The 288358-nt window shown below is 47.4% G+C and overlaps 3 protein-coding genes across 4 annotated transcripts; 1 reads left to right on the plus strand and 2 right to left on the minus strand.

Moving 5' to 3' along the window:
• Nucleotides 1-1918: 1918 nt before the first annotated feature.
• LOC140384557 (spexin prohormone 2-like) lies at nucleotides 1919-21158 on the minus strand. The gene is made up of 5 exons (XM_072466360.1): nucleotides 20970-21158; nucleotides 18895-18972; nucleotides 18751-18808; nucleotides 7246-7317; nucleotides 1919-3388 (listed from the first exon to the last, which is right to left on the minus strand). Exons 1-5 carry the CDS (start codon nucleotides 20973-20975, stop codon nucleotides 3303-3305), a joined length of 300 nt encoding a protein of 99 aa, XP_072322461.1. The 5' UTR covers nucleotides 20976-21158; the 3' UTR covers nucleotides 1919-3302.
• A 20187-nt stretch (nucleotides 21159-41345) lies between these two features.
• Nucleotides 41346-161308, plus strand: LOC140384555 (circularly permutated Ras protein 1-like). Of its 2 annotated transcripts, none has more exons than XM_072466357.1 (20): nucleotides 41346-41460; nucleotides 68049-68160; nucleotides 82243-82488; nucleotides 83732-83860; nucleotides 89468-89566; nucleotides 90183-90274; nucleotides 97948-98127; nucleotides 102476-102526; nucleotides 112851-112940; nucleotides 114179-114330; nucleotides 120254-120335; nucleotides 131427-131551; nucleotides 132451-132535; nucleotides 134964-135070; nucleotides 141143-141255; nucleotides 146761-146872; nucleotides 147805-147945; nucleotides 148440-148533; nucleotides 149006-149062; nucleotides 159773-161308. In XM_072466357.1, the coding sequence occupies exons 2-20, from the start codon at nucleotides 68085-68087 to the stop codon at nucleotides 159881-159883; spliced, it is 2142 nt and encodes a 713-aa protein (XP_072322458.1). In that variant the 5' UTR covers nucleotides 41346-41460; nucleotides 68049-68084; the 3' UTR covers nucleotides 159884-161308. The 2 variants fall into 2 exon arrangements, with proteins under 2 accessions (XP_072322458.1, XP_072322459.1); XM_072466358.1 differs by lacking the exon at nucleotides 41346-41460 and adding an exon at nucleotides 58556-58621.
• A 15206-nt stretch (nucleotides 161309-176514) lies between these two features.
• On the minus strand, nucleotides 176515-234174 carry tmem86a (transmembrane protein 86A). Its single transcript, XM_072466359.1, has 3 exons — nucleotides 234017-234174; nucleotides 204488-204752; nucleotides 176515-186052 (listed from the first exon to the last, which is right to left on the minus strand). The coding sequence occupies exons 1-3, from the start codon at nucleotides 234035-234037 to the stop codon at nucleotides 185619-185621; spliced, it is 720 nt and encodes a 239-aa protein (XP_072322460.1). The 5' UTR covers nucleotides 234038-234174; the 3' UTR covers nucleotides 176515-185618.
• Nucleotides 234175-288358: the final 54184 nt, after the last annotated feature.

Genomic DNA, 288358 nt, shown 5'->3' on the forward strand with positions numbered 1-288358 from the left:
CAAATGGAGTAATTGATCTCTGTAACAAATAAGGAAATGGTGGATATAATGAATAATAATTTCACGCCAGCATTTGATTTAGAGGAAGAGGTCACGATGATGGACATCCCAGGGAAATATTTTGAATCAGAAACGAAAGTCTCACTGAAATTAATGTAAGCAGCATAATAGTTATGAAAATAATGGCACTAAAAAGTGACAAATCTCCAGGAGTAGGTGCTTTGGTGGGGGGTGGGGGGGGGGGGGGGGGCAACAGTGTGGGTTCAATTCCCATACCGGCTGAGGTTATCCATGAAGGTCCTGCCTTCTCAACCTTGCCCCTCACACAATGGGTGGAATTTACCGCCTGTTCACGCCGGCGGGATATTCAGGTACCACTGACGGCGTACTACCACCTTGGATTTCCCAGCGGCAAGGAATGTATTCAACGGGAAATCCTGTTGACAAGGGTGGGACCAGAAGATCCCGCTGGCGGACCACGCAGAAAATCCCACCCAAGGTGTGATGACCCTCAGGTTAAATCACCACCACTCATTTTCTCTCGGAGAGAGTGACCTATGGTCTATTGAAGCTCGATCAATTGGTCTTTTTAAATCTGAAATTTTCAGATTTTTGTTGACTGGAGAAGGTATTAAATGAACTGGGGCAAAGTCAAGTGTGGTGTTAAGCCGTAGATCAGCCATATTATCATTAAATGGAAAAACTGGCTCGAGGGGTGAAATGGCCTACTCCCAATCTTATGTTATGTGAACAGAGTTTCATTGCAAGTATTCAAAAGAGAGACGCGCAATTTTCTGAGTGGAGTCAACCCAGCTACAAATAGAAAGCAGGCATCAAGGTCACCCATGGCAGTATAGGACAGACTCAATGGACTAGTTGTCTTTTTGAGAGGAAAATCATGTTTGATACAAAAGAGAAAACTTGGAGGCTGCTCTAATGAAGAGGATAAGGGTTCCATTAAAGAAAAAGAAGAAAGTGAGACTAGTTGGATATTTTCTGCTCGTCACCCCTGTGATTGGATCTCTTGGAGATAAATCGGTTAGATTGGCGCTTAAAGTGAAATCGTGAATTCACTCAGACCCATCAAAAATCAATCTGCTTATATATTTCTAAAACTCAACAAGTTGCAGTTTTTATTTCTCTTGCCTTGAATGGGTTTAGCCTAGCTCTTGATAGTTGAGTCAGTGACTTATTTTGCTCTCCTTTACATTTCAGTTCTTTCACACCCATTCTTTTCATTCCCTCCTTGGCATGGCGTGTCACTCTCTGTGTCCAATCTGTGCCTCATTCATGCTTATGAACCCATACGTTCTCAGTCTATAAATGTACAGAAAAATGAAATTGTCCCTCCACCTCGATTGTGGTATTGATACTCAGCAGGCATGTTGCTCGTGAACTGACCCTGTGTAATATGTTAACTCCTTCCTCGAACATTGATCTACGCAATAAATAATTTTACACACCAGATTGCTTGAAATAAAGGAATGAATGCAGTCATATCTCCTCCCATCTCTCTCTCTCTCTCTCTTGACCCCAAGCATAATAAATTGTCTATAAACCTGCTGTGTGGGAGAAACCTTCGGAAGCTTTCACAAGCAATCATGTTTATTTATCCAAGCATTTCCCCCCTCATTTTCTCCTCCTCTCTTGAAGGCACATATTCTTGCAAGGGTATGTGTACCATGACAATTGCAGCTCCTAGCTACAGCCTGGTGGGTGAGGCAGCTATCAGGAACAAGAATGTTTTCTAAACCACAGACCAGTTAAAGCACCATTACTGCTGCTACATTGAGCTAACGTGACAAGGCAAGTTAAGGTTGAATCTGGAATGCCTTGGTCAAATGACTCAAACCAACCTTGGGCAGAGCATTTACCCACTGAGTTTCCAGGGCATCTGATTAAAACTTGACACATAAAGTGCTGCAAATATGATCATTTATTATAATTGAATGTGTACTACACAATTCATGAGATTCTTCATCTAAATGTAATACAATGATATTCAAATTCTCCATTTCCACATGTATTGTAAACTTATAATATTCTTATCCTTTTGTGATGTCAGTCAAATCTAGCGTTGTGGCGGTAAATGTGACGGTATCTCTCAAACCTTTAATGGAGCATTGACAATCTTGGCCTTGCTTTCAGAAAAAAAAATCCGCAACAATAAGTTTTCATAAACAATTTGGAAAGACCCATAAGTAATGTACTGCAAGAACTGGATAAAAAAGAAGTGGCTTAAACAACCTCAGGAATCAGCTATCACCCAGTGATACATCATGGGAGTTGGAGTTTTCAGCTGCTCAAATAAGAACAAATCTTCAAATTCAGTGCATGATAAGAGATATCCAGAAATTCTTATTTTCAATGGGCTCATGCTTGACTTGCACAAAGATAGGGAAAGATAATGGGGAGGTGAAGCCGAATGAAGTAGTTAAAACGTTCCATTTGTCTGCAAATTCTGAGATGAACATGGCCAGAGTTTAGCTGCTGAGATGGATAGGATGCAATGTGACCAACCTGGGTTAAGATGATAACAAAATCACAGACCAATACAGATGTCTTAGCTCATCTATCGTGAAGTAAGTTATAATGCTATCCTCATTATTAAATTCATCTCCTTCTTAAATGATGTCGAGACTTTCTTTCCCTCCCCCTCCCCATCCCACACTCTACCCAGAAGCCCATTGCATACGTTGATCACTTTGTGCAAAGGACATCTGAGATCAGTCCTAAATTTTCTTTTGTCCAGTATGAACCTTGTCCTACTGTTGTAATTTATACTGTTGTAATTTAACTTGAAGCAGTGTTTTGGATTTATTTATTCTGTACTGTTAAATGCCATGTACTTCTACTACAGATATATTTTATATCCCCTTGATGAGGAGCACAGGTTTTATCACTTTTTGCTCCTAGCTTCTACAGGGAGGCTGACAACGGGTTTATTGTCAGTCTCCTGAGTGGAGATACCTGCAGATAGATTCTATTCCACTCAATTTTGAACTGAAAACATTATGAGAAATGGAAATAAGAAAGGATGAACTAGTAGGTCCAAGAAATGTCAGAATTTGTTTTGCTTTGTTATGAGAACCTATGTTTCTTAGAAATTAGAATTTTAATTCCATAGATATTTTCCACACAAAGTTTAACGATTGAAGATTCTGCTATGGATAAAGCCTTTGTGCCTCTACCTTTCTGTCACCCACCTCTTAAAGGATCACATTGAGACTATTTCATGGACCTTAAATTAACAGTATGAATTGTTTGATTTTGTATTGCAATGGTTGATTGATGAATCCGTTCTACTTCATATTCATAAGATTCATATTTTTAGTGGTTTCTTGTTTCCAGTGATCCTGGTCTCCAAGTGCTGGTGTCCTTTTGAAATCTGCAGGAAGAGGGAGAATATGGAAACTGGCCTGAATGGGCAGACTTGCACACTTTTCTTTTAATTGTTCACAAATTGTCTACATTTCCACTTCATACCAGTAGCAATCCAGAAAATGCACTTTGCAAAGAATTGCTTGTTGTAAATGGTTACATCAGGGAGAAGAACATTCAATAGAATGGGGTAGAGCTCTAGAACATCATCTTTGTCATGGTATCATGTCTAGCGGCTGCATCTGCACCCACTCCAACCAAACCAACCCCATTAGGATCAGGGGAAGCTGTAGATCCAATGTTCAAAATCTAGTCTGCACATGCTGTGAATGACAGCTTTGGCGGGCTACCCGTGTACTAACTCGGAATCAAGTAGAGCAGCAATCATAGTTTGAAAGCAAAGATCTAAAGCTGACAAAATCTGTATTTCCACCATCCTTTTCTGGTTAGTAATGATGTACAGTCACTAACAGGAGAGAAGGAAATTGGGCACATCATTTGTCTGGTGTCAAGTTGCAGTAAAGTCGAGCCTTGATATCAGATACACAGTCTGGCAGCACAGATGCAGTGGAGGGGTCAAGCGAGGCAATGAAGAGCTTGAGCATAACATAGTAATAATCTTTATTATTGTCACAAGCAGGCTTACATTAACACTGCAATGAAGTGACTGTGAAAATCCCCTAGTCGCCACGCTCCGGCGCCTGTTCGGGTACACAGAGGGAGAATTCAGAATGTCCAATTCCCCTAACGTCTTTCGGGACTTGTGGGAGGAAACCGGAGCACCCTGAGGAAATCCACGCAGACACGGGAGAACGTGCAGACTCTGCAAAGGCAGTGACCCAAGCGGGAATCGAACCTGGGACCCTGGCGCTGAGAAGCAACAGTGCTCACCATCGTGCTACAATGCTGGCCATCGATGTACATCGGTAGCTGAACTGATGCTGCTCTGAGACTCTCTTGGGGGCTGGGATACATAACTAATACACTTCAGCATAAAACTAAATTAAAACCTCTTGCCACATCCAGAATACTATATCCTGTTTGATTCCACTTGTAAAGGTGGAGGAATATCCTACCTTTCACCTTAGAAAAACATCGACTTTGTATGGGTAATAATGAGATGTTTAAAATTATGAAGATACGATGAAAAAACTTGCATTTATGAACCACCTGTCACGACATCAGAACATCCCAAAGCACTTTACAATCAATGAAGTATTTTTGAGTTGTAGTCAATATTTTAATGTAGAAACAAAAGGTTCTGATGGAATGTCATCAGCAGCCTGAAATGTTATGTCTTGTTTCCACAGATCCTACCTGACCTGCTGAGTAACTCTCTCATCTTCTGTTTTATTTTTAATTTAGGGAAGTGTGGCAGGCAATTTGCAAGGTCCCAGTAACAGCAATGGCTAGAAAATGTTTTTATTACTAAAATTGATGGGCATTTATTTTTCAGGTGTGTATGTTTATCATTTCAAGCCTGTCTGCAACATTTACTCTTTTCTGAGATTCCTCTTTACTATTGGAAAAATAATTCAAGTTCAGAACCAAAATGTATCAGCACAGTATTTCCTAGGTTTCACTTTGCATCCACCCCTTCCCTCTTTTGAAATATTCCATGCACCTGGGGGGCCTCAAATCCCATGGGAGACCCCCACAAGTGCCATTCTGTCTGGTCCCCGTGTGTGGAGACCAGTACTGAACAGCGCTCGCTTGAGGTCTCCAAGGCGAGTGGGGGTTAGATCCCAACGCCTTGGTTACCTCAGATAACTGCATATTAAATTGAGACTAGCTGTCTCGCTATAATATGCAGATTTGCCAAAACGTGATCCTGCCACAATGGGCGGGCTTTACATCGCGACATCTTGGGAAATCTCGTTAGATCTCGTGAGGCATGGCAAGCTGTGTAGATCCCAGGAGCGGGGTCACCCGTCGTTTATTGGTCATGTTGTGCGAAGGCATGCTGCTTTTCACGCGCAGCGTGACCGATATATCACACCCGCTATCTTTCAGATTAGACATTTATCCGAGGTTGCATCTGCCCTCCCAGGTGGATGTAAACAATCCTGTGATGTTATTCGATGTAGAGAAGGGAAATCTCCACAATGTCCTGGCCAACATTTAACTCTCAACCAACATTTCAAAACAGATTTTCTGATCAATACCTCATTGCTGATTATGAGACTTTGCTGCGTGCAAATTGATTGCCCATTTTCTCTGTATAGCAACAGTGACTTATTAATTAATTATCTGCAAAGCACTTTGGGACATCCTGAAGGGCACTATATAAATGCAAGTCTTTCTTTCAGTTCTGCAGGGTCCAATATTCGTCCCAGTGAAGCAGGCTCATTTTAATTTTTCTTCCTGTAGGATTTGGAGGACATATTCTTTGTTTATTTAACTTTATTTGTTTATCAATAGAAATGTTCTTAGGTGTAATACAAAACCATGATAAAATTGCCACATCTCCAAAACGTGGCTCACTAGTATTAACAGAATATTTGTAGTGGAAACTCTACCCAGTTAATGTGAAAAATGTGGCACATGGTTCAGCAATCACGGACATGCTAATTCAGCTACAGGCATTTCAAGGGTAAAACAGCATTAAATTAAACCACAAAAGGCCTGAGATTCTGCTCCATTGGTGCAAGTACAGTGGAGTCCTCACTATCCCAAATTACAGGAAGAAGGTCATAAGCATGACCACTTATGCACTTTATTGGCACTCGGCGTGATCTGCCCTCAGCCTTCACTGAGCCAAGGAAAACCTCTGAAGGCTTTTTGTTCCATAAGAAGTCTGGATTCTTTTAAAATACATTTATTAGATCTCATCTGAATTCTATTACCTTTGCCTGTTAACAGCTTGGAGAGTTTTAAAAGACTTTAAGAGGATTCATCACAGCTGGCAATAATTTCGATGAGTAAAAAGTGGTAACCTGGAAACTTCCTCGGACATGTTCCCGTGACTTGGGGAAGGGAGAGAGGGAATTGAACAGAGAACTTATTCCCTAGTTTATCATATGGTACTGCATATTTCAAAACAGTGAGTTTAAAAAAAGCTCAATTTTTTGAATTATTTCTTTTGAACACACTTGTTATCACAGCATACCTTTTCCCCAAATCATTGGAAATCTTTGGTATATGATATCGTCAATGATATTGATTGCAACTCATAATCATCAATGGCTATTGGTAAAGGTCATTGCCACTATCATTAATGATTATTGGTTGAAGACTTAATATTATCAATGGTTGTCAATTGAAATCAAATGTTAGCAACGTCAATGCTATTAGTCGATCATTAGTATCTTCTATGGTTTTTGATGCCAACCTAATGGGAGAATTCTCAATAGCTGCCGAAAATACAGAGAAATTCTGGATCATTTGTGATACTGCTACAAATATTTGTTTGAATGTAATTATTACTTTTCCTTTGATTTACTTGCTTCATATATTTGCTGCTTTTTTCCCAGTCTTTGCAAGTTATTCATTTACAAATAAATATGTCCTATAAAATTTAAATAGGGTACATGTAATTAGGAATGCAAGGTTAACAATGGGACTGCAAGCAACTACTGAAAGTCTTTATACTCCACCGCAAGGCTCCCATCAGTTTTAATGCTGTGCTATTTAGTGCTTTAACTATTTTAAGTACCTTAGCCTTGAATCCTGATCTTGTACCATCCAAAGACCGTAATATTGTGTTTTAACTTAGGAATGGAATATATTTTTTGATGAAAATAATAGTCCCTGAAATATGTATTTTCTAATAAGCCATTGCATGTAAGTAGCTTTTTTTGTGCGTTCAACCATTGTCCCACCTTGTTTAACAAACAAATTAATAGACTGACATGCAGAAGTTACCTCCGAGGAGAAGATTCCAGATGTTTACATCATAGTTATAATAACCATTGTCTTCAGCAGATCTTCTACCATCTGGAAGAATAACACCACAGTTAATCCAGATTTTAGTATTGAGCCATCATTCTCTTCATGGGATCTTTAACCATTACAGAATTTCTCTGGCTCATGTTTCAGCTGCCTAAATCCATAAAATGAAATTGTGAATGCATTGTTGACAGATGAAATGAAATGAAAATGGCTTATTGTCACAAGTAGGCTTCAAATGAAGTTACTATGAGAGTAGCTGCAAATTCAGGGAACTGAAACAGCTTTCTATTTTGGTCAGGTACAATATTTATTTAAGCAGAATAAAGCACCTTTCATATTATCCTTAAGACAATCACAGTTCAAGTATATTATGGAATACATGTAATATGAAATGTTCTATACCACTGTCTTGCCACGCGATCTTGAGTATAACATAACTCGACAATCTCCCATCATGGAGTCAATGGTCAGATACATCATTAGAAACAAAATAAATCACCTTAATTTTCTGCTAGAACTAACATCCAACTTCACAGTTGAGGATGGCCACTTGAACAAGAAATCAAACGCCAGCTGACCCCTACATGATTATTCCCCAGTATTGTGGTAAAATGGACAGCAGCCTGTAATCTAGGCCTGATGAAATCGGACATTTTAAATTAATTGGACACTTTCTTTTTTTTAAATATTTCTATTTAGCCATTTATATAAACAGTAAATACAAAAAAAAGAGTAAGAACAAACGGGAACATCTTAACAAATAACTAGCTAATCTCAATCCCCCTGTCCTTCCCCTCCTCCCACCCTGCCTTCGCCGTTTTAACCCCTTTATCTCCCCAGCCCACTCTCCTGACACCTCAATCCTCCTTGAACAAGTCGATTAATGGCTTCCACCTTCGGGCAAACATTGACCGACTTTCTCATGACGAACTTGATTTTTTTCCAACCTTAGGAACTCCGTCAGGTCGCTCAACAATACCCCTGGTTTCGGTGGCTCCGAGGTCTCCACTCCAGCAAAATCGGTCTCTGGGCTATCAAGGAGGCAAAAGCCAGGACATCAGCCTCTCTCACCCCTTGGACTCATGGGTCTCCGATGCTCCAAATATCGACACTTCTGAACTTTGGACTACCTTCACTCTCAACGCCTCAGACAATATGTCCCCGAACCCGTACCAGAACTCCTTCAGTTTCGGACATGCCCAGAACATGTGAACGTGTTTTGCGGGCCTCCCCGTGCACCATCCACACCTATCCTCTACCCCTCTCAAAAGACCTACTCATCTTGGCCACCATCATGTGCGCCATATGAACTTCTTGAACTGTACAAGGCTAAGCCTAGCACACGACGAGGATGCATTCACCCTCCTCAAACCCTCCTCCTACATCCCGGCCTCCATTTCCCTCCCCAATTCCTCCTCCCATTTCAGTTTCACTTCTCCTATCGGGGCTTCCTCCCAGTCCATTAGTTCCTTACAAATCTCAGACACCTTACCCTCACTCACTCCTTCCCTCAATAGCACCTCATTCTGCAATCCCAAGGGCAGCAAACGGGGAAACTTCTACAACGTTACCTACCAAGTTCCAATAAAAACCTACTCAAGTCACATGGTATCAGATATAAGCTGATTTGTTGTGGATAAATATTAACCCATATATATAAGGTCGCAGGGGAAGGTCGGCCTTCCCCTGTGGGTGCAGGAGAAGATCCCGGACCTGGACTCGCACTGGTTGCGAGTGGACGTTTTTTTTTTTGGGGGGGTGGGGGTGGGGTGGGGACAACGTGGACACCAGCCCGAATTCCACCTGGAGCGTCTGCCTCTCCTTCAACAATCCCGCCCAGGGCCTCCGAATACCTGCTATCCACCCGCAGAATCTCGTCCATCAATCTTGTCATCTCTGCTCGCTCCTCCTTTTCCTTATGCGCCTGGATAAAAATTAACACCCCCCCCCCCCCCCCCCCCCCGCCCCCCCCCTTACCACTGCCTTGACTGCCTCCCATAGCATGGCGGCCAAAACCTCACCTGTATCATTCAGTTCCACATGCACCCGGAAGGCAGCCCTCACCCGCTTGCACACCTCCCCATCCGCTAACAACCCGACATCCAGCCTCCACTGCAGTCATTGTGCCCCCACCCCCCCAAAAAAAAAACCCGTCCACTCGCAACCAGTGCGAGTCCAGGTCCGGGATCTTCTCCTGCACCCACAGGGGAAGGCCGACCTTCCCCTGCGACCTTATATATATATGGGTTAATATTTATCCACAACAAATCAGCTTATATCTGATACCATGTGACTCGAGTAGGTTTTTATTGGAACTTGGTAGGTAACGTTGTAGAAGTTTGTTATTTTTTAGTAATGAAAATAATCCTCTGCCTTGTTAAATTAGCTCATCTCACTGGGGCAGCAATTGCGGTACATAGAACATAGAACAATACAGCGCAGTACAGGCCCTTCGGCCCACGATGTTGCACCGAAACAAAAGCCATCTAACCTACACTATGCCATTATCATCCATATGTTTATCCAATAAACTTTTAAATGCCCTCAATGTTGGCGAGTTCACTACTGTAGCAGGTAGGGCATTCCACGGCCTCACTACTCTTTGCGTAAAGAACCTACCTCTGACCTCTGTCCTATATCTATTACCTCTCAGTTTAAAGTTATGTCCCCTCGTGCCAGCCATATCCATCCGCGGGAGAAGGCTCTCACTGTCCACCCTATCCAACCCCCTGATCATTTTGTATGCCTCTATTAAGTCTCCTCTTAACCTTCTTCTCTCCAACGAAAACAACCTCAAGTCCATCAGCCTTTCCTCATAAGATTTTCCCTCCATACCAGGCAACATCCTGGTAAATCTCCTCTGCACCCGCTCCAAAGCCTCCACGTCCTTCCTATAATGCGGTGACCAGAACTGTACGCAATACTCCAAATGCGGCCATACCAGAGTTCTGTACAGCTGCAACATGACCTCCCGACTCCGGAACTCAATCCCTCTACCAATAAAGGCCAACACTCCATAGGCCTTCTTCACAACCCTATCAACCTGGGTGGCAACTTTCAGGGATCTATGTACATGGATACCTAGATCCCTCTGCTCATCCACACTTTCAAGAACTTTACCATTAGCCAAATATTCCGCATTCCTGTTATTCCTTCCAAAGTGAATCACCTCACACTTCCCTACATTAAACTCCATTTGCCACCTCTCAGCCCAGCTCTGCAGCTTATCTATATCCCTCTGTAACCTGCTACATCCTTCCACACTATCGACAACACCACCGACTTTAGTATCGTCTGCAAATTTACTCACCCACCCTTCTGCGCCTTCCTCTAGGTCATTGATAAAAATGACAAACAGCAACGGCCCCAGAACAGATCCTTGTGGTACTCCACTTGTGGTACTCCATTCTGAACATTTCCTACCAACCACCACCCTCTGTCTTCTTTCAGCTAGCCAATTTCTGATCCACATCTCTAAACCACCCTCAATCCCCAGCCTCCGTATTTTTTGCAATAGCCTACCATGGGGAACCTTATCAAACGCTTTGCTGAAATCCATATACACCACATCAACTGCTCTACCCTCGTCTACCTGTTCAGTCACCTTCTCAAAGAACTCAATAAGGTTTGTGAGGCATGACCTACCCTTCACAAAGCCATGCTGACTATCCCTGATCATATTATTCCTATCTAGATGATTATAAATCTTGTCTCTTATAATCCCCTCCAAGACTTTACCCACTACAGACGTGAGGCTCACCGGTCTATAGTTGCCGGGGTTGTCTCTGCTCCCCTTTTTGAACAAAGGGACCACATTTGCTGTCCTCCAGTCCTCTGGCACTATTCCTGTAGCCAATGATGACATAAAAATCAAAGCCAAAGGTCCAGCAATCTCTTCCCTGGCCTCCCAGAGAATCCTAGGATAAATCCCATCAGGTCCCGGGGACTTATCTATTTTCAGCCTGTCCAGAATTGCCAACACCTCTTCCCTACATACCTCAATGCCATCTATTCTATTAGCCTGGGGCTCAGCATTCTCCTCCACAACATTATCTTTTTCCTGAGTGAATACTGACGAAAAATATTCATTTAGTATCTCGCCTATCTCTTCAGACTCCACACACAATTTCCCATCCCTGTCCTTGACTGGTCCTACTCTTTCCCTAGTCATTCGCTTATTCCTGACATACCTATAGAAAGCTTTTGGGTTTTCCTTGATCCTTCCTGCCAAATACTTCTCATGTCCCCTCCTCGCTCGTCTTAGCTCTCTCTTTAGTTCCTTCCTCGCTACCTTGTAACTATCCATCGCCCCAACCAAAACTTCACACCTCATCTTCACATAGGCCTCCTTCTTCCTCTTAACAAGAGATTCCACTTCCTTGGTAAACCACGGTTCCCTCGCTCGACGCCTTCCTCCCTGTCTGACCGGTACATACTTATCAAGAACACGCAGTAGCTGATCCTTGAACAAGCCCCACTTATCCAGTGTGCCCAACACTTGCAGCCTACTTCTCCACCTTATCCCCCCCAAGTCACGTCTAATGGCATCATAATTGCCCTTCCCCCAGCTATAACTCTTGCCCTGCGGTGTATACTTATCCCTTTCCATCATTAACGTAAACGTCACCGAATTGTGGTCACTGTACCCAAAGTGCTCTCCTACCTCCAAATCCAACACCTGGCCTGGTTCATTACCCAAAACCAAATCCAACGTGGCCTCGCCTCTTGTTGGCCTGTCAACATATTGTTTCAGGAAATCCTCCTGCACACACTGTACAAAAAACGACCCATCTATTGTACTCGAACTATATCTTTTCCAGTCAATATTTGGAAAGTTAAAGTCTCCCATAATAACTACCCTGTTACTTTCGCTCTTATCCAGAATCATCTTCGCCATCCTTTCCTCTACATCCCTAGAACTATTAGGAGGCCTATAAAAAACTCCCAACAGGGTGACCTCTCCTTTCCTGTTTCTAACTTCAGCCCATACTACCTCGGAAAAAGAGTCCCCATCTAGCATCCTCTCCGCCACCGTAATACTGCTCTTGACTAGCAGCGCCACACCTCCCCCACTTTTGCCTCCTTCTCTGAGCTTACTAAAACACCTAAACCCCGGAACCTGCAACATCCATTCCTGTCCCTGCTCTATCCATGTCTCCGAAATGGCCACAACATCGAAGTCCCAGGTACCAACCCATGCTGCCAGTTCCCCTACCTTGTTTCGTATACTCCTGGCATTGAAGTAGACACACTTCAAACCACTTACCTGAACACTGGCCCCCTCCTGCGACGTCAAATCTGTGCTCCTGACCTCTATACTCTCATTCTCCCTTACCCTAAAACTACAATCCAGGTTCCCATGCCCCTGCTGCATTAGTTTAAACCCCCCCAAAGAGCACTAACAAATCTCCCCCCCAGGATATTTGTGCCCCTCAGGTTCAGATGTAGACCATCCTGTCTGTAGAGGTCCCACCTTCCCCAGAAAGAGCCCCAGTTATCCAGAAATCTGAATCCCTCCCGCCTGCACCATCCCTGTAGCCACGTGTTTAAATGCTCTCTCTCCCTATTCCTCATCTCACTATCACGTGGCACGGGCAACAACCCAGAGATAACAACTCTGTTTGTTCTAGTTATGAGCTTCCATCCTAGCTCCCTGAAAGCCTGCCTGACATCCTTGTCCCCTTTCCTACCTATGTCGTTAGTGCCAATGTGGACCACGACTTGGGGCTGCTCCCCCTCCCCCCTAAGGACCCGGAAAACACGATCCGAGACATCACGTACCCTTGCACCTGGGAGGCAACATACCAAACGTGAGTCTCTCACGCTCCCACAAAATCTCCTATCTGTGCCCCTGACTATAGAGTCCCCAATTACTAATGCTCTGCTCCTCTCCCCCCTTCCCTTCTGAGCAACAGGGACAGACTCCGTGCCAGAGGCCCGTACCCCATGGCTTACCCCTGGTAAGTCCCCCCCCCACAAGTATCCAAAGCGGTATACTTGTTTCTCAGGGGAACGACCGCAGGGGATCCCTGCACTGACTGCTTTTTCCGAGTCCCTCTTACAGTTACCCACCTATCTCCAATCTTTGGTGTAACTAATTCCCTGAAGCTGTTATCTATGACCCCTTCTGCCTCCCAAATGATCCGAAGTTCTTCCAACTCCAGCTCCAGTTCCCTAACTCGGTCTTGGAGGAGCTGGAGATGGCAGCACTTCCTGCAGGTAAAATCAGCAGGGATCAGCAGGTGCTACAATTGAGTTTGGGACATAAATATTCAGCCAGTATTTCCAATCCTAATGACTGAAAAGTGCACGTGAATGGGCATTGACTAAAGACTGTCAGTGCTTGTGCAGAAAGATTACTTCTGCAGAAGAAAAGGGACTTTAATAAGGACATGTGGAGTCCACGCCGAGTAAAATAAGAAACAAAGTTTTATTTACACAAATGATGTGTACACTACCTGGTAGAAGCCTACCGGTTTCGTCCTGAGGTCAGCGCCTTACTGGCCGACCTTATATACATGGGTTAATTGAAATACCCCACCCGAGGCGGGGAGCTCATACTCCGCAAGAAGCATGGGGAAGACAAACATTCCCATCCTGTAGGTTCCGTGAGGAACATTACAGGGACCAGGAAAGAAAATTGAAAAATAAATGAATGACCCCCCTACTGTGTGAGAAGAAACAACATTATTCCTCTTGGAACATGTCTGTGTCAATGGATAAATGAATTATCCGAGAAAGAGCTGAGCCCCTACTAAAAATTTCAAAGCACCCTCTGGCCATGAATACAAGATTCACAGAGAGGACTGGCATTGCTACTGTAACACTCCGATCAATTATAGTAATAACATTATTCAACTATACTGACACTCACAATCTCATTACCTTTCCTTATTCTACTGAACCAACAATGAACCACTTTCCTTTGGACAATAATTGCTTTGGACAATAATTGGTATAATGCCTCAGCAGTTAATAGGTATGTTTAAACTAATGCTGGGAGCTTTAATAACAGCGCCACTGGGGTCAATACTTGTCAGGAAAATGTAACTTAAGTGTTCAAGCACCACTGAAACGTATTAATACAGGAGAAGGCGGTGGTCAATTCTGGTTTCCCTTGCGTGGTTTGACCAAATGACTGAGGAAATGATTCGGAAAATCAGTCACAATCACAGAAAATGATTGCCACATACCATTTAACTGATGCTTCTTGCTTTACTTTCTCCTTTCATACTCTGGTGGGGGGTAGACTGCTGACGAGGAGGGGACTTTCAAGGTGTTGGAGGAGGAGAGTGGACGATGGTAGCTGCCGGGGGCGGGCCAGGTGAGGCGTGGGGCATGGGCCAAGGGGCTGGCCTAGGAAAGGTCATGGTTGATCGGCAGGAGAGGGGGCTAGAGTGCCCCCTGACCAGGTTGGTCACGTGGAACATACGTGGGCTGCATGGGCCGGTCAAAAGGGCCCGTGTGTTCGCGCATTTGAAGCTGGGAGACCAAGTTAGATTGAGGGATGGGTCGGGCAGGTGTTTCATTCGGGATTGGACTTTAAAACAAGGTGGGTGGCAATTCTGGTTACCAAAAAGGTGGCATTCGAGGTGGGAAAGATAGAGGCAGACCCGGGGATATATTTATTATGGTTTGTGGGAAGCTGGAGGGAATGGCTGTGGAGTTGGTGAATATATACGCCCCAAACTGGGATGATGGCACGTTTGTCAGGAGGGTGCTGGGGAGGTGGGGAGGATTCCGGACCTGGACTTGCACCGGCTGATTATGGGGGGAGATTTTAAACACGGTTCTAGACCGGTCGAGTTCCAGGTCGGGAAAGGTGTCAGCAATGGCGAAAGAGCTGCGGAGGTTCATGGAGCCCGTGCGCGCGGGGGGGGGGGGGGGGAGATTCCAGGATAGACTTTTTCGTACTTGGCAAAATGCTGTTAGCGGGAGTGGAGGGCACCGAGTATTCAGCAATCGTGGTGTTGGATCACGCTCCACACTGCATAGACCTACGAGTGAGCACAGGAAAGACCCAGCATCCGCAATGGAGGTGAGATGCAGGGCTGCTAGCGGAGGATGAGATCGGTGAGTGGGTGAGGTAGGCCATCCGAGGGTACATAAAGAGCAACGACATGGGTGAGACCACAGCAGGGGTGGTTTGGGAAGCATTGAAGGCGGTTATCAGAGGGGAATTCATCTTGATTCGGGCCCACAGGGAGAAGCCTGAATGGGCGGAGTTGGACAGGCTGGTAGGGGAAATTTTACAGGTGGGCAGGAGGTATGCGGAGTCTCCGGATGAGGAGCTCCTGAAGGAGCGTCAAAGACTTCAAATGGAATTTGGGCTTCCATCCACAGGTAAGGCAGAGGGGCAGCTGAGGAGGGTAAAAGGGGCGGTGAACGAATATGGGGAGGAAGCCAGTAGGATTTTAGCACATCAGCTGAGGAAACAGGAGGCAGCGAGGGAAATTGGGAGGGTAAAGGATATGAGGGGGAAGGTGGTGGTGGACCCGGGGGTGGTAAATGATGTGATTCGTGAATTCTATAGTCGACTTTATAAATCGGAACCCCCAGACGAGGAGGGTATGAAGCGATTTCTGGGGGGGGCTAAAGTACCCGAAGGTAGATGAGGAGCTGGTGGAATGCCTGGGGGACCCAATTGGGCTCGGGGAGGTGATAGACGGATTGGGGGCGATGCAATCGGGTAAGGCCCCGGGACCTGATGGATACCCAGTGGAGTTCTACAAAACGTTTTCTGGGTTACTGGGGCCGCTCCTGGTTAAGGCTTTTACTGAGTCAAAGGAGTTGGGAGTGCTCCCCCCAACATTATCACAAGCATCGATCTCTCTCATTTTGAAGCGGGATAAGGACCCAGAGAGCTGTGGATCATATAGGCAGATCTCGCTTTTGAACGTAGACGCTAAATTGCTGGTAAAGATCTTGGCCACATGTATAGAGGACTGTGTCCCGGAGGTAATCGGGGAGGATCAGACGGGATTTGTGAAGGGTACGCACCTGACGTCCAACATTAGATGGCTCTTAAATGTTATAATGATGCCAGCGGAGGGGCGCGAGGTTGAGGTGGTAGTAGCCATGGATGCAGAAAAGGCCTTTGACCAGGTGGAGTGAAACTACCTATGGGATATTCTAGGCAGGTTTGGGTTCGGGCAGGGATTGTGGATTGGGTCCGGTTGCTATACCAGGCTCCGGTGGCGAATGTAAGAACCAACTGGGTCCAGTCAGAATATTTTAGACTTTGTAGGGGGACAAGACAAGGTGGAAGGCTCTCCCCAATGCAGTTTGCCCTGGCCATAGAGCCCTTGGCAATGGCCTTTAGGTCATCGAATGTCTGGCAGGGGATAGTGGGGGGGGGTGGGGGGGAGCATAGGGTCTTGCTCTACGTGGACGATTTACTCCTTTATAATCACAGACCTGTTGGGGGGAGGGGTGGGGGGGGGGGGGCTGGATTATGGAGGCACTGGAAGAATTTGAGCTACAAATTCCAGCAACAAGCTAAATATGGGAAAGAGCGAGGTGTTTGCGATTCAGGCACAGGGGCAGAAAAGGAGATTGAGGGAATTACCTTTTAAAGTGGTGGGGAGGAGTTTCAAGTATCATAGAATCATAGAATTTACAGTGCAGAAGGAGGCCATTCGGCCCATCCAGTCTTCACCGGCCCTTACAAAGAGCACCCCACTCAAGCCCACGTCTCTACCGTAACCCAGTAACCCCCATTTAACCTTTTTTGGACACTAAGGGCAGTTTTTGCATGGCCAATCCACCTAACCCGCACATCTTTGGACTGTGGGAGGAAACCGGAGCAGCCCCACGCACACACGGGGAGAATGTGCAGTCTCCGCACAGGCAGTGACCCAAGCCGGGAATCGAACCTGGGGCCCTGGAGCTGTGAAGCAACTGTGCTAACCACTATGCTACTGTGCTGCCCCAGGTATCTGGGGATTCAGGTGGCTAAGGATTGGGGGCACAAGTTAAGTTTGGGTAGAGCGGTCGATCAGAGGAAAAGGGATTTCCGCAGGTGGGACATGCTCCCGCTGACACTAGTGGGGAGGGTGCAGACGGTGAAGATGACAGTTCTCCCAAGGCTCCTGTTCTTTTTTCAATGTCTCCCGATTTTTGTCCCAAGGCCTTTTTTAGGAAAATGAATGCAGTGATCTCAGGTTTTGTGTGGGCTGGTAAAACCCCGAGGGTGAAGAAGGCACTCCTGGAATGGGGTCGCGGGGAGGGGGGCTTAGTCCTCCTGAGTTTTATTAACTATTACAGGGCGGCCAACATATCGATGGTCAGGAAGTGGGCAGTGGGGGAGGGGTCAGTTTGGGATTGAGTAGAGGCGGCATCTTGTAAGGGAACGAGCTTGGGGGCTTTACTAACGGCGCTCCTGCCATTCTCACTGGCTCAGTACTCCAAAAGCGGGCAAGGATTGCGAGATTTGGGGATCTCTTCATTCAGGAGGGTTTCCCGAGCCTGGAGGCTTTAGAGGAGAAGTCTGAGTTGCCGGGTGGGAACGGGTTTCGATATCTGCAGGTACGGGATTTTGTCCGGAAGCAGTTTCCAAGCTTTCTTCGCCGCCCCCTGAGGGGACTACAGGATAAGGGGATGTCAAAACGGGAGTTGGGGAGGGGAGGGTCTCGGAGATATACAAGGAATTGATGGAGTGGGAAGGAGTCCCAATCGGAGAGGTGAAGAGGAAGTGGGAGGAAGAGTTGGGAGGAAGAGTTGGGAGGGGAGTTGGAAGTCGGAATATGGGAAAAGGCCAGTTCAAGGTGGTTCATCGGTCCCACATGACAGTAGCCCGGATGAGTAGGTTTTTTGAGGAAGTGGAGGATATGTGCGGACGCTGTGGGGGATGCCCGGCAAATCATGTACATATGTTCTGGGCATGTCTGAAGTTGAGGGTATTCTGGCAGGGATTTGCGGATGTCATGTCAGACATCCTGGAAGGGAGGGTGATTCCGAGACCGGAAATTACAATATTTGGGGTATCGGAAGATCCGGGGGCCCAGGGAGGGAGGGAGTCCGATGTCCTGGCCTTCTTCTCCTGGTGGCCCGGAGACAGATTTTGCTGGGATGGAGGGACTCGGAGCCTCCAAAGTCAGGAGTGTGGGTCAGCGACATGGCAGGGTTTCTCAGGCTGGAAAAACTAAGTTTGCCTTGAGAGGCTCAATTCAGGGGTTCGCCCGGAGGTGGCAGCCGTTTATCAACTTCTTTGAGGAAACTTGAACGTCAGCAGTAAGGGGAGGGGTGGGGGGAGGGAAAAGGGGGGGGGGGAAGGAAAATGAGAGGCGTGGTACTGCAAGACAAGGACAGGGAACTTAATATACGGGTAATCAGGAGATCGGGGTGGGGGGGGGGGGGGTAGTAGGGTATATTATTTTAATGTTGGCCCGCTCGGTTGTTTAAGAAATGTTAAATTGTTAAACTGTGAAAATTACAAATACTTCAATAAAATATATATTTTTAAAAGATTTTACTTACACCGTCCTTTAAGGTATAGCATGGACTGTGGACCCCAACTTTTTGGAATAACCCTGCTCTAGGGGAGAGAAAAAACACATTTGAAAAGTATAAATAAATATCTTGATAAATATCAAGAATCAAGAGTTTGTTTCAGAACTTTACCTTTGGAGTGCAGCAGGATTCGACGACGAGAAAGATTATCAAGAAAGCATAAGTGCAGATTCCTGCCATCTTAATGATCTACAGAGGAAGAATTGGAAAGAAATAGGATGAGATAGTTTCCGTGGATTGTCAGATGCGTTGTTATGTGTTGTAAAGATTGCCACCCTAGTGAAGAAAAAAACAGTTATCTTCTTGAAAATTGCAAATGCATAACAGGTTAAACAATATCGAAGAGAGCCATAGTCATTGAATTTTACAGCACAGAAAGAGGCCCTTTGGCCTATCGTGTCTGTGCCAGTCATCAAGCACCAATCGATTCTAGAGACGGTTAGGTTAATGTTTTGGATGGGACTATTGATGAAAACTGATTGATGCTCTGGTTTATTTCTAGCTTTGCAAACAGCCATCTGATGCCCACTTACAGGGACCACTTTTCATAAGTGAGCCATGGCAGTAGATGCCAGCTTGTTATTTGACAGTGGGGAGGTTATTCAGCTGAACCCTTTGCTCACCTAATATCCATACACACGTCATGTATTTTCTGGAAAAGGTCACTACTACAAATCAGGAATGAAAACATGAGCAGATTTCCCCACAGCCTCATGGCGCTGAGGTCAATGATTACGCTCCAGTAGCTTAAAACCAAAATGTTGTGGATGCTGAAAATATGAAATAAAACTCCGTCCTGAAGAAGTCATTTCGAACTTGAAATGTCGACTCTGTACCTTTCTCTACAGATGCTGCCAGACCTGCTGCGGTTTTTCCCACACTCTCTTATTTTCAATAGCTGCCCCAGTTCACCTTAACTAAGATAGACTTGGGTTAAAGAATATCCAAAAAGTTCAATATCTGCAGCATAGACAAAGACAATTAATAAGTGATGAAAATATAAAGCAATAAAAAGCTTATATATGCTAAACTCTGAAATTAAATTAAAATGAAGCTTTCAGAATTTCCAGATAGTCTGATGTGACACTGCATTATCTTGTTTTGCAACAAGACTAGATGAGACCAATTAAAGTGTTGCAAGGCTAAAACTGCATTGCATTGGTGCAAAACTGCATTGCATAGTTGCCTTAAAGAAATCACAGCAGCTTCCCCCACAGCCACAACTAACCCATTCACTATTACTTTCAGCAGCAGTATCACCATTTGCGAGACTCAGCAAACCCAGTCTTTTGTGGAAAAAATAGGTATTTGAGAGTTTTGTCACAACCTCACTTGCAAGTACCATGTTGGTGCTATTTCACATAACTTACACTATAATGCTATTCACTTGTAAATGAAAAGAGTGCATTTGAAAACAAAACTTGCATCTTACTGCATCTCTCAATGTGACCTTAGAGTAGTTAACATTCTACCAATTTCTTTGAAATGTATCAACTGTTTTGAAGTGACCATTTTGTACATCATAACATCACATTAGCATCAAATATTACACCATCTGTCTCAGCATTTCATTGCTAAGATTGACAGCATACCCTGTAGAGCCCTGGTGTCAGTTCTGTACATTCATAATATATATTTGATACCAGATAACTCACATTTGGAACAATACTGCATGTCCTGATGTCATCTCAGTTGATGCTGTAAATTGTCTGTGTCCTATGTTCTCCATTGCAAAAGAGATTGTAACTGAGAGTCATATTAGAGCAAGTTTTTTTTTAATGCATTTATAAAGTGCCTAGTCACCTCAAAAGTTTACACACAATTACATTGTTTTTAGTGTCATGAATGTTGCTCTGAAGCAAAACTAGCAACAAAGCATCACATAGATCGAGTAAGATGATTTAATTTGGACTTGCTGATCTTAGCTGAGATGTTTGGCAGGGGCTGTTTTTGCTCTTATTTGAATGTTGCATTGAGATTTCCAAAGCCCGCGTTTGACATCCCATCCAACGGGACATCCCACCTATTTGCACTACACTGCCTAAGAAATGCTGTGTCAACTGAGTTTAGCAATTCCTGGAGTCATCTTCTCATTCACAAGCCTTTAAATTAAACTTAACCTGCCCTCCTGCCTTACCACGTTTCTGAATCAAAGTTAATTCAAAATAAATCTTTTATTTTCTTACCATCATACTAGATGCGTTAATCGCTTTTTTTTAGCAATGTCCTTTTACAAATTGCCAATTTCTCCCTCTGGAAACAATGCGATTCATTCACTTTCCTTAAACAGATATTGCCTGCTGCAGTCTTCAGTCCGCTGGGTGCTCTGGCAAGATTCCTGAAGCCACGGGTATCCCTTTCTCTCCAGCACTCGAGAGGACAAGGGGAGGCTTCCCTCTATAAACCATCTCAACTTCAGTGCAAGGACGTCATCGCCAGCCCTGACACAGCCAATGCAAAGGGGTTAATTCAATTTGACTGGAGTTTGCCACACGTCTCGGAAGAGGCAAGTGAGACATGATCCTGTTAGCGTTTATTTGCGTTCAGGTACATGGGTTGATAGATGAGAAAGCTCAGAGACCCATCGATAGTGGGTAGACCTGCAGAACATGTGGTTAAAAATGTTCGTGAATCTGAATTAAATGAAGTTATCCAGATGAGTATGCCGAATTAAGTAATTAAACTGTAGAGGCTAAAATATACTGATCGACTCGAGTAGGTACACACGCGTTCAGTAATTAGATTTGATATATCTACACATCTGATTATAACAATTGGTGGATTTATTGATTTACCTCTTTATGTAGTAGGCTGCATTAGGAGATATAAATATTAGATTGACAGAACATATAAAACAATTACATTAAATTTCCCCCAAGTATGTCATACAAAAAATTCCATATGAGATTAGTTAATATAGTGTTATGGGTCAGCGTTTAGAGAACCCCAAAGTGTATCATGGAGTTCACCTGACCCACAACTATTAATAGATTGTGGTATGGGGAGCACACGCCCACTCCAGAAGTGTGGTACATCAGAAATGGAAAAGTTATTTTTTAAAGCAAACCAATGTTTATTCTTTGGATAGGGTGGACAGTGAGAGCCTTTTTCCTCGGATAGTGATGTCTAGAGGTCTTGAGGTGTCCGTTAACCTCTTTTGTGTTGGCTCCTGCTGGCGCCGAGGAGTCTGGCTTGGCTTTGTTTATCCCAAATGTTTTGATTATACCTGGGGATCGCTCATTAATATGTAGATGGCTGCTACATTATTATGCAGATGGCTGCTTGTATCGATGCGGTCTGGGTTTTTGCAGAGTTTAATACACAGTAAACTTGCACCTGCTAGTTTCTGCCTCTGTTGTCTGAATTTCCCTGCAGCCTTTGCTGTTCTCCATTTTATGTCGGGAGTTGGCCAATCCAGGTGGCTACAGAAGGAATCAGGAAGACTGGGGTTAAATTTAGAATTAACTTGCAGCAATAAGGGCCATTTTAGGACATCAGGATTTCTCAAAGCACTTTAGAGCCAAATATTTTTGAAGTCCAGTCACTGTTTTAATATGGGAAACTCAGCTGGCAATTTGGCACAGCAAGGCCCCACACACATCAATGTTTTGATGTTGTTAGAGGGATTAATGATGAACAAGGCACCACGAGATTTCACTGCTATCCTTCAAATAATGCCATCAGTTAATTTACACACTTCAGGAACACCCGCCCTGCCCTCCAACCTCTAACAATGAACTGAAATGAATGAGAGGTGCTTCCCAAAGTGCTGGTGGTTCAATTAAAGTTCTGGATATGCACTAAAATACTCTTCACTTACAAGAAAAACTATCAAAAATGCTGCAATTTATTTCATCATGAAAGACTTTCATGATCTAACTATGCTCTATGTAGACAAAATGACACATTTGGCCTCTGCTTGGATATGTCATAGTCAAAAGCAAAATCTTTTCTCTTGTCCAAATGGCTCACTTTGTAACTGCCCTGCCTGATGTTGAAGAAACCATTCAAAGCGGTGGCATCCCATATTTGGTCCCCATTCTGTGTTTAGTCAGTGAATCTGAATTAGTTGAGGGAGAACAGAGCTGACTTTCCAGTCTGGATTACTTTTCGTCAATGCTTGAGAAGCATCATCCAGATTCAAAGCATTAGCTCCGTTCTCTCTCCACAGATGCTGTTAGACTTGCTGAGGTTTTCCAGCATTTTTTGTTTTTGTTTCAGATTCCAGTATCCGCAGTAATTTGCTTTTATATTGTATGAACTAGTTGAGGATGGTTCAAGCTCTACCTTCCAAACCCACGATCACTACCATTTAGAAGCACAAAGGCAGCAGATGCAAGGGAACACCATCACCTGAAAGTTCCCCTCCATATCACCCACCATCCTGACTTGGAAATACATCAGCGTTCCTTCACTGTCACTGGGTCAAAATCCTGGAACTCCCTCCCTACCAGCACTTTGGGTGTACCTACACCACATGGACTGCAGCGATTCGAAAAGGCAGCTCACCGCCACCTTCTCAAGACAATTAAGGATGGGCAATAAATGCTGGCCGAGCCAATGGAGTCCACATCCCATGAATTAATTTGAAAATGTAATGTGTGAGTTTTAAAACTTTAAAACCTTAGTTTGTGCGTTACAGTAAAAGTCTTAAAACTTGAAATCTTGTCCATTGGTTATTTCCGTCAATCACTAGATTAATTTATTTTTAAAAGTTGGCGGTCTCTAGCGGGATTGTAAAATATACATAATGGAGGGGAAACATCAAAATAGTTTCCAACCCCATCTTCACCCAGCATACGTACTTCAGACAGAAATTGCTTACCGATCGGGATTGGCAATTCTAACTGATCTTTCACTTCATAAGCATACAATTTTTGACACAAACTGTAGAGATTTTCCAGTTGCCCCTGGGCTAAACTCAGCCAACACATTAAGAACTTGGCTGAAATCTGGGGTCTTCTGATCTATACAACACTGTTCAGTGGCCTTTCCCCCCAACTCATGAGAACGATCCTTGACCCTGACAGTATGATCAAGTCATGAAAATGCCTGGCACAGTTTGCCATGGGAGTGCAGCAATCTCTTCACTCAGTTCATGGAGTGAAGATTTGTGGGGGTGGGATTGTACATTTTACATTTCTGCTTTATAATTTTGAGCAATGAAAGATCCAAGAGTTTGTTTGTTTGTCTGTTTGTTTTCACTCTGGGTTTGAGACAGTGGAAATAGTGAGTATTTTGTGAATCTGCAAGGAGGTTTCAGAAGCTCGATCTACCGGAGTCTGTAAACCATATAAACCACATATCTTTGTGGGCCAAGAACTGAAGTATGTGTCTATTTCACAGCATTCAATTATTTAGAAGTGGAAACACCTGACAAACAGCAAGAGAATCTGAATGGAATTCACCCTTTTAATGTACAGTTACTCGAACTCCTGAAGGTTTCCTGCTTCTGTTAGAATGTTGTTAATTAAAAAGTACATTTCCATCATCCTCACCATTGCCTGCCATTTTTCGATATGTCTTTCTCTGTTTCTGTGTCTTTCCCTTGACCACTGTTTATGTTATTTGTTTTTTTCCTGTGAATGCCTTTCTCGCACTTTTCTTTACCTTCCTCTAAATTTCTGTATTTCGGCAACTCATATTTTATCTATTTTTTTCTCAGTCTCCCGTGTCTGTTGCTCACTTTCCCTGCATCTGTAAGTGTCTGTGAATCTCCTTTTTTACCATATTTCTGTCTTTCATTCCATTCCATGTTTTCTTGGTGACTGGTCCCCTTGTTCTGTTGCCGTTATTTTCCTCTCTATGGTGACAGGAAGGTTTAACCTCGGTGAGCAAGTAGATTTAGGTGCAAGTGGTGGGGCAGTAGGGCTGGTGGGTGGGAAAATGCAAGTGTGTCAGGAAGCCTACTCCAACCCACCAGTTTCCAAAGGTAAAAGTAGATCATAATGCAATGCCTTCGGGAGAGGCAAGTTGTCGACTTCAATGTGTTGGTTGCCCAAGTCGAACAAAAATGACCTTTTGCAACTTCACTGTGTGTCACAGCTTTCCTGGCTTACTGGAATTCACCAGTCTGAACAAGATGTGAACACAGCAGTAACTGAGGCCAGTGAAGACATGACAGGAAAATATTCCGATAAGTACTGACTCCTCACAGTTGCATTCATAACTGTGAAAAAGACTTTGTTCACAGTTACTTGCACTGAGCGGTTACTTTGGTGGTGTTATTTAAATTTTGGAGATTTGCACTTCAGACCTGCACTTTACAGGTCTAATCTATCAGATCAGCATCGGTACAGTTTAGCTGTGTTATTTTCATTCTAAAACGATGAGTGAGATGAGTAGAAGCACCACAAACACCCAGCAGGGGCAGCAGCAGCCTGCTGTTCACATACCTGAAGCTCCACAGGAGAGAGAAGATCAACAGGGCGGTGCACCTTGCCGACGGCCCCACTCACCATAGGGCACACTGGCAGAGGATAATCTTCCTCGACATGACAGAGTGTCAGGAAGCTCAGGGCCTCACCTTGGGTGATGGCCTGATGGAATCAGACCTGCTTTCAAGTAGACAGGATGGTCATGCTTTACCAATGGCTGTCAAAGTCATCACCTCGCTCAACTTCTCGGCCTCTGGATCCTTCCAGGGTACAACTGCTGGAGACAATTGCAAGGCATCATAATCGACAGCACACAAATGTATAAGACTGCTAATTAGTGCTTTGTTTGATGAGGCTGGCAAGTATATCAATCTTTCCACTGATAATGCCAGTCAGATCTAGTGACCAGGGGCTTGGGTTTGCATTGCTTGCTGACTTCCAATAGGTACATAATATCATCAACTGCACACATGTGGCAATCAAGCCACCTTCAGATCATCCAGGACATTTCATCAATCAGATGGGCTCCATCAATATACAATAGCTGTTTATGAAGGCATGCACAAGATTCCCAGGCAAATCTGGGTATGGATCCATGTTGGTCCGTTCCTGGGCACACTCTAAGTGCATGGTGATTTGAAGTGAAGTCACCTACATTGCATGCTACCATTGGAAGGTTACACCAATGCTTTTCAACTCATGGATTGCCTAAAATCATGGTGTCAGACAATGGAACCATATTCACAAGCGCTGAATTTCAAAACTTCATCAGTCTCAACAGTATTAAACACACTAGAACTGCACCTTACCACACAGCATCAAGCAGATTAGCCAAGGTATCCATCCAAGCTTTCATGTCTGGCCTGAAGAAAATGTCAGGAGGACCCTTGGAAACCAGAATCTCAGGATTTCTTCTTAGCTATTGTACCACTTCATATGCAACAATGAGAGTTCCACCAGCCGAACTGCTGATGAAATGTCGTCTCAAACGAGACTGAACCGCATGTTTCCAAATCAGACAGGGAGGGCAGAGACCAGAAAAACAGCCATGATTCACTAGTGGAGCATGGAGTTAATGGTAGATGAAGCCATATATGTGAGAAACTTTGGTAGTGAATCAAGTTGGACTCCAGGAATCATTGTCTCTAAGAAATCCCAAGTGGACATGGAAGGGCGGATCATTTGTAAACACGTGGACCACTTGAGGAGTAGAGAGACACTCAAGCAGTCAGTGTTGCCATCAGAAAATGTTTTTGAATCCAATAGCACCAAAGTACCTGATCAACCTTTTATAGACACAACTCATGTTGAAGCAAGGAGTGACGAATTGCCTATGCCAGAAGAGGTCCCGATGTTGGGGTTCCTGTTAAGGTCAATCTGGTAGAAGCATCTCCGACAACAGAACTGCTCCACTTGTCAAGGAACAAGAAACCCCTTCAAAGAATCGAGTTACAAGTGTCTGACTCATGTACTCAACGTGTAGTTATAATTTAGGACTAAAGTAAATTGGTTATTGAAGATTGTATAAAGGAGTTAAAGGGGAAGAGATGGGGCGGGATTCACTGTAGCCCGTCGCTGAAATCAAGAACGGTGCTCGGGCGGAGAATGTCTGCCAACGCCGGAATCGGGGCAGGCGTCGGTTTGACGTGGTTCATGATGCTCCGCCCCCTCCAAATTGGCATCATCGGGACCAATGCCGTTGGCGTGTCATTAGCCGGCCCACCCGCGATGCTCTGCCTCTGATGGGCTGAGTTGCCAACAGCATGGGCCACGTGTGGTTCCTGCGGTCAGGAATCTGGTGTGCTGGCTGCAGACAGTGTCCAGTGCTGCCACACTTGGCTGAGATCCGTGCCGCAGTGCGGGGAGCTTCTTCTAGGGCTAGGGAGAGTGGTGGGCTGTGAGGTCGGGGCGGGCGGGTATGTGGTCAAGAACGACCAGGGCCATGTTTCTCGGCACGACCGGTTGGGGGGTGGGGGGGGGGGGGGGGGTAGGCGCACGCGGTTGTAGCTTATCAGCCCTGTGCATGCGCGGCCCGGGACCTGGTGACTCTCCGGCCATTCTCCGCACGATCTGCGGGTGTTTCATGTGGCGCCGGTGCTAACCCCTCACTGGTATCGGAATTGGTGAGGGATCCACAGCGACTTTCCCATTGTGGAGCACCACGGATTCTCCGTTGGCGCCGGCACTTAGCCTCAGAAATGGAGAATCCAGCCGTGGTGATTGTGCCTTTAAGGGCAACACAACTCAGTAAGGTTCACGTGATCCGGCTAACCAATTGGGACCAATCAAGAGGAACCTCTCCATGGGAGATGTACTCTGGGGGCAGGGGTACTTTGGACTAGCTGTGACCATGCAGTTCATGTAACTGTCATGCAAATAAAACCCTTTTTGTTCTACTAAAAAGTCTCTGGAAGTATATCATTACAATGACATACGATTGACAGAGAAAAGGAATTTGGCTCAACCAGTTTATTTTCATCACTCATGCTCCGCTCAAGCCTCCTCCTATCATTAATCACCTAAATCTATCATCCTAAACCTCTATCTAACCTTTATCCCTCAAATATGTATCCAGCTTCTCTTTCAATGCATCCTTACTACTTGGTTCAACCATCCCCTGTGTTAGCGAGTTCTGCAGTCACACCACTCTTTGGATAAAGAAGTTCCTTCTGAATTCCAATTTAGCTTTTTTGGTGATGGCGTCTCGTTATGCGTTCTGCCGTAAGGGAAAATATTTTCTCTGTATCCACAAAGCCTTCCAGAATTTTGAATTCTAGCAGGTCAGCCCTCTGCCTTCTTTTCTCATGGGAAAACAGACCCAGACTGTTCTTACTTTCTTGATATATATGCCCACACAATTCTGGTATTGTCCTCGCAAACCTTCCCTTTTCATAGTACGGTGGCCAGAATTACATGCAGTACTCTTAAGTGTATTCTAATCAAGGTTTAGCATAACCTCTCTACTTTTCATTTCTATCCCTCTAGAAATAAAGCCTAGTGCTTGGTGTGCTCTCTTAATGACCTTTCTTACCTGCAGCACAACTTTTAATAATTGATTTATTTGTACTCTGAGGTCCCTTTGTCTCACTTTGCCCCACCTAGTTTTGCACCAAGTAATAAGTACCTCCCTATTCTTCTTACTAAAATGTATTATCTCACATTTATCCATTCTGCAAGTTCATTAATGCTGTAATATGTTGCAATGCTCCTCAGGATTTATCATTTCCCCAGCATCACTCCCACAAATTTGAAAATTGTGTTTTGATTTCAAAGTCCAAATTGTTCATGTAAATTATGGCCGGACACGGCGATGGGTGGGGAAGCCATCACACAGGGAACCTGGAAAGCAAACATTGTTGGATTTTCTTGCTGGCCTTTCCCAATGGAGATTATGCCATACTCCCACCAGTTCTTCGACCAGTAAATTGCACCCGAGATGTTCTTCTATTCTCTCCTTTGGCATGGATTCCATTAGTTTCCTACCACCAATGTTAAGCTGTTAAGTTTGTTTCATTGTCTCTCTGTTTTTGTCTCTTGCTCTGTGCAGGCTTTTCTCCCTATCCCTATCTCTCTGTCCTTCCCTTGTTCCTCATCTGTACCTCTGGTTCCTTCTCTATATCTCTCTTTCTTACATTTTCTCGGTATCTGATTTACTATACTTCTTTATATCCATCCAACTCCGTCCCTGTCTTTCCCCCTCTCTCTATTTGCCCCTCTTAATCTCTGTGCCTATTACACTTTCTGCTTTTCTGTATCTGTCTGTCTCCCTGTGGTACTTGACTTTCTTTCCCTCCGTTTCTTTCGATCTTTCATTTGCTCTCTGTACCTCAGTACCTTAAATCTGCTTTCTCTTTCCTCAAACAGTTTCATTTCAGCCTTTTAACAAACTCAAGCAGTGAGACTTTCTTGGTGAGTCCGGAGTCACATCGAGGCCTATTGTATTTTTGATTTGTAGCCTACATCAGCTGTGAGGTCGGTAGCTCACGAGCTGCGAGGAGAGAGATACTGCTGTGGGCTACACTGCTGAGGAAGCAAACCTGGTGTGAGATTTCCACACAACTTGGAGGATGTGGTTGCCGCCTCCAGGAATATTACCCGGCTAAGATTTTGCTGAAGTCATTGCACCTTCACCCACTGTTCACAATCTCTGGGACTTTCCTGCCCAATCTGCTACCTGCTGTTGAGAAAGTCAGGTTATTTCTCTGATTATCGTGGCTCTCCCACCCCCTGAGAATAGCTTTCTTAAGATTTCACAGTCACATATACATTCTATAAAGCCACTGTATCCTGTTAAGGATGCTAGAAAAAAGTTTGTTTCTCACATCTACCCGCCATGTTCTCTGTCACCACTCAACCTTTCAGCATTATTTTAATTTATCCCAGACAACGCCTGAGCTCCCAGAAAAAGAAGCCTGGTTCCCCCTCACTCCAGAACTTGATAGACTTAGAATTCCCAACCTTAGTGTAGCTCAGAAGTGAGACTCAAATTTGCATCTGACAGCATTTTGTTAATGTCAGGTTCCACCCAAGCATTTTCCCAACTTCATTAGAATATGCCCAAACTTAAAATGGGCACAAATGGGCCTAAAGCGGCATACATAATCAGGGTCCAAGGAAACACCAATCCCATATCAGTTTATTTGTTCTTTGAATTTTAAAATTTAAGTTTAACGAATTTAACCATCAATCGTGCGCATTGGGCATTGATTATTTAAGAAGTTGCAATCAGGGAAATCCATTGAATTTGTTGTGGAGTTTACTTATGCCATAAAGATCAGTAAAAGAAACAGAGTATATAGGGCAAGTCTCAGTGAGATTAATCCTTTTTAAAAGGCTGAAACAAAATTGCAATTAAAAGATCAGAAAATCTGTGCATGAAAATTCTGGCAGAGGGTTGAAAGAGGTCCAAACAAGTGTTGAGCTGTAGCCACTGTTTTGAGGAGTGTTAATTCTGACAGAGAGTTTGAGGGGTGGGTAGTTAAAGATCAAAGAGACCTGGATGCATTATTGTAATGTTCAGAACTAATTTACTTCCAGAATTCAATTATCTTTTAAGTCACTTAAAAGTAAGTGACTTAAAGTGACTTGAGCAGCACGGTACCATAGTGGTTAGCACAGTTGCTTCACAGCTCCAGGGTCCCAGGTTTGATTCCCGACTTAGGCCACTGTCTATGCGGAGTCTGCACGTTCTCCCCGTGTCTGCGTGGGTTTCCTCCGGATGCTCCGGTTTCCTCCCACAGTCGAAAGATGTGTGGGTTAGGTGCTAAATTGCCCTTAGTGTCCAAAAAGGTTAAGTGCGGTTACTGGGTTATGGGGATAGGGTGGAGGTGTGGGCTTGGATAGGGTGCTCTTTCCAAGGGCCGGTGCTAACTCGATGGGCCGAATGGCCTGCTTCAGCACTGTAAATTCTATGACTTAATTTGTTTGTGCCCAGATTATGGTTGGATCCGGATGTAAATGACAACAGGCCATAACAGCTATAGGAGGCTGGATGGCCTCTACTTTAATGCCATGAGTATTGCAGGCAAAACGGATGTTAAAGGGCAAGGATTCTGATATAGTGGCCATCACGGAGACTTGGCTGAGGGAGGGGCAGGATTGGCATCTCAACATCCTGGGATATAGAATTTTCAGATGAGACAAAGGAGTGGATAAAAGACAAGAAGGCATTGGATTATTATTTAAGGAGTCAGTTACTGCATTAAGGAAAGATGATTGGAGAGGGCATTAAATGAAGCTTTGTGGGCAGTGCTTAGGAATAAAAATTGTACAGCCACATTGCTAAGTGTTTATTTTAGACCCCCAGATAGTCAGCGGGAAATTGAGGAGCAAATCTGTACGCAATTCGCAGAGGTGTGTAAAAATAAAAATAGGGTAATTATATTAGATGATTTCAACTTTTCCACCAATTAATTATAGTTATTGTGTTATGGGCTTAGATGGAGTGGAGTTCTTAAAATATATATAGGAGAACCTTTTAACTCAATGTGTAAGGGGTCCAACAAGGGACGATGCAGTGTTGGACCTAATTCTGGGGAATGAAGCCAGACAGGTAGTTGATTTGATGTGTTGGTAGCGGCGCATTTTGGTGATAGTGACAACAATTTAAGTTTGTTATGGACTAAAAAATAGACAAGTTGCAAAAAAGGGTTTTGGATTGGGGAGAACAACTTTTAGTAAAATAAGATAGGATCTGGCCAAGGTAGACTGGAAAGATTTACTTTTGAGGAAGTCTGCAGAACAGCAGTGGGGGCATTCAAAAAGAAAACGGGGAGGGTACAGGTCCAACATGTTCCCTCTGGGGTAATAGGAAGGAGTGACAAACCCAGAGAACCATGGATGACCAGGATACGATGAGAAGGATAAGAGAGGCTCTTAGCAAGTACAAAGGGAGCAAATCAACAGAGGCATTAGTGGAGTACAGAAAGTGCAGGATGGAGCTTCAGAAAACAATTAGAAGAGTAAAGAGGGAATATGAGAAAACTCTAGCTGGTAAAAGCAGGGAAAATCCCAAGATATTCTATAAGTATATCAATGGGAAGAGGATAACTAGGGAAAGAGTATTGCCCATTGGGGACCAAGGGGGAAATCTGTGGGTGGCTCCAGAGGACATTGGTAGGAGGTTGAATGAATATTTCACATCTGTCTCCACCCAAGAGAATGAGGAGGTAGATGTGGATCTAGAGAAAGAGACTATGAGGTTCTTGAGCAAATTGTCATAGAGAGTGACAAGGTATTGGAGGTGTTGGCAGGTTTAAAAGTGGATAAATCTATAGGTCCGGATGAATTGTGTCCCAGGATACTGTGGGAGACCAGGGAGGAGATTTCAGGGGCTCTGATCCAATTTTGAATTCCTCTCTGGCCACAGCGGAGGTCCAGAGGACTTGAGAAAATCGAATGGTATTCCCACTATTTAAGAAAGGTTGTAGAGATAAGCCAGGAAACTACATACCAGTGAGTCTCACGTCAGTAGTCGGTAAACTATTGGAGAAAATTCTGAAGGAGAGAATCAGGAATTGTCAGCATGGCTTTGTCAGAGGGAGGTCATGCCTAACAAATTTTTTGAGCATGTAGCCAGGTGTGTAGATGAGGATAGTGCAGTTGTTGTGGTTTACATGGATTTCAGCAAAGCCTTTGCCAAGGTCCCGCAGGAGAGACCTATAAAGAAGGCAAACACATATGGGATACAGGGTAACTTGATTTAAAATTGGTGATGACATGTGGCTGCTTTAGTGACTGGAACCTTTGTCCAGTGGCATATCACAAGGATCTGCGCTGGATCCTCTATTGTTTGTCATTTATATAAAGGACATAAATGACTATGTGGGGGGTAGGATCAGTAAGTTTGTGGATGACACAAAGATTGGCTGGGTGGTTAACAGTGTGGCTGAGAGTCTTGGGTTACAGGAAGATATAGACGGGATGGTCAAATAGACAGAAAAATGGCAGATGGAATTTAACCCTGGAAAGTGTGAGGTGATACACTTCGGAAGGAGTGATTTGACAAGGAAGTATTTAATGAATGGCCTGACGCTGGGAAATTCCGAGGACAAAGGGACCTTGGCATGTTTGTCCATATATCTCTGAATGCAGAATGGCAGGTTAATAGGGTGGTGAAAAAGGCATATGGGACACTTACCTTTATCAATTGAGGCATAGATTACAAAAGTAGGGAGGTCATGTTGGAGTTGTACAGAACCAGCCTCCCCGAACAGGCGCCGGAATGTGGCGACTAGGGGCTTGCCACAGTAACTTCATTTGAAACCTACTTGTGACAATAAGCGGTTTTCATTTCATTTTCATTTCTTTGGTGAGGCCACAGCCAGAGTACTGTGTGCAATTCTGGTCGCCACATTATAGGAAGATTGTGATGCACTGGAGGGGATGCAGAAGCAATTATAATAATAATCTTAATTAGTGTCACAAGTAGGCTTACGCTAACATTGAAATGAAGTTACTATGAAAATCCCCTAGTCGCCACACTCCGGCGCCTCCGGGTACACGGAGGGAGAATTCAGAATGTCCAATTCACGTAACAAGCGTGTCTTTCGGGACTTGTGGGAGGAAACCGGAGAACCCGGAGGAAACCCACGCAGACACTTGGAGAACGTGTATACTCCGCACAGACAGTTACCCAAGCCGGGAATCGCACCTGGGTCCCTGATGCTATGAAGCAATAGTGCTAACCACTGTGCTTCCATGCCGCCCATCAATTCACCAGGATGTTTCCTGGGATTGAACATTTAAGTTATGAAGAGAGATTGGATAGGCTTGGGTTTTTTCACTGGGGCAGAGAAGACTGAGGGGTGACCTGATTGAGATGTACAAGATTATGAGGGGCATGGACAGGGTGGATAGGGAGCAGCTGTACCCCTTAATTGAAGGGTTAGTTATGAGAGGACACAAGTTCAAGGTGAGGGGCACGGATTTTAGGGGGATTTGAGGAAAAACCTTTTTACCCAGAGGGTGGTTACGGCTGGAATGCACTGCCTGGGAGGGTGGAAGAGGCGGATTGCCTCACATCCTTTAAAAAGTATCTGGGTGAGCATTTGGCACGTCATAACATTCAAAGCTATGGGGCAAGTGCTGGCAAAAGGAATTAAGTAGTCAGGCCATGTCTCTTTCATGTGTCGGTGCAGACTTGATGGGCCGAAGGGCCTCGTCTGCACTGTATTTTCTGTGATTCTGTGATAATCTAGGCCCTACTTGAGGGAGCACTGTCGTTCCAGTGGTAGATGTCAGTATGATAGCTGTACTGGAATAACATGGCTAGGTGATTGGCTGGCTTTGTAAAACTTGTCTTCAGCACTACAACCTTGTCAATGTCTACATCCTTTTCCTTTTAAATGTGACAGGGAATGAACTGAATTAACTGGACACTGGTATGGTAGAGTCCTCTACAGCAGCAGTTCCCAAACATTTCCTTTGTGTGGACCACAGATCACCATCAAGAGCTTGTACAGACCTAAATGTACGCAAACCATTTTGAACATTATTTTTTTACATAGCCCATGGCTGACAGGAGTCAAACATAAATGTTAGTGGATATTAGAAATGCAGCTATTTATAACAATTTATGATGCACACTCACAAATACATTACACTCATACAACACATTTACCTGTAGTAGGCCTACCAGTGGACACAGTAAACACTTGCCTAATGAGAAGGCTGATATTGTTCCGCAGATGTCAAATGCTGGTTCCAGGGATGACAGTCTAAGCAGAGATCTGGTTCAACATTAAAGGTATTCCAATACTTAGTCTTCAATGATTTGTTATGGGCCAGGGTTTAGAGAACCCCAAAGTGTATCATGGAGGTCACCTGACCCACAACTTTTAATAGATTGTGGTATGGGGAGCACATGGCCCACTCTACAGGTGTGGTACAGCAGAAATGGAAAAGTATTTTCGAAAGCAAAACAATGTGTATTCTATGAACTCAAGTTAACCTTTTAAAAACATACAGTGAACACCTAAGCAATCATCAATTCAAATACAGGCCTCAAAGAATACAACACTAAGTAATCCTTAATAACTTCCCAAACAACATCCAGAAGACAAAAGAAACACCTTTTAACACAAGCACATTAGGTTTATATTCACTACTGAGAACATTTATAATTCTGAATTCACCAAATGATCAAGAGATAGTCTTTTCATGGCGGAGAGATCAACAGTACACCTGCTCTGCCAACACTGAAAACGAAACTAAAACACACCCTGCAGCAAACAGCCTAAAATGAAAATAAAAAGCTGACAGGCATCCCAGCTCCACCCATTCTCTGACATCACTGCAGTAATAAACACCCATTTCTTAAAGGTACTCTCACTACAGATACTTATATACACACCCATTTATAAACACCCATTTCTTAAAGGTACTCTCACATGACAAATGTGACAAGCCCTGAAAATCCAGATGGAAAAGGCATCAGAAACTTTAGTGCCATGTGGGACAGTTTTGGGTATTCCGAAGTAACTTTAAGCCAAACGTCAGTCAGGCAGTTCTGAGAAAACTCCAGCTTTAAAGCACTCTCACAAGAGAATTCCATAAGGCTGTCTTGATTTCTCAAGGTCAGGCTTCTTGCAAGGATGTCATCATCAAGGTTTGCAAAAGGATTTTTTATCCAGTTGAACTTTGTGTCGGTGTTATGGGCCAAGGTTTAGAGAACCCCAAAGTGTATCATGGATTTCACCTGACCCACAACTTTTAATAGATTGTGGTATGGGGAGCACACGGCCCACTCTACAGGTGTGGTACAGCAGAAATGGAAAAGTATTTTCGAAAGCAAAACAAAATGTTTATTCTATGAACTCAAGTTAACCTTTTTAAAACATACAGTGAACATCTTAGCAACCATTAATTCAAATACAACTCCCAAAGAATACAACACTAAGTAATCCTTAAGCTGTCCTTCGAACATCCATAAGACTTTTTAAAAAACTTTAAACTGAAGCACATCAGGTTAAAGTCACTACTGAGAGCAGTTATCAGTTTTAAATCGCCAAAGGATCGATTTACAGTCTTTAGATTACAGAGAGAGAGAGACTAATACCCCTTCTGACTGTGACTGCAGCTATCCAGCTCTGAAAACGAAACTAAAATACACCCTGCAGCAAACAGCCTAAAACTAAAGTAAAAAGCTGACAGACATCCCAGCTCCACCCACATTCTGACATCACTGATAAACACCCATTTCTTAAAGGTACATTTCTTAAACACCCATTTCTTAAAGGTACTCTCACATGACACCTCCCCCCAAGAAAAAATAAATAAACCATCAACTTCAAGATGGTTTCATTTTTCACCTTTTCACTATCCTTTAAGACCTTCCAAAATGCATTACCTCACATTTGGCCGGATTAAACTCCATCTGCCATCTCTCCGCCCAAGTCTCCAAACAATCTAAATCCTGCTGTATCCTCTGACAGTCCTCATCGCTATTCGCAATTCCACCAACCATTGTGTCGTCTGCAAACTTACTAATCAGACCAGTTACATTTTCCTCCAAATCATTTATATATACTGCAAACAGCAAAGGTCCCAGCACTGATCCCTGCGGAACACCACTGGTCACAGCCCACCAATTAGAAAAGCATCCTTCCATTGCTACTCTCTGCCTTCGATGACCTAGCCAGTTCTGTATCCACCTTGCCAGCTCACCCCTGATCCTGTGTGACTTCACCTTTTGTACTAGTCTACCATGAGGGACCTTGTCAAAGGCCTTACTGAAGTCCATATAGGCAACATCCACTGCCCTACCTGCATCAATCATCTTTGTGACCTCCTCGAAAAACTCTATCAAGTTAGTGAAACACGACCTCCCCTTCACAAAACCATGCTGCCTCTCACTAATACGTCCATTTGCTTCCAAATGGGAGTAGATCCTGTCTCGAAGAATTCTCTCCAGTAATTTCCCTACCACTGAAGTAAGGCTCACCGGCCTGTAGTTTCCTGGATTATCCTTGCTACCCTTCTTAAACAGAGGAACAACATTGGCTATTCTCCAGTCCTCCGGGACTTCACCTGAAGACAGTGAGGATCCAAAGATTTGTGTCAAGGCCTCAGCAATTTCCTCTCCAGCCTCCTTCAGTATTCTGGGGTAGATCCCATCAGGCCCTGGGGACTTATCTACCTTAATATTTTTTAAGACGCCCAACACCTCGTCTTTTTGGATCTCAATGTGACCCAGGCTATCTACACACCCTTCTCCAGACTCAACATCTACCAATTCCTTCTCTTTGGTGAATACTGATGCAAAGTATTCATTTAGTACCTCGCCCATTTCCTCTGGCTCCACACATAGATTCCCTTGCCTATCCTTCAGTGGGCCAACCCTTTCCCTGGCTACCCTCTTGCTTTTTCTGTACGTGTAAAAAGCCTTGGGATTTTCCTTAACCCTATTTTCCAATGACTTTTCGTGACCCCTTCTAGCCCTCCTGACTCCTTGCTTAAGTTCCTTCCTACTTTCCTTATATTCCACACAGGCTTCATCTGTTCCCAGCCTTTTAGCCCTGACAAATGCCTCCTTTTTCTTTTTGACGAGGCCTACAATATCTCTCGTTATCCAAGGTTCCTGAAAATTGCCGTATTTATCCTTCTTCCTCACAGGAACATGCCGGTCCTGAATTCCTTTCAACTGACACTTGAAAGCCTCCCACATGTCAGATGTTGATTTGCCCTCAAACATCCGCCCCCAATCTAGGTTCTTCAGTTCCCGCCTAATATTGTTATAATTAGCCTTCCCCCAATTTAGCACATTCATCCTAGGACCACTCTTATCCTTGTCCATCAGCACTTTAAAACTTACTGAATTGTGGTCACTGTTCCCGAAATGCTCCCCTACTGAAACTTCTACCACCTGGCTGGGCTCATTCCCCAATGCCAGGTCCAGTACCGCCCCTTCCCTAGTTGGACTGTCTACATATTGTTTTAAGAAGCCCTCCTGGATGCTCCTTACAAACTCTGCCCCGTCTAAGCCCCTGGCACTAAGTGAGAGCCAGTCAATATTGGGGAAGTTGAAGTCTCCCATCACCACAACCCTGTTATTTTTACTCTTTTCCAAAATCTGTCTACCTATCTGCTCCTCTATCTCCCGCTGGCTGTTGGGAGGCCTGTAGTAAACCCCCAACATTGTGACTGCACCCTTCTAATTCCTGATCTCTACCCATATAGCCTCACTGCCCTCTGAGGTGTCCTCCCGTAGTACAGCTGTGATATTCTCCCTAACCAGTAGCGCAACTCCGCCACCCCTTTTACATCCCCCTCTATCCCGCCTGAAACATCTAAATCCTGGAACGTTTAGCTGCCAATCCTGCCCTTCCCTCAACCAGGTCTCTGTAATGGCAACAACATCATAGTTCCAAGTACTAATCCAAGCTCTAAATTCATCTGCCTTACCCGTAATACTTCTTGCATTAAAACATATGCACTTCAGGCCATCAGACCCGCTGTGTTCAGCAACTTCTCCCTGTCTGCTCTGCCTCAGAGCCACACTGTCCCTATTCCCTAGTTCTCCCTCAATGCTCTCACCTTCTGACCTATTGCTCCCGTGCCCACCCCCCTGCCATACTAGTTTAAACCCTCCCGTGTGACACTAGCAAACCTCGCGGCCAGAATATTTATGCCTCTCCAGTTTAGATGCAACCTGTCCTTCTTATATAGGTCACACCTGTCCTGGAAGAGCTCCCAGTGGTCCAGATAACGGAAACCCTCCCTCCTACACCAGCTGTTTAGCCACGTGTTTAGCTGCTCTATCTTCCTGGGTCTAGCCTCACTGGCACATGGCACAGGGAGTAATCCCGAGATTACAACCCTAGAGGTCCTGTCTTTTAACTTTCTGCCTAGCTCCCGGAACTCCTTCTGCAGGACCTCATGCCCCTTCCTGCCTATGTCGTTAGTACCAATACGTACAACGACCTCTGCCTGTTTGCCCTCCCCCTTCAGGATGCCCTCTACCCGTTCGGAGACATCCTGGACCCTGGCATCAGGGAGGCAACATACTATCCTGGAGTCTCTTACACATCCACAGATAAAATTAACTGTTTTAACTGTTTCGTCCAAAATGGTCATGAGATCAGCAGGCCTTGATAAAATTAACTGTTTTAACTGTTTCGTCCAAAATGGTCATGAGATCAGCAGCCATTTTCTTTGCAGCCAATGCCTCCCTATGAATGCTGCCGTGAATGGATGTTGCTATCAAAGCCACTGCTCTTACACATGGAACAACACCAGTGTGTTAGCCTGACATCGCACATGCCCCATCTGTGCAACTCCTACACATTTTGACCAATCAATTCCATTTTGAAGTATGAAAGTAATCAATGTGTACAAAAATAGCCTTTACAGTTGAGCGGTGGGTAATGATCTACAAAAGAGAAAATCCTCATGTATCTCTCCATTATGTCATGGCTTACATAGGTGTGCAGGTTTGAAAGGTTTGCAATGTCTAGTGACTCATCCAGTTGAAGTGCATAAAATCAACTTGTATCCTCGCTAATAGCTGATAATTCACATTGTGGACCATCTCTTTGATTCTGTGTTGGACAGTGTTATTCAACAATAAAATGATGTTAATTTGTTTGCAGGCCTTCTATGCCAGCATAAAAGCCACCATCTCCTTATAGCTGCTTGCAATATCAACGCTCCCTGATTGTGCACGGTTTCCCTGTCTTTGCTATGAGCCGAGCTAGCCAATACAAGGCCTCCATCGCCCTAACATTAATACTGCCTGTAGATATGCATTCCATAATTTTCTTGTTACTCTGAAATTCTTTGAGCTTGTTTTCAAGACATTCTATTGATTTGGATACGTATCCCTCATGTTAAGCCTCAAGGTTACGGTGCAGATTAGCAGGCTTTACCCTTTCATTCGTCAGAGCTTCATATCACATGACACACAATGGCAATGGTTCATTTTCAGTGCCTGCGTAAGTAAATCCCAGTTTGAAGTATTTGTTGCTGTATTTTCTCTGTACTCTTCACTTAGCTTGTGTTGTGCTGCGTTTCATTTGCTGATGTCTCACTGTCATTTTGACCATCTATCTCTTTTCTCTTAAGCGTGGCAGATGAAAGCGACCGATCCATTTTTGACTTCGACAGGCTAATGTTTATTAACTGCTGCATGTGCAGAGGAGAGAGTCGGTTCACATTGACGTCATGCAAAAATACCATACTATTTCGTAGCACAGTGGTTAGCATTGTTGCTTCACAGTGCCAGGAACCTGGGTTCGATTCCCGGCTTGGGTCACTGTCTGTGCGGAGTCTGCACGTTCTCCCCTTGTCTGCGTGGGTTTCCTTCAGGTGCTCCAGTTTCCTTCCACAAGTCCCGAAAAGTGTTGTTAGGCAGTGGAATGTGGCGACTAGGGACTTTTCACAGTAACTTCATTGCAGTGTTAATGTAAGCCTACTTGTGACAATAAAGATTATTATTATACTATTTAATTTCAGAGAATAATCCTGGATTATATTACACAAGGATCTTTGTGAAGTAAATTACATTGCAAATAATCTAATGTTGATAATGATACATACAAAGTATGTCTAATTGTAATTTTTTTCATGGCCCTTGGGGCCCACCAGTAGTTCGCAGACCACAGTTTGGAAACCACTGCTCTAGAGGAAGATGACTATGAATCATCCACCCAGCATTTTTGACTAAATATAGCTGTCTCTTGTACTTCCATGTTAGGTTCCTCCATAGTTAAGAATGAGGACGTTCAGGAAACTCTTCTCCCCCTTTTTGTCCATCATTAGTTGGAAAAATGAATAAATTGCTTAATCTGCTGGCAAGGGTACTATTGCTGCCAATAAATCTGTCAATAGTGAACTTTTTAGTGATTGGTTACTGATTAGGCCATGTCAAAGGGCTTCAGTCAACAAAATAAGGTAGGACTGAAGTTAACTGTTGACCAAACTGGGCCAAGATGGCAGACTTCCTTCCCCTCACGAGCATGAGTCGGTTGATGAGATATTACAACAGTGGTGTTCACCATCAGATTTATTTATTTCAATTTCATGTCTTGGAATAGTGGGATTTGAACAAATTAAGGTTTTTAAAAAAAATAGAGTACCCAATTATTTTTTATTCCAATTAAGCGGCAATTTAGTGTGGCCAATTCACCTACACTGCACATCTTTTTTTGGGGTTGTGGGGATGTGACCCACGCAGACACGGGGAGAATGTGCAAACTCCACATATTGAACATTGACCCTGGGGGGGTGGAGGGGATTGAACCCGGGTCCTCGGCACCGTGAGGCAGCAATGCTAACCACTCCGCCACCATGCTGCCCTGGGATTTGAACAAATAACCTCTAGGTTTCTAATCCCATATCACAACCGTTAGGCTAGCAAGAAAACAATTATAATAATGAACACTGTGGCTTAAAATATCGATAAATCTCTGTTCAACAAAAAATAGAGTTTGAATTTCATCCGCAGTTAATTTACTTCAAATGTTTAAATTGGACCATTTGTCAAAGTAACATCATTAATTCTGATCTTTTTCTTCCTTGTAGCTTCCTGTTTATGATTAATTTACTGAAACCTTTCTCTCTCTGTTTCCTGTGCAGATCTGAACCATCTCTGTCTTTTTTGAAAAAAAAATTCATAGTTAAATATAGTTGCTCACGAAGGGGTGTGGATAGTAATCACTTGTTTCCTGTCCTGTTCAAGGCTTTGCACTGCAACATTCAGATGTTGAGTAAAAAGGCTCCCCTTGAACTGTGAGGTGAACATTTAAACAAAACTTTGGATTTAATCTCCTCGTACTAGGAGAAAGCCTTCCTCATCTGTCAGGTACAGAATAACTTCCTATTGTCTGGGACAAAACTTCGCCCCCTTCTCATTTATGTACACATTTTTGCAATTTGGAGGGCAGAATTTCTTTATCAGTAGTAGCAGGAAAGTATGTGCGTGTATAGTTATATAATGTGAATGCTTTCATTTGTAACCACATAGATCATTATAGAGACAGTCTCTTGAGTAGAAGCATTTTATATGGCTTCACTTTTAGAGATAGAGGCGCAAGCATTTTCTATGATATCAAAGAATGCTACAGTGGAGAAAATGTTTAAGTAAGAAACAGTGTGCTTGTTATGTGCCTTAACATTGTAACTGTGTTCTTGGTGATCTCTTCTGTCCATTATTTCTAGAAAAATCATAAATGTTTCCTTCATTATCACATTATTACTTTGCGACACCTAGAAAATCTTACTTAATTATGTTTTTATAGATTTCCTGTTGGCAAATTATTTTATTTTATTCATTTTTGGGACTGGGTGTCACTGACTACACCATCATTTATTGCTCACCCTCGTGTTCTGGTCATTTCCCATGACTGAGTGGATTGCTCCATCACTTTCAGAAAGTAGTTAAGAGTCAACTATGTCAGTATAAGACTGGAGTCACATATAAACCAAAACAAATAAGGATGTGAGGTTTACTCCCCTGAAGAACATTCATGAACCAATTTTTTTAATGACAATCCAACAACTTTACAGACAATTTGATTGATACCAGATTCATCTGCTGGCAGGGGTACTATTCCTGCCAATAAACCTGTCTATAGTGGACTTTGTAGTGATTGGTGACTGATTAGACCATGTCAGAGAGCATCAGTCAACAAAATAAGGTAGGACTGAAGTTAAATGTTGACCAGGCATTTTTGACCAGAATAATTTTCTCAATTTATTCAAAACGAACTTCAAATTCTCAAACTACCATGATGGAATTTAAGCTTATATAATCTATCCAGGCCTCTCATTATTGGCTCTATAATATAACTACTGGAGATCCTGTGGTGTAGTGTCCCTTTCTCTGAGCCAGATCTCCAGGTTGGAGCCCCATCCTCGGACTTGATAACCAAGGATGGCCAGATAGGTTGAATATCAATCTGCAAGTCCTTTTGACACATGTCAATGGCAGGTGGTAAGAACGGGAGGGATTCCTGGAAAGGAAGTTGGAGCCGCTACCACCACTATCCATAGCTCCAGACTATAACGTACATGCAGAAGGACATATTACCACAGTAACTCGGAATCCCTGAATGAACTGTAACACACCACCAATATAAATACTATACTATCATTACCTTGAATAATAAATTGTAATAAATCGGATTCTCGCATTGATAAATTTGGGAGCGGTGTGTGGTACTCAGACTGTTAAAAGCATGTCAATGCAATGGCATTCTGGATCTATCTCTTTGTGATTCCCAAGATTAGCCAAGGTTGATTGGGAAGATGGAAAATGACAGGGTTTATCCCTGTGTTGCATCAATGGACCTGTTAGTAAATAGCAGCATCCTTTCATACAAAGGGGAGAACAGTGGTTATAGTTCAAGGACCTCTAATTGAGAGCTGTAATTTACAAATCATACCAGCAATAAAAACACTGAATGCTATAAAGAGATGCATTGGTCTTACATTAGAAATGAAGGCATAACCAACACCCAATTACATCTGCAGTAAGGCTTGCTTTAGGATATTACAGTGAGGCTCTGTTTGTAAAGGATTGTCGCTCAATTGTTTCTGGAATGTACTTTATACCAATTGACGGAGATTTGTTTAACAATTAAGTTTCTTTATATAGATTGGGTCCTCGACATTAATTCCTGTGTATTTAGGCCTTAGATTAATAAAGGCTATGAATTTTTTAAAATCCAGATATTAACATTAGGTTCAACGATCCCATCCCTTAGTGTTGGGTGGAGGTGTTGACCTTGGGTAGGGTGCTCTTTCCAAGAGCCAGTGCAGACTCGATGGGCCGAATGGCCTCCTTCTGCACTGTAAATTCTATGATAAATTCTATGATAATTCCTTTGTGGCAGAACAACAACACCTCCCCTTCTCATCATTTCCTCAATTCCTTCTCACTCCAGGAAGGGTATCGAATTGCCTTAGAACCCATTTAGAGGGCAGCACGATGGCACAGTGGTGAGCATTTCTGCCTCACGGCCCCGAGTTCCCAGGTTCGATCCCGGCTCTGGGCCACTGTCCACGTGGAGTTTGCACATTCTCCCCGTGTTTGCGTGGGTTTCATCCCCAAAAACCAAAGATGTGCAGGGTAGGTGGACTGGCCACGCTAAATTGCCCATAATTGGAAAAAATGAATTGGGCACTCTAAATTAAAAGAAAAAAGAAGTACTCCATCCAGTTCTTCAAGCTTGCTCTGACATTCAATGTGATCATAGCTCACCTTAGAAAAACGTCATCTTTCCAACATCCCTTGATTCCCTTAATACCTAAGTGTTCTCAAGCTTAAATATATTCACTGAATGAGTACCAACAGCTCTCTGGGGTAGAAAATACCCAAGATTCACAAACCTCTGAGTGAAGGAATTTCACCTCATTGTAGCCCTAAATAGCTGACTGCTTAATCCTGAAATTATGCCTCCTAGTTCTAGACCCTTCAACCAGGTAAAAAAGCCCGTCAGCATCCACCCTCTAAGAATGCTATACATTCCAATGTGATCAAGTCTCATTCTTCTCAACTTATGTAGGCCAATTCTGCTAGTATCTCTTCATAGCAGAGCCTAGTCATCTCGGGAACCAAACTAGTGAACCTTTATTGCATCCTCTCTGAGACAAGTACATCTTTCCTTAGGCAAAGATACGAAAACTGCACATAATACTCCAAGTGTGATTTCACCAAAGCTCTCCATATTCGCAGCAAGACTCCCTTACTCCTACACTCCTACCCCTTTGCAATAAAGGCTAACTTACTATTTGCCTTCCTAATTCCTGTACCTGCATGTTAACTTTCTGCGTTTCTCACATGTGTGAGCCTAAATGCTTCTGAGCATTAACATCTAATATTTTATCAGCATTTTAAAAATTCAGTTTTTATATTTGTATGACCAAATTGAATGACCTCACTTTTTCCTAAATTCTATTCCATCTGCCACCTCCTTTCCCACTCACTTAACCCACTGCAAACACCTGCACTATCCTCCTCTCCCACCTACCTCTGTATTGTCAGCAAGCTTGGATAATTTACGTGTGGTCCCCTCATGGACAGGTTGTAATAGGTTCAAACACTGATCTTTGAAACAATCTAATAGTTATACCCTGCCTCCGTTAATTACTAGTTTATTCCTATCCTCAGTTTTCTGATCGTTAACAAATTCTGAACTCAGTTTAATATATTACCCCCAATTTCATGAGCTCTCATTTTGTTTTCGAATGCCTTATGTGGCACCTTACAAAATATCTTCTGAAAATCAAACTATATTACATCCAATTGTTCAATATTACTCTCACACTTATTACAAACTTCATTCATATTATGATCACTCTTCCCAGGTATTCCTTTACTATAAAATCACGAATTATTCCTGTCTCATTATGCAATACCAGATTTCTTTTTTTCCTTTTTAAAATTTTTCCAATTAAGGGACAACTTAGCATGACCAATCCATCTACTGTGCAAATCTTTGGGTTGTGAGGGTGAGACCCACGCAATATGCAAACGCCACACGGACAGTTATTGGGGCCAGTATCAAACCGGTTAAAGAGTCTAGAACTAGGAGGCAATTTCAGGATTAAGCAGTCGACTATTTAGGACTACAATGAGGTGAAACCTCTTCACTCAGACGTTTATGAATCTTGGGTATTTTCTACCCCAGAGAGCTGTTGGTACTCATTCAATGAATATATTTAAGCTTGAGATCACTTAGGTATTAAGGGAATCAAGGGATGTTGGAAAGATGACGTTTTTCTAAGGTGAGCTATGATCACATTGAATGTCAGAGCAAGCTTGAAGAACTGGATGGAGTACTTCTGCTCCTATTTCTTACGATCTTATTGTGGTGAAGGATTCAAATAGCAGATTACACAGGTTATAAATTAGTAAGTTAGGAATAGGAAAGAAACTGCGCCACCGTGCCGCCCTCTCAATACCGGATCTAAAATATCCTGTTCTATAGAATTATTTGACTCATTGATTTTATTATTCCTTTTTTTAAAAAAATGTATTTTATCACAAACATGTATCAAAACAGGTTACAGCAAATAAAACACCCTGGGAAACATACTTCCCAGCAATCAACTATACAACCTGTACAACGTTTTCCCCTTTTTCACCCTCCCCCACCCCTCCCCGCCCCCCTCCCCAGCGACGAACAGATCCTGAAACATGGTCACAAACATCCCCCACCTTTTCCCAAACCCCTCTGCAGAACCCTTTAACTCATACTTTATCTTCTCTAATCGCAGGAAGTCGTACAGGTCACCCAGCCAAACCGCTACCCCTGGTGGCGATGCCGACCGCCACTCCAGTAAAATTCGCCACCGTGCAATCAGAGAGGCGAAGGCCAAGACATCGGCCTTCCTCCTCTCCATGAGCTCCGGCTTCTCTGAAACCCCAAATATTGCCACCAAAGGGTCCGGTTCCACGTCCTCCCCCACTATCCTGGTTAGGACCACGAACACTCCCGCCCAGAATCTTTCCAATTTTTCACAACCGCAAAACATGTGCACGTGATTCACTGGCCCCCGCCCACACCTCTCACACTCATCTGCTACCCCCTGGAAGAACCCACTCATTCTCGCCCGAGATAAATGCACCCTGTGCACTACCTTAAACTGTATAAAGCTCATCCTTGCACAAGAGGAGGTCCCGTTTACCCTACGCAGTGCCTCACTCCATAATCCCCAATTGATCGCTCTCCCAACTCCACCTCCCATTTCCCCTTGATCTTCACCACCCGTTCGCCTCCCTGCTCCCCCAGCCACTTGCATATATCCCCAATTCTTCCCTCCCCTTCCACATCCGGAAGCGGCAGTCACTCCAGCAGGGTGTATCCCGGCAACCTAGGGAACCCCCTCCAGACCTTTCGCGCAAAGTCCCTAACCTGCAGAGACCTGAACTCACTCTCCCTCGGCAGTTCCTACCCTCTCGCTTAGCTCCTCCAGACTGGTGAACCCTTCCTCCAAATACAGATCCCTCACCTTGATCAGCCCCACTTACCTCCATCTCCAGTATACACTATCCATGTCCCGGCTGAAACCCATGATTCTCGCACAGCGGCGTTAACACTGACATCCCTTCCAACCTAAAATGCCTACTCAACTGATTCCATATCTTCACCATGGACTGCACCATCGGGCTCCCTGAATACCTACTCGGAGCCATTGGCAACACTGCCATCACCATAGCCCTCAAACTAGACCCCTTACACGATTCCTCCTCCATCCTAACCCACTCGACCCCATCTCCTTCCCATCACCGCTGCACTTTATCCACATTCGCCGTCCAGTAATAATGAAGCAGTTTCGGCAACGCCAACCTCTCCTGCTGCGTCTACCTCTGTAGCAGGGTCCTCTCGACACTCGGCACCTTCTCCGCCCATACAAAGTCCGAAATAATCGTGTCCAATTTCCCAAAAAAAGCGTTTGGTATAAAGATCGGGAGAGCCTGAAAAATAAACAAGAACCTCAGCAGAATATTCATTTTCACCACTTGGACCCTCCCCGCCAACGTCAAGTGCACTGCATCCCACCTCCTAAGATCCCCCCTGGCCTCCTCCACCAGGTTTGTTAAGTTCCACTTATGGAGCCCCGTCCATTTCCTCGCTACCAGAATCCCCAAATACCTAAACCTATCCCTCGCTACCATAAATGCCATCCTCACTAATGTAGCCCGCTGTCCCAGCTCATTCACCGGGAATACCTCGCTTTTCCTTATATTCAGTTTGTACCCCGGGAACCCTCCAAACCTCCCCAGCAGGCCCATAATCCTTCCCATACTCTCCAGCGGGTCCGAAACATACAGCAACAGGTCATCGACATAGAGCGACACCTGGTGCTCCCTTTGTCCCCTCATAATCCCCCACCACTCCGCCGACCCCCAAAGAGCCACCACCAATGGCTCTATGGCTAGCGCAAACAACAACGGTGGTAGCGGGCACCCTTGCCTCATACCCCTGTGTAAGTCAAAGCTTCGCGAACTCATATTATTCGTCCTCACACTCGCCCTTGGTGCCACATATAGCAACTGCACCCAGTTCGCAAATCTTGGCCCAAACCCAAACATTCCCAAACCCTCGAACAAGTACCGCCACTCCACCCGATCAAATGCCTTCTCCGCGTCCGTAGACACCACCACCTCTGGTACCAGAGACCCCGATGGATTCATCACTACATTCAACAGCCGTCTTATATTACCTGTGTGCTGCCTGCCCTTCGCAAAGCCTGTCTGATCTTCTGCAACCACCCCCAGGACACAATCCTCCATCCTCCCCGCGAACAACTTAGCCAATACTTTCACATCCATGGTTCAATCGTGATATGGGCCTATATGACCCACATTCCACTGGTCCTTCCCCTTTTTCAGGATTAGCATGATTACTGCCTGTGTCATCGTCTCCGGCAGCTCTCCCTTCTCCAGTGCTACATTAAATGCCCCCAACAGATGTGGTGCCAGGTCTGTCATAAAGTCCTTATAAAATTCCGCCGGGTACCCATCCGGCTCTGGGGCCATCCCCGACTTCATACCCCTGATACTATCCAGCACCGCCCTCAGCCCCAGGGGCTCCTCCAACGCCTGCCTCTTCCTCCACCTGGGGAAATTCTAGCTCGTCCAGAAACTGCCCCATGTCTCCCTCCTCTCCCCTGCGTCCTCCTCGTGCAGTCCCTGGTAGTACTCCCTAAACGCCTTGTTTATCTTCCCTGAATCCGACACCACATCCCTAATCCCAGTCTGTATCTGCAATATTTCCCTGGATGCAGCCTGCCTCCGCAGCTGGTGCACCAGATGCGCCCCTCTTGCCCTACGCCATTGTCAGCCTGTCAAACTGCCCTGCAACCTTTTCCTCCTCGCCAATCCCTCCGTGATGGGCACCCTCGAATACCCCACCTCGAGTATCTCGCTCACTAGACGGTCATGTTCCGCCCTCCTTTCCCTATCCACATGAGTTTAAACTAACTACTTTTTACCCGGACCACTGCCTTCAGTGCTTTCCACAAAATGGCCCACGACACCTCCCCATTCTGATTCAACTTTACATACTCCTTAATCGCCACCCACACCTTACTACAAAAACCTCCAGCCACCAACAACCCCAAATCAAACCTCCACCCCGGCCTCTGCTCTCGTCCCGATCTAAACCAAATCTCCAGCCAGTGGGGTGCATGGTCCGAGATAACTATCCCCGCGTACCCTGCCCCCTCCACCAAAACCTCCCGACTCACTACAAAATAATCAACCCTCGAATACACCTTATAGACATGTGAAAAGGAATACTCCCTTCTCCCTGGGTTCTGAAAGTGCTATGGATCCACCATACCATCCTCTCCATAAACCCCCCCCAGCTGATTTGTCATTCGTATCCTACCCATTGACCTGGGGCTCGACCTATCCACCCTCGGCTCTAGGACACAATTAAAATCTCCTCCAATGATCAACTGGTGCGAGGCCAAATCCGGGATCCCACATAAAACCCACATCGTCCCAATTTAGGACATACACATTCACCGACGCCACTGGCGCCCCTTCGAATACTCCACCTGCAATCACATATCTCCCACCCGGATCCCTCACCTCCTTCGCACACGCAAATCCCATTTTCTTACTCATTAAAATCACCACTCCCCTCAAATTTGAATCAAACCCAGAGTGGAAAACCTGCCTTACCCACCCCTTCATTAACCTAACCTGGTCCTTCACACGGAGGTGCATCACCTGCTGAAAAACCACCCCACTTTCAAACAGGAATAATAAAGAAACTTTATTATTCCTGTCATAATTTTGAAAATGTTGGCTACATTTTTGTTTGGCCAGATGGTCCGAAGTAATAAACTTCAACTCGGTTACATCCTACTTAGCACAATAATGGATTAGTGATTTATTTACACCTTAAATTTAACAAGGTTTACTGTGATAATATACTTTGAAAAATACAGTTCTACCCCACACATTTTCAGAGTAACAGATGTTATGGGGGTGGAGCTATTTTTGACATTTTATTTCTTCCTTGTAGAAATCTGAAGCTGCGCAACTAATACCTAATATCTGTGTTATTATTCACATAAAGAAAGGATAGTCGCTGTATCCTTCAGCTGAGATAATCGGGATAATTGTACACCATCTTAAACATTCTCCCCCTCCACCACCAACTCGCAATGCAAGCGGTGTGTACCATCAAAAGATGCACTGCAGCAATTTGCCAAGTCTACTTCGATAGCACCTTTCAAACCCACGTCCGCTGCTGCCTAGAAGGGCAAGGGCAGCAGATACACAGGAACACCACCACCCTCAAGTTCCCCTTTAAGAAACTCACCATCCTGATTTGGAAACATGTCACCATTCCTTCTGTTGTTGGGTGAAAAAGCTGGAACTCTCTTTCTAACTGCACTGTGGGTGTACTCACACCACATGGACTGCAGTGGTTCAAGAAGGCAGCTCATCGCCGCCTTCTCAAAGGTAATTGCCAGTGGCCTTCATGTCGACAATTTTTAACAAGCAACTCACAGTTCTCACGGTCAAGGAATCCTAGGAAATCATGGTGCAACGACAGATTACAGAAGCCCCACAATTGGAAGAAACTACAAGTGCTGGAAATGTATAATTAAAACTACAGAAGCATACAACTGCACTGGTATCCATTAATGTTGAGAACGTTTGAATCCCCAGGGAAATATGTTTAAACCTGGTCCTTACCTGATCTGGTCTACATGTGACTCCAGACCCGCAGCAATGTGGTTGACTCTGACCTGCCCTCAGGCAACTCAGTTGTATCAAATTGCTCACAAGTCTAAAATGGATGAAACCAAATAAACCAACATCGACCTAGGCACTGGAAATGACAATGGCAAACTCAGCCCTGTCGACCCTGCAAAGTCCTCCTTACTCATATTTGGGGGCCAGTGCTAAAATGGGGTCCTACAGACCAGACAGGCAACAGCCGAGCATAATCATATTCATGGAATTATACTTTGTTCTTTATCCTCTTCTCCCCTTAAGGGACATAAGGCTGCTTTTTCTACAGTTTCTGTAACTTGATATTATTTTGACAAGGTGCACCGCACAGTCCTTATAGAGGCAAAGTCCCTTCTTTACATTCATCGTGTTGTGTAGCATGAGCACCATGCTAAATGGGATAGATTTCAAACAGATCTAGCAACTCAAAACTGGAAGTCCATGAGGTATGGTGGGCCATCAGCAGCAACAGAATTGTATTCAACCAGAATCTATAAGCTCATGGCCTGGCATCTCTCCAACTCTACCATAACCACTATGTCAGGGGATCAACACTGGTTAGAGTGCAGTAGGGCACATCAGGAACAGCAGCAGGCATACCTAAAAATGAGGTATCCATCTGCTGAAGCAATGACACAGGACTACTTCCATACCAAACAACATAAGCAAAAAGTGATAGACAGAGCTAAGCGATCCCACAACCAATGGATCGGATCAGCTCCTGATCTCATTGGTTCAAACATGGACTGAATTCCAGAGGTGAGGTGAAAGTAATTACCCTTGACAACTGGAGGTCCCCCTCCAAATCACTCACCATCCTGACTTGGAAATACATTGCCATTACTTCACTGTCACTGGGTCAAAACCCTGGAACTCCCTTCCTAACAGCGCCATGGGTGTACCTACACCACATGGACTGCAGCAATTCAAGAAGGCAGCTCACCAGCACCTTCTCAAAGGCAATTAGGGATGGGCAATAGATGCTGGCCCAGCCAGCGACGCCCACATCTCATAAATTATTTTTTTTAAGTTCCCCTCACCGCTGGGCTTGTTGTCCTAAGCTGTCACCTCCTTAAATCCCTTTACGACACAATATCACCCCAATACTGATGGCAAAGTGCTCACACACTGCTTTATCTCTCAGATTCACTTCCCAGTTGTTAATTGTATGTTATAGATAAAGAACATTATTTAATTGAGTACTTTGAGTAACTATAAATTTGGACCTTCTGTGCCCAATGCAAGGACCTGAGTGTTTTATAGACTCTTTTTGTTAGATTTTGGTTTAACTTTTTAAGTTTCCTTTGTGATTTGTTTTTGTTTGATCCAGTATCCCTTTAATGGGCTGCTCTGTTAGTTGGTCTCTTAGTTTGTTTGATTTACTTTCATTAGTTAACCGTTTATGCTCAAAAGAGTATGAATAGGGGGCAACTGGGGCATGGAGAGTGTGGGAGGAGAGCTGAGACTGAACAAATCAATAAAGTCCCTCAACAAAGTCAAACTCTGCATCTTAGTTTTAACTTCACCAATCGGCTTGGATCCGATTAACACAGTCCCTTACCCACACCACCTCCTAATTCTATCATCACTGTTCAGTTTCCATCCCATCCACCTGATCTCCAAGGTCATTTCCGTTAGCTAATCTATCTTCTACTCCTGCAGTCTCATTTTCAACCTCCACCGTAACAAGATGGTAGAAGATTTGGGGGTCCACTCTGGCACAGGGCTGGAAAAAGATATAATTTTCATCATCAAGACCACTTGCGTCTATCTCTGCAATATTATCTGCTTCACCATACTGCAACTAAATCCTTATTCATCCCATTGTCATTGTTACTTATTCAAAGTCTTTGAATTATTGTCAAGCTTCTGTTCTTCACCCTTCAAATTCCCACTTCCTACATTTTGTCTCAAGTTCTATTTGCCCATCACTCTTGATTGATCACACTACATTGGTCTCCTCTCCCCGTCCACATCTTCATATCCTTCTCAGCCCTTGCACCTATCTTCCACAATCTCTTCAAGATTTAAAAGAACGTTTACCAGATTAATATCTGGAATGGACGGGACGGGTTGTCTTATGAGGAAAGTTTGGACAGGCTGGGCTTGTATCTATTGGACTTCAGAAGAGTAAATGGCGACTTAGAACAGAGAACATATAGTGCAGAAGGAGGCCATTCGGCCCATCGAGTCTGCACCGACCCACTTAAGCCCTCACTTCCACCCTATCCCCGTAACCCAATAACCCCTCCTAACCTTTCTGGTCATTAAGGGCAATTGATCATGGCCAATCCACCTAACCTGCACGTCTTTGGACTGTGGGAGGAAACCGGAGCACCCGGAGGAAACCCACGCAGACATGGTGAGAACGTGCAGACTCCGCACAGACAATGATCCAGCGGGGAATCGAACCTGGACCCTGGCGCTGTGAAGCCACAGTGCTATCCACTTGTGCTACCGTGCTGCCCTCCACTTGTGCTACCGTGCTGCCCTCCACTTGTGCTACCGTGCTGCCCTCCACTTGTGCTACCGTGCTGCCCTCCACTTGTGCTACCGTGCTGCCCTCCACTTGTGCTACCGTGCTGCCCTAATTTGACTTGATTAAAAAATATAAGATCCTGAGGGGTTTTGAAGATCTTATTAAGTGACGTAGCGGGCTCAAGGGGCCGAGGGCCGAGGGCCTACTCCTGCTCCTTGTTCATATGTTGATATGTAAAACTCCTCCCAGGCGCTAAGGCACTCCGCTTCTGGCCTCCTATCCAGCTCCACTTTTCATCAACCCATTGTTGGTGGCAGATCCTCTAGCCTCCTCAGACCTACTCTCCAGAACTCCCCAGTTGAAACTCCACCAACTCTCCATTTCTCTCTGCATCTTCAAAATCCATCTTTGCAATCTAGTCAAAAATCATAGTTTGGTATCTTTTCATATTACCTTTTTATCTTCTCTCTCTTGCCCTCCATTCCATCATGTAAAGGGCTTTATGATATAATGTAAACAGAAAATGCTGGGAACTACTTAGGAGGTCAGGCAGCATTTGTCAGAGTTAATATTTCAAGTCTGTGATCTTTCATCTGACACAATATTTTATGACATTTTTTACTGTAGCTGCTGTGAGTGATTTGGAGGTGAACTTCCAGTTGTCAAGTAGCTGCTGAAGGGCGCAATGGGCGGGACCCAGACTTGCATAGTTAAGTGTGCAGTTAAGCTCACTTGAAATGAAATGAAATGAAAATCGCTTATTGTCACGAGTAGGCTTCAATGAAGTTACTGTGAAAAGCCCCTAGTCGCCACATTCCGGCGCCTGTTCGGGGAGGCTGGTACGGGAATCAAACCGTGCTGCTGGCCTGCCTTGGTCTGCTTTAAAAGCCAACGATTTAGCCCAGTGTGCTAAACCAGCCCCCGAACACAGCAATGAAGCTATCGAGTATGAGAATGAGTCCAAGAGAATCAAAGCACAGGATTCATAATCATTTCCAAGCTAATGATCAAATCATGTAACGATCATCTGTTTCGCAAACCATCAATCTCCCTTCCTGTACAAAACCTACTATGATGTTGTTAACTCTCACCATCTAAAGAGGAAAAGGAGTAATGCAGGAAACTAAAATGCCTAATCAATGTCATAAAGGGTGGTAGTTTAGCATCACAGGTGAGTATATAGATATCTCAGTGAAAAACCTGTATTAATCTCCCTCACTGAGATGCTAAGTGACCTATTGTACGTGTTTTAGAATTTCCGTTTAACGGTTTAGATTACCAAAACTTTATCTGTTTCTCAAATAGTACAGACAGTGGGCAGACAGTAAATTAGGCTAACATCTAATCTAAAGACTAGCATGTCTGACCATGCAGTACTCCCTCAACATTGCACCGAAGATTTAGATGACATTTTGTGCTCAAATGCTGCAGCTGCAGCTCGAAACGACAACCTCTGCTTTCAGAGAAAAGATAGTTATCAACTGAGACAAAATTGTCAGCCTTTCAAAGGGTTATTTAAATGAGATATTGTAATGAAATACCTGTTTCAAGATTCCTTAGCAGTATTTTAAGGGCAATTAGTCTCGGGCAATAAAATGCTGACCCAGCCAGCGACACCCACATCCCATTAATCAATATTTTAAAAAGATTTCCTCAGAGCTGCTTAATCTTCTTGGTGCTTTTTGGTAATCTTCTCAAAATCTCCATGCACAATTCTGTATGCTTCTTCAAAACCTCATCAACCTATCACGCTGAGGCATGATCAATTTGGCTGGAGACAAAGTTGAATTCAAACTGAGGCTTGATTAGTCTCTGAAGTGTGGCCTCCTACAGCAGCTGACAAAATGGCTGCGAGCTGAAGGCCACGCATATTTATAACTCGGCTCCTGAGCGGAGCTAGCATGCAGGGGCCCAGGTGAACCTGTGGTGCAGGTCCTACCGTACAACCCTTAATATAGGAACACAGTGGTTTACCACATTCACCCCCTGTTAAAATTGAGTCCGGCGGGGGTGGTGGATAACTATATACAATTCGCAATCTTTAATATTTACTGAACAATGAAAAAAAAAATGTCCCTGGTCATCCGGTGGGCCGGTCAGAGGTTCAGCCGGTCCGGCGCCTTGATCGTCCTCTGAGATCGACGAAGTGAAGCCGGCGATGTTGGTGCTGTCATGGTCGAAGTTGACTCCGGGAGCGTGCCAAAATCCTCTTCATCAACGGGGGTGGGCAGGGGGAGGACGGACAGTCCTGGGGGGGGGTGACTAAGAGCAGACAAGGAGATGTGGTTGAGGGGTGGGTGTGCACAGGACGGGATCCTGTTTAATTGTCCTGTCCTCCTCTCCTCAGGGGCTGGGAGGGTTCCCGATTTCAACAAAGCTATTGAGTATGAGAATGAGTCCAAGTGAATCAAAGCACAGGATTCATAATCATTTCCAAGCTAATGATCAAATCATGTAACGATCATCTGTTTCGCAAACCATCAATCTCCCTTCCTGTACAAAACCTACTATGATGTTGTCAACTCTCACCATCTAAAGAGGAAAAGAAGTAATGCAGGAAACTAAAATGCCTAATCAATGTCATAAAGGGTGGTAGTTTAGCATCACAGGTGAGTATATAGGTATCTCTGTGAGAAACCTTTATTTATCTCTCTCACTGAGATGCTAAGTGACCGATTGTACATGTTTTAGAATTTCCGTTTAACGATTTAGATTACCAAAACTTTATCTGTTTCTCAAATAGTACAGACAGTGGGCAGACAGTAAATTAGGCTAACATCTAATCTAAAGACTAGCATGTCTGACTATGCAGTACTGCCTCAACATTGCACCGAAGATTTAGATGACATTTTGTGCTCAAGTGCTGCAGCTGCAGCTCGAAACGACAACCTCTGCTTTCAGAGAAAAGATAGTTATCAACTGAGACAAAATTGTCAGCCTTTCAAAGGGTTATTTAAATGAGATATTGTAATTAAATACCTGTTTCAAGATTCCTTAGCAGTATTTTAAGGGCAATTAGTCTCGGGGAATAAAATGCTGACCCAGCCAGCGACACCCACATCCCATTAATCAATATTTTAAAAAGATTTCCTCAGAGCTGCTTAATCTTCTTGGTGCTTTTTGGTAATCTTCTCAAAATCTCCATGCACAATTCTGTATGCTTCTTCAAAACCTCATCAACCTACCACGCTGAGGCACGATCAATTTGGCTGGAGACGAAGTTGAATTCAAACTGAGGCTTTATTAGTATCTGAAGTGTGGCCTCCTACAGCAGCTGACGAACTGGCTGCTAGCTGAAGGCCACGCATATTTATAACTCGGCTCCTGAGCGGAGCTAGCATGCAGGGGCCCAGGTGAACATGTAGTGCAGGTTCTACCGTACAACCCTTAAGATAGGAACACAGTGGTTTACCACATTCACCCCCTGTTAAAATTGAGTCCGGCGGGGGTGGTGGATAACTATATACAATTCGCAATCTTTAATATTTACAGAACAGTGAAAAAAAAAATGTCTCTGGTCATCCGGTGGGCCGGTCAGAGGTTCAGCCGGTCCGGCGCCTTGATCGTCCTCTGAGATCGACAAAGTGGAGCCGGCGATGTTGGTGCTGTCGTGGTCGAAGTTGACTCCGGGAGCGTGCCAAAATCCTCTTCATCAACGGGGTTGGGTAGGGGGAGGACGGACAGTCCTGGGGGGGGTGATGGGGGCAGTGGGGGGGAGGGGGGGTGGCGCCGGGGGCGACGGGGATGGTGTTGGGGTGGAACCTGCTGGTGCCAGGTCCCTGAGGGAGACGGTATCCTGGCGACCGTCGGGGAACGCCACGTTGGCGTACTGTGGGTTTACGTGGAGCAGGTGTACCCTTTCCACCAACGGGTCCGCCTTGTGGAGCCGCACATGTTTACGGAGAAGCACGGTTCCCAGAGCTGTGAGCCAAGTTGGGAGTGATACCCCGGATGTGGACTTCCTGGGGAAGGCAAAAAGACGTTCATGCGGTGTACTGTTAGTAGCAGTGCAAAGTAATGAGCGAATGGAATGTAGTGCATCAGGGAGGACGTCTCGCTAGCGGTAGGCCGGGAGATTTCTGGACCGTAGGGCCAGCTGGACGGCCCTCCATACCGTCCCATTGTCCCTTTCTACCTGTCCGTTTCCCCGGGGGTTGTAGCTCGTCGTCAGCTGCTGTAGGAGGCCACACTTCAGAGACTAATAAATTGAGGCACAATCAATTTGGTTGGAGACGAAGTTGAATTCAAACTGAAGCTTTATTAGTCTCTGAAGTGTGGCCGCCTACAGTAGCTGACGAAATGGCTGCCAGCTGAAGGCCACTCATATTTATAACCCGGCTCTTGGGCGGAGCTAGCATGCAGGGGCCCAGGTGAACCTGTAGTGCAGGTTCTACCGTACAACCCTTAATATAGGTACACAGTGGTTTACCACACACGCAATAAAACTTTGCCTGAGATACGTTATGCAAGATTTTCAATGGTTTGCAACTGAGGAAGTCCAGGAAACATTGGCATGAGGAACTGTGTGGAGCAGGGGGCCACATGTTTGGTTCCAAATCTTTCATGTTTGGTTCCAAATCAATTGGGTGAATGTCAATGCTGGCTACAAGGACCACATGCAAAAGGAGTTTGCATTGTTGCAATCCAACTTTTAATGCAAAGTACAAGACTGATCATAAATCAACACTAAATGGCACTATTATTCAAACAGGCCATAAGGCCGGTTTGGCTCAATTGGCTGGACAGCTGTTTCATGAGACGCAGCGATGTCAACAGCCCGGTTCAGATTTTTGAACTGGCTGAAGTTATTCATGAAGGCTCTGCCTTCTCAACCTTGCCCCTCGCCTGAGGTGTGGTGATCATCAGGTTAAATCATCACAGGTCAGCTCTCCCCCTCAAAGGGGAAAGGAGCCTACAGTCATCTGGGACTATTGCGACTTTAGGCTTAGAGTGGAAAAGAAGAAGTGGTACAATCTGTGGAGAAAGGACTGGAATGTTTCAGGTTGCTAACCTTCCATCAGAACTGGAAAAGGGGCTGTTTAGCACAGGGCTAAATCCCTGGATTTGAAAGCAGACCAAGGCAGGCCAGCAGTGTGGGTTCGATTCCCGTACCAGCCTCCCTGAACAGGCGCCGGAATGTGGCGACTAGGGGCTTTTCACAGTAACTTCATTTGAAGCCTACTTGTGACAATAAGCGATTTTCATTTTTCAAAAGGTAAGAGATATAACAATTTTAAAGTCAGCACAAACATAGGGAAAGGTATGGGGGTGGGGGGGTGGGGGTGGGGGGGGTGGGGGGGGGGGGGGGGAAGAAGGACGTAAAGGAAAATGTTACCGACCGCTGACATCCAAAAATAAAGCAAAATTAAAAGCGGGGGCCAGAGGCTGTGATCTGAAATTGTTCAGCATGATTTTTAGTCTGTAAGGCTGTTGTGTTTAGCTGAAAGATGAGGTGCGGCCGTTCCTCGAGCTTACTTTGACCTTCGTTGAAAGAGTGTAGGAGGCTGGGGGAAGAGCAGCGGAGTGGAAAGTTAAAATGACTGACAGTTAAAATGGAAGTTTGGGGTCACGCTTGGAAACAGGACAGAGGCGTTCCACAAAGTGATCACCCAATCAGCATTTAGTCTCACCAATGTAGAGGAGACCACATTGTGAGTGGTGATTACAGTATACTAAATTTAAAGAAATACAAAGTAAATTTCTTTTTCACCTGAAAGAAGGAATCTTTGGAGCTTGAACATTGAAAAGCTCAAATTAAAAAAGCTGTCGCAAGTGAGAACCGTGTAAGTACCCTTTTAATAATATGTTAACAGGATCCATAAACCTCTCTGCCCCAGAAAGTAAACTATTTAATCTATTCCTGCATGAAGTCAATTCCTCTTAGAGATTTAAAAAACAATTTCAAATGATTTAATGTTTTTCTTACTTTTCCTTTATCTTTTTTCTCTGAATCCAATCTTTAGTTCCCTCTCTTCATTTCTCTTCCTATGCCTGATTTGATTTTGAATTCACTCTCTCTAATTTACTGTTCTTTGTCAATGGATGACAGACCCTGACCCCCTGAACAGGTCTACAGCACTGCATTGGTAGCGCCACTCCCCCTTTATCCGCAAGAAGCCTGAGGAATCCTTTACTGTTTAGGAAGAATGTATATTGATACAGAATTTGCTGGAATGGGTGTATTGCAGCATGTCAGTTCTTCTGTTCTTTAATCCCATGCTTAAGGAAACAACACTGCTGGTCCCATTATTCACCGAGGTCCCTGATGCCCTGTCACCACATTCTTGCTGTTGTCAGCTTGTACTCCCAGCAACTTTACAAGCAAAGTGTTTTTTTAACGCTGTTCTCTAGCTAAAAGGGCATGCTACAATATGTCCAAATTCTGGGCCAATATATATTGTCCCTAAAAGGCACAGGGTTCTTCAATCTTCTCATAGATAAAGGGGAGTGGCACTAGCAATATAGTGTTATAGAACCATTCAGGGGACACTCGATAGTCTGTGCCTGTTATCCATGGACAAAGAACAGTAATGCACCATTGTTACATTCATTAACATGCTTTCCAGTCACCGGCACTTTAAGCAGCTAAATACTATTCAAAAGGTTCAGCACAGTAAGTTGTTTAAAGGTTATCTCACAGTAGTCTTGTTTTTTTAACAATTTTATTGAGGTATTTTAGGCATATAGAAAAAGTGACATTGTACAGGACAAATAAAAAGAAGTCAAGACACAAATTAAACATAGTGCAAACCACGGCTCTGTTCACGCAAGGACCTGCCTCAATATCCCCCTACTCTTCATCTTCTCTACCCTAGCCCCCCGCCTGCTGACGCTTACTCCTCTGCGAAGAAATCAATAAATGGCTGCCACCTTCGGGCGAACCCTAATAGTGAACCTCTCAAGGCGAACTTGACTTTCTCTAGGCCAAGAAAGCTCGTCATGTCCGATAGCCATACCTCAGCCCTCGGGGGCTTTGAGTCCCTCCATGCTAACAGTATGCGTCGCCGGGCTACCAGGGAAGCAAAGGCCAGAACGTCGGCCTCTCTCTCTTCCTGGACTCCCAGGTCCTCCGAAACCCCAAAGATTGCCACCTCAGGGCTCATTACCACCCCAGTTTTCAATAACCGGGACATGACCTCTGCGAATCCCTGCCAATACCCCCTGAGTTTCGGGCATGACCAGAACATGTGTACATGGTTAGCCGGCCCTCCGGCTCATCTGGCACACTTGTCCTCCAGCCCGAAGAATCTGCTCATCCGGACCACCGTCATGTGGTCCCGGTGCACGACCTTAAACTGGATCAGGCTGAGCCTGGCGCATGTTGCGGTCGTGTTTACTCTGCTCAGGGCTTCTGCCCAGATACCGTCCTCCATCTCCCCCCCGAGATCCTCTTCCCACTTAAGCTTCAGGTCCTCAGTCTGCGTATCCTCAGCTCGCATTAGTTCCTTGTAGACATCTGAGACTCTACCCTCCCCCACCTCTCCCCTAGAAACTACCTTGTCCTGCCTCCCCTTCGGCGGGAGACGTGGGAAGGACGGCGCCAGTCTGCGTACAAAATCCCGCACCTGTAAGTGTCTAAAGCCGTTCCCTCTCGCCAGCCCAAACTTCTCCTCCAGCACCCTCATGCTCGGAAAGCTCCCCTCCAGGAACAGATCCCTCATCCTCACAATCCCCGCCCTCCTCCACAGTCAATACCCCCCGTCCATGTTCCCCGGGGCAAATCGCTGATTGCCACAGATTGGGGTCCACACCGATGCTCTTACCTCCCCTACATGCCTCCTCCACTGGCCCCAGATCCAAAGAGCCGCCACCACTATCGGGCTGGTGGAGTACCGTGCCGGCGGAAGCGGCAGAGGCGCCGTGACCAGGGCTGCACGACTAGTGCTCCTGCACGAAGCAGCCTCCATCCGCTCCCAAACCAACCCCGCACCCACCATCCATTTCCATATCATCGCTATGTTGGCCACCCAGTAATAGTTGCTGAAGTTCGGCAACGCCAGCCCCCTTTCTCCTCTGTTCCTTTCAAGCATCACCCCCTTCACCCGCGGGGACTTCCCTGCCCATACAAATCCCAGAATAATTTTATTCAGCCTCTAAAAGAAGGACTGCGGGATAAAGATGGGGAGACACTGAAAAACAAACAAGAACTGCGGGAGAATCGTCATCTTAACAGTCTGCACCCTCCCCGCCAATGATATCGGGAGCGCATCCCACCTCCGGACCTCCTCCCTCACTCGTTCCACCAGTCGAGACAGGTTGAGCATATGCAACCTGCCCCAGTCCCACCTGAATCCCCAAATATCGGAAACTCTCCCCCACTACCCTGAACGGCAATGCCTTCAACCTACTCTCCTGCCCCCTCGCCTGAATTACAAACAACTCGCTCTTAGCCATGTTCAGTTTGGATCCGGAGAACCGGCCAAATTCCCTCAGGGTTGCCATAATACCGTCCATCCCCACCATTGGATCCGATACATATAATAGCAGATCGTCTGCCTTAGTAGTCTTGTTAAAGGTCATTGTGGGTTGGGGAGTGGGAACCTTATTAATTTACTGATTCGAAATTTAGAATAAGCCAGGTCAGATCAATCCCAAACATGTGTTCTATATCAGCTGTTCAGTCTCCTCAGGAAAATTTCTTCATGAACATTCCCAGATCCCTAATGATAATGAGACAAAAGTACAGGTATTCAGCAATCCTCAAAAAACAATCTTCGTTCCTGGCTGAAAGTTTCTACGTGCCCGCAATCGCAGCAAATCTTGCTGGAATGGAACATATCAAGGCGTACAATGTTACATAGATTTTTTCCCAAACTATCCAACTCAAATTATAATTCCTTATTAATTTTGGTGTACATGAGCCAACAACTTGTGGTAGTGATTTGTGATTCTTGTTTTTTTTGTTGCAATGGCCTATAATTGTATGCGCCATTCACGAGCTGTCATTTTAGCAACAACATCTGGCCCAGTGTTCTTCAAACTTTTTATCTGGGGACCCATTTTTACCAACCAGCCAACCTTTGGGCCCCAACCAGGCCGACCTTCGCGACCCACGCCGGCCGACCTTTGCGACCCACGCCGGCCGACCTGCGCGACCCACCATTTTCTCTTATCTTGTTTGCTGCTGACAAAAATGGAGGAAATAGTTTTGGGTCCCTTTGGCCCTCGTACACGCTCCTCCAATGGAACCTGTTGGATGAAGGTGAAGCCTTCCGGTGTCGGAAAGTATGGATTCTCCATCTGTCCAAAGTTCTGCATTTTCTGCCGAAAAACTTTTATCAAATAAAACCCCCCCGAACTTGTAAAAAAAATAAAATGAATAAAATAAATGAAAAAAAAAATTAAATGAATAAAACACCCCCGAACTTGTAAAACAAAAAGTTGCGACCGTTTACAAAAAAAGCTGTTTACATGGTTTTGCGCTTGCACGCCAATGATCTGGCACGCGTGCGCAGTGCGGCCGCTTCTCTTTTTACATGTTCGTGGCCATTTTGAAGGCCGCTTGCAGCCGGCGTTATTAACAGCTGGCTGCTGCGTTCAGATTTGCGCGATCGGGAGCGCCGCGACGGACGGCTCCACGAGCCTCCAGATACCCGCACGCGACTCTCCCGACACCGGCACGTGACCCACCCGCGGGTCGCGCCCCCAAATTTGACAATGCCTGATCTAGCCTATTGTATTTATCAATATCTCAAACAATTGAGCAATCTTGGAATGAGAGGAAATTTGACTAAGTGCCCTAGTTTACAAAACAGGACTCCATTTTAAAAATGCATAAATCTTAATTTAATCTATTATTAAAATGGATTGGAAACCAGGCTTGAGGGCGAATTAGATTCAGCACTGCCTGGATGAGAAACATCGGGATGGGCGAGATTCTCCGACCCCCACCGGGTCGGAGAATCGCCGGGGGCTGGCGTGAATCCCGCCCCCGCCGGTTGCCGAAGTCTCCGGCACCGGATATTCGGCAGGGGCAGGAATCGCGCCGTGCCGGTTGGCGGGCCCCCCCGCACGATTCTCTGGCCCGGATGGGCCGAAGTCCCGCCGCTAAAATGCCTGTCCCGCCGGTGTAAATTAAACCACCTACCTTACCGGCGGGACAAGGCGGCGCGGGCGGTCTCAGGGGTCCTGGGGGGGGGGGGGGGTGCCCCCACGGTGGCCTGGCTTGCGATCGGGGCCCACCAATCCGCGGGCGGGCCTGTGCCGTGGGGGCACTCTTTCCCTTCCGCCTCCGCCACGGTCTCCACCATGGCGGAGGCAGAAGAGACTCCCTCCACTGCGCATGCGTGGGAAGCTGTCAGCGGCCGCTGACGCTCCCGCGCATGCGCCGCCCGGAGACGTCATTTCCGCGCCAGCTGGCGGGGCACCAAAGGCCTTTTCTGCCAGCTGGCGGAGCATTCCGCACCTTTGGGGCGGCGCGATGCCCGTCTGATTTGCGCCGTTTTGGGCGCCAGTCGGCGGACATCGCGCAGATTCCGGAGAATTGCGCCCATCAAGAGGTTTATTAGATCTGGCCAGATTTATTCCCAATAAGTGACTTTCATTGATCACACTGATAATGTGCTGGGCTCAGTGAAAACTGTTAAGTAGCAATTAAACACTGGCATTCAATAGAGTGATTGTGTGCCAGCATCTCAACTCAACAGTGAAGAGAGTCAAGTGGCTTGTATGGGATTCATTCTAGTCAATTTAGGTTTAGTGATAGAATACTTGGATTGTCAGAGGCTTTTCCCCAGGGTAGAGGGGTCAATTACTAGGGGGCATAGGTTTAAGGTGAGAGGGGCAAGGTTTAGAGTAGATGTACGAGGCAAGTTTTTTACGCAGAGGGTAGTGGGTGCCTGGAACTCGCTACCGGAGGAGGTGGTGGAAGCAGGGACGATAGTGACATTGAAGGGGCATCTTGACAAATACATGAATAGGATGGGAATAGAGGGATACGGACCCAGGAAGGGTAGAAGATTGTAGTTTAGTCGGGCAGCATGGTCGGCACGGGCTTGGAGGGCCGAAGGGCCTGTTCCTGTGCTGTACATTTCTTTGTTCTTTGTACTGATTTACTCTGAAAATAGATAGTTTGCGGATCACTAAATGTGTGTACCTACAGAATGTGGATCCAAACAGAGATGTTTACACTGTCATGAATCTGCCTAGCAACAGCAGTAAAACAAAATTAACAAAACATAATAGGATATGCGATGTAAAGTAACAAGTAGAAATCTTCCTTGAAACAGCAGTAGACAGTATTCAAAAGGTCCTATTGCTATGTTTCTCTCCCAATATCAAGATAGAAGGCCGATTAGATAATAATTAGGTGTGAATAACCTATAAGGAGAAAGAGCTTATAGACGATTGGGAACGTATAATTAGAAAATACAGCACAGAACAGGCCCTTCGGCCCACGATGTTGTGCCAAACATTTGTCCTAGATTAAGAACAAATCAATCTACACCCCAGCATTCTACCGTAATCCATGTACCTATCCAATAGCCGCTTGAAGGTCCCTAATGATTCCGACTCAACTACTTCCACAGACAGTGCATTCCATGCCCCCACTACTCTCTGGGTAAAGAACCTAATACCCCCTATATCTTCCACCATTCAGCTTAAATTTATGTCCCCTTTTAATGGTTTGTTCCACCCAAGGAAAAAGTCTCTGACTGTCTACTCTATCTATTCCCCTGATCATCTTATAAACCTCTATCAAGTCGCCCCTCATTCTTCTCCGTTCTAATGAGAAAAGGCCTAGTACCCTCAACCTTTCCTCGTAAGATCTATTCTCCATTCCAGGCAACATCCTGGTAAATCTCCTTTGCACTTTTTCCAAAGCTTCCACATCCTTCCTAAAATGAGGTGACCAGAACTGCACACAGTACTCCAAATGTGGCCTTACCAAGGTTTTGTACAGCTGCATCATCACCTCACGGCTCTTAAATTCAATCCCTCTGCTAATGAACGCTAGCACACCATAGGCCGTCTGCACAACTCTATCCACTTGAGTGGCAACTTTCAAAGATCTATGAACATAGACCCCAAGATCTCTCTGCTCCTCCACATTGCCAAGAACCCTACTGTTAACCCTGTATTCCGCATTCATATTTGTCCTTCCAAAATGGATAACCTCACACTTTTCAGGGTTAAACTTCATCTGCCACTGATGATCTGAAGACAGGGAGGCAGTTAACATCTAGTAGTCTCAAAAGCAGACAAGCCAGTTTCCAGCCACCAAATGAAGGCTAAAGTTTTTCCAGCTAGCAGCGTAGAGGTCAAGTTTACATGAAACACGCCTCTACTTCTTCGAGCCAAGGCAGTGCAGAAAGCCTTTGTAATTGCAGTTTTAAATATCTTTGCTGGGCCAAGAAAAGATGTTTCCCAGACCTGAGTATCATCCCTATATTGTGTGGTAATTTTAAGCTGGTTATTTAATTTGGATGTTGTTTGGGAAACAAGAAAGTCTTACAGAGTTCAGGTATTGGAGATGTATTTTGTAATAAGGTCTATATAAACTATGTGTGCTTAGTAATTCATACACTTAATTGCATGAGAGTAGTGTGGTCCTCTTTGTATGTATTTGTCTTTACTTTAATAAACAGTGTTTAATAATTGTTACACGACGACTGGCCTGTTTATTCTCATTGGGTTTCACTTGTCTCCTTCCACCCAAACAAAATAAAACTATACACCCCCACGACTGCTGTTCCAAGTAGGGATACCCTTGCAGATAACATCAGCGTGCTTCATGCGATGGACAAATTAATGTTCTTTTCCTATTTCTTAAATTTTCCTGATATATTTACAGAGTTCTTTGGATGGTGGAGGGGATGTAGCAACATTGAGTACATGTGCTGGGGACCGATAGTTGCTGGTGCGTGGCATGTAAAGATCACTGTTGCAAAACATGAGGGCTGTCAACTGTTGCGTGAAGTGGTAAATATTCCACTCTGTGTTAACTGATAGAGTGTGGTTGTTCACAAACATGCACATAACAATGGAAGTAATAGGTTCAATCCCACCCAGCTTCATTTTTATGTCCAAAAGTGTCGCTCTGCCCATTTAGATTGCCTGTTTCCATATCCTCTTCTGGTAGCTTATTAAATAAAAGCAAAATACTGCGAACTCTAGAAATCTGAAGTAAGAACAGAAAATGCTGGAAAGACTCAGCAGGTCTGGCAGCAACTCTGGAGAGAGAAATAGAGTTAACGTTTAAAGTCTGTACGACTCTTCAGATCTCAATAAGAGTCATACGGAACATAGAACTTACAGTGCAGAAGGAGGCCATTCAGCCCATCGAGTCTGCACCGACCCACTTAAGTCCTCACTTCCATCCTATCCCCATAACCCAATAACCTCTCCTAACCTTTTTGGTCACTAAGGGCAATTTATCATGGCCAGTCCATCTAACCTGCACATCTTTGGACTGTGGGAGGAAACCGGAGCACCCGGAGGAATCCCACGCAGACACGGGGAGACTCCTCACAGACAGTGACCCAGCGGCGAATCGAACCTGGGACCCTGGCGCTGTGAAGCCACAGTGCTATCCACTTGTGCTACTGTGCTGCCTCGGAATATTAACTCTGTTTCTCTCTCCAGAGATGCTGCCATACCTGCTGAGTTTATCCAGTATTTTCTGAGCATATTAAATGAGTTGGCATGGAATGAATAAATTCTGCTCGAGTTCCCATCTTCCTCTGAGCTTTTAACTTGTGCATTCTGGGATATAGGATGGACGGGTTATGCCCCCAGATTAATTTTTCTCAATTCTCTTCATAATCTAAGTCTCAAATAGGTCTTTTTTTCCAAACAAAAGTAATCCTCACCTTAATCTTGCCTCACAATTTAAATGCTGAAATCTGAAATCATAGAGTCGAAGCAAACATGGTGAGCAGTACAGACATGTGAGCATACGCGCATATAAATTAGGAGCAGGCAGAGGCCACTCGCCCCCCCCCCCCCCCCCCCCGAGCCTGCTCCTCCATTCAATAAGATCAAGGCTGATCTGATTGTAATCTCAGTACTACATTCCTGCCTACCCACGATAACCTTTCACCCCTTTGTTAATCAACAATCTACCTAGGTTTGCCTTAAAAATATTCAAAGGTTCTGCTTCCACTGCCTTTTAAGGAAGAACGTTCCAGAGACTCACAACCCTGGAAGGGAAAGAATTTCTCCTCATCTCCATCTTAAGTGAGCAACCCCTTATTTGTAAACAATGACCCCTTCATTCGCCCACAAGAGGAAACATCTTCTCCACATCCACCCTTATAATACCTCTCAGGATCTTAACATTTTCGATCAAGTAGCCTCTTGCTCATCTAAACTCTACTGGATATAAATCAAACCTCTCCAACCTTCCCCCATAAGACCATTCCTGATATTAATCTAGTAAACTAATAGTCATATGATAAACACTATGACTATGATAAGCCTTCTCTGAACTGCTTCTAACATATTTCCATATTTCCTTAGATAAGCAGACCAGTACTGCACAATACTTCAGATGTGGCCTCACCGATGCCCTGTACACCTGAAGTATAACCTCCCTACTTTTGAAATCAATTCCCCTCACACCAAACAATAACATTCTATTTGCTTTCCTAATTACTTGCTCTACCTGTATAGCAGCTTTTTGTGATTTATGCACTAGAGCACCCAGTTCCCTCTGCACCTCAGATCTTTGCAATCACTCAACTTTTCGATAATAAGCTTATTTTTTATTCCTCCTGCCAAAATGGTCAATTTCACATTTCCCCACAAAATACTCCATTTGCCAGATTATTGTCCACTCACTTATCCTATCTATGTCCCTTTGTAGCTTCCTTATGTCCTCTTCACAATTTACTTTCCCATCTATCTTTGTGTCATCAAAAATTTAACAACCATAACTCCAGCCCCTTCATTCAGGTCATTGATATAAATTGTAAAAAATTGAGGACCCACCACTGATCCCTGTGGCACATCACTCATCACATCCTGCCAACCAGAAAAAGACCCATTTTTGCCAACTTTCTGTTTCTTGTGAGCAAGCCAATCTTCTGTCCATGCCAATATGTTACTTACTACACCATGAGATTTTGTTTCCCACAATAACCTTTGATGTGGCACCTTATCAAAGGCCTTCTAAAAATCCAAATACAGTATGTCACTGAAGTAGAGCAACTCATGGTCCTTAATGCCTTCATTTTCCAAAAATAACTTCTTCATTTTTTTTCTGCAGGTCATTCATTTCCACCTTGGATGTTCAGTTAAGGTCATGGAATTTGCATACAGCCACATTGTGTACAATTCGCAAAACACACCTTCCCCAAATTGCAGAAACAGGGAGCGCGGTAAGTGCCAATTACATCATCTGAACAAAATGTTAGTCCATCCTTTCTTCCCTCTCGCCTTGTTTATGGAAGAATGTTACATTCTGTCTTCTACTGGTTCTTGGACAAATGTCTCAACCGTGGTACTGAGCCACACAGACACAGAAAGACGCGGGTTTAGTCCTGCTTGAGGAGAAAGTAGCTGATCTCAGCTGATGTGCTGGTGGAGTGCTACAATTGGTTAGTGTCTCTGGGTTAGTGAGGGATTGGTGGGTTCCCAGTGCTTTGCCTTCTTACCTAGTCTATTTGTTATCAAGTAACTCGTTACCACCCAACTCAGTAGCTTCTTGGACTCTATTTTGCTACAAAAAGCTTTTAAAAATAGCACAGATTTAAGAACTGACTGTAAAGCTAGTTGATATTAACAAATCATGAAGATGAACTACTCAGAAACTTGACAGAATATAATGATCCATGACCAGAACGATCCACATTCAATGCACTTTATTATAATTTACATAGTGAATCTGAGGTCCCAAACCTAGCATGTTTGGGGTTAACAGACCCATTTATGTGTAAACTACTGACCTTAAAATGGTGCCCCCTTCATCACAAAACAATTGAAAAACTACTTGGCAAATTTGTGCAAGCACTGCAGATTTTAAGGTTACAAATTTTTCTTCCCCCATATGTAGGAGAGACTGAAAGTGTCGCCTACCAATACATGACATTATTAATGTGTAGGCTCAATGTGTGTGAATATTTTCATTTGCAGTGAGATATAGGAAGCATTGTCGGTATCATTACTTGCTGATAACATTTAGGTGGGTTTAGGTTTGTGGAGGTAGCATATCATTGATTCTCATCTGACCCTGTACCTTGAGAGGGCAAAGGAAATGATAATGCAAACTTTTTTTTGGGGGGGGGGGGGGGGGGGGGGGGTTAAATTTGATCTGTCCGGCAGGCTGAGGGTCATTGACGCTGGGGATTGGAAATGTTTAATTTGAGTAACAATTTATAAATTGTCGTTCCCTTCACATTCTGCACTCTTGTGAACGTCAAGAGTGTAAGGTGCAAAACTTTGACATGTATCTTTATTCAGCGACAATCGTACTACCAAATGAGTCTTTAATATCTTTCACTCGCTGATAGCATCTAGAAGCCTAAGGTAAACATACCACAAAATATCTAGTAGAGAGATAGATTAAATCAGTTAGGGGTAATTAGATATTCCACTGGTGAACATTTTAGTTTGTTGCTTCTCAACTAGTTTCTCCTTCTCATCGGTGGGCGAGCTATGAATGAGCTATTGGAGGAAAAGTGTTGTAGCCTTATCCACTGTCCTAAATGAGATTAATAAACTCAATTTTTAAAATAAAAACCCCAATTAAGGGGCAATTTAGCATGGCCAACCCACCTAGCCTGCACATCTTTGGGATGCGGGAGTTAGACCCACGCAGACACGGGGAAAATGTGCAAACTCCACATGGACAGTGACCCGGGGCTGGGATCGAACTTGGGTGCTCGGCGCTGCGAGGCAGCAGTGCTAACCACTGTACCACCATGCCGCCCTGATTAATAAACTGAATGATTCACACCTGAGACTTTGCTGTTTAAAATGGAGACAAAACATGACCTTTTACAAATCACCTATTTTGCTTTGTCCTTCTATATATCTTTCAGACCCTTATAAACTAATATGAAAAAGAGGAAAGATTAGCTGGGAAATTATAGGGACCCATTTGACAAGTGGAATATTTCAACTATTGCAACTCTAGCCCTCGCAGCTGGAACGTCACTTTCGCAGTTTAATATTTTCAGATTAAAATATGTTCCTTTCCAAAGGACTTTAAAAAAAAATTCTGAGATTGTGTTAACAGGTGGTGATACAATGGCTTCCTGTTTCGCCCCCATACTCAGCCTTTCAGTGCAAGATGTGTATGATATTCAATCAGAATTTGGAAACCAATGACAGGAGGTGAGGTTTCTCTATCAGTGACTCTCGGGTTCAATGCATGCAGGGCTGGTTTCCGCTATACTGAGCAACAGCAGAAAGTCTGCGATGGTCTTTGCAACTTGGCAGTGTTGGTGAAATCAGTGACACATGAACACTGTCATATTTCCGTTGATAAACATTTCTGAGGTCACCAACACCAGAACCATGTGGCGAGCACTTGGACCTCATCGAGTCATTGAATTTACAGTGCAGAAGGAGGTCATTCGGTCCATCAAGTCTGCACCGGCCCTTGGAAAGAGCTCCCTACTCAAACCCTCACCTCAACCCTAACCCCATAACTCAGTAATCCCACCTAACCTTTTTGGACACTCAGGGCAATTTAGCAGAGCCAATCCACCCAAACTGCACGTCTTTAAATTGTGGGAGGAAACCGGAGCACCCGGAGGAAACCCACGCAGACACGGGGAGAATGTGCAGACTCTGCACAGACAGTGACCCAAGCGGGAATCGAACCTGGGAGCCTGGAGTTGTGGAGCAACAGTGCTAACCACTGTACTACTGTACCGCCCAAAGCTCAGCAGAAGCTGTGTTTACAGCAGCGTAGATTTTGGCTGACAGATATGGAAACTTCAGACATTGGAACATGGAAATCAATTGGTGGGACAATGCCCTTACAGATGTTGTTCCGCTCAGGATCTCATTCTTTCATTATCGGACATGTGCAGAATCTGCTAAAACAGCACACATGGATCAGCTAGGTAGAAAACAAGGATTCTATTTATTCACAATATTACGCTCTCCAGTCCCCAAAGTGCCTCCTCCACGACCAGCTCCCAGGCTGGGTTTTATATACTAGAGAGCTGAGTTCGCAGTTAAGGGGAAAATCCTGTCCCCTCGTTACCGGGGGAACTCATATTCAGAGGAGATCACCTGGAATCTAATTTTCTTAACCCTGAGGGTTATAACAGAGATATTCAGTACTTTCCCAGTCACTCAGTCATCATAACCAATCCACTCATGCCAAGAAATCGCATTATTTCCCGTCGTGTCGAGGATATCGGAACTCCGCAATAACTATTGTTTTCACATCCTGTGGGACCAGTCGACCCTGTCCGATTGTATGGCCAAGGAAAGTGACTTGGGCTTTCCCAAATTCACTTTTGGCTAAGTTTATCACCCGCCTCCTGAAGTCGATCGAATAACTCCATCAGATGTTTTAAATATTCTTTCCATGTCTGGCTGAAACTTACCAGATTGCGATGTATACAGCACAATTGGGCAATCCTGAAATGACTTTGTTAGTTAACCGTTGAAATGTGGCTGGGGCGTTTTTCATGCCAAATGGCATAACTTTGAATTTGGTATATACCATCTGGAGTCACAAAAGCTGAAATCTCCTTCGACCTGTCGGATAAAGGTACCTATCAGTAACCTTTAAGTAAATCCAATTTGGAAATAAAAGCTGATTGTCCCACTTTCTCAATGCAATCCTCCAAACGTGGAATAGGATAAGAGTCCATTCTTTTAACTGCATTAACCTTTCTATAGAACACACACAACCATTGGGTATCATCCGGCTTTGGTACCATGACTATGGGTGAGCTCCATTGGCTGCAACCCACTTCAATTATGCCATTTTTAAGCATACTTTCAATCTCTTTGTCAACCTGCGCCAATTTTAAAAGGTTACGTCTATATGGATGTTGTTTGATTGGAACAGCATTCCCCACATCTACATCATGTAGAGCCATTTTAGTGCTTCCCAAATTATCTCTACAAACTTGCCCATGTGATATCAATAACTCAGGTCATTCCGTTTTTCCTCTGGATGGTAACTCAACAATTCATCCCAATTTTTAAGATCATCCTCGTTTTCCAATTTAATTTGAGGCATGTCAAATTCACAGTCATCTGGATTTGGTTCATCACTTTGAGTTAGAATAATTAAAACCTTTCCGTTTTGCTGTCCTTCCCCTTCAAAGTACCTTTTAAGCATATTCACATGACACACTCAGTGAGTCGTCCTTCTATCTGGCGTTTTTACCCCATAATTCACCTCACTTAATTTCCTTTCAATCTGATAAGGTCCACAAAACCTTGCTTTTAAAGATTCACCAACCACTGGTAACAATACCAAAACTTTATCTCCACTGGAAAAACTACGAACTTTGGATTTCTTTTCCACTACCCATTTCATCACATTTTGTGCAACTTTTAAATGTTGTCTAGCCGATTCATCTGCTCGATTTAATCGTTCCCTAAAATTTCACAAGTAATCCAATAATGTAAGTTCCGACTGCTCACTCACCAATTTTTCCTTAATCAATTTAAGTGGTCCTCTAACCTCATGACCAAAAGGTAGTTCAAAAGGACTGAATTTGGTAGACTCATTAGGTGCATCCCTAATTGCAAACAGTACAAATGGAATTCCTTTATCCCAATCCTCTGGATAATCTTGACAATAAGCCCTCAACATTGTCTTTAATCTCTGATGCCACCTTTCTAACACTCCCTGCGATTCTGGATGGTACGCAGTTGATTTAAATTGTTTTATTCCTGAGCTATCCATAAGTTCTTTGAATAAGGCATGAGCTAAAATTCGATCCTTGATCCGATTGTATTTCTGTGGGTAGTCCATATCTAGTGAAGAATTTAAGTAACTCCTCCACAATCTTTTTAGCTGTAATATTATGTACTGGCATGGCCTCTGGAAACCTAGTAGACACACCCATTATAGTCAAAAGATATTGATTCCCACTTTTCGTTTTAGGAAGCATCCCCTACGCAATCGATTAGGACCCTTGTAAAAGGTTCCTCAAATGCTGGAATGGGTATTAAGGGCGCTGGTTTTATCACTGCTTGAGGTTTCCCTATCACTTGACATGTGTGACATGATCAACAAAATTTAACTGCATCTTTATGTAGTCCAGGCCAATAAAAATGTTTCTGTATTTTAGCTTGAGTTTTCCTTACTCCCAAATGACCTCCCACTGGTACCTCATGTGCAACTCGCAACATATCCTTTCTATACCCTACCGGCAATGCTACTTGATGAACTTCTGCCCACTTTTCATCCACCTGCATATGTAAAGGTCTCCATTTTCTCATCAAAACATCAGTTTTACGGTAATAATACTCTGGTATACACTCAGATTCCTGTTCCGTGCATGCTTTCTGATACATCCGTTTTATTTATACATCTTTCTGTTGTAACTCCGCCAATTTTTCTGAACTAAAAATATCCGCCTCATCCTCCACCTGTTCTTGTTCTTTTTCAACCATCTGATCAAAAATCGTTTCTGATAATTGAACTTCAACTTGATCCTCACTCTTTGATTTCTCCTCTTGTTTTAACTTGTGACTTTGCGACCTTGTTACTACACAATCCGGAAAAATCCCAGGATACTCGTCCTTCAACACTACAGTTGTCTGATTTTCCACTAGCTTATCAACCACAATAGGCATCACTCCCACCTGCGATCCAGCTATATCATTACCCAAGATAAACTGTATTCCTGGACAAGATAGTTTCTCTATTACTCCTACTACCACTTCACTACTCTTCACTGGACTTTCCAACCTTACCTTATATAATGGAACACTGCTCCTCTCACCCTGAATTCCACATATTACCACCTTTCCTGGCAATATTCATCCCAAACTACATAACTCCTCATTGCTTACCATTAAAGATTGACTAGCTCCCGTATCTCTTAAAATTGTGACTTCTTTACCTGCTCCTCCTGATACACATGAGTAAGCTTTACCCACACACGTAAATTCTTTGAAGTCACCTGGCGCCTTCTTATCAATCCCATCTTGATCAGGCTGTACAATCTTTTGCACTTCCTTCGCTTCACTTGGGCTTTTATTTACCACTTTAACAAACTCCACTGATTTTTCCTGTTTTACCACATCAGCCTTCTCAGTGCTTGTCTTCAACCACCAACACGGTGACTTTACATGGCCTAGTTTATTACAGTGAAAACATTTGAACCTTTTCATTTCTTTTCCACCCTCCTGGGTTTTTTTTTCATCTGGGGTACACTCTCCTTATTAACTCCCATCAGATCACCTTTGCTTCTACCACTTGAGCATTTGTCATGTCCCCAGTTTCTATCCCTCATTGGCTGACACTGATGTCAGAAACCAAGCTTTGATTTATGAACTAATTCAGAATCATCTGCCATTTCTGCTGCTACTCTTGCAGTTTTCACCTTCTGCTCTTCCACATGAGTTCTCACTACATCAGGAATTCAATTTTTAAGCTCCTCCAAAAGTATAATTTCTCTGAGAGCTTCATACGTTTGATCTATTTTCAAAGCCCTTATCCACCTATCAAAATTACTCTGTCTGAGCCTTTCAAACTTCATGGGCGAGATTCTCTCATCCCGCGGCAAAGTGTCCACGCCGTCATAAACGCCGTCGTGTTTTACGGCGGCGTGAACGGGCCGCACCCAGGACTAATTCTGGTCCCTACAGGGGGCCAGCACGGCACTCAAGCGGTTCATGCCGCTCCAGCTGCCGATCCTGGCACAAACTGTGCACCATGGGATCCACGCATGCACAGTGGCGCCAGTGCCAACGCGCGCATGCGCAGTGGCCTCCTTCATCGCACCAGGCCCGATGCAACATGGCACAGGACTACAGGGGCCGGTGCATAGGAAAGGAGGCCCCCAGCCAGAGAGGCTGGCCTGCCGATCGGTGGGCCCCGATGGCAGGCCAGGCCACATCGGAGGCCCACCCCCAGTAGTACCCCCCTCCCGCCCCACAGGCCGCCACCCGACCCTTTAACGCCGAGGTCCCGCCGGCTCAGAGCAGGTTAGAATGACACCGGCGGAACTCATGTCCCGGCATCGGGGCTGCGTGGCGTGATTCGCGGGCCCCCCCCCCCAGAGATTCTCCGCCCCGGCGCAGGGTCAGAGAATCCCGCCCCCTGTATGTTTGACCAAATTCTTTTCTTAAATTTCTAAACCTTTGTCTGTAGGCTTCAGGCACTAGTTCATATGCACCCAAGATGGATTTTTTCACCTCCTCATACGCCCCAGATACCTCCTCCGGTAGTGATGTAAACACTTCACTAGCCCTACCTACCAGCTTTGTTTGAATCAGTAATACCACATGTTCTGTGGCCATTTCATTTGTTTAGCTACCTTCTCAAATGAAATGAAAAAGGCTTCCATCTCCTTCTCATCAAATCTTGGCAATGCTTGGACACATTTAAATACATCCCCACCAAGCCTCCGACTTTGACGCTCTGTCTCACTATCCTCATCACTGTCCTCAAACTACGTTTCCCTTTAAAATCCACCAATTTTAACTGACTGTCATGTTTCATGGCCATTTTCCGAAGTTCAAGCTCTCTCTCTCTTTCTTTTTCCTCTCTCTCTCTTTCCTTTTCCTTTCTATCTCTTTCGTATTCAAGTTGCTTTAATTCTTTCTCATGTTCCATTTGTTTAATTTTTAACTGAAGTTTTGCCATTTCCAATGAGTCAGACTGTATCTCAAGGCAATTTTAAATGTTTACCCACTGCCATAATAACCTCATCTTTTCGCATTTTGTCAGGTAATGTGAACTGCAATGATTTTGCCAAATCTAACACTCTGCTTTTAGTCTCTGTCTGTAAGGCACTGTGTGTGACCATCTCCACCCCAAAAACTTCAGAGCCTCTGAAAGAGCCATTGTCTACAACACATTCCCTACTTAAACTGAAATACCACATCTGAAAAGCAACCACAATATGCTCGCCCCTTACTGTCTTTAAGTTTATGAAGCCAAACCAATAGATAGACTTTTATCCCCCTCTAGCCCCCAATTTGATATAGGCCAGGGTTTAGAGAACCCCAAAGTGTATCATGGAGTTCACCAGACCCACAACTTTTACTAGATTGTGGTATGGGGAGCACACAGCCCACTCTACAGGTGTGGAGCAGCAGACATCTAACAGAATTTTTTAAAGCAAAACAATGTTTATTCTATGAACTCAAGTTAACCTTTTTAAAACATTCAGTGAACATCTTAGCAACCATCAATTCAAATACAATCCCCAACGAATACAACACTAAGTAATCCTTAAACTTTCCTTTTGACATCCATAAGACATATAAAAAACCTTTTAACAGAAGCACATCAGGTTTAAATTCACTACTGAGAACAGTTATCACTCTGATTTCACCAAATGATCAAGAGATAGTCTTTACATGGCAGAGAGAACAACATTACACCGTCTTTGGCTGGCTGCAGCTCCAACACTAAAGCAAACCAAAAAACACAGACACACACAAGCTTTTCTCAAAGTGAAACTAAAAAGCAGAGCCAGAGCTCAGCTCCACCCACACTCTGACATCACTGCAGTAACTTGAACAGACAAACATTTCTTAAAGTGACATTCTCATGACATCTGCCACCTTTCTCAAATGTAATGAAGTGTTTCTGAATCAAGAGAAATTTAGAAGATTATAATTCAGGCATCTGCAATGTTCTCAAATGCTCCCTTTAAGTCCCTGGGATGTAAACCAGCTGATCATTGGGATTTGTCATTTTTGATGCCACTATTTTGTTCATTACTGATGGCATTTGATGCTGATAATGCTGCCGAATGTCATGGGGAGGTGACTAGATTCTCTCTTGGTGAAGTTGTTCATTGCCTGGTTCTAGCATGGCCCGAATGTTACTTGCCGCTCATCATCCTAAGCCAGAATGTTGTTCACATCTTACTGCATGCAGGCATGGACATCTTTGGCACCTGGGAAGTAGCAAAAGGAGCTGGCCACTGCGCAATCATCAGTAAATATCCCTACTTCTGATGGAGGGAAGGTATTGATGAAATAGTTGAAGATGGTTGGAACTAGGACAAGACCCTAAGGGATTTCTGCAGCGATGTCCCATGGCTGAGATGATTAGGCTTCAATATCGACAACTATTTTCCTTGTGCGTAGTATGATTCCAACCAAGGAAGAATTTCCTCATTGACTTCGATTTTGCAACAAGTCCTTGATGTCACACTCCGTCACATGCTGCCATGCTGTCAAGGGCAGCCACTCTCACCCCACAAATGTAATTTAGTTCTTCTGTCCATGTTTGGAACAAGGTCTGGAGCTACGTTGTCCTGATGGAGCCCAAACTGAGTGTCAGTGTGGAGGTTATTAGTGAGTAACTGCCTCGTGGTGGCACTGTCGATGACACTTTACATTGTTTTTCTAATGAGTAAGAATAGACTGGTGGGCACAATTGTTCAGATTGGATTGAACCTGCTTTATGTGGGCAGGACATACCTGGGCTGTTTTCACATTGTTGGGTAGATGTAGTTGGATTGCTTTTTTACTCTAATTTGTCCGGATACTTTAACCACCAGAATACACACTGACATTCAGTTGTAACAAAGCAGGGCTTGGTCTCTATTGAGACATCTTGATTCCAGCATAAGCTATCCTATATAGTAATGTTCTCACATGTAAATACCATTGTTTCCTTTGATCAGTGTATTTAAACCATATTATCAATAAATCACAGTAATGTAATGATAAATACAAGTAACAGTAGAACAGATACATAGCATCGCCAATGAATGAGAGTTAAGCAAAGATACCTGCACACACCTAAAATACATTTTATACTTCTCAATCACGTCCAGTTATTCCATTACCATGGTTATAATTCCTTAATTAGCTCTGTACCTCTTTCTCATAAGCCCCAGTGATCAGACAAGCTTATTCCACATGCTTATTGCAGACATTTCTGAGTGCTTATTTTCAACTGCTCGGCCCAGGACCGCAAGAAACTTCAGAGAGTCGTGAACACCGCCCAGTCCATCACACAAACCTGCCTCCCATCCATTGACTCCATCTACACCTCCCGCTGCCTGGGGAAAGCGGGCAGTATAATCAAAGATCCCTCCCACCCGGCTTACTTACTCTTCCAACTTCTTCCATCGGGCAGGAGATACAGAAGTCTGAGAACACGCACGAACAGACTCAAAAACAGCTTCTTCCCCACTGTCACCAGACTCCGAAATGACCCTCTTATGGACTGACTTCATTAACACTACACCCTGTATGCTTCATCCGATGCCAGTGCTTATGTAGTTACATTGTATATGTTGTGTTGCCCTATTATGTATTTTCTTTTATTCCCTTTTCTTCTCATGTACTTAATGGTCTGTTGAGCTGCACGCAGAAAAATACTTTTCACTGTACCTCGGTACACGTGACAATAAACAAATCCAATCCAATCCAATCCAATCCAATCCTCGCTCTTTGGGGATGACCAGTCTCTGAACCCCTTACACCATACATGGGTTACAATTCTAGATTCAGCCTTACTGTGCCAGATTCAGCAGAAAGCTTCTTTAAATCATTGTGCACTGGTCCCAACTTACCGTATGCTTGATCCACAGGCTGGCCAGGGCACTGAGATCCTTGAGTCAATGTTGTAGCTTGGCTTGAGGTTAGGCCAGTTCTGGAGCACAAATCTCACAGCCAGGATTCTGTCAGGATCCATTTGCTATATTCAGCTCACTCAGCACTTTCTTGATAACAGTGAAATGAATAGGGTTGAGAAATGATTGCTGGGTCACTGCTAGGGTTAGGGTTAAGGTTAGGGAAATAGGGCAGCACAGTAGCACAGTGGGTCGCACTGTTGCTTCACAGCGCCAGGGTCCCAGATTCGATTCCCTGCTGAGTCACTGTCTGTGCAGAGTCTGCACGTTCTCCCTGTGTGTGTATGGGTTTCCTCCGGGTGCTCCGGTTTCCTCCCACAGTCCAAAGACATGCAGGTTAGGTGGACTGGCCATGATAAATTGCCCTTAGTGACCAAAAAAGGTTATGAGGGGTTATTGGGTTGCGGGGATAGGGTGGAAGTGGGGGCTTAAGTGGGTCAGTGCAGACTCGATGGGCCGAATGGCCTCCTTCTGCACTGTATGTTCTATGTTCTATGAATTGAATTGGCTGCAGACTGGCATCTATGATGGTGGGGCCGATATGGGTCAACCATTCAACACTACTGATTGAAGTTTGTGGAAATGTTTCACCCTTGTCCTTTGCAATGACCTGCTGGAATCCCCCATCATTGAGGATGGAATGTTCATGAAACCGCCTCCTCCGGTTATTTATTTAATTGACCACCACCATTCACGACTGGATGACACAGAACTTCAGAGCTCTGATATGATCTGTTGGTTGTGGGACTGCTTAGCTCTGTCTATAGCATGCTGCTTCTGCTGTTTGGTATGTATGTGTTGTAGCTTCAGCTGTTTGGCAGCTCTCTGGTGTTGCTCCTGACATCAGCGGTTTGGCAGCTCTCTGGTGCTGCTCCTGACATGCTCTCCTACACTCCTCATTGAACCAGGGTTGATCCCCAGGCTTGATGGTGATGGGAACATGAGGGATATGCCAGGCCCTAAGGTGACAGGTTGTGGTGAAATATGATACTTCTGTTGCTAATGGCTTATAGTGCCTGATAGACACCCAGTTTTTAGCCATGAGAGCTCTTCTGAGTTAATCCCATTTAGCCCAGTGATTGTGCCATGTAGAAGGATGAAGTATGTGTTCAGTATGAAGACGTGACTTCCACCTCTACAAACCTTGTGTGCTAGTTATTCTTACTAATCATCTTATGGACTTATGCATCTTTGCCATGTAGTTGGTGAAGATGAGGTCAAGTAGGTTTGACTTTTAGTTGAACATAATCAAAACAAAAGGAACAGGAGCAGGAGTAGGCCATTCACGCTTTCAAGCCTACTCTGCCATTCAATAATTTCCCTCAGTCTCTGCCAAAAGGCCAGTCCGGCAGTCTTGCTCTTCAGGGCTCAGTCAGTACTGGTGCCAACATAGAGTACACTCTGAGCCCTTGCTACCCTCAATGTTTCTTCCAAGTGGCATAATTCATTAGCCGAGGGAGACGGTAATCAGCAGGTTTCCTTGTTCATGTTTGACTTGATGCCATGAAATTTCAATGTTCATGGCTGGCAGGGACTCTCCTTTCCAACTGTATACCACTCTGTACCACCTCTGATGGGTCTGTCTTGCCAATGGGACAGGAACGGCGCTGGGATGGTGATGGAAGAGTTGGTTTAAAGGTATAATTCTGTGAGCATAACTATGGCAGGCTGTTGCTCAACTAATCTGTGTGACAGCTCTCCCAATTTCAGCACAAGCCCCCAGACGTTCATGTAGAGGATGTGCAGGATCGATTGGGCAGGATGTGCTTTTGCTGTGTCTGAACCTGATAGCTACACCAATACTGGTTTTATTTTCTTCTATTTTTCTATAGTAGACTATCAAGTGAGTTAATAATCCACTTCAGAGGGCATTTCAGAGCCAATCACATTGCCATGGGTGTGGAGTCACATATAGACCAGACTACATAAGGACACTAGTAAACCAGATGCATTTTTACACTACAGTTCATAATTACCATTACTGATACTCTCTTTTTATTCCGTGTTTATTTAAATTAAAAGTTGAATTCACAATATCAGGATTATTAGTCCAGGCCTCTGGATTACTAATCCTCAACACTATCATACCCGAGTGTGTTTCGGCACTCTGGATAGCTAAGATATGAGTTAAGCACTAACTTAGTTAACTGGTGGCCAGAGAACTAAATGAAATTCATGAGTTTCAAAATCTTTTTATTTTATATTATTCTGTCGAAAAGGATTTATTTATAATTTAAAAACACATTTTGTCATATCTATCTGCATTGTGACCTGTGATCCTGCTGAATTCGATCACTATCAGATGAAGGGAAGTGAAAATTCAGCGAAGCCCATTCACTTCCTGTCTTCAGATGTTTTCCTAATAAGCAGAGCAATCCGAGAAATATGCAGCATGATATTTAATGTGTGTCACATGCTGTGACTGAGGAAGGTCACCCCACCCCTCACCCACATCCATCAAGCATGGGGGGGGTGGGGAAGGCGTGGTTAAAGACTTGGAATGGGGGTTACGTTGGTACAAATGTTAAACCCAACCGCAACTCACTGGGATTGTGTGTTCCTCAGGTTTAACTGTGGCGGATTGAGGTTGGCTCTCTTGGGTGCCAGGTCAGTGGTTTTAATATGCTAATGAGGCTACAATCCTCAGATTTTAGCAACTATTTAAATCAACAGCTGCAGATTGGGTCTCCAAAAGCTCTGCAAATCCAACAGGTAAATACTTTTCCAGCACTGTTTGTAGGCGAGAGAGATATGAATTGCCAGACCTATCAGCAAATCTGCTATGATTTGCCTATCACCATTCCATCTCTCTCCCTGCAATCTGATCCTTGCCTGGACACACTGCAATGCTACTTCTCTCCCTTTCTCCAATCCGATCTCTTCAGCCTCAATCTGTTCTCTCCTTCCTAGCCCAGCTTTGCCTTCTCCTCCAAAGATGTCGGACCTTCCCAAATGGTCCCAGGCTGCTGCTTTGATGGCAAGCCTATCAATCTGACTGACTGCTGGGTGGGCAATGGAGTCAAATAATTCTAATGATGTGCTATCATTACATCTGGCAGGACCATTATCTCTGGCTATCCCTGTCACTAACCTGCACCTCTGCCCCGCCTTGGTCGTCCCATAAATAGGGGGACCCGTGACTCTGAGAGTCCACAGGATGGCTGATGTGGGAAATGGGGAATGGATAACTCATTCAAAGAGCCAACAGGCTTATTCTGGGCAGCACGGCGGCACAATGGTTAGCACTGCTGCCAGGGACCCGGTTCAATTCTGGCCTTGGATGACTGTGTGGAGCTTACCTGTCTGCGTGACTTTCCTCCGGGTGTTCAGGTTTCCTCCCACAGTCCAAAAATGTGCAGGTTAGGTGGATTGGCCTTGCTAAATTGCCTCTTAATGGCCAAAGATGTGGTTAGGTGGGTTATGGGGCGTGGGCAGGGGAGCATGCCTAGGTAGCGTGCTTTTTCAGAGGATCGGTGAGGGTTTGATGGGCCAAATGGCCTCCATCTGCATTGTAGCAATTCTGTGGTTCTACCTGATTCTGAAATTGCGGGTGAGACAGAGGAGGGCGGGCTTTATTTTGCATTTGCCCTGAGCTTAACATGAATTATCTGAAACTGAAAAATCCATCTTTCCCATCAACATCACACCTCACATTGAGAAGCAAGAAAAAACATTGTTTAACTTATTTCTGTTCATATTCAATTGCAGAACAAAGGCATGATAGACCAGCTGTTATCCCAGATCCTGTTGAAAATCAAACATATTCAAGTACAAGCTTCAGACCTCCACCAATACAAGCCCGAGGCAGCATTCATCAATACGACAACCGTTTTCTGAAATCACCTTCAAATGAGGAGAACTGTCTGTACGCCACTGTGCCAAAATCTTCACACAGTAGGAGCCAAGCAAAACTTCCAAAGCCTCTTGCCAAAACAAGAAAATCAATTCCAATAGGTAAAGACTTTCTGTTGGTCCCTGATCCATTCAAGTAGAGCATCTGGATTTGTGGTTCCCATCTACAAGTCAGGAAGGCGACCAGGAGCCAGCCTGTCAGATTTAGATAAAACTATATTTTGTCACACAGGTGCAGTCTATTCTCCCTTTATTGGGAATCGCTGGCAAGGCCAGCATTTACTGCCCATTCCTAATTGTCCTTGAGTAGATGGCACTAAACAACCTTCTTGAACCACTGCAGTCCTTTTGGTGCAGGTGCTGTTGGGGGCAGAGCTTCAGGATTTTGACAAAGCAACTGTGAAGGAATGGCAATATATTTGCAAGTGAGGATGGTGAGTGATTTGGAGGGAAACTTGGTGGTAATGGTGTTTCCATGCACCTGCCGTCGTTATCCCTTTAAGTGGGAGACATTGTGAGTCTAGGAGCTGTTGCCACAGTTATCGTGAGTTACTGGAGTTCACCTTGTCTTTAGTACACATTGGTGCCTGTGTGTCAATAATAGAGGGAGTGAATGTTTAAGGATGTCTCTTGTTTAAAGTTCTCTCTTGTTGGAGATGATCATTTCCTGGCACTTGTACACTTGTATGGCACAAACATTACCTACCATTTATTAGCCCAAACATGAATGCTATCTAGGTCTTGCAGCATGCAGGCAATCATTGCTTCTTTCTATGAAGATTATCTGCAGCGGATTGTGGAATGCTCCAGATTTCTCTTCCAATGAGAGTCGAAAGGAACAGCCATGTTTCAAATGGAAGCAATACATCAGGTTTATGGAGTAAGCGCTAGTATTAGAAGACATGATCAGACAATGCACACCCAACAATTTCAAAGCCTTGTTAAACACACCACTGTTGAGTCCCTGAGAGTGAGCTAATGAAGAAAGCCCTGCTTAGTTGGTGTCGAGCTTAAGCTATATAAATGTCTGGATTGTAGAAGGAAGGGAAGGCTGAGACAGGTGAGGTGTGTCATTGTTTTAATGATTTAGCAGGTCCTGGAGAGTCCTGGAGTTCAATTTTAACTTGCTCAAAACAGATTAACTTACACAGATTTAAAATCAAGCTCAATTGAACGCAATAAAATAGGGAAAGAAAGGAGGGAGGGAGGAGGAGAATGTAGGGCAGCATAGTTTCAAACAGAAAACAGAATAGAGAGGCAAACAAAAGATGAGAGAGAATAAAAAGTATATATTACACTCTCTCTTATGTTTGATCCTAAGTTCTGATATTGTGTTTGGTATCAGATGATGAAGACAGCCAGGCTCCTCCTCTACCTCCACGCCCTAGCTCTCTCACCACCCATCAGCTCGATGCAACTGTGCCAGGTACACTCAACTCACACCCTCAGATCCCTCCACCAAGACCCAAGCGTGGTAAGTCACTTCATGCAAAATAAAATTATTTCGTTTCTTAACATGTTTGAAGTGCGCAACCTGCATGCCCATGTGACAAGAGTAACTATACTTTAGAAGCAATTCATTGCTGTTAAAGAACAGTGAGAGATCCTGAGGACACTAAAGGGATTGTATAAATCCTTTCTTTTTCTCCTTCAACAGAAATTGGGATTACTTAAGGGGATTTGCCCAAACTTCCTGTTGCATCTTAGAATCTTTGATCACTTTTTTTCCTGGAAAGAATTTTTGAATGAATGATTGTGTTTTAAAACAAAGTGAATTTGCATTAAGGTTTTTTTAAAGAATCCACAGGCTGCAACTTCTGTGACAGGAAGGTTCAATAAGAAGTCTTACAACACCAACACTTAAGGGCAGCACGGTAGCACAAGTGATTAGCACTGTGGCTTCACAGCGCCAGGGTCCCAGGTTCGATTCCCCGCTGGGTCACTGTCTGTGCGGAGTTTGCACGTTCTCCCCGTGTCCGCGTGGGTTTCCTCCGGGTGCTCCGGTTTCCTCCCACAGTCCAAAGACGTGCAGGTTAGGTGGATTGGCCATGCTAAATTACCCGTAGTGTCCATAAGGTATGGAGGGGTTATTGGGTTGCGGGGATAAGGTGGAAGTGAGGGATTAATGTGGGTCGGTGCAGACTCGATGGGCCGAATGGCCTCCTTCTGCACTGTATGTTCTATGTAACCAGGTTAAAGTCCAACAGGTTTGTTTCGATGTCACTAGTTTTCGGAGCGCTGCTCCTTCCTCAGGTGAATGAAGGGGTATGTTCCCGAAACATATATATATAGACAGATTCAAAGATGCCAGACAATGCTTGGAATACGAGCATTAGCAGGTGATTAAATCTTTACAGATCCAGAGATGGGGTAACCCCAGGTTCAAGTTCAGAGTAAAGTCTTCCACAATGATTGCATTTTATCACTTTGTTACAGACAGCCTAACCAACTAATCAATCCTGTTAGAGTGGGAATGATTCTTTCACTGAACCCAGCCTGGAAGTGATTCTCGACAATGTTGACAGGCTATTCAACAGTGGAGTGCATCTCAATCTTATCACAGATCTCCATCTGTGACTGCTTCATTTCACGACTTAATCTTTTTCTTTGCTCATCACTCTTTCCTCTCTTGTATACCCCCATTATCCAGCTCTGAGACTACTGGTGGCTTTATTTTCATTCTTTCATGGATTGTGGGCATCGTCGGCTGGGCCAGCATTTATTGACCATCCCTAATTACTATTAAACTAAGTGTCCATGGGTCTGGAGTTACATTAAAGCCAGACCAAGGGTGACAGGTTTTCTTCCCTACGACATAATAGTGAACCAGATGCGTTTTTGCAACAACTGACAATGGTTTCACAGTCACCATTAGACTTTCAATTCCAGATTTTTATTGAATTCAAATTTCGTAATCTGCCATGGTGGGATTTAAACCCAGTCTCCCTGTCCCTGGCTCTCTGGATTACTAGTCCAGTGACAATACCAGTACACCAAAAATAAATTTTTTCTGACTCTTATCAAAATTCATTTCACTCATTGTGATTTTTTCAGATTAACTGAAGCAAATGAGAATGTTTAACCACCTGCATCCTGGTGTGATCAGCCGCCCTCCAGCTGCTGCTCCTCCATCGCCACCTGTGAAGGCCTTATGTATATAGACACCAGAATAAATAGATTCTCTACACTGTTCAATGACTGATAACCGAATAGGGGCCTGCAGCAAGGTGTATCCGTTAATAACTAACACGAGAGAGAAAATGATGGAAAATCTCAGCAGGTCTGGCAGCATCTGTAGGGAGAGAAAAGAGCTAACGTTTCGAGCTTTGACAAAGAGCCATCGGACTCGAAACATTGGCCCTTTACTCTCCCTACAGATGCTGCTACACCTGCTGAGATTTTCCAGCATTTTCTCTTTGGTTTCAGATTCCAGCATCTGCAGTAATTGCTTTTATTTTAATAACTAACACTAGGATGTGTAACTGTGGGTGGTCTATGGAAAAGGACTTAGATCCAATCAGCCTGGCATTTCAGATGGACCCATCTGTGCATATGCCTTCTTAACATATCAACTTGGATACAATTATCCCACCCATTGCACTGGCCTTTCTTAGAAACTTACTCTAAAATCCAATTATCCTTTGGAAAAAAAATTCTGTCTGACTTTTCCCTGGTTATTCTTAACATATGAGCCTATATTTGAATATTTCACCATCAATGTACATCCTGCTATTGAAATGATTATGACTGGATACTCTACAGGCAATACCACTAACAGTTTCACAAGCAATTAGCAGATAGGTTGGATAGCCTATAGATTAAAAACAAAATATTCAAAATTATAAGGCCACAAAGGAGCCCACACTGAGTAGTTGCGAATAGTGGGCAGCGCGATAGCACAGTGGTTAGCACTGTTGCTTCACAGCTGCAGGGTCCCAGGTTCGATTCCTGGCTTGGATCACTATCTGTGCGGAGTCTGCACGTTCTCCCTGTGTCTGCGTGGGTTTCCTCCCAGAGTCCAAACATGTGCAGGTGAGGTGGATTGGCCATGCTAAATCGCCATTAGTTTCCCCCAAAAAATTTAGGTGGGGTTACTGGGTTATGGGGATAAGGTGAAGGTGTGGACTTAAGTAGGGTGTTCTTTCCAAGGGCCGGTGCAGACTCGACGGGCTGAATGGCCTCCTTCTGCACTGTAAATTTGATGATCTATGAACTTAGATTATTTACAATAACTATTATATACAGCACATGGTAGATCCCAACTGGGTCCCTCCCTAACCGATGTCTAACTGGCCGGTTTACATACGGTACATTGCTTAGTGGTGCTCGCCCCTTAACAGGGGGCTCGTATTCTGCAAGGGCCACAGGGAAGTTAATTGTTCCCACTCCGGAGGCTACTTACAGTTACAACACATTAAAGTTTAATATTCAGCATTATAATAATCTTTTGTAGTGTCATAAGTAGGCTTACATTGAAAATTGCTTATTATCACAAGTAGGCTTCAAATGAAGTTACTGTGAAAAGCCCCTAGTCGCCACATTCCGGCGCCTGTTTGGGGAGGCTGGTACGGGAATTGAACCATGCTGCTGGCCGGCTTTGGTCTGCTTTAAAAGCCAGCTCTTTAGCCCTGTGCTAAACCAGCCGCCGAACACAGCAATGAAGCTACTGTGAAAATCCCTAGCCGCCACAGTACGGTGCCCGTTCGGGTACACTGAGGGAGAGTTCAGAATGTCCAATTCACCTAACAAGTATGTCTTTCGGGACTTAAGAGGCGGGATTCTCCCTTTGGGAGACTAAGTCCCCACACCCGCCGGAAAACGGGCGAGAATCATTCCGGACCTTTTCTTCGAAAGTCCGGGGTGATTCCCCATTCTCCAGGGGGCTAGCAGAGCCCTGGCGTGCGCACCGCAGCTCTGGCTGCCGGGGAGGCCCTGCTGGACTGACCGCGCGGCCATGCATGCGCACAGCAGCCACAAGTGGGCCTGCGCATGTGCATGGCAGCCCACCACAGCGTGGGCACCGCCAACATGGCGGAGCCACACAGTGGGCCCGCGTGGAGGAAGATAAGTCGCTCCCGGATCGCGATGGCCTGCCGATCGGTGGCCCCCGATTGCGGGCTTGCCTGTCGTCGAGGCCAACCCCCCCCCCCACCGGTGTCCGATCCCTATGCCCCCCCCACTATAACGCCCCCATCAGCCGCGACTCCGAGTTCCCACTGGGTGGAACCACATTAGAACCATGCTGGCGGGACCCGGCGGGCACTCGGCCAATTGTGCGCGGAGAATCGCTGGGGGGGGGGGGGGGGCCTTTTCCAACGGCTCCCGATCGGCACCGCCTCGAATGCGCGCGTGCGAATGGCGGCGATTCTCCGGTTGGCGGATAATCGCGTGCCGGCGTGGGTTCCTATTTTGGGTAATTCTCCGCCTGAGCGCCGAGCGCAATTTCGATGCACAGGGTCAGAGAATCACGCCCAAGATTTTTTTAAAACAATGTGATTGGGAGCACCAAAATCCCTTGATTAGATTTGATCCTATAATTCACTTTCATGGATCCATTATTCAATAAATGGACATGAATACCAACGCACTTTGTTAGATTTCATTCTGGACATCACTTGCAACTCTTTTGGTTATATTCCATTCTGGACATTTCCTTCCACCATCTGATTTCCATCATGTTGTCTCTTGTCACATGGACAACATCCTGCTGACTTTGAGCAGAGTCATTCTTTGAGCACACTATTCGGGCCCAGGAGTTAATATCTCCAGAGCTTTGTCATTCAGGCTGAATGATCACTACCCACTTTGACACAAACTCTTAATTCCTATCCTGTTCCTCTCTGTAACTCACTCCTGTTCCTCTCTGTAACTCACTCCTGTTCCTCTCTGTAACTCACTCCTGTTCCTCTCTGTAACTCACTCCTGTTCCTCTCTGTAACTCACTCCTGTTCCTCTCTGTAACTCACTCCCGTTTCTCTCTGTAACTCACTCCTGTTCCTCACTCCCGTTTCTCTCTGTAACTCACTCCTGTTCCTCTCTGTCACTCATTCCCGGTCCTCCCCGTACCTCGCTCCCAGTCCTCCCCATACCTCACTCCCGGTCCTCCCCATACCTCACTCCTGTTCCTCTCTGTAACTCACTCCTGGTCCTCTTTGTTAGTCACTTCTTTCTCTTTATGTAACTTACTCCTGTGTTACTGCTACATTCTGGTATTTGATTAATGTTTAATTGACATTGTTGCTAGTCTCTGAATGATTTGGTGGATTAAAAAATATTATTTATTCTCCTCCTTTTTCACATTTTCTCCCAAATTTACACCCAACAATAAACAATAATCAGTAATGAATGTAATGTCAATCCCCATACCCATAACAACGATCCCATCCTCCCACCAAACCCCAGACATTAGCCCACATATTAACATAAACAAATGACAAAGAGGAATCAGGAATCACCCATAGTCACCATTAACACACACAGTCCCCCTCCCCCCAACTCTCCCAGCCCTCCCCCCCCACTATTTGACGTGATCCAATTCTCAAAAGTGCATAATGAATAATGCCCATGAATTGTAGAACCCCTCCATCCTTCCCCTCAGTTCAAATTTGACCTTTCGAAGCGTCAAGAATTCCAGTGGTCCCCCCGCCACACCATGGCAACATCTGCCTCCGCGTCGGTTTCCAATCCCGGCTGATCCAACACCCCAAATATGGCCTCCCGAGGGCCGGGGGTCCAGTTTCACGTGCAACGTGGTTTGCCAAAACACCCCCCCCCCCCCCCCCCCCCCCCCCCCGGCGACATTCGCACACATTTTCTAATCTTCTACCCCCTCAAAGATCCGGCTCATCCTCGTCCTTATAAGGTGCACTCTATACACCACCTTCAGCTGTATCAGCCCCAACCTCGCACCGAGGTGGAGGCGTTCACCCTCCGTAGCACCTCACACCAGAACCCCTCCTCCATATCCTCTCCCAACTCTTCCTCCCACTTTGCCTTGATGATTTGGAGGTTAATATAACAATAATAATTGATAGTTCATAAGGTGGAGTTTGAATATTTTAATGTCACTGTTTTCTTGTAGCTTTTCCAGCCCCTAAGAGGTCCAGTTCCCCCATGACTAAGAAAGCGAATATAAACGTGGTCTCTGTTAACCTGGGAAAGTTGGTAGACATCAATGATGGTAAGTCCTGTCCCAGGCTCATTTTTCTTTTGCATATAAACGCGAAGGGAATCACCAGATGTTTATTACAAGCATGCCTAATCCTTTGATGTACCAATGTGCTGTGCCAAGGAGTGATGGAACACAGGCTTAGGGGCAATTTTTTCCAATGTTGCTTTCTATTTTAAGTTTCCCACAGATGGTGTCAAATAATTGCCTCCTTTCTTTCTGTTGCTATAAAGCACTACGTCATATATACAGAAAATAATCTTGTATTTAAATTGCACCTTGACATATCTCACAGAAACATCATAAAACCTTTCATGTATAATCAATTACTATGAAGTGTAGTGACTGTTGTTAGGCCAATATTTGTTCTCATACATGCTCCTGTTTTTCTTTTCAGCTGACAGTCAGCATTTAACCCATACATGTTCTTGTTAGTATTTCATGAGTAAACCCATTTTATTTCACCCGATTAGACCAAATCAACCAGTTTGGTCAGGTGCAAGGTCGGACAGAAGAGCATTGGAACCAATCCAGATCAGTTGCTGTAGTCTGAGCCAGTGAGTGGAACTGAAGGCTGTTAGAGGCAATTAACAATTAACTTTAACTTTTTCTTTCTGCTTCGTTACAGAGGGAGCCCAGACTGTGAAAGCCATCTACTGCCAGAATTGTTCAGCAGCTTTGTCCAGCATTAGCCGGATTCACCAGAAATATGCAGACATAGTGAGTTCCAAATCTGTACTATAATGCTGAATGTTGGAGAGTCCAGATCCTTCATAAAAATATCATTGCTATAATTCAAGGAAACCTTATAGATAAGAGACCCAATTTTCTAAGTACAACTGTATTTTCCCATTTGACAAGGTTGGATTAGCCATGTCGCGTGATTACTGAGGATTACTACAGAAGTGAACTCGCAATGGCAAGCCTTGTAACACTTTCAATTGGGCAGGAAGTTATTTTATTTTGTGCTATGATCCTGAATCCCCCCAAATGAAGAAATTTGCCAAACAGGATTTCACTTTTTGTAACTTGTACGTTAACACAAATCAGAATCAACAAAAATCAAAGCTATTCAAGGGCAATTAGGGATGAGCAATGAATGCTGGTCTTGCAAGTGAAACCCACATCCCTTGAATGAATAAAAAAAAACATGAATCAGAAGGCAAATGTTACTTCAAACTAAAAATGTAAATTTCATTTTAAACAGTTGATGCACGATCAATTGAACAAAGCCTAGAGTTGGATACAACTGAGGCTTTATTGCTCTAAGATGTGTGGCCTCCCACAGCAGCTGGCGAAATGGCTGCTGAATGGAGGACATGCATATTTATACTCCGCTTACTGGGCAGAGCCAGCAGGCAGGGTCTACCGGCGAACCTGTAGTACAGGTCCTACCTTACATCACCTAATATAAGTGCACAGTGGTTTACCACATTCACCCCCTGTTAAAATTGAGTCCGGTGGGGGTGGTGGAGAACCATATACAGCAATGAATCTATATTTACAGTATTTGAGCAGAAAAAAAATGTCTTTTGGAGTTCGGCGGACCAATTAGAGGTTTAACCGGTCCGGTGCCTTGATGTTCCGCTGGGAGCGATGTAATGGTGGCGGCGATGTCGATGCTGGCCCGATGTTCGGTGACTCCGGGAACGTGCCGAAATCCTCTTCATCCTTGGGCGTGGGCAGGGAAAGGACGGATGGTACTGGTGGCTCGTCTGGGGGCTCGTTGAGTTTGCCGGGGCGATACAAAATCTTGTAATTATAAGTGGAGAGCTCGATCCTTCACCTCAAGATTCTATCGTTTCTGATCTTGCCCCGCTGTGTGTTATTGAACATGAAGGCTACCGACCGTTAGTCAGTGGGAGGATAAATCGCCTGCCGGCCAGGTAATGCCTCCAATGCCGCACAACCTCAACAATAGCTTGGGCCTCTTTTTCGACAGATGAGTGCCGAATTTCTGAGACATGAAGTGTGCAGGAGAAGAATGCCACGGGTCTGCCTGCCTGATTGAGGGTGGCGGCTAGGGCGACGTCCGATGCATCTACTGCGTGCATCGGCTCTGATACGGGCGAAGGCCTGTTGTGCCTCGGCCGCCAGAGGAAAATGTGTGGACTGTATGAGTGGGCAGGCCTTGTCCGCATAGTTTGGGACCCACTGGGCGAAGTATTAGAAGAAACCCAGGCAGCGTTTGAGGGCCTTGGGGCAGTGGGGAAGGGGGAGCTCCATGAGGGGGCACATGCGGTCGAGATCGGGCACCAGAACTCTGTTCTGGATCACATAGCCAAGTATGGCTAAGCGGGTCGTGCTAAACACGCACTTCTCCTTGTTGTAGGTGAGGTTGAGGAGAGTGGCGGTGTGGAGAAATTTGGCAAGGTTGGCATCGTGGTCCTGCTGGTCATGGCCGCAGATGGTGACGTTGTCTAGGTACGGGAAGGTGGCCCGCATACTGTACCGGTCGACCATTCAGTCCATCTCCCTTTGGAAGACCGAGACCCCGTTAGTGACGCCGCAGGGAACCCTGAGTAAGTGATAGAGACGACCGCATCGAAAGTAGTGTATGGACGGTCCAATTTACGAGTGGGGAGCTGGTGGTAGGCGGATTATAGGTCTACCGTTGAAAAGACCAGGTACTGTGCAATCTGATTGACCATATCAGATATGCATGGGAGGGGGTACGCGTCGAGCTGCGTGTACCGATTGATGGTCTGGCTGTAGTCAATGACCATTCTGTCTTTTTCCCCAGTTTTAACGACTACCACTTGGGCTCTCCAGGGGCTGTTGCTGGCCTCGATGATGCCTTCCCGAAGCAGCCGCTGGACCTCGGACCTGATGCTGGTCCTGTCCTGGGTGCTGTACCGTCTGCGCCTGGTGGCGACGCGTTTGCAATCCGGGGTTAGATTTGCGAAGAGAGAAGGCGAATTGACCTTTAGGGTCGCGAGGCCGCACACAGTGAGGGGTGGTAGGGGCCCGCCGAATTTGAGGGTTAGGCTCTGGAGATTGCACTGGAAGTCCAGGTCTAGTAGTAGAGCAGCGCAGAGGTTAGGGAGGACGTAGAGGAGGAAGCCGCTGAATTCTACGCCCTGGACCGTGAGTGTGACCGTACAGTGCCCCCGGATCGCGACGGAATGGGATCCGGAGGCCAAGGAAATTCTTTGGTTGGAGGGGTGTACCGCGAGGGAGTCAGAACTCTCCTCCATTCTGACCCACTGAGAACCAACCCCTCTGACCCAGCTCCGCACCTTCTCCACATTCGCCGCCCAGTAGTAGTACAACAGGTTCGGGAGACCCAAACCCCCTGCCTGCCTTCCCCTCTGTAGCAGCACCTTTCTCACTCTGGCCACCTTCCCTCCCCATATGAATCAGGTAATCCTTCCCTCAATCTCCCTGAAAAAAGACTTTGGCAGGAATATCGGTAGGCATTGAAAAATAAACAGGAATCGTGGCAACACATTCATTTTAACCGCCTGTACCCGACCCGCCAGTGACAGAGGGAGGCCATCCCACCTTGCCAGATCGGCTTTCACTCTCCCCCCCAAACTAGTGATGTTGTACCTGCGAAGCCTCCCCCACTCCCGGGCAACCTGCACCCCCAGATACCTAAAATGAGTCCCTGCCCTATGGAATGGCAGCCCCCCCACCACTGCCCCCACCCCCGGCCAAGACACCACAAAATACTCACTCTTGTCCAGATTCAGCTTGTACCCCGAGAAAGACCCAAATACCCGCAGTAGCTCCAATATTCCTCCTATCGACGCACTCGGCTCCGACACATACAGCAGCAAGTCGTCGGCATATAAGGACACCCTATGCTCTATCCCCCCTCCCCGCACTATTCCTTTCCATACTCCCGAACTTCTCAATGCGATGGCCAACGGCTCAATCGCAAGTGCAAACAGCAAGGGGGACATGGGACGAGACAGGGGTGTCCTATGGTGGAGAGAAAAGTATCTCAAACTGATATTATTTGTGCGGACACTCGCCTTCGGCTCCTTATATAATAGCTTTACCCAGTTCACAAACCTTGGTCCAATCCCAAACCGCTCCAGCACTGCCATCAGGTACCCCCATTCTACCCGATCAAACGCCTTCTTGGCGTCCAATGCCACAACTACCTCTGTTTCCTTCCCTTCCGCCGGTGCCATAATGAGGTTCAAAACCCTCCTCATGTTCGAAAACAGCTGCCTCCCTTTTATGAACCCGTCTGATCCTCCCCTATCACCTTCGGGAGGCACTCCTCCAGCCTACCCGCCAGTACCTTCGCCAACACTTTTGCGTCCACATTCAGAAGTGATATAGGCCGATACGACCCACACTCCGTCGGATCCTTATCTTTTTTTTAGCAACAGTGAAATCGATGCCTGCCCCAAGGTTTGCGGCAACACCCTCTTTCCTATCGCCTCCTCAAACATCCTCACCATCAGGTGTGCCAACCTATCCTTGAAGTTTTTATAATATTCCACCGGAAACCCATCCGGCCCTGCCACCTTCCCCGACTGCATCCTCCCAATCGCATCCTTTATCTCCTGCTCCACTATTGCTCCTTCAAATGTAGCCCTGTCCCCCTCCCCTAGCCTCGGGTACTCCAACCCATCTAGAAATTCCTGCATCTCACAGTCTCCCCCGGGTGGCTCTGACTTGTACAACCTCTCATAAAGCTCCTCAAAAACCTTAATCAGGACTGGAGCCACCACCAACTTCCCTGCCCTATCCCTCACCTGAAGAATTTCCCTTGCTGCTGCTTCCCTCCGGAGCTGACCTGCTAACATAAGGCCCCGCTTTATCTCCATGTTCATAAACTGGACCCCTTGCTCGTCTCAGTTGGCGCACCACCTTCCTGGTGGACAGTCGGTCGAAGCTCGCCTGTAGTTCCTTCTTCTTTTCCAGCTTCGCCGGGTCCCCATCCTCTGCATACCTCCTATCTACCTCCAACATCTCATCTATTACCCTCTGCCACTCCAACCTCTCCTCTTTGTCCACCTGGCCTTAAACAAAATTACCTCACCCCTCACCACCGCCTTTAGAGCCTCCCAGGCGACTGCCTTCGACACCTCACCCGTACAATTGAAACCTACATATTCCTTAATAACCTTTTAAATTTTCTCACAGAACACTTGGTTCCCCAAAAGCCCCACATCCAGTTTCCACCCCGGTCTCTGCGCTACCCCCTTCTCCAGCACCATATCCACCCAATGCGGAGCATGATCTGACACTGCAATTGCAGAGTATTCCGACCCCTTGACTCCAGCCAGCAAAGCCTTCCCCACCACAAGAAAGTCGATCCATGAGTATACCTTATGGACCACTGAGAAAAACGAATACTCCCGTTCCCTTGGGTGCAGGAACTTCCAAGGGTCCACCCCTCCCATTTCCACCATTAACCCAGCCAGCGCCTTCGCCCCCCCCTGATGGGACAAGCGAGCGCGGCCATGATCTGTCCAACCTTGGCTCCTGCACCAAGTTCCAGTCCCCCCCCACAATCAGCTCATGCGTGTCCAAGTCGGGAATAGCCCCAAACACCCTGCTCGCGCATCCCACATCGTCCCAATTGGGACCGTATACACTTAACAGCGCCACTAATCTCCCCTCCAGCACCCCTGCCACAATCACATATCTACCCCCCTGATCTGCCACCACCTTCTCCATCTGGAAGCGTACCTTTTTGCTGACCAACACCGCTACCCCTCGAGCCCTTCCATCAAATCCGGAGTGAAACACTTGGCTAACCCAGCCCTTTTTAAGTATCACCTGGTCCTTCACCCTCAAGTGAGTCTCCTGCAGCATTGCTACATCGGCTTTCAAACTTTTAAGATGTGCAAGCACCCTTGACCTCTTGACCAGACCTCCTAGCCCTCTCACGTTCCACGTGACTATCCTTACTGGGGGTCTCTCACCCCCCCCCCCACCTTTCTTATCCACCATCACCATACCTCCGGGCCCTGCCCCATAAGCCTGACCCGCCCCTGACCATTGTTAACATCAAACCCCTTCCTCCCCTCCCAAGAACCCTCCCTACAAAAACATCCCCCAACATCCATCCCTTCCCCCCCCCCTCTCGCTCGCCTCGTAGACCCATTGAAGCCTGCTATCCAGGCTCCAACGTCTGCAGCCCTCCTCTCACCTCACCCCCGTTCACTAACGGACTTTAGTTAGCGAGCGCGGGTGGCTCCCCCCGCCAAGACCTCTCGCCCCCTTCCACCCAGTCCCAGAGAAAGAACACCAAAACAAACCCAACAATCCAACCCCTACAATTCACTAACATAACATTTAACCGTCGCAACACAGAACGCCATTAACTTGAACTCTGTAACAATGCAAAGAGAAGTAAATTTCAATACAAATCAGTAAAAAGAAAGTTGTAACATTTATACATTTTCCAGCCACTCAAACACAGTCCACAGTCTCTCTTCCAGTTCCGCTCTTCACGTCTGGCCCAAGCCTTCTGCCCTCACGAACGCCTCAGCCGCCTCCACTGTCTCAAAATAAAAGTCTTTGGCCTTATGTGTTACTCTCAACTTCGCCGGGTACACCACACCAAATCGCACCCCCTTCTTGTACAAAGCCACCTTCACTCGGTAGATCCGAACCGCAGTACCATCCCACACCACCTCGCGCTTCTGCTTCGCCCAGCTTAATACCTTCTCCTTCATGCAAAACTTATGGAAGCAGATAATTACTGCCCTTGGCGGCTCGTTCACTTTGGGCTTCGGCCTTAATAACCGATGAGCTCGGTCTAGCTCGTACAGGGTAGGGCTCTCACCCTCCCCCATCAGCTCCGCCAACTTCTTAGCGAAGTATTGCGTTGGCCTTGGGCCCTCTGTCCCTTCGGGCAAGCCCACAATTCTCAAATTGTGCTGCCTTGAGCGGTTTTCCAAGTCTTCCAGCTTTACTCGGAGTCCTCTGTTAATCTCCACCACCATCCGCAGCTCGCCCCCCATCGAGGTGACCTGGTCGCTATGTCGTCACACGACCTCCTCCACCTCCTTCATCTTCTCGCCCTGCTCTCTCACCTCGACCGATGCCTTTGCCACCTCCACCCTCATCAGGCCGATTGCCTCCTCCACCCATGACCTCAATACGACCGCCATCTCTTTCCTCAAGGCCTCCATGTGCCTCACCAAATGTTTTTCCAGCTCCACCGCCATCACCTCGGTCATCTTCTCCACCATAAGTAGTGCGGCCCCGCATTGCAGTTCGGCTTCCGCCATCCTGTCAACACTTTTGTTCGTCTTCTCCTTCAGCGGCGAACCCGCGTTTCCTCCTTTCTTCGACGCTGCTCTTCGCATCCTTTCGCGGCTTATTGTTTTTTATCTTCTTTCTTTTCTCCTCTCTCCCCTTCACCCTCCTGTCCTTCATCAATCTGACTTATTCTTTTTTGGAAAAAAAAGGGGAGAGAAAAATAAACTTTTACCAAACTTCCTTAAGCCTTCTTTTTTCTCCTCTGCATTCACCCAAAGCTCCCCTGGGACCAGGCTTCAGCCTTCTTTCTTCCTCCTAGGTGGGAGCCATCCGACGTGGAGCACCCTCCCTACATGGTGCCCTGGCCTCGGCCTGCCGCCTCGGCCTCCTCGTGGCTCCGCCCCCGCTGCTCTGACCTCGACGCCGCGCCGGGCCCAGCGCCTCAGCCCCTGCCGCCCGACACCCGCGCGGGGTTCTTCGCCGGTTTTTAAACCGGCCCCACTGGCTGCTCGTGACGGCCCCAAAGGCCGATGATAGTCGGGGGGTGCGTGAAGACTCGGGGATTTCCCCGAAAATCGCCGTGAATCGCAACCACCGGCGGGACCTCTTGTTGCTGCGGCCACCTTGCTCGCCCACGCCACCGGAAGTCGGCCTCTCCTCACATATTCTGTTTTCCTCTTTCTGTCTCTTCTGCTTTCTCTTTTTGCCTACATTTGTATGCTGATCGCCTTCTGCCTCCAACTCTCCTTTGTCTCTGGCCATATGGCCTTCATAAGTTAGCTTTCTTCCTGTAGGTACTGCTTCCACATCAAGGGTTATCAAGTCAGGTGGACCAGTATTCCTTCTTTTCCAAGAAAATGATCATTGATTCCGTTACAATTTATTCAAATGCTGAAAATTCCTTTTCAAACATTTTTAAAACAATTATAGATTCCCAGACATTTTAAAGAATTACAACTGCTACTGCTTCCAGGTCAAAGGCCATCCCATTTGACAAAGTAAAATATAAAATGTTACTTCTAATGACCTTGACAAAACATGTTTCATAGCTAAGCTTAACGGAGATGCCCATTTTAAAGTATTGCCCTTTCAATCATACCCCAGGATGGGGTCACCCATAGTCTAGCTTGATGCTGTGAGTTATCTCTGTAATTGTTTATTCAAGCTATCTTTTTATAAAATGCTGAACCCCCAGGTCTCTTTTCTTCCTCATCCAGATATGGCCTTGCGAATTCTGTAAGAAGCACAATGTGGTGACCCGATCCTTCAGCACAATACCCAACAGTCAAGATGTCATGTACGTCTCAGGGTCTCTCAATGAAGATTACATGAATGTGGATGACTCTTTGGTTGTCTTCTGTGTAGACATCTCTGGAAGCATGTGTGCAACCAATGAGGTAAGGAGGAGTCCTGGGGCCTGCCCAAGAATTATGAGGGGAACGTCAGAGTGTAGAACAGCGTCTCCCACCACACGCCAAGTGTCCACTGTCACCAATGTATGTAGATAACTCTTCATCAGGGCAGATAAGCCAGTTTCTTTATTTACAATTCTTACTATAACACCAAACATGCCATTAAACGAAAAACATTATAAGTACAGTAATAAAACTACTCAAAATTCAGGAAAAGCCTTCTAATTTCAATACCCCAATATGGAATTAACAATATTCCATAAAATATAATTGTGACTAACCTTAGCTGTACATCCCATTTCTCTACTAATAAAATAGAAAATACTGGAAACACTCAACAGGTCTGGCAGCAATTATGCCGAGAGTTCTGAAGGAGTCATTTTGTACTTGAAACGTTAACTCCAGTTTCTTTATCCACAAATGCTGCCAGGCCTGGTTAATATTTGCAGCATTTTCTGTTTTTATTTCAGATTTCCAATACTATTACGACCAGCCCCAAGTGAGGTTCCCCAAGAGTTGTTGTTCCGGGTGAGACCCTCTGTCCAGTTGGGATACCCCCAAATTGTTACAAACCTGGCCGGGTAAGGGGGAATGACTGGCTCTGTGTCTTTATTCAACCCAGCCTCTGCTGGTAGCAACAAGGTTTAAGCTACCAAGGTTCCCTTTCCCTTGGATACCTTTTCCAAACCCAATAGTTACGTTTAAAATGGAGCCAATTTAACCTGGCTTTTTTGAGTTAAGAGAAAAGTTTATCAACTACTAAAAAGGTGAGGAGAAATGGTAAAACACATGCATTTGGATCAGAAATAAGGGCCGAAATTCTCCCCCGACGGCGCGATGTCCGCCGACTGGCGCCAAACACGGCGCCAATCAGACGGGCATCGCGCCGGCCCAAAGGTGCGGAATGCTCCGCATCTTTGGTGGCCTAGCCCCAACATCGAGGGGTTAGGCCGACGCCGGAGGGATTTCCGCCCCGCCAGCTGGAGGAAATGGTGTTTGTTGCCCCGCCAGCTGGCGCGGAAATGCGGCGCATGCGCGGGAGCGTCAGCGGCCGCTGTCAGTTTCCCGCGCATGCGCAGTGGGGAGAGTCTCTTCCGCCTCCGCCATGGTGGAGGCCGTAGCGGAGGCGGAAGGGAAAGAGTGCCCCCACGGCACAGGCCCGCCCGCGGATCGGTGGGCCCCGATTGCGGGCCAGGCCACCGTGGGGGCACCCCCCGGGGTCAGATCGCCCCGCACCCCCCCCCCAGGACCCCGGAACCCGCCCACGCCGCCTGGTCCCGCCGGTAAATACCAGGTTTGATTTACGCCGGCGGGACAGGCAATTTCTGGGCGGGACTCAGGAAAAGAGAGGTGGCCTGGAGATAGGTAAAGTAAAGAGTAGAGATGGGAATACTGGCCTGGATCCAGCAGGGGTGAACGAAGTGTTTAAGGACTTTTACAGTAAATTATATGAGTCGGAACCTCCGGCTGGGGAGGGGATGAGGCAATTTCTGGATCAGTTGAGGTTCCCGAGGGTGGAGGAGGGCCTGGTGGAGGGGCTGGGTGCCCCAATTGAGATTGAGGAAATACTCAAGGGGCTGAAGGGCATGCAGTCGGGCAAGGCCCTGGGGCCTGACGGCTGATTGGTGGATGTTTATGGTCTTGTGACACTTTAAGTATAGCAATGAGTCAAAATTGGTCAAAATTCTTCCTTCAATTAACATCACTAAAACTAGGTTAAATGGATAATTGGTGGTCCCTCGTGGTTGCTGTTTGCCTAGGTAACAATCACTACAGTCCATTGTGTGAGAAGCATGGAGATATTCTGACAAAATCAGGTTCTAGTGAAACACTGAGATGCATGCTACAGGGCGGGATTCTCTCAGCCCGGGGCCGGAGAATCCCCGCGACAAGCGCGAATTGCACCATGCCGCCCCGACGCTGGCACGTGATTCTCCGCATTGCGGAGAATCGGCGCCGTTGGCGCTGGCGTGGTTGGCGCGGCGCCAGTCGGGGGCCGCTCTACGCAGCCGGCCTGCCGAATCTCGGCCCGGGATGGGCCAAGCGGCTGTCGTAAAAACGCCGAGTCCCGCCGCCGCCGTCCACACCTGCTCTCAGCCGGTGGGAACTCGGTGTGGAAGGGTCGTGGAACGGCCCGTGAGGGGGGGGAGTATCCGACCCCGGGGGGGCCTCCGATGTGGCCTGGCCCGCGATCGGGGCCCACCGATTGGCGGGCCGGCCTCTCTGGCTGAGGGCCTCCTTTCTTCCGTGCTGGTCCCTGTAGCCCTATGCTTTTGCGTGAACCACTCCAGTGCCATGCTGGCCCCCTGTAGGGGTCAGAATTGCTGATCCTGAGGCCGCGGCGGCGTTTCCGACGGCGTCAACACTTAGCCTCAGGATCACAGAATCCCGCCCCCAATATTTGAACAGTAAAACATTAAACCTTTGTACAGTAGAATGCAGGTACACATACAGCTAACCATACGCGTAGGGCATGATTTATGGGACAAAAACAGAGTTCCATTTTGGGCATGTTTAGGGTGGTGTTTCTCGGTGTCTGCAGAGAATGAAACCACTATATAACGGGACTTTGACAGTTTCTTTTGGCCTCAGCAAGGCCACACTTACCTCATTTTCTGCACTCTCGTGCTCAGTTCACGAATGCAGGAAGAATATTTGCATATCGGCCGCCATTTTTAAATGCCGCCCTGATCTTTCAACCCCCCCCCCCCCCCCTTCAGCCACCCCACTGCATCTCTGGACCCCTCCACTCCACCCAACGTATCTCTTAGGAGGTCATCGAGCCCCCCCACCCTCCCCCCACACCATCTCTTAAGGACAAGGCATCCCCGGGCCCTATCACTGGCACAGGCAACCTGGCATCTGAGCATTGCCAGCTTGGCACCCTGGCAGTGTCCCTGGAGTCTGGCAGTGCCACCCTGGCAGCAAGGGCCAAGGTGCCCGGGTGCCAGCAGGAGTGCCAGGGAACCACCCTGCCCAGAGCCCGACCACCCGGAGGTCTTTAATGGCCTGGGAGTCTGCCCCCAGGTGCCGTCATGCTTGGTCCACATCTGTGGAAACCAATGTTAAACGGCGCCATGGCGAGGTGTCCCAAGTGAGGCCAGTTGTTCCTGGGAACCAAGAGAATCAGGCGCAGGCATATTTTAAATGAGCCAAATGGCTCATTTAAATATGTTAATCTGGATCTTGCCCAGAGACGCCTCGCACAAGGTTCAACGGCCTTGTTGCTTCACCAAGTCAGGCGCAGCGAGGCCATTACAAAATTGTACCCATGGTGACGGTAATGAAGAACATCAAAAACATATTTGGGCATGATCCAAAGGCCATGCTGCGCCTGAAAAGCAGCTTGCCACAGCACACCATGGGGGAACCCACTCCCGGCATCTACCCAGCTCTCCACGCCTTGCGAGATCCTAAGGGATCACGCGAGACGCTGCAATGTGAATCCCGCCCACAATGGGCAGGATCACATTTGGGCAAATCTACATATTAGACTGAGGCTTATTACAGATTCCTGAGTTACCTGAGGCTTTGGGATTCAACCCCTTCGTTCAGAGACCTCAGGGGAGCGCTGTTCAGCACTGGTCCCCATAAACAGGGACCAGATGGAATGGCACGCTTGGGGATCTCCCAGGGGATTGGAGGCCCCCACCTGCATGCCCTTTTGAAGGGTGATACCTTGGCACTGCTGGTGTCACCTGGGTACATTGACAGTGCCAGTGTGCCAGTCTGGCGCTGCCAAGGTGGCACTGCCAAGATGGCATTTTTTGTGCGTGCGCGATTGAGCCGGGATTGGTGGCTGCTGTGGGTGACCCTCCCATAGTGCATTCAGGCTGGTGAGGAGGGGGGAAGAGGTTGGGGTCTTTTTAAAGCATCTTGGATATCAGGAGGATCTCTCACTACAATGGGGAGTTCCGGCGTGAGGAGCCCCCCGTCAAAACGGGGCTATATGCAGCCTCAGAGAGTTGAAAGCCATGTGTTTGTCGGCACTGCGAGCGCTGGGTAACACTCAGCTAAATGCGCTCGCTCAGGAACTTATGTTCCCTTTTGGGAGAATCGCACCCATTGTGAAATTTACATAACAGATCCAGAAAACACATCGGAATGTTCATCATATTTGAGATGTACTGTTCTGAAAATGTATATTTTATTATTTTCATAAGGGTACTTCAATGATTTCTAATGTATTTTAGTGCATCAAAATGCTGTGATGCTTTGCTTTTGATTACTGAGATGCAGCACCATGGTCACATCTTGGGGCCATTAGGATTGTTCACACCAAATCTAGAACCCATGTCTAAACTAACTCAAGATCATCCATTCTGCTTTATAGATTGAGGTTGCTGATGAAGGTTCCAGAACAGTTCATATATCAAGACTGCAGGTAACTATTTGCTTTGATGTTTCATGGTGGGGATGGGGAGACCCAATTCAAAATGTACTGAATGTTGGGAAAGGTGAAATCCTGACCCTCAAAAGTGTGGGTCAGAAATAATCAAGTCAAAGGCCTTGTATGTGAATAAGTAGTTTAACTTCTTATTCCTTAGCAGCTGTTGTCTCTTATTTTTGATATTATTTAATATCAAAATATAATTAAGTTATCAGACACCGTAGCACACTATGTGGAGATGCCTCCATTTTATGCTCTGGAATAATGAGACCATAACAGAACATTCAAACTCCTCCTCACCCCCTTTCTCTAGAGGAAGGTGTGTCATATTGGCCAAGGAAAAAGACACTGAATAAAGATCTGGCTGGGAGAGTACACCGAGAAGATGCCATAGGTTTGCTCCTGCTCCACTCAATTTGATTTTTCAGAGAACAACATTTGATGCAAATGGGGCTCGAATTAACTTTGCAAACCCAGTTGTGGATGGCATGTTTGTGCAAATGTATATCTGCGTCCTCAGACCGATGTAAAGAAGAGAATAAATAACAAAATAGGGGACAGGAAATGAAAATAAAATTTAGGAAACAAGTCACTTTTATTTCATTCCAGCAAAACATGCATGGGCAGCACGGTAGCACAGTGGTTAGCACAGTTGCTTCACAGCTCCAGGTTCCCAGGTTCGATTCGCGGCTTGGGTCACTGTCTGTGCGGAGTCTGCACGTTCTCCCTGTGTCTGCGTGGGTTTCCTCCGGGTGCTCTGGTTTCCTCCCACAGTCCAAAGATGTGCAGGTTAGGTGGATTGGCCATGATAAATTGCCATTAGTGTCCAAAAAGGATAGGTGGGGTTATTGGGTTACGGGGATAGGGTAGAGGTGTGGCCTTAAGTGGGGTGCTCTTTCTAAAGGCCGGTGCAGACTCGATGAGCCGAATGGCCTCCTTCTCCACTGTAAGTTCTATGATTCTATGATTCATATTCAATCTTCTGTAAAAACCTGAAATCAATTTTAATTATTATTAAGAACTTAAAATTCAGTTTCTTGCTAAGCTGGATGAATTTGAGTGTTTGCCGATTTTCCATTCTTCATTTTTCTTATTTGAATGAAGATGTTTCTGAAAATGTTTGCTAAGCTTTCCCTTTGAATTGGCACCACTGTTCAAGAGGGTCCCACCTGAAGGGCCCCTTTTTTAAAAAAATATTTTATTGAAAATTTTGGTCAACCAACACAGTACATTGTGCATCCTTTACACAATATTATAACAACACAAATAACAATGACCTATTTTATAAACAGAAAATGAATAAATAATAAATAACAAAAATGAAAACTAACCCTAATTGGCAACTACCTTATCACAAGTAACACTCTCCAAAAATATAATTTAACAGTCCAATATATAATTATCTGTAGCAACGACCTATACATATTATACAGTATATATTAACAACCCTGAGAGTCCTTCTGGTTCCTCCTCCACCCCCCCCCCCCCCCCCCGCCACCCCCGATCCTGGGCTGCTGCTGCTGCCTTCTTTTTTCCATTCCATCTATCTTTCTGCGAGGTATTCGACGAACGGTTGCCACCGCCTGGTGAACCCTTGAGCCGACCCCCTTAGAACGAACTTAATCCGCTCTAGCTTTATAAACCCTGCCATGTCATTTATCCAGATCTCCACCCCCGGGGGCTTGGCTTCTTTCCACATTAGCAATATCCTGCGCCGGGCTACTAGGGACGCAAAGGCCAAAACATCGGCCTCTCTCGCCTCCTGCACTCCCGGCTCTTGTGCAACCCCAAATATAGCCAACCCCCAGCTTGGTTCGACCCGGACCCCCACTAATTTTGAAAGCACCTTTGTCACCCCCATCCAAAACCCCTGTAGTGCCGGGCATGACCAAAACATATGGGTATGATTCGCTGGGCTTCTCGAGCACCTCGCACACCTATCCTCCACCCCAAAAAATTTACTGAGCCATGCTCCAGTCATATGCGCCCTGTGTAATACCTTAAACTGAATCAGGCTTAGCCTGGCACACGAGGACGACGGGTTTACCCTGCTTAGGGCATCTGCCCACAGCCCCTCCTCGATCTCCTCCCCCAGCTCTTCTTCCCATTTCCCTTTTAGTTCATCTACCATAGTCTCCCCTTCGTCCCTTATTTCCCTATATATATCTGACACCTTAACATCCCCCACCCATGTCTTTGAGATCACTCTGTCCTGCACCTCTTGTGTTGGGAGCTGCGGGAATTCCCTCACCTGTTGCCTTGCAAAAGCCCTCAGTTGCATATACCTGAATGCATTCCCTTGGGGCAACCCATATTTCTCGGTCAGCGCTCCCAGACTCGCGAACTTCCCATCCACAAACAGATCTTTCAGTTGCGTCATTCCTGCTCTTTGCCACATTCCATATCCCCCATCCATTCCCCCCGGGGCAAACCTATGGTTGTTTCTTATCGGGGACCCCCCCAAGGCTCCAGTCTTTCCCCTATGCCGTCTCCACTGTCCCCAAATCTTCAGTGTAGCCACCACCACCGGGCTTGTGGTGTAGTTCCTCGGTGAGAACGGCAATGGGGCTGTCACCATAGCCTGTAGGCTAGTCCCCCTACAGGACGCCATCTCTAATCTCTTCCACGCCACTCCCTCCTCCTCTCCCATCCACTTACTCACCATTGAAATATTAGCGGCCCAGTAATACTCACTTAGGCTCGGTAGTGCCAGCCCCCCCCCTATCCCTGCCTTCGTGTTCACCACCGGGAGGCACTGAAACACAAAGAGGAATCTCGGGAGGACCACCATCTTAACCGCCTGCACCCTCCCTGCCAGTGACAGGGATACCATATCCCATCTCTTGAAATCCTCCTCCATTTGTTCCACCAACCGCGTTAAATTTAACCGATGCAATGTGCCCCAATTCTTGGCTATCTGGATCCCCAGGTAACGAAAGTCCCTTGTTACCTTCCTCAATGGTAGGTCCTCTATTTCTCTACTCTGCTCCCCTGGATGCACCACAAACAACTCACTTTTCCCCATGTTCAATTTATACCCTGAAAAATCCCCAAACTCCCCAAGTATCCGCATTATTTCTGGCATCCCCTCCGCCGGGTCTGCCACATATGTAGTAACAAATCATCCGCATACAAAGGTACCCGGTGTTCTCCTCCTCTAAGTACTCCCCTCCACTTCTTGGAACCCCTTAATGCTATCGCCAGGGGCTCAATCGCCAGTGCAAACAATAATGGGGACAGAGGGCATTCCTGCCTTGTCCCTCTTTGGAGCCGAAAATATGCAGATCCCCGTCCATTCGTGACCACGCTCGCCATCGGGGCCCTATACAACAGCTGCACCCATCTAACATACCCCTCTCCAAAATCAAATCTCCTCAACACCTGCCACAAATAATCCCACTCCACTCTATCAAATGCTTTCTCGGCATCCATCGCCACTACTATCTCTGTTTCCCCCTCTGGTGGGGGCATCATCATTACCCCTAACAGCCTCCGTATATTCGTGTTCAGCTGTCTCCCCTTCACAAACCCAGTTTGGTCCTCGTGGACCACCCCCGGGACACATTCTTCTATTCTCATTGCCATTACCTTGGCCAGGATCTTGGCATCTACATTTAGGAGGGAAATAGGTCTATAGGACCCGCATTGGAGCGGGTCCTTTTCCTTCTTTAAGAGAAGCGATATCGTTGCTTCAGACATAGTCGGGGGCAGTTGTCCCCTTTCCTTTGCCTCATTAAAGGTCCTCGTCAATACCGGGGCGAGCAAGTCCACATATTTTCTATAGAATTAGACTGGGAATCCATCCGGTCCCGGGGCCTTTCCCGCCTGCATGCTCCTAATTCCTTTCACAACTTCTTCTACCTCGATCTGTGCTCCCAGTCCCACCCTTTCCTGCTCTTCCACCTTGGGAAATTCCAGCCGATCCAAAAAGCCCATCATTCTCTCCCTCCCATCCAGGGGTTGAGCTTCATATAATTTTTTATAAAATGTCTTGAACACTCCATTCACTCTCTCCGCTTCCCGCTCCATCTCTCCTTCCTCATCCCTCACTCCCCCTATTTCCCTCGCTGCTCCCCTTTTCCTCAATTGGTGTGCCAGCAACCTGCTCGCCTTCTCCCCATATTCGTACTGTACACCCTGTGCCTTCCTCCATTGTGCCTCTACAGTGCCCGTAGTCAGCAAGTCAAATTCTACATGTAGCCTTTGCCTTTCCCTGTACAGTCCCTCCTCCGGCGCTTCCGCATATTGTCTGTCCACCCTCAAAAGTTCTTGCAGCAACCGCTCCCGTTCCTTACTCTCCGGCTTCCCTTTATGTGCCCTTATTGATATCAGCTCCCCTCTAACCACCGCCTTCAGCGCCTCCCAGACCACTCCCACCTGGACCTCCCCATTATCATTGAGTTCCAAGTACTTTTCAATGCACCCCCTCACCCTTAGACACACCCTCATCTGCCATTAGTCCCATGTCCATTCTCCAGGGTGGGCGCCCTCCTGTTTCCTCCCCTATCTCCAAGTCTACCCAGTGCGGGGCGTGATCCGAAATGGCTGTAGCCATATACTCCGTTCCCCTCACCTTCGGGATCAACGCCCTTCCCAGCACAAAAAAGTCTATTCGCGAGTAGACTTTATGGGCATAGGAGAAAAACGAGGACTCCTTACTCCTAGGTCTGCTAAATCTCCACGGGTCTACACTTCCCATCTGCTCCATAAAATCTTTAAGTACCTTGGCTGCTGCCGGCCTCCTTCCAGTCCTGGACTTCGACCTATCCAGCCCTGGTTCCAACACCGTATTAAAATGTCCCCCCATTATCAGCTTTCCCATCTCTAGGTCCGGAATGCGTCCTAGCATCCGCCTCATAAAATTGGCATCATCCCAGTTCGGGGCATATACGTTTACCAAAACCACCGTCTCCCCCTGTAGTTTGCCACTTACCATCACGTATCTGCCCCCGTTATCCGCCACTATAGTCTTTGCCTCGAACATTACCCGCTTCCCCACTAATATGGCCACCCCCCTGTTTTTCGCATCTAGCCCCGAATGGAACACCTGCCCCACCCATCCTTTGCGTAGCCTAACCTGGTCTATCAGTTTCAGGTGCGTTTCCTGTAACATAACCACATCTGCCTTAAGTTTCTTAAGGTGTGCGAGTACCCGTGCCCTCTTTATCGGCCCGTTCAGCCCTCTCACGTTCCACGTGATCAGCCGGGTTGGGGGGCTTCCTACCCCCCCCCTTGTTGATTAGCCATCCCCTTTTTCCAGCTCCTCACCCGGTTCCCACGCAGCTGTATCTCCCCCAGGCGGTGCCCCCCCCGCCCATCCCCTCCCATACCAGCTCCCCCCTCTCCCCAGCAGCAGCAACCCAGTAATTCCCCCCTCCCACCCCCCCCCGCTAGATCCCCCGCTAGCGTAATTACTCCCCCCATGTTGCTCCCAGAAGTCAGCAAACTCTGGCCGACCTCGGCTTCCCCCCGTGACCTCGGCTCGCACCGTGCGACGCCCCCTCCTTCCTGCTTCTCTATTCCCGCCATGATTATCATAGCGCGGGAACCAAGCCCGCACTTCTCCCTTGGCCCCGCCCCCAATGGCCAACGCCCCATCTCCTCCACCTCCCCTCCTCCCCCCATCACCACCTGTGGAAGAGAGAAAAGTTACCACATCGCAGGATCAGTACATAAAACTCCTCTTTTCCCCCCTTTTTAACCCCCCTCTTCGCCCCCCACATTCGCCCCACCACTTTGTTCAAACGTTCTTTTTAATAACCCGCTCATTCCAGTTTTTCTTCCACAATAAAAGTCCACGCTTCATCCGCCGTCTCAAAGTAGTGGTGCCTCCCTCGATATGTGACCCACAGTCTTGCCGGTTGCAGCATTCCAAATTTTATCTTCTTTTTATGAAGCACCGCCTTGGCCCGATTAAAGCTCGTCCTCCTTCTCGCCACCTCCGCACTCCAGTCTTGATAAACGCAGATCACCGCGTTCTCCCATTTACTGCTCCGAGTTTTCTTTGCCCATCTAAGGACCATTTCTCTATCCTTAAAATGGAGGAATCTCACCACTGTGGCTCTGGGAATTTCTCCTGCTCTCGGTCCTCGCGCCATCACTCGGTATGCTCCTTCCACCTCCAACGGACCCGCCGGGGCCTCCGCTCCCATTAACGAGTGCAGCATCGTGCTCACATATGCCCCGAACTCCGCTCCCTCCGCACCTTCAGGAAGACCAAGAATCCTCAGGTTGTTCCTCCTTGCGTTGTTCTCCAGTGCCTCCAACCTTTCCACACATCGTTTCTGATGTGCCTCATGCATCTCCGTCTTCACCACCAGGCCCTGTATGTCGTCCTCATTCTCGGCTGCCTTTGCCTTCACGACCCGAAGCTCCCGCTCCTGGGTTTTTTGTTCCTCCTTTAACCCTTCGATCGCCTGTAGTATCGGGGCCAACAGCTCTTTCTTCATTTCCTTTTTGAGCTCTTCCACACAGCATTTCAAGAACTCTTGTTGTTCAGGGCCCCATGTTAAACTGCCACCTTCCGAGGTCATCTTGGTTTTTGCTTGCCTTCCTTGCCGCTGTTCTAAAGGATCCACTGCAATCCGGCCACTTTCTCCTCCTTTTTTCATCCGTATCCAGGGGGGATTCCCTTCTGGTTTACCGCACAGTGTTTTTAGCCGTCAAAATTGCCGTTGGGGCTCCTATCAAGAGCCCAAAAGTCCGTTTCACCGGGAGCTGCCGAAACGTGCGACTCAGCTGGTCATCACCGCACCCGGCCTGAAGGGCCCCTTTTAAACTGCGAGTGGACGAGTGAGCCATGCAAAATGTCAGGGACATCAGCAGGACCAGCAGGTGCCAGCGGCCAAAGGTGAGCTGCCTTCGCCACCCAAAAATCCCACCCTCTAACTCTTTAAAGAGCATGTTTTATAATCTCTTTAAAACATCGGATCCCTTTAATGAGGTGTGACCCTTAAATTCCACTAAGGCTGTCCTGATCCCCTGTTGGAATTTCAGTGGGAACTGATAGATCACACCAAGGGAGATGACATAACAGTTTATTTTTAAACCTTGTATTCCAGTTCTCTGTAAATACCAGGTTGTATCCATCAAAAACCTCCACCTTGCTAAACTTTCCCAAATCTGCAATTCCCAGTGTGTTCTCTACAACTATTCTAGGATTTGCGGGTGTGATTGACCCCTTTAATACAGGAACCAAAATAGAAAAACTGTTTTTTGCAAAATCGCTGAGGAGCAGGCCCACAGGTGGGCCGGGAGCACTGACAGTCAGGAAGCTGAAACGTCTCGGTAATGCCAGCTGACTGCAGATCCCATCCCCGGAGTAGGAGAACTCTGGGGCTCTTGGAAATGCCTCTGCAGTCACAGGCAAGCCTTGAGACATTCACAGCCACAGAGAAACTGATAGAGGAGGATTGGGCCTATTATCTGGGCCCAGGCCCCTTTCCCTGTATTTTCTACTGTACGAGCTCAGACGCACAGAAATTTGGAAGCTGGGTTCTCATCATCAGGAACTATTTGAAAAAAAGATGGTAATGTGGAGGCTGAATGCAAGTTCTGTCTCACTAATTATCACATTTAGCATTATTTATTTTAGCTGCACAGATGACATAATATTTCTTCTGACTGTTTTGAAAGCTGCAGGGGAGCGATTCTTCGCTCCTGCGCCGGTTGGGAGAATCGCCTGAGTCGCCAATTTTCCCACGACGCCGGTCCGACGCCCTCCCGCGATTCTCCCAAGCGGCGAGAACGGCCCCGTCAAGTTCCGCGCGGCGCAGGCCGGAGAATCGCCCGAGACACCCAAAATGGCGATTCTCCGGCACCCCTGGTATTCTCAGGCCCGGATGGGCCGAGCGGCCAGCCCAAAACGGCGGGTTCCCCCCGGCGCCGTCCACACCTGGTCGCTGCCGGCGGGAACAGCGCGGGAACGCTGGGAGGGTGGCCTGCGGTGGGGAGGGGGGGGGGGGGGCGGGGGGATCCTGCACCGGGGGAGGCCTCAAATGCGGTCTGGCCCGCGATCGGTGCCCACCGATCATCGGGCTGGCCTCTCTGAAGGAGGACCTCCTTTCTTCCGCAGCCCCGCAAGATCCGTCTGACATCTTCTTGCGGTGCGGACTCGGAGAGGACGGCAACCGGCCAACCTGCGCATGCGTGAGTGACGCCAGTTATGCGGCGCCGGCCGCGTCATGTATGCGGCGCCCCCTTTATGCGGCGCCAAGGCCTGGTGCGTGTAAATGACGCGGCGCCGCTCCTAGCCCATTATCGGGCTCTGAATCGTTTGGGATAGGGGCCGTTTCGCGCCGTCGTGAACTTCGACGGCGTTCACGACAGCGCGAACACTCTGCCTCCATTTCGGAGAATCCTGCCCCAGATGTCTCAGACTGCAGAAACAAACTATTCTGCCATGGGACAACGAGGGGATTTCTTGCATTTCTCAAGGGGCAAAATGTCATTTTAATTACAGAAATAGAACTGTAAGGAGTTTTCTGGTTTTGGTTTTAATCAAAAATGACTTTCCCGATAGCTTGTGAATAGGTGCACTTTGCGGTGTGATCCTGAGTTCAACCCTTTTCTCCAATGTATTGTCTGATCTCAGTCAATTGGATCTGAATCAGTATGGGTAGCTGCTGTTATTTCTAACCAAAAGTGCATGAGCGTATCTTTATATTTGACACAATAAGGCACAACAATAGAACAAATAGAAAGCATCCTATCTGGCTGCATCACTGCCTGGTATGGCAACTGCTCGGCCTAAGAACACAAGAAACTTCAGAGAGTCGTGAACACAGCCCAGTCCATCACCCAAACCTGCCTCCTATCCATTGACTCTATCTACACCTCCCGCTGCCTGGGGAAAGCAGGCAGCATAATCAAAGACCCCTCCCACCAGGCTTACTCACTCTTCCAACTTCTTCCATTGGGCAGGAGTTACAAAAGTCTGAGATCACGCACGAACAGACTCAAAAACAGCTTCCTCCCCGCTGTTACCACCCTCCTAAACAACCCTCTTATGGACTGACCTGATTAATACTACACTCCTGTATGCTGCACCCGATGCCGGTGTTGTGTATTTACATTGTGTACCTTGTGTTGCCCTATTATGTATTTTCTTTTTATTTTATTTTCATGTACTAAATGATCTGTTTGAGCTGCTCGCAGAAAAATACGTTTCACCGCACCTCAGTACACGTGACAATAAACAAATCCAATCCAATATCCCATGATCAAAAATCTAATTGACATTCACTGTCCAAACTTGGGCTGCTAGCATAACTTAATCCCCGTGACACGATCCCTGGTTCTGTAAACTTCTTTTCTGAAATTTTCCAGTATCACCCTTTAGATAACTTTTGGTATCAAAGGTTCACAGCCACGACTACTCACATAGCTGGGTCCTGACTTCAGTTGGGTCTTTGCGTAGAAACCAGGCAAAGGAGGAAGGAGAACAATAAACAAAGCAGGACAGACCAGAATCTGCCCACCTTCTTTGTTGTTGGCAGCAGATTTGGGTTCACTATTTGGTCAGTGTATAGGCCCCACAGCAATGACTATTCAGCTCAGCAAGCACCTGAGGATAATGTTAGCTGTTTTGGTGTAAAACAGACAATATCGTCCATTGTATGCCACACTTGATTCATTTTTCCATTAAAGTCAGTGAAAGGAGATATAAAAAGAGCTGGAGGATGAACGTCACCTGTTTCATATTCAAATTACCCCCAATTCTTTTGAAACCAGAACTCAATCTACCTCATCGTAAATCCATCCCACCCATTTAATATCCTGAAAGCTTGTTCTGTATAAACATCCTCTAATTCTTAAAATTAAACAAGAAATACTCAAGAATATTGAGACCCCTCTACTGATTACTTCACCATTCATACCTGGCCTGTTGTCCACTACAGACAACACTCCCAAGGTTGCAGCATCACAGGGGCCTTTGCATAGCTTGGGATATTTGATCAACTTAGTCTCTATTTTAATTTATAGAACAATAGGTGTTCATGTTTTTACAACAATGAGTGATGTTTAGAAATACGCTTACGCAGTCATGTCATCCACATTGGAATGAAGAATTTTCAGCACTGTAGAGATGGTCTGGGCCTCATTAAAAATAAAGCAAGTTTTAGGGGAATAATTCACCCTGCAATATGAAATAAACAGAATGGAGAACTCCCCCAGGGGCAGCTGATATATTTTGTGATGTTCATTATTTCTCATTGCTCTATGCCTTTGATATCGGAGAGCCAATATTTGGTATGGCCTAGTGCAGAAACTGTTGTGCATCATTGGTTAAACTGACCACACATTTTCTTTGCTACAGAGTGTTCAAGAAGCCATCTTGAGATCTTTGAATCACATGACACAAACCAGTCCGCAAAAGCGAGTCGCCTTGGTTACATTTAATGATGAGGTATAGTGACATTTAGGAAATAATGTGGATGGTACAGTGAACAAGTAAACAGACATAGATTGATGGGTAGGTATATCAGATAGCAGAGTTTTCTGGATGAGAGATATATACCAGACTGTCTTTCCAGCCTAAGGAACTCCCAGTTTGAAAGTGCTCCCTTCAGCAACCATTGCTTGTTAACACTGCTTCTTAGAAATAAATAGGTGTAGTTATGGGGTGTACCATTAAATGGAAAATAAATAATACGTATCAACTCAGATTTACTTTTCAAGAATTTTCATTGGAGAGTTGAAGTTTTAAGTCAAGGCTGAAATTTGAATACAGAATTGAGATCCTTGGCCTGTGGGATCATTTCATACTGAGGTCTAACACTAATCTCAAACTTAGTAAATCAACACTTGAAATGAAATGAAAATCGCTTATTGGCACAAGTAGGCTTCAAATGAAGTTACTGTGAAACGCCCCTAGTCGCCACATTCCGGCGCCTGTTCGGGGAGGCTGGTGCGGATAAATGTTTTGTTTTGGGATAAATATTTTGTTTTGAGTGCGCTTGGTGAAATGGATATAAATTGCATCCAAAATTGCGTCCATTTTGAAAAGTGTTCTTTTTCATTTCATTTCCTGCACAATCGAATGCAAACTCTTTCATGGTAAATTAGCACAATCAGGCAGTGTTTTAAAATGTAATCCTTCCTTGAAAAAATTTCTTTAAAATACTCCTTGATATACAGTATTTAAAAGTGGTAACCTGTGCAATTTGATTAATGTAGCCGGGTTTAATCACAATTTAAAAAAAAATCATAGTATCAATTCACCATCTGTGCATAATTAGATATTAAATTACTGAAAATTCTTTTAGAGAAAAAGAACCATTTGCTACTTACGTTCAGGTAGTCAGTAAATAGAAAAAATCCAAGTACCCTATCTGAAATGTTTTATTTGATATCCTTGAGTCCGAAAGACCCAGGTTAATTTTTAAAGTGCCCTCAAAACTCTGCTAATGAGGGCAATTAGTGGAAACTTCCAATGGTGATGATTTCATTCTGGGGATTTGGACAGTTTTGTGGGCAAAGTCAATCGCTAGTGCAATGTATTTTAAACTAACTGAAAAGTTGGGGGTAACTCTAGTGATGCTGAATGTCACTTGCACTTAAAATCCCACCATCAATTGAGCTGAGCAAACCAGAACAGTTGAGCAAAAACTCCAGGTCTTATTAAGTACCTCTTCTTCTCTCCAGGTAACAATCTATGGGGATGGTCTGTGTGAGCCCACAAGGCTGAGTGATTATCAGCTATTGGATTCTGACTATCTAAAGACAAGAGGGAGAGAGTATCCTGTCCCACGATGCATTGCAGAAAGCCTTCATGCACTAAATTACCGGGTCCATGGGTAAGTACTGCATTAACTGTTCACTAATTGAACGTTGAGTACAATTGAATGGGCACAAATATTCTTTTTTTTTGCAATTGGCTTGTCCAATGTAATGAGAGCACAGCCCCCTGCTAGGCAGAATTACTCCGTGTGGTGGTATGTATTAGGGGTAATACGGTACACCATGAATGCCAAGGAGCTATTGGAGGACAGATGCTGGGTCCCGATTGGATCTGCCGCCTACTGGGCTCCACCCAGATAGGCGGGGTATAAGAACCCGGTTTACTCCCTGCAGCTGCATTCTGTGACTGAGCTGCTGGGGAACGAGTCTGAACAAGTCTGCTCAATAAAGCCTCGATTGAAGTTCTCTCCGTCTCGCCTCGTGTGTGATCGATGGTGCTACAATTTATTGAGCAGACTTAAAAAGGAATATGGAGCTCCGGATCGCCCCGGAGTGCCTGCGAATCGGCCCCCAAGCAGCTAACGCAACATCGGCGTTTAAGCACTGGCTGGCGTGCTTTGAGGGATACCTCCGAACGGCCCCCGGCAGACCAACAGAAGACCAGAAGATGCAGGTCCTGCATTCCAGGGTGAGTCCCAAAATCTACTCACTCATCGAGGGCACGGAAGAATTCCCAGAAACTTGCGGAAGGAGATCTATATTAGGCACGTCAACCAGGTCTACGCATGCTGCCAGCTTGCGACGAGACGACAAATCCCCGGGGAATCGCTAGACGAATTCTTCAATGCTCTTATGATCCTGGGATGAAACTGCAACTGCCCAGCGGTTACGGCGAACGAACATACGGACCTCCTGATCAGAGACGCTTACGTAGCAGGTTTGGCATCGTCGCAAATTCGCCAGAGACTTTTAGAGAAAGACTCTCTCGGATTCACAGAGGTACGGGCCCTTGCAGCCTCCCTCGACGTGGCCTCCCAAAACGCCCGTGCCTATGCCCCCGACTGTGCTCCGTGGACCCCCACCGCGACCGACCCCCCGGCACCCCCCACCCCTCCGCAAGCGTGCGCAGCCAGAATCCCAGATCACCCGGGGGGGCCCCGCTGCTACTTTCCGCGGGCAGCCAAAACACCCCCGCCAGCGCTGCCCGGCCCGCTCGGCCACCTGCAAAAGCTGCGGTAAAAAGGGGCACTACGCAGCAGTGTGCCAGTCCCGTGGGGTCGCCGCTATCTCCGGGGAACAAACGGGACCACGGACTCAAACCCCCCCCGCCCCCCCAGCGACCCATGGGCGGCCAACGGGCGCCGCCATTTTGGGCCCCGGACACCATGAGGGGGGGACGGGCGCCGCCATCTTACTACCCACGGGCCGCGTGCGATCCATGGGAGAGGCCATTTTGTCCACCCCCGGCCACATGCGACCCATGGGAGCGGCCATTTTGTCCACCCCCGACCGGGTGCGATCCATGGACGCTGCCATCTTGGTTGACGGGCAAGGACCCCAGCGTGGACAGCTCCACACTGCCTGAAGACAACGATCTGATGCACCAATCATGTTTGGCATCGGTGACCCTCAACCAGTCGCGGCCCCGGACGCTCCAGACGGCAACGACAAAGGTGCCGGTGAACGGGCACGAGACGCCGTGTTTGATCGACTCAGGGAGCACGTAGAGTTTTATTCACCCGGACAGGGTAAGACGCTGTTCCCTTGTAATTCGGCCAAGCACCCAAAACATTTTCCTGGCGGCGGGGTCCCACTCCGTTGCAATTAAAGGGTTCTGCATCGCAAACCTAACGGTGCAGGGGAGAGAGTTCAAAAATTACCGGCTGTATGTCCTTCCCCACCTCTGCGCTCCCACCCTCCTGGGGTTGGACTTCCAATGCAACCTCAAGAGCTTAACATTCAAATTGGCGGCTCTATACCCCCACTGACTATCTGCGGCCTCGCGACACTCAAGGTCGAACCGCCCTCCTTGTTTGCGAACCTCACCCCGGATTGCAAACCCGTCGCCACTAGGAGCAGACGGTACAGCACCCAGGACCGGACGTTTATCAGGTCCGAAGTCCAGCGGCTGCTGAAGGAAGGCATAATCCAGGCCAGCAATAGTCCCTGGAGAGCCCAGGTGGTAGTCGTGAAGACCGGGGAGAAGCAAAGGATGGTCGTAGACTACAGTCAGACCATCAACAGGTACTCGCAGCTAGATGTGTACCCTCTTCCCCGCATATCCGACATGGTCAATCGGATTGCACAGTACAAGGTCTTCTCCACCGTGGACCTTAAGTCCGCCTACCACCAGCTCCCCATTCGCCCCGGTGACCGCAAGTACACTGCCTTCGAAGCAGATGGGCGGCTATACCACTTCTTAAGGGTTTCATTCGGCGTCACGAACGGAGTCTCGGTCTTCCAACGGGAGATGGACCGAATGGTCGACCAGCACGGTTTACGGGCCACGTTCCCGTACCTCGACAAAGTCACCATCTGCGGCCACGACCAGCAGGACCACGACGCCAACCTCCGCAAATTCCTCCAGACCGCTAACGCCCTCAACCTCACCTACAACGAGGAAAAATGCGTGTTTAGCACCGACCGTCTAGCCATCCTTGGCTACGTAGTGCGTAATGGAGTGATAGGCCCCGACCCCGAACGCATGCACCCCCTCATGGAGTTCGCTCTCCCCCACTGTGCCAAAGCCCTGAAACGCTGCCTGGGCTTCTTTTCTTATTACGCCCAGTGGGTTCCTCAATACGCAGACAAGGCCCGCCCACTAATCCAGTTCACTACTTTTCCCCTGTCGACAGAGGCCCGCCAGGCCTTTAGCCGCATCAAAGCGGATATCGCAAAGGCCACGATGCGCGCCATCGACGAGTCCCTCCCCTTCCAAGTCGAGAGCGACGCGTCCGACGTAGCTCTGGCGGCCACGCTCAACCAAGCGGGCAGACCCGTGGCCTTTTTCTCCCGGACCCTCCACGCTTCAGAAATTCGCCACTCCTCAGTAGAAAAGGAGGCCCAAGCCATAGTGGAAGCTGTATGACATTGGAGGCATTACCTGGCCAGTAGGAGATTCACTCTCCTCACTGACCAATGGTCGGTAGCCTTAATGCTCGCTAATGCACAGCGGGGCAAGATAAAAAACGACAAGATCCTGCGGTGGAGGATCGAACTCTCCCCCTACAATTATGAGATCTTGTATCGCCCCGGAAAGCTGAACGAGCCGTCCGATGCCCTATCTCGCGGCACTTGTGCTAACGCACAAGTGGACCGTCTCCAAGCCCTCCACGAGGACCTCTGCCACCTGGGGTCACTCGTTTCTACCACTTCATAAAGGCCCGCAACCTCCCGTACTCCGTCGAGAGGTCCGTACAGTCACCAGGAACTGCCAAATCTGCGCAGAATGCAAACCGCATTTCTTCAGGCCAGATAGAGCGCATCTGATAAAGGCTTCCCGTCCCTTTGAACGCCTCAGTTTGGACTTCAAAGGCCCCCTCCCCTCCACCGATCGCAACACGTACTTTCTTAACGTCGTTGACGAATACTCCCGTTTCCCCTTCGCCATCCCCTTCCCCGACCTGACCGTGGCCACGGTCATTAAAGCCCTATGCACCATCTTTACACTGTTCAGTTTCCCCGCCTACATCCATAGCGATAGGGGGTCCTCCTTCATGAGTGACGAGCTGCGTCAATTCCTGCTCAGTAAGGGCATAGCCTCGAGCAGGACGACCAGCTACAACCCCCGGGGGAACGGGCAGGTAGAGAGGGAGAATGGAACGGTCTGGAAGATCGTCCTACTGGCCCTACGGTCTAGGAGTCTCCCAACTTCCCGCTGGCAGGAAGTCCTCCCGGATGCCCTTCATTCTATCCGGTCCCTGCTGTGCACCACCACGAACCAAACGCCGCACGAGCGCCTCCTTGTCTTCCCTAGGAGGTCCGCTTCTGGAACGTCACTTCCGACCTGGCTGGCAGTCCCGGGACCCATTCTGCTCCGGAAACATGTGCGGGCACACAAATCAGACCTACTGGTGGAGAAGGTACATCTACTCCACGCAAACCCGCAGTACGCCTACGTGGCGTTCCCAGATGGCCGACAGGACACAGTCTCTCTGCGGGACCTGGCGCCCGCCGGAGTTTCCCACACACCCCCAACACCAATCACCTCCCCCTCACTCCCGCCGATGCACCCCACAGCCACCCCCTTCCTGGGGGGATCGGTTCTCCTCCCAGGTCCAGGAGTAAGGAAACAGAAGGGGACAGCACGATGCTCCCAGAGTCGACCGGACCCAAGCCAGCACCACCACTACCACCCGGGCTGAGACGATCGGAAAGGGCGACCAGAGCACCATCTCGACTCATCGAATCGACTTAAGATGTATATAATTCAGTGGCCCAGTAAAGCGGTATTGTTGTAAATAGTTAACGCTGCTAATCGGGTAAAATGTGACTAATTCAGTGGCCCAGTAAAAGCGGCATGGTTGTATATAGTTCAATGGTTAAGGCACCGACCCTGTAAACCCCTACCACCATACCACCCACCACCCCGCCGGGTTCTTTTTTAACAAGGGGAGAATGTGGTGGTATGTATTAGGGGTAATATGGTACACCATGAATGCTGAGGAGCTATTGGAGGACAGATGGTGGGTCCCGATTGGATCTGCCGCCTACTGGGCTCCACGCAGATAGGTGGGGTATAAGAACCCGGTTTACTCCCCGCAGCTGCATTCTGTGACTGAGCTGCTGGGGAACAAGTCTGCTCAATAAAGCCTCGATTGAAGTTCTCTCCATCTCGCCTCGTGTGTGATCGATGGTGCTACACTCCGAAATATTCTCCCACAGCCAGGATTGAAGGAATAGCCAAGGTTTCAAAGGGCCACCTGTGTACATTCTCAGAACGCAGTTTACTAGAAACTAATTTTGTTCAAGAAAATGGAAGCAAGGGAAAACCATGTAGTTTAGCCTCACTTTTTTCAAAATTCAATCTCACCCTTCCTCATTTCTTTTTCTGTTATAAGTGCATTTCCTTTGCCCCCTGTTTAAAAATCAGACAGGGTATGGGGTAGGAAAATGCAGTAGGAACCTGTTCATATAAAAGCTGAAAGGAACCTGGAGTAATTTTCCCAGCATAATTGTACAGGAGCAGATGTTTAGGAGCATTCATACCTAGTTGGATACTGGGCTAACAGTGTTTGAATACTAGAGCTGGAACTTCGGTGAGCCAAGCAGCCCATTCTTGTCTTTGGGCCTTTTGTGGTGGACATCCAACTAACCACAGGAGACCCAGGGACAGGTTACAATAGTTTATTTATTATTCAAGCATGGAGGGAACTACCCCAAAGATATCTCTGGAGTTGCACATTCCTCTCATACAGCTCTCAGCTCTCACACACATCTAATACAACTCTAATTCAGCAATCACAGGGACAGAAAACACAACTCTCTCCACCAAGTCACAGATAGAGACTGCTTATTACAATTAGTCAGTACACAGAACATTGTTTAAATTCCAATCTTGTCTACATATCTTTTAACTAGCGACTGTATGTTCTTCAAACAAGTAAACAACCTTGCTGGCGAGTTCTGCTGATTTCAAGCCCTCGATAGAGCATTTGACTAGCTCTTACGGCCTGGCTGATCTAGATCCTTTTGTTCTGCATCTTTTTGTTTGATCCCAACTTTTTTGCTGAAGTGACTGACTCCTGTTGGGATCCAGCTCTAAATGGACAAGTTACCAACATAGCAAGTACATCTGAAAGCTGGTTTGATAGCATAGGCCATTCACAATCAATGTCAATCCTGGCTTCAGATAATGTACATACGCTGCACAGCAGCAGTCTCTCGGGTGAATGGGAACACGCTGGCTCTTTTTTTTTCTCTCTTCCTAGACAAATATAGGTCTTGTACTTGACCAGCCTCAGTTCAGAAAACTCAACACAGGCCAGGACAGAGCTGTGCTTTATCTTGATGATCTCCTGTCTTTATTAATCTCTACAGAATGCGAGAACAAGGTGCAACCGCCCTAGGTCCAGCTGCACTTGTCTCGGTGTCAATAGCATCAAAGAAACCAGGGTCAAAGGTGAGTGACATGACATTTATAATTTAAGTAATTGTGGATCAGAATCAAAACTATAGGAAGGAGCTGGAGTCAGCTTGATGCTTTCAAAGAGTTAACAAGAGCCAAATGGCTTCCTTCTGTACTATCAGAATTTTATGACTCTAATTTACATAAAGAACAAATATGTTATTTTAACTTGTGGGCCAAACTTTCTGGCCATTCACGTCGGTTCATACCAGAACCTACCGGTACCACTGATGGCGCACTCCCGCCGTGTGTTTCCCGGCAGCAAGTAGTGCATTCAATAGGAAACCCCCTTGACAATGGTGGGGTCTTCTGGTCCACATCTGGCGGGTAGCGCAGAAACTCTCACCCGTAATCTCATGAAAAGGCTAGATTTTATAAATTTGTTTAATGCTGGTTTCCATCCAACATTGGTCGCGACCTTGAGCCTGCATCAGGGGCCACCGATCGGCGGGCCATCGCGACCTGGGGGGGACCCTACCTCCCTCTGCGCGGGCCCGCTGTGTGGCTCCGCCATGCCAGCGGCGCCCGCACCGAGGTGGGATGCCGCAAGCATGCGTGGACCGGCTTGCGGCCGCCGAGCGCATGCGCAGCCGTGCGGTCTGGCTAGTCAGGGCCCCACCAACAGCCAAAGCTGCGGGACGCACGCCGGGGCCCTGCCAGCCCCCTGGAGAACGGGGAATCACTCCGGACCTTCGAGGAAAATGTCCGGAGTGATTCTCGCCCGTTTTCTGGTGGGTGTGGGGACTTAGACTCCAGAAGGGAGAATCCTGTCACAGATTCTCGCCAGAGAAATCGCGTTTCCCAATTATCCCGGCCCCTCGCCGGCTTGGGGGTGAACTTCATTCTTTAATACACTGGGATGGATTTAAATGTTATTACCGCACCAACCCCTGCCTCCAAATGATCCGCCCTCACTAAATATTCATCGTGTCAGCGAGGTTTACAATTGGTTTGGCTAGGCGTGAGACGATCGAGGGGATCCCTCGGGGGCACAGAGGTAAGTATAGCCCATGGGGAAGGGGGGGTAGAGACACATGCTAGGGCACTGCCAGGTTGGCACCCGAGGTTAGGGGAGGGAGACAGGGCTACATTGGAAGGGGCGATAGTGGAGCAGGAGATAAAAGATGCGATTGTGAGGATAGTCGGGGAAGGTGGCAGGGCCGGATGGGTTTCTGGTGGAATATTTACAGCTGATGGTGGGGATGTTTGAGGAGACGATAGGGAAGGGGGTGTTACCACAAACTTTGGGGCAGGCATCGATTTCCCTGTTGCTTAAAAGAGATAAAACTCCGATGGAGTGTGGGTCGTATTGGCCCATATCACTTTTAAACGTGGGCACAAAGATATTGGCGAAGGTACTGGCAGGTAGGCTAAAGGAGTGCCTCCCGAAGGTGATAGGTGAAGATCAAACAGGGTTTGTGAGAGGAAGGCAGCTCTTTTCGAACATTAGGAGGGTATTGAATGTGGTTATGGTACCGGCGGAGGGGAAGGAAACAGAGGTGGTTGTGACATTGGACGCCGAGAAAGCGTTTGACTGGGTAGAATAGGGGTACTTGATGGCAGTTCTGGAGCGGTTTTGGATTGGAGCAAGATTTGTGGACTGGGTAAAGCTACTGTATAATGAGCCGAGGGCGAGTGTCCGCACAAATAACATCAGCTCGGAATACTTTTCTCTTCACCGTGGGACTAGGCAGGGATGTCCTATGTCCCCCCCTGCTGTTTGCACTCGCGATTGAGCCATTGGCCATTGCGTTAAGAAGTTTGGGTATATGGAAAGGGATAGTGCGGGGGAGGGGGATGGAGCATAGGGTGTCCTTATATGCCAATGACTTGTTATTATATGTGTCGGAACCGAGTGTGTCAATCGGGAAGATACTGGAGCTGCTTCGGGTATTTGGGTCTTTCTCGGGGTACAAATTAATTCTAGACAAGAGTGAATATTTTGTGGTGTCTCGGTCGGAGCTGGGGGCAGGGGTGGGGGGGCTGCCATTCCGTATGGCAGGGACTCACTTTAGATACCTGGGGGTGTAGGATGCTCGGGATTGGGAGGGGGGGCTCCATAGGTACAACATTTCTACTTTGGTGGGGAGGGTGAAAGCTGATCTGGCAAGGTGGGATGGTCTCCCTCTGTCACTGGTGGGTCGGGTATAGGCAGTTAAAATGAAAGTGTTGCTGTGATTTCTGTTCATTTTCCAATGCCTGCTGATTTTCCTGCCAAAGGCATTTTTTGGAGAGATTGAAGGGATAATTACCTCATTTATATGGGATGGGAAGATGGTCAGAATTAGAAAGGTGCTACTATAGAGAGGAAGGCAGGCAGGGGGTTTGGGTCTTCCGAACATGATGTATTATTACTGGGCGACGAATGTGGAGAAGGGTCAGAAGGGTTGACTCCCAGTGGATCAGAATGGAGGAGAGTTTGTGTCGGGCATCGGCATTGAAGGCGCTAGCAACAGCACCGCTCTCGATAGCCCCGGGGAAATACTCAGGGAGTCCGATAGTAATAGCTTTGTTGAGAATTTGGAGGCTGTTTCACCAGCACTTCGGGTTGGAGCAGGGTCAAGGGAAATGTCGATTCAGGGGAACCATAGATTTGAGCCAGGGACGTTGGATGGAAATTTTCGGAGATGGGAGGAGAAAGGAATTAGGACCCTAAAAGATTTCTTTCTTGTGAGTCGGTTTGCAGGATTGAAGGAGCTGGGAGCGAAGTATGGGCTGGAGCAGGGGGAAATATTTAGATATGTGCAGATTGGAGACTTTGCCAGGAAGGAGATACAGAGCTTCCCGGTAGACCCGGCCTCCACATTGCTGGAGATGTTGACGACAGGGGGGCTGGCGAAGGGGGTAGTGTCGGTGGCTCACAGGGCTATTTTGAAAGAGGAGAAGGCACCGCTGGATGGGATCAAGGCAAAGTGGGAGGAAGAGTTGGAAGAGGCTAGGGAGGAGGGATTCTGGTGTGAGGTGCTCCGTAGGGCGAATGCCTTCACATTGTGCACGAGGTTGGGGCTGGTACAGCTGAAGGTGGTATATAGAGCTGTGGTAGTCACCACTAACTGTATTAGATGTATATTAGATGTAGTACGGTAAGACTCCTGTACTAGAGGTATATGGGTAAATCCCTGCCTGCTGGCTCCGCCCAGTAGGCGGCGTATAAATGTGTGTGCTCGCCGGTGCTGCTCCCATTCTGGCAGCAGCTACAGGAGGCCACACATCTTTGCTCAATAAAGCCTTGATTATTCACTACTCTTGTCTTTGTAGTAATTGATAGTGCATCAATTTATTGAGCAAAGATTTTAAAAAGGATGGAACTTCGCATCAAGTCTGATCGCCTACAGCTGAGCCCTCAAGCAGCCAATGCTACGTCCACTTTTGACCACTGGCTAGCCTGCTTCGAAAGCTACCTCCGAATATCCGCTGAAGAACCCTCGGACGCACAGAAGCTCCAGGTCATTTATTCACGGGTGAGCCCTGACATTTTTCCTCTCATCCGGTATGCGCCCCTTACGCTGAAGCAATGGAGCTCCTGAAAGGACATTACGTTCGGCCGGTCAACAAACTATATGCCAGGCACGTCCTGTCCACGAGATAGCAACTCCCCGGTGAGTCTCTTGACGATTTCTGGCGTGCCCTGCACATCCTGGCGAGGAACTGTGACTGCCAGGCAGTGTCGGCAGTCCAGCATACAGAACTTTTAATGAGAGACGCTTTTGTTACAGGCATAGTGTCGGCGTACATCCGCCACCGCCTATTGGAGGGGGGTACGCTTGATCTTGCGGGAACCAGGCAGCTCGTGAACTCGTTAACAGTGGCCTCCCGTAATGTCTAGCTGTACTCCCCTGACCTGCACGGCACCCTCATGGGCATCGTGGGCCCCACCAGCTACGGACCCCAGCCCACTGCAAGCCTGCGCCGCGCGGCAGCCAGCCAACCCCAGGGGGCCCAAATGCTACTTCTGCGGGCAGATCCAACACCCCCGGCAGCGCTGCCGGCGCAGAGCTCAACCTGCAACGGCTGCGGAAAGAAGGGACGTTTTGCTGCTGTGTGCCAGGCCCGGTCGGTCGCCGCTGTTTCTAGGCACAGCGTTCCTACACCCCCCACGTGGGGCCCGTGGGCGCCGCCATCTTCTTCTCCGCAGCCCACATGCGGCCCGTGGGCACCGCCATCTTTAATGCCGTCCGCCATGTGCGGCCCGTGGGTGCCGCCATCTTCGCCGCCATTTTGGACGGCGCCTCAGGACCCCTGCTCATCGAGAAGCTCGAGTGGCCGCTCAACACCTGCCACCACCACTGATCAGCCCAGGGCCTCCCAGCATCAGCCACAGCTCACCTCAAACACCCTCGACCAGTCCACGCCCCACAACCTCGCAACGACAACGGTGAAAATCGATGGGTACAAGACTTCCTGCCTTTTTGACTCCGGGAGCACGGAAAGCTTCATCCACCCCACTACGGTAAGGCGCTGCTCCCTCGCGGTACACCCCGTTAGCCAGAAAATCTCCCTGGCCTCCAGATCCCATTCCATGGACATCCGGGGGTACTGCATCGCGACCCTCACCGTCCAGGGCGTAGAGTTTAGCAACTTCCTGCTCTTCGTCCTCCCCCACCTCTCTGCTGCCCTGTTACTCGGCCTGGACTTCCAGTGCCACCTCCAAAGCTTAACTTTAAAATTCGGTGGACCCCTACCCCCCTCACTGTATGCGGCCTCACGACCCTTAAGGTCGATCCACCTTCCTTGTTTGCAAACCTCACCCCAAATTGCAAACCCGTCACCACCAGGAGCAGACGGTACAGTGCCCAGGACAGGACCTTCATCAGGTCGGTTGTCCAGCGGCTTCTGCGGGAAGGTATCATCGAGGCCAGCAACAGCCCCTGTAGAGCCTAAGTGGTAGTAGTAAAGACTGGGGAGAAAAACAGGATGGTTGTTGACTACAGTCAGACCATCAATCGGTACACACAGCTCGACGCGTACCCCCTCCCACGCATATCTGATATGGTCAATCAGATTGCACAGTACCGGGTCTTTTCCACGGTGAACCAGAAGTCCACCTACCACCAGCTCCCCATCCGCAAGGGGGACCGCCAATGCACTGTGTTTGAAGCAGATGGCTGCCTCTATCACTTCCTTAGGGTTCCCTTCGGCGTCACTTACAGGGTCTCGGTCTTCCAACGTGAGATGGACCGAATGGTTGACCGGTACGGACTGCGGGCCACCTTCCCGTACCTAGACAACGTCACCATCTGCGGCCACGATCAGCAGGACCACGACACTAATCTTCTCAAATTTCTCCACACCGCCAAACTCCTTAATCTCACGTACAATAAGGAGAAATGCATGTTCCACACCAACCGCTTAGCCATCCTTGGCTATGTTGTGGAAAATGGAGTTCTAGGGCCCGACCCGACCACATGCGCCTCCTCATGGAACTCCCCCGCACCCACTGCCCCATGGCCCTGAAACGATGCCTGGTGTTCTTCTCCTATTATGCCCAGTGGGTCCCTAACTATCCGGACAAGGACCGCCCACTCATTCAGTCCACAGTCTTTCCCCTGCCGGTTGAGACCCGCCAGGCCTTTAACCGCATCAAGGCAGACATCGCCAAGGCCACGATGCACGCAGTCAACGAGTCCCTCCCCTTTCAGGTCGAGAACGATGCATCGGATCTAGCTCTGGCCACCACCCTCAACCAGGTAGGCAGGCCCGTGGCCTTCTTTTCCCGCACCCTCCATGCCTCCGAAATTCGGCACTCCTCTGTCGAAAATGAGGCCCAGGCCATTGTGGAAGTTGTGCGGCATTGAAGTCTTTACCTTGTCATGTGAGAGTACCTTTAAGAAATGGATGTTTAAGCAATGTATCTTTAAGAAATGGAGCTGATCATATTACTGAAGTGATGTCAGAGGGGGGGAGCTGAGCTCACTTCTGCCTTTTGAGTTTCAGTTGGAGAAGGCAGCTGGGAGTGTCTGTGTATTTTGCTGTGAGCTGCATGAAGAAACACAGAGCTGGTCTGTTGATTTCTGCAATCCAAAGACTATAAATATATTGAATGTAACCTAATGTGCTCCTATTTTTGAAGGTTTGAAGTTTTTTGGATGTTTAAAGGAACAGTTTGAAGGTGTTGTAGTGTTGTAGTCTTTTGGGGTTATCTTTGAAGTAATGGGTGTTAAGATATTCAATGTATGTTTTAAAAAGGTTAACTGGAGTTCATAGAATAAACATTGTTTTGTTTTAAAAACCACTTGTCCATTTCTGCTGTATCACACCTGAGAGTACGTTGTGTGCTTCCCACACCACAATCTAGTACAAGTTGTGGGTCGGTTGAACTCCATGAAACAACTTTGGGGTTCTGTAAACCCGGACCCATAACAACCTGGCCGGCAGGAGATTCACTCTCCTCACTGACCAACGGTCGGTTGCCTTCATGTTCAATAATACACAGCGGGGCAAGATCAAAAACGATAAGATCTTGAGGTGGAGGATCGAGCTGTCCAACTATAATTATGAGATTTTGTATCGCCCTGGGAAGCTGAACGAGCCCCCCGATGCCCTATCCCGAGGTACATGTGCCTGCGCACAAGTGGACCGACTCTGGGCTCTACACGATGGCCTCTGTCACCCGGGGGTCACCCGGTTCTTTCACTTCATCATGGCCCGCAACCTGCCCTACTCCATTGAGGAGGTCAGGACTGTCACCAGAGACTGCCAGGGTCTGTGCGGTGTGCAAACCGCACTTCTACCGGCCAGATGGAGCGCACCTAGTGAAGGCTTCCCGCCCCTTTGAGCGCCTCAGCATGGACTTCAAAGGGCCCCTCCCCTCCACCGACCGAAACACATACTTTCTGAATGTGGTCGACGAGTACTCCCAGTTTCCCTTCGCCATCCCATGCCCCGGTATAGCTTCTGCCACGGTCATTAAAGCACTCCACAGCATCTTCGCCCTGTTCGGTTTCCCCGCTTACGTCCACAGCGATCGGGGATCCTCCTTTATGAGCGATGAGCTGCGTCAGTTCCTGCTCAGCAAGGGCATTGCCTCGAGGAGGACGACCAGCTACAACCCCCGGGGAAACGGGCAGATGGAGAGGGAGAACGGGATGGTCTGGAAGGCCGTCCTGCTGGCCCTACAGTCTAAGAATCTCCTGGTCTCCCGCTGGCAGGATGTCTTCCTGACGCGCTCCACTCCATCCAATCTCCTCTGCACTGCAATTAACAAAACCCCCCATGAACGTCTCTTTGCCTTCCCCAGGAAGTCCACCTCCAGGGTCTCACTCCCGACATGGCTGGCAGTTCCTGGACCCGTCCTCCTTCGTAAACACGTGCGGACCCATAAGTCGGACCCATTGGTCGAAAGAATCCAACTACTGCACGCGAACCCGCAGTTCGCCTTCGTGGCTCACCCCGACGGGCGCCAGGATACAATCTCCCTCCGGGACCTGGCACCCGCTGGATCCCCACCCAAAGCCCACCACCCGACACCCCCCCCCCCTCTGGTTGCCTCTGTGCCACTCACCCTCCCCCAGTGCACCTCACCGCAGCCCCTGCCCCAGGAAGATCCGTCCTCCCACTGGTTCCACTCAGGGGCAATGAAGACGAGGACAACACGCTCCTGGAGTCACCGGAGACCAAGTCGGCGCCCGGATCACCACCAGGACCAAGGCGATCACAGCAGAGGATCAAGGCCCCCAATAGGACTGAACTTGTAAATTTTTCCACCACCCCCGCCGGACTCTTTTTTTTTTAAACAGGGGGTGAATGTGGTAGTCACCACTAACTGTATTAGATGCATATTAGATGTAGTACGGTAAGACTCCTGTACTAGAGGTACATGGGTAAATCCCTGCCTGCAGGCTCCGCCCAGTAGGCTGCGTATAAATGTGTGTGCTCGCAGGTGCTGCTCCTATTCTGGTAGCAGCTACAGGAGGCCACACATCTTTGCTCAATAAAGCCTCGATTATTCACTACTCTCGTTTTTGTAGTAATTGATAGTGCATCAAGAGCACACCTCACAAGGGCAAGGATGAGCTGGCTCTTTGAGGGGGTAGAAGATGTGTGTGAATGTTGCAAGGGGCCCCCGCAAACCACGTTCATATGTTTTGGTCCTGTCCAAAGCTGGAGGATTATTGGAAGGAGGTTTTTCAGGTAATCTCTAAAGTGAAACTGGACCTGGGCCCTTGGGAGGCCATATTTGAGGTGTCGGACCAGCCGGGGTTGGAAACAGGTGTAGAGGTAGATGTTGTGCAGATGGGAGTCAATCCCTCTGACCCAGCCTTCGCCTCGTTGGTCGCCCGAAGGCGGATCCTGTTTGGATGGAGATCAACTTCTCCACCCTGTGCCCTGGCGTGGCGGGGGGACCTGCTGGAATTCTTGACTCTTGAGAAGGTCAAATTTGAACTGAGGGGAAGAATGGAGGGGTTCTACAATTCATGGGTGTTATTCATTCTGCACTTTCGAGAATTGGATTATATCAAACATTAGTGGGGGGTGGGGGGAGGGGGACTGTATGTGTTAATGGTGACTATGGGTGATTCCTGATTCCTTTTTGTTATTTGTTTATGTTAACATGGGGGCTAATGTTTGGGGGTTTGTTGGGATAGGATTGTTGTTATTGATATGGGGATTGACATTGCATTCGTTACTGATTATTGTTTATTGTTGGTGGGTGTAAATTTGGGAGAAATTGTGAAAAAGGAGGAGAATAAAAATATATTTTTTTAAATCATAAAGTGATCAGGGGTTATGGGAAAAAGGCAGAAAAATAGGGATAAGGAGCATGACCGAATGGCGAAGCAAACATGATGGGCCGAATGGCCTAGTTCTGCTCCTATATCTTATGGTATTTTGGAGGGGCTTAGTGGAAGCCACATGAGGGGGGTGGGCATTGATGTGTGGTGTGGGGGGAGCATCAGCTATACTTCTGCAGTGTATGTGGGGGGGGGGGGGTCAATGCTGTCAATGGATGGGGCGGGGGGGGAAATGGAACGGTGTCCAGGGTCGGTGATGGGGAGAAGGAAGCAGAACACCATCAAAGAGTGGTAGAATTAACCTGATTAAATTTAAGCAGTTTTCAGCCCACACCAAGAGCTTTTAAATCAAATGGATCAGGGAAAACACCATTGCGATGTGGGCTCACACTCATGATTCTTTCACACACTGCTCTCTATATCACTTTGCAACCAAGGGCAGCAAATGACAATGCTTTTCAGCTCTGCTGCCCTCTTAACAATGTCATGAGAATGTTGCTTTAAGAAATGGTTAGCTGCTCATGTTACCACAGTGATGTCAGAGTGTGGGTGGAGCTGAGCTCTGGTTCTGCTTTTTAGTTTCACTTTGAGATAAGCTTGGGTGTGTCTGTTTTGGTTTTGTTTTTCAGTGTGTTGCAGCTGAAGTCAGAAAAAGCAGCTGTACTGTTCATCTCTCTGCCATGAAGGACTATCTCTTGATCATTTAGTGAATTCAGAAGAATTATAAATGTTTTCAGTAGTGACTGTAAACTCTGATGTGCTTAGGTTTAAAGGTTTATTAAGTCTTCTGGGTGTTAAAAGGACAGCATACAGATTACTTAGTGTTGTATTCTTTGGGGGGTGTATTTGATTTACTGGTTGCTAAGATATTCACTGCTTGTTTTAAAAAGGTTAACTTGAGTTCATAGAATAAACATTGTTTTGCTTTAAAAAATAACTTTTCCATTTCTGAAGTACCACACTTGTAGAGTGGGCTGTGTGCTCCCCATACCACAATCGATGAAATGTTGTGGGTCAGCTGAACTCCATGATACACTTTGGGGTTCTCTAAACCCTGGCCCATAAAAACAACCAGTTCAAATGTGGCAATAGCACTTGCCTGTACAAATAGGCCACATGGGAATACCACGTTTCTAGAGGAACCCAAAAATGGATAAATTTAAAAGAAAAAGCTAGTTCACCTCCTCTTTTGAAGACCCGATGGGGCGGGATTCTCCCAACGGGAGTCTAAGTGCCGACGCCGGAGTAAAAGCCAGAGTGTTTTACTCCGGTGTCAGCACCCGTTCCCAGACCCCTATTCTCCCCCCTCCGTGGGGCTAGCAGGGGCGTCGCATGATTTATGGGGGCGGGGCTTCAGCGCGGCGCCTTGGGTCCCGCGCGTGCGCAGTTGAGGTGGCGCCAACTAGCGCATGCGTGGTGGCAGTCCTCCCCCAGGCCGCCCCGCACAAACATGGCGAATGGATCCAGGCTCGCCGGCGGAAGAAAGGAGGCCTGCCGACAGAGAGGCCGGCCCGCCGATCGGTTGGTCCCAATCGCGTACCAGGCCACTCCGGGGCCCCCCCCCCCCCCGGGAATGGAGCCCCCCTCCCCCCCCATAGGCCGCCCCCCAAGCCTTTGCGACGAGTACCCGCCGGCAGAGACCAGGTGTGGACGGCGCCGGCGGGACTTGGCCGTTTATGCGCGGCCGCTCGGCACATCCGGGCTGGAGAATCGCCGCTCGCCGTTTGCGGCGATTCTCTGAGCAGCCCGGCGCGATTCACGCGGCGCTGGTTTTGGGGGGGTGGGAGAATTGCGTGCGGGGGTCGGGGCGGCATGGCGTGATTCGCGCGGCGCCCCGGCGATTCTCCCACCCGCCAAATAGTTCCAAGGGTGCTGGTTACTCTCTGGTACTTTTTCCAAAGTGACTTTGTTTTGTTTGATGGTTATGAAGTGTGGCAGGTTATTCAGCCAGAATCTTGACCTTGCCAGACGTTACATGTACCCCTGCCTCCTAATTGGAATTCTTGGTTACCAATATGGAGTAAGAAGAGATAATATGAGACAAATTGCAATGTCTGAAATCAGCTAACCCAGTACAGATTTGGAATCCAGACATGGGCTACTCAATTGGCCTCATGGCCTCAGTACAGAGCTCAGCCTGCCTTTATGCAGCAAGTCATGGGGAGTTAACGCTCCTCATTCACATCACATACTGGCATGCTTTTCAGTCTGCCGTCAAGTGCTATTGCAGGCAATTATGGGGGCTTGGGGACAATCATCTGTGCTATGTCTCCAACAGAAGGCTGGGTTCTCAACAAACATGTTGCTTCTGTAAAGAGAGGTCTATAACCACAGTCAATTCTGCTTACTTTAGGTCATCATCTGCACAGACGGGAGGGCAAACACAGGCCTCGGATACCTGGAGAGTATGGAGGAAGATGTGTACAAGTGTTCCAGTCGGTTTTACACTCATGTAGGAGAGCAAGCAGCCTTAAGTGGGTAGGCAGTCTTATTTTGCATTCCACATTTTTTTAAATAGTTATTGTTAATTGTTTTATATTTAAATTGTGGAATGTAGAATTTATATGGTGCTTTATCATGCTCAAGAAAAATCTGAAAGCATTTCATAAGCAATGAATAATCTTTGTGAAGTAACTGTTATTTAGTAGGTAAATGCAGCAGCTTTCTGTACTTTTGCTCTATCACAAGTAGAAATGAGATGAATGCCACTCACTTCAGAGTTGTTTAAAAGCATGTAAATTTGAATTATCCTGTCCCTGTGTTACTCTAAGCTGCTAGTTTGGATGAGACTAGCTTGCAAAAGTCTGTCCAGGCTTGAATATTCCCATATCTGGTAACGTTTTTCTCTCACACGCCCAGGTAGCTTTTAGCTTCCTTCATCTATAACTTGCCCTCACACATTCCTGGCCTTCCTCAATTTTCTCTGATTCTTCCTCTTTTGTTTATTCTGTGCTCCAAATATCCCTTCCTACACATTCTTCCTTCTTCCTATGTCCTTACTATGTTGAAATGAAGATTGGAATTGTACAGTGTCCTGCTGCATTGGCATCAAACCCATGCAATCCCTGATCTACGTTCGACTCTGTTCCTTCCTAGAATATTTTATAATCTTGGGATTTCCTAACCACCATTTCCCAAGTTTCATTTGTCTTCTGTCATGCGTTTCTCAATGTGCATCATGGCTCTAATAAAACTCCATTTCCAAGTATATAATTTTACATTTATTGAATATGTACCAATCCAAGATCCCATTACAAACCCCTGTAACTCTAAATGTATACGTCAGCATAATTCCTAGTTGTAAAGTCATGGCAATGGAGCAATAAAACACAGAAACCTTCTGTTCTTCAGTGTCACTATTTCTGTCCTTGCTCTAGGGTGATTGTATCGGTTCTGACAATAGAGGGCACAGACTGTCGGCTGGCAGAACTTGGCAAACTGGCAGATCAGACAGGAGGAAGGGTAAGAACACAGGGGAAGGAGGGGAAATGATAATGCTGCTAGTTACTTCACTAAAAAATGTAGTACGTGTACTGAAAGATATTTAAACAACTCTTCTAGAAATATCTCTAGTACAACGAAGAATATCAGCACACAAATGATTTTTTTCCCCAAATTCGTTTAAGTTAAATTAAGCCACAGCTTTTTAAACTCCCCTATTAGTTCAGTGAATGCACAATGTGAGATAGTACAGCACTGAAAGGTAATTGAGGTGAATTAAAAAGTAAATTCAGAGCCTCTTTGACCTTGAATTCCTCAACAGTGCAGTTTCCTTGCCATGTCTGCACCTCACCAGGGTCACTGAGATAATCGCACTAAAGGGAGAGCTTCTTCAGTGACACTGATATGCTGGAAAGGTTCCATCGTGACTGTTGAGAGATTGTTGTTGAAAGCACTTCTCCCAGAGAGTGCTATTACTGCTTGACAGATGATTGCGAACATTTTGTCAAGCACTTCATCTGCCTAACACATCACTCACCTTCAGCTACACCTCTTTGCTGCCAGCCTTCACCTGGAAACAACTTGTACAGCTCCATCTTCCACTTCTACCCAGGACTAAAGCAGAGACCACACCACCATCAGCAGCCCCGGCAGTAGCAGCTGCCTTCTCCTCACCTAAATGCAGAAGGGATGGACATTGAGATTCAGCTGGAAGAAGGCGAGAGCCACCAATACAGGGTCTATCGGCTGAGGATCAGCTCTCTAGACCTGCCTGAGCATCAGTGCCTCACGGAGCTCAAGCTGCCACTGCTGCCATCTGCAGCCTCCTAGAATAAGATTATTGGGGGAGATGCACATGCATTGCCAGTGGCTGACAAGGTGCTGGAACTGCAGTACTAATATCCCCCTACCGCCACCCAAATCTCTGCCTCTCACTAAGTTATGTGCCATCTTTTCCGGGAATGGCTTGTGTGGCTATCAGGAAAGGACATCATTTGTGAAAGGTGACTGTGAGGCATGAGTTCAAAAGAGCAATTGAAAAAGGTTGAGTTAATATTAGCTGCTCTGATGGAGATGTGAGGTGCCTGCAGGGAGGACAATGAGCAGAGCTGCAAAGTGTGTTGTGCTGAGGCATTCTGTGCAGGCGAACGTTGGCCAAGTCAGAGTCTGAAGCTTGACAGCAGAGAGTGGTAATGCCACTCTCTTTTCTTGCCCCAGATCCTCTTGGGGTACTGTCTCCAGTTTGGGGGGCCCACACTCCTGCTGCTAACTTTCGCAGCCAAATTTCAGCTATGCCTTCGTGCTCAGAAATACTTTATCTTCCTTCCGTCCTTGGGAGCGATCACCGCTGCAGTTCCTCAGACCCTGCAGCAGAACTTCCAGGAAAGAGTGAGGGGCCTGGGAGGCCAGCCTTCCCAGATCTTCTCTCCATTGCTTTGCCTGCTATAGATTCAGAAATCCCAGTGCTGGTGAACCATTGTAACCAATGTCATAATTCCTCTACTTTGTAATCCTTCCTTTGACAGACCGGATACATTGTCTCGCATGCTCTCCGTGCTTGGCCAGGGAACTCAGAGGCAGGTTGCTATTGCAGTGCCCCCCCCCCCCCCCCCGGAATAGGGCCTTTGTAAAGCCCACTCAATGAGAAACTGGTTTGCAATTCAATTGCCCCACCATTAAGAGGGGATTCCACCCTACAACTGGACATATATCTATTGCACTCAGTTTTTACTGACCCCTCTCCAGGTGATGTGATCCCAGCATTATTAGCCAGTGAAGATCCCAGTACTGAGGAACCCTGTCACATGGTCAGTGTTTTTCATCCTATTTAAGAATTGATTACAGATAACCTCTGACATGTCAGTTTTGTCAACATCATTTCAAGGATGCTCAACCTTCATGGACATGCTTGCACCCATCATAACTAGGCTATTTACTTGAAGAATGGGCTGACAGACTTTCTGGGATTGATAGGTTCTTAATTTCTGCCAGGCTGTGCTTCATTCTCCTCACTAAACAATGAAAACTGGCCGGTCAAACATTTGGGATACACCGGAGTTCCAACTGGTGTTGCTATACCTCATGACACAGAAAGGGAAGTCTCTTATCTTGCACGTGGATGGCCTGCATGGCCAGTACCCCAGGGTCTTCAAGAGAAAATTTACATAATGCCAGGTTTTCTGAAGTCAGACTTTGCCAGAATGCCTGCCTTTTGTGGCACAATTTAGTGAAGTGTGAACATGAAAGAATTTGTCAATCCCCCACTCAAATCTCCTAAATGATGCAAGGTTATGGACCCTGTCTATTACTCGGTTTTGAGGAACAGCACATCCTCGGTACAATGCCTAGGTTTTGAAATGTCCATTCAAGTGCACCTAGCCTGAAAATTTCATTTTTATTTTTATCTTTTCCTTGCTGTATTGTCATCTGGTATAATTTCTCATTCCAGGTCAACATTGTTGATCCAATTAATTTACCGAAAGAGATTCAGGCCACTTTGGAAGATGATGTAATTGCGACCGATACCACTGTCACCTTTGTAGTACCTGAACAGATGTAAGTGTACTTCTCTGAGGAATTAGAGTATGTAGTATCAAATGAGTGCCCAAGAGTGGACATCTCCCTTGTAATTCATTGAAAGTCATCAGTTGTGCCATACAGCTATAACGTCTTAAATTCAGTAAAATATCTCTCGGCAAATCACAGAAGGGAGCATCTGTGCAAGTAAGGCCACTGTGAATGACTTTACCTTTTTCACTGAAGAAATTATCCCTTTTGCTTGACACTTAAAATATGTAATGTTGAGATCATAAAAGCAAATTACTGCTGGAAATGCTCAGCAGGTCAGGAAGCATCTGTGGAGTGAGGGGTTAAAGTCTGGAATGTGTTGCTTGTGAGTGTGGTGGAGGCAGGTGTCGTGTTGGGTGTTCCGATCCACAAATAATCCAACACGGCTGTAGATGGTACAACTCTGTTTTATTGTCTTAACAACGACAACTACTAACTGCTAGCTTGGGTACGTGCTTCATCAGCTAATCTGTGGACCCAGCCCTATCACTATCTTAGTGAGGCACTCAGCACATGGTCTATGTCTGAGTGACACGCTGTGAGCTCTGTGCTCTGAGCTATCTCCTGGTAGAATGAGCGGGAACTGTGGTGTTCCCTGTTTTATAGTGCATGTGCTCTCACTGGTGATTGGCTGCGATGTTATGTGTGTGCTGGTTGGTCCAACTACCTGTCCATCAGTGTTTGTGTGATTGCACCATGATATGCTGATGTGGATATCATGACATCCTCCCCCCCCCCTTTCACAAGGATATGTGCCTACATGCTAATAAATAGAAATGTGTACTGAGTGCATCTGAGTATGTGTGTGCAGTATTTACAACATGTACATGAAGCTAAACTATATACAGAGGAAGGTGTCAGATGCAACAGAGCAATGAGGTTGTACCAATAACAGAACAAATGCAATCAGCAAACGACGAGAGAAAACTTCTGGAACAATGAATGACAAGAAACTCGTTAACAGTACTGTGAAACAATTGAGTCCAATGTGCTAACAGGCTCATAAGTCAAGTCTCTCAGGTGGGTGACGAATTCGGGTTGACCGCCTCAAGGGTGGGTCAGGATTCACCAGCTGAGGAATGGGCCTGGCCACGGGCGAGAGAGGAAGAGGCAGAGTGGCAGGAAGCTCAACAAAGTCGACATCAGGGACAACAGGAGAGTGTGGCACTGGTGCATGATCTCGTAGCGAGTGTGGAACCAGACGAAGGGCCCGCCGATTACGGCGGCGAATGGAGCCATCAGGCATGCGAACCAGGAACGAGCGGGGAGCCACGTGGCGGTGAACATCGGCGGTTGCCGACCAGCCACCCTCCGGTAGGTGTATGCGTACGTTGTCTCCAGGCGCCAGGACAGGAAGATCAGTCGCCCGAGCGTCATGTGCCACCTTCTGCTGAGCACGCTGTTGTTGCATCCTTCGCAGTACTGGAGCATGGTCGGGGTCAGGAACATGAATGGACGGCACAGTGGTCCTGAGGGTGCGACCCATCAACAGCTGGGCTGGCGAGAGGCCCGTGGAAGGTGGGGCCGAGCGATAGGCCAGGAGGGCTAAACAGAAGTCAGATCCGGCATCAGCAGCCTTGCAGAGGATCCGCTTCACAATGTGGACGCCCTTTTCCGCCTTGCCATTCAACTGAGGATGCAAGGGACTGGACGTCACGTGTGTGAAGTTGTATGAAGTGGCAAAGGAAGACCATTCTTGGCTCGCAAAGCAAGGCCCGTTGTCAGACATGACGGTGAGGGGAATTCCATGGCGAGCAAAGGTTTCTTTGCATGCCTGGATTACAGCTGATGACGTCATGTCGGGCAGGCAGATGACCTCCGGATAACTTGAGAAGTAGTCAATAAGAATAATGTAGTCCCTGCCGAGCGCGTGAAAGAGGTCCACACCCACCTTCGCCCAGGGGGATGTGACTAACTCATGGGGCTGAAGGGTCTCAGGGGGTTGCGCCGGCTGAAACCTTTGGCATGTGGGGCAGTTGAGCACCATGTTAGTGATGTCGTCGCTGATGCCCGGCCAGTACATCGCCTCTCGGGCCCTCCGCTTGCACTTTTCAACTCCGAGATGGCCTTCGTGCCGTTGTTCGAGGACAAGCCGGTGCATGCTGTGTGGGATCACGATACGGTCCAACTTCAAGAGGACACCATCAATGACGGCCAAGTCGTCCCGGACATTGTAAAATTGTGGGCACTGCCCCTTGAGCCACCCTTCCGTCATGTGGCGCATTACACGCTGTAGAAGGGGGTCAGCCGCAGTCTCACGGCGAATGTGGGCCAGACGTGTGTCAGTGGCCGGCAGATTGGCCGATGTGAAGGCTACTTGTGCGTCGACCACAAACGAACCCCTCCGAGTCGGGCGGTGTGTTAACCGCCCTGGACAGAGCATCTGCGATGATGAGATCCTTTCCCGGGGTGTAGACAAGTTGGAAGTCATACCTCCGGAGCTTGAGCAGAATGCGCTGGAGGCGAGGGGTCATATCGTTGAGGTCCTTCTGAATGATGCCGACCAGGGGGCGATGGTCGGTCTCCACAGTGAACTGCGGAAGACCATACACATAATCGTGGAATTTGTCGATGCCAGTCAACAGACCGAGGCACTCCTTCTCAATCTGCGCATAGCGCTGTTCTGTGGGGGTCATGGCCCGCGACGCATAGGCGACTGGGGCCCATGATGCGGTGTCGTCCCGTTGCAGGAGTAACGCCCCAATGCCGGACTGGCTGGCGTCAGTTGAGATCTTTGTTTCCCGTGTGGTATCGAAAAACGCCAGTACCGGGGCGGTGGTGAGCTTGACCTTGAGCTCCTCCCATTCACTCTGGTGTGCGGGCAGCCACTGGAATTCCGTTGTCTTTTTGACCAGGTGGCGAAGAGCAGTCGTGTGCGAAGCAAGGTTAGGAATGAACTTCCCCAGGAAGTTGACCATCCCGAGAAAGCGCCTTCTTGTCTGCCGACTGCTGCATGGCTGTGATGGCTGCCACTTTGTCGGCATCCGGCCGCACACCCGACCGGGAGATGTGGTCCCCCCAAAACTTTAGCTCAGTCTGGCCAAAAGAGCACTTGGCTCGGTTGAGGCGCAGGCCCTGATCTCGTATCCGTGCAAAGACATGCTGGAGACGACTGATGTGCTCCTGTGGTGTGGTGGACCAGATGATAACGTCGTCTACGTAGACGCGTACCCCTTCGATGCCCTCCATCATCTGTTCCTTGATGCGATGGAACACCTCGGAGGCCGAGATGATGCCGAATGGCATCCTATTGTAGCAGTATCTGCCAAATGGAGTATTGAAAGTGCACAGCTTCCTGCTGGACTGATCCAATTGAATCTGCCAAAAGCCCTTTGAGGCATCAAGCTTGCTGAATATTTTTGCCCGGGCCATTTCGCTTGTGATTTCTTCTCGTTTGGGGATGGGGTAGTGTTCCCTCATAATGTTGTTATTCAAATCTTTTGGGTCGATACAGATCCAGAGCTTGATGCACACCATGGAGCTGACCCATGGCGTTGGCTCCGTGACCCGGAAAAGCACTCCCTAGTCCTGCAGCTGCTGCTTGAGGCAGTCCTTGAGTGGTGCTGGGACCCTACGAGGTGGGTGAATGACCGGGGTGGTGTCCGGTTGGAGCCGTATTCTGTACGTGTAGGGCAGTGTGCCCATGCCCTCGAAAACCTCCTGGTTGTGCGCGAGGAGTGAGTGGAGCTGCGCCCTAAGGTCTGCATCCGGGAAATCGGACGTGCCTTCTGGAGACAGAGTGTGTACCCGCTGAACGAGGTGGAGGATCTTGCCCGCCTGTGCGCCTAACAGAGAGTCCTTCGAGGATCCAACGATTTCAAACGATAATGTGGCTTTGTGTGAGTTGTGTGTAACCTCGAGCTAGCAGGACCCCGTGGCCGGGATGACGTTTCTATTGTAGTCAACCAGCTGACAGTGGGATGGCAGAATCGGTGGTTTAACCTTCAAGGTCTGGAAGGCTGACCATGCTAGGAGATTGGCGGCGGCACCAGTGTCCAGGCAAAATGTGATCTGTGATCGTTTGACCGTTAGGGTGGCACACCACTCATTGCCCGAACCAATGCTGTGCACTGGCAGCGGCTGGTGGTTCTGACTTGGGGACATCGGTTCTTGTGGATTACCGCAGCGCGGAAGGGCTCCCTGTCTTCGGTATCGCTGGCCTGCATACTATCTGGATATGACTCAGTGTAGGGGGGCTGAATCGTCCGCACGTCCCTGCGAGGCTGGCGGAATTGTTGGGAGTTGGCAGGTTGAGCTGCTCGACAGCAGGCAGCATGGTGGCCCATCCTGCCACAGCAGAGGCATTGTCGTGCTTTGGCCGTACATTGCCACTTTAAGTGGGCGGAGCCACAGTTGGCGCACGTCGTGAAGTCATGGCATTCGTTGCGCCACCGCGCATGCGCGGTGCAGTCCTGCGTAGAGCGCGCCAGCGCATCACGTCCCTCTGCATCAACGTCCCCTCTTTTGGCACGTACAAGCCGGGAGGCCTCGGAAAGCGCGCAAAATGGCTGCCCTCATCCGGGCCGCGGGCTGGGAGGAACTCGATCGACTGGACCCGCTCCGCCTCGTGGGGCCCGTGCCGTGCCATTTCGGCCGCCTGGATTTGGGAGTACCAGCTGGTCGCGTTCTCATGGAGGACGCAGGTCTCGATGGCAGTCACTAGGGTGTGGCGCTTTATTTTAAGGAGCTGCTGGCGTAGGGTGTCCGAGATTACCCCCAAAACTATCTGATCCCGTATCATGGACTCGGTGGTGGCCTCATAGCCACAGGACTACGCGAAGATACGGAGGTGTGTCAAGTAAGATTAGAAAGGCTCATCCTTACCCTGCAGGCGCTGCTGGAAGAGGTACCTCTCGAAGCTCTCATTGACTTCCACACTGAAGTGTTCCGCGAACTTCAGAAGCACCGTCTTATATTTTGTCTTGTCCTCGCCTTCCGCGAATGCCAGGGAGTTGTAGATGTGGATGGTGTGTTGCCCTGCCGTGGAGAGGAGGAGGGCGATCTTCCTGGTGTCCGATGCATTCTCCCTGTCTGTGGCTTCTAGGAAGAGCTGGAAGCGCTGTTTAAACAGCTTCCAGTTGACGCCAAGATTTCCAGCGATTTGGAGCGGCTGCGGCGGGCTGATGGTGTCCATGGAGCAGGATGGCAGATTTCTGAAAGGGTGCAGGTAGGTCTCACAATCGCTGGTTAGCTTCCACTACTGGTATCATGTCGTGTTGGGTGTTCCGATGCACAAATGATCCAACACGGCTGTAGTTGGTACAACTCTGTTTTATTGTCTTAACAACGAGAACTACTAACTGCTGGCTTGGGTACGTGCTACACCAGCTAACCTGTGGACCCAGCCCTATCACTATCTTAGTGAGGCACTCAGCACATGGTCTATGTCTGAGTGGCACGCTGTGAGCTCTGTGCTCTGAGCTATCTCCTGGTAGAATGAGCGGGAACTGTGGTGTTCCCTGTTTTATAGTGCGTGTGCTCTCACTGGTGATTGGCTGCAATGTTATGTGTGTGCTGGTTGGTCCAACTGCCTGTCCATCAGTGTGTGTGTGATTGCACCATGATATGCTGATCTGGATATCATGACAGCAGGTTCAATCAAAGCATTTAAAAGGGAAATTAGACTGTTATCTGAACAGGAAGACTGTGTAGGATTATGGGGAGAATGCGGGGAATGGCATCAGGTGAATTGCTTATTCAGAGAGCTGGTGCAGACACAGCAGGCCAAATGACAGCCTTCTGCACTATAACAACTCTGTGAACATTGGCATCCATATTTTAAATCTGTCCAGGCCTAAGATCCGGAATTTCCTTTCTAAACTTCTCCACCTTTCCACCTCATTTTCCTTCTTGAAAATATTCATCTCTCTGACCAAGGATTTGGTCACCTGTCCTTTTGTGCCTCAGCGTAATTTTTATTTTGTCCGATGACATTCCTGCGAAACACCTTGGGATGTTTTGTTATGTTAAGCAAGCCAAATAAATGGCAAGCTTTTCTTTTCATTCACTCGACCAGCAAGAGGGAAAAAAAACTCTTTTCTTTTGCCTCCTTATCTTTAGGTACTTTGAATACGAGGAACAAGCAGGGAATAAGTTTGTGAAACGGGTTGGTAATGTGACCAAAGATACGGAGCTGACATTTGAATTTGGAATAAAGGAATCTCACATTCAAAGTAAGTGGCAGAAAGAATTGCCAACTGCACTGCACCTCAGTTTTATCTTTCCAAAATGGGTGTTGCAAAACATTGTACAGGGTGCTCTAGGAAGATAGCTACACTGTTTGAAACCTTCAAACAGTGTTTGACCCTCACCAAAGGCCAGTATTGGGATTTGAAGGAATTCAACAAAGATTTAAATGCTGAAAATCTGGTATGAAACCAAAAATTGCTAGAAACAGAGGTCAGTGTTTGGGAGATGGGAATGGAATAATGGGGGGGATGAGGAGGAAGGAGATCAGATGGAATCAGCATCACACACGTTACAGATGGTATAAGGAAAGAATAATGAATGATTTGCATTTGAAAAATAACACTTTTCTTGACCTCTGGATGCCCTTTACAGAGACGGGACTTAAACTATGTAAAACTAAACCGTTTCCTGACTGAAGAGATCACACAGGCCTATGGGAAGAAAAGAGGATGTGTAAATCATGGTGTGAAAAAACACAGATGCAAATATAACCTGAGAAAAAATAAACGACGAAGAATGAGGAAAGAAAAGTAGCAAAAACAATAACGCTGAAAATGAAACATAATGGATCGACCAGTTGTGAGAAGAAGTGTTGACTTGGTGATGCAACAAACTAACCTCTTGGGTGGGATTCTCCGAGCCCACGCCGGGTCGGAGAATTTCCAGCCATGCCGCTCCGAGGCCGGGCTGCCGATTCTCAGGCGATGAGACAATCGGCGGCAATCACACCGGGTCGGGGGCCGTTGAATGCAGCCCCCGCGGCGATTCTCCGCACTCAACGGGCTGAGTGCCCGCCGAGTTCCGCCGGCATGGTTCACATGTGGTCCTACCCGGCGGCACCTCAGCGTTCTGGCTGCGGGGGCCGTCCTGGTTGGGGGGGGGTCTGGGGGAGCCAACTCCGGGAGGGGCCACCATGGTGACCAGGCGCACGATTGGGGGCAACCGATCAGCGGGCGCATTCATTCCGGGTGGGCCTATGTTCCTCCGCGCCAGGCCCCTGTAGGGCTCCGTCATGTTGCCCGAGGGCCGGTGCTGAGGCGATCGTGGCACACGTGCACGGATCCACCCAGGCCGTGGCGCACATGCGCGGACCTGCGCCGGCCGTGTAGGGCCGGCATTCGGCGCCAGAGCAGCGCACAGCACTCCGCCGTCATGCTAGCCCCTGAGGAAGGGGAGAATGACTCAGCCAATCGGAGGCTGGTAGCTGTGCCTTGCAGGCAGTTCCACTGGGGAGTGGCAGCAGCTGCCAACAATGCCACCAAGGGAGAGGCTCATGGTCACTGAGGGACCTATGCCAGAGGTGCATGAGCATGGGATGGGGGTCAAATGGGGGAGCCAGGAGGTCGAGTGTTGGCAGCAAGGGAGTGACTTTCAGCACACCATACCCCTCCCCTTCCCAATGCCAGCTTCCTCAATCTGGCACTGAATGCCTTTGAACGAATGGCCCTTCCTGGGGTCCCAGAATGGTCTGCTTCCTGGGCTTCCCGCATGGTGACCCTCATGCCTGCCGCTGGTTGAATACTTGATTGGCGCAGAGCAGGAAGGCAGCGGGTCCCCACTTACCACCCTCCTGCCTGATTAAATGCCCCGCCACCAAACTGATCAGGAGGGAGGCCATTATATTCTGTCCTTAATATATTCAACTATCTCAGGTTTCGTCAATGTCCACCTCCTTGTGGCTAGCAGATGCATTACATGTAAAAGTGGAAATTTTCCACCACTTCCATTTAAGGGAAGTTCAGCTCTTGAAGTGTTTATGTCTTGAAAGATTTGATATAATGTAGCCGCATTACTTTCATCAGCCAGCTCCACGAGTGGAAAATGCAATATAACCTTCGGCCTGAAGGTTATATTCCCTCTTGCTGAGAGCTTTGTTCAATTTTTATATTATATGTTATCTTTGTCCCCACATGAAGACTCAAAAGTCTACTGGCCTACATTTCCAGGAATGTGACCAGCCCTCTGAATCTCACATATCTGGCCATCTATGACGTGTGATTGTTATAAGCTATTCAACTGTAGAAGATATCACAGTTCTGAGAATCCTGTGCTTAGCTGATGCCCACACTCTCACTCTTTCCAATCATGATCACTGTACAATCTTTCATATTAGAAATTGGCATTCACAATGAGGCCATCGATTCATCTGTACAGCTGCAGATGGAAGTAAAAGTTTTGTTTGATTGATCTCTCTTAACTTGTAAGCACACTTGGCTAGCACTGTGGCTTCACAGCGCCAGGGTCCCAGGTTCGATTCCCTGCTGTGTCACTGTCTGTGCGGAGTCTGCATGTTCTCCCCGTGTCTGCGTGGGTTTCCTCCGGGTGCTCCGGTTTCCTCCCACAGTCCAAAGACGTGCAGTTTAGATGGAATGGCCATGATAAATTGCCCTTAGTGTCCAAAAAGGTGAGGAGGGGTTATTGGGATAGGGTGGAAGTGAGGGCTTAGTTGGGTCTGTGCAGACTCGATGGGTCGAATGGCCTCCTTCTGCACTATATGTTTTTTTAAAAACCTGATGTTACTTTGAAGAGTTTTTTTCACTGCATGTGTTTTATCTAAACAAGATTAAGAAGTCTAAAGTGGATAAAAGCTTCCAACAATGATAGTATGAAGATCTGATGAACACGTTTATGAGGTTGTAAACTAAGCACCTATTTGTAAAGTAGATTTTCGAAGCACGCTTGCTTATTTTATCAGTTTCAGGATTATTTCAAATATTTAGCAGACTTGCCAATGGTTCATGACATGATGGGTACGGGGTGAATGGGTACGGAGGATGCATGGGGAGGAGCTTAGAAGGGGCATGGGAATATCAGGGGGCATGGAAGGCTCCAGGCCCAACCTCATCCTGCCCCTGCTTCCCTGTCAGGGGCCACTTTTAGGGAGATAGGTCTGCCAACACTGAAGATTTTGTGACACTACCTTCCCACTTCCTCCACAAATATCTACCCATGGGAAGAATTGTAATGAATGCCATGGGATCCTGACATGCACCGCCAAAACTGGCAGCAGCCCTGCCAACTCCATCTGCAGAATCCCAAAGGAATTAAGCCCCTAGTTTGCTGCGACATCCCTAACACACTTCCCCCAGCAGGGCATAAATCCTGCCCTTGAGAGCTGCTGGCCAATTAGAGGCTGAGAGTGATGGTTGCTGCCTGTAGTATTCTTGGGCCTTAGCAGTTTCATTGTGGGTTCACCGGAGAAAGGTAAGTGATGGATGGATGAAGATTACAAGAGGGTTTGCTGGTGAGGAAGGGGCGTGGCGGGGGTGTTGGAGGAAAGGGCACAGGGGGGGTGCTCTCAGTGGGCCTCTTCCCAATGTTGCCCCCATTCCCAATGCCGGGTCCCTTAAGCTGGGACGTCTGTGAACAAAGGACCAAATCTCTAACTAGGCCACAAGAAAACCCAACAGTGTTTGCTTGTCGATTTGTGTTTGCTTGTCGATTTCCCAGCATGGCGACTTCCATGCAGGATGAGGCATTTTAGTGGCATTAATTGCCTACTCAAGGACATCAGTTGGCATCTGAGCGTTGAAGTTTAAAAACTCACCACTATTCTTAGAATTCCCCCTATACCAAAAAGGGCCGACATTCTAAATGGTGAACATGGATTCTCACTCCCTGACTCCTGTGCAGGCTTAGGTGGGTGCTATTCAGGTCAAACTATGTTTTTAAGTTATCCCCGGGTATAACCCATACCTTCACAGAAGAATTTTACCTACTTACCACTTAGTAGCATCAATATCCTGGGTCCTGCATTGCTAAGTAAGTAAAGTAGGCTTTGTAATAACCACTGTTTCAGGTTAAAACTTTTAAGTTATTTTATTATTATATTTTTTCTTTTAAAAGATGCAATCACTGTCTTTACAGAAAAGTAAAAAGGTCTTGCTTCTGGATTCTCCTGGTTGGTTGAAGGGACCTTCAGGCCCACCTTGACAATCACTCTTCTTTAGCTTTTGGTCTTCCTCAGATGTATTCGCTGTTTTGCTCAGTTGCTATGCTCTATCTTTCCCATGTACCGAGCTGTGAGAGCTGGCTCTACTGACTCTGCCCTCTGCCTCTGAGCTGACTCTGCCTCCTCTTTTTAGCTTTTGGAGGTCTTTCTCAGATGGATTCACTGTTCACAGCAATCACCAGCTGGGGCTGGTTTAGCACACACGGCTAAATTGCTGACTTTGAAAGCAGACCAAGGCAGGCCAGCAGCACGGTTCAATTCCCGTACCAGCCTCTCCGAACAGGCGCCGGAATGTGGCAACTAGGGGCTTTTCGCAGTAACTTTGTTTGAAGCCTACTTGTGACAATAAGCGATTATCATTTCATTTTGCTCGGCTGCTTTTCTCTGTCCCTTTCCCATGACCGAGCTATGAGAGCTGACTCTGATTCCTTCTCTGCTTCTCTGCCCCTTTCGCAGGGTTTATATATTTTTCTAACGGTTATTAAGTTTTTATGACTTTATTGTAAAATAACTTTTATTTCACTTGGATTGTAAAGGGTACCTTTAATCTACATTTTTCTAACACGACTAAGTATTCATTTTGGGCATGACCTTAGCCCATAGATCTGATTACATTGTGTCCTTTGTGATGTTCAAAATGCTTTGATTTCAATAGAGGTGTGAATTTTGGTTCCTGTCATTTCTATAGTTTTATTATCGAATTGTGTCCCCAGCTCATAATTTTGATTTTGATTTGGGTCTAATTTGTGTTCTTGTAGACAGGTTGTCTCCAGTTTTCTTTAATTTACCTGATGTCAGCAAAATTTCACACCTAGAATTGTCACCTAATTCAACTGAACCTCATCCATTCTTTTCCAGCTGCTTACTTAACTTCAATGAAGGTGTGAAATATTACTTTTAGCTTTATACTAAAGATTCAATTGGTGGTGAGTTTAAAAGACTTGCCTCACCTTTAAATATTTGTCATCTAATTCAGCTGAAACTCAACCATTCTTTTCCATCTGCTTACTACGATTGTTAATTTCAATGAAGATGTGAAACATTGCTTTTAGCTGTATGCTAAAATCCACTTGGTTATGACTTGAAAGACCTGCCTGTTTTAAACATTTGTCACCTAATTCAACTGAAAACTTTATCCATTCTTTTCCAGCTGCTTAAAAATAATTAACTTCAATTAAGGTGTGAAATATTACTTTTTTGTTTCTATTCCTGTTTTGTTTCGTTTGCTAAGCCTGCTTGACTAAGGCTATCTACATTTTACAATCCTTCTCTGCAGCTGCTGTTAACCCTTTGTGGGTTTTCCCCTATAGTCGCTCATTTTCTCTTAGATCACGTATTGCCAGACTTCCATGTTTCAAATGACACATCTTTCCATATTTTCAATTACAGTGGAAAGCCCCTCGACTTATACCGATGGAATGACTCCTCAGGTCCTCGGGATGGGGGGAGTGGGGGGCTTAATTAAATTTGTTTAATGCAACATTCCAGTTACTCGGCCTTTGTCACGCAGACTGCACAAATCTTTTCATTCCCTTAGAAATCCAGGAGATTGAGAAGTTGCCCTTTCAGCTACAAGTCAGCTTTACCACTCCGGAAAACAGACAGGCTTGCCGAGTCATCAGCCAGGAGAAACACATCACAAACAACAGGTACCCCAGGCAATGCTTTGTATACCTGACATCCATCTTCCCACTCTGAGCTCCCTACTCCACCAGTTGATATTAATCAAAGTGCGTCTGTTTATCGGGAAGTGAGTGTATCTGATAATAGGGAAGTGATTGATCCTGAATATTGGGTGAGTGGTGTTTGAATCAATTGTTCCTTATTCTTGCTAAATGATTTGAAGTGCTTCAAGTCAATTTTTTTAAGAGCAGCACCCACAATCCTACATTTAAACCTGATGTGGAGCTTTGCGAGAATCAGGAGTGATCCTTATCTGAACCTATTGTTGGAATCTCGCATTAATAATATCACTTTTTTTTTTAAAAATCTTCTTCATATCGGTCTGATATATCTTGCTAAATTCAACTTTACTGTGTACTTTACAACCCCAGTTCACTGAACAAGTTACAGGATAATGATGGGGCCTTGTATCCTATGCTTCCTATCTTCGCTATTCCTCAATTATATTCTTTGTTGCGCACGCCTTTAATGTCTTACCTCTTGTAGTCTCTTCTGTAAATGGAACTGGTTTCCTTATTCCCTGCAGTAATTTTCTTCTTCGATACTGGTCACTGTTGTGATAAAAGCCTGTCTTTTAAAGTCCTGTGTGTTTTCACCTGCAACCCTGTTAGCTGAATGCTATGTCATTAATGCCAACGAGCTTAGCTATTTAACAAACTATCTGTACCTATTCTTCACGAACAAGGTCTCCAGGTCTGCAATTCATCCTTCTTCAATGTTAACATCATGGAGAGGAATAGATAGGTTTTCCGAGCATACAGATTAAACCAATTCAGTCTACATTAACCTTTCTGTTATTGTCATGTATTAACAAATCTATATTCTTACGGTGAGAGTCACTGGTTCTGGTGACGGTGAGAGGGCATGTTTTCTTTAGTTATTCTCCCTTGTTTTGCAGCTCCTTGGTTGAGGACAGTGTGAATATAACCGTGCTGGGAATACATGCTGCACAACTCAGTGGCCGATTGACAATGGAGGGTCGAGTGAAGGAAGCATGCAGGGAGGTGGAGGCACAAAAGGAGCTCATCCAAAAGATTGTGTAATAGAACTTTCTTCCATATTAGTTTAATGATCATATATAGAAAAAAATGCTCTTTCCAGTATGTTTCAAGTTGGTCTCTTTATGGAGTGGGGGAGTTAGCCTGTTTATGGAGCGGGGGGTGGGGGGGTGGTAGAAGAGTCTGTGACCCTTATACCCAAGACTGGAATACTTTACTGCTCAGTTTATCTTGTAGTGGTAGCAGCCCAACCTTCATTGAGCAGGAGAATGCCAAGGTAAGTAAGGATCTCAAGAGGTGATCATTCCCTCGCCCTTGAGGCCCAGCACCAGTGCCAGTAAATGTAAATGAATGTGGTCGGCTGCTTTGTATTCTTCCAGTTTTTGTGCATACTGGTCGGAGAAGCAATGTAAATAGAGTGGGAGCCCCATATCAAAAGCAATACCTTTTTTCTGCTGCACTCTATAAATATGGCTTAACACATACAAAGTAGTTTTGGTTTGTAGTGTTACTGACTAAATCTGTGTCCTTTCAGTGAAAAGAAACAGAACCGAGAAGAGGAAGACATTTATCAGAACTGGCTGCGTTCTGTGGCAGTTGTATGTGAAGACCTGACACATTCGGAAGAGGTGAATATTGAAAGTTTACATGTTTCCCGGTGTGTATTGGCATGGTGCTTTAGTACTTCCGGACATGTGAAGTGTCCCTGAGCAGCACTAGATTAGCTACCTTTGAGCCAAAGCCGTCAAGTGACGAGGTAGTGTTTTCCTTTCAGATCAATGCGTTTATCCAATGTATTCATCTATGGGGAGGTCTCAGGTCCAACCTCCGCTGAGCTTAGTGCGCTGCAATGTTGTAGGTCTTCCAAACTTCCAAATTCAGCTGTGAGGCCCCCAATAGTCAAGGGCTTTGCTGACACTCACTGCCCAATCACAGAGTTCAATTTGGGTGTCTGGAACTTCTGAGAATTAGTAGCCTGGAAACATACTTCGTTGAAAAAGGACATTGCCCTGACACTTTGGCCCTTCAAGGGAAATTTTTCTGACATTTTGCCTTGTGCTTAACAGAGTTGGATCTTAATTTTTTCTAATCTTCTTTCAGGTGGGAAATACAGCAAAAACAAAACATGAAACAGAAAACAGTGACTCTGTTTTCAAGGTATGTGCTCACTTCAGTAAGTTTGTTGTCAGCCATTAGCTTGAAGTTGCTGGTTGCAGGAGGGTAGTATTTGAAGCACTACAATTGAATCAGTTCCCTGCTTAGGTGCAGAGGGGGTTGGGCGAACATGGTCGACAGTTAGACAAAATCAGCCGCAATGGTTTCCACAGTAGATTAGTCTGACAGCTCACATTGACCAGGTTCATACAAATGAGACTGGTTCCTTAGACGTAGTATGAGAAGGATACGCCTGTGAAACTACCCCAAGAAGAATTGGTGGCTTCAAAGAATGGCAGGTAAAAGCTTAAGAAATTAAAAAAGATAAAATCATAGGGCAGCACAGTGTCACACTGCTGCCTCACAGCTCCTGGGACCCGGGTTCGATTCCAGCCTTGGGTGACTGACTGTCTGTGTGGAGTTTGCACTTTCTTCCCGTGTCCGCGTGGGTTTCTTCCGGGTGTTCCAGTTTCCTCCCACAGTCTGAAGATGTGCAGGTTAGGTGGATTGGCCATGATAAATTGCCCCTTAGTGTCCAGGGATGTGTAGATTAGGTGGGTTATGGGGATAGGGCGGGGGACTGGGCCGAGGAAGGGTGCTCATTCAGAGGGTCGGTGCAGACCCAATGGGCCGAATAGCCTCCTTCTGCACTGTAGGGATTCTATGGTTCTGAGATAACATTGTGTTATTGCGTGAGAAATCTGTAGTTTAAAGGGGAACCACCTTCATGGAACTGTGTTTGGACAAACTTGTATCCATTTGTTTGCAGACAGTAACACAAAATGCAATTGCCATGATGTAACTACCGTGTTGTTGGGTTGGCCCACTGAAGAAGGGTTGGCCCACTGAAGGATAGGCAAGGGAATCTATGTGTGGAGCCAGAGGAAATGGGCGAGGTACTAAATGAATACTTTGCATCAGTATTCACCAAAGAGAAGGAATTGGTAGATGTTGAGTCTGGAGAAGGGGGTGTAGATAGCCTGGGTCACATTGTGATCCAAAAAGACGAGGTGTTGGGTGTCTTAAAAAATATTAAGGTAGATAAGTCCCCAGGGCCTGATGGGATCTACCCCAGAATACTGAAGGAGGCTGGAGAGGAAATTGCTGAGGCCTTGACAGAAATCTTTGGATCCTCGCTGTCTTCAGGGGATGTCCCGGAGGACTGGAGAATAGCCAATGTTGTTCCTCTGTTTAAGAAGGGTAGCAAGGATAATCCCGGGAACTACAGGCCGGTGAGCCTTACTTCAGTGGTAGGGAAATTACTGGAGAGAATTCTTCGAGACAGGATCTACTCCCATTTGGAAGCAAATGGACGTATTAGTGAGAGGCAGCACGGTTTTGTGAAGGGGAGGTCGTGTCTCACTAACTTGATAGAGTTTTTCGAGGAGGTCACTAAGATGATTGATGCAGGTAGGGCAGTGGATGTTGTCCATATGGACTTCAGTAAGGCTTTTGACAAGGTCCCTCATGGTAGACTAGTACAAAAGGTGAAGTCACACGGGATCAGGGGTGAACTGGCAAGGTGGATACAGAACTGGCTAGGCCATAGAAGGCAGAGGGTAGCAATGGAGGGATGCTTTTCTAATTGGAGGGCTGTGACCAGTGGTGTTCCACAGGGATCAGTGCTGGGACCTTTGCTCTTTGTAGTATATATAAATGATTTGGAGGAAAATGTAACTGGTCTGATTAGTAAGTTTGCAGACGACACAAAGGTTGGTGGAATTGCGGATAGCGATGAGGACTGTCTGAGGATACAGCAGGATTTAGATTGTCTGGAGACTTGGGCGGAGAGATGGCAGATGGAGTTTAATCCGGACAAATGTGAGGTAATGCATTTTGGAAGGGCTAATGCAGGTAGGGAATATACAGTGAATGGTAGAACCCTCAAGAGTATTGAAAGTCAAAGAGATCTAGGAGTACAGGTCCACAGGTCATTGAAAGGGGCAACACAGGTGGAGAAGGTAGTCAAGAAGGCATACGGCATGCTTGCCTTCATTGGCCGGGGCATTGAGTATAAGAATTGGCAAGTCATGTTGCAGCTGTATAGAACCTTAGTTAGGCCACACTTGGAGTATAGTGTTCAATTCTGGTCGCCACACTACCAGAAGGATGTGGAGGCTTTAGAGAGGGTGCAGAAGAGATTTACCAGAATGTTGCCTGGTATGGAGGGCATAAGCTATGAGGAGCGATTGAATAAACTCGGTTTGTTCTCACTGGAACGAAGGAGGTTGAGGGGCGACCTGATAGAGGTATACAAAATTATGAGGGGCATAGGCAGAGTGGATAGTCAGAGGCTTTTCCCCAGGGTAGAGGGGTCAATTACTAGGGGGCATAGGTTTAAGGTGAGAGGGGCAAAGTTTAGAGTAGATGTACGAGGCAAGTTTTTTTACGCAGAGGGTAGTGGGTGCCTGGAACTCACTACCGGAGGAGGTAGTGGAAGCAGGGACGATAGGGACATTTAAGGGGCATCTTGACAAATATATGAATAGGATGGGAATAGAAGGATACGGACCCAGGAAGTGTAGAAGATTGTAGTTTAGTCGGGCAGTATGGTCGGTACGGGCTTGGAGGGCCGAAGGGCCTGTTCCTGTGCTGTACATTTCTTTGTTCTTTGTTTGTTCTTTGTTCTTTGTGCTCAGCGTGGATCTGACATCCCCTCCTGAATCTTACAGCTGTGTCCTATCATCTGCATCAGCTCTGGGATAACTTTGTCTCGAGGCTCGGCATCTGACTAGGACTCAGTTGGGATCCAGCAGACCCCCAACTGCTGACTCCCTTGGATGTCCCTGCCTCCACTTGATGTGCATCAGCAACTGTGCTCACCAGATTGTGCCCCAGATGCCTGTCCACTATTGTTGCCCATCAAGGTGTCTGTCTCTGTACTGGTGGAAGGTGACACCTTGATGGTGGTCTCCTCGGAGAGCTCCTCCGAGGTTTTCTCGAGTGGCAGGGAGGGGAATGACTGCGGATGGCTGGCAACATCAGATGGAGATCCTGTGAGACGATGGGCATTTTGTTAGTGAGAGTGAAGGATCATTTTGTCTGACAGGAACGACACACTCGAGGCAGGTCATCTGGGTGAAGGGACAGTGAATCCTCACTTCTGTGGCGCAAACCACCTCATGGTCGATGACTGCTCTCTCCTTGGACAACCCGCGATTTCCGGGACCCATCCCTCATATGATGTGAGGACCCGAATCATTGGCATTCCACTCCCTCCATCTTGGCCCTTTCCTGCTAATTATGGGCTATTTTCTCCTGCGGGGCCAAAGGGAGGGCATTGTAAGTTGCACGCTTGATGGGTCAGAGTGGGTCTATAGCAGGTGATGTGTGGGCACCGCACCAGGACTTGAAGGGGCTATGCTGTTGTGTGCCAATGGGTTCTGAGGAGCAAGAACGAAGACTGGACATGGGGAGGGTGAGAGTTGTCAGCCAGTGATTTGTGGGGGCCGAGGGGGGGGGAGGGGTGGATTTGAGGGGGGGGGCAGGTAGAACTGATGTCATGAGAGGTGGAGCTCGGTGGAGGTCATTGGTCTTCTTCCAACATTGTATGGTGGTCCTCCTCGTCAGGCTGCCCAAATGGCAACCTCTACCACTGCCTCCCAGGCAGTATTGGTGACCCTACTGCTGGTCCTTCGAGCCTCTTGGGGGAACATGATGTCCCGTCTCCTATCGACGGCGTCGAGAAGTCTGGCCAGGACGGAATCCCTAAAGCGAGGAGCACGTCTAACCGCTGTCATGCTTGTATGTTGACTGGGAGTGAGTGGTGGAGGAGCATTTAAAAGCAGCTCGGGGGAAGCCGTGATAGCAGCGTGATGCTGAGGTGCGAGTCTGACAAATCAGGCAGCGAGACAGCCTGTAATGGCGAGAAGCTCGTGTCTGCTCATTTCTGGCACTATGTGCCATTAAATACGAGCTGCAATCTCGTCAACGCAACCGTCCACCAATCATGCCCAAGTGACACTTTGAAATGTTTCCGTTAAATCACGTCCACCGTATCAGGTGCATGTCATTAAACCTATGGGTATTGTCAAACACTTTCCCCTGAGGATTGTGTTTCTTTTTATTTAAAAAAGCAATCAGTACCAAAGCAGCACTGGACACAGGATTCTCCATTTGGCCTTCAGTCAATTTCAAAAGCTACTTTATAAATTCAAGATTGGTCTTCATTTAGCGCTGTGATTAGCTGGAATTCAACAGGTTTATTTCTATAATTATCCTCAATGTCTTGGTGGCTGTGTGGATAGCAGACAGACAAGAAGGTTGTAGTGCTGTTAGATGGTCTCCATTACAACAGCAGTAGATTCCATTTGGTCTCAAGGTTGAGATGAAATCACCCAGTGGACCAGGGAAGGGGATAGACGAGCTTCCATTGAAGAGGGCGGAAAGGAGTTTTCGGTACCTGGGGATCTAGGTGGCCAGGAGCTGGGGGGCTCTACACAAGCTCAACTTGACGTGACTGGTGGAGCAGATGGAGGAGGAGTTTAAAAGGTGGGATATGCTGCCACTCTCCCTGGCGGGTAGGGTGCAGTTGGTGAAAATGACGGTGCTCCCGAGGTTCCTTTTTTTATTCCAGTGCCTCCCCATCCTGATCCCTAAGGCCTTTTTAAAGCGGGTCAGCAGGCGCATCATGGGATTCGTGTGGGCGAAAAAGACCCCGAGGGTGAGAAGGGTGTTTCTGGGTCACAGTAGGGACAGAGGAGGGTTAGCGTTGCCTAATCTGTGTGGGTACTACTGGGCTGCCAATGTGGCGATGATACGCAAGTGGGTAATGGGGGGGGGGGGGGCGCGTGGAAGAGGCTGGAGATGGCGTCCTGTGTGGGCACGAGTCTGAAAGCGTTGGTGACAGCACCGCTGCCGCTCCTGCCGACTAGGTACACCACGAGTCCAGTGGTGGCGGCGACTTTGAAAATTTGGGGGCAGTGGAGACACCATAGGGGTGAGGTAGAGGCTTCAGTTTGGTCCCCGATCCGAGAGAACCATCGGTTTGTCCCGGGGAGAATGGATGGAGGGTTCCTGAGCTGGCACAGGGCAGGAATTAGAAGGATGGGGGACCTGTTCTTAGATAGGACGTTTGTGAGCCTTGGCGCGCTGGAGGAAAAATTCAGGCTTCCCCCCGGAAATGCTTTCAGGTACATGCAGGTAAGGGAGTTTGTAAGACGGCAGGTGAGGGAGTTCCCACTGCTTCCAGCACATAGGATCCAGGATAGGGTGCTCTCAGGGGTGTGGGTTGGAGAAGGCAAGGTCGCGGCGATCTACCAGGAGATGCAGGAGGAGGAGGAGACCTCGGGGGAGGAGCTAAAGGGTAAATGGGAGGAGGAGATAGACAAGGGTACGTGGGCGGACGCCCTGGGCAGGGTTAATTCTTCCTCCTCTTGCGCCAGGCTTAGCCTGATACAATTTAAGGTTCTTTACAGAGCGCATATGACAGATACAAGGTTGACAGATACAAGGTTGAGCAGGTTCTTTGGGGTGGAAGACAGGTGTGTGAGGTGCTCGGGGAGCCCAGCAAATCACGCCCATATGATTTGGGCGTGCCCAGCACTGGATGGGTTCTGGAGGGGCGTTGCGAGGACGGTGTCTAAGGTGGTGAACACCCGGGTTAAGTCGAGCTGGGGGTTAGCACTATTTGGGGTGTCGGATGAGCCGGGAGTGCAGGAGGCGAAAGAGGCCGGTATTCTGGCCTTTTAGCCCGGCAGAGGATTCTGCTACAGTGGAAAGATGTGAGGCCCCCCAAGCGTGGAAGCCTGGATCAGCAACATGGCAGGATTAATTAAATTGGAGAGGGTAACATTTGCCTTGAGAGGGTCTGTGCAAGGGTTCTTCAGGCGGTGGCAATCGTTTAGGCTTTCTAGCGGAGCGTTAGGAGGTGGTCAGCAGCAGCAACCCGCGGGGAGGGGGAGTGAGGGAGGGAGGGAGGGAGTGAGTGAGGGAGGGGGAGTGAGGGAGAGTGAGGGAGGGAGTGAGGGAGGGAGGGAGGGAGGGGGAGTGAGGGAGGGAGGGAGGAGTGAGGGAGGAGTGAGGGAGGGAGGGAGGGAGGGGGAGTGAGGGAGGGAGGGAGGGAGGGAGGGAGGGGGAGTGAGGGAGGGAGGGAGGGATGGGGAGGGAGGGAGGGATGGGGAGTGAGGGAGGGATGGGGAGTGAGGGAGGGAGGGGGAGGGAGGGAGGGAGGGAGGGGGAGTGAGGGAGGGGGAGTGAGGGAGGGAGGGGGAGTGAGGGAGGGAGGGAGGGAGGGAGGGAGGGGGAGTGAGGGAGGGAGGGGGAGTGAGGGAGGGAGGGGGAGTGAGGGAGGGAGGGAGGGGGAGTGAGGGGGGGAGGGAGGGAGGGGGAGTGAGGGAGTGAGGGAGGGGGAGTGAGGGAGTGAGGGAGGGGGAGTGAGGGAGGGAGGGAGGGGGAGTGAGGGAGGGAGGGAGGGGGAGTGAGGGAGGGAGGGGGAGTGAGGGAGGGAGGGAGGGGGAGTGAGGGAGGGAGGGAGGGAGGGGGAGTGAGGGAGGGAGGGAGGGGGAGAGGGGGAGGGAGGGGGGAGGGAGGGAGGGGGGGAGGGAGGGAGGGGGAGGGAGGGAGGGGGAGTGAGGGAGGGGGAGTGAGGGAGTGAGGGAGGGAGGGGGAGTGAGGGAGGGAGGGAGGGAGGGGGAGTGAGGGAGGGAGGGAGGGGGAGTGAGGGAGGGAGGGAGGGGGAGTGAGGGAGGGAGGGAGGGGGAGTGAGGGAGGGAGGGAGGGGGAGTGAGGGAGGGAGGGAGGGGGAGTGAGGGAGGGAGGGAGGGGGAGTGAGGGAGGGGGGGAGTGAGGAGGGAGGGAGGGGGAGGGAGGGAGGGAGGGGGAAGGAGGGAGGGAGGGAGGGGGGGGGAAGGAGGGAGGGAGGGAGGGGGAGGGAGGGAGGGAGGGGGAGGGGGAGGGAGGGAGGGAGGGGGAGTGAGGGAGGGAGGGAGGGGGAGTGAGGGAGGGAGGGAGGGGGAGTGAGGGAGGGAGGGAGGGGGAGTGAGGGAGGGAGGGAGGGGGAGTGAGGGAGGGAGGGAGGGGGAGGGAGGGAGGGAGGGGGAAGGAGGGAGGGAGGGAGGGGGAGGGAGGGAGGGAGGGGGAGGGGGGGAGGGAGGGGGAGGGGGAGGGAGGGGGAGGGAGGGGAGGGAGGGGGAGGGAGGGAGGGAGGGGGGAGTGAGGGAGGGAGGGGGAGTGAGGGAGGGAGGGGGAGTGAGGAGGGAGGGGGAGTGAGGGAGGGAGGGGGAGTGAGTGAGGGAGGGAGGGGGAGTGAGGGAGGGAGGGGGAGGGAGGGGGGAGGGAGGGGGAGGGAGGGGGAGGGAGGGGGAGGGAGGGGGAGGGAGGGGGGAGTGAGGGAGGGAGGGGGAGGGAGGGGGAGGGAGGGGGAGGGAGGGGGAGTGAGGGGGAGGGAGGGGGAGTGAGGGAGGGAGGGGGAGTGAGGGAGGGAGGGGGAGGGAGGGGGAGTGAGGGAGGGAGGGGGTGTGAGGGAGGGGAGGGGGAGTGAGAGGGAGGGAGGGAGGGATGGGGAGTGAGAGGGAGGGAGGGGGGAGTGAGAGGAGGGAGGGAGGGATGGGGAGTGAGAGGGAGGGAGGGAGGGGGGTGTGAGAGGGAGGGAGGGAGGGGGAGTGAGAGGGAGGGAGGGAGGGGGAGTGAGAGGGAGGGAGGGGGAGTGAGAGGGAGGGAGGGAGGGGGAGGGAGGGAGGGAGGGGGAGGGAGGAGGGGGAGGGAGGGAGGGAGGGGGAGGGAGGAGGGAGGGGGAGGGAGGGAGGGGGAGGGAGGGAGGAGGGGGAGGGAGGGAGGGGGAGGGAGGGAGGGGGGGTGGGAGGGGGGAGGGGGGGGGTGGGAGGAGGGTGGGTGGGTGGGTGGGTGTGGGTGGGAGGGTGGGTGGGGGTGGGTGGGAGTGTGTGGGTGGGAGGGGGAGTGTGGGTGGGTGGGGGTGGGTGGGTGGGAGGGGGAGGGAGGGGGTGTGTGGGAGGGTGGGGGTGTGAGGGTGGGAGGGGGTGTGTGGGTGGGTGGGGGTGTGAGGGTGGGTGGGGGTGTGTGGGTGGAGGGGGTGGGAGGGGGAGTGAGTGGGTGGGGGGGTGGGAGGGGGTGTGTGGGTGGGAGGGGGAGTGAGGGTGGGTGGGGGTGGGTGGGGGTGTGAGGGTGGGTGGGGGTGTGTGGGAGGGTGGGGGTGGGAGGGGGTGTGTGGGTGGGTGGGGGTGTGTGTGGGTGGGAGGGTGGGTGGGGGTGGGTGTGAGGGAGGGAGGGGGGGGAGTGAGAGGGTGGGAGGGTGGGGGGAGTGAGAGGGTGGGAGGGTGGGGAGTGAGAGGGTGGGTGGGGGGGAGTGAGTGGGAGGGTGGAAGGGTGGGGGAGTGTGTGGGTGGGTGGGTGGGGGTGGGTGGGGGAGGGAGGGAGGGAGGGGGAGGGAGGGAGGGTGGGAGGGGGAGGGTGGGTGGGTGGGTGGGTGGGGGAGGGAGGGTGGGAGGGTGGGAGGGGGTGGGAGGGTGGGAGGGTGGGGGGGTGGGAGGGTGGGGGGGGGGTGGGAGGGGGGGGAGGGAGGGAGGGAGGGGGGGAGGGAGGTGGGAGGGAGGGTGGGTGGGGGTGGGAGGGTGGGGGTGTGAGGGAGGGAGGGGGAGTGTGGGTGGGGGGGGGTGTGAGGGTGGGGGGTGGGAGGGAGGGAGGGGGAGTGAGGGAGGGTGGGGGAGTGAGGGAGGGAGGGGGTGTGAGGGTGGGAGGGGGAGTGTGGGAGGGAGGGGGAGTGAGGGAGGGTGGGGGGTGTGGGAGGGTGGGGGTGTGAGGGTGGGGGGGGGTGGTGGGTGGGGGGGTGTGTGGGTGGGTGGGGGTGTGGGGTGGGTGGGGGGGTGAGGGAGGGTGGGGTGTGAGGGTGGGAGGGGGAGTGTGGGTGGGAGGGGGTGTGTGGGAGGGAGGGGGAGGGGGAGGGTGGGTGGGGGTGGGGGAGGGTGGGGGGGGGGGGGGGTGGGTGGGTGGGGGAGGGGGGAGGGAGGGGGTGGGGGAGGGGTGGGAGGGGGTGGGGGTGGGTGGGGGGAGGGGGAGGGAGGGAGGTGGGGAGGGTGGGAGGGGGGGGAGGGAGGGAGGGGGAGGGAGGGGGAGGGAGGGGGAGGGAGGGTGGGGGAGGGAGGGGGAGGGAGGGGGAGGGAGGGAGGGGGAGGGAGGGGGAGGGAGGGAGGGGGAGGGAGGGAGGGTGGGGGAGTGAGGGGGAGGGAGGGAGGGGGAGTGAGGGGGAGGGAGGGGGAGTGAGGGAGGGAGAGAGGGAGAGTGAGTGAGTGAGGGAGAGTGAGTGAGGGAGGGAGGGAGAGTGAGTGAGTGATGTGAGGGAGGGGGAGTGAGGGAGGGAGAGTGAGTTGAGGGAGGGAGAGTGAGTGAGGGAGGGAGGGGGAGTGAGGGAGGGAGGGGGAGTGAGGGAGGGAGGGAGGGTAGGGGGAGTGAGGGAGGGAGGGGGAGTGAGGGAGGGAGGGAGGGAGGGGAGTGAGGGAGGGAGGGAGGGGAGGTCGTGAGGCGGAGGGGGGAGTGAGGGAGGGAGGGGGAGTGAGGGAGGGAGGGGGAGTGAGGGAGGGAGGGAGGGGGAGTGAGGGAGGGAGGGAGGGGGAGTGAGGGAGGGAGGGAGGGGGAGTGAGGGAGGGAGGGAGGGAGGGGGAGGGAGGGAGGGAGGGAGGGGGAGTGAGGGAGGGAGTGAGGGGGAGTGAGGGAGGGAGTGAGGGGGAGTGAGGGAGGGAGTGAGGGGGAGTGAGGAGGGGAGTGAGGGGGAGTGAGGGAGGGAGTGAGGGGGAGTGAGGGAGGGAGTGAGGGGGAGTGAGGGAGTGAGGGGGGGAGTGAGGGAGTGAGGGTGTGAGGGGAGTGAGGGGAGTGAGGGAGGGGGGAGTGAGGGAGGGGAGTGAGGGAGGGGGGAGTGAGGGAGGGGGAGTGAGGGAGGGGGAGTGAGGGAGGGGGAGTGAGGGAGGGGGAGTGAGGGAGGGGAGTGAGGGAGGGGGAGTGAGGGAGGGGGAGTGAGGGAGGGGAGTGAGGGAGGGGGAGTGAGGGAGGGGGAGTGAGGGAGGGGGAGTGAGGGAGGGGGAGTGAGGGAGGGGAGTGAGGGAGGGGGAGTGAGGGAGGGGGAGTGAGGGAGGGGAGTGAGGGAGGGGAGTGAGGGAGGGGGAGTGAGGAGGGGGAGTGAGGAGGGGAGTGAGGGAGGGGGAGTGAGGGAGGGGGAGTGAGGGAGGGGACGTGAGGGAGGGGGAGTGAGGGAGGGGAGTGAGGGAGGGGGAGGTAGTGAGGGAGGGGGAGTGAGGGAGGGGGAGTGAGGGAGGGGGAGTGAGGGAGGGGAGTGAGGAGGGGGAGTGAGGGAGGGGAGTGAGGGAGGGGGAGTGAGGGAGAGTGAGGGAGGGAGGGGGAGTGAGGGAGAGTGAGGGAGGGAGGGAGAGGGAGTGAGGGAGGGAGGGGGAGTGAGGGAGGGAGGGGGAGTGAGGGAGGGAGGGGGAGTGAGGGAGGGAGGGGGAGGGAGGGGGAGTGAGGGAGGGAGGGAGGGAAAGGGGGGTGTACTTCGTGTTTACTCCTGTGTTTATGTAGTAGTTGTAAGATGTTTATGCGTTCTTTGTTTTTCTTTTTTCTGTAAGGGGGGGATTTTGTTGAAAATATGAAAAGAAAAAAAAAAATTTAAGGTAGAGATGAAATTAAGATACCATTCTGGTAGCAAAACCCCCTTCCAAATTGGGAATATCCACAACAAATTAACGGAATTCCATTTTAAATTCCCAACAGGTGTTATCCGATGAGGTTGCAAACGTAGTTTATCGTCTCAAAAACGCAAAGAGCAAAATGCTGAAGAAGCCAGTCCCCAAACCAAAACCTACTCTGGTGCCAATGCTTTGAATTCATGCCAATTGGAGTAGGAGATGATCGAAATGTTTGTATTGTAAACTGTGCAATGTTTTCATCTATTTGACTTTTACAAAATATTGCCATTGCAAAAATAAATTATGTTTTGAAAAAAAACCTGTTCAAGTGATCATATTCTGAGTGTCACTGGAGTTATCCACCACTCCCCCTCCCTCTTATGCTCGTGTACTCAGTTGAACCAGGCTGCTTTTCTAAGATCACCATCTTTTGGGAAATAAGACCATAAGACATAGTAGCAGAATTAGGCCACTTTTCCCATCGAGTCTGCTCTGCCATTCAATCATGGCTGATATTTTCTCATCCCTATTCTCCTGCCTTCGCCCCATAACCCCTGATCCCCTTATTAAATCAAGAACCTATCTATGTCTTAAAGACACTCTGTGATTGGCCTCCACAGCCTTCTGAGGCAAAGAGTTCCACAGATTCACCACCCTCTGGCTGAAGAAATTCCTCCTCATCTCTGTTTTGAAGGATCGTCTCTTTAGTCTGAAATTGTGTCCTCTGGCTCTGGTTTTTCCTACAAGTGGAAACACCCTCTCCATATCCACTCTGTCCAGGCCTCGCAGTATCTTGTAGGTTTCAATAAGATCCCTCTCACCCTTCTAAACTTCTCGAGTACAGACCCAGAGTCCTCAACCGTTCCTCATACAAGCTCTTCATTCCAGGGATAATTCTTGTGAACCTCCTCTGGACCCTTTCCAAGGCCAGCACATCCTTCCTTAGATACGGGGCCCAAATCTGCTCACAATACTCCAAATGGGGTCTGACCAGAGCCTTATGCAGCCTCAGAAGTACATCCCTTCTCTTGTATTCTAGCCCTCTCGACATGAATGCTAACATTGCATTTGCCTTCCTAACTGCCAACTGAACCTGCATGTTAATCTTTAAGTGAATCGTGAACAAGGACTCCCAAGTCCCTTTGTGCTTCTAATTTCCTAAGCATTTCCCCATTTAGAAAATAGTCTATGCCTCCATTCCTCCTTCCAAAGTGCATAACCTCACACTTTTCCACACTGTGTCATCTGTCACTTCATTGCACACACTCCTAGCTTGTCCAAGTCCTTCTGCAGCCCCCCTGCTTCCTCAATACTACCTGTCCCTCTACAGATCTTTGAACCACCTGAAAACTTAGCAACAGTGCTTCAGTACCTTCTTCCAGATCATTAAGGTATATTGTGAAAAATTGTGGTCCCAGCACAGACCCCCGAGGCACACCACTAGTCACCGGCTACCATTCTGAAAAAGACCCCTTTATCCCCACTCTCTTTCAGTCAGCCAATCCTCTATCTATGCCAGGATCTTACCCTTAACAACATGGCTCTTAACTTATTTAACAGTTTCCTATGTGGCACCTTGTCAAAGGCCTTCTGGAAATCTAAATAAATCACGTCCACTGGTTCTCCTTTGTCTAACTTCCTTGTTACCTCCTGAAAGACCTCTAACAGATTTGTCAGACATGACCTCTGTCATGTGAGAGTACCTTTAAGGCATGGATGTTTAAGCAATGTACCTTTAAGAAAACAGTGATGTCAGAGAGTGGGTGGGGCTGGGCTTTAGGTCAGCCATTTTGCAGGTTTTTAGTTTCTGTTTAAAAAACAGTGTGTGTGTGTGTGTGTCTCCAGAGAGCTGCAAGTTTTGAAAAGAGCTGAGTGGGTGTCTGTGTTGTGCAGGGAACTGGATATCTGCCATGAAAGACTATCTCTGGATCATTTGGGTGATTTAAAGTAAAGCCTTTAACCTGATGTGATTTTGTTTAAAGGTGTTAAGTCTCTTGGAAGTTTGAAGGAACATTTTAAGGAATTATTAACTGTTGCAATATTTTCTGAGTTATCTTTGAAGTAAGGGGTGTTAAGAGATCGAATGTTTATTTAAGATGTTAAGTTGAGTTCATGGAATAAACAGTGTTTTGTGTTTAAAAACCCACGTGTCCATAATTGTAATCCCACACCTAGGGAAAAGCCGCATGCTTGGAAAAGCAAAAATCCATTAAAGGGAGAGGTTGGTTGAACTCCATGATACATTTTGGGGTTCTAAAAACGCCTCGCCCATAACACCTTCTTTTGACAAAGCCGTGCTGACTCAGTCCTATTTTATCATGCACTTCCAAGTACTCTGCAATCTCATCTTTAATGGATTCTAAAATCTTACCAATGACAGAGGTCAGGCTAATTGGCCTATAATTTCCCTGTCTTCTGCCTCCCTCCTTTCTTAAACAGCCATGTTACATTAGCTACTTTCCAATCCTCTGGGACCCTTCCTGCCCCCAGTGATCCCTGAAACATCACCACTAATGCCTCCACAATTTCCTCAGCTACCTCTTTGGAACCCTGGGATGTAGTTCATCTGGTCCAGGTGATTTATTCACCTTCAGACCTTTCAGAACCTTCTCCTTAGTGATAGCCACTGCACTCACCTCTGCCCCCTGATTCTCCTGGACCTCTGGCATCCCAAATCTCCAAATTGGAGGAAGGAAGCTCGATTGAGGAAGGAAGCTCGATGCATGTCTTAAAAGCCTATGGTAGATAAAATTGCAGGTTACATCTTGACCCACTCGATGCTCCCCTGGCACTTTGAGAGTGGCAAGGTTCATAGAACATAGAACATTACAGCGCAGTACAGGCCCTTCAGCCCTCGATGTTGCGCCGACCTGTGAAACCACTCTAAAGCCCATCTACACTATTCCCTTATCGTCCATATGTCTATCCAATGACCATTTGAATGCCCTTAGTGTTGGCGAGTCCACTACTGTTGCAGGCAGGGCATTCCACGCCCTTACTACTCTCCGAGTAAAGAACCTACCTCTGACATCTGTCTTATATCTATCTCCCCTCAACTTAAAGCTATGTCCCCTCGTGCTAGACATCATCATCCGAGGAAAAAGGCTCTCACTGTCCACCCTATCCAATCCTCTGATCATCTTGTATCACTGGACACACTGGAGGCCTGAGCTGACATTGGGGTGTTACCTTGAAACTTTGGTATTTTTTTTTTTAAAAAGGAAGTTGACTTCAAGTTGGTCCAATTAAATTTCCCAGATTATGATCGGAATTTTCAAAGTTGATCTGAAAAAGATTGCCCACTTTAGTGAATGGTGGGTTCAAATATCAGTTAGTACAGCTTGGAGTAAGAAACAAAGGCAGGATGGAACTTTTTTCACCCAAAGGTTAATAATACAGGTGTGGATTGGGTTACTGGGAAAGAACAATTGAATTCATTTATATCTCTCACCTCAATTAGAGGGATTGATGTATACACGAGAAGGTAGGTTTGTTTGACCCAATAGTGTTTATCCTGCTCCTAACAATTAATGTCATTTTAAAAGGGTCAGATATCTATTATGACTCACTCTCCTCTCCATCTCCATGTTTTATTTACCTGGAGTTATCCCAAAGTGACACATGAATGAATAACAGAGCTTTTATTTAGCCCAATTTGTACAATCAGTGTTTAATTGATCCCTTTGGACTAGAAGGCAACAGGGCCAATCACCAGTCTACCTTCAGTCAGCTGAGCTGACAGGAATGATTTTGTTATTGCTGCGATGCTCCTGAATTTGGGAGAGGGAATACACGCACTCACAATTGCTATTCTGTGAGTACTTTGCATCTGCTTTTACCGAGAAAGATCATCTGCACATAGCGAACGAGAAGGTAGTTGAAATATTGGATGGGCTACTGTTGCGCCTTTATCTAAAAAAACCGCAGCGTGTGTTTAACCCGTATACGGTGGACAAATGGTCACATAGTTAGTTCAATACACTTGTTTAAGTAGTTAACTTTGTCTATATTAATAATCAATCACACGTTCATGCACATTGGACCATAAACTAATACACCTAAAATGACCTTAACTTAACTTCCAGGTAACTGGCAAGTACAGAGCAGATACGGCCTTATCTGTGATCTGGTAGTCTGGCAGTGCTGGAGTTCTGTTGCTGGTCATCTGTCCTCGGCTCTGGTCTCTCTGTGGATGGCGTGACTGGTCCTCTTCTTGGCTGGTGATGAATTCACCGTTGTTGGCTGTTGAAAGCTATAGTCGAGAGGCTGCAGTTGAGAGAGAGCTTTGAATGTTGTGCAGCGCCTTTTAACCTGTTTGGATTTCATGCTCTTTTGTGGGCGATCTCTGGGTCGTTGTCAATCATTTGGTATGGGCTCCGTTACCCTGATCGATGAAGTCCAACCAGGGGCTGTCACATCAATTTTGAGCTGGACATTCAGTGGCTATGCCTGGAAGTGTTGGGGGCAGGGGCTTGGGTGCCGCTGTGTCTGATAAACAATGTGATTGATAGGATAGTTCTATTGTTCCTGTGATGCCTGGAGATGATCTTTTTCCTAGGCTGTTAAAAACGTCTGAGCTGCAGTTTTTGTGTATCTGCAAGCTGCAGCCTGTCTGTCACTGACTTTGACCATGTTTCCCAGCAATCTTTGCAGGAGGCTATTTTAGATGGCCACACTACAAAGGAAGTGAAGGTATTAGAAAACTTGACTGCACTTTTAAGGTTGATAAGTCACCATGGATGGGATACATCCAAGGATGTGGAGAGAAGAAAGGGTGGAAATTGCAGAGGTTCTGGGCCCTCCTTAGATATAGGGGGTGGTGTCAGAGGACTGCAGAGTTGCAAATGTGGTACTCTTCTTTGAACAAGAGTGTAAGAATAGACCTACTGTAGGAATCTACCATGCGGTTTAAGCGTAGTCTCGTATACACTTCAAAACTCAGAATTTAAGTTACACTTCTCGGATGCGAAATAAATTTTTTTTATTGTGTCTATTGATTATAATTGAGAGACTAAGATCTTCTTGTGGTTACAAATCAAGTGTTCTCAAAAAGCCCTTGCCAGCAACAGACTTTAGGAGAAATAATTGGTTTAATGGTTTACAACAGATTTAACTTTCAAAAATACAGTAACGGTTCTTTGCTCAAAGCAAAACAGCTTGCCCAAACTTCAAGAGTTAGAGTGGAAAAATGAAAATAAAGATAGCGAGTAGTTAGATCAAAGGTATAGAGTGATCCTGGATAGAAAATGGCTTCCCGAACCTCTATGTTTAAGGAATGTGATCAGTCTGACTCCATCTGTCCCTACCCCTGCAAAGTGCTGATTGGCTTGGATGGGTCTCAAATGCATTTGGTTGGATGGTTAGTTGTCAATCATCAATGTGCAACATATATTCGGATAGGTTGCATTTGTAGATGTTTGTGTGTATTTTGGTTTCCACTGTTTTATAATTCGGAACAATGGTGTGTTCATGTAGTCATGGCGACCTTGGATATGGCTGCATAGCTTTTGCACTAAAACAATGGTCAGTTTATGATATCAGTAAAATGTTGCATAAGCTCTAGCTAGTTTTATGAATGTTTCAGATTCTGTGCTTTGCCACTGCAAATTCTGCAAGCTGTGTGTATTTGCAATCTAAGTTATGCTTAAAGTTATATGATGAAATCCAGTTTAAAATGGATTTTAAACTGGGCTTTAGTATTTACATTAAAAGGCTAAATCAATTACCCTTTTACCTATCAGAAATAGCCAGTTTCCTTCACCCACCAACTACAGGCCAGTTTAATCTCAACGGTGGGAAAGCTTTTAGAAATGATAATCTGGAACAAAATTAACAGTCAATGGACAAGAGTGGATTAATTAAAGAACATCACAGATTTTTTAAAAGCAGATGGTATTCAACCAGTTTGATTTGATTTTTTGATTTGATTTATTGTCTATTATTTGATGTATTAGTGTACAGTGAAAAGTATTGTTTCTTGCATGCTGTACAAACAATGCATACTATACATAGGGAAGGAAGGAGAGACTGCAGAATATAATGTTACAGTTATAGCAAGGTGTAGAAAAAAGATCAACTTAATACGAGGTAGGTCCATTCAAAAGTCAGATGACAGTAGGGCAGTAGGGAAGATGCTGTTTTTGAGTCGGTTGGTACGCGACCTCAAACTTTGGTATCTTTTTCCTAATGGAAGAAGGTGGAAAAGAGTATGTCCTGGGTGCGTGGGGTCCTTAATTATGCTGGCTGCCTTTCTGAGGCAGCGGGAATTATAGAGAGTCAATGGATGGGAGGCTGGTTTGCGTGATGGACTGAGCTACATTCACGACCTTTTGTAGTTTCCTGTGGTATTGGGCAGAGCAGGCTCCATACCAAGCTGTGATACAACCAGAAAGAATGCTTTCTATGGTGCATCTGTAGAAGTTGGTGAGGGTCGTAGCTGACATGCCAAATTTCCTTAGTCTTCTGAGAAAGTAGAGTCGTTGGTGGGCTTTCCTAACTATAGTGTCGGCATGGGGGGACCAGGACAGGTTGTTGGTGACTTATACACCTAAAAACTTGAAGCTCTTGACCCTTTCTACTTACTTCCCATTGATGTAGACAGGGGCATGTTCTCCACTACGCTTCCTGAAGTCGATGACAATCTCCTTCGTTTTGTTGACATTGAGGGAGAGATTATTGTCGTCGCACCAGTTCACCAGATTCTCTATCTCATTCCTGTACTCTGTCTCGTCATTGTTTGAAATCCGACCTACTACGGTGATGTCATCAGCAAATTTGAAAATTGAGTTGGAGGGGAATTTGGCCACACAGTCATAGGTGTCTAAGGAGTATAATAGGGGGCTGAGGACACAGCCTTGTGGGGCACCGGTGATGAGGATGATCGTGGCGGAGGTGTTGTTGCCTATCTTTACTGATTGTGGCCTGTAGGTTAGAAAGTTCAGGATCCAGTCGCAGAGGGAGGAGCCGAGGCCAAGGCCACGGAGTTTGGAGATGAGTTTTGTAGGAATGATGGTGTTGAAGGCTGAGCTATAGTCGATAAGTAGGAGTCTGACATGGGTGTCTTTGTTATCTAGGTGTTCCAGGGTAGAGTGCAGGGCCATGGAGATGGCGTCTGCTGTGGACTTGTTGCAGCGGTAGGCGAACAGAGGGTTAATGGGGAGTACATGGACTTCCAAAAGATATTTGATACAGTGCTACATAACAGGCTTGCTAGCAAAGTTTTAGCCAATAAAATGGATAGTGGAAGTATAGATTATAAAACTATTTAGCTGAGTGACAGGAAACAGAATCATGGTGAACGGGTTCTATTTTATCCGGAGTAGTGGGATTTCCCAGTGGTCAGTACTCGGATTGAAGCTTTTCTTCAAAATGTTGTAATGACTTAAACTTGGGTATACAAGATGAGATTGGAACAAGTGGGATTTTCCATCTCTTCCCCCCCCCACACACACACACAGCAAGTATTGCAGAGGCGGCCCACCATTGACCAGCAGTGGGATCTTCCAGTCCTGCCGCAGTCATCAGGGCTACTTGTTGTTGTACCCTCTGCCGCTGGAGAACCCCTGGACAAGGGTCTCCACTGGCTGGACTGAAAGATCCCACTGGTGGGAAGGGCTGGAAAATCCACCCATCCCCATTGTGAACTGCGAGAAAGACAGTTTAGACTTCAAGAACACACAGGTGGGCTGGCGGAATGTGCAGATACGTGGCAGCTGAAAGAAAAGTGTGAAGTAATACATTTTGATAGGAAGATGGAGGAGAATCAAAATAAACTAGAGGGTTAAATTTTAAAGAGGATGGAGGAACAGCTGTCATCCCCACAGCTGCAGAGACACCTCGGTGGGCACCGGTAGTAGATAGGCCTCTAGGGCACGTTCTGGTGAGCACCACACAGTTGCTGATGCACATCAGGTGGAGGCAGCAGTTGGAGGTCTGCTGGATCCCAGGACCCAGCTGGGTCCCAGTCACATGGTGAGCCTCTGGACCAGGTTTACCCGGTGCTGATGCAGGCACTACAAAGTACAAAGAAAATTACACCACAGGATCAGGCCCTTCAGCCCTCCAAGCCTGCACCGGCCATGCTGCCCGTCTGAACTAAAAACCCCTACCCTTCCAGGGACCATATACCGCTATTCCCATCCTATTCATGTATTTATCAAGACGCCCCTGAAAACTAGGGTACGGCTGTGAGATTCAGAGGGGGATGTCAGCGACCCTCAGCTGGTCCATAGCTGATTAGATGAGTCCTAGATGCTCTGGACGCAGGAGATGGCATAACAGAGGCGCTGCCCCGGTCGCTGGGGGACACGTCCCATTCAAGGTGAGCATTGCCGGAGCGCTCCAGAGCACGTCCCAGTCACTGAGGAGCATCACTGAGGATGTCAACACCATGCTGCAGACATTGGGGAGCCACTAGGGCTGGCAGAGCCAGATGATGCAGCAGCAGCAGCAGAGGTTCAATCCAGCTGCCCTTCCTCCTGAGGTGAACCACAGGGCCCGATGGGCACCAACTGGGAGGAGGGCATGTTGGGTACAAACCTGGGGTCACCCTACTGAGTGGCGACGGCGGTCGCCTGCTTCCCCGAGACCCACCCCACTTTAAACGGTGCGTCTTGGGAGTCAGCACCCAGAACATGGCGGCACAGCTCTGTATGTGCCACCGGCAAGTGCGCCAGGGCCCTCTGGCCCTGGAACCCCCAGACGATGCCCTCCAGGGGCATTAAAGGCCACGGGACGTCTCTGATCTGCATCTTGGGGACACACCTAAATGCAGCGGTAGAGCATGGAAGGCTAAGCAGGTCGAGGATCACTGAGAGGGCATTGAGGGGAGGGGGCACATAGGTTAATTAATAAAAATTGTTGACTTTGACCAATATGATGCCTCTGGCACTTTCGATGGCGTGGAAGCCTGCCCAGGCATCTTGTTGGGCTTGGTCCATGTCAAAGGTTATATAGATTGCTACCCAGGCAAACAGGTCATCCATAACCTCACGGATGCACTTGTGGGCTCTAGACTTGAGATGTATCGACTGAGAACGAGTATCCTCTTCCACGTGGTGCCAAGTCAGTGAGGACATGGCACAGGTAGCGCATTGTCTACATGTTGAGGTGGAGCCTTCTGAGGCATACGTTCGAAAGACCAGCGACGGCCCAAGGTGTACAGGCCATCTGGGTCCCTCCCTGGCCTGATGGGTCCCTCCCTGGCCTGATGGGTGGCTGGGTCCTCAGGGTGTGGGGCGGGGCCCTGCACATGGGCCACTGCCTCGGATCTGTCAACGTTGCTGCCGCCTAGCCTGCCAGCAGCACCACTATGGCAGCTTTCGCGGGGTCCAAGATATCGTCCATACCATATCTGTAAGAATTGGGAGAGGGTGTGAGACGGACAACCAGTTGTGTCCCCCATCCCAGGAGTTCCCATTCTCTCTCCCCCCCCCCCCCCCCTCCCCAGGATGTCCTACCCACGCACTTCCGGCCACAGTGAGGACCTCTTCTCACGGGACCCTAAACCCTGTATCCCAGACACCCACACATAACGTTACCTGGACCGGGTGCTGGCCCTCTCCACGGTGCAGACACTGACCCTCTGGTCGCAGAAATGTCCCTGGTGCTGGGGCCCAGCCCCTGGGTGTTCAGATGTTAGCTGCTGTGTCCTAGGTATTGCCAGCCCACCCCATCCGAGGCTGGCCCCCCGCACTCTCTCTCCCCACCCCCCCCCCCCCCCCTCCCCTCTCCGAGCACCATGGCAGCAATTCCAGTGCCCCTGGGCTCAGTGCCCAGGAACAAAGGTGGCTACTCACCTCCTTGGGTCCCGTGGCAGCCATTCCACCAGCTCCCCGATTTTAAAAAGGAGTAGGAATCGGCGGCCACGTGGCCATTTGCAAGGAAGGCCATTCAATCACGGGAGGCTGTTAGATAGGGGGTCGTTCCCAATAATTGAATGGAGATTGGGCTTAAGTAGTGATTATTGGTTTCTCGCTATGCTGTGGCGGGATCCTTATCTCATCAATGGGGGGGGGGGGGCAGGCCGGTTTGATCGCAAACAGATTGGAGCCCGGCCCAATCCTAGATTTTGGCGTCTCCTGTGATTTAACGGCATTGTCGCGTTCTCGTTTAAGCCCAACGCAGCCATTAAATCACACCTGGAATCAGAGAACAGATATGGTCCATATTTCTGATGAAGGCCTGGTTCGGGCGTGTGTGCCACAAATGCAGAGCTCCAGTATGGTGTAAAAAAAAAAAAAAGAGAGCATCCAAAGTATGGAAGTTATTGATAAATCTTTATAAGGCTCTAGTTCGCTGCCAGCTTCAATACAGCGTTCAACTCTGGGCACTTTAGTAAGGATTTGAAGGCATTAGAGAGGGTACAGAAAATATTTAGTAAGGTTGCGTGCAGCATGGTGGCACAGTGGATAGCACTGCTGCCTCACAGCGCAAGGGACCCAGGTTCAATTCTGACCTTGGGCGACCGTCTGTGTGGAGTTATCATATTCTCTCAGTGTCTGCATGGGTTTCCTCCGGGTGCTCCAGTTCCTCCGGGTGCTCCAGTTTGCTCCCAAAGAAGGGAGAACAGGGTTGGGGAACTTCAGTTATAAGTATAAATTGGGACTTCCGGGTGCGGCGATGACCAGCTAAGTCGCACGTTTCAGCAGCTCCCGGTGGAACGGACTTTTGGGCTCTTAAGAGCCCCAACGGCAATTTTAACGGCTAAAAGTACTGTGCGGTAAACCAGAAGGGAATCCCCCCTGGATACGGATGGAAAAAGGAGAGGAAAGTGGCCGGATTGCGGTGGATCCTCTAGAGCAGCGGCAAGGAAGGCAAGCAAAAACCAAGATGGCGTCGGAAGGTGGCAGTTTAATATGGGGCCCTGAACAACACGAGTTTTTGAAACGCTGCGTGGAAGAGCTTAAAAAGGAGATGAAGAAGGAGCTGTTGGCCCCGATATTACAGGCGATTGAAGGGTTAAAAGATGAGCAAAAGACCCAGGAGCGGGAGCTTCGGGTCGTGAAGGCAAAGGCTGCCGAGAACGAGGACGATATACAGGGCCTGGTGGTGAAGACGGAGATGCACGAGGCACACCATAAACGATGTGTGGAAAGGCTGGAGGTGCTGGAGAATAATGCGAGGAGGAAGAATTTAAGGATTCTTGGTCTTCCTGAAGGTGCAGAAGGGGCGGACGTCGGGGCATATGTGAGCACGATGCTGCACTCGTTAATGGGAGCGGAGGCCCCGACAGGTCCGTTGGAGGTGGAGGGAGCATACCGAGTGATGGTGCGAGGACTGAGAGCAGGAGAAATTCCCAGAGCCATAGTGGTGAGATTCCTCCGTTTTAAGGACAGAGAGATGGTCCTCAGATGGGCAAAGAAAACTCGGAGCAGTAGGTGGGAGAACGCGGTGATCCACGTATATCAAGACTGGAGTGCGGAGGTGGCGAGAAGGAGGACGAGCTTTAATCGGGCCAAGGCGGTGCTTCATAAAAAGAAGATAAAATTTGGAATGCTGCAACCGGCAAGACTGTGGGTCACATATCGAGGGAGGCACCACTACTTTGAGACGGCGGATGAAGCGTGGACATTTATTGTTCGAGAAATTGGAATAAGCGGGTTATTAAAAAAGAACGTTTGGGACAAAGTGGTGGGGCGAATATGGGGGGCGAAGAGGGGGGAAAGATGATTTTTATGTTGTTAATCCTGCGACCCGGTAACTTTTCTCTCTTCCACAGGTTGTGGGGGAGGGAGGAAGGGAGGTGGAGGAGCTGGGGGCGTAGGCCATTGGGGGCGGGGCCAAAAGGGAAGCGCGGGCTTTGTTCCCGCGCTATGATAATTATGGCGGGAATAGGGAAGCAGGAAGGAGGGGGCGTCGCACGGTGCGAGCCGAGGTCACGGGGGGAAGCCGAGGTCGGCCAGAGTTTGCTGACTTCTGGGAGCAACATGGGGGGTGTAACTACGCTAGTGGGGGATCTAGCGGGGGGGGGGGATTTACTGGGTTACTGCTGCTGGGGACAAGGGGGAGCTGGTATGGGGTGGGGTGGGCGGGGCGGGAGGGCACCGCCTGGGGGGGGACACAGCTGCGTGGGAACCGGGTGAGGAGCTGGATAAAAGGGGATGGCTAATCGACAAGGGGGGGGGGGGTAAAGAGCCCCCCAACCCGGTTGATCACGTGGAATGTGAGAGGGCTGAACGGGCCGATAAGGTGTGCGAGTACCCGTGCCCTCTTAAGAAACTTAAGGCAGATGTGGTTATGTTACAGTAGACGCATTTGAAACTGATAGACCAGGTTAGACTACGCAAAGGATGGGTGGGGCAGGTGTTTCATTCGGGGCTAGATGCGAAAAACAGGGGGGCGGCTGTACTAGTGGGGAAGCGGGTAAGGTTTGAGGCAAAGACCATAGTGGCGGATAGTGGGGGCAGATACGTGATGGTGAGTGGCAAATTACAGGGGGAGGCGGTGGTCTTGGTGAACGTATATGCCCCGAACTTGGATGATACCAACTTTATGAGGCGCATGTTAGTACGTATCCCGGACCTAGAGGTGGGGAAGTTGGTAATGGGTGGAGATTTTAACACGGTGCTGGAACCAGGGCTGGACAGATCGAGGTCCAGGACTGGAAGGAGGCCGGCAGCAGCCAAGGTGCTTAAAGACTTTATGGAGCAGATGGGAGGAGTAGACCCATGGAGATTTAGCAGACCTAGGAGCAAGGAGTTTTCGTTTTTCTCCTATGTCCACAAAGTTTATTCGCGAATAGACTTTTTTGTTTTGGGAAGGGCATTGATCCCAAAGGTGAGGGGGACGGAGTATACGGCGATAGCTATTTCGGATCACGCTCCACACTGGGTGGACTTGGAGATAGGGGAGGAAAAAGAACGGCGTCCACCCTGGAGAATGGACATGGGACTAATGGCGGATGAGGGTGTGTGTCTAAGGGTGAGGGGGTGTATTGAAAAGTACTTGGAACTCAATGATAATGGGGAAGTCCAGGTGGGAGTGGTCTGGGAGGCGCTGAAGGCAGTGGTTAGAGGGGAGCTGATATCAATCAGGGCACATAAAGGAAAGCAGGAGAGTAGGGAACGGGAGCGGTTGCTGCAAGAACTTCTGAGGGTGGACAGGCAATATGCGGAGGCACCGGAGGAGGGACTGTACAGGGAAAGGCAAAGGCTATACGTAGAATTTGATTTGCTGACAACGGGTACTGCAGAGGCACAGTGGAGGAAGGCACAGGGTGTACAGTACGAATATGGGGAGAAGGCGAGCAGGTTGCTGGCCCACCAATTGAGGAAAAGGGGAGCAGCGAGGGAAATAGGGGGAGTGAGGGATGAGGAGGGAGAGATGGAGCGGGGAGCGGAGAGAGTGAATGGAGTATTCAAGGCATTCTATGAAAGATTATATGAAGCTCAGCCCCCGGATGGGAAGGAGAGAATGATGTGTTTTCTGGACCAGCTGGAATTTCCTAAGGTGGAGGAGCAGGAGAGGGTGGGACTGGGAGCACAGATCGAAATGGAGGAAGAAGTGAAAGGAATTAGGAGCATGCAGGCGGGGAAGGCCCCGGGACCGGATGGATTCCCAGTTGAATTTTACAGAAATATGTGGACTTGCTCGCCCCGCTACTGATGAGGACCTTTAATGAGGCAAAGGAAAGGGGACAGCTGCCCCCGACTATGTCAGAGGCAACGATATCGCTTCTCCTAAAGAAGGAAAAAGACCCGCTGCAATGCGGGTCCTATAGGCCTATTTCCCTCCTGAACGTAGACGCTAAGATTCTGGCCAAGGTAATGGCAATGAGGATAGAGGATTGTGTCCCGGGGGTGGTCCATGAGGACCAAACTGGGTTTGTGAAGGGGAGACAGCTGAATACGAATATACGGAGGCTGCTAGGGGTAATGATGATGCCCCCACCAGAGGGGGAAGCGGAGATAGTGGTGGCGATGGATGCCGAGAAAGCATTTGATAGAGTGGAGTGGGATTATTTGTGGGAGGTGTTGAGGAGATTTAGCTTTGGAGATGAGTATATTAGATGGATACAGCTGCTGTATAGGGCCCCGATGGCGAGCGTGGTCACGAATGGACAGGGGTCTGCGTATTTTCGGCTCCATAGAGGGACGGGGCAGGGATGTCCTCTGTCCCCATTATTGTTTGCACTGGCGATAGAGCCCCTGGCAATAGCATTGAGGGGTTCCAGGAAGTGGAGGAGAGTACTCAGGGGAGGAGAAGAACACCAGGTATCTCTGTATGCAGACGATTTGTTGTTGTATGTGGCGGACCCGGCGGAGGGGGTGCCAGAGATAATGCGGATACTTGGGGAGTTTGGAGAATTTTCAGGATATAAACTGAACATGGGGAAAAGTGAGTTGTTTGTGGTGCATCCAAGGGAGCAGAGCAGAGAAATAGAGGACTTACCGCTGAGGAAGGTAACAAGGGACTTTCGCTACTTGGGGATCCAGATAGTCAAGAATTGGGGTACATTGCATAGGTTAAATTTAACGCGGTTGGTGGAACAGATGGAGGAGGACTTCAAGAGATGGGACATGGTATCCCCGTCACTGGCAGGGAGGGTGCAGGCGGTTAAAATGGTGGTCCTCCCGAGATTCCTCTTTGTGTTTCAGTGCCTCCCGGTGGTGATCAGGAAGGCTTTTTTCAAAAGGATTGAGAAGAGTATCATGAGTTTTGTGTGGGCCGGGAAGACCCCGAGAGTGAGGAAGGGATTTTTGCAGCGTAGTAAGGATAGGGGGGGGCTGGCACTACCGAGCCTAAGTGAGTACTACTGGACCGCCAATATCTCAATGGTATGTAAGTGGATGGGAGAAGAGGAGGGAGCGGCGTGGAAGAGATTGGAGAGTGCGTCCTGCAGGGGGACTAGCCTACAAGCTATGGTGACGGCGCCGTTGCCGTCCTCACCGAATAAATACACCACAAGCCCGGTGGTGGTGGCTACTCTCAAAATTTGGGGGCAGTGGAGACGGCATAGGGGAAAGACGGGAGCCTCGGTGTGGTCCCCAATAAGAAATAACCATAGGTTTGCTCCGGGGAGAATGGATGGGGGATTTGGAACATGGCAAAGAGCAGGAGTAACACAATTGAGAGATCTGTTTGTAGATGGGACGTTTGCAAGTCTGGGAGCGCGGACCGAAAAATATGGGTTGCCCCAAGGGAATGCATTCCGGTATATGCAACTGAGGGCTTTTGCGAGGCAACAGGTGAGGGAATTCCCGCAGCTCCCAACGCAGGAGGTGCAGGACAGAGTGATCTCAAAGACATGGGTGGGGGACGGTAAGGTATCAGACATATATAGGGAAATGAGGGACGAGGGGGAGATTATGGTAGATGAGCTGAAAGGGAAATGGGAAGAAGAGCTGGGGGAGGAGATTGAGGAGGGGCTGTGGGCTGATGCCCTAAGTAGGGTAAACTCATCGTCCTCGTGTGCCAGGCTAAGCCTGATACAATTAAAGGTGTTACACAGGGCGCATATGACTGGAGCACGGCTCAGTAAATTTTTTGGAGTAGAGGATAGGTGTGCGAGATGCTCGAGAAGCCCAGCGAATCACACCCACATGTTCTGGTCATGTCCGGCACTACAGGGGATTTGGGTGGGGGTGACAAAGGTGCGTTCGAAGGTGGTGGGGGTCCAGGTCGAACCAAGCTGGGAGTTGGCTATATTCAGGGTTGCAGAAGAGCTGGGAGTGCAGGAGGCGAAAGAGGCTGCTGTTTTGGCCGTTGCGTCCCTAGTAGCCCGGCGCAGTATACTGTTGATGTGGAAGGAAGCCAAGGCCCTGGGTGTGGAGACCTGGATAAATGACATGGCAGGGTTTATAAAGCTGGAACGGATTAAGTTCGTCCTAAGGGGATTGGCTCAAGGGTTCACCAGGCGGTGGCAACCGTTCGTCAAATACCTCACAGAAAGATAGAGGGAATGGAAAAGAAGACGACAGCAGCAGCAACCCAGGGGGGGGAGGGGGGGAGGAACCAGAAGGACTCTCAGGGATGTTAGTGTATAAGTATAATATGTATAGGTTGTTGTAATAGGTAATTGTATACTGGACGGCTGAATTGTATTTTTTGGAGGGTATTTATTTGGGACAAGGCAGTTGCCATTTAGTTTTGTTTTTTTAAATTTTGATGTTGTTTATATATTATTTCTTGTTTAAAAAACTGGCCATTGTTATTTCTATTGTTATATTACTGTGTGAAAGATACACAATGTACTGTTAAGGTTGGCCAAAAATTTTGAATAAAATATATATTTTTAAAAAGTATAAATTGGAGAATCTAGGCTGTTCTCCATGGAGAAGATTACAAGGAGATGTCACAGAGGTCTCCAAAATCATTAGAGAAAGAAAGGGAGAAGTTATTCCTACTGAGACAGAAAGGTTGAGGTAGCGAACCAAGTGACATCAATTTAAGGAGATTGGCAATAAAGACAAAGGTGACATGAAGAAAAGCTTTATTAGGTAGTGTGGCGATGTTCTGGAATGCACTGCCTCAGTGTACTGGAGGTAGATTCAATCACGGCTTACAAAAGAGAATTAGATAAATATCGAAGTAAATAAAACAGGGAAAGAACACGGGAGGGGTGTAGCTAAATTGCTCTTGCTGAGAGCTGGCATGGAGCTGTTAGCCAAACGGCCTTCTGGTGTGCTGTAAACATTCCATGATTCTCTGCTGGAGCATGCATGCCTGTGGGTGAGGATAGGGTGGGATTCAACAGCTTAATAGCCTGTCAACATTCAAACATGAAGAATGAGCACGCAGGCCTGGTCATCCACAGGACAGCATCCCACTGAAGATTCAGCAATTTAGGAGAGGGGGCATATATAAATAATAAATGTAAAATACCAATTTGGTTTGTACAATTTATTAACATACTTTAGACAGCCCCACTGACATCAATGGAATAGAGAATCAAACAAGATGTAAAACAGGCTGTCAATTTACTGCCACCCAATTTGCTCTATAGGCAAAGAACAATTTCACCGCATTATCTTTTACAATGAAAAGAAACACTTTTAAATGAAAGCACTGACAGAACAAACCAGGGTACATAAAATATACAAACCAAAGGCAGCTACCATCAGAATAAGATTCAGATTATTCAATGCATGCACCATGGTAACACTAACAGGATATCTATACTCAGAGCTCAGTAACACTGTATATGCGAGTTGACCAATGGAATTATAGCATAGGCAATACAGGTCAACTAATCATGAAATGGTCTATTATAAACTGTTGTTTATAATAGAAATAAAGCAATAATACAGCAATGGTTATTGCATGGTAGGTTTGCAGTGATACACTGTGTACAGATTCAACAATAACAAAATTGCAACCATTTTGAGAAGAACTAAATATGGTTATTACCTTTTGCCACAATCATACAAAAAGTTATTTCATAGAATTTACAGTGCAGAAGGAGGCCATTCGGCCCATCGAGTCTGCACCGGCTCTTTGAAAGAGCACCCTACCCAAGCCCACACCTCCACCCTATCCCCATAACCCTGTAACCCCACCCAACACTAAGGACAATTTTGGTCACTAAGGGCAATTTAGCATGGCCAATCCACCTAACCCGCACATCTTTGGACTGTGGGAGGAAACCGGAGCACCCGGAGGAAACCCACGCACACACTGGGAGAATGTGCAGACTCCACACAGTGACACAAGCCGGGAATCGAATCTGGGACCCTGGAGCTGTAAAACAATTGTGCTAACCACCATGCTGCCCTAAATTATGTCCAGTCTAAAATGGGATGAGTGGCAACCAGGCTTAAAATAATTCTTTTGTAAAAGGCAATAGATCTCTGGATTGTGTATGAGAGTTGGTGCCTTCCATTCTCTTATACGGACACTAGGGTTAGATTCTCCTATTCATTAACAAAGGGAAGAAAGTCCAGTCATTTAGTAGTAGCGAAGACTCAACAGAAACCAATTGCACTGTCCCTGCAATTAAATTCACATTTAATTAGGATTCCACTTGTCATATCAAAACAAAACACTTTTAACCAACAGCCATTCATCTAAAATGGAATAGCAACCAATTTTCCTCAACTTTAAGAAATTCTTAAAATTAAAAGCAAAAATCCACAAACTCAACCATAACCAACGTAAGCGGTCTGCAGAGCAGTTTCAATCTTTTAAATTTTGCTGTATTACTTTAAAAGTTTTCAGTTTTATCATAAAGCTCTTAACTTGGAAGGTCTTCAAAAAATCGTGCACTAGAAAGAATTCAGTCACCTTGCAAGCCACGGAAGTCTTGGATTAGTAAATACGCTGTTTACAAAATTGCTGATCCTTGACCTTACCAGCAATACCTCACAACTCCCATTAAACCCATCAGCATAATCATACAATCTCTCGCAAGGGAGGGTGGCTACCTTGCATGTGTTCTATATGCCAATTCTTAAAAACACTTTTAAAGTGTTAAAATCTTCATCAATGGTGCAGAGACCCAGTATAAGCAGATCTTTGCCCTATCCAGAGCCAGGCGAATACAGTTTCCCCAGGCACAGAAAAAGAAAATAAATGCATATCTCTTCTTTAGCAAAATATTGCTTTTTCATAGATAACATGTGTCTCCTTACTCAGTCCTAATACTGCATTATATATATATATATTATACACACACACATACATACACACTGTTTCTGTTCCTGTGTACAGAAGAACAGGGATTAAAACACTAGAAATACTTCTGAGAAATATCATAATTCAGGCACTTAACATACTCCCGACAAATTATTGTCTGCTATTTTAACAAGAATTTTTAAAAAATCAAAAGTACTATTTTTGTTTAGACTGCAAAAGGAATGGATACAAATATGCTCGACATTCATACTCTTTACCGTGTAAAGTAGTAAGATAATAGCAGGTCATAATGCCAAATATTTCAGAAGAGTAGCTGAAACCTATTCTACCAGTACAACTCTTCGGCATACATACGCTGACAATAGTCAGAGCAGGTGTAACTGGCCTCAGTACCTTTGCTTGGGAAGGGCAGGTAAAATAAAGTTTATGACTACATCACCGGATCTATATCCAGTGTCTACTACTGAAATACATGGTGAAGCTGTTGGAAAGTGAGGACAAACAAGCCTCGACTCTGAAGCTCCTTGTGTCAGAGCAGCTGCCATTTATCTAGCTCCGCACAAAGAATGAGTATATACGAAAGGGAGGCCAGTGTCCACCGAACACTCCCTCAGCAAAAAATCTTAATATCCAAGGAAAGGAATGTCAAACATAAATGGAATTAAAAAGCACCAATGTGAAATTTGGTTACCACTAACTTAAGAATTTTAAATACTGAAAAGGTAAATTGGAAGTCTAAAGGAGTTGATGAGAAGGAACATTGGAAGTCTCAAGGAGTTGATAAGGACTGTGTCCCCAGTCTATGAAATGAAGCGCTAACCCACGAGAAGGAAATATGTGCATTTGTAAAGCACTTTATCATTGTCTCAGAAGTGCATGTTAGGTATAATGAATTACTTTGAACTACAATGATCTTTTCTCATAACAGAACCTCATAAGCAGCAAGATGAATGAGCTGTTAATCTGTTTTTTTGGTGGTGTTAGTTGAGAGGGTTATGTTGGGTCAAGTCACCAGGCAATCACTACTCTTTAATGGGATCGTAGGGCCTGAACAGGTAGGCAGGGTCTCAATTTCACATCTCAGCTGGAGGTCAGCACTGCATTTGAAATGTCAGTCGAGACCAAGAGAGCTGAGTTCTTGGTGATGGTTTGAACTAGCTAACTTCAGACAGAGCGGAGTGCTACTCTGCCAAGTTGCTCTCGCAATACAGAAATTAACTATTATGCGGGACTGGTTGTATGAGTAATGAATGCGGCGAAGATGAGTGCTGGACTTATTGGACCAGCCAGCTGTACAAATACTACACAACCAATTCTAAAAATGTATCGCCTCTGCTATCATGCAAGTTCATTAAGTATGACTTTGCCAGAGCTGGAACTGAGAAACACAGAGCTGTAAAGAATCACACAGGAGTTGATCATTTCCTTTTACTTTGAATCAACTATGCACACACACAGAGGTACATGCCAGACAGCAGTGAATTCTTCCCTTTTATCCAGAGTACTCTGGATAGTGGTTACTGTACTGGCATATGCACGTAATAGGTTGTGCTCAGTGAATTGCGTACACCAGGGCACGCCAAGACATCTTAGCTAACAGGTTTACTCACTGGCTGTTTCATTGACTTGAAACAGAAATAACAAAGTATCACTGACAGGGAACACAAACTCCTGTCACATGTCCAGTAGACAGATTGGCAGTACACAGTCAACATTCTTGTGGTATGTTCCAATTGATCAAAACAGAACTTACACACCCAACCTTCTCAAAACACAGAGCTGAGGGAAGTGAGCCCTCCCTGAATATAAATCTAAATTTAGATGATCACCAGTCTAACTTAACTCAGCTGATTTAAACTTGAAGGCAGAAGGGGAGATACAATTGGCCTCAACATCCGTAAATTAGGGAGAAAGGTAAATCAGTTAGAGGTCACATTCCTGACCTGATGCTTCCAATTTAGGTTAATGGACTTGAAATGAGTGAGGAATGGGCTGACTCTGATGCTCCACAAATGGCTTCCTAACTAGGCTCATGCAGAAAGAATGACCAATTATGAACATTTTTAAAGCTCTCAATAAACATTTTTTGGAAAACATGTTTAAAATTCAATGTAGAATGTTTTTAAAAAAAATTCTGATTGCTTTGGGTTTTTAAAAAATTCATATTATTTCCTCTTTACAGTACTGTTTGATTCTCTCATGCCTTGCAATATTTTGCTTGTTTCTTTCCTAACCAGTGTACTAGAAACATGATAGATTTAATTGATAAAAGCTTACCAAATTGACCTCCCAGTCTTTGCTTTGTCCTATGACAACACACAAGGCTAGAGAGTTGACTTAATGCAATAGTGTAAAATGGGTGATTGGAAATCAGCAGCTTGATTTACACCTACCTTGATTTTTATCTTCATTAAAGTCTGAAATAAAAACAAATTGCTGGAAGCACTCAGTAGGCCTGTAGAGGAAGAAATAGCGTTAACATTTCAGGTCAGGTCAATGAATGATTATCAACCTGAAACATTACAAAGGCAGGAGAATGGAGATGTGGAACGTATCAGCCATGATTGAATGGCAGAGCAGACTCGATGGGCCAAATGACCTAATGCTGCTCCTATAACGTATGGTTTTATGGCCAGCCCAAACTACACCGTGACCTGATATATGTGCTATATATGTGTACACATTTGCTTGACTCACTAGAATCTGAACATCAGCTTAGAATAAACATTAAAGAGATCTTAAACTTCACTTTTAAAGTTCCAAGTTTTTCTAGCCTCTCCCTTACAAAACTGAACAAGATGCAAATGCTGGTTCTGTAATAAGAAATACTTGTCTCATCTCTAGCCTCGGACGTCTCTTTACCTATTGCAATCTTTCTTACTTCCTTCTATTTTGGCAATATTGTAGAGATCATTACTCATCTGAACTTTCCCTTTTACATCCCATTAACCCTCATCACTGTCTCGAACTCTCTTCCCTCACCTTTCCATCTCCCTGAAATCTTCAAGATGTTAGAATCTTAACATTCACTTACTTGTTTTTTTTTGCGCTCTTTTCAACCTTGGTGATATCAAGCACTGGGTCTTCATCTACGTTTGTATATTATTGTGGACGGAGCTCTCAATTGTCCTACTCTGCATACAAAGCCTATGTTATTAATAATCTTACTATTCATTGTATTTCAACAACCCAAATGTACATGCTTCAATTGTCTGTTTCTGGAAAAATATTCTTATGTTATATTGCAAATTAAAAGCATTTATGTTTATTGTTCAATATTCGTAATTGTGGATATTATTGCTAGGATACTTTCCACTTTGTGACCTTAGTGTCAGCACCAAGTACTCAGTTAATGCACACAGCCTCAAGGATGTATTTCAATTCCAATTTCACGACAGCATCCCATATTGCATCAGTGTGGCATTTTTCGATTTCTCACCCTCTGGTTCTCTAGGAAGTTTAATATCAACTGCCAACACATTGGGGGCAGTACTGTGCTGTGCATCTCTGACTGATAGAAACTGGATTGACACCTCCCTTGTAAGGAACTCTTCCAGCCAGTGGACAACATATTGCACAAAACTCCATCCAGCTGAATTTCAATCCAGATTCCGGGACGAAAGGCCAGTTTCTAACCTACTGCACCATCCGCCTCCACAGGCCATATAAATATAATGACAGCATTGCTTATTGTGATTACAGCAGTCAGTCTTTAATCAAATACACTGAACTAACTCGAGACATTGGACTCAGGATTGTGGGATTATCCGCACATTAACCAATACACCTCAATATTGTGCGCCAAAAGTCTTGTGCAATAAGCGTCATCATATGACAAATCTGAAATGACCACTAAGTGTTACACTGCTCAAAATAGTCCCTCGCACAGGATTGGAAGAACAGAATTGCACTGCTCTTGATTTTCATAGCTCCAATGGACCCAACATCACACACCCAGCAATACACTTCCTTGGAAAGTCATAACACAGGTGTAATTTAAATGACATGTTTTAACTGGTGTGCTTCTCATCAAAATTAGTGGAGGAGTGTAAGAATGATCTTGTGGTTTATAACTCCATCTAAACCAGTTTAATTTCTCAGTCTTAACCATTCTAAAGGCATATTCTCTTGGAGAGCTATGTATAAAATCTACAAACTAGCTAATGCATCAGATAATTAATGCAGTGAGTAGCTGAGCAATACAAGACAAGCAAATTCCCATGCTGTATTTATGGTCTGTGCTGAATTAACTGATCTCAGCTGCAGCACTGTTAAGGGCATTACAATCAGCTTCAGCAGCCTGTCCACATACAAAAGGTACAGGAGCTAGTTACACACAGCAGTCAAAATACTGTAGGTAGTAGCCAGTTAAACACAGCCGTTTACATACTGTAGGCATAGTTGACAGTTGCATAGCAGTCTAAATACTGTAGGATACAGGAGTCACTAATACATAGCAGTTACATATCAAAGGTATAGTAGACAGTTGCACAGCAGTCTAAATACTGTAGGGCACAGCATAGTTGACAGTTGCATAGCAGTCTAAATACTGTAGGATACAGGAGCCACTGATACACAGCAGTTAACATACCAAAGGTATAGTAGACAGTTGCACAACAGTCTAAATACTGTAGGGTACAGGAAACAGTTACAAACAGTCTACATAATGTAGTACAGGAGACAGTTACACTCTTTTTATACTGTAGGTACAGGAAACAATTACACTAATATATTCAGTGTAGATACAGCAGATAGTTAAACAGAATTGCGTAGATACAGGAGAGTTACACACAGCTGTCTGTATACTTTTGGTGCAAGAAATGGTTACACATGCAGCTTGAATGACAACTCTCCTCTGCCTACGTACATCTCTCTGCAGAGCTCGCGCCAATAAACGGATAGCTGTCTTGCCTATATATTAAAGTTCTCGGGTTGGTAACACTTACACTCCTAGTACAGTGAAACCAATAGATAATGCTGTAACAGTAATGCCTATTATTCCTACTTTGTGCAGTAACTTCTCTCAGCTCTCAGATAAAAGAACAAAGTACTTTGTCTGACAAACTGTGAGAAAGGAATCGAGAATAAAATAGTAAAATGGAACATTAGGCTCTGATGCACACCTGTTAAAAAGGGGATAAGTCCAGGAGCAATATTTTTTGTTCAGTATATCTCCACCATTCTCCATTTCACAATTAAAAAGCCAGGTCCTGAAATTTCAGAGGTTCTTCAGCCCTCCAGTTAATGGAAGCTAGAGAGAAATAGCATTAAAAAGATGGGTACATTGAACACAGAGCTCCTGCTGGGCATTTCTCCAATTCTAATTAACTATTTTATAAACCCTGGTACAGTCACTCCTCATCCAGGTATGCAAGTCGCACATGGCCTGGCACAAGAGATAGAGTAAATACAGTAGTGCTGATGGAAGAGTCATATTCAGATACACTGACAATTGCTTCATGCCAAGCTAGAAAAATCCACAGAATGTAAACTCAGCCAGAAAGTTAAATCCTGATGAAATTTCAACTGCGACCAGCAGGCGACTCAGCTGGTTAAGACCAGTGAGTAGCTGAGCTGTACAATCCATGAAGGATTCAGATTTGATCTGTTCGGATACAAGAGTTGGAGTTTCAGAGTTCCTGGATGCGGATTTTGAAGGAACAATAAAAATCTGTCAAGGACTTTGGTTTCTGATTGCTATTCAGTAACCCCTGCTGGAAAGAGAGCATGTGTTGAGGACAAGCTGTGATGCCAGCACCATCAAATAAGCTTTCATTGCTCAATGCATCAGCCAACACTCAACACATCAGCTTACCCATGGCTACCGGGTAAGCTACCGGACTGCCAGCAGCCTCCGAACCATATCTCAGCTTGAGTCAAATCGTTCAAAAAGGGGAGAAGAGAAAATCAGAGGGGAAAATTAAAATGTGACAAAATTGGCAATTTAAAAGTAAAATATTTGATGATTATATTTTGGTACACTTTCATTACGAGCCTAACTTCTGTGGAAAGTTGTCTGGCAAAACTAGAGGTGCAGAAGTGATTTTCTCAGTACACAATACCAGTGAGGAGCCTCACCCATCTGAAATTCAAAGGTGTGCTTTCCACACTTTTCTGTCCATGTTTGGCAACGGTCCCCATCACGAGTGCTTATTCATGAAATTATGCTCCACAAACAGGCATGGTATCAGTGTGGACTAGCATCATCATGTACTGGATCCAAGAAGAGCTGTGATGAACTTCTCTCCCACGTTACATAACATAAAAGGTTAGATTTTCCCCACAGCACATGGTGGATGACACTTAAAATAGGATACTGCTTATAATTAAACGACTGAAATACAACATATTTTATCAGGGAAAAGTTTGCCGTAAGATTTAAATTTAGGTCCCCTCTCAGCATCCACGCAATACATATATCATATAAAAAAACCCGAGAAATTGCAACACAGCAGATGATCATTTGGCCATTAAACCTGTTCTGGCTCTTCAACTGGCCTTTTCTACTGTAATCCCGTTTCCCTAACCTTTCCCTGAAACAGAGACCACTTTGTACAAGAGGTAGATACTGCATAATGTGGATCAGGGCCAGAATGGTCGCCTGGACTAGTTCGGATTGCCTCAGGGGACCAGAAAGAAAGATTTCCTATTCCCCCCTCCCTTAATTTGTCTGGGTTTTAAATCTGGTTTCACATCACTCCCATGAGATTACATGGTTTCTGGGTGGGGTAGGGAATGTATTTATTATGATGCACAAGGCATAATATTTGTATGAACCAAGTGGTCTTTTCCTGTTTGTCATTTTCCTTATGCTTATTCATCCTTTCTTTTACATTCTTCCCTTCCAAATATTTTCCAATTCCCTTTAAATGTCATTATAGTTTCTTTTTCAAACCATGTAACAACCAAGTGATATTGGTTTAAAAGCTTCCACATAAGCAAAGGACATTTAGGAACATTATTAAGGGAGAATGAGATTAGCTTGTCACAGAATTCAGTCATTAAAAATGAGGCCAGCTCTCTCTCTCTCTGATTCTAGGGATAATTATTGAAATTCATTTGGACCATTTCTATCTCATTACTGATGGGCAGGGCATCTACAGCACAAAACTGCAGCATGATGAGAACAATCAGCCAGGGTTCAGCTTGAGTGCTGGCTGTCCTGGTTTCAACCACAGTATTTACACCGGTCTGACTGCAGACTACATCTTGGAGGTAACAATAAGCTAACACAGAAGCAAACCAATGAAAATAAATCACGTGGCTCTAAATCAGATCACACCATAGTTTTCCAAGTGTCTGTGCTCACTAGAACTCAGGAATACTTTGTTAGGTTATTGTGGGAGGTGGTTTGTCCCTCAGTTTATCTTGCTGTTGTTCCGATTTGTATTGTCCTTGCATTCCACGACTGACAGGGCAATAAGCATCTGGGCAGCATAGTAAGTGGCCATGATGATGGCCCGGGAGTAAGGCACGGGGAAGCAAAACTTATTAACAGCAATGGTGAGGTCAGACACCATGAAGAGCACAGCTCCGAGACAGGCACATAGTTTGGTCCACGTCCAGAGGTCGTTGAAGAGCTGCACCCCCGCAATGGCTCGCCAGCCCATGAATCCAATCAGAGCGATGTAAACTGCCACCAGGTAGGTGAAAGGGCCAGAAAGGTATGGATAGAGCAAGCAGTAACAGACTCCACAAATAACCACCACTCCACAGCCAGGTTCAGGATTCAGGGGCTTCATTCCAAAGGCGGAGGTGTAGAGAATATGCGAGATTGCGAACATGAGCAGGCCTGAGGAGTTAGTAAGAGAAAGCATTGTAAACAGTACAGTTTTTTGGTTTAAAATACAGAGATAAAAACTCTCAACATTGGAAGTTTAAAATAAAGACAACTGATTTTATAAAGCTCTTCAAAATGGCTCCACTGATAAAAAGGACTTTCTGGAGTGGGACAGATTAATTCAGTTCATAAAGGTTCCTGGTTTGACGTCCCAACGACCACGAGTTAGCTGATCACGGGTTGGAATACAACTAGTTTCAACACTTATGGCTAGAGGGAGGAAAAAGAAAAATCATCTATGGTTCTCACCCCAATGATCCCTGTTCGAAAAGTGTGCATCCATAACCATGGTAGGATGGATATGTCGTGATATCCTGACATTGAATATTCAAACAATACTCACTGCCCATAGTCACAACATGAATTGAACAGGCATTTTAGGAGATAACAGAAGATTATCAATAAGTGTGGAAGCATGACATAGGGGTTATTTGTGGCTTCATGGGAAAAGTGTAGTGAGAACAATATGCCTCTGTTCCTTAATATTCCTTCTGTTCCTTAAAAAATTAAGGAGTTCAATGCTTCATTAAAGATTAAACATTTTGGACATAATAAATTGTCATGTGAGAGTGCCTTTAAGAAATGGATGTTTACACAATGTACCTTTAAGAAAATGCAGTGATGTCAGAGTGTGGGTGGAGCTGGGTTTCAGATCAGCCATTTTGCAGTTTTAAGTTTTGCAGTTTGAAAAGAGCTTGGGGGGGTCTGTGTTTGCAGTGAGCTGGATCTCTGCCATGAAAGACTATCTCTGGATCATTTGGGCGATTTAAACTCATAATAGTAAAGCCTTTAACCTGATGTGATTATGTTTAAAGGTGTTAAGTCTCTTGGAAGTTTGAAGGAACATTTTGAGGAATTATTTACTGTTGCAATATTTTCTGAGTTATCTTTGAAGTAAGGGGTGTTAAGAGATCCAATGTTTATTTCAGATGTTAAGTTGAGTTCATGGAATAAACAGTGTTTTGTGTTTAAAAACCCACGTGCCCATAATTGTAATCCCACACGTAGGGAACCAGCCGTGTGCTAGGAAAAGCAACAAATACATTAAAGGGTGAGGTTGGTTGAACTCCATGACACATTTTGGGGTTCTGAAAACGCCTCGCCCATAACAAAATATAACAAAACCCCAAATTAGAAAAAGCTAAATATTAGTTAAGTTCAGAGCATTTTGCCACCAACTGAACCCAAACAATTGATATCAGTGCTCATATATTTACATCATTTGTATACATCATCTGTTACATTGGCCATCAAAACATCTCTGGCATTTCTTTTATTAAAATACATTCAGAATTAAGGAAATAAAATTGTCACAGGGCAGCTGACAGGAAAGGAATGACAACAAAAATATAAGATACTCTGAGGCCTTATCCAGTCAATACAGACACTGTGGGGCCTCACCCCATTGGTACAGACGTTACAAGGAGGAAGGTAAGTGACTGATTAGTTGGTAAGCATTTTTCCTTATCAAAACTGCAGGAATTTTTAAGTATAATATTGAAATGAAATGAAAAGAAAATCGCTTATTGTCACAAGTAGGCTTCAAATGAAGTTACTGCGAAAAGCCCCTAGTCGCCACATTCCGGCGCCTGTTTGGGGAGGCTGGTACGGGAATTGAACCGTGCTGCTGGCCTGCCTTGGCCTGCTTTAAAAGCCAGCTCTTTAGCCCTGTGCTAAACCAGCCCCTTTCATTGAAATAATAAGAATAATACATTTGTTTTTACTAGATATGGACTACCAAAAGAAATTCAATCAGATCAAGGATCCACGTTCATGACAAAGTTATTCAAGGAAGTCATAGATATCTTAGGAATAAAGCAATTTAACTCAATGGCGTATCATCAGCATTAAACTCTAAAGACCATGATGGGGACCTATAGGCAAGATTGTACAGAGGATTGGGATAAAGGAATTCCATTTGCACTATTTGCAAATAGAGATGCACCTAATGAATCATCTAAATTCAGTCCATTCAAGTTGATTTTTGGTTAAAAGGTGAGAGGACCACTTAAATTGATGAGTCAGCGGTCAGAGACTACGTTGTTGGACTCTGTGTCAAACTTTAGGGAGAGATTAACTAGGGCTTGTGTTGGCTAAGACACATTTAGAATTGTCACAACATGTGATGAAAATAAGAGGTGGATAAGAAATTAAAAATCTGTTGTCTTGTTCGTGGGGAGAAAGTACTAGTATTGTTGCCAATGGTGGGTGAACCATTAAAATCAAGTGAGGTGAATTATTTGATAACACCAGACAGAAGGAAAACTAGAGTGTGTCATATTAATATGCTCAAAAGGTATTTTGATAGAGAAGGAAAGAGTTAGTCGTAACTCGGGGAGAAGAGATAAATCCAGACAATTCTGAATTTGACATTCCTCAAATTAAATGGAATACTGAGGAAATATTTAAAAATTGGATTAATTACGGAGTTACTTTCCAACCTAAAAGAGTGAAATGACCTAAAAGAGTTATTACAGTCACATAGAGCTGTATGTAGGAATAAATTATTAAGTATGAAAATAATTATGCATGATGTAGATATAGGAAATGCTATTCCCATTAAACAACATCCATATAGGCTCAATACACCAAAGTTAGTACAGGTACAAAAGGAGATCGACAACATGCTTAAGGAGGATAGCATCGAACTGAGTTGCAGCAATTGGAGCTCACCGATTCTCATGGTTCCAAAACCAGATGGTACACAACGATTGTGTGTGGACTATAGAAAGGTCAACACAGTTACAAAGTCAGATTCGTACCCTATTCCTAGTTTGGAAGACTGTTGAAAAGGTGGGACAAGAATATTTCATTATCAAACTTGATTTACTTAAAGGATATTGGCATGTACCTTTGTCAGACAGGGCAAAGAAGGAGGTTTTGGCTTTTGTGACAACAAATGGTCTGTATCAACTCAAGGTCATGCCATTTGGAATGAAGAATGTGTTGCTGGTATTCAGTGAAACATGGAAGGAGCATTTGGAACATAAAACAACTGTTCCAACCATTAAAGGAAACTGGATTGATGATAATTTGGCTAAGAGTGAACTTACAAAAGCTCAAGTCACCTTCTTAGGCCACAACATTGGACATGGTCAGATGGTTCCATAGAATGTCAAAACAAACGTTTTTGGAGAATTTCCAATACCATTGACTTGGGGAGATGTTCTGAGATTTCTGGGCATGAGTGGTTTCTACCAGAAATTCATGCCCAGTTTCAGCAGCGTGGTTGCTCCACTGACTGAACTTCTAAAAAAAAAAATGTAACGTTTCGGTGGACTGCAGAATGTCAGGAGGCATTCGATAATCTGAAGACTGTGTTAACATCGCAACAGTGTTGATGACCCTTAATTATGCCAAGCCATTTAAGGTGGCAATTGATGCAAACGATATGGGTGTAGGTGCTGCACTGGTACGGGAAGGTGATGAAGGAATTGAAAGACCAATTGGATATTTTTCTAGAAAACTCAACATTCACCAAAAGAGACCTTGAGTTTGGTATCGGTGTTAAATATTTTAACAGCTATGTTAGTAACAATTTATTTGACACAATTGTACATACGGATCATAATCCATTAAAATTCTTGGCAAATTTAAAACACAAAACTATTCAGATGAAGTTTATGATTACAACAGTTTAATTTACGAATTCTCCATGTGGCAGGAAGATAAAATGTGATTGCTGATGTTTTATCGCGACTATAACATACAAAAAGATTAAAATGAACTATATTCATGTTGATGTTTGCTTGTTTAAAAATGTAAAATTATATATCTCAAAGTATACAGTATATGTAATCTTCGAAAGTATACGGTATATGTAAGAAATGATGAAGCCATCGGTTTACATTGCTGGTTCTTTTTTTTCTTTAAAAAGCGGGAGGTATGACGATTGGAGAGTTTGGGGAATATTGGCTTCTAAACCATTGGGACAAGTTAAAAGTTCAAAACCTGGATGTATATCGTGTGTTTGACTGCAATAGTCATGTATGGAAAAAAAAAATTATTTTGCTTCTAGGAAACAGATGAAATTGATCAGGTGAATGGGGATTGACTGGGAAGGTGCCTGGGGAATTAATGTGCTTTTGCAGCCCGCAGAGATGATTTGTTTTTCAGCTTGGAGAGAGGAGGTCATTGCTGGATGGAGGCCAGAAAAGCAGAGAGGTAGTCAGTTTGGAGAAGCTTTGAGAGAGAGAGGAGCTGATTTCGGAAATGCCTGACATTTGAGTCCACAATTCATTCCCAGTAGGATAATTTTTTTTTAAAGAGTAAAAATATTTTAAAGCAGAGCAGTATTGTCTGAAGACAAGAAAGAGGCTGAAACAACCTAGTGGAAGCAACTATTTGAAGATATTCAGCCAGAGTCTGAAGGGGTTCCAACCAGAACTATATCTGTTTTATTAAGCTAGGAAAACTGTAGAGCCTGTTATTTTTAAGATCAATTAATAGCTGTGTGTTTCTTTTCTTGTTGTTTGATGGGAAATTAAATAGTTGTGTTAAGGGGTAAATGTAAGCTGTTCTTTTCAGGTGTGAAGTTAAAAGTTTTATATGTTATTCATAATAAAATATTGTTTTAAAAATACCAAAGACCTATTTTTCATGCAACACTCCTGGAGCGAATCATTCTTTCCACACAGTGGTAAAATAAACTAAAATATCAGGGTTTTAGTCCAGTATCCTCGCCACTGGTCAGGGATCATAATAATCACTTGGGAGATGTGGTAAATTAAATAGAAAGGGCATGGCAATAGCGCTAGGTAGAAACAACCAGATAGATAATGATAACCAGAATGTGGCAGAAAGGGTTGTGCATAGTGCACCAGCAAATAAGTCCAGACTTTTCAAGAAAGGTAAAACAAAACAGAATTAAAGGCACTAGGCAATATCCCCTAGCCTCGTTGCGCAACGAAGCCGGTGAATAGCGGGAGAGTCCGAAAATGAGAACCAGGCCAGGCGTCAAACAGCTGGCGATGCAACTGGCCGACTCCCATAGACGAAATCGGGATCCCACCATAGCGTGGAGAGAAACCAATTATTACCACTTAAGCCCTATTTCCATAGTTAATGGTAGTGAACCAATATCCAAAGGCCTCCCAAGATTCAGCAGCCTCCTCAGCAAGTGGTCACGCTGGCGCCGATTAGTACTCCTCTTTTAAATGGTGAACCTGGCGGAAGGGTTCTGCAGATAGCCGAGGTGGTGAGTGGCCACCTTTGCTCACAGGCATCTTGGCTGAGGTTGGCCTCCATGAGAGGGGGGAGGGTGAGCCGCTGGGGGTTGCGGGGCAACTGTGTGCGGCTCCACCATGCCAACTCCTGGATAATGTGTACCCATACCAGGAGCAACCCTAGCCCCTACCTGTCTGCCCCACTGACCAACCATAAACCCCACCAACTGCCGAGGCTCTGGCCATGTGGCTGAAAGCTATTGCTAATAGGGAATTAGCAATCATGATTAAGTGAGCACTTCACACAACCCAAGTGGATTCGCATGGGTGGGTGGGCAGGCCATGTAGCATGTGGGAGTCATTGCCTGCATCTCAATCAGGCCTGAACACTGCTCGAGGCAACACCCCATATGCAGCAGCCAACATCCAAACATGCAGGGGATGGGACACAGCTCCGGGGATATGTCCACAGCCGGAGGGTGGGTGAGTACCATGGGGAGGGGACCAGTGCCCGGTCCAGGTGAAGTTATGTGCGGGTATTTGGGTTACAGGGTCTGGGGTCTGTTGAGGGGGGAGGTGCTGCGGTCGGGAGTGGGTGGGCTGGACTTTCTGGGCATGCCGTTTGTCAATTTAACACCCTCTCCCAATTCCTTACAGATATTGAACGTTATGGATGATATTTTGGAACCCGCAGAACAGGTTCCAGTGGTGCTGCTGGTGGGTCAGGCAGTCAGCTGCCGGAGAAGCCGACAGCAACAGTGTCTGCCGATGCTCGAGGCGGCGGTCAATGTGCAAGGATCTGCCCCACACCCTGGGGACCCAGCTGCCCATTAGGCCTGGGTGGAACCCAGAGGCGGAGGCCCATGACTGCCAGGGTGTACAGTCGTCACTGGTCCTTTGAACAAATAAAGGGCAGTGCGTTCCATAGGAGGCTCCACCTCAACAAGGAGATGGTGCAGCACCTGGGTCATGTTCTTGCGCACTTGACATCACATGGAGGAAGAGGACACATACAAAAAGACTAAAATGGACTATATTCATGTTGATGGTTGCCGGTTTAAAAACGTAAAATTATATATCTTATAAAGTATATGGTATATGTAATCTTATAAAGTATACGGTATATGTAACCTTAAGAAATGTTTAAAGTTACAAGGGTTTTAGCGGCCAGCTAGGTTACTGTAGCCCTGAACCTCCAGGCCTCGGGTGGGGACCTGTGTGGCATCCCACAGGCCACAGCCCACAGGTGCATCAGACAGGTCATGGATGTCCTGTTTGCCTGGGCAGAGAACTATATAAACTTTGACATGGACCAAGCCCAACAGGTTGCCCGGGCAGCAGGTTTCTCTGCCATTGCTGGGTTGCACCAGTTCCAAGGGCTATAGATTGGACGCATGTCGCCTTGCTCTCACCGGGCCATCTGGGAGTGCTCTATGTTAACAGGATATACAGCTCGTGTGCGACCACCACATTAGGATCATGCACGTGTGTTCACACTTTCCAGGGGGTGTGCACAACAGCGACATCCAGGGGCAGTCCGACATCCTTGGTCTCTTCAAAGACCATGCTAGGATGGGCGGCTGGCTCTTGGGGAGTAAGGGTACCCGCTGAGAATCTGGCTAATGACGTTAGTACGGTGGCCAGAGACCAAAGCGGAGACCTGTTAGAACGAGGTCCATGTGGCCAGCCAGGCTATCATTGAACAGTGCATTGTAGGAGGGCGGGGGTGCATTGTGATGGTCTGCTGCGTCCTCCACCCCCTGGCACAGCAGTGGAGGTCCCAGGCGCACTTGTCAATGGCACATGCACAGCCATGCCACCCTGTCCCGTGTGCTGACTTTGAAACGTGTCCTCAGAGGGGTGGAACTCAGGAGAGCTGGTGGCCACCATCCCCATTCTATGGGACGGGTCTGGGTTGGCACCCTGTGCCCCCTCCTCCCGGTCAGTGCCCATAGGACCCTGGGGTTCACCTCGAGGCGGAGGGGCACTTGGTTCCAGCCCCGACTGCCCCTGCATCTTCCAGCGGCTCCCCGATGTCTTCACCAAGGCGTCGATGCCCTCGCCTTGCTCCTCAGTGATTGGGCCATGGCCCGCAACGCCACAGGCCATTCCCTTCTGAGAGCGGGAAATGTCACGCAGCACATCAAGGTCAGCCTGGTGCTGGGTGGCATCCCATAGCAAGGCAGTCATTCTGCCGAAGCCCTCAGCCATAGACGTCACTGACTGCGCCATGCCTTGGATACCTTCACTCATGCTGCCGACAGGGTGCACCAAGCTCTCCGCTGAGGACACCACCCTAGCAGTGTTGGCCTTGGTGCCACGCATTGCTAGCGACATCACCTTCACCTGTAACCTCTGGGACTCCTCAAATCAGCTGTGGACCTGCTGGAGGATCACTGACATCTTCCTCCGAATCTCTCGGCCGCTCTGTAATGTCTCCATCAACTCCGGGATAGCATGGTCCAAAGGCTCAGCATCTGGCTGGGACCCAGCTGGGTCCTGGGATCCGGCATACCTCCGACTGCTATCGCGCTTGGGCGTTACTGCCTCCACCTGAAGTACATCAGCAACCATGAAGTGCTCACTAGAGGGTGGGGATGACAGCTGTGACAAATCAATCGTGGCATCCTCGGAATCTCCTCTGAGGTGTTCTCATGGAACGCAGAGGAGGGGGCCACCACGGATGGACCGGTGCCATAGGCTTGAGGACCTGCAGAAGAATGAACACGTGGTCAGTGGGACGCATGGGTCAGTCTGTGTGGCGATAACTTACATGTGCTCTGGGTGGGGCCCAGTGGATCCTCATCTCTTCAGCGTGCGCCAACCACCGCATTGGTGACCGCTCTGTCCTCAGCCACCCCCGTCACACCCAGGAATCGTTCCTCGAAGGTGGGGAGGATTCTTATGTCCAGCACCCCTTTGCCAGTCTGGACCCTCTCCCAACAAGGAAGAGCTTCTTCTGCGGAGACACAGAGAAGACATCTTTAGCCACACATGTGGTTGGGGGGGGGTGGGGGGTGTTGAAGGAATGGTTAGGGGGGGTGGATACACGCGGGGGGGTGAAAAGGTCTTGCGGGGAAGAGGCATTGGTGTCAACTGACCGTTGTAGGTCGTTGACCTTCTCAGGACACTAGTCCCATGTGGCATTGGCTGCCCTATGGCTCACCCTCCGCGACCCTCAGGAAACAGGACATCCCTCCTGGCCTCCACCACATCTTGGAGCGCCCCCCCCCCCCCCAAATCTTGGGTCTGTCTTCTCGGCGCTATGGCTGGGAGCCGAGTGGGATTGGTTGTGAAAATGCTGTTTAAGTGCTGCTCGACCTTGTTAGCATGGTCCCGGCGAATCAGTGTTGAGCCTTCATTTCCAGCGTGAAGTCCGTGGGGCCTCGATTAGTGGCCCAATCAATTGTGAATACCGTTCTCGGCGGCTGTGGCAGTTCCCGCTCGCTGAATTATTTCCGGAGAATAGCGCCCTTTGTATCTGAATGCGTACAAAAGGTGAGTCACTTGCGGGAGTAGTTGTAGGCCTCTTAAGAGTAGCTACGCTGTAGGACAGAGTATACAGGAAGAAATCATGCAAGCTTGTAGGAATGTTACTGCAATAGACATGGGTTATCTTAATCTTCCAATAGATTGGACAAATCAGATTGCCAAAGGTAGCCTGGAGGATGAGTTCATGGAGTGTATTGAAGACAATTTCTAGTGTCAATGAGGGCGCAGGTTATTTTAGGCCTGTAATGTGCACTGAGATAGGATTAATTAATGACCTCATAGTAAAGGAGCCTCTAGGCAACAGTAATATTATGATAGAATTTCACTTTCAATTTGAGGGCGAGAAGTGTTGACCCAAGGCTCGTGTCTTTATCTTAAATCAAGGCAATTACAAGGTAATGAGGACAGAGTTGACCAAAGTGAACTCGGAAAATAGGTTAAGAAAATAGGATGGGGACTTCAGGTGGCGACATGTAGGTGGAGGTCGCACGTTGAGTGGCTCCTGATAGAGCCTTCGTTTTTTTTGGTCCTTTTCACACTGATTTGGGGGGAAATTTTGTATGATTGATCTTCAGAAGAGTGGTGGTAATTAGAGGATGTCAAAAACCCAACAGAAGAATATGGAACAAAAAGAAATGAGCGGTAGTCCACCTGAGAGCTTGAGTTCAGTGTAGAGTTCTGTGGGAGGAAAGATGGCAGGAGCAAGCTCGTTGGGCGGGGCTTCACCCATTACGGTGGACACACTGGCCAAGGTGATGGCGGTGGAGTTTAAGCGGCGGTTTGCCGAGCATTTTGAGCAGCATGGAAAGGAGATGGTGGGAACACTCAAAACAGTTGGTGGATGATACATTGGCCCCGATAAAGGAAGCTCTTGGAAAGACATCGATGGCGGTGCAGGAGCAAGGAGAGGTGATGAAAGGGGGTGGAGGAGGCATTGTCGCAGCACAGCTACCAACTCGCCTCGATGGGGGAGGAGCTTCGGAAGGTGGAGGAGAGGAATAAAGATCTGAGAGCCAAGGTGGAAGACTTGGAAAACAGATCACAATGGCAGAATCTGCAGACTGTGGGTCTGCCAGACAGGCTGGAGAACCAGAGGCCGACAGGAGTACTTTTCAGAGATGTTCGCCAAGTTGAAGGCGGAGAACACCTCCCTTTTTGAGCTGGTCAGGACTCATCGGTCCCTCCGGCCAAAGCCAAAGACAAATGAGTCACCGAGAGCTGTGATAGTCTGTTTCCACTGCTATCAGATGAAGGAGAAGGTGCTGAGGTGGGCCAAGCAGAATCGAGAGATGGAAGGCAGTGGTATTCGTATATCAGGATGCCTCAGTGGAGCTGGCAAGACGTCGGGCAGTCTTTAACAGGGTGAAGGCAGCGCTTTACAAGAGTAATGTGCAGTTCAGGGTGGTCCATCCAGTGAGGTTGAAAATTAGACAACTCCAAGGACTATTATTTTGAGACGGCAGAAGCGTACATGAAGGCTGATGGACTGGGACAGAATTGAGTTTGGACTTTGTTTTTGTACGTTCTTGTTGGGACGGGATGGTCTGTGGACATTGGGGTAATGTGCTGGGTTGTTTCCCTCTTGTTTGGTTGTTTAGAAGAGCTGGATGTATGTTGATTTTTGTACTAGGTATGTGGGGGAGTGGATTCTGGCATGGCCACCTCGCTAGCAAACATTAGTTGGCTAGTAAATGGGAGGTGAGGGGAGGGGCCACAGTCAGCTGAGCCTGTGTGGACAGGTTTCAATGGGCTGAGAGGTGTGACTGGTTGGGCGGATGTGGAGTATATCGAGAGAGGTGGTTTCAAGAGGAGGTGGTTGGGGGGTTTCTGGGAATGGGAGGGGGGTATTTGGCTGACGGGGACCTGGAGTAGGGCCTGGTTCCACTCTTGGGGTGAGGCCAAGGTCATGAGGAGGAGGAGGGGGCGGGGCGGGTGAGAGACCCCCAGTCTGAATGGTAATGTGGAATGTGCGCGGTTGGGGGGGGAACTAGTGAAGTGGGCGAGAGTTTTCTCACATTTGAAGAGCCGACATGCAGCTGTTGCGGTAGATCCACTTGAGGGTGAAGGATCAGGTTAAACTTTGGAACGGTTGGGTGAGTCAGGTGTTCCACTCGGGCGTGGATCACAGGGTCCGGCGGTAGCGCGGTGGGGGGGGGGGGGGGGGGTGGGGAAAGAGAGAGAGAGGAGAGGATGTTGGCAGCGTTTATGAAGGAGATGCGGGGGTAGTGGACCCATGGCGGTTCTTATATCCAGGGAATGGAGAATATTCCTTTCTTTTCGCCAGTGCATAATATGTACTCAAGGACTGACATCTTTATTATGAGAAGCTAGTTGCTGTCTGGGGCAAGGAATGCAGAATACTCGGCAATTGTCATTTTGGATCATGCTCTGCATTTGGTGGATGTGGCCCTGGAGAGGAGGCCTGCACAGAAGCGACATGGAGGTTGGATGTGTGGCTACTTTCGGATCTGAGTTTTTGTGCGAGGATGAGGTCTCGAGTTTTTGTGCGAGGATGAGGTCTCGCAGTCAGTGGTTTGGGAGGCGCTGAAGGCAGTGGTAAGGTGTGAGATCATCTTGTCTAAGCGCAGGTGGATAGGGAGGCATGAGAGGAGCGGAAGCAACTGGTAGATGAAATCTTGGACGTTGATGGGAAGTATGTGGAAGAGCCCACTCCGAAGCTTTTGGTCAGTAAAAAGGAACTGCAGTTGCAGTTTTACCATTTGTCTTAAGAGAGAATGGTACGTCAGTTGAGGCGAGCAAAGGATGTGATCTACGAATACAGGGAGAAGGCCAGTCGCTTGTTGGTGGGACAGCTAGGCCGGCAGGTGGCTTTGTGAGAGATTGTTCAGATCAGAGATGGGGCGAGGGGGTTGGTGGTGGCTTTGGAGCAGGTGAACAGGACCTTGGAGGAGTTTTATAAAAAGGTACTGCAAGTCGGAGCCCCGGGAGGATGAGTCGGATAAGAGGGACCTCTTGAGGGGTCTGGAGTGTCTAAAGTGTGAGAGGAGGCGAGGGATGGGTTGGAGGAGCCAATGGGGACTGGGGAGTTTTGGATGGCGATAGGAAGGATGCAAACAGGTAAAGCACAGGGGCCTATGGGTTCTCAGTGGAATTCTAAAATAAGTTTCTGGATATGTTGGCGCCACTGTTGGTAGAGATGTTTGAGGATGTGGTGGCTAAGGGGGCGCTTCCAGAGCTGACGGGGCTGGCATCTATTTCTCTGTTAGAAAAAGATAAGGGGGTTAATTCCTCCTCATCATGTGCCAGGCTCAGTCTAATTCAATTTAAGGTGGTCCACCGGGCACACATGACGGCAGCGAGACTGAGCAAGTTTTTTGTGGTAGAAGACTGTTGTATGAGGTGCAAGGGCAGCCCTGCAGACCATGTCCACATGTTTTGGGCATGCCCAGAGCTCAGAGATTTCTGGCAAGGGTTCGCGAGGGCAATGTCCAAGGTGCTTAAGACACGGGTGGTGCCGAGTCCAGAGATAGCGATCTTTGGAATGTCAGAAGACCCGGGAGTTCAGGGGTAAAGAGGCCGACGTCTTGGCCTTTGCCCCCCCTAGTAGCCCGGAGACGGATTTTATTAATGTGGAGGGACTCTAAGCCCCCAAGTGTAGAGACTTGGGTTAACGACATGGCTGGGTTTCTCAGCCTTGAGAAAATAAAGTTTGCCTTAAGAGGGCCTACGCTAGGGCTCTCTCGGATGTGGCAGCCGTTCGTCGACTTTCTCGGGGAAAATTAAAATGTCAGCAGCAGCAATCCGTAGCGGCGGGGGGGGGGTGCGTGCTTCATTGGGATGGTGTGGGAAGACTGAGTCACGTGGGGTAATGTGTATTTAATTGTTATTGTATATTCTCATTTTGCACTATGTTAATGTTTACTTTAGTTTTATTATTATTGTTACTACTGTTTTATTATGAAAAATTCTGCAAAACCTTAATTAAAAATACTTTTTTTTTAAAAAAAGAAAAAGATAAGGGACAGGATTCTCTAAAAATGAGGCTATGTCCCCAAAGCGGCGGGAAAACCGGCGTCAACGGCCCCCGAAAGTGAGGAATTCTCATCTTTCTATGGGGTTAGGTTGCCGTCGGAATCGTCCCCGGAGCTCCAGCCGGTGCCAAAGGGCCGGCGCGGGTTCGCGCACGTGCGGAACGGCGTGATCTCACGCATGCGCGGACTGGCCGGTGTATTTCCGCGCATGCGCGGGGGTTCCCTCCTCCGCGCCAGCCCCCGCATATGGCAGAGCCCTACAGGGGCCCGGCGCGGAGGAAAGGAGGCCCCCCACGGAACCAGCCCGCCCGCAGATTGGTAGGCCCCGATCGTGGGCCAGGCCGCCGTAGGGGCCCCCCCGGGCGTCGGATCTCCTCCCCCCCCCCCCCCGGACCGCCCCCCGCACACTTACCTGCCAGGTCCTGCAGTGTGTGAGGTGAGTATGTCACACCGGCGGGACTGTGCAAAACTTTACGGCCACTCGGCCCATCGGGGTCCGGATAATCGCCAGCGGCCCCCGATCGGCGTGGCGGGAATCCCGCCGGCCCCCCAAAAACAGCGCCGGAGATTAGGGCAGCCGGCGTTGGGGCGGGATTCGCGCCTCCCCCCAGGGATTTCCCGACGCGGCGTAGGGTCAGAGAATCCCGGCCAAGGAGTCGGTAGAGTGTGGATCGTACCGGCCAATATGCCTGCTAAATGTGGATGCCAATATTCTTGCCACTGTGTTGACGCTTATGCTGGAAGAGTGCCTTCCGCAGGTAATTGGAGAGGATCAGACAGGGTTTGTAAAGGATAGGCAGTTGTCCTTGAATGTGCGGCGCTTGTTAAACGTGACGCTCTTCCATCAGAAAGGGGGAGCCGGAGATGGAGGTGGAGCTGGATACGGAGAAGGCATTTGATCGAGTAGAGTGGAGTTTGCGGTGTTGGAATTGGACCAAAGTTTGTAGCGTGGGTAAAATTGTTATACAAGGATCCGAAGGAGAGTGTTCCTACGAATGAGGGTAAAGGGGGATATTTGTGGCTGCAGAGGGGAATGAGGGGTGTCCCATGTCCCCCCTCTTGTTTGCACTGGTGATAGAGCACTTGGCCATTGTGCTGAGGTGTTTGGATAGGTGGAAGGGGATAGTGAGGGGAAGTGGAGCATAAGGTGTCCCTGTATGCCGATGATCTTTCGTTGTTTATTCCAAACCTGGGTCTTACAGTGTGGGATATAAACTGAGTTTGGAGAAGAGAGAGTGCATTTTGGATTCATCTCCGGGGGCAGGAGCTGGCTTGGAGGGATTGCCGTTCCATGTGGCGACTACTCACTTCAGGTATTTGGGGGTGTTGGTAGCTCGAGGTTGGGCCTGGCTCCGGAGGTTGAATTTTACAAGCCTGGTGCATAGGGTCAAGGCAGATTTGTTGTTTGGCAGATTTGCCAACGGTGGTTTTTATGGAGGGTGGAAGGGTTGATTTCATAGTTTGTCTGGGCAGGTAAGGTAGCGAGGATTCGGAAGACGGTGCTTCAGAGAGGGCTATAGTCAGGGAGTTTTGCTCTTCCGAATCTGATGTATTACCATTGGGCGGTGAACGGCAAGAAGGTGCGGGTCTGGTGTAGGGAGTCAGAGGCAAGCTCTTGTAGGCGGTCAGGGTTGCGAGCTCTGGCAACGGCACTGCTCCAGTTTGCCGCAGGGAAATACTCGTAGCCCAGTAGTGGTGGCCATGCTGAAAATATGGAGGTAATTTCAGCAATATTTTAAATTGAGGGCGGGATCCAAGATGATGCCGGTCCAGGAGAATCATGTGTTTGAGCCAGCGAGGCTGGATGCTAGGTTTCGGGGATGGTAGGAGCAAGGAGTGATGGAAATGAAGGACTTATTTTTGGAAGGACGGTTTGCGAGTTTGGAAGGATTGACGGAGAAGTTTGTAATTTCGTGGGAGGAGGCCTTTAGGTATATGCAGGTGTGGGATTTTGCAAAAAGGTTTTTCCTGACGTTTCCGGTGACGCCTCGTGTGTGTGGGGGGGGGGGGATTTGGGAGGAGCATATGGCGTTGCTGGATGGTGTTAAGGCTCAAGCGAGAACACAACGAGACTGTTAAATAGCAGGAGACCATAAACGAGAACCAATAAATGGAAGCCAAACCGTCACTGACTGAGCCATGCCTTGGATACTTCCACTCACGCTTCTGATGTTCCCCTCTGAATATCGCAGCCACAATCGTCTGCATCAGCGCCGGGTTAACCTTGTTCAGAGGCTTAGCATCTGACTGGGACCCAGTTGGGTCCTGGGATCCACCAGTCCTCAGACTACTGTTCCTGGCTCCACCTGATGTACATCACCAACTGTGTGGTGCAACTGATTGTGCCCCAGATGCCCGACCACTACAGTTGCCCACCGAAGTGCGTGTCTCTGTGCTGATGGAGGGTGGGATGACAGTTGCGGCGCATCAATAGTGGCATCCTCGAAGATCTCCTCAGAGGTGTTCTCATGATTGGTTTGGGGGGCACCCCGGATGGGCCGGCACCGTACGTTGGAGGTCCTGGTAGAATGTACATGTGGTCAGTGGGAGGGATGGTTCATTCTGTATGGCATTATCAATTCATGTTTGGCAGTCTATGTGGGGCCCGGTGAATCCTCACCATTGCGCTGTGCGCCAACCTCCGCATTGGTGACCGCTCTGTGCTCGGCTACCCCTGTAACTCCAGGGCATGTTCATCAAAGATGGTGAAGATTCTGATGCCCTGCACCCTGCCGCCTGTCCAGGCCCTCTCCCGACAGTTGTGGGACAACGCCTCCTGTGGGCACACATAGGCATCGTTAGCCACACTTGTGGTTCACCGTTGGGGGGGGGGGGGGCGGTGCCAGATTCATTCCGGTGGGGGAGGGGGTCGTGGGGGAGGGGCTCGTGGGGGGTCCGGAGCAAACTCTCCAGTGTGGTCCGATGTAGGTCCTTGCGGCACTGGGTGCCGGACCTCCTGGTCCTGCTACCCGAGCTGACAGTCGCTGCCACTTTCTCCCAGGCCTGTGGCTGACTCTCCAGGACCCTCGAGGGAACAGGACATACCTTCTGGCCTCGACTGCTTCTTGGAGCCTCCCCAGCTTGCATCACCGAATTATGGGGCCGATCGTCTCGGCGCCATGGCTGTGAGCCGAGTGGGGTTCGCTGTGCAAGAGCAGTTTAAGTGCTGCTCTACCTTGTTAGACAGGAGCTGGCCAGCGCAGTCCCAGGGAATCGGCTGGCGAGCCATGATTTGTAGCGTGAAGCCCGTGGGGCCTCCTTAAGTGGACCAATTAACATTGGATTTTGGTGGTGGCCTCGCCGGGCCGAGCGCGGCAAGCTTGTGGCAGATCTCGCTCGCTACCATGCTTAAAAACGTTTTCATTGAATCGTGCCCTTTGTGAAGCATGCATTGCTCCTAACCAAGTTAAGAATAAAATTAAATTGAAAGATTAAGCATACAATACTAGTGAAAGGTCAGAAAACTGGACATATTTTAGAAATTAGCAAAGAATTACTTGAAGAATTACAAAGAGAGACATTAGAAACCTAGCTAAAACTACAAAAACATAATAAATTACTACAAATATTTAAAAGGAAAATTTAAAGAGTAAGACTGGGAATGGATAATGGGAAACAAGGAAATGGTGGCAGAGTTGAACAGGTATTTTGTGTCTATCTTCACTCTAGAAGACAATCACAATCAAGGTACTGGGAAAACTAACTTGCATCCCTGGGTTAAGTATCTGATGGAGATATTAAATTGCATTGGTTGTGATATTAAAAATTCCTTAGATTCTGGAAAAGTCCGAGCTAATTCGAAAATCATTAATGCTACACCTCTGTTCAAGTAATGTGGTAGACAGAAAGCAGTCACCCATAGCCCAGTTAGCCTACATCTGTCATAAGGAAAATGCTAGAATCCATTAAGGGAGTATTAGCAGGACATTTAGAAAATCATAACACAATCAGACAGAGTCAACCCATCAGACAGAGTCAGCCAGACAGAGTCAACATGATTTTGTGAAAGGAAAACTAAGTTTTAACAATTTCTTGGAGTTTTTTGAGGAAGTAACAAACAATATAGATAAAGGGAACCTGTAGATGTAGTGTACCTGGATTTCCAAAAGGCATTCAATAAGATGCCACATCAAAGCTCAAAAAGAGTTTATGGTGTAAGGGATAACATATTACCATTGATGAAGGATTGGTTAACTAACAGGAAGCAAGGGCAGCACGGTGGCACAGTGAGTAGCACTGCTGCCTCACGGCGCCAAGGTGCCAGGTTCAATCATGGCTCTGGGTCACTGTCCGTGTGGGGTTTGCACATTCTCCCAGTGTTTGCGTGGGTTTCGCCCCCACAGCCCAAAGATGTGCAGGCTAGGTGGATTGACCACACTAAATTGCCCCTTAATTGGAAAAAATGAATTGGGTACTCTAAATTTAAAACAAAAAAAAACTAACAGGAAGCAGAGAGTAGGGATAAATTGGTCATTTTCAACTCAACAAACGGCAACTAGCGAAGTGCTTCAGGGATTAATGACTGGCCCTCAACTATATACAATCTGTATCAATTACTTTGAAGGGGCCAAATTTGTGGTTGCTAAATTTGCTGATGACATGGAAGGGAATAGGAAAGTAAGATGTCATGAGGACCTAAAGACTCTACAAAGGGAACTAGATAGGTTAAGAGAATAGACAAAATATTGACAAATGGAATATAATGTGGGAAAATGTGAGGTTGTCTACTTAGTAGGAAGACTAAATAAGCAGAATTTCATTTAAATGGAGAGAGACTGCAAAATGGGATGTGGGTGTACCTATATATGAAGGTTAGAATGCAGGTACAGCAAGTAATTACAAAGGCAAATGGAATGTTGCAAGGGTGATGGCGTGTAAAAGAAGAAGAGAAGTCTTGCTACAATTCTGCAGGGTATTGGTGAGGAGGCGCAGAGCATATTGTGTGCAGTTTTGGCCTCCTTGCTTAAGGAGGGATATACTTGCATTGGAATGATTTCAGAGAGGTTTCAGAAGGCCTATTCCTGGGATGAAGGAATTGTTTTATGAAGAAAGGTTGACACTTTGAGCCTGTACCTGCTGAAGTTTAGAAGAAAGAGAGGCGATCTTATTGAAACATAGAATTTACAGAGCAGGAGGCCATTCAGCCTATCGAGTCCGCACCGGACATACAAGATCCTGATGGAGCTTGACAGGTAGATGTCCTCTTGTGAATGAATCTAGAACTAAGGGGCAGAGGTTAAAAATAAGTGATCGTCCTTTAAAGACAGAGATGAGAAGAAATGTCTTCTTTCAGATGGTGAATTAATCTTTGGAATGCTATTTCCCAAAGAGCAGCGGAGGCTGGATCATTGAATATATTCAAGGCTGAGTTTGACAGAATTTTGATCAACAAGGGAGTCAAGTATTATGAGGGGCATGCAGGAAAGCGGGATTCAATCACAATACTGGCCATGATCTTGTTGAATAGTGGAGCAGGCTCGAATGGCCAAAAGGCCTACTCTAATGTTCTTATGACCTCACACCATTAGCACACCAGCACCGGGACACCTCACCGTCAGCGCACCAGAAACTCCCACTGTCAGCGCACCAGCACCAGGCCCTCACATCATCAGTACAGACACTATCATTGACACAGTTGCTCATATTACAGGAAGAAAAAGCAGAGAACTTTTTTAAAATTCACCAGACATGCAACAAGTGTGACACTGTTTAGTACACCACTTCTCAGATCCACTCACCATGAACAAAATATCCTTGTTCCTGCCATATAAGAAAAGCATCCCCCAGAGCAGAAAATATCAGGCCTGCCAAGATCTTCCTTGCGCTGGAGCGTGTTCCTAGGAAGTTGATTCCATGTGCCAGCAAGAATACCCAGAGACAGAAGATAGGCAGGCATTTGATTAATGCACTGAACCACGATGGGCTGGAGGTTGGCAGCCAGAGGACAAAATATACACAGGTGGCCTTAAAGAAAGGCACCAACTTAGGCCCTTCATTTTTAACCTATATAAAAGATAGTAATAAAAAAAAGAGTAAAATAGTCAACACACTGAAATCAGACACTCTTTATAGTTACTTCATAGTACATGACAGATTTTTATTATAAAAATATTTTCTGCAATCTATCCAGTCTTTTTCTTATGGATATTACTATGGCCATTACTCCAATGAATTTCCTGCTGCTGAGCTGCAATGTATTCTTCGTCTTCAGTGTGCTGAAATCAAGAATCATCACTCTGTCTCCTTCTGTAACTGATTCTTTCCAGGTCCTCAGACTGTGGAACAGCTTACTCCCATCAATCCTCATCTTTCTGGACTGTTACAGGTTTTTAAAACCCAAACAGGGGCCTGGATTTACATCACCAAAGCAGGTAGCGGGAGTCAGGGAAAACTCCCCATTTCACACACTCACGTCAGGAGAAACTGCCCACAAAAGGTGGGATTCTCAACACGTAGGGGCAAGTGCAAACTGCAGTCAGGCCAGCTGACCCAGCAGAGATTGGAGGAAACAATTGGTGATGCTAGGTGCCAGGGTAGGCTGTTTAAAAGGCCTGCCTCGGTGCTGTGTCCCAGTTATGAAAAACGTAAGTCCCACCCACCCAACTCCCCTTAATCCTAAACCCTTCACGCACTCCCCATGACCCATCTATGCCACTTTATATCACCCATATCAAGCTATGTCCCTCCAATCAGCTTCATGGCTCATGCCAGGCTGTGCCCCTCCATCCACCCCATGCCATATATTATGGCAGTTCCATGACCATAATACAATGTATAGAACCAATTAATCATATAGTGACAAAAGGATGTATGGAAATTTTTTTTAATTTTTTTTTTTAAATGCCCATTCATTCATTACTTCCCACTATGTAAAAAAAATCATCCAGACCCTTTGGACTTACATCACCGAAGCGGGTAGCGAGAGTCGGGAAAATATCAAGAGAGAAGCTGTAAGCACTTGAATCTTCTCAATTTTGTGAAATTAAGCGTTGCTTGATTGGCAGCTCCCCTCTGCTGCCAATCAAACAATATTTCTTATAATAATAACAATCTTGACTTCCGGGTGCGGCGATGACCAGCTAAGTCGCACGTTTCGGCAGCTCCCGGTGGAAAGGACTTTTGGGCTCTTAATAGGAGCCCCAACGGCAATTTTAACGGCTAAAAACACTGTGCGATAAACCAGAAGGGAATCCCCCCTGGACACGGATGGAAAAAGGAGAGGAAAGTGGCCGGATTGCGGTGGATCCTCTAGAGCAGCGGCCAGGAAGGCAGGCACAAAGCAAGATGGCGTCGGAAGGAGGCAGTTTAATATGGGGCCCTGACCAACAAGAGTTCCTGCGGCATTGCGCGGAAGAACTTAAAAAGGAGATGAAGGAGGAGCTGTTGGCCCCGATATTACAGGCGATTGAAGGGCTAAAGGAGGAGCAAAAGACCCAGGAGCAGGAGCTTCGGGTCGTGAAGGCAAAGGCTGCTGAGAATGAGGACGACATACAGGGCCTGGTGGTGAAGACAGAGATGCGCGAGGCACAACACAAAAGGTGTGTGGAAAGGCTGGAGGTGCTGGAGAATAATGCGAGGAGGAAGAATTTAAGGATTCTTGGTCTTCCCGAAGGTGCAGAAGGGGCGGACGTCGGGGCATATGTGAGCACGATGCTGCACTCGTTAATGGGATCGGAGGCCCCGACGGGCCCGTTGGAGGTGGAGGGAGCCTATCGAGTTATGGCGCGAAGACCGAGGGCTGGAGAAATTCCTCGAGCCATAGTGGTGAGATTTCACCGATATAAGGACAGAGAGATGGTCCTCAGATGGGCAAAGAAAACTCGGAGCAGTAGGTGGGAGAACGTGGTGATCCGCGTATATCAAGATTGGAGTGCGGAGGTGGCGAGAAGGAGGGCAAGCTTTAATCGGGCCAAGGCGGTGCTGCACAAAAGGAAGGTTAAATTTGGAATGCTGCAGCCGGCAAGACTGTGGGTCACACATCAAGGGAAACACCACTACTTTGAAACGGCAGAAGAGGCGTGGACATTTATTGTCGAGGAGAAACTGGAATAAGCGGGCTAGAAAAAGAACGTTTGGGGCAAAGTGGTGGGGCGAATATGTGGGGTGAAGAGGGGGAAAAGGGGGAAGAGATGATTTCCCAAGTTGTCAATCCTGCGACCCTGTAACTTTTCTCTCTTCCCCATGTCGTGGGGGAGGGGGGGGAAAGGGAGGATGAGGAGCTGGGGGCGGCGGCCATTGGGGGCGGGGCCAAATGGGAAGCGCGGGCTTTGTTCCCGTGCTATGGTAATCATGGCGGGAACAGGGAAGCAGGAAGGAGGGGGCCTCGCACAGTGGGAGCCGAGGTCACGGGGGGAAGCCGAGGTCGGCCAGAGTTTGCTGACTTCTGGGAGCAACATGGGGGGTGCAATTACGCTAGTGAGGGATCTAGCGGGGGCGGGTGGGGGGGTTAACTGGGTTGCTGCTGCTGGGGAGAAGGGGGAGCTGGTATGGGGTGGGGTGGTCGGGGCGGGAGGGCGCCGTTGGGGGGAGATACGGCTACGTGGGAACCGGGTGAGGAGCTGGATTGAAAAAGGAGATGGCTAGTCGACAAGGTGGGGGGGGGGGGGGGGGGTTGGGCTGATCACGTGGAATGTGAGAGGGCTGAACGGGCCGATAAAGAGGGCACGGGTACTCGCACACCTAAAGAAACTTAAGGCAGATGTGGTTATGCTGCAGGAGACGCATCTGAAACTGATAGACCAGGTCAGACTATGCAAAGGATGGGTGGGGCAGGTGTTTCATTCGGGGCTAGACGCAAAAAACAGGGGGGTGGCTATACCAGTGGGGAAGCGGGTAATGTTTGAGGCAAAGACCATAGTGGCGGATAGTGGGGGCAGATACGTGATGGTGAGTGGCAAATTGCAAGGGGAGGCGGTGGTCTTAGTGAACGTATATGCCCTGAACTGGGATGATGCCAACTTTATGAGGCGTATGTTAGGACGTATCCCGGACCTAGAGGTGGGGAAGTTGGTAATGGGTGGAGATTTTAATACGGTGCTGGACCCAGGGCTGGACAGATCGAGGTCCAGGACCAGAAGGAGGCCGGCTGCAGCTAGGGTGCTTAAGGACTTTATGGAGCAGATGGGAGGAGTAGACCCCTGGAGATTTAGTAGACCTAGGAGTAAGGAGTTTTCGTTTTTCTCCTATGTCCACAAAGTTTATTCACGAATAGACTTTTTTGTTTTGGGAAGGGCACTGATCCCGAAGGTGACGGGGACGGAGTACACGACTATAGCTATTTCGGATCACGCTCCACATTGGGTGGACCTGGAGATAGGGGAGGAAAAAGAACAGCGTCCACCCTGGAGAATGGACATGGGATTATTGGCAGATGAGGGGGTGTGTTTAAGGGTGAGGGGGTGTATTGAAAGGTACTTGGAACTCAATGATAATGGGGAGGTTCAGGTGGGAGTGGTCTGGGAGGTGCTGAAGGCAGTGGTTAGAGGGGAGCTGATATCTATTAGGGCACATAAAGGAAATCAGGAAGGTAGGGAAAGGGAGCGGTTGTTGAAAGAACTTCTGAGGGTGGACAGACAATATGCGGAGGCACCGGAGGAGGGACTGTACAGGGAAAGGCAAAGGCTACATGTAGAATGACTTGTTGACTACGGGTAACGCAGAGGCACAATGGAGGAAGGCACAGGGTGTACAGTACGAATATGGGGAGAAGGCGAGCAGGTTGCTGGCCCACCAACTGAGGAAGAGGGGAGCAGCGAGGGAGATAGGGGGGGTGAGAGATGAGGAGGGAGAGATGGAGCGGGGAGCGGAGAGAGTGAATGGAGTGTTCAAGGCATTTTATGAAAGATTATATGAAGCTCAGCCCCCGGATGGGAAGGAGAGAATGGTGTGCTTTCTGGATCAGTTGGAATTTCCTAAGGTGGAGGAGCAGGAGAGGGCGGGACTGGGAGCACAGATTGAGACGGAGGAAGTGGTGAAAGGGATTGGGAGCATGCAGGCGGGGAAGGCCCCGGGACCAGACGGATTCCCAGTTGAGTTTTATAGGAAATATATGGACTTGCTGGCCCCGCTACTGATGAGAACCTTTAATGAGGCGAGGGAAAGGGGGCAGCTGCCCCCGACTATGTCAGAGGCAACGATATCGCTCCTCCTAAAGAAGGAAAAAGACCCGCTGCAATGCGGGTCCTATAGGCCTATTTCCCTCCTGAATGTGGAAGCTAAGATTCTGGCCAAGGTAATGGCAACGAGGATAGAGGATTGTGTCCCGGGGGTGGTTCATGAGGACCAAACTGGGTTTGTGAAGGGGAGACAGCTGAATACAAATATACGGAGGCTGCTAGGGGTAATGATGATGCCCCCACCAGAGGGGGAAGCGGAGATAGTGGTGGCGATGGATGCCGAGAAAGCATTTGATAGAGTGGAGTGGGATTATTTGTGGGAGGTGTTGAGGAGATTTGGCTTCGGGGACGGGTATATCAGGTGGGTACAGTTGCTGTATAGGGCCCCGATGGCGAGCGTGGTCACGAATGGACGGGGGTCTGACTATTTTCGGCTCCATAGAGGGACGAGGCAGGGATGTCCTCTGTCCCCGTTATTGTTTGCACTGGCGATTGAGCCCCTGGCCATGGCACTGAGGGGTTCCAGGAAGTGGAGGGGAGTACTTGGGGGGGGGGGGGGGGGGGGGGGGGGGAGAAGAACACCGGGTATCTCTGTATGCGGATGATTTGTTGTTATATGTGGCGGACCCGGCGGAGGGGATGCCAGAGATAATGCGGATACTTGGGGAGTTTGGGGATTTTTCAGGGTAGAAACTGAACATAGGGAAAAGTGAGCTATTTGTGGTGCATCCGGGGGAGCAGAGCGGAGAGATAGAGGATTTACCGTTGAGGAAGGTAACAAGGGACTTCCGGTACCTGGGGATCCAGATAGCCAGGAATTGGGGTACATTACATAGGCTTAATTTAACACGGTTGGTGGAACAGATGGAGGAGGATTTCAAGAGATGGGACATGGTGTCCCGGCCATTGGCAGGTAGGGTGCAGGCAGTTAAAATGGTGGTTCTCCCGAGATTCCTTTTTGTGTTCCAGTGCCTCCCGGTGGTGATCACGAAGGCTTTTTTCAAAAGAATTGAGAAGAGCATTATGAGTTTTGTGTGGGCTGGGAAGACCCCGAGAGTGAGGCGGGGATTCTTGCAGCGTAGTATGGACAGGGGGGGGCTGGCACTACCGAGCCTCAGCGAGTACTACTGGGCCGCCAATGTTTCAATGGTGTGTAAGTGGATGGGAGAAGGGAGCGGCGTGGAAGAGATTGGAGAGGGCGTCCTGCAGGCGGACTAGCCTGCAAGCAATGGTGACGGCGCCGTTGCCGTTCTCACCAAAGAAATACACCACAAGCCCGGTGGTGGTGGCTACATTGAAAATTTGGGGGCAGTGGAGACGGCATAGGGGAGGGATGGGAGCTTCGGTGCGGTCCCCGATAAGAAACAATCATAGGTTTGTTCCGGGGAGAATGGATGGGGGATTTGGAGCATGGCAAAGAGCTGGGGTAGTACAATTAAGAGATCTATTTGTAGATGGGACATTTGAGAGTCTGGGAGCGCTGACGGAGAAATATGGGCTGCCTCAAGGGAATGCATTTCGGTATATGCAATTGAGGGCTTTTGCGAGGCAACGGGTGAGGGAATTCCCGCAGCTCCCGACGCAGGAAGTGCAGGATAGAGTGATCTCAGAGACATGGGTGGGGGACGGTAAGGTGGCAGACATATACAGGGAGATGAGGGGCGAGGGGGAGATCATGGTAGATGAGCTGAAAGGGAAATGGGAAGAAGAACTGGGGGAGGAGATTGAGGAGGGGCTGTGGGCTGATGCCCTACGTAGGGTAAACTCATCGTCCTCGTGTGCCAGGCTAAGCCTGATACAATTTAAGGTGCTACACAGGGCGCACATGACTGGAGCACGGCTTAGTAAATTTTTGGGGGTAGAGGATAGGTGTGCGAGATGCTCGAGAGGCCCAGCGAATCACACCCACATGTTCTGGTCATGCCCGGCACTACAGGGGTCCTGGGTGGGGGTGACAAAGGTGCTTTCGAAGGTGGTGGGGGTCCGGGTCGAACAAAGCTGGGGGTTGGCTATATTTGGGGTTGCAGAAGAGCCAGGAGTGCAGGAGGCGAGAGAGGCTGACGTGTTGGCCTTTGCGTCCCTCGTAGCCCGGCGCAGGATATTGTTAATGTGGAAGGAAGCCAAACCCCCGGGGTTGGAGACCTGGATAAACGATATGGCAGGGTTCATAAGGTTGGAGCGGATTAAGTTTGTGTTAAGGCATTCGGCTCAGGGGTTCACCAGGCGGTGGCAACCGTTCGTCAACTACCTCACAGAAAGATAGAGGGAATGGAAAAGAAATAGACAACAGCAGCAACCCAGGGGGGAGGAATCGGATGGACTCTCAGGGATGTTATTGTATATGTATAGGTATTTGGTATATGTAATTGTATATTGGATTGTTGGATTGTATTTTTGGAGAGTATTTATTTTGGACAAGGCAGCTGCCATGTAGTTTTGTTACTGTTTATATATTATTTATTTATTTGTTTAAAACTGGCCACGGTTATTTATATTGCTTTATTGTTGTGTAAAAGAAACACTACGTATTATGATGTTTGGCCAAAAAGCTTGAATAAAATATATATTTTTTAAAAATAATAACAATCTTTATTGTCACAAGTAGACTTACATTAACACTGCAATGAAGTTACTGTGAAAAGCCCCTCGTCGCCACATTCCAGGGAGAATTCAGAATGTCCAAATTACCTAACAGCTCGCCTTTCAGGATTTGTGGGAGGAAACCGGAGCACCCGGAGGAAACCCACGGAGAAGCGAGGAGAACGGGCAGACTCCACACAGACAGTGACCCAAGCCGGCAATCGAATCTGGGACCCTGCCGCTGTGAAGCAATAGTGCTAACCACTGTGCTACCGTGCCACCCACTTTACATGAGGTTAGGATGTTTCAACTGCTTGCAATTTCTGCTATTGACATTTCAAAGGGTCTGGATGATTACCACTTTTATTCCCCTATGTAGGTCTGAACACAGCAGAATCAGCAACTGGCATTAGACGGTATGCAGTATGATAGGGGGGTTAGTGGGGGGTTGAAGGTGATTGCAGTCTTGCAATGGGTCAGCGCAGACCAGAAGCATGGAACATAGAACTGTACAGCACAGTACAGGCCCTTCGGCCCACGATGTTGTGCCGAACTAGTCTGAAACTAAGATCAAATCAACCTACTCCCAATCATTCTAGTGCACTCTATATGCCTATCCAATAACCGCTTGAAATTTCCTAAAGTGTCCGACTCCACTACCATAGCTGGGAGTGCGTTCCACGCCCCAACCACTCTCTGAGTAAAGAACCTACCTCTGACATCCCTCCTATATCTTCCACCATGAACCTTATAGTTATGTCCCCTTGTAACAGCTACATCCACCCGCAGAAAACGTCGCTGAACGTCCACTCTATCTATCCTTCTCATCATCTTATACACCTCAATCTAAGATTTCCAGATCTCAGAATCAATCCTAAATTGTGCTGATCTCAAACTAGGCAGCTATCGGGGTCCTACAACTGCCTCCCTATTAGACGAAGAGATAAGAAAAGCCACGGTTAAAGTTGTTGACCACTTTCCAATGGTCCCACTGGACAGTCGTGTTGAGGGTGGACTCAACCCACAGTTGATCCCCACTATAGATGAAGGTTCTGCCAGCTCACACATATTGAAGCTGGTGCTGGAGTGGTCTCAACACCTGTGTAACTGTACCCTAGGCAAGGATAGATAGCACCTCAAGAACCCGAGAGGAGAAAGATAACACCAGCTCTCCACGTTCTCTATTAACAGCCATCATTTAACTAATAACACCGTAGTGCCTATATAGATCTGGGGCTCCAATTGGGTACAGGAAATATTTGCCGCTTTAGTAATTTCTCCTGCTCCCTTCAGCTGTTTTTATTCCAGGGATATCATATTGTCCTTCACCTCAATGGGAAATTGCTGACTGTTCAAGCTCTGTATGTACTAAGATTACTTTCACAGGAAGCTCAGGGCTGCCTGCTGTTTGTGGAATCTAAAGTTTCAAAAGTGGGTTGAGGGACTGTCACATGGTTTCACGCACTAACAAAGCACCAGCACCAAAAAAAAAAAAAAATCAGTTAACCCTCTTCCAGCCAGAACGGTTAATACACAGCTTCACTGGAGTAGCCAAAAAGGGACGTTGACTGTCAGCTTAAGTTGCCTTTCCCACAGTTACATTGCAGTGTAAAGCATTTTATTGTCATGTTGTTTAGTTTAATTGCTCCCATAACTTTCATGCCCAAGGCTTGCAAATACAAATTTGGAATAATGCAATCCATAGTGTCTCTCTCTTTCTCTCTGCATTTGGACTCATTCATATTTCATAGCGACACCTGAACCTGCAAGTCCCATTCAGTTTTAATTTCTCATAAGCTAAACCAAACTGTTGACCACTAATGCAAATTTCAATGGCTTCATTTCCTGTTGCTCCCTCACTTACCCCTAATATCAGTCCCAAGTGGTCTGCTTTTGTCCTACTGGACTATTCACTCTCCAAATCAGTGGTGGGCAACCTGCGGCCTGGGGGCCACTTGCAGCCCATCTGGGTTCGGAGTGTGGCCCACAAGACATTCTGTTGACCATTGTCCAAGCGCAGCCACATGAGAGGAGAAAGATAATACAAGCGCAGATTTCTAATAGCAGCCATCTTTTAACGCCTCTGTTGTCACATTCCACGCTGATTTCCGTCAGCGTGTTTTTTTCTCCTCCCAATATGACAGAAGTAATAAGCACATAAAGCAAGGGCACGTGAAGTATAGTGTATGGGGATTGCACACAACATTGACTGTGAAAGCAGTGTCCAAAGTGGAAATATTTATTTTGTTTCTAACCATTTGAAGTTGATGACAGTTCCATTAATATATAAATGATTTAGCATTTTCTAGAACCAGTTATGAAATATTCGGCTTGTACTGAAATGTATTTAATCTTATTCATGGGGTCATGGTCAGCAAACATGCACAATTTCAATCTTGTAGCCCACCGAGATGAAGGAAGGTCACTGATGCAGCCCACTCACCAGCCTTGGTTGCCTATCATTGCTCTAAACCGAGTGAAAAAGAGATAAAACTCCTTCCTTTAGTTGTAATTTTCTATCTACTCATCATGATTAAGCTGAAGTTCTCACAGGAGCAACTGACTCATTTTATTTTAACGCTTATCCTCCCTCCAATTTTAATTGGGAAAATATTGTGCCATCAAAATCTAATGGCATTTCTATACAACCTATAAACAGTCCAGTCTCGGAGTAGGGACTCCTTGCACCAGGCTCCCTTTTTCCAAGTTGAATCCTTGTCACACGTGATCTGCTTTGGCTGTTAAGTGCGCAATCTGGAGAAACTGCAATCCAAAATTACTTAAATAGCAGGATTATCAGAAAGGTGAGGGGAAGAAGAGTTACAAAGCCTAGCTCTGAAGGGATTCTGCAGAGAATGATTTTAGCAACAATTTATGCTAACCAAATGGTCAGAAATCTATTTTTGCATTTCAATCTTAGAATTAAATTTGTATATTTTCGTCAGATTAATGTAGCTTGCAGGCCATGTTTACTGCAAACTGGTGACAAAATTTGAGCGTCTACGATTCCATTATTTCCATACAGGCTGTGCTATTTATACAAAGGAACATTACTGATGGATGAAATGAGAATGTCTGTCACCAACTACATTCCTGAAACGTCACAGTGCTCCATCTTTCCCCTTTTAAACATAATCATATCAAGCATGTACCAGATGCTCCCTTTTTACTGCATCATCATCAAGCACTCCCAGGTCAAGTACAGCAGATTAAATGCTAAATATAGCTCAATTTCCTTTGTCCCTATAGCAGATATACCCTCAAATTCAGACAGCATTCCATCTTCAACAACAGCTATTGCTCCAGTTTCTTTCAATAAAATAAGTATCTTAATGCCAACTTATGTCAATGTTTAGTGTCCATAATGAATGGACTGGAGGACTGCCTATATGCATCTGCCATTGCCCCTTATAGCCGGAAAGAAGACACACATCCAGGTCAGTCGAAGCTGATTTTGAATCTTCTTTCATTTATTGGACGATCAGTGGAGTATAATCTAATGCACCATTCAGTCCACTATCACATTCATTTTCCTGCATTCCCCGAGGGAAACTGCTCCAAGCAGAGGTTGGAGATTTGGCATTAGGTGGTGTCATGGGAGTGTCCCTTTAAGAATTTTTTGTCTTATCAAATGGCTTCAGTGATGTCTTTGTGTGGGTGGAGCTGAGCTGTGGGTATTACTTTTGTTTTGAGCTGGGAGCTGTTGTGTGGCTCTCAGTTTTTCTGCTTTTGTTTTCACATTTGGCTGCTGTATTCAGACAGACAAAGAACTTGAAGTGTCTCTACCTTCAGTTTAAAAACTGTCTCTCTCTACCTTCAGTTTAAAAACTGTCTCCAGATTATGTAATAACTTAAAAGTGAGAACTGTTTTCTGGAAGGAATTCAAACCTGCTATTTTGGACAGGAAACAAGTAGTACCTATACCAGGTCTTGAGTGCTGTGTGCTGAGCCACACCTTTGATAAGGGGTTTCTGGTTTATGGAATCTGGTTATTAAATTGGGACAACTTAAAGGGAAAATGTATTAAGGATTATATATAGAGTACTGCAGCTGTGTGGGGTATTTATGTTTGTAGTTGATAAAAATGCTTACTGTGTGTTTATAGAAATGTTAACTGAATTCATAGAATAAACTTTGTTTTTTTATTAAAAGTGCTTAAGGCCGGTGTTGAATAACACCTGAAAGGTAGGCCCTTGTGCTGCTCGTAACCAAAATAAATAAACAGTTGTAGGTCACGTGAACTCCATGATATACTTTGGCGCATCAGTGGGACTGCTGTTTCTTCCTTACAATAACAAAATTGTATTTAGATTGTGTCTTTAAAGTAATGAAACATCCCAAGGCACTTCACAGGAGTGTTATAAAACAAAATTTGGCACCAAGCTACACAAGGTGATATGAGGGCATGATGGCCAAAAGCTTGGACAAAGAGGTGGGCTTTAAGGAGGGTCTAAAAAGAGAAAAGAGAGTTAGAGAGACAGCGTTCAGGGTGGAAATTCCACAGCTTAGGACCTATGGAGCTTAAGGCACAACCACTAATGGTGAAGCAAGTAAAATCAGGGGTGCTCAAGAGGCAAGAGATGAGCTCAGATACCCAGGTGAGTTGTGGGACTGGAGCAGATTACAGAGACAGGGAGGATCAAGGGCAAGGAGGGACTTGAAAACAAGAATGAGAATTTTTTTAATCAAGGCACTGCTTGACTAGGACCTAATGTAGGCCAGTGAGGTGAATGCACAAAGTACAAGTAAGGGCACAAGCAAAGTATTGGATGACTTCAAATTTACAGTGTATGTAAAGTGGGAGGCTGCTCAGAGGTGTACTCAAACAGTCAAGTCTAGAGGTAACAAATGCGTGATTTATAAGCAGCTGAGCTAAAGCAGGTGTAGAATCAGGCAATGTTGTGGAGGCAAAATAGGCATACTGCAGTAGTCCATGTACAGATGCAGCAAAATCTTGACAATATTGAGGCTTGGGCTGACAAGTAACACTCACGCATGCAAGTGCTATTTCCAACAAGAGAAAATCTAACCATCGTCCCTTGACATTCAATGCGAATACAATCGCTAAATCTCCCATTATCAAATTCCTGGAAGTTACCAGTGACCAGAGGCTGAACTGGACTAGCCATATAAATACAGTGGCTACAAGAGGTCAGATGCTGGCAATTCTGCAAAGTAACTCACCTTCTAACTCCAAGGTCTGTCCACCATCTATAAGACTCAAGTTCAGGAGTCTGATGTAATACTCTCCACTTGCTTCCACGAGCGCAGCTCCAAAAACACTCACGAGGCTCGAAACCATCCATGTCAAAGCAGCTCACTTGATTGGCAACCAATCTACCAAAATAAACATTCACTCCCTCCACCTCAACACTCAGTAGCAGCTGTGTGTATCAACAACAAGATGCACTACATCAACTAGTCAAGGCTCCTTCCACAGCACCTTCCAAAGCCACAACCTCTACCATCTAGAAGGTCAAGGACAGCATCTGCATGGGAAACCACTGCCTGCAAGAACCCCATCAAGCCAGGCACCATTCATCTTTCCTTCACTGTTGCTGGGTCAAAATCCTAGAACTCCCTTCCTAATAGTAGTGGGTGTACCTACATCAAACACATTGCAGCAATTCAAAAAGGCAACACACCACCATCTCAAGGCCATTTACAGATGGACAATAAATGCTGGCTTCGCCAATGATGCCCACATCCCATGAAAGAACAAAAAAGAAGTCTTAATGACAGCGTGGATTTGTGGTCAAAAACTTATCTCAGAGCTAAATGTGACATCAAGATTCAGCCAATAATATGTTGGTCTAGTCAGCGACACCCACGTCCCGTGAAATAATTTTAAAAACTCACAACATTGCTGAGGAAAGGGATGGAGCCAGTAGATAGGGAATGGAATTTAGAGCAAGGTCCAAAGACAATGGCCTCTGTCTTCCCAATGATTAATTAGAATGAATTTCTGTTCATCCAGTATCAGACAAGCAATCTGATAATTTAGCAACAACAATCCTTCGAACATAGAGTTAAAGTTCTCAGATCTCTTTTCTCTTGGCAATACTTTGATCCATGGGATGTTGTTGACTTATATGTTACACGGTGTTGGGAGAGAGTTTTAAATGCTACGATTCACCACACTACTGTGGAGGGCACACCAGTTGAAAAGAGGGACAGGGTTTGATAAAGAGATCCCCATCCATAGCCCTTGTCAGCATGTTCTAATGTCTGGTTTCACTTAGAGCTGCTAGGAGGTGACTGGTGTGAAGAATTGAAATGGAACAATAATAGGAATGATTCTCCTGAGAATGGGGACAAGACATACTGTTGTACAAAGTGGATGGAGCTTTGCTCTGCATTTAACTGTGGCTGCGAGAGCTCGATGCTCACACTGTGCTAGAATGGAAGGTTTTCCATTCTCCAACGTGGACGTCTCTCATTTTGATAAAACACAAAATTCACCACAAAAGGCTTAATCCCCAACAACAGAAAACCATATTGAGAAAAAGTTAGCCTGATGGTGCCTTACTTCCTACATTACTTCTTTTTTTTTTTAAATCACATTCATATAGCACTTACCTTGAAAGATCTCAAATAGTTTCAGACAATAAACTTTTGAAGCGTAATAACTGAGCAAGTACAAAAATCAGCAAAGATGCAGCCAGTAGCTCAAGTCGCCAATCCTGCCCAACAAAAATGAACAGTGTAACTTCACATCAACCAGTGTTGCTGCATTTTGAAACACATTAACATGTGATCCTTACTGCCCCGGTCGGTCCCTGGTGTATTAGCATTGGTACTATATAGGTCAAGCCGTTGAGTTAACAGCCTCCTCTCAGTGAATGTACCATAATAGCCTGCTTCTAATCAATTAATACAGGCAGTAACAGCAATAATGGAAATACTCCAAATGTTTATTGTTTTGACTGTGAGCAGTCTCATGGGAGCTGACAGATTTCCTCTCATGGGAGCGGAGGTTCCTGGTTTGTTGTTATTATATCTAAAGTCAAAGGATACTAATCAAGAAGGTTTTCGAGCATCACAAAGGTACCAGAACTCATACTATAAGAACTGGGGAGGCTTCCCCTTTTATATCCAAAAAGGATGGCATGCTACCAACCAGCTGAATGCTGGTTTGGATCTATTGCTGAGGGGAATACAACAGCAACTCAAGAATGACTCACTCTATAGCGAGTACAATGACTACAAAAGAATCTGAATAATCCTTCATTCCAGTTATCAGGCTAAAGTTGTTTGGTAGATGACAAAACCAATCTTGCTTAAGAACTAAAGAACCAACTGAAATATTTCCACTCAGTTTAAACTGCACGAATATGACACCGCCTCAGACAGGCAGAAATACATCAAGTTCAACTCCTGGTCTGTGGGGAATTAACTTGCCCAAAATGAGGGTAGTGCTGCTGCAATTAGCCTCAGTACTAAGTGAGGGTCAGAAATTAGCCAAGGTTCTCTGGTTTGCACCCAGACACTCACAGGAAGAATGGGCACTGGCTGAAATATGAAGAGTTGATGGCACCCCTTGTACTCCAGGGCTGGCCAGCACCACCAGGAGCAGAGGAAAGAATATTAGGTAGAAAAATCCTACCCTGCAATTTCAAAACGTGATATTTCTCAAATTATAATTGTAACGCAGACACTGGGTGGAAGCATGAGAACATACATCGTTGACAAGAGAGCACAGTTCTCACAAGCAGCAACAGTAGCAGTTCTTCTCCTACCAAACTATACAATATTGGAGCTCCCCACAACATGGAAAGCAGCCCTAAAAACTGGGAATTAAAAACAAACAGGGAGAAAAGACAATTGTTCTCAGATATTGCAGAACTGGGAGGTTCTTTGTTAATTGTCGGAATGTGTCTCAACTAGAAAGGTCAGCAAGTATTGCCCATCTTGAACTGCCCTCGAGAAGGTGATGATGGGCATTTTTCTTGCATTGCAGCGATCTGTGTGTTATTCAATATTGCTGTCAGGCTGGGAGGTTCAGGAATTTGGCACAGTGTCAATGACAGATATGTCTTCAAGGAAGGATGATGCGTAACTTGGACAGGATCATGAAAGTGATAGCATTCCCATTCTCCGGCTGGCTTTGTCCTTCTAGGTAGTGGAGGTCAATGCATTTGTAAGGCACTGCCGAGATGGAATCCTCATCAATAACGTGGAGGGGTGCAGCCACAACAATGCTCAAGAAACTTAATCCAGAACATTGATGACTCAGTATTTACCCCTCAATCACTGTATGTACTGTCCACAGGATGTACTCACCAGCTTCCAAGTTTTCTGATGCGACCATCAATTCACACGAGACAGAGAGTTGAAGTGAACAGTGGCTTTAATCAACTAGAACAGTGCCTGCTTGCGACTGCTCTGCACTGAGAGCCTCCTACAGGGCAGCTGCTCTATATACCTCCCCTCAAGGGGACGGAGCCAGGGGGGAGCCCACAAGGGCACCAACATGATACAAGCGGTGTAATACAATACAATGGTCCATAGATAGAGTCCACAAGGGCAACAACATAGTACAATGCAATAGTGGTGAATGGTTGCCATAATACGTTCACCACACTTTCCTTGACAGACAATTCTACAAAAGCAGGATCAATCCAACCTGGTAAATTACCAGCTTACCAACCAATTTCTCATGGTGAAGTGTGAGTGACTGCTCTGGATATCAAGAAAGTAATAAAACCAATGTGGCAGCAAGAAATCCTAGCAAAAATGGGAAGGTATTTAATTGGGGGAGGGGGAATTATACTGCCATTAGACAGGAGCTGAGGAGTATAAAGTGGGACCAATTGTTCTTGGGGAAATGTACCACAGTAATGTGGGGGTTGTTTAAGGAACACTTGCTGCGAGTGCTGGATAGTTTTGTCCCACTGAGACGAGGAAGGAATGGTAAGGTGAAGGAGCCTTGGATGACAAGAGAAGTGGAGCTTCTAGTCAAGAGGAAGAAGGAAGTTTACGCAAGGTTGAGGAAGCAAGGATCTGGCACGGCTTTAGAGGGTTACAAGGTAGCCAGGAAGGAACTCAAAAATGGACCGAGGAGAGCTAGAAGGGAGCATGAAAAATCCCTGGCGGGAAGGATTAGGTAAAACCCCAAGGCGTTCTACACTTATGTGAGAAATAAGAGGATGATCAGAGTGAGAGTAGGGCCGATCAGGGATAGTGGAGGGAACTTGTACCTAGAGTCTGAGGAAGTAGGGGAGGCCCTAAATTAATATTTTGCTTCAGTATTCACTAGAGAGAGGGACCTTGTTGCTCATGAGAACAGTGTGAACCAGGTTAATAGACTCGAACAGGTTGATATTAAGAAGGAGGATGTGCTGGAAATTTTGAAAAGCATCAGGATAGATAATTCCTCTGGGCCTGACGGGATATACCCAAGGTTACTACGGGAAGCGCGGGAGGAGATTGCTGCGCCGTTGGCGATGATCTTTACGTCCTCACTCTCCACTGGAGTAGTACCGGATGATTGGAGGGAGGCGAATGTTATTCCCCTGTTCAAGAAAGGGAATAGGGAAATCCCTGGGAATTACAGACCCATGAATCTTACGTCTGTGGAGAGCAAAATATTGGAAAGGATTCTGAGAGATAGGATTTATGATTATTTAGAAAAACATAGTTTGATTAAAGATAATCAGCATGGCTTTATGAGGGGCAGGTCATACCTCACAAGCCTCATTGAATTATTTGAGGACGTGACGAGATGCATTGATGAAGGTCGGGCAGTGGATGTGGTGTATATGGATTTCTGTTCGGCATTTGATAAGGTTTCCCATGGTAGGTTCATTCAGAAAGTTAGGGGGCATGGGATACAGAGAAATGTGGCTGTCTGGATACAGAATTGGCTGGCTGGAAGAAGACAGCGAGTGGTAGTGGATGGAAAGTATTCCGCCTGGAGGTCGGTGACCAGTGGCGTCCCGCAAGGATCTGTTCTGGGACCTCAGCTCTTTGTGGTTTTTATAAATGACTTGGATGAGGAAGTGGAAGGGTGGGTTAGTAAGTTTGCCGATGAAACGAAGGTTGGGGGAGTTGTCGATAATGTTGAGGGTTGTTGCAGGTTACAACAGGACATTGACATGATGCAGAGCTGGGCTGAGAAGTGGCAGATGGAGTTCAACCTTTATAAATGTGAAGTGATTCATTTTGAAAGGTCGAATTTGAATGCTGAATACAGGGTTAAAGACAGGATTCTTGGAAGTTGGAGGAACAGAGGGATCTTGGGGTCCACGTACATAGATCCCTCAAAGTTCCCACCCAGGTTGATAGGGTTGTTAAGAAGGCGTATGGTGTGTTGGCTTTCATTAACAGGGGGATTGAGTTTAAGAGCCGCGAGGTTTTGCTGCAGCTTTATAAAACCCTAGTTAGACCACACTTGGAATATTGTGTCCAGTTCTGGTCGCCTCATTATTGGAAGGATGTGGATGCTTTGGAGAGGGTACAGAGGAGATTTACCAGGATGCTGCCTGGACTGGAGGACATGTCTTATGAAGAAAGGTTGAGGGAGCGAGGGCTTTTCTCACTAGATCAAAGAAGGCAGAGATGTGACTTGATAGAGGTGTACAAGGTGATGAGAGGCATGGATCGAGTGGATAGCCACAGACTTTTGATTGGAGGAAGGTATAGGGGGGATGTCAGAGGTAGGTTCTTTCCACAGAGAGTGGTGGGTGTGTGGAATGCACTGCCAGCAGAGGTGGTGGAGTCAAGAGTCATTAGGGACATTTAAGCAACTCTTAAGACAAGCACATGGACAGCAGTAAATTGAAGGGGTGTAGGTTAGGTTGATCTTAGATTAGGATAAATGGTCGGCAGAATACCATGGGCCGAAGGGCCTGTGCTGTGCTGTACTGTTCTATGTTCGAAAATGAAATCAAAAGGGAGGAAAACACTCAATTTTCAGGAGACATGTCTGGCACAAAGGAATATGGTTGTGCTTGTTGGAGGTCAATCACCTCAACCCCAGGATATTGCTGGCCGAGTTTGGCAGGGTTGCATTCTAGGCGAAACTATCTTCCAAGTGATCAAAAAGTCTGACACCACCAAGGAAAAAGCATTCTACTTGATTGGTACTGTCTACTGTCCCCTCTACTACTGCCATGCCATAGCTGGAGTGTGTCCATCTATAGAAATTCATTATGGCTCTAACAACCTAAAGGGTAAGGGTTGTAGGTGTTTGGGAATTCTGCAAGTTGGCACCACTAAATTGCCCTCTCAGTCACAGACCATCCTGATGACTTGGAAACCTACCACCATTCCTTTATCATCGCTGAGACCAAAATTCTAGATTTCATATCCGCAACACTGTGGGTTTAACTTAACCACAAAGACTGCCACAATTCAGAAGGTGGCTCACCACCACCACCTTCTCAAAGACAGTTAGGGATGAGCAATCAATGCTGGTCTTGCCAGTGATGCCCATGTCCCTTGATTGAAAATCAATTTCTCTAGCATTCAGCTCATGTTAATGACTGGATCAAGAAGGTTATGATGAGATGACAAGCAAAGTGATTGTGGAACAATCCGAACAGAATGTCAGTGACCTTGGTTATTGTGACACTACTAATGGCCGCTCCAATGCCATTTTGGACAAATGAGTCTTCAGCAAGTAGGTAACCGAAGAATAAGTGACACGGTTTGGAGGCCTTGATGCTCTGCTGAGCCTTTATATTTTAAACGCTCAACTATCTATAAATTGTACCAAGTGATATGGTGAACCCATTTTACAGCAGTATTTTGTAAGCCTACTTGCGACATTAATAAAAATTATTAATAATAACACCCCAATTTGAAATTGCAATAATGCAGCTCCTAGTTTATTAATGTGTTAATAACTCGAGTACAAGTTGCTGACTGAAATATTGCTGGTTACTGACTCTGTCAGCAACAAAATCTAGGGTGACTGGCACATTAAACATATTAGGAGAAACAATGCTGTCATTTTAAAATTAATTTAAAATGAAAACATATTTAAACAGTTATTCTGACTGTTATGGGCGAGGCGTTTTCAGAACCCCAAAATGTGTCATGGAGTTCAACCAACCTCCCCCTTTAACGTATTTGTTGCTTTTCCTAGCACACGACTTGTTCCCTAGGTGTGGGATTACAATTATGGGCACGTAACAATGTTTATTTCATGAACTCAACTTAACATCTGAAATAAACATTGGCTCTCTTAACACCCCTTACTTCAAAGATAACTCCGAAAATATTGCAACAGCAAATAATTCCTCAAAACGTTTCTTCAAACTTCCAAGAGACTTAACACCTTTAAACAGAATCACATCAGGTTAAAGGCTTTACTATTATGAGTTTAAATCACCCAAATGATCCAGAGAGTCTTTCATGTCAGAGATCCAGATCACTGCAAACACAGACACTCCCAAGCTCTTTTCAAACTGCAAAAATTAAACTGCAAAATGGCTGACCTGACCTCAGCTCCACCCACTCTCTGACATTACTGTTTTCTTAAAGGTACATTGCTTAAACATCTATGTCTTAAAGGTAGTCTCACATGACACCTCCCCCCAAGAAAAAAAAATAAACCATCAACTTCAAGATGGTTTCATTTTTCACTTTTGCACCATCCACTAAGAAATGTACACAGTAAATATACCTTTTCGTTTTTTAAAAAAAACAACACATGCAAACAGGTATAATAATATAGTCTAATAATATAGTCCATTTTTCTTGGTTTTCGGTTGGAGGAAGAAAAACATTCTCAATTGATCACATTCGTGACAAAGCATCGGCTATCACATTTTCCCGTCCTGCCACATGTACTATTTTTAAATGAAATGGCTGTAACAATAAACTCCAGCGAAACAGCCTTGCATTGTTATCCCGGAATCGCTCCAAAAACGTCAAAGGATTATGATCAGTATATATAATTGTGTCAGATGGATTGCTGGTCACATAAATGTGAAAATGTTGCAAAGCCAGCACCAAACTCAAAGTCTCCTTCTCAATCGTCAAATACTTTTTCTGGTGAGAATTCAATTTCTTTGAAAAATAACCAACAGGCCGCTCTAGCCCTTCGTCGACGTCTTGTCGAAGCACCGCACCTACACCCACATCGCTCGCATCAACAGCCACTTTGAAGGGTTTGGTATAATTTGGGATGACTAACACAGGAGCAATGGTTAACACAGCCTTCAGGCTGTCAAATGCCTGTTGACACAACACTGTCCACTGGAATTTGTTACGGTTCTTGAGCAAGTCCATCAGTGGAGCGACCACACTGCTAAAATTTGGTACAAATTTCCGGTAGAATCCACTCGTACCAAGAAATCGCATTATTTCTCGTTGTGTCGAGGGTATCGGAAACTCCCCAATAACTTTCGTTTTCACATCCCGTGGGACCAGTCGACCCTGTCCGATTGTATGGCCAAGGAAAGTGACTTGGGCTTTTCCAAATTCACTTTTGGCTAGGTTTAACACCAAACCCATCTCCTGAAGTCTATCGAATAGCTCCCTCAGATGTTTTAAATGTTCTTTCCATGTCTGGCTGAAAACTACCAGATCGTCGATGTATACCGCACAATTGGGTAATCCTGAAACGACTGTATTAGTTAACAGTTAAAATGTTGCTGGGGCGTTTTTCATGCCACATGGCATAACTTTGAACTGGTATATAGCATCTGGAGTCACAAAAGCTGAAATCTCCTTCGTCCTTTCAGATAAAGGTACTTAGCAGTAACCTTTCAGTAAATCCAAACGTGGGATAGGATAAGAGTCCATTCTTGTAACTGCATTCACCTTTCGATAGTCCACACAAAACCGTTGGGTACCATCTGGTTTAGGTACCATCACTATGGGTGAGCTCCATTGGCTGCAATCCACTTCAATTATGCCATTCTTCAGCATACTCTCAATCTCGCTGTTAACCTGTGCCAATTTTAAAGGATTAAGTCTATATGGATATTGTTTGATAGGAACAGCATTTCCCACATCTACATCATGTATAGCCATTTTAGTACTTCCCAATTTATCTCTACAAACCTGCCCATATGATATTAATAACTCTGTCAGGTCAGTTTGTTTTTCCTCTGGAAGGTAACTTAACAATTCAGCCCAATTTTTAAGAACATCCTCATTTTCCAATTTAATTTGAGGCATGTCAAATTCACAGTCATCTGGGTTTGGTTTGTCACTTTGAGTCAGAATCATTAAAACCTCCTTTTTTCTCTCCTTCCCTTTGAAAGTACCTTTTAAGCATATTCACATGACACACTCGGTGAGTCTTCCTTCTATCTGGTATTTTTACCACATAATTCACCTCACTTAATTTCCTTTCAATCTGATACGGTCCACAAAACCTAGCTTTTAAAGGCTTACCACCACTGGTAACAACACTAAAACTTTATCCCCACTGGCAAAACTACAAACTTTGGATTTCTTGTCCGCTACCCGTTTCATCACATTTTGTGCAACTTTCAAATATCGTCTAGCCAATTTACCTGCTCTATTTAATCGTTCCCTAAAATTTGACACGTAATCCAATAGTGTAATTTCCGATTTCTCACCCACCAATTTTCTTTAATCAATTTAAGTGGTCCTCTTACCTCATGACCAAAAATTAGTTCAAAAGGACTAAATTTGGTAGACTCATTAATTAGGTGCATCCCTAATTGCAAACAATACAAATGGAATTCCTTTATCCCAATCCTCTGGATAATGTTGACAATACGCCCTCAACATGTTCTGTCTTTAATGTCTGATGCCACCTTTCTAACGCTCCCTGCGATTCTGGATGGTACGCAGTTGATTTTAATTGTTTTATTCCTAAGCTATCCATAACTTACTTCAAATAACTTTGAAGTAAAATTTGATCCTTGATCCGATTGAATTTCTGTGGGTAGTCCATATCTAGTAAAGAATTTAAGTAACTCCTCCACAATCGTATTAGCTGTAGTATTACGTACTGGAATGGCCTCTGGAAACCTAGTAGACACATCCATTATAGTCAAAAGATATTGATTCCCACTTTTTGTTTTAGGAAGCGGTCCTACACAATCAATTATGACCCTCGTAAAAGGTTCCTCAAATGCTGGAATGGGTATTAAGGGAGCTGGTTTTATCACTGCTTGAGGTTTCCCTATGACTTGACATGTGTGACATGATTGACAAAATTTAACTGCATCTTTATGTAGTCCAGGCCAATAAAAATGTTTCTGAATTTTAGCTTCAGTTTTCCTTATTCCCAAATGACCTCCCACTGGTACCTCATGTGCAACTCGCAACACCTCCTTTCTATACCCTACCGGCAATACTACTTGATGAACTTCTGCCTGCATATGTACAAGTCTCCATTTTCACAGTAATAACACTCTGGTATACTCTCAGATTCCTCTTCCGTATATGCTTTCAGATATATCCATTTTATTTCTACAGCTTTCTGTTGTAACTCCGCCAATTTTCCTGAACTAAAAATATCCGCCTTATCCTCCACCTGTTCTTGATCTTTTTCCACCATCTGATCAAAAATCGTTTCTGAAATTTGCACTTCCAACTTCATCTTCACTCTTTGATTTTTCCTCGTCTTAACCTGTGACTTTGCGACCTTGTTACTACACAATCCGGAAAAATCCCAGCATATTTGTCCTTCAAACCTTCAGTTGTCTGAATTCCACTGGCTTATCAACCACAGTAGGCATCACTCCTGCCTGCGATCCAGCTACGTCATTACCCAAGATAAACTGTATTCCTGGACAAGAAAGTTTACCTATTACTCCTACTACCACTTCACCACTCTTCACTGGACTTTCCAACCTTACCTTATATAATGGAACGCTACTCCTCTCACCCTGAATTCCACATATCACCACCTTTTCTGGCAACATTCTTCCCAAACTACATAATTCCTCATCTCTTACCATTAAAGATTGACTAGTCCCTGTATCGCTTAAAATTGTGACTTCTTTACCTGCTCCTCCTAATACATATGAATGAACGTTACCCACACAAGTAAATTCTTTAAATACATCTGGCACCTTTTTACCAATTACTTCTTGAACAGGCTGTACAATCGTTTGCACCTCCTTCGCTTCCTTTACCACTCTAACAAACCCCACTGTCTTATCCTGTTTTACCACATCAGCCTTTCCAGTGCTTTTCTTGAACCACCAACACTGTGACGTTACATGGCTTAGTTTATTACAGTGAAAACATCTGAAACTTTTCATTTCTTTTCCACCCTCCTGGATTTATTTTTTAATCTGAGGTACACTCTCTTTATTGTCTCCCATCAGATCACCTTTACGAGTATTTCTCACGTCCCCAGTTTCTATCCCTCACCAGCTGAAACCGATGTCGGAAACCAATCTTTGATTTATGAACTAATTCATAATCATCTGCCATTTCTGCTGCTAATCTCACAGTTTTAACCCTCTGTTCTTCCACATGAGTTCTCACTACATCAGGAACTGAATTTTTAAACTCCTCCAAAAAGTATAATTTCTCTGAGAGCTTCATACGTTTGGTCTATTTTCAAAGCCCTTATCCATCTATCAAAATTACTCTGTTTGAGCCTTTCAAACTCCATGTATGTTTGTCCAAATTCTTTCCTTAAATTTCTAAACCTTTGTCTGTAAGCTTCAGGCACTAGGTCATATGCACTTAAGATGGATTTCTTCACCTCCTTATACGTTCCAGATACCTCCTCCGGTAGTGATGCAAACACTTCACTAGCCCTACCTACCAGCTTTGTTTGAATCAGTAATACCCACATGTCCTGTGGCCATTTAATTTGTTTAGCTACCTTCTCAAATGAAATGAAAAAGACTTCCACTTCCTTCTCATCAAACCTTGGCAATGCTTGGACATATCTAAATAGATTCTCACCAAGCCTTCGACTATGACTCTCTTTCTCACTATCATCACTATCATCCAACTGTACGTTTCCCTTTACGCCTGCCAATTCTAAGTGATTGTCATGTTTCACGGCCATTTTCTGAAGTTCAAACTCCCTCTCTTTATCTTTTTCCCTGATCTGTATCTCCCTTTCTTTTTCGTCTGCTGGGGCTATTCTTTCCTCGCACTCTCTCTCTCTTTCTCTTTCCTCGCACTCTCTCTCTCTCTTTCTCTTTCCTCGCACTCTCTCTCTCTCTTTCTCTTTCCTCGCACTCTCTCTCTCTCTCTTTCTCTTTCCTCGCACTCTCTCTCTCTTTCTCTTTCCTCGCACTCTCTCTCTCTTTCTCTTTCCTCGCACTCTCTCTCTCTCTCTCTCTCTCTCTCTTTCCTCGCACTCTCTCTCTCTCTCTCTCTCCTCGCACTCTCCTCGCTCTCTCCCTCTCTCCTCGCTCTCTCCCTCTCTCCTCGCTCTCTCCCTCTTTCCTCGCTCTCTCCCTCTTTCCTCGCTCTCTCCCTCTTTCCTCGCTCTCTCCCTCTTTCCTCGCTCTCTCCCTCTTTCCTCGCTCTCTCCCTCTTTCCTCGCTCTCTCCCTCTTTCCTCGCTCTCTCCCTCTTTCCTCGCTCTCTCCCTCTTTCCTCGCTCTCTCCCTCTTTCCTCGCTCTCTCCCTCTTTCCTCGCTCTCTCCCTCTTTCCTCGCTCTCTCCCTCTTTCCTCGCTCTCTCCCTCTTTCCTCGCTCTCTCCCTCTTTCCTCGCTCTCTCCCTCTTTCCTCGCTCTCTCCCTCTTTCCTCGCTCTCTCCCTCTTTCCTCGCTCTCTCCCTCTTTCCTCGCTCTCTCCCTCTTTCCTCGCTCTCTCCCTCTTTCCTCGCTCTCTCCCTCTTTCCTCGCTCTCTCCCTCTTTCCTCGCTCTCTCCCTCTTTCCTCGCTCTCTCCCTCTTTCCTCGCTCTCTCCCTCTTTCCTCGCTCTCTCCCTCTTTCCTCGCTCTCTCCCTCTTTCCTCGCTCTCTCCCTCTTTCCTCGCTCTCTCCCTCTTTCCTCGCTCTCTCCCTCTTTCCTCGCTCTCTCCCTCTTTCCTCGCTCTCTCCCTCTTTCCTCGCTCTCTCCCTCTTTCCTCGCTCTCTCCCTCTTTCCTCGCTCTCTCCCTCTTTCCTCGCTCTCTCCCTCTTTCCTCGCTCTCTCCCTCTTTCCTCGCTCTCTCCCTCTTTCCTCGCTCTCTCCCTCTTTCCTCGCTCTCTCCCTCTTTCCTCGCTCTCTCCCTCTTTCCTCGCTCTCTCCCTCTTTCCTCGCTCTCTCCCTCTTTCCTCGCTCTCTCCCTCTTTCCTCGCTCTCTCCCTCTTTCCTCGCTCTCTCCCTCTTTCCTCGCTCTCTCCCTCTTTCCTCGCTCTCTCCCTCTTTCCTCGCTCTCTCCCTCTTTCCTCGCTCTCTCCCTCTTTCCTCGCTCTCTCCCTCTTTCCTCGCTCTCTCCCTCTTTCCTCGCTCTCTCCCTCTTTCCTCGCTCTCTCCCTCTTTCCTCGCTCTCTCCCTCTTTCCTCGCTCTCTCCCTCTTTCCTCGCTCTCTCCCTCTTTCCTCGCTCTCTCCCTCTTTCCTCGCTCTCTCCCTCTTTCCTCGCTCTCTCCCTCTTTCCTCGCTCTCTCCCTCTTTCCTCGCTCTCTCCCTCTTTCCTCGCTCTCTCCCTCTTTCCTCGCTCTCTCCCTCTTTCCTCGCTCTCTCCCTCTTTCCTCGCTCTCTCCCTCTTTCCTCGCTCTCTCCCTCTTTCCTCGCTCTCTCCCTCTTTCCTCGCTCTCTCCCTCTTTCCTCGCTCTCTCCCTCTTTCCTCGCTCTCTCCCTCTTTCCTCGCTCTCTCCCTCTTTCCTCGCTCTCTCCCTCTTTCCTCGCTCTCTCCCTCTTTCCTCGCTCTCTCCCTCTTTCCTCGCTCTCTCCCTCTTTCCTCGCTCTCTCCCTCTTTCCTCGCTCTCTCCCTCTTTCCTCGCTCTCTCCCTCTTTCCTCGCTCTCTCCCTCTTTCCTCGCTCTCTCCCTCTTTCCTCGCTCTCTCCCTCTTTCCTCGCTCTCTCCCTCTTTCCTCGCTCTCTCCCTCTTTCCTCGCTCTCTCCCTCTTTCCTCGCTCTCTCCCTCTTTCCTCGCTCTCTCCCTCTTTCCTCGCTCTCTCCCTCTTTCCTCGCTCTCTCCCTCTTTCCTCGCTCTCTCCCTCTTTCCTCGCTCTCTCCCTCTTTCCTCGCTCTCTCCCTCTTTCCTCGCTCTCTCCCTCTTTCCTCGCTCTCTCCCTCTTTCCTCGCTCTCTCCCTCTTTCCTCGCTCTCTCCCTCTTTCCTCGCTCTCTCCCTCTTTCCTCGCTCTCTCCCTCTTTCCTCGCTCTCTCCCTCTTTCCTCGCTCTCTCCCTCTTTCCTCGCTCTCTCCCTCTTTCCTCGCTCTCTCCCTCTTTCCTCGCTCTCTCTCTCTTTCCTCGCTCTCTCTCTCTTTCCTCGCTCTCTCTCTCTTTCCTCGCTCTCTCTCTCTTTCTCTTTATCTTTCCTCTCTCTCTCTCTCGTATTCAAGCCGCTTTAATTCTCTCATGTTCCATTTGTTTAATTTGCAACTGAATTTTTGCCATTTCCAATGAGTCAAACTCTACCTCAGGCAACATTAAATGCCTAACCACCGCCATAATTACCTAATCTTTTCACATTTTGTCAGGTAATGCTAACTGCAATGTTCTTACCAAATCTAACAGTCTGCTTTTCATTTCTGTCGGTAAAGTACAACGTGTGACATTCTCCACCCCCAAAAACTTCTGAGCCTCTGAAAGAGCCATTGTTCACAACAATCTCCCCACTTAAACTAAAATACCACACCGAAAAAGCAACAATCCTTCACTGTCGTTAAGTTCACAAAAGCCAATCCAATAGATAGACTTTTATCCCGGACGAGCCCTCAATTGTTATGCGCGAGGTGGTTTCAGAACCCCAAAATGTATCTTGGAGTTCAACCAACCTCCCCTTTAATGTATTTGTTGCTTTTCCTAGCACACGGCTTGTTCCCTAGGTGTGGGATTACAATTATGGGCACGTAACAATGTTTATTCCATGAACTCAACTTAACATCTGAAATAAACATTGGATCTCTTAACACCCCTTACTTCAAAGATAACTCTAAAAATATTGCAACAGTAAATAATTCCTAAAAATGTTCCTTCAAACTTCCAAGAGACTTAACACCTTTAAACAGAAATCACATCAGGTTAAAGGCTTTACTATTGTGAGTTTAAATCACCCAAATGATCCAGAGATAGTCTTTCATGTCAGAGATCCAGCTCACTGCAAACACAGGCACCCCCAAGCTCTTTTCAAACTGCAAAAACTAAACTGCAAAATGTCTGACCTGACCTCAGCTCCACCCACTCTCTGACATCACTGTTTTCTTAAAGGTACATTGCTTAAACATCCATGTCTTAAAGGTACTCTCACATGACAATTATACTTTATAAGACTGTACAAGGACATACACTGTTGTAAATACTAATATTAAATAAAAATGATATTGCATTACCCAACTACAAATTAACACAGCTGAAGTAAAACAGAAAATGTTCAGCTCAGCAGGTTAAGCAGTTTCTGTGGAGAGAAACAGAGTTGTTTCAATGTTAACTCTGTTTTTCTCTCTGTATAGTTGCTGCTTGAATTCCTGAATGTTTCCAGCATATTCTGTTTTCATTTCAGATTTCCAATATCTGCAGTATTATGCTTTGGTTAACACCCAGCTGCCTCACTGGGGTAGGTGAAAAATCAGGTGAGAGAGCTTGGTGATCATCAAGCGTTAGATCTTACAAGTGCATGGGAAACTTTGAGACGAAACAGCAAACAGCAGTGGAACAGATTAAAATAACTGATTTGTTCAACAAAAACCATCAATTTACTGTTTTATGTAGCATTTTTATTAATGATTTTTTTCTCAAGTCTGGGCAAATTTGCTACAGGAAAATACTTTCTCATGTTACAGATTTTAGTTGTTGGCCACATAAATTGACCTTGATGCACCACAAAATTCAAGGCCCTCTTCCTACAACTAACTTCACTGTGATTGACCGGACACAGATACCTAAAGTTGAATGTGTCCCATCTCCAGCGCTAACATCCCACACCTTGATGAGCGTACAATCATCGACAAAACATGATGGCCATCTACAGTGCAGAGAAGCAAAGAACATAGAACAGTACAGCGCAGAACAGGCCCTTCGGCCCTCGATGTTGTGCAGAGCCTTGTCTGAAACCAAGATCAAGCTATCCCACTCCCTGTCATTCTGGTGTGCTCCATGTGCTTATCCAATAACCGCTTGAAAGTTCCTAGAGTGTCCGACTCCGCTATCACAGCAGGCAGTCCATTCCACACCCTAACCACTCTCAGAGTAAAGAACCTACCTCAGACATCCCTCCTATAGTGGTTTAGCACACTGGGCTAAATCGCTGGCTTTTAAAGCAAACCGAGGCAGGCCAGTAGCACGGTACAATTCCCGTACCAGCCTCCCCGAACAGGCGCCGGAATGTGGCGACTAGGGGCTTTTCACAGTAACTTAATTTGAAGCCTACTTGTGACAATAAGCGATTTTCATTTTCATTCATTTCATTTCTCATTTTTCATATCTCCCACCCTGAACCTTATAGTTATGCCCACTTGTAACAGCTACATCGACCTGAGGAAATAGTCTCTGAACGTCCAGTCTATCTATCCCCGTCATCATCTTATAAACCTCTATTAAGCCGCCTCTCATCCTCCTCCGTTCCAAAGAGAAAAGCCCTAGCTCCCTCAACTTTTCCTCACAAGACCTATCCTCCAAACCAGGCAGCATCCTGGTAAATCTCCTTTGCACCCTTTCCAATGCTTCCACATCCTTCCTATAGCGAGATGCCCAGAACTGCACACAATGCTCCAAATGTGGTCTCACCAGGGTCATGTACAGTTGCAGCATAACCCCACGGCTCTTAAACTCAAGCCCCCCCGTTAATAAACGCTAACACATTGGTAGGCAGTTCAGGAGTACATGATTATTTCTGAACATAAGGCAAAAATACCAGCATTCTGCAAATGCACTGACTTAACTCTCATCTTTTCCTTCCTCTTTTTCTCTATCCCTCGTGGTTTCCTTAGTAACTCCTCTACAGTACTCCCGCAGCATCAATACAGACGCATGTCTGTCCTTCACTTAGTCACCTGACAACCTTTTATCCGAATAAAATGATCCGGAAAATACAAGAGACAAATACAGGGGCCAGTAAAAGAGGTGTGTGGGGGGGGGGGGGGGCGGGGTGAGACATCTATCGTGAGACATCTATCATCTATCTCCACAGCAGTGGCAGTCTGCAAGAAACTTGTCATTGAACCTGACTCTGAGTCCACAACAGCTCCAGGAACACATTACCAGGAAAATCTGCAGCTAAATAATATTATATTAGCATATATTTACTTGGATAGATAGATATTGGATCCAAGACCAGTGAGAAGCTCGGATAGCATCTGCAAAAAAAAGGGGGGGGGGGGGGGAGCCACACAAGACTTTGTTTGGAGAGGGGGAGCCTGACAGACTGAAGCTTCAATAGAAAGTTGTGGGGGTTAACACCCCCCCCCCCCTTCCCGGGGATTTGATGGTGGGTGGGGGTTAAGATGAACCCTCCACACTCGGCCTGCAGGTAAATAAAAACAAGAGCAACATCCGTATCCCCTAACCCTGCACTCACCACGGTAACGGGCGACACCATCCTCCTGCCCGCTCGGCTTCTCTTCCTCTATTGTTTTTAATTCCCCCTCCCTGGATGTCGATGTGGATCCGGATCCCGCTCCGGTTCGGTTCTGCTACCCCCTCCCCCGAACCGGTTTGCGTCTGTTTTTGTTTTGATTCCTCCTCCCCCTCCCCTCCCGTTTCCCCCCTCGGCCCGCCCGCTCAGAAGCCGTGACGTCACTAGCGGCTGGGGGCGGGAGCTGAAGAAGTCACGTGGTGGAGGTTTGACCGCTCATAACCCCGCGGGGGCGGGGCCCTGCGACCTCTCCCCCCCCCCCCCCCCCACCCACCCACCCACCCCAACACTAACCTCAGAAACACTCTGGAAGCAAACATTACCCATCACCCCCTCTCCTCCCCATAAGTGTTCTCACCAAAACATTCTCATTTGCAACCGTCTGCCACATATATTTAGGAGATCTTTTGTGGGGCAGTCCCTGCTCGCTGAGCCAGAAGTTCTGGGTTCAAGTCCCACTCCCACCCCAGGACTTGATGGTCAAGGAAGATGCATTCTTGGCGTGGTCAAATAGAATGCTTAACAATCTGCAAATCCTTCCAACACACACTGTTGGCAGGAGGTAACAGAGGCAGAGATTCATTTCAGCCATATGTGACATAAAGAACTTGGAGCCTCTAACATCAGTATCCATTAGTTCCAGACTGCAATATGCTTGTAAAGAGTGCATGTTGCCAGAGCAATTGCTGAGTGAACTGTGACACATGATCACCACCGCAACATAGAAACTAAAGTATCTGAGTCAGCTATAGAATTATCATTGCTCTGAAGAAGAGTCGTTCGGACTCAAAACGTTAACTGTTTCTCTCTCCACAGATGCTACTAAACCTGAGTTTCTCCAGCATTCTCTGATTTATTTCCGATTTCCAGCATCCACAGTATTTTGCTTTAATTATGTTAGATCATTCTTTTTGTAGCTGAGCAATGCCGATAGGATGAGGTATCAGAGTAAAATGTCTAGAATTTAAAATATTTATATAAGCTGGGCACTAAGATCTAGATTGTCCTTGCAAAATAATGTTCTTTTCAGACAGTTGTGAGGCAACTATGGCTGGTAAAACAGGATAAAGGAGAGAGAAACTCTGATCCCATAAGTTCTCTTTGGTGATCCTGCTGTAACGTTGATCCACAAACTGGAGATCACTAAGGGAAGGACACTTACTTTGCCTCCTATTCCTTATGACCTTATGGCCAAATGCCCTGCAACCCCCCCCCCCCCTCCAATATTTTCCTGCCCTTTATCATTAGTTTTCACATTGTGAGGGTCCTTCGTGTTTGTTCCTGTTTATTCCCTGTATTTTCCATTTATTTTTATTTTTGCTATTACCATTTTGATCCATGGATGATTAATGGACCTGTGACTTTAATGCAGCCTGTATCTTTAAGGCAAAGCAGCTTGTAAGTGAAATGTGCCTTTAAATTCAGACAGAGGATTGCAATAGCTGGAGAGATCATTAATGATTTGATTTGGCTGGTGGCCAATGAAGGGGCCCGGGAGACTGCACCCTGCCTGGTAGCAGGTGGTGATTTAATATTACCTCACTGGAATGTTTCTCAGGGCCACAATGTTCCATTGTAGTTTCACTTTCAATTCTGCAGGCTGGATGGAAGAATCTAACCAACTTACTCCAGTTCATTCTCCACCAATGGGTGGTATGGTGGCATAATGGTTAGCACTGCTGCCTCACAGCATCACAGACCTGGGTTAAATTCCGGTCTTGGGTGGCTGTCTGTCTGTATGGAGTTCACATGCTCTACCTGTGTGTGCGTGGGTTCCTCCAGGTGCTCCAATTTCCTCCCACATTACAAAGGTGTGCAGGTTAGGTGGATTAGCTATGCTAACATTACGCCGTAGTGTCCAAAGATATGCAGGTTAGGTGGGGTTATGGGGATACGGAGAAGGAGTGGGCTTAGATAGGGTGCTCTTTTGGTGGGTTGGTGCAGACTTGATGGGTCCAATGGTGTCCTTCTGCACTGTCGGATTCTATGGAAAAGACCACTGCAAGAACCACCTCTCTCTGCAGACCTGGCTGTGCAAGCAGAATCCAGAATCAGCAAAAAAGAGGCTGATGTAAAGCGGACACCAGAATCTCATAACTTTTTCTAAGAACAGGCTGATCTGAAACCAGAGGCCTCTCCTGGAAAGGCCTGTGAGTAAGATATACTGGTGGGCTGCAAAGAAGACACAGAATACATGTTGTATTCCAGAGACTTTAATGCACACTCATACTGTGAAGAGCTAAAGAACAATAATCTACCAGTCTACATAAACCAAAAACCCCACCTCGCTATCTACCCAGACACACACAAGAAAGACACAAGGTAAGGGTTGGTGGGGAATTAAAAAATGGGGATTAAAAGGTAGATTTGAGATGAGCCTTCATTGCTGTGGTTGTAGCCTCTGGGAATAGATTTGCTCAAGGGTATTCAGGTCAGCGCAGTTCCGTCTTTCCGTGACTGAATGGAGCTAGGTACAGTGATATTCAGGTCAGCATGATTCCATTCGCCAACCACCAGATGATACTGTGAACGGACATACAGATCACTGCACTTCTGCTCTTCTACCACCAGCATTTGCGTCCCTGTGAGATTACTACAACCTTCCGGAGTAAACACAGGTTTTATTCCCTTTGTCTGAACTCAGCGCAGTAACTCCGGCTGTACTTTAAGGAATATGCTCAATTTAAGCCTCAATTTGAGCTCTTCCCAGTTTTCCAGAGGGAGGATCAAAAGGTTACCTACCTGGTGAGTTTTCTGACTCCAGAAACCTTCAACAAACATGAGTGCTGTCTGCCTTCTCACTAGCGGAGCCTTCATAGAACAGGCTTGGAGGTTTTAAATATCACCTGGCCAAGGAAGAGAGAGAGCAGCAGAGAGAGTGCCTTCCAGCTGCGACCTGGCAGAAACCATCTCAGAACTGACCAAAAAATGGAACTCTGCAGAAGACCTGCCTTCATTCCTGAAAGTTTCTGACGGGCTCCATGAATCACAGACAACAATAGGATATGGCCGAGAATTCTACATACACCGATTGGCTTCTTGTCCAGTCTATCAAATTGACATCACAAGTTCTGACACAGAACCTAAAGAGGTTTCTTGGTCTGGTCCATCAAGACAGGGGTGTTCGAGCTCTGCTTAAAATCTGTAGTTTACCAGTAATACCTAAAGGTGCAGTAATGTTATAGCAGCTAACCAGAGGACTGTAGATCAAATCAGGCAGCAATACTGGGTTCCAAAAAAGGAACACAAGGCAGACAAAAGGTTTTACAACAACATTCTAACACCAGGGTGTCGTAACATAAATCAGGGGTTTGAGTCCAGGATTTCTGGAATGGTAGACGGGCGATATAGGTTGCAGTATAAATTTCTTTAAAAGACATCAGGTTTGTAGTGGTATAACATGATGGCTTTGGACAATGCTAAGGGTTTTCTTTAGATGACTTAACTCCAGTTTATTTAAAAGAGCTTTGCTAAGACAAGCAAGCCAAACTGGTAGTCAAATTAAAAATAGAGGTTCCAGCTAGAGCTAAGAGGTGGGGATAATTGAATAAGTGCTCAACATTAAAATTTGATTAAATATCGACAACTGCCAATCTCCAGACGCAATTCTGCAACTCAGGAGATTCATTCTGGATCACAACGTCTTCATTTTCGACAACAAGTTCTTCATCCAGACACATGGAACAGCCATGAGGGCCAAATTTGCACCTCAATATGCCAACATCTTCATGCACAAGTATGAACAAGACCTCCTCACCGCACATGACCTTCAACCGATGTTATACACCAGATATATCGATGACATTTTTTTTCCTTTGGACCTACGGAGAAGAATCACTGAAATGACTACATGATGACATCAATAGGTTCCATCCCACCATCAGACCCACCATGGACTACTCTCCAAAATTGGTTGCATTCTTGGACACACTCATCTCCATCAAGGATGGTCACCTCAGCACTTTGCTTTACTGCACGCCCACGGATAACCTCACTGTTATGGGCGAGGTGTTTTCAGAACCCCAAAATGTATCATGGAGTTCAACCAACCTCTCCCTTTAATGTATTTTTTGCTTTTCCCAGCACACGGCTTGTTCCCTAGGTGTGGGATTACAATTATGGACACGTGGGCTTTTAAACACAAAACAATGTTAATTCCATGAACTCAACTTAACATCTTAAATAAACATTGGATCACTTAACACCCCTTATTTCAAAGATAACGCCGAAAATATTGCAACAGTAAATAATTCCTAAAAATGTTCCTTCAAACTTCCAAGAGACTTAACACCTTTAAACAAAATCACATCAGGTTAAAGGCTTTACTATTATGAGTTTAAATCACGCAAATGATCCAGAGATAGTCTTTCATGTCAGATATCCAGCTCACTGCAAACACAGACACTCCCAAACTCTTTTCAAACTGCAAAACTAAACTGCAAAATGGCTGACCTGACCTCAACTCCACCCACTCTCTGGAATCCATGTTTTCTTAAAGGTACATTGCTTAAACATCCATGTCTTAAAGGTACTCTCACATGACATCACGATGCTCCACTTCTCCAGCTTCCACCCTAAACACATTAAAGAAGCCATCTCCTATGGACAAGCCCTCTGTATACACAGGATCTGCTCAGACGAGTAGGAGCGTAACAGACATCTACAGATGCTGAAAGATGCTCTCATATGAACAGGATATGGCGCTCGACTCATCGATCGACAGTTCCAACGCGCCACAGCAAAAAACCGCACCGACCTCCTCAGAAGACAAACACGGGACACAACCGACAGAGTACCCTTCGTCGTCCAATATTTCCCCGGAGCGGAGAAACTATGACATCTTCTTCGCAGCCTTCAACATATCATCTCTGAAGACGAACATCTTGCCAAGGTCATCCCCACACTCCCACTACTTGCCTTCAAACAACTGTGCAACCTCAAACAAACCATTGTCTGCAGCAAATAACCCAGCCTTCAGAACAGCAACCACGACACCACACAACCCTGCCATGGCAATCTCTACAAGACGTGCCAGATTATCGACATGGGTACCACCATTACACGTGAGAACACCGCCCACCAGGTACGTGGTACATACTCGGCGACTCGGCCAATGTTGTCTACCTCATACGCTGCAGGAAAGAGTGTCCTGAAGCGTGGTACATTGGCGAGACCATGCAGATGCTGCGACAATGGATGAACGGACAGCACGCAACAATCGCCAGGCAGGCATGTTCCCTTTCAGTCCGGGAACACTTCAGCAGTCAAGGGCATTCAGCCTCTGATCTCCGGGTCAGCATTCTCCAAGGCGGTCTTCAGGACGTGCGAACACGCAGAATCGCCGAGCAGAAACTTATAGCCAAGTTCTGCACATATGAGTATGGCCTCAACCGGGACCTTGGATTCATGTCGCATTACATTCATCCCCCACCATCTGGCCTGGGCTTGCGAAATCCAACTAACTGTCCTGGCTTGAGACAATTCACACCTCTTTAACCTGGAATTACCCCTCTCTCTGGATATGTAAAGACTTAATTACCTGCAAATGCTCGCATTCAAAGCATTGTCTTGCATCTTTGAATTTGTCTCTATATATGTTTCTGGAAGCTACCTCTTTATTCACCTGAGGAAGGAGCAGTGCTCCGAAAGCCAGTGATTTGAAACAAATCTGTTGGACGTTAACCTGGTGTTGTAAGACTTCTTACTGTGCGATGCTTGATCAATAACTCCAGAGGCGAGATTGGAGACAATTGAAGGCTTTATTACACTAGATGTTTCCCCCAGCAGCGCAGGTAAAGAAAGCGGCTGCTGGGGCGGCACGGGCTCTTATACTCCGCCTTACTGGGCGGAACCAGCAGGCAGGCTTAACCAATGAAAACAGTACCTCCTACACCAATGGTCTTACAGCATTACAGGGTACCGTAATACCTCTAATACCGACTACCGCACTGTGCTCACCCCAGTCCAATGCCGGCATCTCTACATCATTAAAATTTGAAAGAAATGCAAGAAACACAGCCTGTGTCATGGCAACAATCATAGAATTGGCAAAAATCGAGTTACAAATGAAACAATTCGAGATGCAGAAAAAACAAAGAAATGGAAGTGAAACATAAAGACATGGAGATGGAAATGAGGAGAGAGGGAAAAGAAAAAGAGAGAAAGGAAAGAGAAAAAGAGAGAGAGTGGAAAAATAAATATAGAGAGAGGAAAAGGAAAAGAGAGAGACTTCCAGTTTAAGGCACTACAAATGAGTGGGAAGCTGCCAGAAAGTAGAGGGCTGCTTAATCCTAGAACAGAAACCAGTGGCAATATATTTAAATTTATACAGGCTCTCCTAAATTTTGATGAGAAAGAGGTAGTAACTTTTTTTAGGGCTTTTGACAAAATAGCAACACAAATGGAGTGGTCCAGAGAAAAGTGGACACTACCCTTGGAGAGTAATCTGACAGGCTGGGCACAGGAAGGTTATGCTTCACTGTCAGAGCAGGAGTCTAAGAATTATGACATGGTAAGAAGGACTATTCTGAATGCACATGAATTAGTTCCTGAAGCATATAGGCAAAAGTTTTGGAATTTAAGGAGATAGCCAGGACAGACGTATGCAGAATTTGAAAGGGTTAAGCGGATAATTTTGACAGGTGGGTACGAGCATTGGCAGCTGAAACTACCCATGAGGCTCTAAGAGAGGTAATTCTCTTAGAAGAGTTTAAGAATTCCTTACTTCCTATATAGTAAGAACCTATGTTGAAGACCACAGTGTGAAAACTGCTGGATAGGCAGCAATTATTATAGAATCATAAAATTTACAGTGAAGAAGGAGGACATTCAGCCCATCAAGTCTGCACCAGCCCGTGGAAAGAGCACCCCACCCAAACCCACACCCCCATCTTATCCCCGTAACCCAGTATCCCCACCTAACCATTTTAGACATTAAGGGCAAATTAGACCTAACCTGCACATCTTTGGACTGTGGGGGGAAACCGGAGAACCCAGAGGAAACCCACGCAGACACTGGGAGAACGTGTAGACTCCATACAGACAGTGACCCAAGATGGGAATCGAAACTAGGACACTGGTGCTGTGAAGCAATAGTCCTAACCACTGTGCTCCCGTGCCGCCCCAGATTATGGCTGACAATTATGAACTAATCCATAAATATAAACCTTTGTTCCATCATTCAACAATTTTGAAAAGGATAGGAAGTGGGAGGGTGAAAGGAAGGCAGGTAGCCAAGGTAGAGAATGGAGAGTTGGATATGCTATGAGATTGCCTCCTTAGACCAGGAAGAGAGGTACTGAGGGTGGAGGTGAGAGTTGGAAGCCTAGGTGTTACCATTGTAATAAGGTGAGGCACGTTTGTTCAGCATGTTGGAAGTTGCAAGGGAAGCCCATGGACTTTTGGTCTTCATAAGGAGGATTCCGAATTTGGAACAAAAGTGGTGAACACTACAGAGTTGGCTGTTGTGTTAAATGGACTTAGAAGACCGGAGGTAAACAATGTTGTGGGAGAAGGTGTGAGGAATGAGGTAGATAAGAGATATGCTGGGTTTGTGTCTAAGGGGAAGATCGCCCCATTTTCTTGTAGCCAAACCCATAATTATTTTAAGGGTCCCAGAGGCTACTCAAACTCTCGTGCTGGAGAAGGATTTGTTTTTCCTTCCAGAGAACTCAATGAAAGCTGAGGTATTAGTGAAGAGGATAGGTGGAGATTCTATCCCAGTTCCATTGTATAAAGTACAATTGGAGTGTAACGTAATGTCAGGTCCAGTAGTGGTTAAGGAATTCCCAGTGGAAGTAGTAGACTTACTTTTGGGGAATGATTTGGCGGGGGTGAAGGTTGCAGCTTCACCGATGATTACAGAGTCCAATGGAAGCACTGTAGATAGATAGCACAAGAGATGCCAACGGTGGGGCATATGGGAGTTCGGGAAACTCATTGGGCAATAAGTGACTCAAAAAAAGGAAATCTTGGCAGACATTGATCACATATCAAGCGACAATAGTAGTAAATCTGATTTGGCTGATATTGATGGAATTATCTCTATGGGAAAGATTCCTCATAGAGATTTGTCAAAAATAAAATCTGGAGAACCAGATTCTGAGAATTCTAAGACTGAAGGTGATCAAAAGAAAGAGCCGCCCGAATTTATTAGGAATGACAGTGTTGAAGAGTCAGATGAGGATCTTGAATCCGATTTCTGTTCTGATTATGAAATAATGATAAACAGCTGTTACAGACTAGACCTGTCATTAACTGATCTTGAACAAATGGTGAGTAATTCTTCCAAAGCTAGTAAAAAAAGTCAGCAAATCAGAAGAAAGTGACTTGGGCGTTCTGAAAAGTAATTTGTTAGCACCTCTTGCAGCAAACTCATTGCCATTCACTTCAAGTACAAGTATTTTCTGGAGCATTCCTGCTTTGGAGGAAAATTTACAAGATAGCATGGCAACAGTTAATCAGGACGAGGACAGTGAGGACTATGAAATGATACCAAGCGAATGGTTGGTTAACCCACATCCTTTTGAAGGTCCACAGTGCCTCTTCGAGGTAACAGAAGCAGATAGCAAGGAAGATGAAGTAATCAATAAACAATTTGTTTTGAAAATTAAGAGGATGGGGGATGGAGAACCATATGAAAATGAAAATTTGGTGGTTCTGCCACAGTATCGGTTAACCGCAACCAGAAAGTTCATGGAGCCAATAGTGTGTTATCCTCTGATTCTGAAAGTACATTGAAATCCGGAAAGTACAAATAATGTCAGCTGTATTACGAATTGGAGGTCAAGGGGTGATTACAAAAATTCCAATGAGGAGATAATAGCTGTCACACAAGGAACGGTGCATGTGAATCAACTAACTCTGAGAGGATTAGACCCACAGCAGCATTTGTTGCTGAAGGTAGCCTTCAAGAGAGGATGTAAAGCTGGAGGGGTTAAAGGGTGTTTATTGGTTAAAAATGAACCAAATGTTTCTCTCAGCATTACCAATACTACTTGTGTTTGACTATAGAAGATCCTTGAAATTTGGATAAACATTCATTGGACAATCAGAAAAGACTGACTGCATTACAAGAGAAACAGAACGAGACTGATCTAATCAAGGCAATGAAAGCGTATAGACAAAGTTGTAGGGAAACACCAGGGGCAACTCTGTAAACCATTCATGGTGTAACCTAAGAAACGCAGCCACTAAAGCCACATCCGTCTCAGTTAAAATCACAGAGACTGGTTCAGTTAGAGACTGAAATACAATGCATGTTGGGCATGCTGCAGGAACAGGTGAAACTGTTGGAGTCTACAGAATGGCAAGTAGATTTTGGGAAATTGATGGCCACGTTGGAGGGCGAACTGGTGCTGGCCGTCCTGGACTTTTCCAGACCATAATCCATTTGTGTTTATAGATAGATTCAAGACCCGGAACACAGGATTATTTTGTTGGAGTTTATTATTACAACAATTCAATGTTAAAATTGTACATATTCCGGAAAGGATAATGTGATTGTGGAGGCTATGTCACACGTTTAAAGACTGCCTAGTTACCAATGAGGAGGCTGGGAAGGGTACTTGTATAATGGGGATGATTTACATGGGTCTGTGTTTGTGATTTATGCCTTGCATACCTCATAATGAAACATTTATGCCCCTGAGGTTTCATTCTTTTAGGGGGAGCTTATGTCAGGGTCCTTCCTGTTTGTTCCTGTTTATTCCTTGTTTATTCCCTTATTTCCCCTTACATTTACTTTTTTCTGTTACCATTTTGATCCATGGATGATTAGTGGACTTGTGACTTTAAAATACAGCCTGTACCTTTGAGTAAAGCAGCTTGTAAGTGACCTCTGCCTTTAAATTTAAACAGAGGATTGTAGCAGCTGGAGAGATCAGTGATGACTCAATTTGATTGATTCAGCTGGTGACCAATGAATGGGCCGGGGAGGCTGCACCCTGCCCAGTAACAGGTGGTTATTGTACATTACCTCACTGCAATGTTTCTCAGAGCCACAGGGTTCCATTGTAGTTTCACTTTCAATTCTGCAGGTTGGATGGAAGAATCTAATGAACTCACTCCAGGAATCTCCAGTTAATTCTCACCAAGAGGCAACTGTGAGAACCACCTCTCTCTGCAGAACCGGTGTGCAAGCAGGGAGCAGAATCTGATAGCTCTCTCTGTGCAAAAAAGAGGTTGATGTGAAGCAGAGACCAGAATCTGATAACTCTCTGAGGCTTCTCCTGAAAAAGCTGTCAGATATGCTGCTAAGCTGCGAAGAAGATCATTACATAATCTTGGGCGGCACTGTGGCACAGTGGTTAGCACTGCTGCTTCACAGCTCCAGAGATCGGGTTCAATTCCCACCTTGGGTGGCTGTCTGTGAGAAGTTTGCATTTCTCCCCGTGTCTGCGAGGGTTTCTTCCGGGTGATCCAGTTTCATCCCACAGTCCAAAGATGTGCAGGTTAGGTGAATTGGCCATGCTAAATTGCCCTTAGTGTCCAAAAAGGTTAGGTGGGGTTGCTTGGGTATGGGAATAGGGTGGAGGAATGGGATTAAGTAGGGTGCTCTTTCTGAGGGCCGGTGAAGACTCGCAGGATGAATGGCCTCCTTCTGCACTGTAAATTCTATGATTAAGACATGCTGTGTTCTTGAGAATTTAAACCACACTCATGCTGTGAAGGAAGTGCTCTAAAGGACTTGTCATCTGAAGGAAGGACTCTTATCTTTTCACCTTAATCCTTATTATTTTTCCCCCGTCTGTGTTGTCTGTCTTGTATGTTTGGGTGGAGAGTGGGGCAGTTAAAGGGGAGTCAGGTATTAGCAAGGCATTAATCAGCTGTGTTTACTGTATATTTCATATTCGTTCTAGTTATAAATAAACAGTAATTGTGTTTCAACTTACAAACCTGGTGACTGTAATTATTGGCGAACCAAGGGCCAACGGTTTGGGGATTTTTAGAAGAATTATTGGTTAATTCACTTGTGTGGTCACTCCGTGGCATGTGCGGCTGGAATTGGCTGCACACTTGCCCAGGGTGGCGTAGCAACATATACATCTAGTTCTACCTCACCACCACCTCTCTCAACTCCTCCACTGTCATTAGTTTATTATGATGTGGAGATGCCGGCGTTGGACTGGGGTGGACACAGTAAGAAGTCTTACAACACCAGGTTAAAGTCCAACAGGTTTGTTTGGAGTCACTAGCTTTCGAAGCACTGCTCCTTCCTCAGGTGAATGAAGAGGTGGGTTCCACAAACTAATACATAGACAAAGTCAATGATGCAAGATGGTACTTTGAATGTGAGTCTTTGCTGGTAATTAAATCTTTACAGGTCCAGACGGTGCAACTGGAGAGAGGGATAATCACAGGTTAAAGAGGTGTGAATTATCACAAGCCTAGCCCAGATGGTGGGGAGGGAAGAGGGGGGAGGAGCGGGATGAATGTAATCAGACATGGATCCAAGGTCCCGGTTGAGGTCATAATCATGTGTGCCGAACATGGCTATCAGTTTCTTAGACAGCTTCTTCGACAATCAGTAATGAATTACCTGAAATGTCTTCGAATTAAATATTGGCATTGTTGTCGATCTCTGCTACAGATGCTGTTCCAAGGCTAACAATACCATCCCTTTCTTTGGCAACTGAACCAGCCACCCTCAGAGGTGTTTTGAAACACGATCACTACATCCACCTATTTCCACTTGTATGACATTGCCCAAATCCACCTGCCTCGACTCATTTGCTGATCAAACTGCCACCCCGTTTTACTTCCAGACTCAGCTATTCTTTTTTTAAAATATATTTTATTAGAGGCATTTTGCATTTCTACATAAAAATATCAGAAGACCACAAATCCACAGGAACAAAGAACACAGGCCCACAACATCCCCGATACCAAACCCACAACTCACCCCACCCTCTTAATTTTACCCCCATATCTCCCCCCACCCAACCCCCAAAACTGCAACACCCCTCCCCCCGCTAATTCCCAATTCACTAGGATGAAATTGATAAACGGCTTCCACCTCCGGGTGCACCCCTCCTCCACCACTCCCAAGGCAAACCTGATCTTCTCCAAATGCCAGGTCACTGACCCACACCCTCACCATTGGCAGCTCCGAGTCACACCAGCACAGCAAGATCTGACTCCAGGTTATCAGGAAGGCAAAGGCCACTACATTGGACTCCTGGATCTTCTGACACACAAAATATCGCCACCTCCGGACTCGGGGCCACCCTTACCCCAGAATCTCGGATGTGACATCTGAGAAATCCTGCCAGAACAGACCCAGCTATTGTAATGCACCCCAAACCAGTGCCCATATTCTAACCTCTGTAAACTAAAGATCATTCAAAGCACTGCCGCAGTTGTCCAAACTCCTACCAAACCCCATTCACCTCTGTAATGCTGACCTACATTAGCTGCTGGTTAAGCAACAACTCAGTTTTAAAATTCTCATCCTTGTTTTGAAACCTCTTCATGGCCTTTCCCCTGTTTATTTTTTGTCATTTCCTCGAGCCCCACAACCATCTGAAATAGTTGCATTCCTCTAATTCAGGCCCCTAAACATCCCCGATTTTAACCTCTCCACCATCGGTGGCCATGCTGTCAGCTGCCTTGGCACTAAGCAATGGAATTCCCTCACTAAATCTCTACCTCGCTTTCCTCCTGAAAACTCTTAAAACCTAGCTCCTTGTGAAAGCTTTTGACTATCTGCCTTAATACCGCCGTATGTGGCTCAGCATCAAATTCTGCTTTACAATGCCACGGGACATGTTATTATAATAAATACGCTCTATAAATCCAAGCTGTATTTTGCAATTTGCTATGCTAAACTAAGCCTATGTGGCAACCTATTGCTGGAACGAGATCAGAAAGGTGAAAGGTTACACTGGGAATACTATTTGGCAGGACTCTTTTGGTTGGGCACTGCTCAGTGTATTTAGAAGCTGCAGTTTCTGAGCATTGGAAGGTACTTGTCGACGGAGCCCTCAGCATGACAAATAATCAGTTTTAACTTAGGGATTTCACTCTTTCTGTACTTTCAGTAGGAGCTGTTAATGATCATTTAGCTGACCCCAGACCAGACTCTTAACAGTGGCTAGAATACTGGACCGAAACCCCAATATTTTAGATTATTTGTAAGTCTGCGGAAAGAATGATTCGCTCCAGGAGTGATTACATGAAGAAATAGGACTTGGTTATTTTTCAAACAAAACTTTACTATGAATCTAATTTTAACCTCACACCCGAAAAGAACAGCTTACCTCTTAAACACTACTACTCAATTTCTCATTAAACAAGAAAATAATCATTCAGCTTGTGGTGAATGTATTACTGCTACCATTCACCATTGTAATTGCATTCCATTGTATTGTATTATGTTGGTGCCCTTGTGGGCTCCGCCTGTGGCTCCGCCGCCCCAGGGGAGGTATATAGAGCTGCAGCCTGTAGGCGGGACTCAGTACAGTGCAGTTGCAGGCAGGCACAGTTCTAGCTGATTGAAACCACTGTTCACTTCAACTCTCCATCTTGTGTGAATTGAGGTCGCATCACAGCTCTCAATCTATCTTACTGTGGGAGAATAGCGAACTCAGCGTCAGGCAGAATTCAACTCCTCTCTCCAAACTTTATTCACAAAACTGCCTCTCTAAAGCTTTTCAAAATGTCCCTCTGCGTTCCTTGGCTCCACCCAGCAATGACCGCATCTCGCCTAGCTGATAAACAAATTATCCCTGCAGGCTGCAAAAGCACATTAACTCCCCAGACTTTCCCAGTCAAACCATGGTCAGTAGCCCAGATTGAAAAACATATTGCTTTGTCAATTTCATCTTCTGGATGCTAAAAGCAGCCAGACCCTGCAAAACAGAATTATTTTTTAAAAACATGACGACTGCATTCAAACACACACTAATCCCAGGCTTCTAACCCTTAGATTGCCCAACACTTAGAATCCAATATTCCTAAAATATTCCAGTCCCAACACTTACTCTCAGGAAACCATTTGGTTGACTTGTAACACACCTAATATTCTCTCTTGGAGAGGACAGTTACCAACGTTAATCACCATAGAACAGAAATAACAGGAGGAATCTCTCGGAAAAGAATGCCCTGCATTATACCCTACATCTACTGCTACCTCTTGTTATTGTGGCTGCCTCACACCTTAAACTTTATTTACACATGGTCCTAACCATGACATGTTACCAAGACAGTATCAGGAGGTTTTGAGGCACTTTACCAATGAGGTGCCACTTGTTTCAGTGAAAGCAAAGTTCTTGCAGGACCTCCATTGGGTTATGTTGTTTGAGTGCTTCATGTGTAGATGGTCCAGATCCAAAGCTCTCTTGAAGACTGAATCCACCTTCAACACCATAATCTCAGCCAAGCTCATATTCAAACTCCAAAACGTGGGACTTGGCTCCTCCCTCTGATCCTCGACTTCCTGACCCATAGACCACAATCAGTAAGGATAAACAATGACATCTCCTCTATGATAGTCCTCACTGTCGGGGCCCCACAAGGCTCCCTACTTAGCCCCATACTATACTCCCTATACACACACACGACAGTGTGGCAAAGTTTGGCTCCAACTCCAGCTATAAATTTGCTGATGACACGACTGTAGTGGGTTGTATCTTAAACAACGATGAGTCAGAGTACATGAGGGAGATAGAGATAGAGAATCTAGTGGCATGGTTCAACGACAACAATCTCTCCCTTAATGTCAGCAAAACTAAGGAGCTGGCCATCGACTTCAGGAAGCAAAGTGTCATACAAGTCCCTGTCTGCATCAATGGTGCCATGGTGGAGATGGTTGACAGCTTAAAATTCCTCGGTGGAAACATCAACAATCTGTCCTGGTCCACCCACATCAATGCTACGAGCAAGAAAGCACAACAGCCTCTATGCTTCCTCAGGAAACCAAGGAAATTCGGCATGTCCACATTGAATCTTACCAATTTTTTCAGATGCACCATAGAAAGCATCCTATCTGGCTGCCTCACAGCTTGGTATGGCAACTGCTTAGCCAAAGACCATAAGAAACTACAGAGAGTCGTGAACACAGCCCAGTCCATCATGCAAACCCACCTCCTATCCATTGTCTACACCTCCCGCTGCCTTGGGAAAGCAGGCAGCATAATCAAAGAGCCCACCCCCCCAACCCGGGTTATTCTCGCTTCCAAACTCTTCCATCGGCAGAAGATACAAAAGTCTGAGAACACGCACCAACAGATTCAAAAACAGCTTCTTCCCCGCGGTTACCAGACTCCTGAATGGTCTTCTTATGGATTGAACTGATCCCTCCATCCATATTTCTACTGTTGTAGCACTATACTCCTTATGCTTCACCCGTGTCGATGTATTTGCATTGTGTATTTATCATATGTCCTGTTTTTCATGTGTGGAACGGTCTGCCTGGACTGTACGCAGAACAATACTTTTCACTGTACCTCGGTACACGTGGCAATAAATCTAAATATAAATCTATCCATTATCTCTCAGCGTGTCCCTCTTCATCAAGTATCTTGGGATGCTTTCCCATGTTAAAAGCACTATATAAATGCAAATTGTTGCTGTTCAGAACATGTGATTTCAAACTGTGTTTTCCTACACACAAAGCAATTTTGACCCATTTGAGCATCAATCCTTTGTCCTAATCAATCGACAATCTTAGATCTATAGGTATAAAATTATATGAATTATCTAAATCTATCTGAATTTATAAAAACGTTTTGCCAGCTCCAACATTTAACAATCTCACATTGTAGGTTTTGTATCACCTGCACCACAGAAACAAGACATTTGGCCCAAATGATTTGTGTGAATGTTATCTCCACATAATATAACCTTTCTACTCTTCTATATGTTTCTTCTGGAGAACATATATATCTCTCTATGAATGGAATGAGACACTTCATTCTGTTCGTCATAGATCACTCTATCTCGCAGTAATCGCCATTGTAGGATTTAGAGAAGTTCCTTATTGTAAAGAAAACCTAAAAAACGTTCTACAAAAGTGTTATATTTCTTTGTTGTCACAACGAGAAAAGGTATGGAGGTACCCACACTCTGGAGTAAAACACAGTGAGAGGTTTATTAAGGGCGTTGCTCATACAACAAAGATGGTGATTGGCCCAAAACCTGTGCAACCACTCTTCTGACATCACTACACATCACCTGATGCTAAACCAGCAGGAGTGTAGCCCCTGATTCATGACAAACAGGGAAATACTGCACGCGTTGAAAATCAGAAATAAAAATCAGCAAATATTGGAAAGACTCAGCGGATTTGGCAGGTCGTTGACCCTTCCTCAGAACTGATGAAAGGTCATCAACCTGAAACATGAACTCTTGTTTCTAAAATTGTTCTTCTATCCTCTAAATTGTGAATCAGAGCTTAGGGGTGAGGGAAATTTAACTGAAGTTTAAAAATAAATTATTTTTAGATCAAAATATCAAACAAAAGTTTATGTTGATCTTCGTCCCCTTTCAGTTCACCCATGTAGTGAAAGGTGAATATCCAACAGCATTTCTTTCAATAATTTAAGATGAGAAGTCAGGGATTTGCATGGGGGGGGAAGTTATTTATGATGCTATGTCAGCAAAAAGAAATAAAAGCACAGCTGTTCAAAGAACTATTGACTCAGGAAACAAGTCCCTATATTCCAGCTGACAATATGCAGTAAGTGATCAGTCAAGTGTCCAGTGACAACCACATGCTAATCTGTGAGGAACCATTCCAATTGAACAGCTGACACCTTAGTTCGGCACGTTAAGCTCTCAAATGTAATCAAAATTAAAAATAAAAATAGCTTTCATTTGAGACAAAGGCGGAGATATTGGGCTCAGTAGTACCTGTTTCTTCACTGTCTTATCATCGCACAAAAATGGTTGTGATCCATGAGTGCACGTTTCCAAAGGCACATGCAACAGATGTCACCGTGGTAAAGAGGCTTGCACATACGCACCTAGTCGTCACCAGCAGCTTGCAGATCAGATAGATTATGATGTCAATCAATGTGCTGTGATGATTTAATGCCAACCATGCCATTTTTAAACAGCACACTATAGCTACATGCTGTGTTATCCTGAAACAGCTAAATGTGGTGATCCACTGTAATAGGAGATGTAAGGTAGGACCTGCACTACAGGTTCGCCGGTAGCTCCTGCCGGCTGGCTCCGCCCAGGGAGAACTGTATAAACATGAATTATTTCTTCCAGCAGACGAGCATCCTCACATTCGCTCATGTCCAGTGGGGTGAACCATATGTAACCGGAGTATATTAATATAAACTTATTGTTGTCAGTCCTTTCTTCCAAGTGTCTGTGTCCCTGTCTCCACTCTGTGGTGAAGGATCCCATGTAGCATAATACATTCTTTTGAGAGCTCAGGGTAACATCTGTCATTATTCTTTTGTATCTGGTTCTTTTTCCCCATTATCCCTCCCACCAGATGCTGACTCGCACTCCTTGACTCAATCGTCCCATCAAGAAACCTTTTATAATATCGATTAATTCACATATTTTTAGACTATGCCATGGGTTTCAGTTTTCTCCCAAATCTTTGGAGCGGGTCCAGACATCTGTGTTTATGGTGGTGCTTTCCTGGAATGAAAACATTTTGTGGTTGCTATCACAATGCAGAGTTGCACAAGCAGATGTTGTGTGGTAAAAAGGAACAAAATTTGAAGACGAAGGAAAGGAGGATTATGCACTTTCCCTGAGTGAGGAAAGAGCAGAGGTCGTCAGGATCGAAAGCGGTGATTACCAATTAGTTTGTGTATTTAGGTCATTCCATGGGTTTTGAGGCTTTGTCCCAGAATTTGGAGCAGGCCAGGCCTCCGTGTTTAATTTGATGCCTTCCTGGGATAATGAGGTTTGTGGCTAATACCACAATGCAGAGTTGCACAAATAGAAGTTGCATGTGCTAAAAGAGGTCGAATTGGAAGAACGTGATGAAGCAAAGAAGATGATCGCCAGCTAAATTAAAGAAAGAAGAAAACATGCATCAAGGGAAAGAAAACAAGGGGCCTGTTTAACCCTGTGAGTGCACATGTAGGATGAACTATACTACACTTTCACTAAGACCTTCACAGGACCTAGGGGTTTTCCCCTCGGCAAAATGAAAACTGTACATTTTCTTATTTACAATTAGGGACGATACAGCCCCCCGTATTCTCAATGGGGTTGTGATTTATTTAAGTGGGCGGGCTCTGGCTACCTGGGACCTGCTCTTCCCCGGCCTCCTCACCGTACCAGGCGCTTCTGGGGGTCCTGGCACCAGATGCCCTTCAGAGTCCGTGACTTGACCATGACCTGTCTCCTCCTTCTTCGGGCTATTGGATGGGGTTTTGCGTTCAGGGGCAGTGGGGTTGGAATTTGCAGCATGGGGTCAGGGTCCGGATTCCGGGGACAATGGCCACGGGCTGATGCCTCAATTCCCTCTGGCAATACGTGGCACTGGTGGCAGTTGTTTTGGGAGCCAAGCACCTTCATCTGGTTCACATGGTACCACCCGGCTTTTCCGGAGTCCATCAGTACCCTGTAAACAGATGGGCTCACCTTATCTACCACCTCGTATCTGTGGGATAGGAACGTGCCTGATTAGAAAGCCTGAAGCATGACCTTCTGCCCGATTTCATACTCGACAGGGTTCACCTTGCCATCAAAGTATGCTTTGCTCTTCTTTTTTCTTTCCCCATTTTCGCAGCTGTTGCCAGTTGTGAAGCTTGAATGTTTTCCAGCGGTGTTTAGACTAGGGTCTCATGGCTCAGGGCTATGAGCTCAGGTTCTGATAAGTTCAGTCCTAGCATGGGTTTGATTATTCTCATGGGTCGCCCCGTCATATGTACATGGGGAGTGAACCCAGTTGATCTTCAAACTGTGTTCCGAGTGATCATTAAAACAAATGGCAGAACTTTGTTCCAAGTATGGTTATTTTGTTGGATGGTCTTACAGATCATCCCTTTGAAGGTACAGTTCATCCTCTTCACTATCTTGCTGGATTGAGGATGATACACAATGTGGAAACTTTTGGTTGATTCTAAAAACGTTCATAGCCTTCTGCATCACCTGGGTGGTGAAATGAGTGCCCTGATCCAAATCTATGCTATAAGGGAGGCCCCAGCTAGTGAAGATTTGTTGCACCAGGATGTTTGCCGTGAATTTGGTGGTGTTACTTCGAGTGGGGAAGACTTCTACCCATTTTTTAAAAGCGTTAATGTATTTGTAACCTCCCTTGCCAGGCAGTCGGAGACCGATATAATCAATTTGCAGATTTGTCCAGGGGGTTTCTATGGGGTGGGTATACCTCAGTTCTCCCTTGTGGTATACCTGTCGGGATTGATTTGGGCACAGACTATGCAATTATTGACGTAATGCCACATGTCTTTATCTATGTCTGACCACCAGCACAATATCCTAATCTGTTCACCCATGGCTCCTGCTCCTTGATGGCCCTGGACATTGTGGTGTTGGTAAATAATTTGGTTGCAGTATCTAATCGGTTCCATGTACTGGCCATCCTTAAGAACTAGCCTGTCTTTTATTGTAATTGTATCTCGTCACTTGTCAAAGGAGGTGAGTTGAGTTGTGCTACTTCCTGAATCTGTTTTAGGTCCTGGTCACTGCTCTGAGCTTGTTTAAGGTCTTCAACCTTAGTCTGGCTCACAGCAATGGCATCGATTCACTTGGTAATCAGGGGTCGCCCAGTTTCTCCCTCCCGAGCGCCCTGCTTGGCCAATTCATTTGCCCTTATTTTCCCAATTGGGGAAGTTCTATGTGTGGTGATATGCCTGTGGGCCATATCGTAGTTGGATGGTGTGAGACCTCCAACCAGCAGGTGGCGGTACAAACACACCATGCAATCTCAAGACCAAGATCATGTGACGTGGGACCTGTATATAAAGAGACGCTCATCCGGCCATCTCCAGAGGAACACGAGATAGAGGTTAATAAGATATACGTGTAACAGGTCAGCAGAATGTGTAGGTTCCAGAGGAGCAGCAAGACTCCATGATAACGTGCTCGGTATCAGATTCTCATCCTACTGCATGAGGCACAATTAAAGGATTTCGGTTTGGACAGATTTAAAAAAAATAAATTTAGAGTACCCAATTCATATTTTCCAATTAAGGGGCAATTTAGAGTGGCCAATGTGGTAGAACCTGCACTACAGGTTCACCTGGGCCCCTGCATGCTAGCTCCGCCCAGGAGCTGGGTTATAAATATGCGTGGCCTTCAGCTCGCACCCATTTTGTCAGCTGCTGTAGGAGGCCACACTTCAGATACTAATAAAGCCTCAGTTTGAATTCAACTTCGTCTCCAGCCAAATTGATCGTGCCTCAATTTATTAGTATCTGATTCAGAAGATGGACCTCTGGATTAAACCAGATCAACTGCAGCTGGATCCACATGCAAGAGACGCCAGAAAGGACATTCAGCACTGGCTAGCTTGTTTTGAAGCGTTCCAGACTCATCATAGAATTTACAGTGCAGAAGGAGGTCATTCGGCCCATCGAGTCTGCACCGGCTCTTGGAAAGAGCACCCTACCCAAGGTCAACACCTCCACCCTATCCCCATAACTCAATAACCCCACCCAACACTAAGGGCAATTTTGGACACTAAGGGCAATTTATCATGGCCAATCCACCTAACCTGCACATCTTTGGACTGTGGGAGGAAACCGGAGCACCCGGAGGAAACCCACGCACACACGAAGAGGACGTGCAGACTCCGCACAGACAGCGACCCAAACTGGAATTGAACTTGGGACCCTGGAGCTGTGAAGCAATTGTGCTATCCACAATGCTATCGTGCTGCCCTCAACTCTAAAATCTTCCAGCTGATCCAGGATGCGTCCAATTATGCTGACGCTATGACTCGACTCAAAGAGAGATATGAGCAGAAGCGAACATGCTCTTCGCCAGACACGCACTCGCAACGTGTACTCAACTACCTGGTGAGTCAATCGAGGACTTCTGGAGGGCCCTGATCCCACTAGTTCGGGACTGTGACTGCCAGGACGTTACAGCTAAGGAGCACTCAGATCTCCTTATGAGGGACGCTTTTGTAACTGGGATTGGGTCCGATGTTATCAGGCAGCGGCTCCTAGAAGGGGCCACGCACGACCTCGCAGAGACTAAAGCACTAGCGCTTTCCATGACGGCCGCCCTGCGCAATGTACAGTCCTACGCCCCCAACCGCGCGGCCCACTCCTCCTACGCTTCATAGGCCCCACAGGCAGCTGCCCCAGCGGGGGCGCTACCCACCCAGTTCGCCTGCGTTACGCGCCAGCCAGTGATCTCCGGGGGGCCCCGATGCTATTTTTGCGGCCATCAAAGACATCCTGCCAACATTGCCTGGCCCGCGCTGCCCTTTGTAAGGCCTGCAGGAAGAAGGGGCACTACGCAGTGGTGTGCCAGGCCCGCTCAGTGGCAGCGGTCGCCCCCACCCCCCCCGGTCACGGACAATGGGTGCCGCTATCCTCCCCTCCTCCCCAGGCCATGTGCGAGCAATGGGCGCCGCCATTTTCTCCCCCGCACAACACGTGCGTTTCATGGGTGCCGCCATCTTGCTCCACCCCCGCAACGTGCATTCCATGGCGGCCGCCATTTTGTGACCCCCAGGATCTCCGGGCGCTGCCATCTTGTCCACCCCACAGCACATGGAGACCAACGGCGTTTCAGGACTCCGACGCAGCGGCCGCCTCACTACCCGACGATCAACCACGACTCGCATCCATGGTAATCGACCAGTCCAGACCACACACTCTGACCAATGCATCCACCAGCATGAAAGTCAATGGCCACGTGACCTCCTGCCTACAGGACTCCGGGAGCACAGAGAGCTTTGTACATCCAAATACGGTAAGGCGCTGCTCCCTTACGGTACACCCTACCAATCAAAGTATCTCCCTGGCCTCCGGATCCCATCGCGTAGCAATCCGGGGGTACTGCACGGTCACGCTCACAGTCCAAGGCGTAGAGTTCCACGGTTCCACGGGAGTCATCAAGGCCAGTAACAGCACCTGGAGAGCTCAAGTGGTAGTGGTTAAGTCTGGGGAGAAAAATCGAATGGTCGTGGACTACAGCCAGACCATCAACAGGTACACGCAGCGCGACGCGTACCCCCTCCCATGCATATCTGACATGCTGAACCAGATTGCACAGTACCCGGTCTTCTCAACGGTGGACCTGAAATCCGCTTACCACCAGCTCCCCATCCGTAATTCAGACCGGCCATACACCACCTTTGAGGCAGACGGCCGGCTATATCACTTCCTTAGGGTTCCCTTCGGCGTCACCAATGGGGTTTCGGTCTTCCAAAGGGAGATGGACCGAATGGTCGACCGGTACGGCTTGTGGGCCACGTTTCCGTACCTAGACAATGTGACCATCTGCGGCCATGATCAGCAGGACCACGACGCCAACCTCGCTAAATTTCTCCGCACCGCCACTCTCCTCAACCTCACGTATAACAAGGAAAAGTGTGTGTTCCATACAAACCGCTTAGCCATCCTCGGCTACGTGGTCCAGATGGAGTTATGGGGCTCGATCCCGACCGCATGCGCCCCCTCATGGAGCTTCCCCTCCCCCACTGCCCCAAGGCCCTCAAACGCTGCCTGGGGTTCTTCTCGTATTACGCTCAGTGGGTCCCAAACTATGCGGACAAGGCCCGCCCACTCATACAGTCAACTCCTTTTCCCCTGACGGCAGAGGCCCAACAGGCCTTCGCCTGGATCAGAGCTGATATTGCCAAAGCTGGAATGCACGCTGTGGACGAAACACTTCCTTTCCAAGTAGAAAGTGACGCATCGGACGTCGCCCTTGCCGCCACCCTCAACCAGGCAGGCAGGCCCGTGGCATTCTTTTCCCGCAGCCTCCATGCCTCCGAAATTCGGCACTCATCGTCGAAAAGGAGGCCCCCGCTATCGTTGAGGCTGTGCGACATTGGAGGCATTACCTGGCCGGCAGGAGATTCACTCTCCTCACTGACCAACGGTCGGTAGCCTTCATGCTCAACAACAAACAGCGGGGAAAGATCAAAAATGACAAAAAATCTTGTGGTGGAGAATCGAGCTCTCCACCTATAACTACGAGATTAAGTATCGCTCCGGCAAACTCAACGAGCCCCCAGACGCCCCATCCCGAGGTACATGTGCCAGCGCACAGGTAGACCGACTCCGGACCCTGCACGACAGCCTTTGTCACCCAGGGGTCACTCGGTTGTACCACTTCATTAAGGCACAACATTTGCCCTACTCCGTCGAGGAAGTAAGGACGATCACCAAGGACTGCCAGGTCTGTGTGGAGTGCAAACCGCACTTCTACCGGCCGGACCGTGCGCACCTGGTGAAGGCGCCCCTTTGAACGCCTCAGCGTGGATTTCAAAGGCCTCCTCCCCTCCTCCGACCGACACGTATTTCCTCAGTGTGATCGATGAATACTCCCGTTTTCCCTTTGCCATCCCATGCCCCGACATGACGTCTGCCACTGTCATTAAAGCCCTTAATTCTATCTTCACTCTGTTCGGCGTCCCCGCCTACATCCACAGTGACAGGGGATCCTCATTCATGAGTGATGAGCTACGTCAGTTCCTGCTCAGCAGGGGAATCGCCTCCAGCAGAACGACGAGCTACAACCCGGCCCGGGGAAACGGACAAGTAGAAAGGAGGGACAATGGGACGGTATGGAGGGCCGTCCAGCTGGCCCTACGGTCCAGAAATCTCCCGGCCTCCCGCTGGCAAGAGGTCCTCCCTGATGCACTACATTCCATTCGCTCATTACTTTGCACTGCTACTAACAGTACACCGCATGAGTGTCTTTTTACCTTCCCCAGGAAGTCCACATCCGGGGTATTACTCCCAACTTGGCTCACAGCTCCGGGAACCGTGCTTCTCCGTAAACATGTGCGGCTCCACAAGGTGGACCCGTTGGTGGAAAGGGTACACCTGCTCCACGCAAACCCACAGTACGCCTACGTGGCATTCCCCGACGGCCGCCAGGATACTGTCTCCCTCGGGGACCTGGCACCAGCAGGTTCCGCCCCCACACCACCCCCGACGCCACCCTCCCCTCCCCCGCCGCCCCCATCACCCCCCCAGGACCGTCCGTCCTCCCCCTGCCCACGCCTGTTGATGAAGAGGATTTCGACACGCTCCCGGAGTCAACTTCGACCACGACAGCACCAACATCACCGGCTGCACTTCGTCGATCCCAGAGGACGATCAAGGCGCCGGATCGGCTGAACCTCTGACCGGCCCACCGGATGACCAGAGACAATTTTTTTCACTGTTCTGTAAATATTAAAGATTGCGGTATTCTGGCCTTTGCGTCCGTATTCTGGCCTTTGCGTCCCTGGTAGCCCGGCGGAGGATCTTGCTATTATGGAAAGACGCAAAGCCCCCCAGTGTGGAAGCCTGGATAAATGACATGGCGGGGTTCATCAAGCTGGAGAGGATAAAGTTTGCCTTGAGAGGGTCTGCGCAGGGGTTCTTCAGACGGTGGCAACCGTTCCTAGACTATCTCGCGGGGCGTTAGAAGGAGGTCGGTCAGCAGCAGCAGCAACCCAGGGAGGGAGGGGGGGGGAGGGGAGGGGGGTGTCTCTTTCGTGGGGGGGGTATATGGGTGGGCGGGGAAGAAGGTTTTCCCAGGGGCACTTGAAAAAGGAAAAACATAAACATATGGGAGAGTCAATATGTGCGGGAGGAACTCATTGTACAAGTTCTGTATTATGTTGGATTGATATGTTTATGTTTTGTTCCCTTCCTTCTCTTTTTATTTTCTGTTACGGGGGGAGGTTTAACTGGTTGAAAATTTTTGTTGGAAAAACTTTGAATAAACATATATATTTTTTAAATTAAAGATTGCGAATTGTATATTGTTATCCACCACCCCCGCTGGACTCAATTTTAACAGGGGGTGAATGTGGTAAACCACTGTGTTCCTATATTAAGGGTTGTACGGTAGAATCTGCACTACAGGTTCACCTGGGCCCCTGCATGCTAGCTCCGCCCAGGAGCCGGGTTATAAATATGCGTGGCCTTCAGCTCGCACCCATTTTGTCAGCTGCTGTAGGAGGCCACACTTCAGATACTAATAAAGCCTCAGTTTGAATTCAACTTCGTCTCCAGCCAAATTGATCATGCCTCAGCCAATCCACCTACACTGCACATCTTTGGGTTGTGGGGGTGAAATCCACGCAAACACGGGGAAAATGTGCAAACTCCACATGGACAGTGACCCAGAGCCGGGATCGAACCTGGGACCTCGGCGCCGTGACGCAGCAGTGCTAACCACTGCGCCACCATGCTGCCCCAGTTTGGACAGATTGAAGTCTTTGGTGAGTTCATCTTGAAGTACAAAGGACCAAACACAACATTGTACTAGGTGTTCTGAAGATTAGAGGTTGGTAACAGCAGTAACACGTTAGGCATTCGGCTTGAAGACTGGTCTCGTTAACTGCAGCCTGAGGCAGCACAACTCCTAAAAAATGCTGAAGCCCGAGATGGATGGACTGAGGCCCCTCCCCCTTCCCACCAGCTTCAGACATCCAGTAACGTAGGTGAGAACTGGCGGCTGTTCAAACGGCAGTTTGAACTTTATGTTTTGGCCGTGGGCCTGCAGGCCCAGCTTGATGAAAGGCGAATCGCGTTGCTGCTAACATTGGCAGGTTGACAAGCGCTTATTTGTCTTTGAACGTGAGGGTGATCGGAAGAACTTTGTTGAAGTAATGAAGTGTTTTGATAAGCATTGTTCCCCCAAGAAGAATGAAATGCTTGAGCGCTATATGTTTCGTATGTGTACCCAGAGATCTGGCAAATCATTTGCTAATTTTGTCACAGATCTGAGGCTGAAGGCCCAGTCATGTAACTTCGGTGAGTTAAAACCTTCATTAATCCATGACCAAATTGTCTATAGTGCGCTTGATGATAAGCTTCGGGTCATACTATTGCGGGAGGAAGATTTAGTGCTGGAAAAAGCAGTGAAGATTTGCCAGGTGAGCGAGATTGCTGCACAAAGAATAGGTGCACACTGCTCAAACGTTTTTGGCGCCAACATGGATGAAGAAGACAGCGCCATTAGTGCTCTGACGCACGTTGTAAAGAAACGTGGTCCCAGTGCGGGCGGCCATTTTAAGCGGTTGACAGGAGCTGCCGGCAGCATCTTGTGTCAAAAATGTGGCAGTCGACATCCCGGCCTATGGAAAAACAGTTGTGGCCCTGTTGGGCACTTTGCAAAGCAATGCTTTTCACTTTCCACCATAGATCATGCACAAGTGGTGCATGCTACAGATGAAATCAAGGGCAGCTCGGTGGCGCAGTGGTGAGCACAGCTGCCTCACGGTGCTGAGGACCTGGGTTCGATCCCATCACTGTCTGTGTGGAGTTTTAACATTCTCCCTGTGTCTGTGTGAGTTTCACCCGCACAACCCAAAGATGTGCAGGTTAGGTGGATTGGCTGAATTGCCCGTTAATTGCGAAAATTAATTGGGTAGTCTAAATTTTTTTTTTTAAATAGATGAAATCAACACGGAAGACCAATTTTATATTGATCTCATTGTGCCGAGAAACCACATGATTAACAGATACAAAGATGGAAACACAATCAGAACAAAGCATGGAGACATTCAGAATGTTCCGAACAATTTCATGTCCGTACTCAAATCAAAGGTAATGCTTAATGATACTTTCATTCAGTGTGAGTTTGACCCTAAAGCAACTGGTAAGTCGGCATGTTTTGCAGAAACTAAATGTGAAGCAAAACTTTACGAATCATCAGGAATCATGATAGACTTCGGCATAAGAATACTTTTGATGTTTGTGAATTAATGTTCTCAGTGACAACCATAAAGCACACAATACGCTTTCATATTGTTGATTTGGATGTGGTTTCAGTAATTGGTATAAAATCGTGTGAATCTTTGTATCTAGTTGAGCGGTTAAATTTCCCAGGAGATAGCTGGTCAGCTGAACACAGTGAATCACTGCAAGGCAGTATGGTGTGCACGGTGTATGAGGATTTAGAAGAACTCCGAGTGGAAGATGAGCAACCAGGCATAGGGACGGAACTGTCGGCGAGCATTCCTCAATTCTGGCTAACAGTCTTGAAGAACATTCATCGACTGAATAGCATGATACGAGGATATGATGAACCCATATTGAAACATCTGCGAGATGTGAGTGTTAAATGGACAGAAATTGAAAAGCCGTGAAACTTCACTCTGGAGTTTACATTCAGGCCTAATGAGTATTTCATGAATGACGTGATCGCTGCCGTTGAAATCGTACCTGGATGAGCCGCAGATCATCGGCTGCACAGGCTGCACAATCAACTGGAGCGAAGGGACAAATGTAACAGTCCAAGCAACCCGAACGAAACCAAACAACAGGGGTCGAAGCAATCCAGAAACAGCGACCAGAACCACATCCAAGGAATCGTTCTTCAACTTTTTCAGCCCCACTCCAGTTCCACAGAGTGGAATTTTAAACCCTGCTTTAGCGGCCAAACGAAAGGCTGATTTTCGACTTGGTGCCCGATTTCGAAATATGTAATTCCGAGTGCAAAGTTATATTTTTCAGGTGAAAAGACTGACGATGATGCTGAATCCGGGGCCGAATACCATGAGCAACCAGTTGATGTTGCCGACAATGATGAAGGTGGAATGGACGATGAGCACTATGAGCTGATTGTACATCTCTTCTCCAGCAGCACAGATACAAGCCTCCAGTGGCCTGCAAGCCATGACGAGGTGGTCACGGGGGACTCCCAGGCCGCGCTGGACTCTGTGGGGAGTGGGAGTTTAGAGATGGTGTATGAAGGATTCAAGGCTGCTGATACTACTGATGATCAGCCATTGAAGGAACCAGAGGTATAAGAAATCGTACCGATCTGAGAAAAACTGGCCTCGGAGATATGTGATGTCCTGCCGCATGTTCTGGAAATGGATCCAATGACGCACTCACAAGCGGCCGGCAACAAACAGGACGAGTGGGAGGATATCGATGAAGAAGCTGATTGCAGTGATGTGGAGGTTGAATTATTAGGCGACTCTAACACTGACTCTGAAGGCGACCTAATGACCATATCATTAGACAGCTCTGTCATAATATCCACTCATGTATATAATGAGATGCAGACAGGCAGTGATTGACACACAGGATGACCAGTAAGCACACAACACAGTGCAGCCAATCACCAGACAGGACACTACTACTATAAAGCCAGAGGTCACTAGGTTTCCCGCTCTCTCGGGACCCAGCCACTGAGACAGTCAGAGTCCTCGAGCTAGCAAGTGCAAACACCATGCGGTAGCTAGTAAGCCTGGTCAGGCTACTACAAGGTCTCCAGTCAGTTCAGTATAGTGTCGACCCACAGCTGAATATGTATATCAGTTCTATCGTTGAATAAAACAGTGTTGGATCTTTTCCAGTGTTAGACGTCTGTTTCTAGCTTCCCTGCATCGAGTGCAGTCCACATCGAACCTACCTGCCTAACACATCAAGCTTCACTGACCATGAGTTTGATCTAGAAGACCCAAGGCTTGGATCAGCTAAACCAGAAGCCATAAACATTTCCAGTGTTACCGACCATTTCCAGTGTTACTGATGCTCCAACAAGCCGAGATGAGGTGAGACCATCAAACATGGTTCCATCCTCTGTGCCGGCTGTAGAAACCAAGATGATCCAGCATGTTGATGAGGCCACAGAAATGGACGTGCTCACACCGACAAGGGATGAGGAGATGCAGAGACCTCTTCGGATACCTCACCACAAAACAATGGCCTGCGCAACGAAAGAGGCCGCGACAAAAAAGACAACCAAGAGACGCAATAGGGCACTTCAGAAAATAATAAAGAAGAAAAGGCTGGGAGAACTACCCCATCCCGCCAGCCAACCAGTATCGAACGCACTTGCAGGTAACAAGCAACAACGTGCTGTTGCCAACTTGCTGTTGTCTCTTAATTTGGCTCTGTTTAATTACGTTTGCCCAAGAATCGCCAGGTATCTTTCGATACTGCCACAAGGTTCAAAACCGAATACTGATCAAAGACTCGATACACCAGTATGTAAGTTCAAAAGCAATGCTCATTTATTTACACACAGTCAAATCTACTCATGCATAAAACTCTACAACCTAAACTATCACTATTACTAAAAGCCTATACTTCGCTTCGGATGCCCACTCAGTCAGAGGAACAATGGCTGTTGTTCGGTTCTGAGGCTGCTGGGTTGAGCTGTTTACAGGGTAGCAACTAGGAGCCTCTATCTCGTAGCGTGCGTTGACTTGGGACTTATTTGGTCTGGAGCAGCTTTGGCAGGTCTCTCCTCGCTGAGAGCCAAGGCCAAGATAGAGACTCTCTCTTGGGGAGTCCTTTTTATACCCAAAAAGGCTTTGTGCGCTTTTGGGCGGGCCTTGAACTTGGCCCCAATTAATTGGGCCGTTTCCCAATCGCCCTTATCGATTTTCCTCCAATAGAGGGGTGGGTTCCCTGGTTGCTGGGTGTGTCCTAGGTGGCCGTTGGTTTGCTTTGTTTTAGTCTCCTCTGGCGCCGGGATGTCTGTCTTAGCATTGTTTACCTAAATGTTCCCGGGGATGGCTCATTAGTATGTAGTTGGTTCTGCAGTACCGGTCCTGGCTGAGAGCTACAGCTCTAATCAGCAGACAGACCTTGCACCTGCTTGCTTTTTCGGTATTGTCCAATTTTCCCTGCATTCTTTGCAAGTGTCAATTTTGTAATCGGGATGTGGCCATCCCAGATGGCTACACACCCTCCTTGTGATCCTCAACGCGAAGCGTGAAGGATCAGATTACTGCATCGTCTTCGTCCTCTGACCAAACAGGGCACCCATAATCAGGCTCTACTCTGTCCTATCCTATGAAACACAATTTTAGCTAAATCATTTTAAATGCATACATTATTATAAAACTCTACGGGGCGCTATGACATTAATGCATGCACTACAGTAAAATTTAAAAACTGAAACCTCTAACTATCTTCAATAAACTATCCTCATTCAAACAATCAAAAATAATCTACAACATTTTAAATGTACAAAATAGCAGCACACAAATTTCTCTGGCCTGTCAGTCAGACACAGAGGTTTACATTTCTTTAGTGAACAGAATACATGTAAAGAGAAAACGGATGCACTTTAATTCATGTCAAGGGGTTCAGGGGTTTGGTGAAATCCGAAAATAAGGGACCTAATCCTGTATACCAGGGTGCGAGAGCGGTCGGCTCTCTTTCGCCATTTCCTGACTGTAAGTGTCTGCACGACACTGCAAAGAATCGCTAGTACTAAGAGGGCTTCTACTACATACGATAGTGAGTACTAGGTGATAAACGTATCACACCAGGTCGGGGTATTGTTAGCTGTCGCGGGGCTAGCTATCTCGGGGTTCTGTGTATTGTGGGGGTGGGAATCATTCACGGCTTGTGTGGTAGGGGTCAGGGGGGTAGCGTCCGTGTGCAACTGAAGGGATCCCGCTAAGATCCAGGTGAACAAGATGGAGGTCATCTTCATCTTTCCGTCTTTCTGTCTTCTTTGTCTTCCTCTGGGGTTCCTGAGGTTCCGGAGCTCTGTGAACACAAGCATAATATCTGTTATTATCTTGCTTAAGATCTTGTATGTCTGTCTGTCTGTCCTTTGTTGCCAATTTCCCTTTGTAATTGGTCACCATCTGTGACTCCCTCATTTAAAAAAAAAACCAAATATTTGGGACAAGACATCCGAGAAAAATACTGAAATAGTGTGGGCTGTCTCGCAGCCTGTGCGATCTACCATCCTAGTGTTTTCGGATGTAAGTAGCATAGGGAAGCAACCTAAGGGTTGCCAAAACCAAACAAAAGAATTTCGAACTGAAAGTGCCAAAATGGGGTGCGTATGGGCCGCGGTGGGTAAGAAATGGGTGGAATCCCTGGATAGGATGGTGATCAATGCCGTTTGTGCTCTACCCGAGCGTAGCTGACCAGAGGGGGGGTCCTCAGGCAGGGCGGGGACCTGTGCCATTTCTCCACTGCCTGAGCAACGGGCAAGAACGGGTAAGAATGTGATCAGCGTGGGGGGCTGCCTCTCGAATCAGGAGAGTAGCTATGAGTAGTGTCTGTCGACAAACGAGTTCCTCTGAACGGTTGTCTGGGGACAAACTTGTTCCTCTAACAGGCATTGGGCGTCAAAGGAATGGTGACGTGGGGCCGTGAAAAACTTTCGAGTTTACGAACAACACTTTAACACTAACACTAACGAACAACCATACAACAAACATGGTGCAGGTTCCATCAGAAAGGACACCGTATCTCTCCATCGGTTCCTTTTTTTCCCCATCATCTGGACACCTCACTGCTCAATAGCGAACAGGGTCACAAAAGGATTTGTTTGGTGGGAGTCAGACTCTAAGTCATCATCGTCTCCCGGCTGCCAAACTCTTGACTGTAGTAACCGTGCTAAAGCTGCTTGGGGCGAATTGGGGTCCATCTCATCATTCCGGGTGAGCCTGAACAAATTGTCTCGGTGCCAGAATCGTGTGTCGAGGTTGGAGCTGCTAGGTTTCAATCCGTAATCGTCGGGCGGTGGGTCTGGGTCAGGGGCTTTGATATATGTAATCTCAAAGGGGTCAGTGGAACCATGCTCGGATTCGCTGGGAGTGGGGCCTGGTACTGGGGTATAGTCATAACATGGAGTGCTGTGGCTATCGTCATCGTGGTCGCTATCACTGTCGCTGTCGCTGCTGATTGAAGGAAGGGAGAGGCGGAGTCGTGCCTCTGGGGGTGGAGTTGAAGTCGTGTCTGAGGACGGGCTGGACTGGTTGGGGGAGGGGAGGAAAACGTCATCTGTGAGCGGGGCGTGCTCGTCTGCTGCTGCGAGCAGGATGTGGTGTGTGTGGCTTTGCTGCGAGCCGTAAGCCTTGAGCTGGTTTATGTGAAACCACGCAGACCTATCATTGGGATATGTAATTTTGTATACCGAGGGGCTGACTTTGTCCTAAATGGAGTACAGTCCGGAAAATTTAGGGGAAAGGAATAAACTGGGGTTGTATAGGGAAAGCATCACTTGCTGCCCTACTGCAAACTCAGTGGCGTGTACTGTTTTGTCGAAACAAGCCTTGCTCTGTTTCTTCCTGGTCCCAAGTCTCACTGCTGCTGCGAGTTGGGCTGCCTTTATGTTCTGTATCAATTGTTGAACTGCATTTTCATGCGTGAGGGCTGTGACTGCGGGGCTGGCCAATTCCAGTCCTAATAAATACTCAGTGCCTTTCATGGGGCGTCCGGTCATGAGGGTGTGGGGGGTGTATCCTATGGACGTGGATACCGTGTTTCTTAAAAACATTAAAGCAAATGGCAGAACTGAATCCCAGGTGCTGTTATTCTGCTGAACCATTTTCCTGAGGGTGGCTTTTAATGTCCTATTCATCCTCTCTACAATACCACTTGACTGGGGGTGGTATGCGATATGAAACTTTTGTCTAATGCCGAAAATCGTGAGGATGTTTTTCATTACACGTCCTGTGAAATGGGAGCCTTGATCGGATTCTATACTGCACGGGAGTCCCCATCTTGTAAAGATGTGATGTGTTAATATTGTAGCTGTTGTCTTGGCCGTATTAGTTCGCGATGCAAAAGCTTCCACCCATTTTGTGAAGGTGTCTATGACCACCAACACATACTTATAGCCATTTCTGCAAGGGGGTAGGGGTTCTATATAATCTATCTGGATATTTGTCCATGGTCCATTAACGGGGCGGGTATGACTAAGTTGAGCCTTTTTCGCACATCTGTCCGGATTGTTCTGGGCACAGATCAAGCAATTCTCTATGTAGTGCGTAACATCGGTTTTAAAATCAGGCCACCAGCAGAGCGGTCTGAGGTGGGCTAGGGTGGGTTCAATACCTTGGTGTCCATGATTGTCATGGAACTGAAAAATGATCTGGTTCCTGTCCTGGCTGGGAACTATATAAATGCCATCCTTTAAAATCACACCATCATGTGTGGGTATTGCATTCTTGTATTTATCATACGGGGCTTTAAAACCCTTTAAAACTTCCCTGAGTTTCTCGTCCTCTTTCTGTGCCTTCGTTAGATCCTGAATAGTGGTCTGTGAGACCGGAACTGCGAGTACTGGGGTGCTTTCAGGGGAGTTCCAAAAATAACCATGCCTGGAGCCTGCCTTCGCTAGGGCGTCTGCTTTAACATTACATGGGGGGAAGAACGGTGATGACTGCGAACCTTAATTACTCCATATTTTCTATCCTTCGCTGTCTCTAAGATATGGCGGAGTAATGGGGCTGAGGGTAGGGGTTTACCGTCCGCGGAAACAAATCCTCTAGTTTCCCACAGGGGTAGGAATTCCGTCAAACTATTGCATACATACAAGCTATCTGAATAGATGTCTGCTGGGGTCGGGAACGAGTCGGGGTGGTCTACAATATAAGCGATTGCTGCCAGCTCTGTTGCCTGCGAGCCTAAGTGTCCTGGCAACTTTAGTGAAATCTCATCTACGGCGCGTCCCTGCGCGTCCTCTACGTAAATACCGCAACCGGTGATTCTCTTTCCATTTAACACTGTGGAGGAGCCATCCACATAAATCTTCAGGGGTGCGCACGTGTCTGTGGGCTGGGGTCTCTGGGGTGTACTACCTGTTTTCCTGGGAGGTGTTTTGGGAATAAATGGGCCTGTGTTCTGTTTTGTGGTGATGATCTCACACTCATGAGAGGTGCCTGCATACTGCAAATTATCGGCAAGGAAGGTGTGCGTCTGCGTTCTTTTAACTGTGATGTCCCATCCCTGTAAAAGAAGGGTCCAACGGGCTGCGCGGATTTGGCTGACTGTGCCATCCTTAAGTCAGCCATCTAACAATAGCTGTGTTGGGGTGTGTTCTGTGAGGATGGTGATGGGGTTGAGTCCTGTAATGTAGGCGAAGTATTGTACTGCCCAAAAAACTGCGAGCAGGTGCCTTTCGCAGGCAGAAAATCCTTTCTCTACGCGTGAGGCATATGCTACGGGGCGTAATTGGTCATGGCGTTCCTGGAGGAGCACGGTCGAAAGAGTTCGGTCGGTGCTTGCTACTTCAATAGCGTACGGGGAAAGTGGATCTGGGACCTGTAGTGCGGGGGCTGTGCTGAGTGCTCGTTTTAAAGCATCCACGGCATCCGTATGCTGTGGAAGCCATTCCCAAGGTGCCTGCTTTTTGAGAAGTTCGGAAAGGGGCGCTGCTTTAGTGGCGAAACCGTCAATATGGTTTCGGCAGTAGCCAACCAGTCCTAAAAATGACCGGAGGGCTGAGACAATGTGGGGAAGGGGCAATTTGACGATCGAGTCAACTCTCTTTTGCTCGATCTCACGTTTACCATGTGTGATCACTGTTCCCAAGTAAATAGGATTAGCTCAGTAGGAGATTTCTGGTTCGACCCTCGAGCCATTAGTGCAGACAAACAGGTTAGGGCAGTCCTGCAGGAACATAAAGCAGCATTTGCACAGCACAAGCACGACTGTGGCAATTTGGCTGGCTTTGTGAACATTACAGGTTCTGACCCCTAACCCCAGAAGCAGTACGGATTTCCCCAGGAAGCAGAGGAGAAATCTCTAAGGTAATAGAGAGTTTGTTGGATCAAGGCGTACTCAGATCAGTAGCCTCCACAAACAACGCACCAATTTGGCCCGTCAGGAAACCGGGTGGATCACGGCGACTGACCATTGATTACCAGGAACTGAAAAAAACGGTTCGATTCCGGCTTGGGTCACTGTCTGTGCGGAGTCTGCACATCCTCCCCGTGTGTGCGTGGGTTTCCTCCGGGTGCTCCGGTTTCCTCCCACAGTCCAAAGATGTGCAGGTTAGGTGGATTGGCCATGCTAAATTGCCCTTAGTGTCCAAAATTGCCCTTAGTGTTGGGTAGGGTTACTGGGTTACGGGGATAGGGTGGAGGTGTTGACCTTGGGTGGGGTGCTCTTTCCAAGGGCCGGTGCAGACTCGATGGGCCAAATGACCTCCTTCTGCACTGTAAATTCTATGAAAAAATCACTTTCTCTTTCAAAATCTGGGCCTTCTTAGGGTTGACTTTACAACCAATTTCTTTTAGGAGTCCTCGGAGTTCGGCAAGAAGCAAAATGTGCTCTCCCTTTGTGCCTGTCTATAGTAACAAGTCGTCTACATACTGGACCAGACAATCGTGGCGGGAAAATTTTGCTAGACCATTTGCCAGCTGTCGGTGGAAAATGGAGGGGGAGTTGTGGAAGCCTTGTGGAAGGCACGTCCACGTGTACTGTTGCCCTTGGAACGTAAAGGCGAATTTGTGCTGGCACGCTTTAGCCAATGGAATGGACCAAAAGCCGTTACTAATGTCCAAAACCGAAAAAAATTTTGACTGGAGTCCCTGTTTGAGCATGGTCTCGGGACTCATGGCTACGGTGGGGGCTGCTGCTGGGGTTACTTTTTTCAGTTCCTGGTAATCAATGGTCAGTCGCCATGATCCACCCGGTTTCCTGACGGGCCAAATTGGTGCGTTGTTTGTGGAGGCTACTGATCTGAGTACGCCTTGATCCAACAAACTCTCTATTACCTTAGAGATTTCTCCTCTGCTTCCTGGGGAAATTCGTGCTGCTTCTGGGGTTAGGGGTCAGAACCTGCAATGTTCACAAAGCCAGCCAAATTGCCACAGTCGTGCTTGTGCTGTGCAAATGCTGCTTTATGTTCCTGCAGGACTGCCCTAACCTGTTTGTCTGCACTAATGGCTCGAGGGTCGAACCAGAAGTCTCCTACTGAGCTAATCCTATTTCCGTACTCTCCTACTGTGAACGTGGCGGGGGCTCATGCTGCCTTTGCCATTTTCTAACTGGGTCAAAAGAAAGGTTGTGGGAGCTCATAAACTCGATCCCAAGGATATGTTCTGCTGCCTGGGGCAGATCAACCAAAACTACAGGGTGCTTAGTTGTGATGTTCCCTATTTGTATTGCTACTGGGGCTGTGATGTTTCTGTTGTAAATGGCCTGTAAAGCCGCTGAGTGTGATGGTGTCTGTTGTGGGCCACGTGTCTCGCTGAAACATCGTGGAGGAATTGAGTGTGGTGCGGGACCCTCCTGTGTCCCAAAGGAATTCAACGGGGTGTCCCCAGACTTTGCCTGCTACTACCGGTCTACTGGACTTGTCCCAAAGGGTGTCGCAGACCCAAGTTGGGGAGCCCGAACACCGTCAGTTGGTGCTGTTCATGTCTGCATTCTCTGAACGGGTGCTAACGCTATGGATCGGCTTTGCCCTATTCCTGTTTAGGGTGCCTGTCTGTTGGTTTCTCTGCTGCTTTGGGGGCGTGTTGCACTCTCGAGCTTTGGGTTGAGGTGGGCTGTTCCTGCCCTTATTTACCCATGCGGGGTTCTGGTGCGCTTTAACTGGATTCATGTCTGCCTGCTCTTCATCGGGTTTTATAAATGCGGTTTTGCCTTGGAGTGATTGCTCCCAAGCGCGGGACAATCTCTTCCAAACCCATTTCTCATTGTGGGCCTTGTCTGAGGGATCATAAGTTGCGCAAGCTTCCTATCCTGCGTCTGTCGCGTGAGAGACTAGGATTCGAGTCCATTTGGCCATATTATCTGGGGACAAATCGGCGCGGGCTAACTCTTCGAAAACTGCTGTGAAGTGTATCCACAAGCGTCCAGCAAACGCTGTGGGGTGCTCTGTCTTTTTTTGCCTACACATATTTAGGCCTTCTACGGGGTCTCCTCTGTTGTAGCCGATCGCATCTAGGATCGCTATGTGCATCTCTTGGAGTGTGCCTCCTCCTACATTCTGTGGGTCGGGAAGGGCTGCCACGACTGAAGGGTCAAGACTTAAAACTGTGAGCTTCACTTGCTCCTTCTCGTCCAGGCCGTACATGGTAGCCTGCTGTTTGACTTTTGCGAAAAATTGGTGGGGGTCTGATGTGGGGAGGAATGGTGTAATTTTTCCACACGAGTCCCGTAATTGGGTCACGGTTTACAGGGTTGTGTAAAGGAGATCTGCGTCTCCTTCTGCTGCGGCCCTGCGGTTCATGGTTACAGGGTTCATGGGGGTGTGTTCTGCCTGTTCGTTTGGGGGTTGGGGCGCTTTCCTTTTCTGGGGTTTCCCCTGCGTACATGTCCCATGTACATATCTATGAGCAGTCTCGTTCAATTCCTGCCAATCGGAGCCGTTTTCCTGGTCTAATCGTGGTCCAAATGTGCTTTGAAACCCAGTTTGAACGGAAAGCAGAGTTTGCAATTCTGCAATTTGCTTCTGGCACTTTGCGTGGTCTACGGAGCTCTGCCTTTGTTCCATCGTGGAAGTATGGAGTGCTCGTAGGGCTGCTTTCAAATCATTGCACTGTTTCTGCAATTTCTCAACTTGTTGCTCGGTCTCTTGTCTTACCAAGACCGCACGTTGCATGTCCTGGTAGGTCTTATCATATTGCGTTTGGAAACTACTCAAATGCGTGAGACAAGACTGGTGTGCACTCTTGGCATCACCCACCTCTCTGTCCCTTGCTGCTAACTGCTCTTTTAAATCTCTATTCTCCTTCTCTACTTTGCTCATGTCTACCTCACTATTTCTGTCTCTCTCGTCTATCTCTCTACGGAGCGTCCTAACGACCTCCTCTGTGCCTCGTAATTGTGCCAAACAGGACACGATTGCCATCGGCTTGCGAACTTTCCCTAAGTTCTTCTTGTGGATCACTGACAGGTTCTCCCACCAAGTATGTCCTATACTCCTGGGACCTGTTTCGTCATTGGCGCAGAATTCACTCCAAAGGGTCCATCCTTTCCCTTTGAGATATTTCCTGATCTCGTCTTCTCAAACGGGACACTGTCTTACTCTACTGGTCGCTTCGACCTCAAATTCCTGGGGGTTCATGAGGCGTTCCATTGCCTTCATTGCCATTTTCTCTATCTAGGTTCTCTACTGAATTTGGAACAGGGGGTGATAAACACGGGTATGGCTTACGCTAATTTCTGGCCGACAAAACTCCCGACAGTTTTACGCAACTAAATCTCTCAGGTTTACCTTATATCTCTGTTAGTACGCATGCATTAACACACTTCCAAATCTCGGAGGCTTGATCAGCACTGTTCTTACACTTGTGGTTTTTCTGTTTCCAATTGGATTCTCAATTCAAATTTGGGTTCTCTCGGAGTGGTTAGGCCACTTCTAAGTCGAGTCCCACCAGAGTCACCAGTAAATATTGCTAACTTGCTGTTGTCTCTTAATTTGGCTCTGTTTAATTACGTTTGCTTAAGAGTCACCAGGTATCTTTCGATATCGCCACAAGGTTCAAAACTGAATACTGATCCAAGACTAGATACACCAGTATGTAAGTTCAAAAGCAATGCTCATTTATTTACACACAGTCAAATCTACTCATGCATAAAACTCTACAACCTAAAGTATCACTATTACTAAAAGCCTATACTTAGCTTCGGGTGCCCACTCAGTCAGAGGAACAATGACCGTTGCTCGGTTCTGAGGCTGCTGGGTTGAGCTGTTTACAGGATAGCAACTAGGAGCGTCTATCTCGTAGCGTGCGTTGATTTGGAACTTACTTGGTCTGGAGCAACTTTGGCAGGTCTCTCCTCGCTGAGGGCCAAGGCCAAGAGAGCGACTCTCTCTTGGGGTATCCTTTTTATACCCAAGAGGGCTTTGTGCGCTTTTGGGCGGGCCTCGAACTTGACCCCAATTAATTGGGCCGTTTCCAAATCGTCCTTATCGATTTTCCTCCAATAGAGGGGTGGGTTCCCTGGTTGCTGGGTGTCCTAGGTGGCCGTTGGTTTGCTTTGTTTTAGTCTCCACTGGCGCCGGGATATCTGTCTTTGCATTGTTTACCTAAATGTTGCCGTTTGTTCCCGGGGATGGCTCATTAGTATGTAGATGGTTCTGCAGTACCAGTCCTGTCTGAGAGCTACAGCTCTAATCAAGAGACAGACCTTGAACCTGCTTGCTTTTGCGGTATTGTCCAATTTTCCCTGCATTCTTTGCAAGTGTCCATTTTATAATCAGGACGTGGCCATCCCAGATGGCTACAGTGCCAGAGAACAAAAGTGAAAGCGACTGCTGCCTCAGATATGGCAGTCTTGGACAAAGGCCTTTCAAAGACACAGGGCGAAGTATAAGACAAGCAAGAAGGTGGCAAGTGAGCCAGATTCTGCAGAAGTAGGTATCGACTTAAAACATTGATTTCTGCACAGAATGCAAATGGACACTTTTTGTAAAACTTGCTCACTGTATCAGTGATATGCCATATCAGCATAATATGTAATGTGTAATGTTGCCTGTAAAAATAATTTTATATTGATGTTTTGTGAGGCAGGGGGATTTGGTGATATGCCTATGGGCTATATCATGGATGGATGCTGTGAGACCTCCAACCAGCAGGTGGCAGTACAGACACACCATGCGGTCTCAAGACCAAAGTCACGTGACCTGGGACCTGTAGATAAAGAGAGGCTCATTCGGCCATCTCCAGAGGTACACAAGGTAGAGGGTAATAAGACGTACATGTAACAGGTCAGCACAAGATGTAAGTTCCAGAGTAGTAGCAAGACTCCATGATAATGTGCTCTGTATCAGATTGTCATCCTACTGCACGAGACACAATAAAAAGATCTTAGTTTGGACAGGTCAAAGTATTTGGTGAGTTTATCTTAAAGTACAAGGAACCAAACACAACACTATGGTGGGCCTTAACTTTAATGATGCTGTACCGACAGCCTTGGGCAGTCTGCAAAATAAATTTAAGCAAGGATGCAGACGGTAAAAGTTTCACGTCTGCCGAGATGAATCCTCCAGCTTCCCACAGTGAGAGGAGGTCAGTTAAATAGTTGCAGCTGTACTTGCTGTCCAAGTGTATGTCTGCTGGTGTGGGGAACTGGTCAGGGTGACTGACCATGTAAGCCATGGCTGCTAGCTCTGCTGCCTGGGCGCTCATATGAGTGGGAAGCTTTAAGATTTCCTCCCTCATGGGCTTGCCTTGCTGGTCTTCCACATTGATGCCGCATGGGGCGGGATTCTCCCCTCACTGGCGGGGCGGACCGTACCGGCGCCGAGGAGTGGTGTGAACCACTCCGGCGTCGGGCCACCCGGAAGGTGCGGTATCCTCCGCACCTTCAGGGGCTAGGTCGGCGCCGGCGGGGTTGGCATCGCCTCAGCCGGAACCGAAGGGTTGGGTGCCGCGCCAACCGCCGTGAATTGGCGCATGTGCGGAACTGCCAGCATGTGTTGCCGGGTGTTCTTCTCCGTGCCAGCCATAGTGGACCGTTACAGCGGCCGGCGCGGAGGGAAAGAGTGCCCCATGGCATAGGCCCGCACGCAGATCGGTGGGCCCCGATCACGGGCCAGGCCACCGTGGGGGCCATCCCCGGGGCCAGATCCCCCCCCCCGCGCCCACCCGAGGACACCGCAGGCCGCCCGCAGAGCCAGGTCCCGCGGGTAAGGACCTGGTTTGATTTACGCCAGCGGGACCCGCCGAAAACTCCGCCCACTGCAGGGCAGAGAATCTCCTGAGGGCCCGCTGGATAGGGCTGAATATCTCCAATCGCCATTTGCAGGACAAGTCCAGACTTTCCCTGGCTTGCCTGTCTCTGACCATTGGCCTGTCCAAATTCCCCTCAGGGCGGACTTCGTGTGGGCTGTTGGCAGTGGTTTATTTTAAAGTGTCTAATTCTGTGTCAGGCATATGATTCAGGCCATTGGCCATCTGATCACATGCTGACCTCCAATTGATCAGACTGCAGATGGCCTTGGGGGAGCTACTCTGAGCTGAGAGGGCCAGGCTTCTGACTGCACCATCTTAGCCTGGGCTGAAGCATTCTGGGTTGGCTGGTTCGTGCTTCATTGAGCTACAGCCACACTCCCAGAGATGCAGATCAGCAATCCAATTGATATTTTGGACAGCAGGTTGAAGGAGAGCTTTGAGGCCCTCTGTAAGTCCTTTTGATCAGAGGGACCCAGAGCCATAACGGCAGCACTCTGGGCTTCCATTGCAGACTTTTGTTGTTGGTGTTGCAATGGGAGTTGTTCCATCGGCCATCAATATTTCATTATGGTTGGTTTCATAGACTTCCGATGGCGGCCAAGGGCTGATCAGTTGCACACAAGGTAGCACCTGCTTGGAGGTGTTGATTTTTGACCTTTCTGCACATTTAGTGGATGACCTTTGTGGATGCAATGAGAATTGGGAAGAGGGGGGTGGTGGTATCTGCCCCAGAGTGGAATTTCAGCAGGGGACCAGACCCGGCAAAAGTCAGCGAGAAAGCCATCTGCACATTAAGAACACCTTTAATCATGTTGTGTGCCACTACCACTGTGAATAGGCCTAACAGTTCACAACCGGACACCCATGATGTACCGGGGGGGTGGCCATCAGCAGCAGAATTGTTTTTAATCACAGTCTGTAACCTCATGGCCTGGCACATCCCTCCCTCTGTCATTACATCAAATCAGGTGACCAACCATGGTTTAATGAGGAGTGCAGCAGAACTACAAACATGGCAAACAGCGAAAGCAGCATTCTCCAGGCAGTGCTAAGTGATTATACAAAAAAGATCATGTCAAAGCTCTGAATTGCTTCCACATTCACTTGTGAATGGTGGTGGACAAATTAAACAACTTAAAGGAGGGGGTGAAGGCTCCATAAATATCCCCATCGTCAATTTTGGTGGAGACCAGTTAATGAGTGCAAAAGACAAGACTGAAGCACTGATGAAGGCTTGTGCTCCAGAAATATCCATGCTGTGAAAATATCTGTGCAATGAAATATGACCAAAATGAAGGGTTATAAGGATAAAATAGTTATTTTCCTAAAAATAAGAGCTTAAAGCATTTTAAAGGGTTCATTTTTCTTTAAAGACATGTACCAATTTGTGCCTTTCTACAACAGTAAGAGAATCTTGATAAGAAAGACACACAACCAACAACTGCACACTAACAGATTTTGTTTTGCACAGTATTTGGAGAGACAACACAATGTAAGACTTGATAAGAAGAATTCATTATGGTAATCCTGGACCACACACAAACTAGAACTTTACAAACTACAGCCAGGTAATATTCTTAAAAGGCAGACCTGTTGTCTAATGGAAATTAACCACCACAAATCCTCACAAGCATGGATTTCCTAGAATCAATGAGGTTTATAGCTGACATGGAATTTGACAGGTATGTACATTTTCTTGGAATCATAAAGCACTGTCCTTGAGTAGAAATTAACTGTGATCAAAATTGAATTAGGGAGGTGAATGAGCTTCACAAGTAGGATATCGCCCCGATAAGTGAGAAATTATCTCTGCAGCCTTGAAAAACAACGGGCACAATTCAGCGACATGAGTTAAAGTCCGCTCAACGGCATGTTTAGCGGGGTGTTTCTCGGTGCCGGCAGTGCCAAGAAAGACCCTGGACGGGATTCTCGCGATTGGATGGAGAATAGCTTCCGACGCCTATATCAGGGTAGGCACCTGTTAGACGCCAGATGGCACCCCGAAAATGGCGTAATTGCGCCACTCGACGGGCGGGGTTAAAGTACAGTCGGCATATCAATAGCGGGCCTGACGGACTTCTGGTTGCGGCTATGCCTAGGTAGGTCGCACGGTCGGCAGCTCCCACTGTAAAAGGACTTTTGGGCCCTTTTTACAGAGGACATAGAACATTACAGCGCAGTACAGGCCCTTCGGCCCTCAATGTTGCGCTGACCTGTGAAACCACTCTAAAGTCCATCTACACTATTCCCTTATCGTCCATATGTCTATCCAATGACCATTTGAATGCCCTTAGTGTTGGCGAGTCCACTACTGTTGCAGGCAGGGCATTCCACGTCCTTACTTCTCTCTGAGTAAAGAACCTACCTCTGACATCTGTCTTATATCTATCTCCCCTCAATTTAAAGCTATGTCCCCTCATGCTAGACATCACCATCCGAGGAAAAAGGCTCTCACTGTCCACCCTATCCAATCCTCTGATCATCTTGTATGCCTCAATTAAGTCACCTCTTATCCTTCTCTTTAACAAAAACAGCCTCAAGTCCCTCAGCCTTTCCTCATAAGATCTTCCCTCCATACCAGGCAACATTCTGGTAAATCTCCTTTGCACCCTTTCCAATGCTTCCACATCCTTCCTATAATGTGGCGACCAGAATTGCACGCAATACTCCAAATGCGGCCGCACCAGAGTTTTGTACAGCTGCAACATGACCTCATGGCTCCGAAACTCAATCTCTCTACCAATAAAAGCTAACACACCGTAAGCCTTCTTAACAACCCTCTCAACCTGGGTGGCAACTTTCAGGGATCGATGTACATGGACACCGAGATCTCTCTGCTCATCCACACTGCCAAGAATCTTACCATTAGCCCAGCACTCTGTCTTCCTGTTATTCCTTCCAAAATGAATCACCTCACACTTTTCTGCATTAAACTCCATTTGCCACCTCTCAGCCCAGCGCTGCAGCTTACCCATGTCCCTCTGTAACTTGTAACACCCTTCCGCACTGTCCACAACTCCACCGACTTTAGTGTCATCTGCAAATTTACTCACCCATCCTTCTACGCCCTCCTCCAGGTCATTTATAAAAATGACAAACAGCAGTGGCCCCAAAACAGATCCTTGTGGTATACCACTAGTAACTGGACTCCAGTCTGAACATTTTCCATCAACCACCACCCTTTGTTTTCTTCCAGTTAGCAAATTTCTGATCCAAACTGCTGAATCACCCTGAATCCCATGCCACCGTATTTTCTACAGTAGCATACCGTGGGGAACCTTATCAAACGCTTTACTGAAATCCACATACACCACATCAACTGCTTTACCCTCATCCACCTGTTTGGTCACCTTCTCAAAGAACTCAATAAGGTTTGTGAGGCACGATCTACCCTTCACAAAACCGTGTTGACTATCTCTAATCAAATTATTCCTTTCCAGATGATTATACATCCTGTCTCTTATAAACCTTTCCAAGACTTTGCCCACAACAGAAGTAAGGCTCACTGGTCTATAGTTACCGGGGTTGTCTTGGGCTCTCCAGGGGCTGTTGCTGGCCTCGATAATACCCTCCTTAAGCAGCCGCTGGACTTTGGACCTGATGGAGGTCTTGACCTGGGTGCTGTACCGTCTGCTCCTAGTGGCAACGGGCTTGCAATCCGCAGTTAGATTGGCAAAAAGTGAGGGGGGTTCGACCTTGAGGGTCGCGAGGCCGCAAACGGTAAGAGGGGGTAAGGGCCCGCCGAATTTAAGGGTGAGGCTCTGGAGGTTGCACTGGGAGTCCAGGCCCAACAGGAGTGCAACGCAGAGATTAGGAAGGACATAGAGGCGGAAGTTACTAAATTCTACGCCCTGGACAGTGAGGGTGACTGTACAGAAGCCTCAGATCGGGACGGAGTGGGATCCGGAGGCTAGGGAGATCCTTTGATTGGCAGGGTGGACCACGAGGGAGCAGCGCCTTACCGTATCTGGGTGTACGAAGCTTTCGGTGCTCCCGGAGTCTAGCAGGCGCGAGGTCGCGTGGCCGTTGATTTTCACCGTCGTCGACGCGTTGGCCAGGTTGTGCGGGCGAGATTGGTCCAACGTCATCAAAGCGAGCTGTGGGTAGCCGTCGGATGCTTCGGGTGGCGAGCGTGTGCAGTTCCGATCTCGGGATGTCTGGAGACCATGTGGGGGACAAGATGGCGGCGCCCATGGTGCGCACATTACGGGGTCGGGACAAGATGGCGGCGCCCACGGTGCGCACATTGCGGGGTCGGGACAAGATGGCGGCGCCCATTGTGCGTCTGGCATGGGAGAGGGGGCGATAGCGGGCGCGATCGCAGTGACTGCGCGGGCCTGGCACACATCCGCGAAGTGGCCTTTTTACTGCAGGCTTTACAAATGACAGTGCGGGCCGGGCAGTTTTGGCGGGGGTGCTTCTGCTGACCGCAGAAGTAGCAGTGGGGACCCCGTGGTGCGCGGATCCGCGTGCAGTGCAGGCGTATTGGGAAGGCAAGGCCCCGGCTGAGGAGGTCGTCGGCGGGGTCCAGGAGGGTTAGGAAGGGGCAGAAGGGTGGGCTGCGCAGCGGGAGGGGTACGATTGCACATTATGGGATGCGACCATCATGGAGAGCGCCAAGGTTTTCATCTCCGCAAGTTCGAGCGCGGCCCCTTCCAGTAATCGTTCTCGGATGCGGTCCGACGCAATCCCCGTCACGAAAGCATCGCGCATGAGGAGGTTCGCGTGTTCAGCGGCTGTTAGGGCCTGACAGTCACAGTCCCGGACGAGTGGAATTCGGGCCTGCCAGAAGTCTTCGATGGACTCACCAGGTAGTTGCGAGCGGGTGGCGAGTACATGCCTGCCGAAGAGCGTGTTCGTCTTCTGCGCGTAGTGCTCCTGAAGCAGTTCCATTGCTTTTGTGTAATTTGTGCCATCTAGGATCAACGGGAACACGCTGGAGCTCAGTCTGGAGTACAGGACGTTTATCTCCTGAGCCTCCGTTGGCGCGGGGTCCGCAGCGTTGATGTAGGCCTCAAAACATGCTAGCCAGTGAGTAAAGTCTTTTCTGGCGTCGGGCGAGTGCGGATCCAGCTGCAGGCGATTGGGCTTAATTCTGATATCCATTGTGTGGAAAATCTGACTAATAAATTGATGCACGATCAATTGAACAAAGACTAAAGTTGGGTACAACTGAGTCAGATGCGTGGCCTCCTGCTGCAGCTGGCGAAATGGCAGGGCAATGGAGGTCATGCATATTTATACAGTTCCAAGTGGGCGGAGCCAACTGGCAAGGGCTACCGGCGAACCTGTAGTGCAGGTCCTACCTTACATCCCCTAAACAGTGGTTCACCACAGTAAGGTTTCACCGCTTACCGACAGGGAGTGTGTCCTGCGATGGGCGAAGAAGGAGTGGAGTAGTAGGTGGGAGAACACCGAGATCCGGATTTATCAGGACTGGAGTGCAGTGCTGGTCAAAAAGCGTGCAGGATTCAATCGGCCCAAGGTGGTCCTCCACGGGAAGGGGGTGAAGTTTGTGCTGCTACAGCCGGCGAGGCTGTGGGTCACATACCAGGACCAACACCATTATTTTGATACGCCGGATGAGGCGTGGACTTTCATCAAGAATGAGAAGTTGGACTCGAGTTAATGGATTGCAGTATGTTATGGGGGTTGTTGGTGAGGGGGATGGGGCGGTGTTTGGGTGGTGTTTTCCTCGCATTTTCTTGTGTCTTTGTGGCCCGTGGCCCTTGGGGATTTGGGTGAGGTCACAGTTAAGAGGAGCTGCGTCACAGGGGGTGGGGTCGGCCCAGGCAGGGAGCGCGGTTTTTCCCGCAAAATGGTGGGGGCGGTACCAGAAGCGGGGGACGGTACTGTGTTCGATGTCCGCATTGGTTCATACTGGGTGTAGGGGGGGCCTTTCTCTACCCCATTTAGGTGGGGGGAGGGGGCTGGAGATTAGTGGGCAATCCACAGGGGGATTGGAGGTAGAGGCGGGAGCGGCCGGAGTCAGCATGAGCCAGCTGAGTTACAGGACTGCAATGGGGGGGGGCAGGGGGGTTAAACAGTTGCTTGGCCGGGGGAGGGGGGGGGGTTTGGGGGGGGGGGGGGATTGGGTTGCTGCTGTGCTGATTGAGGGGGAATTTATGGTAAGAGGGAGAGTCGGGGCAGGGAGCCTCCGCCTGGGGGGCTGGAGGGTGCGGGAGGCGCGGGCACATGGCTGGCCTAAAAAAGGAGATGGCTAGTTGGCAGGGGCGGGGGGGTAGCCCCCCGATCCGGCTGATCACGTGGAACGTGAGAGGCCTGAATGGGCCGGTCAAGAGGGCCCGGGTGTTTTCGCACTTAAGGGGGCTGAAGGCAGACGTAGCCATGCTACAAGAAACGCATCTGAAGATCGCGGATCAAACCAGGCTGTGGAAGGGATGGGTGGGACAGGTTTTTCACTCAGGGCTGGGTGCGAAGAACAGGGGGGTCGCAATCTTGGTGAGTAAGCGTTTGGCATTTGAGGTGATGGGTATAGTGGCAGATAAGGGGGGTTGTTATGTTATGGTGAGTGGCAGGCTGCAGGGGGCCCTGGTGGTGCTAGTGAATGTGTATGCTCCGAACTGGGACGATGCAGGGTTCATGAAGCGGATGCTGAGCTGGATTCCGGATCTGTAGTCATGCAGTTTGGGATTCGGGAGGGGACTCTAATACGGTCCTGGACCCGACACTGGATCGGTCTAGGTCGAGGTCGGGTAAGAGGCCGGCAGTGGCCAAGGTCCTGAGGGGGTTCATGGACCAGATGGGGGGAGTGGATCCGTGGAGATTTGCCATGCCAAGGGCGAAGGAGTTTTCCTTCTTCTCCCATGTACACAAGGCTTACTCGCGGATAGATTTTTTCGTGGTAAGCAGGGCGCTAATTCCGAGAGTGGAGGGGGTGGAGTACTCGGCCATTGCGATCTCGGACCATGCCTCGCACTGGGTGGAGCTGGGGATGGGGGAGGAGAGAGGCCAATGCCCGCTGTGGCGAATGGACATGGGACTACTGGCGGACGAGGAGGTCTGTGGGCAGGTCCAGAGGTGCATCCAACGATATGTGGAGGCCAATGATAATGGGGAGGTTTCGGTGAGCGTGGTCTGAGAGGAGCTGAAGGCAGTGGTCAGTGGGGGCTAATCTCAATCAGGGCCCACAGGGAGAAGAGGGAGAGGATGGAGAGGGAGAGGTTGGTGGGGGAGATACTGAGGGTGGATAGGAGGTATGTGCAATCCCCCGAGGAGGGGCTGTTGAAGGAACGCCGGAGCCTTCAAACGGAGGTTGACTTGCTAACCACGGGGAAGGCTGAGGCCCAGTTGAGGAAGGTACAGGGAGCAGTGTATGAGTATGGGGAGAAGGCAAGTCGGATGCTGGCGCATCAGCTGCGGAAGAGAGAGGTAGCTAGGGAGATTGGGGGAATTAGAGATAGGGGGGAACATGATGCTGAGCTCAGCTAAGATAAACGAGGTCTTTAAAGACTTTTATGGTAAATTATACGAGTCGGTTGGCGCTGCCGAACTTGTTCAGCTATTACTGGGCAGCGAATGTGTCTATGATTCGGAAATGGGTAATGGGTAATGGAGGGAGAGGGGGTGGCATGGAAACGGTTGGAGGTGGCGTCCTGTACAGATACTAGCCTGGGGGCACTGGTGACGGCACCGTTGCCGCTTCCGCCGAAACGGTATACCACGACCCCGGTGGTGGCGGCTGTCATGATATTCAGATAAACATCATGGTGCAAACACACATACACACTGATGGACAGATCAACGGACCAATCAACACACACACAACACCACAGCCAACCACAAGCAAGAGCAGGCACACTATAAAACGGGGAACACGACACTTCCGGCTCATTCCAGCAGGAGACAGCTCAGGACACAGAGCTCACAGCAAGCCACTCAGACATTCACCATGTGCTGAGTGTCTCTCCAAGATAGTGTTAGGGCTGGGTCCACAGGTTAGAGGGTAATGAACGAACCACAGTAACCAGTTTACAAATGTTAATATTGTTAGTAATAAAACTGAGTTGTACCTTCCGCAACCGTGTTGGTTCGTCTGTGTAGCAGAGCACCCAACACGACATAGTACCAGGAATCCGCCATCCTGCGCCATGGACACCATCAGCCAACCGCAGCCGCTCCAAATCGCTGGACTCCTCAGCGTTAACTGGAAGTTGTTTAAACAGTGCTTCCAGTTCTTCCTAGAAGCCACAGGAAGGGAGAATGCTTCGGACACCAGGAAAATCGCCCTCCTCCTCTCCACGGCAGGGCAACACGCCATCCACATCTACAACTCCCTGGTGTTCGCGGAAGGTGAGGACAAGACAAAGTACAAGACAGTCCTTCTCAAACTCGAGCAACACTTCAGCGTTGAGGTAAATGAGAGTTTCGAGAGATACCTCTTCCAGCAGCGCCTGCAGGGTAAGGATGAGCCTTTTCAATCTTTCCTTACACACCTACGTATCCTCGCGCAGTCCTGCGGTTACGAGGCCACCTCTGATTCCATGATTTGGGACCAGATAGTTTTTGGGGTCACCTCGGGCGCACTACGCCAGCAACGCCTCAAGATAAAAAGCCTCACCCTAGCCACCGCCATCGAAGCCTGCGTCCTCCATGAAAACGCGACCAGCCGCTACTCCCAATTCCAAGCGGCCGAATCGGCACGGCAGGGGTCCTACGTGGCCGAATCGGCAAGGCAGGGGTCCTACGAGGCCGAGCGGGTCCAGTCCATCGAGTTCCTCCCGGCCCGCACGAGGGCGGCCTATTCGCGCGCTTTTCGTGGCCTCCCGCGCTTGTATGCTCCAAAAGAGACGTCGGCGCAGAGGGACGTGACGCGCATGCGCGCTCTATGCAGGACCGAACTGCGCATGCGCGATGGACCAACGAACGCCATGACATCACGACGCGCGGCAACTGTGGATCCGCACATTTAAAGCGGCAATGTCCAGCAAAGAACTGACAATGCCTCCGCTGTGGCAAGATGGGCCACTACGCTGCCTGCTGTCGAGCAGCTCAACCTGCCAACGCTCCCCAATTCCGACAGACTCGCAGGGACGTGTGGACCATTCAGCCTCCATACTCGGGGTCATACCCGGACGATATACAGACCAGCGATACAGACGACCAGGAAGCCTTCCGCGTTGCGGTCATCGACAGGAACCGAATGTCTCCAAGCAGGACCCACCAGCCGATGCCAGTGAACAGTGTCAATCCGGGTGATGAATGGTGTGCCACCCTAACGGTCAACCGATCACCAGTCACATTCCGTTTGGACACTGGTGCCTCCGCCAACCTGATAGCATGGTGAGCCTTCTATGCCTTGAAGGTCAGACCACCAATCCCGTTGTAAGATGGTCGACTACAACGGAAACGTTATCCCGGCCATGAGATCCTGCCAGCTCCAGGTGACGCACAATGTGTACACGGCCACACTGTCCTTCGAGATTGTTGGTTCATCAAAGGACTCCCTGCTAGGCGCACAGGCGTGCAAGGTTCTCCACCTCATTCAGCGGGTACACGCTCTGTCTCCAGAAGGCACGTCAGACTTCCCGGATGCTGAATTTATGGCACAGCTCCACTCGCTCCGCGCCCACAACCAGGAGGCATTCGAAGGCATGGGCACACTGCCCTATACCTACAGAATACGGCTCAAACCGGATGCCACCCCGGTCATTCACACACCTCGTAGAGTCCCAGCACCACTCAAAGACCGCCTCAAGCAGCAGCTGCAGGATCTCCAGGACCAGGAGTGCTATCCCGGGTCACGGAGCCCACGCCATGGGTCAGCTCCATGGTGTGTGTTAAAAAGCCCTCTGGCAAACTCCAGATCTGCATCGACCCGAAAGACCTGAACAACAACATCATGAGGGAACACTACCCCATACCCAAATGGGAGGAGATCACGAGTGAAATGGCCCGGGCTAAAATTTTCACAAAGCTTGATGCCTCGAAGAGTTTTTGGCAGATCCAACTGGATCAGTCCAGCAGGAAGCTGTGCACCTTCAACACTCCTTTCGGCAGGTTCTGCTATACCAGAATGCCGTTTGGCATCATCTCGGCATCCGAGGTGTTTCACAGAATCATGGAACAGATGATGGAGGGCATCGAAGGGGTGCGCGTCTATGTTGACGACGTCATCATCTGGTCCACCACACCACAGGAGCACATCAGTCGTCTCCAGCGTGTCTTCGCGCGGATACGGGAACACGGCCTGCGCCTCAACCGAGCCAAGTGCTTCTTTGGCCAAACTGAGCTAAAGTTTCTGGGGGACCATATATCCCGGTCGGGAGTGCGCCCGCATGCAGACAAAGTGAGCGCCATTACAGCCATGCCACAGCCGGCAGACAAGAAAGCAGTGCTACGCTTTCTAGGCATGGTCAACTTCCTGGGGACGTTCATTCCCAACCTTGCCTCCCACACAACGGCTCTTCGCCACCTAGTAAAGAAGTCCACGGAGTTCCAGTGGCTTCCCGCACACCAGAAGGAATGGGAGGAGCTCAAAGTTAAGCTCACCACAGCCTCGGTATTGGCGTTCTTCGACACCTCTCGGGATACGAAGATCTTGACTGATGCCAGCCAGTCCGGCATTGGGGCGGTACTCCTGCAACGGGACGACACTGCATCATGGGCCCCGGTCGCCTATGCCTCGCGGGCCATGACCCCCACAGAACAGCACTATGCGCAGATCGAGAAGGAGTGCCTGGGTTTGTTGACCGGAATAGATAAGTTCCACGACTACGTGTATGGTCTCCCCCAGTTTACCATGGAAACCGACCATCGTCCCCTGGTCAGCATCATACATAAAGACCTGAATGAGATGACCCTTCGCCTCCAGCGCATCCTGCTCAAGCTCCGGAGGTACGACTTCCAACTGGTCTACACCCCGGGTAAGGACCTCATCATTGCGGATGCCCTATCCAGAGCAGTAAGCACACCGCCCGATTCGGAGGGGTTCGTCTGTCAAGTCGAAGCGCATGTGGCCTTCACATCGGCCAATCTGTCAGCTGACGATTCAAGACTGGCCCGTATTTGCTGGGAGACTGCAGCTGACCCCCTTCTACAACGTGTGATGCGCCACATGACGTGACGGTGGCTCAAAGGACAGTGCCCACAATTCTACAATGTCCGGGACGACTTGGCCGTCATTGACGGTGTCCTCCTAAAGCTGGACCGGATCGTGATTCCACACAGCATGCACAGGCTGGTCCTCGAACAACTACACGAAGGCCATCTCGGGGTTGAGAAGTGCAGACGGAGGGCCCGAGAAGCTGTATACTGGCCGGGCATCAGCGATGACATTGCCAACATGGTGCTCAACTACCCCACCTGCCAAAGGTTTCAGCCTCCGCAACCCCCTGAGACGCTTCAGCCCCATGAGTTGGTGACGTCCCCCTGGGCGAAGGTGGGTGTGGATGTTTTTCATGCGCTTGGCAGGGACTACGTAATCATCATAGATTACTTTTCAAATTATCCAGAGGTCATACGCCTGCACGATCTGACATCGTCCGCTATCATAAGGGCCTGCAAAGACACCTTCGCTTGCCATGGCATTCCGATTACTGTCATGTCGGACAATGGGCCCTGTTTTGCAAGCCAAGAATGGTCTTCTTTTGCTGCTTCGTATGGCTTCACACACGTGACGTCCAGCCCTCTGCATCCCCAGTCAAATGGCAAGGCGGAAAAGGGCGTTCATATCGTCAAGCGGTTCCTCTGCAAGGATGCTGATGCCGGATTGGATTTCTGCTTAGCCCTGCTGGCCTATCGCTCGGCCCCACTAGCCACTGGCCTCTCACCAGTCCAGCTGTTGATGGGTCGCGCCCTCAGGACCACTGTGCCATCCATTCTTGTCCCTACACTCGACCACGTTCCAGTACTGCAAAGGATGTGACAGCAGTGTGCTCAGCAGAAGGTGGCACACGACACTCGGGCAACTGATCTTCCTGCCGTGGCGCCTGGAGACAACATCCGCATCCACCTACCAGAGGGTGGCTGGTCGGCAACTGCCGAAGTTCTCCGACGCATGGCTTCCCGCTCGTTCCTGGTTCGCATGCCCGATGGCTCCATTCGCCTGCGCAATCGCCAGGCTCTTCGCCTGCTTCCGCGCTCGCTACGTGACCATACACCGGTGCCACGCCCTCCTGTTGTTCCTGATGTCGAATTCGTGGAGCTTCCTGCCACCATGCCCATTCCTCTGTTGCCTGTGGCCAGGCCCATTCCTCAGCTGGTGGATCCTGACCCACCCTTGAAGCGGTCAACCCAAATTCGTCGCCCACCTACTAGGCTGAACTTATGAGCCTGTTTGAACATTGGACTCACTAAAAGTTTTATGCCACTATGTTAATAAGTTTCTCTTTTGTCGTTACAGGAGTTTGTTTTGATGCTTGATGTTTACACTTGTTTTGTTGATGGTACAACCTCGTTGCTATGTTGCACCTGACACCTTCCTATATATATAGTTTAGCCTCATGTACATGTTGTAGATATTGCACACACACACATTCAGCTGCACTCAGTACACATCTATATTTATTACCACATAGGCACATATTCTTGTAAAAAAAGGGGGATGTCATGACATTCAGATAAACATCATGGTGCAAACACACATACACACTGATGGACAGATCAACGGACCAATCAATACACACGCAACATCACAGCCAATCACAAGCAAGAGCAGACACACTATAAAACGGGGAACACGACACTTCCGGCTCATTCCAGCAGGAGACAGCTCAGGGCACAGAGCTCACAGCAAGCCACTCAGACATTCACCATGTGCTGAGTGCCTCTCCAAGATAGTGTTCGGGCTGGGTCCACAGATTAGAGGGTAATGAACGAACCACAGTAACCAGTTTACAAATGTTAATATTGTTAGTAATAAAACTGAATTGTACCTTCCGCAACCATGTTGGTTTGTCTGTGTAGCAGAGCACCCAACATGACAGCGGCGACACTGAGGATTTGGGGGCAGTGGAGACGGCATAGGGGGGACGTGGAGGCCTCAGTCTGGATCCCGATATGGAACAACCACAGGTTCGTTCCAGGTAGGATAGACGGCAGGTTCCTAAGCTGGCACAGGGCGGGAATCAAAAGGATGAGGGACTTGTTTAGTCTGAGGGCGAAAGAGGAGAAATTTGGGTTGCCCCCGGGGTATACTTTTAGGTACATGCAGGTTTGGGGGTTTGTTGAAAAGCAGGTGGGGGAATTCCCACTATAACCTGCCCGGAGGATACAGGACAGGGTGGTCTCGGGCGTGTGGGTGGGGGATGGCAAGGTATCGGACATATACCAGGAGCTGCAGGAAGCGGAGGAGGCCTCAGTGGAAGAGCTGAAGGGCAAGTGGGAGGGGGAGCTGGGGAGGAGCTGGATGAGGGCCTGTGGACTGACGCCCTGGGCAGGGTCAATTCCTACTCATCTTGCGCCAGGCTGAGCCTGATTCAGTTTAAGGTGGTGCACCGGGTGCATATGACAGGGGCGTGAATGAGTAAGTTCTTTGGGGTGGAGGACAGGTGTGTGAGATGTTCAGGGAGCCCAGCGAACCATGCCCATATGTTTTGGACATGCCCGGCACTTACGGAATTTTGGAAGGGCTTTGGAAAGGCTATGTCCAAGGTCTTGGACACTCGGGTAAAACTGAGCTGGGTGTTGCGATATTTGGGGTATCGGATGATCCAGGAGTGCAGGAGTCGAAAGAGGCCGGAGTTCTGGCCTTTGCCTCCTTGGGTAGCCCGGAGAAGGCTCTTGTTAATGTGGAGGGACGCGAAACCCCCAAGCGTAGGGGCTTGGGTCAGTGATATGGCGGGGTTTCTCAGGTT

Source organism: Scyliorhinus torazame, chromosome 10 (assembly GCF_047496885.1).
Source record: "Scyliorhinus torazame isolate Kashiwa2021f chromosome 10, sScyTor2.1, whole genome shotgun sequence".
Classification (NCBI taxonomy): domain Eukaryota; kingdom Metazoa; phylum Chordata; class Chondrichthyes; order Carcharhiniformes; family Scyliorhinidae; genus Scyliorhinus; species Scyliorhinus torazame.

Coding starts and splice junctions, on each gene's coding strand:
- LOC140384557 (XM_072466360.1), bottom strand. Junction 7,318..18,750: donor GCTATACCTTAAAGGACGGT/GTAAGTAAAATC, acceptor TTATTCTTCCAG/ATGGTAGAAGATCTGCTGAA. Junction 3,389..7,245: donor CTGGAATCTTCTCCTCGGAG/GTAACTTCTGCA, acceptor CTCTTCCTGCAG/ATTTCAAAAGGACACCAGCA.
- LOC140384555 (XM_072466357.1), top strand. CDS start 68,085: ATGGAATTTGCATACAGCCACATTGTGTACAATTCGCAAAACACACCT. Junction 102,527..112,850: donor TTCATATATCAAGACTGCAG/GTAACTATTTGC, acceptor TCTTTGCTACAG/AGTGTTCAAGAAGCCATCTT. Junction 141,256..146,760: donor AAAGGAATCTCACATTCAAA/GTAAGTGGCAGA, acceptor TCATTCCCTTAG/AAATCCAGGAGATTGAGAAG.
- tmem86a (XM_072466359.1), bottom strand. CDS start 234,037: ATGGTGTCGCCCGTTACCGTG. Junction 204,753..234,016: donor TGGTGTCGCCCGTTACCGTG/GTGAGTGCAGGG, acceptor TCTTTTATATAG/GTTAAAAATGAAGGGCCTAA. Junction 186,053..204,487: donor ACAAGGATATTTTGTTCATG/GTGAGTGGATCT, acceptor CTAACTCCTCAG/GCCTGCTCATGTTCGCAATC.